The sequence below is a fragment of the Sesamum indicum genome, linkage group LG8, assembly GCF_026168435.1.
Source record: "Sesamum indicum cultivar Baizhima isolate 11 linkage group LG8, ASM2616843v1, whole genome shotgun sequence".
Taxonomy (NCBI): domain Eukaryota; kingdom Viridiplantae; phylum Streptophyta; class Magnoliopsida; order Lamiales; family Pedaliaceae; genus Sesamum; species Sesamum indicum.
Genome location: NC_142664.1, coordinates 26162696 through 26440926, shown reverse-complemented (window position 1 = coordinate 26440926; position 278231 = coordinate 26162696). Strand labels below are relative to the sequence as shown.

The 278231-nt window shown below is 34.9% G+C and overlaps 33 protein-coding genes and 3 non-coding genes across 61 annotated transcripts; 19 read left to right on the top strand and 17 right to left on the bottom strand.

Annotated features, from left to right (window-relative positions):
- The first annotated feature begins 3058 nt into the window (after positions 1-3058).
- Positions 3059-8285, top strand: LOC105168937 (uncharacterized). Its single transcript, XM_011089151.3, has 6 exons — positions 3059-3313; positions 3917-4082; positions 4196-4254; positions 4351-6108; positions 7064-7199; positions 7431-8285. Exons 2-6 carry the CDS (start codon positions 3980-3982, stop codon positions 8096-8098), a joined length of 2724 nt encoding a protein of 907 aa, XP_011087453.1. The 5' UTR covers positions 3059-3313; positions 3917-3979; the 3' UTR covers positions 8099-8285.
- Positions 8286-14132: 5847 nt separating this feature from the next.
- LOC105168936 (kinesin-like protein KIN-14I) lies at positions 14133-21290 on the top strand. Its single transcript, XM_088884135.1, has 19 exons — positions 14133-14761; positions 15058-15224; positions 15309-15452; positions 15571-15831; positions 15917-15988; positions 16672-16740; positions 16915-16974; positions 17052-17168; positions 17249-17330; positions 17418-17513; positions 17602-17775; positions 17877-17983; positions 18159-18339; positions 18426-18585; positions 18884-19137; positions 19223-19386; positions 19638-19796; positions 20151-20644; positions 20816-21290. The coding sequence occupies exons 1-19, from the start codon at positions 14647-14649 to the stop codon at positions 20928-20930; spliced, it is 2991 nt and encodes a 996-aa protein (XP_088740261.1). The 5' UTR covers positions 14133-14646; the 3' UTR covers positions 20931-21290.
- Positions 21291-22701: 1411 nt separating this feature from the next.
- Positions 22702-26914, bottom strand: MTSSB (mitochondrially targeted single-stranded DNA binding protein). Its single transcript, XM_011089149.3, has 6 exons — positions 26739-26914; positions 26092-26288; positions 25382-25590; positions 25206-25306; positions 23122-23181; positions 22702-22947 (listed from the first exon to the last, which is right to left on the bottom strand). The coding sequence occupies exons 1-6, from the start codon at positions 26812-26814 to the stop codon at positions 22931-22933; spliced, it is 660 nt and encodes a 219-aa protein (XP_011087451.1). The 5' UTR covers positions 26815-26914; the 3' UTR covers positions 22702-22930.
- A 1636-nt stretch (positions 26915-28550) lies between these two features.
- Positions 28551-33202, bottom strand: LOC105168934 (PRP38 family protein). Its single transcript, XM_011089148.3, has 6 exons — positions 32780-33202; positions 32002-32123; positions 31817-31907; positions 30792-30921; positions 30633-30703; positions 28551-29271 (listed from the first exon to the last, which is right to left on the bottom strand). Exons 1-6 carry the CDS (start codon positions 33067-33069, stop codon positions 28809-28811), a joined length of 1167 nt encoding a protein of 388 aa, XP_011087450.1. The 5' UTR covers positions 33070-33202; the 3' UTR covers positions 28551-28808.
- A 3124-nt stretch (positions 33203-36326) lies between these two features.
- Positions 36327-39209, top strand: PP2-B15 (phloem protein 2-B15). Its single transcript, XM_011089794.3, has 4 exons — positions 36327-36736; positions 38106-38224; positions 38346-38567; positions 38909-39209. The coding sequence occupies exons 1-4, from the start codon at positions 36482-36484 to the stop codon at positions 39099-39101; spliced, it is 789 nt and encodes a 262-aa protein (XP_011088096.1). The 5' UTR covers positions 36327-36481; the 3' UTR covers positions 39102-39209.
- Positions 39210-40267: 1058 nt separating this feature from the next.
- LOC148787334 (small nucleolar RNA snoR69Y) lies at positions 40268-40371 on the top strand. The gene has a single exon (XR_016067070.1). It is a non-coding gene; the product is annotated as a small nucleolar RNA snoR69Y (small nucleolar RNA).
- A 132-nt stretch (positions 40372-40503) lies between these two features.
- LOC148787333 (small nucleolar RNA snoR53Y) lies at positions 40504-40592 on the top strand. Its single transcript, XR_016067072.1, has one exon. It is a non-coding gene; the product is annotated as a small nucleolar RNA snoR53Y (small nucleolar RNA).
- Positions 40593-43449: 2857 nt separating this feature from the next.
- Positions 43450-53288, top strand: LOC105168933 (protein HESO1). Its single transcript, XM_011089146.3, has 9 exons — positions 43450-43773; positions 44668-44856; positions 45422-45598; positions 47149-47333; positions 48507-48602; positions 49839-49884; positions 51635-51741; positions 51880-51981; positions 52062-53288. Exons 1-9 carry the CDS (start codon positions 43755-43757, stop codon positions 52962-52964), a joined length of 1824 nt encoding a protein of 607 aa, XP_011087448.1. The 5' UTR covers positions 43450-43754; the 3' UTR covers positions 52965-53288.
- A 2038-nt stretch (positions 53289-55326) lies between these two features.
- On the top strand, positions 55327-60004 carry LOC105168932 (F-box family protein). Its single transcript, XM_011089144.3, has 7 exons — positions 55327-56149; positions 56303-56428; positions 57268-57372; positions 57824-58223; positions 58419-58548; positions 58626-58920; positions 59353-60004. Exons 1-7 carry the CDS (start codon positions 55502-55504, stop codon positions 59596-59598), a joined length of 1950 nt encoding a protein of 649 aa, XP_011087446.1. The 5' UTR covers positions 55327-55501; the 3' UTR covers positions 59599-60004.
- A 5738-nt stretch (positions 60005-65742) lies between these two features.
- Positions 65743-74287, bottom strand: LOC105168930 (E3 ubiquitin-protein ligase RFI2). Its single transcript, XM_088883878.1, has 6 exons — positions 73894-74287; positions 70890-71059; positions 69272-69330; positions 67551-67576; positions 67048-67423; positions 65743-66421 (listed from the first exon to the last, which is right to left on the bottom strand). Exons 1-6 carry the CDS (start codon positions 74057-74059, stop codon positions 65950-65952), a joined length of 1269 nt encoding a protein of 422 aa, XP_088740004.1. The 5' UTR covers positions 74060-74287; the 3' UTR covers positions 65743-65949.
- A 2396-nt stretch (positions 74288-76683) lies between these two features.
- Positions 76684-79952, top strand: LOC105168929 (serine/threonine-protein phosphatase PP1 isozyme 9). Of its 2 annotated transcripts, none has more exons than XM_020696267.2 (4): positions 76684-77060; positions 77550-78109; positions 78474-78564; positions 79431-79952. In XM_020696267.2, exons 1-4 carry the CDS (start codon positions 76871-76873, stop codon positions 79436-79438), a joined length of 849 nt encoding a protein of 282 aa, XP_020551926.2. In that variant the 5' UTR covers positions 76684-76870; the 3' UTR covers positions 79439-79952. The 2 variants fall into 2 exon arrangements, with proteins under 2 accessions (XP_020551926.2, XP_011087443.2); XM_011089141.3 differs by having other exon boundaries at positions 76686-77060; positions 78474-78653.
- A 3885-nt stretch (positions 79953-83837) lies between these two features.
- On the bottom strand, positions 83838-90879 carry LOC105168928 (serine/arginine-rich splicing factor SR30). 4 transcript variants are annotated; one of them, XR_016067000.1, is made up of 15 exons: positions 90722-90879; positions 89978-90066; positions 88497-88562; positions 88222-88296; positions 88036-88141; positions 87876-87922; positions 87597-87654; positions 86339-86388; positions 86116-86172; positions 85929-86038; positions 85735-85839; positions 84958-85090; positions 84490-84523; positions 84178-84261; positions 84052-84074 (listed from the first exon to the last, which is right to left on the bottom strand). XR_016067000.1 is itself a non-coding variant. In XM_020696264.2 (14 exons), the coding sequence occupies exons 2-14, from the start codon at positions 90059-90061 to the stop codon at positions 84060-84062; spliced, it is 1014 nt and encodes a 337-aa protein (XP_020551923.1). In that variant the 5' UTR covers positions 90062-90066; positions 90722-90879; the 3' UTR covers positions 83838-84059. The 4 variants fall into 4 exon arrangements, 3 of the variants coding, with proteins under 3 accessions (XP_020551923.1, XP_011087440.1, XP_088740335.1); XM_020696264.2 differs by lacking the exon at positions 84958-85090 and having other exon boundaries at positions 83838-84074; positions 84178-84384; XM_011089138.3 differs by lacking the exon at positions 84958-85090 and having other exon boundaries at positions 83838-84074.
- Positions 90880-91707: 828 nt separating this feature from the next.
- On the bottom strand, positions 91708-93279 carry LOC105168927 (Hypoxia-responsive family protein). Its single transcript, XM_011089137.3, has 3 exons — positions 92979-93279; positions 92660-92747; positions 91708-91995 (listed from the first exon to the last, which is right to left on the bottom strand). Exons 1-3 carry the CDS (start codon positions 93055-93057, stop codon positions 91857-91859), a joined length of 306 nt encoding a protein of 101 aa, XP_011087439.1. The 5' UTR covers positions 93058-93279; the 3' UTR covers positions 91708-91856.
- Positions 93280-93477: 198 nt separating this feature from the next.
- On the top strand, positions 93478-95345 carry LOC105168926 (Ribosomal L22e protein family). The gene is made up of 3 exons (XM_011089136.3): positions 93478-93634; positions 93709-93997; positions 95027-95345. The coding sequence occupies exons 2-3, from the start codon at positions 93753-93755 to the stop codon at positions 95169-95171; spliced, it is 390 nt and encodes a 129-aa protein (XP_011087438.1). The 5' UTR covers positions 93478-93634; positions 93709-93752; the 3' UTR covers positions 95172-95345.
- Positions 95346-96072: 727 nt separating this feature from the next.
- LOC105168924 (folate receptor family protein) lies at positions 96073-100868 on the bottom strand. 2 transcript variants are annotated; one of them, XM_011089135.3, is made up of 5 exons: positions 100581-100868; positions 98520-98776; positions 97790-98112; positions 96870-97035; positions 96073-96537 (listed from the first exon to the last, which is right to left on the bottom strand). In XM_011089135.3, exons 1-4 carry the CDS (start codon positions 100651-100653, stop codon positions 96909-96911), a joined length of 780 nt encoding a protein of 259 aa, XP_011087437.1. In that variant the 5' UTR covers positions 100654-100868; the 3' UTR covers positions 96073-96537; positions 96870-96908. The 2 variants fall into 2 exon arrangements, with proteins under 2 accessions (XP_011087437.1, XP_011087436.1); XM_011089134.3 differs by having other exon boundaries at positions 98418-98776; positions 100581-100867.
- A 1354-nt stretch (positions 100869-102222) lies between these two features.
- LOC105168923 (dormancy-associated protein homolog 3) lies at positions 102223-104400 on the bottom strand. The gene is made up of 3 exons (XM_011089132.3): positions 104185-104400; positions 103694-103858; positions 102223-102629 (listed from the first exon to the last, which is right to left on the bottom strand). Exons 1-3 carry the CDS (start codon positions 104297-104299, stop codon positions 102520-102522), a joined length of 390 nt encoding a protein of 129 aa, XP_011087434.1. The 5' UTR covers positions 104300-104400; the 3' UTR covers positions 102223-102519.
- Positions 104401-111345: 6945 nt separating this feature from the next.
- Positions 111346-112729, top strand: LOC105169400 (uncharacterized). The gene has a single exon (XM_011089793.3). The coding sequence runs from the start codon at positions 111687-111689 to the stop codon at positions 112557-112559; it is 873 nt and encodes a 290-aa protein (XP_011088095.1). The 5' UTR covers positions 111346-111686; the 3' UTR covers positions 112560-112729.
- Positions 112730-113685: 956 nt separating this feature from the next.
- LOC105168922 (xyloglucan endotransglucosylase/hydrolase protein 2) lies at positions 113686-116017 on the top strand. The gene is made up of 4 exons (XM_011089131.3): positions 113686-113966; positions 114064-114164; positions 115292-115488; positions 115580-116017. Exons 1-4 carry the CDS (start codon positions 113756-113758, stop codon positions 115977-115979), a joined length of 909 nt encoding a protein of 302 aa, XP_011087433.1. The 5' UTR covers positions 113686-113755; the 3' UTR covers positions 115980-116017.
- A 1868-nt stretch (positions 116018-117885) lies between these two features.
- On the top strand, positions 117886-122849 carry EMB1644 (Small nuclear ribonucleoprotein family protein). The gene is made up of 8 exons (XM_011089130.3): positions 117886-118039; positions 118267-118300; positions 118420-118461; positions 118940-119038; positions 119145-119222; positions 121115-121154; positions 122062-122220; positions 122534-122849. Exons 2-8 carry the CDS (start codon positions 118298-118300, stop codon positions 122554-122556), a joined length of 444 nt encoding a protein of 147 aa, XP_011087432.1. The 5' UTR covers positions 117886-118039; positions 118267-118297; the 3' UTR covers positions 122557-122849.
- LOC148787332 (small nucleolar RNA snoR127) lies at positions 120661-120857 on the top strand. The gene has a single exon (XR_016067115.1). It is a non-coding gene; the product is annotated as a small nucleolar RNA snoR127 (small nucleolar RNA).
- A 539-nt stretch (positions 122850-123388) lies between the features above and the next one.
- On the top strand, positions 123389-135895 carry LOC105168919 (heparan-alpha-glucosaminide N-acetyltransferase-like protein (DUF1624)). Of its 3 annotated transcripts, XM_011089124.3 has the most exons (13): positions 123396-123783; positions 124051-124188; positions 124271-124352; positions 124665-124741; positions 124831-124946; positions 125031-125148; positions 132214-132330; positions 132435-132526; positions 133043-133109; positions 133187-133268; positions 133357-133448; positions 134050-134193; positions 135489-135895. In XM_011089124.3, exons 1-13 carry the CDS (start codon positions 123622-123624, stop codon positions 135633-135635), a joined length of 1434 nt encoding a protein of 477 aa, XP_011087426.1. In that variant the 5' UTR covers positions 123396-123621; the 3' UTR covers positions 135636-135895. The 3 variants fall into 3 exon arrangements, with proteins under 3 accessions (XP_088739361.1, XP_011087428.1, XP_011087426.1); XM_088883235.1 differs by lacking the exons at positions 134050-134193; positions 135489-135895 and adding an exon at positions 133688-133827 and having other exon boundaries at positions 123389-123783; XM_011089126.3 differs by lacking the exons at positions 124831-124946; positions 125031-125148 and having other exon boundaries at positions 123395-123783.
- LOC105168920 (T-box protein) lies at positions 131396-141466 on the bottom strand. Of its 5 annotated transcripts, XR_016066674.1 has the most exons (10): positions 140926-141466; positions 140453-140530; positions 140212-140354; positions 138713-138783; positions 138437-138532; positions 137659-137751; positions 137461-137554; positions 134011-134237; positions 131919-132032; positions 131396-131701 (listed from the first exon to the last, which is right to left on the bottom strand). XR_016066674.1 is itself a non-coding variant. In XM_011089128.3 (8 exons), exons 1-7 carry the CDS (start codon positions 141385-141387, stop codon positions 137472-137474), a joined length of 1026 nt encoding a protein of 341 aa, XP_011087430.1. In that variant the 5' UTR covers positions 141388-141466; the 3' UTR covers positions 136566-136827; positions 137461-137471. The 5 variants fall into 5 exon arrangements, 1 of the variants encoding a protein (XP_011087430.1); XR_016066672.1 differs by having other exon boundaries at positions 131919-134237; XR_016066673.1 differs by having other exon boundaries at positions 131396-132032.
- Positions 141467-142358: 892 nt separating this feature from the next.
- On the bottom strand, positions 142359-149260 carry LOC105168917 (ATP-dependent caseinolytic (Clp) protease/crotonase family protein). Of its 2 annotated transcripts, none has more exons than XM_011089123.3 (10): positions 148914-149260; positions 148001-148102; positions 145757-145879; positions 145041-145100; positions 144162-144258; positions 143992-144065; positions 143444-143497; positions 143254-143337; positions 143049-143172; positions 142359-142724 (listed from the first exon to the last, which is right to left on the bottom strand). In XM_011089123.3, exons 1-9 carry the CDS (start codon positions 149181-149183, stop codon positions 143077-143079), a joined length of 960 nt encoding a protein of 319 aa, XP_011087425.1. In that variant the 5' UTR covers positions 149184-149260; the 3' UTR covers positions 142359-142724; positions 143049-143076. The 2 variants fall into 2 exon arrangements, with proteins under 2 accessions (XP_011087425.1, XP_011087423.3); XM_011089121.3 differs by having other exon boundaries at positions 143055-143172; positions 148914-149257.
- A 4490-nt stretch (positions 149261-153750) lies between these two features.
- On the bottom strand, positions 153751-154517 carry LOC105168916 (rapid alkalinization factor). The gene has a single exon (XM_011089120.3). It carries the CDS (start codon positions 154352-154354, stop codon positions 154001-154003), a length of 354 nt encoding a protein of 117 aa, XP_011087422.1. The 5' UTR covers positions 154355-154517; the 3' UTR covers positions 153751-154000.
- Positions 154518-158154: 3637 nt separating this feature from the next.
- RAD9 (cell cycle checkpoint control protein family) lies at positions 158155-164347 on the bottom strand. Of its 7 annotated transcripts, none has more exons than XM_011089119.3 (11): positions 164020-164347; positions 163317-163436; positions 163130-163238; positions 161519-161770; positions 161323-161435; positions 160930-160994; positions 160286-160512; positions 160058-160211; positions 159205-159245; positions 158923-159108; positions 158155-158414 (listed from the first exon to the last, which is right to left on the bottom strand). In XM_011089119.3, exons 1-10 carry the CDS (start codon positions 164122-164124, stop codon positions 158990-158992), a joined length of 1305 nt encoding a protein of 434 aa, XP_011087421.1. In that variant the 5' UTR covers positions 164125-164347; the 3' UTR covers positions 158155-158414; positions 158923-158989. The 7 variants fall into 7 exon arrangements, with proteins under 7 accessions (XP_011087421.1, XP_088740044.1, XP_088740045.1 ...); XM_088883918.1 differs by having other exon boundaries at positions 158923-159117; positions 160058-160202; positions 164020-164346; XM_088883919.1 differs by having other exon boundaries at positions 160286-160506; positions 164020-164340.
- Positions 164348-168971: 4624 nt separating this feature from the next.
- LOC105168914 (Heavy metal transport/detoxification superfamily protein) lies at positions 168972-170497 on the top strand. The gene is made up of 3 exons (XM_011089115.3): positions 168972-169121; positions 169211-169286; positions 169420-170497. Exons 1-3 carry the CDS (start codon positions 169086-169088, stop codon positions 170319-170321), a joined length of 1014 nt encoding a protein of 337 aa, XP_011087417.1. The 5' UTR covers positions 168972-169085; the 3' UTR covers positions 170322-170497.
- Positions 170498-174876: 4379 nt separating this feature from the next.
- LOC105168913 (RNA polymerase I specific transcription initiation factor RRN3 protein) lies at positions 174877-183338 on the top strand. Its single transcript, XM_011089114.3, has 15 exons — positions 174877-174975; positions 175288-175456; positions 175541-175624; positions 175724-175795; positions 175888-175959; positions 176063-176317; positions 177622-177732; positions 177810-177923; positions 179656-179781; positions 179865-179933; positions 180095-180198; positions 180884-180967; positions 181071-181158; positions 182367-182671; positions 182758-183338. Exons 2-15 carry the CDS (start codon positions 175370-175372, stop codon positions 183065-183067), a joined length of 1881 nt encoding a protein of 626 aa, XP_011087416.1. The 5' UTR covers positions 174877-174975; positions 175288-175369; the 3' UTR covers positions 183068-183338.
- A 618-nt stretch (positions 183339-183956) lies between these two features.
- Positions 183957-195836, bottom strand: RECQSIM (RECQ helicase SIM). Of its 3 annotated transcripts, XR_016066793.1 has the most exons (17): positions 195705-195836; positions 194152-194753; positions 193847-194066; positions 193654-193764; positions 191205-191394; positions 190616-190934; positions 189564-189787; positions 189136-189192; positions 188650-188730; positions 188266-188329; positions 188076-188175; positions 187907-187990; positions 186880-186967; positions 186589-186693; positions 185171-185263; positions 184265-184716; positions 183957-184170 (listed from the first exon to the last, which is right to left on the bottom strand). XR_016066793.1 is itself a non-coding variant. In XM_088883879.1 (16 exons), exons 2-16 carry the CDS (start codon positions 194741-194743, stop codon positions 184420-184422), a joined length of 2625 nt encoding a protein of 874 aa, XP_088740005.1. In that variant the 5' UTR covers positions 194744-194753; positions 195705-195836; the 3' UTR covers positions 184172-184419. The 3 variants fall into 3 exon arrangements, 2 of the variants coding, with proteins under 2 accessions (XP_088740005.1, XP_088740006.1); XM_088883879.1 differs by lacking the exon at positions 183957-184170 and having other exon boundaries at positions 184172-184716; XM_088883880.1 differs by lacking the exons at positions 183957-184170; positions 184265-184716 and adding an exon at positions 184886-185072.
- Positions 195837-197947: 2111 nt separating this feature from the next.
- On the bottom strand, positions 197948-199109 carry LOC105168911 (protein SRC2 homolog). Its single transcript, XM_011089108.3, has one exon. The coding sequence runs from the start codon at positions 199011-199013 to the stop codon at positions 198165-198167; it is 849 nt and encodes a 282-aa protein (XP_011087410.2). The 5' UTR covers positions 199014-199109; the 3' UTR covers positions 197948-198164.
- A 1731-nt stretch (positions 199110-200840) lies between these two features.
- Positions 200841-210477, bottom strand: LOC105168910 (PWWP domain-containing protein 1). 3 transcript variants are annotated; one of them, XM_011089107.3, is made up of 5 exons: positions 210288-210477; positions 210124-210159; positions 208191-208241; positions 205942-207068; positions 200841-203133 (listed from the first exon to the last, which is right to left on the bottom strand). In XM_011089107.3, the coding sequence occupies exons 4-5, from the start codon at positions 207032-207034 to the stop codon at positions 201110-201112; spliced, it is 3117 nt and encodes a 1038-aa protein (XP_011087409.2). In that variant the 5' UTR covers positions 207035-207068; positions 208191-208241; positions 210124-210159; positions 210288-210477; the 3' UTR covers positions 200841-201109. The 3 variants fall into 3 exon arrangements, with proteins under 3 accessions (XP_011087409.2, XP_088739444.1, XP_011087408.2); XM_088883318.1 differs by lacking the exons at positions 208191-208241; positions 210124-210159; positions 210288-210477 and adding an exon at positions 207197-207291; XM_011089106.3 differs by lacking the exons at positions 208191-208241; positions 210124-210159; positions 210288-210477 and adding an exon at positions 207152-207233.
- A 1798-nt stretch (positions 210478-212275) lies between these two features.
- On the top strand, positions 212276-228117 carry LOC105168909 (acyl-CoA-binding domain-containing protein 4). Its single transcript, XM_011089104.3, has 18 exons — positions 212276-212606; positions 213970-214040; positions 215635-215698; positions 215774-215845; positions 218712-218906; positions 219012-219089; positions 219450-219539; positions 219689-219758; positions 220187-220248; positions 220545-220684; positions 221070-221196; positions 221311-221425; positions 222559-222647; positions 223090-223173; positions 223265-223453; positions 224385-224540; positions 226814-226873; positions 227534-228117. Exons 1-18 carry the CDS (start codon positions 212430-212432, stop codon positions 227723-227725), a joined length of 2031 nt encoding a protein of 676 aa, XP_011087406.1. The 5' UTR covers positions 212276-212429; the 3' UTR covers positions 227726-228117.
- Positions 228118-230755: 2638 nt separating this feature from the next.
- Positions 230756-243525, top strand: SNF4 (sucrose nonfermenting-like protein). Its single transcript, XM_011089103.3, has 13 exons — positions 230756-231606; positions 231713-231800; positions 234357-234536; positions 234878-234985; positions 235188-235247; positions 237328-237417; positions 238381-238515; positions 239243-239387; positions 239466-239639; positions 239995-240058; positions 240169-240238; positions 241588-241705; positions 242538-243525. Exons 1-13 carry the CDS (start codon positions 231494-231496, stop codon positions 242627-242629), a joined length of 1437 nt encoding a protein of 478 aa, XP_011087405.1. The 5' UTR covers positions 230756-231493; the 3' UTR covers positions 242630-243525.
- A 2232-nt stretch (positions 243526-245757) lies between these two features.
- On the bottom strand, positions 245758-250579 carry LOC105168907 (putative linoleate 9S-lipoxygenase 5). The gene is made up of 9 exons (XM_011089102.3): positions 250291-250579; positions 249304-249596; positions 248894-249134; positions 248363-248704; positions 248069-248154; positions 247847-247954; positions 247372-247676; positions 247017-247280; positions 245758-246725 (listed from the first exon to the last, which is right to left on the bottom strand). The coding sequence occupies exons 1-9, from the start codon at positions 250499-250501 to the stop codon at positions 245972-245974; spliced, it is 2604 nt and encodes an 867-aa protein (XP_011087404.1). The 5' UTR covers positions 250502-250579; the 3' UTR covers positions 245758-245971.
- Positions 250580-254934: 4355 nt separating this feature from the next.
- AXR4 (alpha/beta-Hydrolases superfamily protein) lies at positions 254935-260010 on the bottom strand. Of its 2 annotated transcripts, none has more exons than XM_011089101.3 (2): positions 258588-259998; positions 254935-255427 (listed from the first exon to the last, which is right to left on the bottom strand). In XM_011089101.3, the coding sequence occupies exons 1-2, from the start codon at positions 259806-259808 to the stop codon at positions 255182-255184; spliced, it is 1467 nt and encodes a 488-aa protein (XP_011087403.1). In that variant the 5' UTR covers positions 259809-259998; the 3' UTR covers positions 254935-255181. The 2 variants fall into 2 exon arrangements, with proteins under 2 accessions (XP_011087403.1, XP_088739717.1); XM_088883591.1 differs by lacking the exon at positions 254935-255427 and adding an exon at positions 257778-258002 and having other exon boundaries at positions 258588-260010.
- Positions 260011-260404: 394 nt separating this feature from the next.
- On the top strand, positions 260405-271574 carry LOC105169398 (mannosylglycoprotein endo-beta-mannosidase). 2 transcript variants are annotated; one of them, XM_020695874.2, is made up of 12 exons: positions 260405-260553; positions 260715-261179; positions 262443-262581; positions 263955-264173; positions 265887-265945; positions 266648-266696; positions 266989-267219; positions 268464-268633; positions 268708-268912; positions 269082-269747; positions 269824-270051; positions 270496-271574. In XM_020695874.2, the coding sequence occupies exons 2-12, from the start codon at positions 261034-261036 to the stop codon at positions 271291-271293; spliced, it is 2910 nt and encodes a 969-aa protein (XP_020551533.2). In that variant the 5' UTR covers positions 260405-260553; positions 260715-261033; the 3' UTR covers positions 271294-271574. The 2 variants fall into 2 exon arrangements, with proteins under 2 accessions (XP_020551533.2, XP_088739716.1); XM_088883590.1 differs by lacking the exons at positions 260405-260553; positions 260715-261179 and having other exon boundaries at positions 262148-262581; positions 264010-264173.
- Positions 271575-272580: 1006 nt separating this feature from the next.
- LOC105168904 (deSI-like protein At4g17486) lies at positions 272581-276807 on the bottom strand. 2 transcript variants are annotated; one of them, XM_020695783.2, is made up of 5 exons: positions 276739-276807; positions 276187-276441; positions 274031-274321; positions 273573-273653; positions 272581-272858 (listed from the first exon to the last, which is right to left on the bottom strand). In XM_020695783.2, the coding sequence occupies exons 2-5, from the start codon at positions 276347-276349 to the stop codon at positions 272716-272718; spliced, it is 678 nt and encodes a 225-aa protein (XP_020551442.1). In that variant the 5' UTR covers positions 276350-276441; positions 276739-276807; the 3' UTR covers positions 272581-272715. The 2 variants fall into 2 exon arrangements, with proteins under 2 accessions (XP_020551442.1, XP_011087402.1); XM_011089100.3 differs by having other exon boundaries at positions 274031-274318.
- Positions 276808-278231: the final 1424 nt, after the last annotated feature.

Below are 278231 nucleotides of genomic sequence, written 5' to 3'. Positions count from 1 at the left end.
CCCATTTGATGTTGTGGGGTTTGCAAATTTTGCAACATAATTTTGCTGCAAGAGTGGCCTTAATTAGTGGCTTGAGCAATGATGCAAATAGGGAGCATGAGTTCGGATATTGTCATGGAATGTACACTACAATATGTTGTGTGTGTAGCCAATCCAATCTTATTTGATTGATTAGGTTAAGGCCTCACAATAAAAAAAAAAAAAAAAAATTGTTCGAGGCCCACAAATATAAATATATAGAGATGTCTATTTGTATAATAATTTATTTTTTGTTGTTTAATTTGAATTTATTCATTAATTTAAATTATTAATGTGTTTTTCAATTTTTTGAATTTAAATATATAGGCTGATGCACTGAATAGCATAGTATAATTTATATATATATATGTTGTGCGCGCGTATATATATATATGAAGAGAAATTTTTGTTGGTGTGAAGTGATTAAAAAAGTAAATCAACATTCAAATATCGAACTTGTTTATTGGAGAATTAGCCCTTTTCTTCTCGATTTCATGCAGCAGTGGACGACATGCACCAAAAGTAAAGCGGATTAACGTAGAAAACCAAGTACGATATGGAATGTAGAAAATCAATAAATAATGAGAATTCTTCTTTTTATCGGGATAACCATCCCTTCATATAATGGTATTCATAGTTTCCAATATTAATACAATCAAACATAATGTCAATGTGTTGAAATATCAAATAATAAATTTTAATATTATCACTAAAAATATATATTAAAAGACAATAATTTTCATTCTACCGCAATAAAAAACTAATTAAATAATATCAAATAACATGGCAAAAATTTAAGAGCATAACTTTGTGTTGCAGCAAAGGAGCCATTATCTATCTACATATCTATAGTCTATACTATTAATTAAATTAAACAGGGGAGGTCAGAAAAACTAATTTTCTTTTAAATTTAATGTATTTATCACTAAATTAACCCCGTACAATACGAAGAATGACAAAATAGTTTATTTATGGCATTTTTTTCTTACTGCACTCTTTCAGATTATTATTTAAAATAATATTTTAAAAATATTTAGTTCAAATAAAAAAATATGTAAAAAAAAAAGTATGTGTGACATACATAAATAAATATTTTTACGTAACAAAATAAATCCAAGCACATACATCAAACTTGCTACTACAGCTAATACTATTTATTAATTAAGTGTGTGGGAATTAGAATGTCATATTCAAATTTTATATTGACTAAAAACATCATCAAGCATATAAAAGTTACCATTTTTTTAATTTTTTCTATCAATAATATTCCGTTCATGCACATTTCAAAATAATAAAAGTTATTGTAGAAATTACCGACTTTGATTCGATCGTTATTTTTCTATCTTTGTTCTCTTTCATATAATTACATAAATATAATGTAATTTAAATTATGTACTTGTATTAAATGTGCTCCAACAACAAATTTTGTAACAACGACAACACCTAATTATTATTTTACATTAGTAATATGTCTAGTTAGCATGTGAACATTGTCATTCTTTGCTCTTCCCGGCTTGAGACCTCACGATTTCATATTCTATTTCATTCCTTGACGGGGGTTCTTTACTCTTCTTTATTAAAATTAGAAAGCGAGCAAATTTACAACGGGGAGTACTGACTCCCTATCATTTCTAAGAAGCTTTAAAAAATGAGTACTACTCATTTACAAATAGTCATCAAAAGCATAAATAAGTAGTATTACTCCCTTACAATAAAACCACAAAAGCAAAAAGAAGGAGTACTATTCCTTTACAAAAAGTGTTAACATGAAAGACAAAGTTGGAGACAGTGATCCGCATATCCTATGTTAGTGATGCTTTCAGCTATTGGACTTTTATTATCATCTAAGGTGCAACTTTTGAACTATTATTTGTGCATTGAGTTGCCACTACACCATATGAAATATCACATTATGACATTGATAACATATATTTCACATTTTCACGGACAATATATGAGTGGTGAAGCCAAATTGAAATATTAATTTAATCGAAGAAAATATTAAATTCATTAAAAGTCATAAAAAGAAAAGGAAAGTAAATGACTAATGAAGCATTAAAATTAATTCCCCATTTAACTGTGATTCGAATTTGTGACCTATCTTTTATAGGATTAAATTACCACTATCGATAATGTAGTTTTACTTATATTGATCCTACCTTCATGAAAGCCTCATACTAAGCAATAAAGCTAAGTCTATTGTGTCTACAATTAGCCACAATAATACTAAAACAATTGAAGTAAATTAAATTGTACTTGTGAGTGTCTATCATTAGCTGCAATAATACAATGACAATTAGAATTAAATTGTACTTTTTTAAAAAAACATACATCCATATTTCCGAATCATCTAATATATTACAGCATTCAATACATAATACATTAATATTTTTTAATTAATCAATAAATATAAAGGGAACAAAGAATCAAATTACTATTATTAAAAATAGATTAGATACCTACAAATTAAATTAAATTAAATTAAATTGTACACTTATGTTATATGCTTTTGTTATTAACTACTTGCAAACATTTTTCAGATATATTTTTTTGACACTTCATCGAAAAATTTAAACCATTTAGTGTTAAAATTTGATAAAAGTTGAGATGTTTTTAGTACTTGGAATTTATTTTTTCTTTTTTTGATAATAAATTTAAGTGTTGATAAAATACCTATGTAAGTAAACTTGAATATTTATTATAATAAATATGGTGTATGTAATTAAATGTGAATTTCAAGAATGAAAAATATTCCATAAATATGGTTTGGTATAGTCGGTAACTAATTGTATAACAAATGTAATAAATTTTATTACGTGATTAATATACAATTTATGAAAAATGACAGGTTAGTACAATTTGATTTCCCACAAAATAAATAAATATTAGTAATTATGCAAATTTAATGACTAAAACTCAGACAAATTTAAAGTTTAAAAAATCAGTTTTTAAATAATAATAAAACTCAAAATACCAAAATAACTTAAATACGTAACGGTTTTGACTGTGCTTTGACGCTCTCTTTTGTTGCAAACATCTCCCACTCCCACACACAAATCCTTCTTTTTCACCACTCTCTCTTTTAAACTCTCTCTCTCTCTCTCTCTACTTCAAATACATTTGCCGATCGAAATTCAAAATCAATATCCAGTTTTTCGTGAACTGCATAGATCTTTACCTCCGCGCACATTTCTTATTTGTTTACTGCTGCAGCTGCTGCTGTTTGTGATAGGAAAGATTGAGCGCTACGCTGAGTCTTCTTGATATGGACAACTTTTGACTATGAGAATTGCAGGTGGGTTTTCTAACTCTACTTTTTTTTTTTCTCTCAAGGATTTGTTGTTTTACTTTTTGGTGCGCCTGCCGAGTAAAATGTAGCTATATTATATACATAATGTTTGTGTTCAGACGTGCACAATTGCCTGTAAAAATGAGAAATAATATTATAAATTATGGAATTGAATGATTGTTAGAAGTGGTTTGACCATTTTGGTTTTCGTGTTTGTTGAGTTTCTATGAGAAGTTGGGTTTCTCTATTTTCTTGAAATTGATGACTTGTGTGCCTGTGCGCGAGTGTGTTGTTTCTGCTCTTGGATTTGGGGATTTATGGGAAATGGGGATCCATATTTGATCTATGTAGGGTGATCTGCACTGCAGATTTGGTTTTTAAGGCCCAGTTATCTATGCTTGGGAAGGAACTGGATGGTTGAAGATTTTTTACACTTTGATATGCATTTTGTTTTGCCGAATGTGCTAGGGTTTCGTTGATTTGATATTGGTCTTACTTTTTCAGCTGGCAACCGGTTTTATTGATTAATTATTTTGGCCCTTTTCCAATTTTTGGTTTGTTGAACTTCCTGAGGGTAAAGTTTGAGGATTTCTTTATGCGATGTTGCAGATGGACATCACTTGATTTATATGGTGCTTGTATAAGTTTAAGTTTTGGGTACAAGGAATTAAAATGGACGTTGAAAAGCGAGGAGTAAGGGGAGGCTTTTTTCAGTTGTTCGATTGGAATGGCAAATCCCGGAAGAAGCTCTTCTCTAGCAAATCTGAATTACCTGGTAATTCTTTTTCTTATTGCACAGTAAAAAGAGTTTCTTCTTTTTGAGGTCCTGTTTTATCTGTTTCTTGCCCTGGCTTGGTGTTGGACTAACACTGTGGTCTTCTTCTGCAGAAAGATCGAACCAAGGGAAAGAAAATTATCATGGTTCTGTCATTTCACGACGTCAGCAGGTAATTATCTTGAATTTCTCTTTGATAGTTTGCACCAAATTATTTTTAAGCTTGTGATACTGACCCTTATGCCTTCTGTTATGTTCTTACATGAAGGAGCTTGAGAAAACGTTTCCTCAAAACGCCAGAGGTCAGAGTGATTATCATTATGCTTCGTCAGCAAGTGGTGATTCAGAATATGGTACAAAAGCACCTGGGGTTGTGGCACGTCTTATGGGACTGGATTCATTGCCTACATCAAATGTAAATGAACCTTATTTTGCCCCATTTGTTGAGTCTCTCTCATTCAGAGATTCTGGTTACTCAATGGCTCGTCCAGCACTCCAAAGTGAGCATGATATTGTAATCTTTGAGAGCGTTCGAAATAAGTTGGATGGATCAATGAGGAATCCTTTGGACCTGAGGCCGCAGAAAGTGCAGAACCGACCAATAGAGAGATTTCAAAGAGAGGTATTGCCTCCCAAATCTGCTAAGCCCATTTCAATTACTCACCACAGGCTCTTATCTCCTATCAAAAGTCCTGGATTTGTTCCACCTAAAAATGCGGCTTACATAATTGAGGCAGCAGCAAAAATAATTGAGCAGAGTCCACGGTCAACCATGAAAGGCAACTCCCCATCACTTGGGTCTTCTCCTGTTCCATTTAGAGTTCGTGATATGAAAGAAAAGATGGAGGCTGCTAAAAGATCATCTCGATCGGTTGATGCATCACAAAGGGGCAAAGAGCAAAGTTCCGTTAAGAATATAAAGAAGCAACTTAATTCCAGGGGTCTGGGTAGATCAGAAGACAACTATGATGAAACAAAAAGAGTAGGTTCTCAGAGATTAAGGAGTAAGGACAAATCAGTTTCTCTTGCAGCTCAGGCAAAAGCCAGCACTCAAAAAAGAGATGGGTTGACTTCAGTTGGTAATGGAAGTTCTGAGAAGCATAAAGAACACAATGATATCAAACTTAACGGTCCCGGCAGGAATCTGCCAAGCATACAAAAGAAAGTGGAAAAGCAAAGTTCATCAAAGAAACCTTCTGAGGTGCTCAGGCTGAATAATCAGAAGCAGAATTCTGCATCTGCCAAAGACGGAGAAATTTCTGAACCTTCTTGCTCCCACCCAAAGGAGAAAAAAGAGTCTAATTTGTCCACCAATTACATACAAGGGCGGATGAGTAGGACTGTGAATAACATTGTTGTCAATAATGTGGTAACTTCCAGGAAGACAAACTTTGTGGCAGCTGATCCTGGAAAAGAGCATGCATCATCGAAAGCAAAGACAACTTCAAAGAAAAAACTGCCGATCAATGGTAATAGTCAGTCTGGTGGAAGTGTTAACCCAAAGGCAGTGATGATGGCAAATGAAAAACCTGTAAAATGTAATGTTGCGTTTGAAGGGGATTCTAAATGGGATGGAATTGACAACAAAAATAGTTTGGATGTCGTGTCATTCACATTTACCTCTCCAATAAAAAAGTCTGGAGCAGGACACAGTTCATGTTGTACAATCTTGGAAGCAACTAACTCATCTTTGCCCGATTGTAATCCTTGTGTGCGTGAATCCAACTCAAGATATACTGCTGCATCGTCTTCTGTGTTTAATGTCATTGGTGGAGATGCTTTAAGTGTGCTTTTGGAACAGAAACTAAACGAATTGACTTCTAGGGTTGAGTTGTCCCAGAAGGACCTCTCAGAATCAAATTCCATTTCTGGTTCCACCAACAGCAATATAAACATAGGTCCCACTGTGAACTTAGTGAATTCCATTCCTATGGAGAATGACACATGCAAAAGCAAACAGGAAATCCATGCCTCTGATTGCCCTTCTACTGGCAAGCTTTGGCACAAAGCTGAAAGAGAATATAAGGTACCTCATCTTCTGTCCTACTTTCTTTTGCCAATTTGTTGTTGCATTTTGCAGGTTTGTTTGTTTTACTCTTTTCTGGTAGAACAAGGCAGTAAACAATAAAAAATCTGAATATGCAATTTTGCGGAAAAATTTAATAGACAACTTGTGGTTAGAGTTAGATACTGGGTCAAACAGTATTACTATTTTGTGGAAAGTTGGTTCCCTATGAAGTAATGGATCTTTCATCTACGTGTTGACATTTTGTTTATATTTGCCTATGACCAAACTATCCTTAATTACACATAACCAGGCATGTAGAATCAAAGCATTTTCTTTTCCAAGTCAGGATTGCTCTACCCTTATGCTTCCTGATTTTCTAGCCATAACTAATTTCTCAGTTTAATAGGTCAAATCCTACCCATGAAAACATGAGGAAAGATAAAAGACATCTTTTTTATGGAATGCTTGGCCTCTGAATCCACTAACTGGGTTCAGTAGTTAACTATTACCAAGTTCTGCTCCACATATCTGAAAGATTGTAATCAGATATTCACTGTTCTTTGCCCCTGAATATCCATGTCTAAAAACACTAACATAGGGGTTAGGATCATCTCAAAACAGAACAAGACCTAAGGCTCTTTCTAATCAAATTGGGATAGTGAAGCATTATACTTTTGATTGTGATAGATTAGGAAGTATGGGCTAAGAAGTAAATAAAGAGTCCTCCAAACATCTAGGGAAGGTCCAAAAAATGAGGGTAAGTATACCCATCGCCATGATCTTGGAAGGATGGACCCTTCAAAAGTCTAATATTTATGCTAATTATCCAAAACAGAGCACATTCAGAATATGAGTGCAATGATTTCTTAAATGAGCTAGACCCCTTCTCTTGTTATACTATTTTATTTTAATTTCAAGTTTTCGCTTCATGCAAACTGAATTTGAAATAACAGCATGGTTAAATTGATTTCAGGGACTAGAATGCATTGATAGTACTGGGTATCAGAGATATGTTCATTTACAAGGGTGTAATTCAATCTCAAATAAACCTTCTTTATCAGCTACTAGTTCTGACTCATTTGATGTTGATGGAAGTTCAAGTAATGAAGGTAAGATTAGCAATCCTCTTTCATTAATTCTTTCGGTGCATTTTCTCTTGGTAATAATCTCTGGCTATGGAGATGGAGAATATTTTTATGTGTTTCTGGAATTGGAATCCGAACATTATCCAATGTACGTTGGGCCAGGAGTTGAGTATCTCTGCTGACCCCCCTGGCCCCGATTTTCCTTTCTTCTTTCTTTATCATGTATTTAAGTTGTAATTCACACTGAAATTTCAGGTCGGTTGCCATGTTTATCAATTGAATCTTCCGAGTGGACAAATTGGAGCTCCTCTAGGAAATTCCGCCCAGCGGAAGGCGATGTGGAGATATCAGATACTGCCTCCTCACTATCTATTGGGACTATGTCTGAGACTGTTGCATCCAGCTTATATATGACTGATTCAAAAGAGAATTCTCACTGGGAATTCCAATACATTGTAGATATACTTCGCAGCACAGGATTGTTGTTGGAGGAGTTTGCTCTCGGACAAGCTCACAAGATAGTAGCTCCAGACCTCTTTGATCAGTTGGAGAGTCAAAAAATGGACTTGTACAAAGTAATGGAAGAACACGTCCTGCTCGAGCGCAAGGTATTGTTTGACTGCGTGTGTGAATGCCTGGAAGTGAGGTGCGGACGGCTTCTTGCTGGAAGCTGCAAATTCTGGGCTAAGCAGACAACTTTGCACAGAAGGCAATGGTTGGCTGAAGATCTGTACAGAGAAATTTCAAGTTGGAAAAACGCGGAGGAACTGATGGTGGACGAGCTGGTTGACAAGGATATGAGCTCTAAGAGTGGGAAATGGATTGATTTTGAAGTCGAGGCGTTTGAAGAAGGTGTAGAGATAGAGGAAAGAATACTGACTTCTCTAGTAGATGAACTGATTGATGATTTCTTGTTGTATTGATGTGGGTTTTTTCAGGAGGGTTGATGGCTACTCTTTTAACTTTATATGATTCTTTCTAACTTGTGGTTTCTTTGCATCAACAACCATGAAAAATCATTGTAAGCCGGAAAGAAGTCAAGAAACATGAAAAGATTGTTCAAAGAACCCAACTATAACTATTCCTATTCCTATTCTGGGCTCCTATTGACTTATGTATCTCATCTTACATTTCTTGATTTCCCTACCATTTAATTTTAAAATCATCGTCTTTGGGATTTCTACCACTTTATTTCATATATTCTTCCTACAGATTTCACAGAAAAGGGGTTGAAGATATAAGATTGAAGACATGGAGAGGAGCTAAAGCCTTGATGCTCTGATTCTAGTTAGGATGTTTAGGAATTTCCTTTTCAAAATATTCATTAGAAACACGATTTCTGTCAAGAGTCCAGAAATATAAATTACAATTATGTTCCTGAAAATAAATTTCTGATCAAGAGTTACATAGAGGTGTCAAATATTGACGTACTAAAAGAAAATATAAAGAAAATGCTTATATGATCATTCTTATATATTAATATATATATATATATATATGAGCTCATTAGAACACATATATTATCCATAATTTATCCATTCACTTTAAAAAATTTATTTTTAAAATAAAATTAAATATCTTTTTAAAACTTTTAAAACATCTCATAAGATGTAGGAGTTTGTAATAGGTTTCAAATAAGCTCAGTTGGACAACTCCTCAGCCCCAAAAGTGATTATTCAAAAAAAAGATCGAATAATACCAAATAAATTGTAATTGCGTTCAAAATACAAATTTAATCTATTCAATCGTAGGGCCAAAGAGGCACTTAAACTGGTAAAATCACTCCTTATTCCCACTTTATCATGTGACTTCAACTAACAACCTAATTAAAGATTTTCTAATAATAACAATCCCATTTTTAAATAATAAGTTATAAGTAAATCTCAAATAACAATACCCATTTAAATAAAAATCTATTTTTTTCTTTCAAGTTAGGTCATATAATGGACCCACCCAAACAAAGAAAATCTATGAAATCAATCCCTAACCATGCTTTTGTTTGGACCCCATTTTAATCCAATCTTGGATGAGCTTTTTTTTCTTGAAGAGCAACTCACACCCCTTAGGAAATGTTTGTTTGTTGAAACATTGGAGTCAAACTTTTCTTGCTAAACTTTTAGGTTTTTGAGCACATCATAAGCAAGTGAGGGGACCATGCATAACATATCATCATACATAGTCTATAATTAAATTTTTCATGAGGAAAAAAGCAAATGTGTTGAATGGTGATGAGGAGTTGGAATAAAGATAGTCATTATCCTTCAATAAAATGGGGCCTTTGCCTTGAAAAGAAAAACATCCCCATTTGAGGACCTTTTTTTGCTTATTCTTACACTTAAACTATGTCCATTTTCTTGCAAACAAACACTACTAGATTCACTGTACCATCAACAAGATTGGACATCACACTTTGGACAAACTCAAAAAATTTAAAAAAAAAAAGAAAGAAAATAAAAGGGGCTCTCTCCAAACCTTCCTATAATTAAATCATAAAAAAGAATCATTTTTAATGGATCACTTATCGCAACGAAACTCATCAAATTTGAACGATTTAATAAAAATAAATTCAAAAAATAATAATGCAAAAATACAAACTAGTTTCTAAAAAGAAAATTAAATAATGACCCCCCCATTATTTATTTATTTATTCCTTTTCTTTTATTGGGGTGGGGGTGGGAGGGTGGTAGGAATTGAGGAAGTCATGATTCTTGGAGATGGGATCATAACTTAATAATTCAAGCTAATAAATTAACAAATTATACTTTTCTCACTAATTCCCTTTTTTTAAAAAAAAAAGATTAATAGTATAAAAATAAAGGGAATTAAGTTGTTTGTCTATATATATGAAGGCCAATTGGCAATGAGGGAAGAGGGGACCTTAGGCACTGAAATTGATGTGATATTCTCAAAGTAGAGCCCATGGAACCTTTGAGCCTTTTACTATTCCCCTTTGTCGTCACTTGTTCTTTGTTCTACAGATGGATGCTATTGCTTCACTTTCCCACTCCCCACTTACCATCCATTCACAACCCTATTTATTGTCCAATCAAATTAAGGAATTTGGTTTCAAGACATATTTAGGTTGATAATAAGTATAAAGATGTGGATCCATATTACCAATATAATAAAAATACTTCCACTTTCATATTCTCAGCCACCTTCAAAATAATATATATATATATATATATATATTTCAGTAAAAACACAAAAAAAATAATTTATTCTTTCAATTTTTACTCTTTTTATTGGTGCCAAAAAATAATAATAATTAGAGTTGATCTAAAATTTATTTATTTATTTTTTCTACAATTCAAAATTGTGAGTTGAGTATTTATGTGAAGGATTTGTGGCCATCAAACCCTTTAAGTAAAAGCAAAGGTCCTTTCATTGCTGGTGATCAAACAGCAAGTGAAGGTTCACACTTTGATGTTTTCTCTTGTAAATTAATATCAAAAAAGAGAACGTCCAACTTTTGGTATAATAGCTGAGTGTCGATATTTTACGAATAAATTCGATATCATGAATTTGAGTTTCACCAAATGTGTAAGTATTTATTTCATTGTATGTTAGAGACATTCTGAAATGGAAAGCATGTGGAGCCCCCTTGTTGCTAAATATAGAAAGGGAACATCTTAGTTGTGTCCAAGGCAAAAGCATTTCTTTTTAAGTAACCCTATCCATCATCCTATTTTAATAGCCTTTTTAATCACATTTTTCTCTATTGTCTATGTCAAAATTTGGGCTTTATTCTAATTAAAATAATAAAGTGTTTTAATATAAATTAATGTTAATAATAAAAATAATTAAACATTATGGTGTTTCGGACGTATATAATTAATGGGATGTCGAATAAATTATTTTTTATTAATTATAACTATAACATATAATTTTGTTGTTGGCGATTTTACGAAAATTATTGCACTATTAGCATACGCAATGTGTGTGATTATGATTTTATAAGATAAGATAATAAATGTATATATTCTTTTTGTGAAAGTAAATTTATTTAGGAAAATTATTATCTAGTGTAATTATTAAATAAATTTAATAATAATGAAAGGAAGAATGTGTTATCATAAAGATAATTATTTCAAAAAAGAAAAAGAAGATAAATTGAGTTGATGGTACAACTGTGGAAGCATGAAGTACATTCTCCACGTGTCTCTTCCCTCTTCCGTCTAATAGCTAGAAAAAGAAACAGTGTGATGCTTTTTGCTTTTGCCTGGAGGGGGCTTGGGCCGCTGGCTGGTCTCCCGCCGGCTGCCGGCATGGGGCGGCTGCTGTGGGGTCTCATTATTTTTCTTTTCTTTTATAATTTACAGGATAACCAAACTCCGAACCATCATCTCAGGTTCGGCACCTCCATACCAAGTTTTCAAAATTTTTGAACGTTGAAGCTGAAATATTAAAAAAAAAAAAAAAAAGAAAAACCTTGCTGCAGCATCGAAATAATTGTGGAACGGGTGACCATTTTTAACATTTATATATAATTATTATAATATATATAACAGTTGATTGGATTTTTTTACTAATAATTTTTTTACTATAACAGGACCAATTTGAGTATATAATTTTAAATTTGGTACATTCATCACATACCATAATGAATGGCTTAGATTTTGTCCATTATTGAAAAGGCAAAAAATTAGAAAAAAAATCCTAACTAAATAGAAAGTTTGATCAAATAAAATCAATCAACATAAATGTAATATGAAAATTAAATCCACTGGAAAATATAATTAACTTAATCAATTAACGTCAATGTAATAAGGAAACATTAACCTAATAGCAAAATTAATTAATTAACATCAAATATTAAAATATGGTCGACTTTTCAGACTATATACGTTCTAGCATATGTATTTCTTTTTTTTCCAAATAGAAGAATGAATTTGTTATGACGTTCAAATATTAATTTGATCCGACTAGAGGTATAATCAATCTCAACGGGGGTGATATAGGTGTCAAATTAGGTTTGAGGAAAGTTGAGAAAACAACACGTGTTAGATTATTTGGGGGTACCGCAACTAATAATTTTTTCTAAATCAGTTTCCGTACGAATTCAAAGAGTTGGAGCAAAACATATAAACAATCAAGAATATTTTTTTTTTTTGGGTAAATGTAAGTTTCATTAATAAAACAAGTCGTACAGTACAACAATACTCAATCGGTAGTTTTTCCCTCGACAGACCAAGGGATACGCCATAATCCATATAATGCACATGAACTAACAAAACGAGATAAATTAACACTGATAATCCTCTGTCTAATATCTTCCATAATGATGGTGGCTATGATGCTCGATGGTCACTCCGTATGCTCAAAGTCTCTCAAATTTCATTCCCTCCAAATGTGGTAAATGCAAGCGCAAAAAATACATAATAAATCAAGTTAATGATATATTTTCTTCTCCATTTCCTAACCCTCAAGAATATTATACTTTGATCATAGCTTGTCTAAAATATTTACAGTAAAAAAAAAAATCCCACCTATTATGATGGATTAACAAAAAAGTTTGTTGGAAACTTTTACTTTCAATGGTTTCTTTAATGGAAATCATGTTACTGTCGCAATAGGCATTTTCGACAAAAATACAAATTTGTTGGAGATATTTGGACAACCTATGTTCTATAGACGAATGACGAATTTAGAGTATGGGGATGGATTTTTCGACGAATTTTATAACCTTTTTGTTTTTATTAGTATGTGATGGGTTTTTCAACAGTTCTTATTTTTTCTGTATGAAGATTTTTCTATGGTTTATTTCCTACAGGTTGTACCAAGTTCATGGCAATTCTCCAAACGAAATATTTCCGACAGCTATCGTAAAAAAGGGAAATGTCGTGCCTAATCTTGAAGGTCATTTTTTTACGGTTAATATACGTATGAAATAGTTCCCCATTGAGTTCTTTCTCGGACATGATTTTTTGTTTGTTTTCAGTAGGAAAATTCACTGAAAATTATTTAATTTGTCTTTTCAAAAAATACTTTTATTTATGGTATTAGTATTTTGTAATAAATAAACAAAAATAATTATTAATAAATTAAAAATATATATTTGTTATAATTAAATTAAAATAAAAAGTACAAAAAAAAATCATAATATAATGTCTCAACGTCTTCATGTCGATAACGTCCCTCTTGAGCTTGGAGTCCTATGATAGTCTGGCAAACATCAGTGATGCACAGATGGTTCACGAGCAGGCAACCCTCGACCTATTTCTCCTAATGTTGTGGGCCACTGTCAGTCGATGAGACAACTTCTGGAGGCAATTGGGAGGAAGACTCATTCAATATCATCTCAAGCGTATCCTTAAAAAAAAAAAAAATTAGCATTTAAAAATTTGAAAAATATATGTACTTGAACTTAGTGCAACCTCTTTCACCCAAAGCCTGCTTTAGGAGTCATCCACCTTCTTTTTGTAGCAGTAGATAAATACTTTCATATGCTTTGTTGGCGAGCTAAGGTCAAATATATATAATTGTATGAATTCACGTATTAGAATCTTTGTTATTTAGGTGTCCCAAAATTGATAAATTTGTTTAGATTGTTCTTATTAATTTATGAATGTAACTTTCATCAAATAAATTTATACTTATCACAAGTTCTTTTTTATTTCTCATTTTATATTTAGATGATTAATCTTTATGGGTAGTAACAACCAGCAACAAGTTAATTTGGAGTAATTTTGATAAATTGGAACTTTTGCAAGAACTCCAAGTCAAAATTTTATGTGATGCAATTCAAGTTGACAATTGCAACATTTTTAAATTTATATTCTGATTTAATTTGGATAAGAGAATAATTCGTAATTTAATAATTTATTTTAAAAAAAATATTTGTTGGTAATAATTATGAAAAGTATTGGGTACGGTGCAACATACGGGACAAATACCAGTATGTATACGGATAGACAAGTATATATTGTCAAAATTAGGACCATCAAGATCCCGAGCAATTCGGCTCGGAAAGAGCTTCGGAAAGTAGAATCAGATAACAATTTAAAAAGAAAAAAAATAAGTGACTGCAAAGAGGGAAGAGAAAGGAGGGAAAAAAGAAAGAAAGAAAGAAAAGCAATGGTGGAAGCCATAGAAGAGCACAAAGTTTTCTTGATCAAATAATCATCTTTTGTATTTATTTATTTCTATTTGTATTTCTTTTTCTGGGTTTGGTTTTTCTTCTTCGCTCGATCTTTCTTCCTATATCTTCCCCACAGTTTCTCTATCTGCTCTCGTCTTCTTCCAAGAAATTGTTGTGTCCCTCTTCACATATTAAGAAGACCATATTCAAAGATTGGAAGATACGTACATACATTCTGCTTTTTTGCAATCTATACATGTGTATAGAGGTGACGAATGCCTGTAGAGGGAAGCATGCATTTTGGTTCTTGAATGCTTTGGAGAGTTTTCTTGGGGAATAGATTCTTGATCGAGGATTTGTTGGTGGGGTGTTGTGGTTTAAGCAGCATTAATGGCGGAGGGGCTGTTGCAAGTTGATGTGGCGTCAGTGGTGGAAGATGTGCTCCAACAGCATGGGAAGAGACTGAGCGACATTGATTTGGCCTCAAGAAAAGCTGAGGAAGCTTGTATGTTTAACGCTGATGAGTCTTTTCTTTTCTGTGTTTGATCATTGTTGATCATCTTTTTTATAATGTTTGTCTGCAATTGATTTTTTTTTTTAAAGAATTGTGTTGTTTGTGGATTGAGCATGTTTGTTTGGTACTATTTTCATTTGTTTGATGTTGAGCATTATTAATCTTGGTTATGCATTTCTTTTCGTAATGTGTTTGGGATGTGAATTTGTCACATTCTTTGATTTGGGGTGGCAATAATGGGATTGATTATTATAGGGATCATTTGTAATGAGAGAGTTGTGTTGCAGCATCAAGAAGATGTGAAGCTGCTGGATGGTTACGGAAGATGGTCGGAGTTGTTCTAGGAAAAGATTTGCCGGATCAGCCTTCTGAAGAAGAATTTAGACTTGGCTTGCGAAGTGGGATAATACTTTGCAATGCGCTTAACAAGGTTCAGCCTGGTGCTGTGACAAAAGTAGGGGTTATCTTATTCTTCATTGTTCTTGATTTTGTGTTTTGATGCGCGTATGATTGACTTTGAGTGTTGGTTTACTTCTAGGTAGTTGAGGCGCCTTCTGATACTGTTATAGTTCCTGATGGAGCTGCTCTCTCTGCATACCAATACTTTGAAAACATTAGGAACTTTCTTGATTCTGTTGGGGGAATGGGAATTCCAGTTTTTGAAGCCTCTGATTTGGAACAGGTATGTAGTATAATTTTGTAGTATCTGGCTTGACGGATATGTGTTTATATACTAGTTGATTCTTATCTACATCAACGTAGAAATGAGAAATTGAAAACTGTTTGAATCAAAACATTAGGGAGGGAAGTCTTCCAGAATTGTGAATTGTGTTCTGGCCCTGAAATCATACAATGACTGGAAAGAAGGAGGTGGGAGAGGAGTATGGAAATTTAGTGGAACCTCAAAGGCCCCTTCAATAGCCAAGCAATTCGTCAGAAAAAATTCTGAGCTGTTTATGAATTCACTCTCAAGGAACTCATCCATTAATGAGAAGTCTTATGATAGTTTGTCAAGTGAGCAGAACTCATGCAGTGATCTTGGGCAGGACAGTAGTGAAACGGTTTGCGCTCTTACTGCTCCTATAACTAACAACATAGCTATTTTGTAAAACATCCAGTAAAGTGATTTCATGGTTCAAATTACAGGGTATCTCTAATTCCTTGCATATACTTGTTCGTGAACTTCTTTCTGATAAGAAGCGAGAAGATATCCCCATGGTGAGTAATCTTTTGCTTGTTCCTAGGTGCAAAGAGTAGACCAGAACTGAGAACTGTCCTTCTGTTTTTAGTTCCTTAGTTCATCATGTGCGGCTTCATTGAGCAATACAAACAGAATTTATCTTCAATAGAACTGCACATGCTACAAAGCCCAAGGACAGCATAAAAGAACTGCTTGCACATAAGAATTGAGGTATTTAATAGGAAAGGAAATTGTTCATTTGCTCTCTGATGCAAAAACAAGCTATGAACCAACCCAATTGGACGTAGAGCTATATTGTATTCACTGGTGTTCAATGCTCGCACCTACTTTGTTAATTGATTGCAAACATGGTTAATGCCATAAGGCACTAACTAAAAATGGGGTTGAAATGAATGGAGTTAGTGACTCTTATATTAACCAGAAAAGGATAACTCTCGAAGGTTTCAGGTTCACCAGAGTTTGCTTTGTTATACAGAATTACCACCATTAGAATGATCAAAATTTTCTGACTTTCTTTCATATGCAACAGAAAATGGAAAAGTAGAAATATAGAAAGTTTTAATCTGATCAGAGTGCACTTTCGTATGACGAATACCATTAGAACAATTGACATGTGTTGACAAATTTAATCAGAATGGTCTGAGACGTATCAATCATATAATCTTCTACTTCCAAGAAACTCAAGGAGTTCAGTTTGCAGGTTGTGGAGAATATGTTGAGTAAAGTTATGGAGGAATTTGAACTTCGGTTGGCAAGGCAAAATGATCAGGTAAAGCTGGTACTTTGACTATATACCGTTCAGTGTCACATTAAAACAGTCTTTACTGTTCATTCCTCTTGCAACAGCATGCATGTGTAATATGATGTCATTATTTGTAATTTATGATTTTGAAAGAATAGGAAACAAATTTGACTACTGTTTTCCATTGTTTCGGTATGACAGGTTAGATCAACTTTGAGAGATATGGGTGTTCCAAGTTACAACAAGCATGAGGAGATAGAGGTCTGACTACAAGCGCATTTTGAAGATGTTTATAGATCTTCATTACATAGTGTTAACTTTTTCTGTTTTTATGTCAGATCGCAAACATAGTGGAAGAGAAGAGTTGGTCTGAGAATGGTTTTCACGATGGCAGATCAAAAGGAGATGATTTGAATCACCAAGGCGTGGTTGAGCACCAGCAAAGAAGCATACAGGTTAGCCACAACAGAATTAACTGTAAAAACAAACTCAACTCCATTTTGGAATTGATACGAACATTTATTTCATTATGTAGGCACTCAAGAATACACTTCATTCTACTAAAGAAGACGTGCAAATGCTATGCATGAAGTATCAACAAGAAATCGACAATCTAGGTATGGATTTATTCTTTAGTCATGTCCTGTACTGGGACAAAACCTGAATCAAGAATTAAATTCTTTTTGATACTTGTCCGGTGATAGGTAAACACCTAAATGGTCTGGTTAGCGCAGCTTCAGGTTACCAAAAGGTTCTTGAGGAGAATCGCAAACTATACAATCAAGTTCAAGACCTCAAAGGTAAAACTCTATTGATTTGTATACTTACTATGGACCGGAATATCATCTAGACATGGTGATAATGTGGTTTTATGCATGCTATTGATAGGAAATATAAGGGTCTATTGCCGAATACGACCTTTCTTACCTGGGCAGCCAACCGGTTCGAGCACTGTGGAAGTTATAGATGAAAAGACTCTCACAGTGCTCACTCCTTCAAAATATGGAAAGGGCAAAAAGTCGTTCACTTTTAACAGGGTTTTCGGTCCATCTGCAAGCCAAGGTTATTGAGGTCCCTAATAGTATTTTTCTTTTCATAAGTAACCATGGGAAGACTTTCTTGAAGCATCATATTTTCCCTCTTCGTTTCTTCCATTTCTGCAGAAGAAGTATTTTCAGACACACAGCCACTGATACGTTCTGTCCTTGATGGGTATAATGTGTGTATATTTGCTTATGGTCAAACTGGATCCGGAAAAACACATACAATGGTAAGAGATTAAGGTCCTGTTAAAGAAACTAATATAATATGTATTGGATAAGGATCTTCATTTTCTTGTTATTGGAATTAAAATAATAACATCTGGAAGCTTATCAAGTATCATACTCTTTAGAGTACTGTAATATCTGTATCTTACTTTGAAATGTCTATCCTGTAATCCACAGACAGGACCAAAAGAACTTACAAAAGAGAGCATAGGCGTAAATTACAGGGCACTGAGTGATTTGTTTCTTATCTCAGAACAGAGAAAAGACAGCATTTCCTATGATGTCTCTGTTCAGATGATTGAAATCTACAATGAGCAAGTTAGAGATCTCCTTGCAACTGATGGTGTCAATAAAAGATATCCTTAGACCAAACTATTTGTATATTTGTCATTCTGCTTTCCACTTAGCTCATGGTAATTTTTTTTCCTTAACCCCTGAACACATTAGAAATTCGGAACAACTCCCAGAATGGTTTCAATGTACCAAGTGCAAATCTTGTACCTGTTACATCAACAACTGAGGTCCTGAATTTGATGAACCTTGGGATGAAACATCGTGTAGTTGGTTCCACTGCAATGAACGACAGAAGTAGTCGTTCTCACAGGTATTGTGTTTATACTTTACTGCTCATTTAAACTTTTCATTCAACTTTCTCGAGTCTTCGGTGGGAAAGCATGAAGAAAGAGTGGTTTAACTACTGATTGTTGTTTTCTCCTAGCTTCTAATGTCCATAATCATTAGTGAGAGGAAGAACAAATGATATCCATTTACATAACTTACTGGATAGTCTTATTAAGCCATGTTGCTGTTCATGGGAAAAGAACCATGTAAACTCATCTAGAATGTCTTATTTATAAAGCATATGTGATTTGTTAACTGAGCTTGAATTACCATATTTACAGTTGCCTCACAGTTCATGTTCAAGGAAGAGATTTGAGTTCTGGTTCAATTCTTCGTGGTTGTATGCATCTGGTTGACCTGGCAGGAAGTGAAAGAGCTGATAAAACTGAGGCTGTTGGTGATAGATTGAAGGAGGCTCAACATATTAATCGTTCTCTATCTGCTTTAGGAGATGTAATATCCTCTCTTTCACAAAAGAATTCACATGTCCCTTACAGAAACAGTAAGCTTACACAGTTGCTTCAAGATTCACTAGGTAAGATATCACAATCCATTGCATGTCTACAATATATTTTCCCCTCTCGTGACACTAATTAAGATCTCGATCCTTGTGTTTGTAGGAGGTCAAGCAAAGACTCTTATGTTTATTCATATCAGCCCAGAGCCCAATGCTCTTGGAGAAACCATTAGTACTCTTAAGTTTGCTGAACGTGTTTCAACAGTTGAGCTCGGTGCTGCTCGAGCAAACAAAGAGAGTGTTGATGTCAGAGAACTAAAAGAACAGGTTACACCTTGTACTACTATAAACTTATTGACATAGCTGGTGTGACCTATTTTCTTCATTTTCCAATATATCACGTAAACTATAAGCATTCTCTGCTCCCATAATTTTGTGGCGCTTTGAGTGGCAAGTTATTGTTCCCCGTTGCATTCTTATTTATATGGCTCAAAATCGAAGACAAAATTTCCCGCTTGCCACTTGTGCCTTACTATTTTCTGTTCAATGAAGATGATCATTTAGCTAATTACATGCAGATAGCTAGTCTTAAAGCTGCCTTAATGCGGAAAGAGAGAGGAGAATCTGGCATTCAACAATCCAGATCTATAAGCCCTGATGGAGTAATAGCTAGATCTTCTGGATCTTCTCCGTCGCATTCATCTTGTCAAAGTCTTGCAGATATCTGTAAGGCAGAGGTAAGGAGTTCTACTATACTAACTGAGCTTAGGAGAACCAACAACTTGTTTTCTTAATTATATAGAGAAGAACCAGTTTTGCTTTTTGAACTTAATGACTTGATCGAGGATTAGATAAGCATTGAGAGAAATACACATTACTAGCTTCTGATATTATACCAACTAATGTGTTTACTCAAAGTTCACTGATGCTTATTCAATAGAGCGAAGGATCCCGCTGGATACTGCTTGGCCTAGCAAAATCACTTCTAAAAGTCCTATCGAGGATTTCTTTATGAATAACGACTTTATCCTACTATTTGTTGGAATATTTCATCATTAAGGTTGAAAGCTGTTTTGTACTCTTCTCTGCAGGGACGGAGTAACCCATTAACAATTTCAAGAGTTCAGAGCTTTGATAATCAGGATTTTATGGATTCACCTCCGTGGCCAGCATTTAGTAGTCTGGGGTCAATGGAAGAAGGTGATTGGGTTGATCAGGTTATTGTGAAGAAGCAAGGTGGTTTGAGTGGCGATAATAACCTAGTAAAGTGGGACGAAGACGGTAGACAGTCACCTGAGATGTTCTATCAGAAGCAGAGTCTTGAAAATTCTAAGGTGTACCCCTTACAATCTTTGAAAAAACTTTCGGACCATGGACGATTCAGCCTAGATCACAGTTTGGGGAGTACTCCATATGAAGCCAGAGCCAAGAGTGAACCAGATCACCTGGAAGCTGAAACTAGTGATTGTTCAGAGATAGATTACCAATGGCAACTCAATGTTCCTCGTTCTAACTGCATGCCTAATGGTGTAACAGCAAAAGTCCAGAGAGCTAGCCCAAAGCCCATAAAGAGCCCAGAAACAAGGTAACCTTCATGGATTTACACAAGTACTTGCTTTATCTCTGAGGATGCATCGATATGAATGGAAGCCTTTGAAGTGTGAATTATGAAGTTGACTATAGAACATTAATGCACAGAATATTTATTCATGATCCTTTCCCACTTTTATGTTTCTAACTTTATTTTCATCGTTAGGAGCCTAATGCCTCAACCAAGGAGAGTCACCAATGGGATGCGTTCCCCGTTGCATAAATATGGGAGACAACCAGCTTCTGCCGATGGAAAACGGAGACCAGGCAGTCTGAAGTGAGAGCTGCACTAGTGTGTGTGGATTATTATACACAAACCAGGTTGTAATATGTTGCAATGAGGATGTGGTTGTTTTGAGCTTCGTTTTCTTTCTGTGAATTATTTAGTTAGGCATTCATTGATTGAGAGGTGCATACGCAGAGGATGGCAATACTTCTCATTGCCATATCTCTATTTCTTTGAACTTTCTTCTCTTCTCCCAAATTCCAGTGGTGATTTTAGGTTTTTTGATGTCCCACTGATAGAGTGTTGCTGTTAATATATGAATTTGTCATTTTTTTTCTTTTCTTTTTCCCAAAAAAAAAAATACTGTACAAAACAAGGAAAAAAAATGCTATAAAGAAAGAATTTTTTACCTCTATTCTGTTTTTTCTGTCTTTTTTCTTTTTACTTTTTCCGTTGCATTATTATATTGTACTGATATAAGGTGGAACCAGAAATTTTAAGCATTATGATGAATGAGATGATTGTACAAAATATAGATCAAAATAAGAGTTGAAAATTTTGAAATTCTTTGTAATATGGAAATATCCTTTATAAACAAATATTTATTATTAGACATCTGAAATTCCTACCCTCAAATCCATCGATTAAAACGCAATGTTGGAGGAAATGATATTATGAATGAAATGTAGGGTGGAATCTCTAGTCGTTATGAGCTACACATTGATTAACAGGTATTGTTCTCAAAAGTGCAATCTGGTTTGTGTTTTACTATGGTTCAGAATTATGGTATCGATGATAATATTGATTTGTATAGATCAATCGATTACAACGTATCAATATACTTTTGGACAATATGAAATAGATATATTATAGGACGTTTAAAAAGTTCTAAAAGAATTAATAAAATTCTAATGTGTATATATAATATATAAGTGACACAAATTGCTACTTAAAGAGAGACAATCTTTTATTAGGTCAAGTTTGAATAAAGTTAATAATAAAAGTGAAACAAAACCACACAATTAATAACTGTGACATAATTGTTTGTAGTTTCAGCGAGATGATTCATATGACAAGCAAATTTTACATTCGTGTTCCTGCTATTGAGTTTTTGAAATATACATAATTGATGCATGGGACATGTTAAGGTTAACATCTACTTATTTTTTATTTCAGTTTCAAATTTGAAACATAGCTACAAGATATTTTCTAATTATTTACAATTTATTAAAAACAGTTTGAAGATACAGCTGCATAATCAAAAGAAAATTAAATTATAATAAACAATAAATTAAATATTAAAGAAAAAAACAGGCCAAAAAAAAAAAAGACGCCAAAACAGTGTTCTATATTAATATATAGTATAGTATAGTCGACAGAATCTGCCAATTCTTTTAAAACTTCGGACGTTTAAAAAACCAAAAGTAAACTTAGTTTTTTTGGTATACAACAATGATATCCCAGTTACTCCAAGCAACTACTTGTCATATGTTACAAGGCAAAAAGACTTGAGCTCCAGTAAAAACATAAACGCTACATGGATGTACGTTCATTTCTCCAAAGCCAGGAAGATTGAATATAAGAACAAACTAAAATTCGACAACTGATGATTCTTTTCAACGCGATTATTTCATACAGTCAAAAGGGAAGTCAAGTGCATTTAGAATGGACACAACCACATACACACGCAACCAGATGTGGGCATTGTCCTTGTCTCGATGTTGCCCAGCGGTGATCATAAAACTAGATTGATCATCTATAGTTTAACAGAAATGACATCAACCTACTGTCAACTAATTCAGCAGTCCCACCCCGAGAACAGAATATATCAATCAAGAAAGAAAATAGATTGGGGATATTCAGTAAAGCCAACTTGAAGCAAGAACTAATTTACATTGCAAGATGCCTATTGCATTAGTACTCGTATGGAAACATAAATCTTCCTTGACCTGCGCGGACAGTTGAAATCAACAACATCCAGTCATTATAATCCAACTCTTCATCTGTTCGTTCATGCAGAAAGTAAGATTTATGAAGTTACTCACTGCAACTCCACTATAATAACCCTTCACCTGCAAGCATCACACACCAGTCAAATTATACCGACAGATATTAAGAGCTAATATTGCTGAAGGCAACTGAAGAACTGGTTTTTCTTCACCATCAGGGATTGCCAACTCAACGGAGGTCATCACAAACATAGTATAAACTTCATCAATAATGAATGGGTGTAGAAGACAACTTACGCAGCTCGTCAATGGAAATATCATTCATGCTTTCTCCTGCCTTTATAAGCCGTACCCTTCCTGTAAGAGTAGCATACTAAACCACGAGGAGACTTGATAATAAAAGAAAAGAACAATTAAGAACCAAAGCTTTTAACAATTGAGCTTTTATATGTTTTACTAAAATGAAAAAACTAGTCCATATGTTTGAGATTCCATCAGAGAGCCTCATATTGATCATATACTTTACAACCATATTGCGGCCATGTAACCCAAAATGAAAAAAACTTTAATATAGTTACGCATCAGAAAAGTGTCCTTTAAGAAACTGAAATTACAGAAGGTGCATGATTCCAAAATGCTTTTGCTTCAACTACTCAAGAATTGTACCTTCTACTTATTTGTTTTCAAGTATAGGCTCCTGATGAGAAACATCCATGTTGAGATTCCACAAACATGAATCAGCCAAAACTAAAAATAACTATGAGAAACATAACTCAGCAATTCAAACATTTAGAATTGATCAGCCTCATGTCTAGGAGTAATTCATAGTTCTGTAAACCAACCGAATTGAACCGAAACTGAAAATTCGGCATGTTTCGGAATAGAACAGGAAAATTCAATTCAGCATTCAGTTTTTTTAAAAACAAAATAATCAGTATTCGGTTCGATTTTGGTTTTTTTAGTTTCGGTTTACTAAATCAGATAGAATGCCAAAATATTATTTTTCTATATTTTTATATTTAATTTTCAAAATTAATTATTTGTTATACTATTTTTTTATTATAGTTATTAAAATTTTAAAAAATAAATAATAAGTATAATTATTATTTTTAATATATAATTTTCTACTATTTTTTATATTTTTAACAAAAAATTTGGTGTATCGAAAACCAAACTAAAATACAGAAAAAAATTCAATAATTACCGAAACCAAACCGAACTAATCAGTTCGGTATTTGACATAGTACTCTGGCATACTGAGTTTTCAGTTTATCAAAATCTCGGTTTGGTTCTGTTCCTTTATATCGAATGAAGACTCCTACTCAGGTCACTCCTTCGTCTGGCCCATTTCACTAATCTGTTATCAGTCTGCACCAATCATTTTACACCAAATAGCACTTCTATGCTTGTGTGGCCTCGAATTACTCTCACTTGTTAATATCCTAACGTAAAAATTTTCAATAATAAATCCTTTACAGTTGTTATTTCATATCCTAAAAGTTTTTGGCCTCCGGCCGCATATCCCATTAATATCCAAAACTCAGAATGCACAACAGTCAACAAAGTAAAGTTCTTTTGCTTCTACTGATTTTACTAAAGTTTGCCGTTCCTCATTCTTAAGAACATGGGATCAAAACTTCAACTAAACTCTAAGTTATGACTTATGAGCAGAATAAAGCACACATATGATATCAAAATAATCGAGAATTGAAAGCACAGAGTCGTAGAAAAGAGGGCAAGTTGATTCCACAATGATCTATTTCAATCAAGTCTATGGTGATGTTAAATGAACATCTAACTGGTGCCGTAATGCACAAGGCTGCATAGTTTGAACCAACCATAGATTAAATCAATAATAATTATGCTCTTACTTTGGCCTCAGACAGAAACATATTGCTTGAAAATCAAGATAGGGAAACTTCGCATATGACAATCAAATGATGTAACTAGAAGAGTTTTTGGTCATGGCGTACAAAATATATTCTCCATGGTATCATAGACTTAAAAGTGCACTTGAATCCAAAACAAACGGTGAGTTCAACTGTCCATGGAGAAACAGGAGGAAATAATATAAAGGAAGACCAAAGACCATTCATATATCTTGAGGCAATTACCACCACTGTAAAAAGAATACTAACACAGTACTCATACATGTGCACAAAATTTGTGTATAAATTAATGAGGTTGAACATACATAAAAGAAGGAACATAATAATTACTGACGAGAACAATGGCACACACATCAACGAAACTAATCAATGAGAAATTAGATGAACAGCTTTTGGACATCAGCCATCGTGCAAAATTAGCAGCTGAGACAAGACAGAAGGGACATAAAACACACCAAAAGAGTGCGCAATTAAAAGTTCAAGATCTCATACCATCACGACGCACACAAATTTCAGGTATGCTTTTTATGTCACCATTGATGCTGTCGTTATAGACTCTTGTTTCGATATCACCCTCAACATAGACTGAAGAACTGGAAACAAGCTCCATTTATTAGACAGAAATTCAAATAAAAAAATGCTGCTAAATCGAAATAATCCATTCCTACTTTTTCACAAGTTGTTGAACGGCATAAGCTCCAAGCATAGGGTTATGCACTGCAATCCGATGCCACTGAACAGGTTTTGGTAAGTCATTTGCACCCACAAGCCTCTGATCAAACATGCCCCCTGTTCCCACAGTAAATGTCGTTACAGTTTTACCGTTCCTCAAGATCTTTTGGACTGGAGCTTGACCAACTTTTCCACATATAATAGCCTGGCCAGCAAGAAAAAAGCATGAAATGATATCCTAATAAATAAAGAAAAGTAGACAACACCCTCAGTAGCAGAATTGAGGACATGAAAACAATGTTTAGAAAAAATTAACTCAAAGCAAATTAACCATAGCATTGAGAATGTTATTCATTTAAATCTTAGATTCCATGAAATTGGATGCGAACTTGTTTTCCTGGATCTTTACACAACTTCGTGGTAAAGCCCACATCAGGGAGAATTCCACATTGAAATATCTATTTCACTAGGGTTATAGCTTGTGCTAAATCCTATATAACTCACCAGAAACAGAAGTGTGGCTTAGTAATAGGACACATCCAAAATGTTGAATGAACTCAACAAGATTTCAAGAACAAGAACTGATACTGAAATTTTAGTGGCCAATAAATAATAAGAAGAATTGCATGCTTTACCATAAAGGTATACTAAAATAAAAACCAAGCAATATCTTTTAGCATGTTTTCTGAAGGTACCATGCTCGTACCCTGTGGACACCACGAAAATTCCACCCTTTTCTGGGATCGACACCCTGGAGTTGTAACTCTGGCTTCTCGGGCAGAAAATCATCATCATCAATATCCAAACCACCGCCTGCCCTCGCATTATCATTATCATTATCATTGCCCGAGTCGAATGACCCAGTGGAAAAGCAAACCTTTGAGCTCCCTTGCAGACCTATGGCTATCATTGATAAAGAAAAAAGAAACTTTTATTTAAAGAAGAAAATCTGGCAATCCGCATAGTAAATAGCAGTTTCAAGTAATGCCCACCAATATTCAATAAAATTCTTCAATAAAACAAAGGAAAATGATAAATGTCCAGCGCCAGGAAAAACGCACAAAAGAATTCACTGTATAGGGTTGGTGAGGATTCAAGTAATGCTCGTGCCAAATGACCTCAGTCGAGGAGAAACTTCGAGCCACCTTGCAGCACCCATAGTAAAACAATTTACCAAAAGAAGGACCAAACCCATTTGACGAATCATAAAGAAAAAGATAAAATCGTCATACTGCCCTTCAAATGTTGGCTAAATTTCGTAAATGAAGGAGGAACAAAAGAGCCTGTGCTAATACAATTCAAGAAGTGAAGGAAATATGCACGCAATAAACATGAATAGATTGAGGCGATTACCCGTGGAGGAAGAGAAGGACGTAGCGATTGTAGGAACTCGGAGGAGCTTGAGGAATTTAGGGGCGAGGGAACTCATTGCTGCAAATGAAAGGTGAAGTTGCAGTGGAACAGAGGGCGTGAGCGTTACAAGGGTTTAAGAACTTGGGTTTTATGTAGTGTGGGGTATAGTTGAACTGGGGAGTGTTTGGTATCATTTTTTAATGTCAGTAGTCTCTTGTCACCTTATTTCTTGAACTGCTTCATTTCCTTTAGAAATATCGATGCATCCAATAAATTTAAATATATTGAATAATATAATTATAAATTAAATTTTATTTTGTTTTTAAAAAAGAAAAGACATCTGTTTGTGAAACTTAAAAGAAAATAGTTTTAAATTAAAAGTTAGAAGAATTTTGAAAAGTGATCGTAAGTATTTTAGTTAGAAAAATCATATGCGTTCTAAACTAGATATGAAAATTGTAGGGAACTGGGAAGTTGATTTTCTTGGACAATTTTTGCCAATGGTTTCGCCTGAAAAGTGTCTCAATTGGCAAAAATAAATAGATTTGTAGGTGTCTGCAACTGTTCTTTCCTTCTTTCTTTCTTAGTTAGAAGAATTAAGATGTATCCTTCAAACATAACGACTACTTTTAAAAGTTTTGAATTAGTATCTATAACCAATTACCCCAAGAATAGGCCATCATTTTACACCCACTTCCCCCACATTCTACCCAACTTCTCTACAGCTGTTGAAGACCTTAAATGCAATGCTAATAATTTCTGCAGAATTAAAAAGGAGCAAGTTGACAAAAGGCAATTCATGTTGCTAAGATCTTCAACCTCATTAGCATTAGTGAATCATGCAGGATAGAAACCAACATATAAGCACTGATGAAAGCAGTGCACATGGCAAGCAGCAAAGGGAAAAGGGTCCAAAACGAAGAAACGTTCTGGCAAAGAAGATTGGTGCTATCATATCCAGTACTTGTGGCAGCAGAAGCAAGGCACAAGAGATGTGTGTCGATGAAGCAAAGGTGTGCAGTATGGGAAACAAGAAGAGGCATCACCAGGTTGCGTTAAACAAGTCTCTCTCGTTTCATGCAAAGGGAAAACGGAAAGGTAATAGCAGAAATCAGTCTCATGAGGCTAATAAACGATGTCTGACTATGTCGTGTATCTTCAGAAAGAGATATGGTTTTGGGTTTAGGAAACGGAGAGCTATTAAAATTGGGAATGCTAATGCTAATAGCAATGAGGACTCAGGTCTGAAGCGTAGTAGTCATGAAAGGATTACAAGGGCTAGGCTCATGTTGAAAAGGGGCGTTAAACGAGGACAGAAAGCACGTGTAGCAGAAGATGATGACAGAGAACTGGAACTATGCAAGAAGAGGATACTGATGGGAGAAAAATGCAGGCCATTGAATATATCTGGTACACTTCATTATGATAAATATGGAGTTCTTCTACCAGAAGATGTTCTTCCAAGTGAAGAACCGTAGAAATGGGTGTAGTACAAGTTCTGATTTTATGACCCGGTCATGAACTGACAATTGAAGGTCATTTCAAGCGTCTACACACGTACAGAATCCATTTGATTTTCCTCTCTGTAATTTTTCACTGACTTGTTCAGCAGCCTGTCCTTGCGACAGAGGAGAAGCACAACATGCTCCTCTTGTTTGACTGTGATTCAACTAAAAATAATGTAAAAATTCCACAACCAGGGGCCGCTAGCTTCACCATCTTGGTGTTTACCTTCAGCACCCAACTGCAAACGAATAATACTACATACAGCAAGTTTGTTAGTTTTAAATGCATGTGCATGATAACAGCTCAAAAACAAAAGGGCAAACCATTACAGAAACGGGTATAACTTTCAACATTCAATGTACAGATTTTCTTCTGACAAGAAACTTCATAAAAAGAAGTGGAGAGACTCACATCGTATGTAACTTCACACTAATTATGTCCAAGACAGTAGTTTAGTCCTGCATTGGGTGAACTGAAGCTACCTATTTGGAATCAGGCTAAATTTTCTGTTGCCCAAATTACAAGAAATTGCTGGTAAAGCCAGCAATTGCATCGTAAGGATTCTTACAACTTGAGAGGCTTCAGTCCCAGAGATGCCCTGAGCCTGTTTTGTTCTGCAATCTCAGGATCTGGATGATCTGTTCCATCATCCTTCTTTGCCTTCTTCTCTTTCTTCTTCTTCGGCTCATCACGAATATCCTCAGGCTCCTCTCCACGCCTTTTAGGACTAGTACTGGTGCGATGCCTTCTGCGACGATCATCACCATCGCGATCCCTGCGATCTCTGCTTCTGCTTCGGCTCCTTGAATGGCTCCTCCTCCTCCCACGGTCCCTATCTCGTCTATCACGCTCCCTCCCTTCTCTATCCCTCTCCCGGTCTCTCTCACGGCCGTAATCCTTATCGTCTCTTAGGCGATGTCGATCCCTATCTTTTTCCCTGTCGCGGTCCCTATCTCTATCACGTCCTCTGCCACGATCCCTATCATAATCCCTGTCGTAATCTCTATCTCTGTCATAATCTCGATCCCTGGAAGTGCATACAAAGGCTTTGCTTAGGTCAACTCGGGTCAGCACAAGTCCGAATGCACAAGAAATACCTTAATAAACTGATTTTTTTGTTTATAGAATATCATCAGCAAATTACGAAAATTAAGGAAAACAAAATGGTAACTATAATAATAATTAAAAACTTTCTTCAGCAAGATAATTACAAGTTAACTCTTTTCTTTATGCTGAGGGGGTCCAGGGGCAGCAGTGGGGGCAGGGATGGTGCAAATTTGAATTTTCCTTCAAATACTTGGAAAAGAATTGAATCACTCAGATGCATTACTTTTTAATTGATGCCAAAATAATTAGAAAACATTATAAAATTGATGATAGATGAATTTAACCTAAGCTTCTGAACATAAGGCTTTAAGCCGTATTGCTGTCAGGATCAAATGGATACCAACAGCAAAAATGACGAGGCGCACAAAAAACAGAAAATGTTTGAGAAACCAATGAAATCCAATTAGCTGCTTAAGTATCTTGAGAAAGTAACACCACCAGGAAGAGAGAGAATGCAGTAAGGCAAGCAAATAAACCGAAGCAAATGGTGGAAAGAAAATTCAACTATACACAGAGTACAATTGTACGATCCATCATACTTCTCAGCTGCACACTGCCAGTGCAGAGAAACCTGGCAGGATCACAATGTTTTAATCTAGGATGCTGTTAGAAGCCACTCGAGGCTTGAAATGCCATGGTGGTTAGGCAATCACAATACATATGAAGTATGTGATAATTGCAAATACATTTGGTTCAAATGACAGCTTCCAAAATCAGTCAGGGGAAAAGAGAAGAAATCAAAGACAACCAACATCTTACACTACCACTCCACTGTAGCTGCAGGACATGAATTATAGGTAACATTTAGCCCAGTTTACCAAGATTACTAGTAATCAGAGTACTTGTAAGGTAAACCAGCATTTTTGGTTGCTGAAGACAATCTCAGCGTGGGTTCACTCTCTTGGATCATCCCAATTCAAATTGAGAAGTCAACATTGAATAATGAAATATACATCAAACACAAAACAATTACACAACTGTGCATTAAGCATCACAAATATCAATACAGTGGCAAAAAACAAAAGGACTATTTGGCCATAATCAACAGGTATGTAACAGCAATATCTGCTGGCACTGGCCATAATACCAGTTTATCTAACAGCAGGAGTTGAATATATTAACTTGATGTTAATTAAACCTGAGCTGAAGCCACTTCAACTGAAGCGTGTGTGTAGAGATAGCTCATTTAAGAATGCGTGAGTGTATCAAAAGGGAAGAGCCATACAACTGACTTAGAGAAGCAAACTGAATGAACATAAAGAGCATAAAGATGCACATTACCTATATCTGTGACTATCTCGTTTCCTATCTCGATCTTTTTCCCTAGTTGGACTTCGTGCTCGGTAGTAATCCTGTTGAACAGAATAAACTAATTAGATTAATCATGAAACCAGTCAAAAGCAAAACTCAAAGTTTGATTAAGAGGACAGACTATTGGACCTTGTCATTGCCCCCAGAATCTAATCCATCTGCAAGTTGGTCATCTTCATCTTTTTCTTCCTCCTCCTCAAAATCATCTTCAAGAGCACTTCTTCGAGGTTCTAGTGAACCAATAGCTTCAAGTGTCCATCTGAGAGAGCAAAAATAAGCAGGTGTGAGTACTTAAAACGACCATAATTCTAGATCGCAAAGAAGACAACCAGAAAGAAAGTAAAGGTTAAAAGATAGTGAAGAAACAAATAAACGTGAAAACAGCCGCATCCACAAATCAAACTTGGAGATGTCCAAAAAGAACATGCATTGACTCGTCTGACAGAGCAAATGAGACAATTCAAAGTTCAGCCGCTACCATATGCTCACAAATAGAAAACAGCAGTAACACTTGTAACAAAAAGTAAACGGAAAAAGCTCCTCATTCAACAACTAAAGTTGCAAAATGTGGCCTTACTCCTGACTACAAAAGTTGGCTCAAGAAGCAGAATTGACTTCTTTGAATAGAACAAATTTTACCACATATCGGTTTTAGTCACCACATAATCACGAGAAAATCCAGCTTTTTGGGCATTTCAGAGTCATTCTATTTTCCCATTGTAAATTGAGAAGATCACCAGCAAAGTTTTAAGCAGAAACACAGCAGTAATCTGTACTGTTAATGAACCAGCATCTCAGTAATCAATTATATGAAGTAAAAGTTCATTATCTGTGGTAACTGGTAAGTATCCTCATCCAACCTTAATCAAGATAAGTTAACCAAGTTCATTATTCATTACAACCAACACTGAATTAGAAGTTTTCCAATTTTACAGAATTATTAAAACTGGAAAAGCCAAATGTGAGTCCTAATTATATTTTCAGATGAGCTTATCTATCACATATAGACTTCTCCACAGGGGAAGAAAAAGAGAAGAATCTACCAGAAAAAGTTAATGTGGTAAAGGTAAGTGATCAGATGAACCAGGTCAAGAGGAGAAAGAAAGAACAACAACTGCAACAGCAATTTGCATAGTAAGATATATTTTTAGTACCTTTTCTTGATTCGTGGCAAAGCAATATCACAAGAATAATCTTTTGTCAAAAGCTCATCGATAAACTCATCAACATGTGTCAATGTGAATTCTGATTCATTTCAAGCAACGTAAAAAACAGTTAGCACAAAACAACAAACTACAGGAGATTGTATCAAATACCAAGACGGGTTAGCCAATCTTACTTCCATCATTTAGCTTCTGCCTCAGCTTTCGGTAATCGTTGTACAAAGGTTCCAGGTAACGATACACATCAATGTCTGTCCCTGTAAGTCGCAGATAAAAGGCTCCAAGCACTCGGACATATCTGCAGAGTAAGGGCATCAAAGTAGTTACTGGAAAACTGTATTTCTGGTCTGACACAGGAAATGAAGATACAACGAATTATAAATTTTTATCAGGAAGCGCAGGACTATTGTAGAAAGGAAGAGAAAACAGCATGTTGCCTAGAGTAATTTATAAATATGAAGGTAAATACTTTCATTTTTTAAGTCGAATATATTTTTCATCAATTTCAATCCCAAAGGCACTAAGTGAATCTAAAACCCACTACTCCCAAGTGAGAATTTACAAACTGGGAATGCCTTTCAGTATATTTCTCTTCCAACAAGTTTGGTATTCCCAATTAACGAAGAATATCACTAGCACTCATATAGCACGTTCCCAAATATTTGGCATCCCATAAGAAACAACTCGCAACCGGTATTGGGGACAATCCCAGTCAAATTAGAATAGATATTAGAATTAATTTCAATTCCATGAGTTGAATCTTACGAATCAAACTACTGAACTACTCCGCAACGAGGAATTGAAGCCTCGCAGTCGAAATTACAAATGCTTCCTCTCAATTTGAACAATTTTCCATGACTTACCATCCCGACCACAACCCAAAACACGTTACATCCTAACTTATAACTTAAAAGCGGAGAAAATCACACGGAATCTAATAGTGAAGGGAATTACTTATACTCGGGATTCTTGATGAATTCGACAACAATTTCTTTGTCAGGCTGAATCTGGAGCATCTTCATAACAAGGCACATGAAAGGGGTTGGCTTTCTGTTGCCGCCGTGAGTGCCGCCGAGGTGGTCCAGCTCCATGGCCTTGTCGACGAGCGTCTCGGCCGTCAGACCGAAGCATTGCTCCTTCCAGTATGTATTCTGATATATCTTGGTCCTCAAAATCTTTTCCACCAAATTTTGCGGGTTCGTACCCCTTATGCTCTTCGCCAGAGGGTCTGTTCGATTCGCCATGAGAAAGGATTTCCAGGAGAGAGAGAAGAGAGAACAGTCAAAATTGCGGGTCTTGGACGGAAAAGGTCGAAAACCTAAACCCCTAATACCAATTTTCCTAATTTATTTACCACCTTCTCTCCCCCTCTCTCTTCAATATAATGTCTATAATCTATGCTTAACAAATATTATTAAAAAGAAAAAAGAGAAAAACTCGATCTCAAGCCGTGTTGTGCCTCGCAAGGCTGCTAGACTCCTCTAAAATCCAACAACTGTAAAGGTTTATTGCTACTAATATGAAATCCTCAATTTTTAAGTCTTTAAATTTAAGTATAATTTTACAAAATAATTTTAATTAGTTAGAAAATAGACGACCAACAATATTCGTGGAAAATATTAAGAGTATGACTTGATATTATAGTCAATAAGATCTTGCTTGATTGATAAGGTTGATGCTTCACAATTAAGAGATTGTAAGTTTGAGTCTCAAGAATGTGAGTATATGTTTGTTTTTATAATAATCTGTTGTTTTTATATCTTATTTGAACGTATTTTCTAATTTAAATTATTAATTATTTTTTTAAATTTAAGTATATTAAATGATATAATCAACTGTGTACGGTTAGAAAAGATAGGTTATTGGTGCCATATTCCACACGGAAGACCAAAATGACCATTACTTGACATAATATCTAAGCATAAAGCCACTAAATTTGGAGGAAAAGTTTGAATATATAGGAACTAAAACCTAATACAAATTAAAAAGCATTAATTAGGCACAAATATATAAATGCGTCGATTATGTGTGCTTTTTTTGCATTGTCTTCTTCAATGCGTTTAGCGATGATATATAAAATTATTTTTTCGTACCAACAAAGACACTGATGTGTGAATTCGAATTTCTTAATTGAAAATAATATTAGTAATTTTTATTTTATTTAAATTAAACAATTTAGAATCAATGAACAATATTCATTTTGATAAATATTTTTATTGATAAAAAATATTATTGTTCTTAATTTATTGTATCGTTTCTTTTCTTTTTTTTCTTTTTCTTTTTTTATTTTTTGTTGTCAGATGATGAAATATTTATGGACGTGGAGAAGATTACATGCATGTGGAGTAAGGTTACAAAATACGACTTGTTTTGAAAGGATTTTGTGGATCATTATTGTAATTAGAATGAACGTGATGGTGAATGGATGCAGGAGTACTATGATGATCCATCAGCTCCGCGTACTGAACTAATTCGTGTTACAATTGAAACAATGACATACTGGAATGATTATCAACAAACTACTTGATATCAAAGGATGTGGGTGCTCGAATGCCATTGACAACGAGATTCGAATTTGAGCATCGGTTGACTCTCAAAATTTTTTGTAAACCAAAATACTTTGCATCAATCACAAATTTTTAAGTTGTCGATATAAAATTATTTTTTCAGGTGAGTAAAATGAAGTTGCTAGTTAGTCATGAATGTTATGAAAGAGATCCCAACCATATTCCACAAATCAATGGATCCTAAAAACTCCCTAATCCACACGGAATTTCAGTTCCCCCTTCATGGGGATCTAGCAAGAAAGACAATAAAAGGGATACCATTCACCAAAGTGCAGAATATCTTAATAGGATAAAAAATTGTTGAAAACATTTATCGTAGTCGCCTATCTTCCAGGTGGTATTTCATCATCTTCTCTTCTTAATCTCCATCTCATAGTAGCAATTCTTTTCAAGATGAGTAAACGTTAGGTCGTAAAATTCGGAGATTTTTTATGGATGAGCGTTAAAAGAAAGAATGGGAGAAACCACAAATTTGCCCTTCAATAAATCAACCCTTATGCATGTGCTTCTCACCCAGCCTGAAATACCAATAATTTGCCTGAAAATTGAAAAAACTTGACATATCCAACGAGTTGTAAAAAAAAAATGAATAGGGGGTAAAGTGCAAAAGACCCATAGGTTGAGGGTGTTTGCATTTTACCCTTTAATCTAAGTAAATTTGTGTTGAATATGGTCTTATATACTTTATCATTTTTGCTTCAATTTAAAATTTATTTAGCTTTTCTTTTCAATTATATTATCTTAAATAGAAATGTCAAATATTATTCAACAACATTAAAAAAAAAAAAAAGACTCGATTTAGGCCTTATCCGGACCCAAAAAATTAAATTCAAAACAACGTCACTGATTCTAGAGATCAATTGGATCTTGAGAAGGTTGGGTAGGTATTTAACTTGATGATGGTATAATTAATTTAAAATAAATAAATAAAATCATATGAAGCTCATAGGTCTCATTTATCCTATAATTAGCTGGCTTGCGTGTTCCGTGTTAAGGGACCACTTATGTATATTTTGTGTGGTCTGAGTTAGTGAATTGGTCCTGTGGAGGCATCAGCCACCCTAATTTTCGTTAGGCCATCAACTAATTTGCCATTAGGTTCGGTACACATGATTTATTGATTCAATTTAGGGATAATTATCCTGCATTTTTAAGAGGTTTAAGTGTAATTTTACCTAGATTTTATATGATTTTAAAAGTTTTATTTGCTACCCTTAATTTGTTTACATCTAACAAATAAATCTGTCTATTGATCAAAATTCACTAAATCTATTGATATTAACAAAAGAAAAAGAAAAAGAACAAAAAAGTATATTTACTTTGGATTGACTTATTGTATGTCAAACAAATATTATACTAACCAAACTACCCTTATACGTCTTCACATATTAATTCATGTGAGTAGGTATGTGTTTCCTTTTTATAATTCATGAGGGTAATATATATAATCTTTTAAAATATAAAATTTATATGTAATTACACCAAACCTCATGGAAGTATAATATAATTATCGTATAATTTTAAGTATCATTAGTACTAATTAAGTCAATTTAAAGCTCAAATTTGAATATTATCAAACAAGAACTTATTTTCAAACTTCAATTACTATATCCAATAAATTGAGTTGAAGCAAATCTCAAACATAATCTATTGACCCCTAATTCCAACCCCTATGGATATATAGACCAATTTATATTTGTTTTAAGGCGGGTCGTGCCGATTCAAATAGCCAAAACCCGAACCCGCTTCAAAAACCAAATATGGTTGGGTCTGAATCCGGGTCTAACCCGAATCAACCTAGTTCATATGTTCTCACATGTCAATTAGATGTCGTCATCCCATGTGAGTTATTCAGTACAACGACCAGACAACGCTCTACCTCCATCCTACCGGACTTTCCCCCCCAACCCCCCCTCTTTTCGCCTGACCTCTGTATATAAACCCCATCAGCGGCAATGCTCTCTCTCCACCCACAAACCGAATCCAGTAATACATACAACAAATTCATACGATCGACTAATCAACTCTCAATCTTCATCACCATCCAAATTCCAGGCAGCTGAATAAGCAAAGCCGAAAGCCGACGAGAATGGCGGAGGCGCTGCCGAAGGACTGCCTGTCCCACGTCATCTCATTCACTTCTCCTCGGGACGCCTGCCGCGCGGCCCTTGTCGCCGGGATTTTCCGCCTCGCAGCGGACTCCGACCTCGCCTGGGAGAAATTCCTGCCGTCGGATTACCGCCAGATTATCTCCAAGTCGGTTGCTCCGGTGGAGTTCTCTTCCATTAAGGAACTGTTTGGCAAGCTTTCATCTACTCCGCTCCTTATTGATGGGGGGAAGAAGGTGCAAATTTATTATTTATCATGCATAAAAACAACTTTCATTTTGTTTCGTTATTCATGGTGCATGCTGATAAAACAGTATACGCTGTATGATACAATTACAAAAATAAATAAAAAATAATGTTTCTTACATTATAAATCATTATAGCTTAAAAACTATGATAAATAAATATATCGACTACATTTAGACAGAACTAATATGAAAATTAAATTTTGACCATAATGAATTAATATTTGTTATATTTTTACATATAATCAAAACATTTGTCACGATTATTAACTATGTCTAATATTTTGGCTCAACTTACAAAAACAACAGTTAATACTTGTTGCATAGTCATAATCAATTAATATTCGCCATAATTTTTTTATTTTAATACCCAATAATTAACAATAAAAAACAATACTTTTTTCTAGTCATAAAAATTAATATTTAAATTTTATATTGTTTGATTGGAATTTATATTTTATTTAAACAGGTTATAACTTAATTTAAATGAATGATTCTATAATATATTCTAGGGTATATTTTGTTCCCTTGAACTATGTTAAAAAACATTTTGGGCATTGCCCCGGAGAAAATTACCATCATGCTATGTATATTAATTAATTTATGTTACTTTTAATATACTTTGAGTAATTTTCACCTTAAAGCTACATCGTTTTACTTTTTAACTAGCTAAAATTAAAAATATTTATAACTGTAATAAAAAAGTAGTCAATAATATGGTAATTCGAATTAAAATTAAAATAATAAATTATTATAATAGATGCACGATGTATGCTCAAAAGTTAGTCAAGAGGGAACACTTAATTCGAGTATGAATATGCTAGAGAGACGGGCCACGGAGCTACGATATTTCAAATATAGCCCCACGAAAAGATTTAATTGATAGGGTAAGGAGAAATTGCATTTTTTTTTTGTCCTATCATTGAGCTCTGTAAATTTTTAGTCTCATTATTTAATAGATTATTGAAACTAGTTTCATAATTTAAAAAAATTCTTACTTTCATTTATTCTTGAAAAGATAACGAACACGTAATTTATATATGATTTTTCTATAAATTTTGTAATAAAAGTACATAAAATGACTAAAAATGAGATTTTTTATAAGTTAAGGGACTATTTTAAAAAATTATATGAACAATAAAATTGAAAATCTATTATGAAAAAATAACGATCACGTGACTTGTATGTGGTTTTTTCCATTGATTTCCTGACGAAAATTGATATACAGAATAACTGAAAATGTGACTTTTTGCGAGTTGAGACTATTCTAAAAAAAAATTACGGTATTTGCAAAACATGCAAAAGAATTGGGGTGAAATTAAGATACTGAACTGAAGGGAGAATAGTTTGGATGATGCAGACATTTTCAATTGACAAATACACAAACAAAATATGCTACATGTTGAGCGCAAGAGAGCTCTCAATCGCTTGGTCCGCCAATCCTCTTTGTTGGTGTTGGAAGCCCCTCCACCAATCCCGGTCAGTTTCTCCGACAGACCTACCTACCTATTTCCCTTCAATTACATTTCAGTACCCACTTTCTCATATAATTAACTTCTACTCCAATAATTCTTAATTATATTACCTTTTCCCCCTACAGATTTCCTGAAGCTGTTGAGCTTATAATGGTGTCTTGGCTCGATATACGAGGAAAAATCAACACCAGGATGCTATCACCAAACACGACCTACGGTGCATACCTAGTTATCCAGATTGCTAAGCGTGCTTTCGGGTTGGATGCTCTGCCGTTCGAGGTTTCAGTTGAAGTCGGGGATTATAAGACACAAGGGAGGATTTGTATGGACCGCGAGGAGTGCAAGAGGTAATGATTGACAGTACTATCCTAAAATATCAAGTTTGTCATAATATATTATTTGTATTGAAAAATTATGCATGAAATTATCACTATTAATAATTAATAACATAAACTGACTTACAAGAATTATGTATTGTCGTTGAGAAGTCACTTACTTTTATTTATTTATTTATTTATTTTTATATTGATTCTTGTTGGTGACGATTTTTATAAAATAATCATTACTATTAAAACCATAAAACTCAGTATTGTGAGAAAATAAAATTATAGTAACTTAATAGATATAATTAGGGATAATATTTTTTCACTGATCTTCTCTCTCTCTCTCTTTTTTTTTTTTTTTATAGTATGGAAACGTTGCATGAAGGGGAAGAACGGGTGCTTCGTGCACGCGGTGACGGATGGTTGGAGGTGGAATTAGGAGAATTCTACAATAATGGAGATGAGAAAGAGGTGAAAATGGAATTTAAAGAAGTTGAGGGTGCGCAGCTTAAAGGAGGACTTGTAGTTGAAGGCATAGAGCTTAGACCCAAGAACTGATTAAATTGTGTAGAGTGAAAAATGAAAATAATTTTTGCTCTTTGGAGGGGTCAAAAGGGAATATTTAAAAGATATATTTGTAAATAAATAAGAAATGTTGATTCATCTTCTTGTGGTCTTTCTTTTAATTAATTCTTTCTGTGTGGTTTTCTTTTACTTTTGTTGTGTGTTAAGAGTTATGATTCAATGCAGATTAGATCAAGAGGTCTTTGCTGAATTTAGAAAATGATTAATTAATTATTCTTATTTTAAATAATTAAAGGGTTATGAATTGGACAAAAATGCTCGAATTCCATGGATATGTACGAGCCTTTTTCCAAGCTTCTAATGAACAGAATTTACTTTTGTTGTCCATATTGTCTCTTGAGACATCACAACGTGTCTTTATTTATGTATAGGCTTTAATTCGGTCGGATCGTCCCTTCCAGAATTTTCTCAAAAAGCTTGGATTGAGATCTTTTTAGGTTTGTGTCGTTTTCTTAATTGTGACATTTAGACATTTGTTAGGATTTTCATTCTTAATTTTTATTTTATTTTATTGCTCTCACGCCCCCACCGTTGGTACCCCTTGCCTCGCTCTTCTTGTCGATTTATGTGACTTAGGTTCAAATTATTTATAGGCTTCCAAAATTGACAAAATAAAAAATAAATTATATTGATTAATATATATGAATTCTACATATATATATATGTATATTTGAATAGATAGATTTGAATTTGAGAGAAGGATTTGGAAAAAAAACTTTAAATAAGTTTATCTTCGAAAAATTTGAAATTTGTCAATATTTTAATATATTGAAATTTGAATTGAAAAATATTTAAATAATTGTTATTATTAATTTTGAAATTCATAATTTTCGATCTATGAATCCAAACGTAGCCTATAATAATTTGGGACGATTTAATTGAAAAATAGATTCAACAGTAACCATACGAACAAGCCCAGCGTGAAGTGGGCTGGCCCGTCAACATTCAAAACTTGGACTATGAATTCTTCATAAACCCTAGCTGTCTTCATAAATCCTCCTCAGAGCCCCCAGATGTTTGTGACTACCTCTTCTCTTCTCCTTTCCCCCTCCCCCAACCCCTTCCAAAATCCAAATCTCTCGTGCTGATGCACTGATGTGTGATTTTTGTTGATTACGGCTTATGGGTGGATGGAGAAATGGTGTTGCGGTGATGATAAGATGTTAATCCCAGCTCATTATGAGACCTTCTCTGTGTAAGGTCAGGGAAAATACTCTTTCTCACGTCTATCTGAGCTTCACCAATCCATTCTCCTCTCCTCTTTCTTCTTATTTTTGCTTTGATTTTCTCTCTCTCTCTCTCTCTCACTATATATATATATATATATATATAATGATAAATCTGGAAAAACGTGATTTGGATTTTGATCGGAGTGTTCCCCTGTGATGGTTGTTACGGTAAACCATGCTAATTCTGATGATTTCATGATCGATATCAGAATCTCAGTAATTCTCTGATGGGGCACTGCTGATTCGATTTTTTCTTCTTTCGTCCTGTTTTTGGATTGTTTTACCACCTCTCTCTCATACGTATCAATCTCCACGCCTGCACCGTCTCTGCCTCTTTGATATTGCATTTGTGGGGATCATTCTGTTTTTACAAGATTGGAATTTATCTTTTATTGGTTGCAGAAAATAAGAGTTTGATAAAACAATTAGAAAAAAAGTGAAGAAAGTTGCTCGCTATGGTAAAACATTGTATGGATTGGCAGCACATGAAATTATAAAAACGCTCAAGTCAAGATAAGCTTCTTTGGCTGCACTGCACTGCACATTCAGATTTGACTTGCATACTTCAGAAAGAGTTTATTAAAGTAATTATATACACCCTAATCTTCAATGTTTTATTAGAACGAATCACTACATAATTAACACTTCAATATCAAATACAAAACTTGCTCAATTTGATATAAGCAAAAGAAATTCCCAAGTTTATTTAAATTTACATGAAAGTTAAAATACTATATTTATACTCCTTTTAAAAAATTACATTTACATTAATACATCTTTATGGTTTGAAAGAAAAATAATTATGTTAGTAAAAAAAATTACATAAATTTTTAATTTTTTCTTTTCAATGTAATAATTTGTTATTTATAAATGAAAAATATAATAATATAATTTAATTTCATATATATAGAAATGTTAGATGCGGTAAAATTGAAAATGTTTATATAATTTTTTTTTTATCGATATCAATAATTTTTGTTTAAATTTTAACTCACAATATTAGGTGTAAATGGTGATTTTTTCGAGGGGTATAAGTGTAATTTTATTTTTTTTTGAGAAAGTGTGTTTGATTTTTTCAAATTCATATTTAAATTTCAGTAATTGCTGTGAGCCCTAATTAGATGTTGACGTAAATCTTTGTGTGTGTATATATATACATGATATTTTTCAAAAGAGTAACTATATTTCGATAAATGCAAATTAACATATATGGCATTATATATGCTATTCAATCTAGCATAAATATGTGAGAGAAAAGGGCATTAATGTGTTTTTGGTTTCTTATGTCCATATGATTGTGTTTTACATGGGACACATTTCAAAATACACAATGAGTTGAGTTGGATTAATATAATTCAAAATTGAATTGATTTAATAAAAAAATAGATTGATTCGATTAAAGCTTGTCTGAAATTGGGCTGAGTTGGGCCAATTTCAGGAATTAATACTTGGGATCAGTATTTCGGAGCTGAGGAAATGAGCAAAGAGGGGGGATGAGGTGCTACTGTCGAACACGCGTGGGTTGCCGGAAAAGGGACCTGATGGAAGTGGGGAGGTCACCGACCGCTGGGGAGTCCGTCGCCGACAGTGGCTGAGGATAGTGCTGGCGATAAGTGTGTGAAAGCCGCACACAGTAGAGGTGGGATGCTGCTGGGTCTAGTTCGTGCACCTGTTTCAGTGGAGGTGGGAGGCTACAGTTTCAGAGAAGAGGCGGAGGACGGCGGAGTAGCTAGGTGATGAGCTGAAGATCTGCCATTTTCGCTCTCCTGCAGCAGCACCTCAAGTCGCCATTTTTGCTCTCTGGAACTCTACTGTCTAAGGCTTCTTTGAGTTATTGCTTTATCCATGCGTGAATTTGCTGATATTAACAAAAAAATTTAATGAAAATCGATATTTATTTTTAATTAACTTAAAACTAATTTATTGCAGGTCAAATAATTTTTTTCAAACTAAACTACTTTTATAATGGTGAAGATATACTTTTTCACAAGCATTAACCTGTAAAGATGTATGAGGATAATTTGGTCATAAAAAAAATTTATTTGCTCTTTATAAGTCAGTCGTAAGTTAATAGGGGGTAAATATAGAGTTTTTCTAATTATTTTTTATTTATTAATATTAGCAAAATTGGTGAATCTTAACTAACGGATGAATTTATTTATTAAGGAAGGCAAACTTCAATATACTAGATATAATTTTTCAAATAACATGAAATATACGTATAATTACACAAAATCTTAAAATAAAAGAGTGTAATTATCCCTATGTGTTTCAATATTTGTGCGACTTAAACATACATGATATTTTTGCTTGTATCAGTACATGAAACTACAATATCACATCCTTTAAATTCTCAGCTTCTGCCAAGAATTGCTAAAATTAGCACTTTCAAGTTTCAACTATCTTACAGTTTTGTATTTTCCAATAGTTTTTGCTTTCTATTAGTACATAAAACTACAATATATTTTCCTTAAATTCTTTACCTTTGCCAGAAATTGTTTTGGTTAGCCATTTTTACTAGTAAGATTGAATGTACTAACCAACAGTGCAAATTCAATATGAAAAATACATCATTTAATCAATCTGAAAAATACATTATTGCTCGTAAATTCACGTTTGCCTAAAAAAAAGAAAGAATGTTAGTGAGTTAGAAATTGGATCTCATTTTTGTGTATTAAAAAGTCTTGTTATGGGTCAAAAAATCAAGACGGTAAATGACTCGAGTTGACAAGAATACATTATTGTTCAAATATGTTTGAATTAATATCCCATAAATTTTGAATCTCCACAAAAATTACATAATTGAAAAACATAGACAAATTAATTAAAGAATTTAAATAAAAAGTATCACAATATTTGACAAGAATTTAACTGAATTATCATAAATTTTGAATCTCCACAAAAAATGTCTGATGAATTATGATTGTTTGTGACGATTTATTAGTTCTATATTCCGAGGGAATCTTTAAATGTAGTGAAGCTTTACTATTATCTTATGATAATAATTGATTAAATAAATCATAGCTTATAATTTAATCCAATTTAATTCCAACGGTTTGAGCAATTTTGAAAATTTGATAATCAGCCGTGATCCAAATTGATCAATTTAGGGCGGGGCAATGCCATCTACGTTACATTTACAAACTACTAAAGCACACATTTTGGGGCAAAGGGAATTGCACCTCACCCATAAATCGTTGTACCCTTGAGTTCTTAATTGCATAAAGCCGGAAAGGCATCGAAGTCCACGAACAGCCCATCCATCTTCTTCGTTGCCAGTTAATCATTCGGAAGAAAAACCCATGACAGGAAAATTGAATTGAAGAAACAATTTTCAGACTTGTATAGCTAAGTTTTGTTATGTATTTTGTTCTGTGAGTTGCTGTTATCTTGGGGCATGGCTTTGCGGGCAAAAGGTGAGATTTTGAAGCATTCACAGACATATATGCATGTGGGGTGCGTTAGATTTTATGTTGAATGATGAAACCGTCGTAGAATTTATGGGGGTTTTTACTTGTGTATTTACACACGAAAATAGAGAAAAGATAACTATCTTGTGCGGATAAATTCTGACATGATTCATCTTTTATTCCTTAGTTTTGGCTGCAGTGGTATGAAGATTTAGATTGTGTATATGTTGGCAAACAGATTACTGATGGCTTTAGTATAATGATACATTCTCTGGAACTCGAAGTTTTGATTAAAATTTTGTTTGTTAAAGTTTTTCTTGGTGGAATGGGGTTAGAGCACCTGTGCAGTTGTCCTGATGCTTTAGCATATGAGATCTTAGAAAATAAAAAGAGAATGTAAGTCCCAGAAACTACAAGTTTATGAAGAATAAATAATGGGATTTTTGTTACAAAGCTTGTATTTTTAGTCAAGGGATATAAGTATAAAAAAATTTTCAGTCATAATCTTTGGACCCGAGAGTTGTGCTGCGGAGGGAGGTTAATATGTCCTTGTTTGTGTGTATTTCAGTTCATCTAAACAAAATTCTTGATCGTGCTAGTTCCATCAGGTGAATTTAATGAGAATTGCTTGCTTATAGTATCTTCCTTCTTTTCTTGTTTCAGTATCCTTTTGGTATTTCAACATAGAAAGCATCGGATGTTTAGATTTATTGTAGCTTGTCAAATTCAAGTTCTTATTACAGCTAATAGATGTTGAAAAACAGCCCCAGGTCCTCTTTTGCAGCCAAGTAATTAGCTTTGCAGACATCACCGTTAGAGTAGTGCTAATCTACTAGTATGACAATGTTCTGCATGTGATCCCTATCATGGTTCTTATGTCTTTTGATGCTTTGGTTTCAGTTCTGCAGAAGAAAGCAGAAAAGTTTGAAAACAAGAAACTGCAGGTTCTTAAAGTAACTAAGGAACGAGTTTCTGCACTTGAGCCACTGCTTCAAGATGTTTATGCCAGTCGGCGCCCAAAACCAACTGATTATGAAGTTCGTAGAGATTTAGTTCGTGTCTTTAATGAGATTGCGAAGGAAATTTATGGTAATCTCTTGGGCATGCATGGTTTATGATAGCCTATGGGCTGTAGTATTTCTTGGAAGAACTTATGTCATGTATCATTACTTGTTCATTTTTGTGAAAGAAGCTATCTTCATGTGTGCTACTTGTTTTATTGACCTACAATTTCACTTAGTCATTTATTAATTTCTATTCCAATACATAGTTGTTAAAGCCGCGTGGTGCTCCGGAGCCGTGGCGCATGGGGCGGCGCACACCTTAATGAAGCATGGCTCATTTTTGCATAAATAATTGATGTTTTTATACCATTAGTATTTTTTACCAAAAGCCACAAGTTCAAGATTAGATTTTTAATCTTTGAGCCAAAAGTTTCAATAGAAAAGCTAATTTGTTAATATCTTTAGCTTTATTTTTTCTTTTATTTTATAGAAACCCCAGCCGAGCCCACCCTATTAAGTCTGGGCTTCATCGCACCAGAAAAAGATGCCTTGGCCTATTTACAATTATGATATAGTATTTTCCACTTTCTTGTTGCCTTTACTGTCTTGGGTAAAATCTTATTATTTCCTTTTATTCCATTTCTTTTCAGGCAACTCAAAAGAAATTCCTGTCATTGTGGAATTTGGTTCTTTTGTAATGGATCTTTTCAGCACCACCAGTGATTTAGATCTCTCTGTGAATTTTAGGACCACTGGAGTTGCTTTTCCTCGCGAGAAGAAGATCCAGACTTTGAGAAAGTTTGCAAGAAAGCTATATGCTATACAGAGTAAATTTTTCAGTGTTCAATTTGTCGTTCTTTTTGTTTATTGTCCTATATTCCACTGTACTTATGACCATATTTATCTTGCTTAGTCTTTTTTTACTTCTCAAAATTTTTGTTCGGTTTAGCCTTAAAAAATCGTGCCTCTCTTTTAGGAATCGTCTGTTACTTTAATATAAAAAGCAGTTTTAAGATGCGTGGAATAACTGTGGAGAAAGGCAGTTGCAACACGTATCGATCTATTGATCTATATTGCGACGCAATATGTAAGGGTGAAGTTCTGTATCTAGTTGGAGAAAAGGGTAGTATTGATATCATAAAAGGGTTCCCAAAGGAGTTCGATCTATTCTTTTACGGGTTAACTTCTCTTGGATATTCAAGATGATCAACTATTCATTGAACATTTTGATTTCCAAATATAACACCTACTTGAATAGACTTGTGGAGAATTTGTTCTTCACAAGTCGGTTTGTTCTTTTCCTTGCAGGAATTTTACGCTATACTTAGCATTTCTCAGGGATTATATTATATCTATAAGGAGGACAAAACTCAAACTCTTAACATTTCTAACTCAGATGTTTGCTGCAATTAGATATAGATTAATATTGAAACTGCAGAAGATTTAGAGCATTCAGTTAACTGTACATTTTGACAAGAAAGAGCAAACTTTATGGACTGTGTCCTGTGATTTATGGTCGACTTAATTACAAGAGGGTCTTGGTGCCTATATTCTAAACTAATGCTGTACTAGTTGGTTGAAGTAGTTGCTTCCACATTTTGCATGATACTATTAATTTGTCAACTTTGGCAGATGCTTTGCAACTCTTTAGAGGTAGAGAGGAGTGAAAATTGGAACACATGCTTAGAGAAAATGATGTCCTAGTTTCTTAGTGTCCTAGCATGCTGTTGACACTAGGCTGCAATTTCTCGGATGTCACTTTTCAACTATTAATGGGCTGGGAAGTTCTTCATTTTGTCCATTTATATATTAATTGTAAAATAGACAATCACAAGGTTTAAAAATTCTAAAGGAAAATTATGTATAGTTTTTTTTAAAGAGAAGGGACAAAAGTATTTGGAGACTGTAGGTAGTGATACTGGGTTTACTTATTTTGCATGGAATGCTAGAGATAATCTACTATGAAAGTTCTTCCAACACATTGTTTCTGAAACAATTAACAATTACCTGTTATCTTACTCTGTATCATCTGGAGCTCTGGATTTGTTTGAATTAGTGCTTGACTATTACCTGCTGAAGGACTGCTGGTGCTCTCCATTAGGAGTTATTTCCTTTTATCTAATGTATCAAAGAAATCTTGTAAGAAATGGAGACATTGTTAGGAGTAGCTTATTTTCCTCTTTCTTTCATTCTTGTTGTAGATTACTGAATAATATTAGTTCAGTTGTCAGAACTGTTTCATATAATTATCAGATGGGGTTGCTACTGTACCTTTTGTGTCCTGTAGATAGATGCATGTTCTATTCTGTACTTTACCATGTGACTTAAAGAACTGAGGTTGGTTAAAAGTCCTCATGTATGCATTACTTTGCTTTAGGTAAAGGACATATTTATGGGGTCCTTCCGATTACCACAGCCAAGGTGCCTATTCTGAAATGTGTTGATCGTGGAACTGGAGTCGAGTGTGATATATCAGTTGAAAATAGGGATGGGATTTTGAAGTCCCAGATTATTCATATTATCTCATCCATTGATGAAAGGTTTCAAAAGTTGAGCTTTTTGGTAAAGTGCCTGTCTTCCATCTTTTTATATTTCTTTATTTTGACATTCAATCTTTTAGCTTTTTCTTATCTATATTCAACCTTTCAATCCTCCTGATTCCACCAAACTTGGGGGCGTGCTGGTTTAATGTATGTTTTCTTGTTTGTGACTTAAGTGTATCTGATAGGGCTATATGCTAGAATACTAGTTGATTTAGGTGCTCTCTCGTATCCAATCTTATTTGGATGGGAAGTTAATATATAGTCTTTTCTTTTTAGAACAATGGTGTTTCTGATCACCTGAGTTTGCTGGGTTGTGGTGATGATTAGACAAAGACGTCTCCAGCTTGGCAAGCCTGTGAGTAAACCCATGTAGCTGCTCCATTTTATGATTTGAGCCCAAGGCCTGAGTTTACACCTAATGGTTGTGGTCATCTCATATACAGCTTGAGATTATGAAGAATCTATCTCCATGCATTTATGGCATCTGTACTAGGTTTCTTGGTTTGCTGATTCATTGATCGAACACAAATTTTGAATGAAATCCTCCAAAATTTCTTTGCTACCCTAATTTTTGTGTTGCCTATTCCTTTGTCCTCAATCCAACTTCTTTAGGACAGCTCTCTGAAGCAGAAAATTGAACTCTCCTATGTTATTTGATTTGGGATGAAATAGGAATGAGTTTAGTGCTAAGAAACCGACAATGATAAGAGGGATTTTAACAGTGCTACTGACTTTGGTGTAACATGATGAAGATTAAGAGTGGGAACTGAGTTTGATGGAGTATCAGGCAATTGCTTGCAACTAATTAAGATAGAAGAAACTGGGAATTTTGTTGTTGTAGAGCATTAGACAAAGTCAATGGATTCTTGGGCACAGTTTGCCTTTTTCGCAACAGTTATAAAAATTGCTCCTTTAGATGTAGCTCACAGGTTTCAGAAAAGCCATGAGAGACACAAAAAAATGGGAAAATATCACTGGAAAGTCTTATCTTTTTGACCATTTATACCACATTAATACTGATGTGTAGCTAGTGCAAAATGAATGGCAGGTCTCAAAGGTCTTAACCACATATTAAGTTTTCTAATGTCTGCTGTAAGAGAAGTATATATTGGACAATTTATATTCTTAGTTATTTAACAAAAATAATCCCTAATGCATGTTCTAATGAGAGTTGACTGATCTATCTCTGCAGATGAAAACTTGGGCGAAAGCACACAATATCAACAGTTCAAAAGATAAAACTTTGAATTCTCTGTCCATAATACTATTAGTCGCGTTTCATTTGCAGGTATACTTCTCGACACATACTTTATTACTTATAGTTTACCCAATTTTTTCCATCGGACATTTGCTTTGATTCTTTGCACACCAATACTACACCTAAGATGCTGTGATTCAATTATAGACTGCTTTTGCTCCTCATCTGTCTTGCTGCTGCTTCATATTGTTCTTTGTTTTCCTTCTCTTGTTTTTGGGGTTATAGTTGTTTCAGGGGGATAACCTAGAAGACCAGGCTTGGCCTAAATGCATAGACAAATTTGTAATATGTTTACTTTTGATGCCTGATTGATATTATCTGATAAATATGCTCTGTAAAAGTTAAACATGAAAATCCGTGGTGGATTGCCTTAAGATAATTCCATGCAGTATGTTGATACATGGGAAAGAAGAATTCATGACAAGCCTTTCAATGTTGCTCAAAATCTAAAAGACAGGAGGAAAAATCAGCAACTATGTGATGCGGCTGCTAATGGAAAGGGGAGATGAAGTATTGACCATAAACTTTCTCCTCCTTTCTCAAGGCCCATTTAATGCCTGTACTAACTTACGTCTTCTCATCTCTTTCTTTTAATCTTTTTTTTCAATGTGAAGTAGCTCTTGAGAATATAAAGGCTAAGAAAAAAAGCAGAATAAGGAGCAAGAATGAGGTGATCTAAGGGAAAATAATGACTAACTGACAGGTCGCAGCAACAGTCAATAACAGAGAAATGATTGAAGAAAAATGATAAGGACAATTGATATCAGAAATTTAGTCTCTCATATCTCATTCTTCGTGTTGATAATTGTTGTGAACCCGTATTTACTGATGTGTCTTCCTGTCTGCTTGGTTGGTAATCAGCATACAAGTGGTATCTAGCATGCTTTCAATTGCATGATTATTTTTAGAGTTAGATATTGAATTCAGTATTTTCTTTTGCTTTAGGATTGTATGCCTTAGTAATTTTTTTTTCCTTTGAATATGGTTTATTCTTTAGTGTATTGTGATTAGTCTTTCCATTTTGTCCTCTCATGCTATACTAAGTCATCTGAAGCTGCTACTGTGTTTGGCACAAAGAATACCTAATGGTGTGTGTCGTCCGGACTAAAATAAAATGTTGATGCTGCTTTTTGATTATCTTTCTTACCCGCATTTACATTCAGGCTTTAGCAATTTAGCTATTATTAATTACTTTCTGCCCTTTCCGGTACTTCTTGATTTACTTAATTTTACTCTCCTCACTCCAACGGGCCTCCTTTTCTGCAGACTCGGGATCCTCCTATTCTTCCTCCCTTTTCTGCCATATTCAAGGGTAATTATTTTGAACTGAATTCTATTCCATTCCATATTCTTGTGAACGCTGGGTGACTGGAGTTTTGAGTATGGTTACTTTGTTATGACCTCCATGTAGTCACTAAACCTGCCTTTGGTATCCAACTTCCCCGCAGTTAAAGGATGGGTCTAAGTGTGTCTAGCACCCAGAGTGCATAATTAGACTGTGAATGATGAGCATGTTTGTAGAAACTTGTGCTTTCAAGGAAGTGCCGACTTTTTGAAAAATTTGAATAAGTGCCAAAATTTTTTGAAAAGTATAATTAAGTTGAAAAACTTATGTAAGTAAATTGTAATAGTGGTCTAAAATTGCTTTCTTATGTTTGAAAGTCTAAATTACCCATGGATTTTGAAATTGGCTTACTAAATAAAATAAACTAATATACTATTTTTTAAAATTTAATATAAAAAGCATATATTTGTATTCTTATGTATATAATTTTCATGTATTTAAGAGTGTACTCAGTTTATTGAATGTTTGATCTATTATATATTAAAATACTTTTGTAGTGTATATATATGTAAAGTCAAATATCAGAAAATTACTAAATAAATAAACTAAAAATGATACCTGTTTGGTATATGGTAAGAGTGATTAAATCTATATATGTTATATTTAATAAAATTTAAGGATGTCAAATAGTATGCATACTTATATATACCACCACAAAATACTATTTCACATTATCCAGCATACTTCTTAACAGTAAAAGTCTAAAGCTCTTACTATTTACAATTGTACTTGTTTATTGTATTCCCTGTGCGTATGTGGTGGCAACATTTTCACAAAGTTGAAAAAGTCTCATGTAAGGCTCAATATGAAAATTATAAGTTCCATAAAAGTGATCAACTGATCATTCTTTCTGAAAGCTATGTATTAAATTGTCGAAAATATATATTTTCAAATTAGTCCTAGTTAAAGAAGTACAATTGCTTTTTGAGAAACAAGGGAGATTTTGGGATTATGATGAAGGTTTAAGGGCATAAATGCCTAAATTAGCTTTTATTTACTATTGATATTCCATCAACAACCAGAAGCAGCATCCAGCCGGCTTGTAAATTGTAACTTCTTTTGTTTAAACCCAGAAAAGCATGATTAGAAACACCATAACCAAACAGGTCAAAATGCTTTTTGAAGCAGTTTCAAAGGTGTTCCATTTAAGTTTGTGTAAACAGGCTGAATGTATCATCAAGCATATATTGCTTCTAAATTTGGATGTATTATTACTTTTGGAAATTGGCATCCTTATTCTATTGTGTCATGCATCTGAGTTTGATCACTTTAGTTAGGTTCATCATATTTCTCTTCAAAAAATATTTTCATCATAGACTTAGCGTAATTTGACTGCCGAATTTCTTTAAAGGAATTTAACAGCAGATGTAAGCATCTAATGCGTGTGATTTTTTGTGTATACAAACATAAATATACTCACGACTCACGACTCATTTTTTGCGCACGAATGCTCTTTGGCTCCTATTACTCACTGTTTATGCTTGTCATCTTTATCATATAACTGCTTAACTTTCTTTACATTAACCACACATAACTAGTAATATAAATAATTAGGATATTACTGGCTTCCATGCTGCCTTCTTGATTCAGAAATTATTATTCATCCGAATCTATCTTAACTGTATTTGAAAGTGCTTCGGTTGCATTATGTGAGAATAGCTACTGTCTCACTTTCTTTTCTCATATCCCGTTTTTGACTGATTTTTATATATTCTAGATGGCACCGATCCTGCAACGGTGGTGAAATCACTGTCAAATTTTGTAAATTACGGGAAAAGAAACAGAGAAACTTTGGCTGAGCTCTTCGTCACTCTACTGATCAAGGTGGTGCTTATATTTTGGCAGTTATTAGCTTAATCGGTTCTAGGAGGAATGCATTTTTCTTTATCTTAAAAACCATTATTTTTACATTTCAATTTCTTGTCCAGTGATAAATGATTGCTGGTTTTCTTAACCTTGCAGTTATCTTCTGTTGAAAAACTTTGGCCAAAAGGTCTCTGTGCGAGCACATGCAGTGGATCTTGGACATCCAAAACCTGGGATTCTAAAGTTGCCTCTATTAGTGTAATTATACTTCCCTCTTTGGACTTGAATATTTTATGCTCTTAGATGCAACAAGATATGGTAATTAGCAATCTCCACAGGTGGAGGATTTTACTGATCAGTCCCAAAATGTTGCCAGAGCTGTGGGACTAGCAGAAGTGAAACAGATTTATAAATGTATAGACATCTCTATCCGCCATATTTTCTCCTTCATCGATGGGCAGATTGGAATTGAACTGCGAGACCTTATGTTTGGCCAAGATGGAATCCCCATCCGAATTCCTAGAGGTACTCCACATTTGCACTCAATTGCAGCATTGCCTTGCATTCCCTCTCAAGCAAACCAGACAAAAGGATTAGTATCTGGGAAAAGAAGGAAACAAGCTCTGCATCTGGACTCTGCCCTTCCATATAGAATAACCCCCGTTGAAGGTCGTACGGGAATACAGTCCGGGAGCCAGGAGCCAGTACAGCAAGCTATTCTACTTGATTCTGTTTCAACCAAAAAGATGCGGACGGCTGAAGGTTGGAGAGGAATGCCTAGTGGAAGTCAGGAAGCAGCACAGGTGGAAGGCCGGGTAGCAACTCAACAGCCTTTTGACCCAAGGGAAAGGCAGCAACCTATGGGAGGCTGGGCAGGGGTGTATGCCGGAGGTTGGGAGGGAACTCAGCAGCCTGCTGCAGGTGGTTGGGGATTAACTCAGCAACCCTGTGCGAGAGGCTGGGAAGTAGCACGGCAACCCACTCCCGGAGGTTGGGGAGGAGCGCAGCAAACTACAGGTTGGGGAGGAGCACAGCAAACCACAGGCTGGGGAGGAGCGCAGCAAACCACAGGCTGGGGAGGAGCACAGCAAACCACAGGCTATGGAGGAGCACAGCAACCTGGTGTTGGCTGGGGATGGACACAGCAACATACAGCTGGAGCTCAGCGATCAAGTGAGGGAGGTTGGTGTGGAACCTCAGCTTCTCTCTGGAGAAGAGAACCGTACAACAGAAGGTTTTAGTGCATATACATATTACATAGTAACGAGAGCTGAAGGTGCAAGTCAGCATGGCTTCTCATTGTTAGTAATGGCTTTTAATGTATGTAATTACATGTTTAGGCTTTTGCTTAAATTCTTGTCCGTCATTGTGCAATGTTGGCGGCAAATATGTTTGTAGTTTGTAACTCTTTGTCTGGGGAAGCACAAATCTTTGGATGTCCAATAGGATACTGGGACTGAAATCCTCTTGTGAAGATATTATCAACGATTGACGGGTTTTAACTATTTGATACTTAGAAATTTCTTTGTAGATCTTAATAAAGTTGTTGGCTGTACCATTGCTCTTGGGTTGGTGTCATTACTCATTGGAGGGTAATGCTTCTCTTAGGTATAGGCACCATTTCTTTATGGTTATTGATGTGTGAAGTGAACCAACGGCATATATTGAATGATATGGAGTAAAAGTCTGTAAAATTTTGCCTGGGACAAGCTCATCTTTGTGTTTCGGCTATGACTTCCTTGCAACGTTAAATACTCCTGGGGCGATCAATACTGAAATAATACTGTCGAGTGAAGCATGAAATGAAAAGAGTAGATATGATTATGAAATGGAAAATTCTCTAGCAATGGAAGGAGTTAGAGCGTATCAGCCGTGTGCTTATTGAAGAATGAGTCAGCGACAAATGCTCAGCGCAACGGCTTAGCTGTGGGAATCGAAAGTAAGTCTCATTGCTTGTGGTTTCGAGTTTTGGTGATTTAGCCATGACAAAGATGAAGCTTGGGTGCAGCTAAGTGCTAACGTTGAAGAATGATGAGAAGAGCATTGGTTAGGAGTAAAGCGTGACTTGAGCCTAGAGTTGGCTATGGATCTTTTCTTTTATCACGCACACACCCAACACATTCATCTGTTTGTCAAATCAAGAAATTTTAAGCTCAAACCATTGAATTATCCTCTAAAGTAGTGTAGAGTTGGCTAGAAATGGTTCTCCTATGCTATGGAACTAGGGATTTTAGAGGTATATAAGTTGCAAGTCTCAAATTTTTTAAAATTAACATAAAAACTTCTTCTTATAAGAGATTATTACATCACACCTCCTGAAATTCGATGTAATTACCGGTTAATTTTTTATAATTTAAGAAATTAAATCAAATATACCTTTATTACATGTAAATCCTCCAAGATTGTGAAATTAAATAATTCGAACTTTAAACTAAAATGAGCGTCAATGGTAATTCAAAATTAAAATAATCAATAATTTTAAAAATAAAAAAAAGTTTTAATAGATAACAAAGTAAAATTTGAGTTATATTACTATTTAATTTATCTAAACAAATTTGTGGATGTTTTGAAAGGATAAATAATCTAATACTTATTTAAAATTAAACGAAAAATATAAGACTAGAAAAATAATCAAAGAGCATGAAATCTCACGTAAAATGGATAAAAAAAGCCAAACATCTATTGAGGTTGGAATTTATTCATGAAATCTCAACTTCAATCTTATCATTTCTAATTATGAAATTAAGATATTATTAATTATCATAATTAGTTATTAAATAGAAATTAATTGAAAACTGAAATCTGACCATCTTCCCCCCTGATCTACAGATAGGTACGGTCAGTAGGGCCCACACTCGTTGTCGTTGCGACTTTCGTACTCCCCCCGTACGCCACTACTTTTTTGTAGATTCCACGCGGTGTCACATGGACTGTTCCGTCCACGCCTTATCCAGCCGTCCATTGATGGTGGGGGTGAGCCAATGGACTGTCAGGATTCGTTTGACGTATTCTTTGACCTTGAGGAAGAAACTGTCCACAAGTGGGTGCACTGCATCTATCGTTCCATCATCCATGACATCACTGCCCAATAAATTCTCATCCTCATTTTTGCATTTTTTTATTAAATTTCTAATGAATTAAATATATTATTTTATTATGTCAAATATTAAAACTTTTACCTTATATCTATGTCATGTGGTTTCTCAAAACATATAATAACTTTGTCATGTCGTTTCTGAAAATATATAATACAAGTTAGTGTTTAGTTATTAAAAATGTATTATTATATGTTTTTTACTCAAAAATAATGACGGAATAATCCTAATCGAAATTTTGAAAAATTAGATGGGATAATTGTCCACCTAAATTTATTTGTATATATAATTCAAAAATAAAAAATAATTCCAATTTGACTTGAAGAAAAAGTGTTTGAAGAATTTTTTTTTTTTTACTTTTATTACACAAGAAAAAAAGTTAGATGTATGTGTATGTTTTTTTTAACAAAAAAATAGTGTGTGTGTTTGAGAGAGAGAGAGAGAGAGAGAGAGGGGGAGGAGAGAGAGTGTTGCTGTTCGTACTTATAAATGTAACATCGGGAAATCCACTGTAGATCACTTATCACTCTCTCTCTCTCAACCACTTATCTCTCTCTCTTCAACGGTTTTACTTTCTCATGTTACTCTTTTACAACGTTAGCAGCTACTAACTCCCCCGCCCTCAACCCCTCCTCCACACTACACTCCGCCGCTCCCACCTCAATTACTTCCCCAGGCAGCATATGGGCTCCACTACTACTCCTACTTCCTCGATACTCACTCTTCTCACGGATGACCTCCTCCTCAACATCCTCTCCCTACTGCCCCACGATTCCGATCGCAAATCCTTCCGCTTCACATGCAAGACCTTCTACCGGGTTGACTCCCTGCATCGCACCCACATCCGGGTCCTCCGTCCCGAGTTCCTCCCCTCTCTACTCTCCAAACTACCCCACATCGCCTCCCTCGACCTCTCCGTCTGCCCCTCTATCGATGACGCCTCCATCCCCCTCCTCCTGTCCTCCTCCTCCGCCCCGATCTGGGCTCCAAGGATTAAGCGCCTGAAGCTGAGTCGTTGCCCCGGCTTGAGATTCCGGGGGCTGGAAACCCTGGTGAGGTACTGCGTGAATCTAGAGAGCGTCGACCTATGTTACTCTTCTGGGTTCGGCGATCTTGAGGCAGCAGCGCTGTCCGCCTCGGCGGGCCTCAGGGAACTTTGTTTGGACAAGTGTTTGAACATCGGGGACGTGGGATTGGCCAAAATGGCGGTGGGGTGCCCGAAGCTCGAGAAACTTTCCTTAAAGTGGTGCTTCGAGATAACCGATATTGGGGTTGAACTTCTGTCCAAGAAATGTGGTCAATTGAAGCACCTCGACATCTCATACTTAAAGGTCTTGATTTGTATACTTAAAATGTGTCGTCTGTATACATATTATCATTCATTCATTGCTGCTCTAGACTCCTATTATGCTGTATCACTTTTGCACAAATTCTTTGATTATATTTTTAAAGTAACTGATGATCATCAATTTGATCTGTTCAAGGTCACGAGCGAGTCGTTGCGTTGGATTAGTAGAATGGAGAGGCTGGAGATATTGCAAATGGTTGGGTGTGGGCTGGTAGATGATATGGGGTTGCAGTATATTGGAAAAGGATGCCCTTCACTTCAGGTTGGTTTATTGCTTAATTGGTAGTATCGTTAGCTGTATATATCTTGATCTTGGATTAAGTTGGAAGATGCAAAAGAAAAGGGAAATGTCTAAACTATAAAGTACAAAGTCAGATGATTTGATGCAATACAATTATTTTTCCTCAGTAATTCCGAAACCTGAGAGTGTTGTTGTGTAATGAGATACGTTTGTAATTTGAAAAGGATGCCATAGGATTTAACTTACTATAGTTGTAATTTGATGATTTTTTCCGTTCGTTCCTGGTACTTTATCTGATTCCTTTTGATACATTTGAGAAATTAATTCGTTCTTGTGAGATATCTTTCTTTTTCTTTTTTGGTGTTATGTTTCTACCTTCAGCCCTCTTCTTTTATGCATGCTGGTTATCTAATGTTGTTTTGTTTTATTTACTGATATACATACATATCAGTAATTGTCAAATGGCAACTTAATTAGTACTATCAAGCTCGGGAGACTAAACGTTGTGCTCGGAAGTTATTGTAATTTTTAAACCTAATTACGTAAGAATAAGGGTAAATTAAAACAGGCTCTCCTGAGGTTTTCCATAATTACAAATACCTCCTTATTTGAAAAATTACAAATACCCTCTTACAACAAGCTGTTCGAAGGGGGTATGGGGTCTTTGCTAGGGAAGGGGAGCTAGTTGTAATTTACCCTAAGAATAATGTTTCCTATCGAGTTTTAGTGAGTAGCCGGTAATTTATTATATGTCTATAGAAGTTCGAGATATTTATGGACACCTGAGAGGCTGAGAATAAATGATATACTGGACGTATAACTGGCTAAAGTGCACATTTGTTTTCTTGTTTGGCGGCCAGGTACTCGATGTATCAAGGTGCCACAAATTGACCCCTTCTGCATTAAGTTCAGTTGTCAAAGGACACAACTCTTTGTTGCAGCTTCACGCTAGCTACTGTTTTTTGGTAAGTAAAGATTCCAGTTCTGGGCTATCACAACAAAAAAAAAAAATGAGAATGTTTGCAACAAAGAAATTGAGTGACGATATTAAAATTGTCACTAATTATGTATTAAGTGACAATAACTTTTATTTGGTTGTTGGAATGATTGTCATAGTTTTAGTAGTAACAATTATTCCGCAGCAATAATTAGTGAAAAACAAAGATTATATACAAAGTTGTCACTGTAGTTACAAAAAACAAAATTGTAACTATATTTGATGTCATTGTAGTCTCTAAGTTGTTACTGTAAATGTGTCATTAATTTTATATATTGACAACTTTTATAATTTTTGTCACTAATAATTATATTGTTACTATTATACACTTTTCGTGTCAATTTTAATATTTTCTACTGAATTCTTTAGAAGTTTTCTTCTGTTTAGACACTTGGAGTAACTATGACTTGGAATATCAGGGTCTTCCCATTACTTTCTATGACCAGTTTAAGGGCCTGAAGAAGCTGAAAGTGCTCAGAATTGATGGCACCCGACTTTCTGATGCTACCCTCAAAATTATCAGTGAAAATTGCAAGTTTTTGACTGAAATTTGGCTGGGAAAATGCCAAGGAGTTACGGATGCGGGCATTATGCAGCTCGTGTCCGGCTGTGGTAACTTGAAAGTAATCAATTTAACATGCTGCGGTGATCTTTCCGATTCCGCAATATTAGCTATATCAGACTCTTGTCGGGATCTCTTATGCCTTAAGTTAGAGTGTTGCAACTTGCTAAGCGAATGGAGTCTTGACTATATTGGGTCGCGTTGCTTCTTGCTTGCGGAGGTTGACCTCACAGATTGTCCCGGAATTAACGACATAGGTAAACCCGTAAGACACCTTTCCTGAGAAGGCTATATATTTCTGCTTATTTAACGAATTTCATCATGATAGTAATGATTAGACATGTCGAATATTTTTGGGAAACGGACAACAAAATGAAACCAAACTTAGGGTTAACTATCCGAGGACATGGTAAATTCAACTTCCTTATGATATCCTCATTAAATTTTTGCAGGTCTGAATTATCTATCCAAGTGTTTGGGGCTCATGTCCTTGAAACTTGGACTATGTACCAACATTTCCGACAAGGGGTTGTCCTATATTGCTTCGAATTGCAGAAAGATTCGGGAACTTGATTTATACAGGTATGAAACATTCGAAATGAAATAACCGTCTTCGAGGCAAATGCTTGTAATGTAATCGGGCGGTAACTTTCATGCAGGTGTAAGGAAATAGGTGACGATGGCCTAGCTGCTTTATCATGTGGCTGCAAGAAATTGCAGAAGCTGATCTTGTCTTACTGCGATAAAGTCACCGACCGCGGGATGGAGTGTCTAAGCTCTTTAGAGGAACTATCTGACCTGGAGTTACGAGGTCTTCCGAACATTACTGGTACCGGATTGAGAAAACTTGCCGCTGGATGCAGGAGACTTGCTGAATTGGATCTGAAGAGCTGTGAGAATATTGACGACTCTGGATTTTGGGCTCTCGCTTACTATTCCAGGAATTTGCGGCAGGTACTTATCCTTCGTTAATTGTACTTTCTCAAAGCAATGCAACGCGTCTGTTAATCATTAATTGTGATACCTACTGTAGAGGAAGCCATGTATCAATCTGGATATGGAAAGGAAATAATCGGGTGTTTGTCAGCTCTTTCAATTTTTTTTAACCATATTTGCGATCATTCATGAATGAAAATTTTTTATGAGCGGATGGAATAGGAAAACCTCAAAGCTGGCTATCGAGCCGTTGCATTTTGGGAGAGGGGACGCTTGGCCGTTAAAATATATTTAGTCTCTTTAATACGTTTTTGCTTTGTAGTGCCATATGAATACACGGATTAGTTTAAGGCTGTTTGGATGAGCTTCTAAGTTGTTTAAAACATCTTATAACTCAGGAAAAATAGCATTGAAATATCGTTAACTGTTTACTTGAATTGGCCGTGGCAGGTTAATTTCAGCGGGTGTGCAATCTCAGACGTGGGCTTATGCATGGTGATGGGGAACTTAACACGGCTTCAAGATGCAAAGTTGGTGAACCTCGTGAACGTATCTGTAAGCGGCTTTGAGCTTGCCCTTAGAGCATGCTGTGCGCGGCTCAAGAAGGTAAAGTTGCTTGCCTCCTTGAGGCGACTCCTTTCTCCTGAAGTAATCGAGACCTTAGAAGTAAAGGGTTGCAGAATTAGATGGGATTAGAACGTTGTAATATACACGTTTTATGGAAAGAGATAAATTGGTTCTGGTGGCGAACCAGGTGAGGTCCGTTTCTCATTCACGACTTTCTCGACTCCAACAAAACATAAAGTTCATGTAATTGATTGACGATGATATTACAATGTCGATTAGGAAAGGGACTAGAATGCAACTGTCGTGACGCCAAATACAACTGAAGGTTACTCTAGTTTCTTTTACTGGGTTGCCTCGAGTAGTGTCGGAAGTTAATGGTAAAGAAGCTTTCTTATCATCTTGCTTTTGTGGGCTTGAGATAAGAACGTCTACACTGTGTTTGGCTTGACATATTTCAAATTAGGGATTCAGATCTCCAATAATATTTCTTTTGAATTTGTATGAATAATTTCATGTTAAAAAGGTTCCAAATCCATCTATTCTTCTTGTTATTTTTTTTAATAACATATCAATTCAATCATATATGAAAATAATCAAGAATAATAATAAATTACATTAATTTAATCAATACATTAGATTACAAGAACTCAATAGCTCACACAAAATTAAGAGAAACATCTATATAAAGTTAAACAAATACTAATAAATTTGGTAGGATTTAAACCCATGATTTCGAACTATATTCTTACTTTGAAAAATTATATTCTGTAATTATTGATAGATGTCAAATTATTTTTCCAAATTTTTGGATGGAATTCAAATTCTTGTATACAGCACAACTCTTTCCATTAATTAATGTTCCTTAACAGAAAAGCTTAAATATCAGCTGAACATTTTAATGGAAATTTGGTTTTATTCTTTGAAAATCTTTATTTTATGAAAGTGACGAACTTTAAACGTCAACCAATTTTGTAAAATTTAAGAAATTCAGCTTGAGGTTTGCTCAAATATGCAGAAATCCCCTTGACACTTGTCTAATAAACATGTAATTAAATTCCCAGAGGTTCAATAAAAATTTTAAAATCACTTCCTACGTAAAATTAATTATGTTCATCCGATGCACATACAATTTCTGACGGATTATTTCCAACGACCGCACCTGTCTCAAATGCTTTCACATTCGTCCCAAGTCTATAGCAAATTAGCGATAAGAGACGGCCATCCGCAAACTCCTTCGTTATCAACGAACATTTTCTTCGGGCTCTAATTCAAACAAGGCTATATATTTTTAGTAAATTTAATTGATGATTGAAGAAGCATCCTTAATCCAGACCACCAGTTTGTTCTTATTTCTCTCCAAACCTCATGTTGAGTTCTCTTACCTGCCATATATAGAAGAGGCCGTCTGATTACGGTTGGAAGGGGGGACAAAGGCAAGAATCATCATATTCTCTCAATTCCGCTCCATTTCAATCGGAAACAAAAACGTAAAAAAAAAAAAAAAAAAAAAAAACAAGCGCGAAAATGGAGGGGAATACCAAGAAAACGATGGCCATGATCTCAGTATGTTGTATACTCATGGTTTGCATGCTGTCTGTCCATTCAATCGCTACCAAAGGCTCCACTCGTCGTCTATTGTTTGGTGAAAATCTTCCAATCATAGGACATGATGATGAAATTCCTGATTGGATGAGGTTTAACAATCGTCGTCTTCTCTCTGGTAAAAACCGCCGTCTTCTCTCTGGTGGGAATCTTCCAATTTTGGGGCATGATGATGAAATCCCGGATTGGATGAGTTTAAACAAACGTCGCCTTCTCACAGACGAAAATCTGCCAATTTTGGGGCACGATGATGAAATCCCGGACTGGATGAGGTTCACTAAGCGTCGTCTTCTCGCAGGCGAAAATCTCCCAATTCTGGGGCACGATGACGAAACCCCGGACTCGATGAGCTTAAACAAGCGTCGTCTTCTCTCAGGCGAAAATCTCCCAGTTGTGGGGCACGACGATGAAATTCCCGATTGGATGAGCTCAAACAAGCGTCGTCTTCTCTCAAGCGAAAATCTCCCAGTTGTAGGGCACGACGATGAAATTCCCGATTGGATGAGCTCAAACAAGCGTCGCCTTCTCGCAGCCGAAAATCTCCCAATTGTGGGGCACGACGATGAAATCCCGGATTGGATGAGCTTAAACAAGCGCCGTCTTCTCGCAGCCGAAAATCTCCCAATTGTGGGGCACGACGATGAAATCCCGGATTGGATGAGCTTAAACAAGCGCCGTCTTCGCGCAGCCGAAAATCTCCCAATTGTGGGGCACGACGATGAAATCCCGGATTGGATGAGGTTAAACAAGCGTCGTCTTCTCGCAGCCGAAAATCTACCGATTGTGGGGCACGATGATGAAATCCCGGATTGGATGAGGTTAAACAAACGTCGTCGTCTCTAAGTCTCAGACGAAATATTCCAGTTCTAGGGCACGATGATGGGAAATGATGAGATTTGGGAGTGGGAGGGAGAAGAGGGAAGAAGGCAGAATTTCATTTGGGTAGATGGTCATTTTCTCTTTATTTAGGGATAAAAAAGACATTTTCCAAAAAAGCAAGATGGGCTGCACTGGGCCGCATAGCCGTAAATGGAAAAGTAAACGGCTGATAAAGGGTATCATTATCAGCCCTAACCAAACAGGCCCTAATTTTTTTTATTCCTTTTTTTCTTTTATTTTTATTTTTATTTTTTTGAGGTAAGTACTTGATTAATGTAAACGCAGTTATATATATTACCTTCTTTTGTTCACTAAATTGAATGTACAAGCGTTCGTTCATATAATTGATGATGTATATATAGTGTTATATATATATATATATATATATTTAGCTAAAGTGATTATTTAATGGGGTTAATTATACCCGAACCTTTTAAATTTCATGTTTTCTAAAAAATTTTGAAAGTTACACTAGCACTCCTAAAAAATACTTATTTACGACTATAGGTATTGTTGTGAGGGTTTTAGATGGAGAATGTTTACGTTAATAAAAATTTTAAGTGAATTTTCTGTTTTGTCCATCATCATCCAAATGTATTTATATTTTATTGACTAAATTGCTCTTGATCGTTAATGTTTTGAAACTTATGAAGGTGTGAATGTATACTCAAATAGTTAAAAGGAGTAAATATAATAAAATACTTATTCATGAAATCTTTTTATATATATAACGTGATGTGGTTGGTTCTTGATATTTCTGTAATTGGAACTTTCGAAACCATAAGAGTCCTAAGCTAGAATGTGATTCCAACTTAATACTTTTTTAGTGAGATTTTAGAAGAGTTGCTATTTGGAGAGCACGGTAATGAAAGTTGTAACTTGTGTTTGGTGGGGAGTTATTGTCTATCATTGGCCTTTATGGTAAACTTAGTTGGGAGGCGTGAGAGGCGCCTCATGACTATGTCATAATAGATTCGAACGCTTGCCTCGGATCGATTTTTCAAATAATTGCTCTAGTAAAGAACTAAAGAAAATAGATAAATGGGAGATAGAAAAATAGAAGAGAATTAAATTTATTATAAAAATCTCACAGATTTATTAATTATTTGATTGTTGGTGGATCTCTTTGTATGTGTTGTCCAGAAAGATGATGACTCAATGATTATTCGTTCGTCGAAACTAGAAGTAAAAATTTTGATGGATAAAGATTCCTTAAAAACTTCTTTCGAGCAATGGGTCGAATCGAGTCATTTTTCAAAAATAATAACTAAAGGACTTAATACTACCACTTGGACCTGGAATCTGCATATTAATGCTCACAACTTCGGTAGCCATACTAGTGATTTGGAGATCTCTAGAAAGTCTCCATTTGGCTAACTCTCCATCATCTTTCTTTTGTTGATCGGCATGTATTTCCACAGTGCTCGTTTTTCTAATTATGAAGTGTGGCTAAGTGATCCAACTCACATTAGGCCAAGTGCCCTGGTTTGCCCGATATTGGGTCAAGAAATATTAAATGGTGATGTGGGCAGGAGTTCTCGAGAAATACAAATAATCTTTAATTTTTTTTAGATTTAGTAAATATATAGAATAACTAGTGAATTACAACTCTCGCAATCAGTACATTGGTCTTTGCAACGTTAATGGTTTTTCTAGTTGGTTTTTATCATGAAGCGGCCCCAAAATTGGCTTCATTTCAAAATATAGAATTCTATTTAGAATCACCATTTAGTGGGACTACTAGAACCTGGTTATCTCTCTTGGGCAGGATATCAAGTACATGTATCTTTATCAATTGATCAATTTCTAAATGTTAAGAGTGCAGCCTTAAGAGAGACTTTTCTCTCATAAATTTATCTTGAATCGCGATCTTTTGGCTCAACTTTATCAAAATTTTGCAGAGGGAGCAACCCATGCATATTTTGACGCACTTTTGTGTTGAATTTTATCAAAATGCCCTTATATACTATATAAAATGATCCATCATTATTTTTATTCATTCAAACTTGTTTTCTGTGGTTTTTTTTTTTTTTTTTCATTTCCCACTCTCCTACATTTTCTATTTAATATGCCAAGTAAATAGAATTTACCACATAATATTCTAAAGAGAAATACATAAAGTAAATTATTCAAATTTTGTTGAATAATGAAATACTTTTCATATTGAATAAAGAATGAAAATTTTAGAAAAATTGAAGACATAGTATAAAGTTTCAATACTAAAACAAATTAACTATTTCGTAGCTAAATATGATAATACTAAAAATAATTTAGTAGATTAAATATTAATTTTTTAATGAAATATCTCTATGTAAAGAATATAATTAAATCTGAATAAATTATTAAACATTTTTATATATGACTCCTCCATATAAGATCATTTTTAGGATTTATTCTAATATAATTTAAACATATGTAATTTCGATTGATTAACTGATTTTTCTATTTGTAGATGTCTATTTTTGTTCGTAATATTTAGTTGCTCTATGAAAACTCTAACTTGCTCCTTTAAGATATTCCTAAAAAATTATATTTCTCCTGTTTATTAATTCACCCATCATTTTATTTCTTTTTAAATTTTCAACAGAATTGGCTCATTCCCTATTTAGTACCTTTAGGGTACTAAGTACTTTGAGCCTCAAATATGATAAGCTAGTTATATATGAAAATATAATTTGATGGGGGTATTAACCCTATTTTTGTAAAAAGACAAGAAACCTTCATTTAACGGCAAAACAGTCATAGCATAGGAGAATCCGCGAATTATTTCGCAGATAGGATCTTAGGAGCCCCACCCGTGTTAGAACCCGAAAAGGGTATTCGGCTGGAGGGCTTGAAACTTCACCGTTTGATTACAAAGACGAAAAGACGCTTAGATGGAGACACGTAGCCCAGTTCATAATGTAAACTTGGGTTTTATAAATAATTCGGATACAAGTCATTTTTAGATAATTTACATTTATTACTTTCGACCTTACGCTTTTAGATCGCTTATTTCTATCTCGATCAGAACTAACTTGAGCGTTAGAGAGTTTTAGTCGGAAACGAACTCGACTAGCCTAACGTTCGTGATTCAATCCTCAGGACTCATAATCGATCTGGAAAGATTACGTGGTTATTTAGATCACCCAAAGAAAGTCGCATATTTCGAGCCGGATCATAATTATGTAATTGAAATTTAATATATCTAAAATGTCATTATGCAATTATTTTTAACATATATATATATATATATATATATATCCCGCACTTGCTTTGGTTCATCAAGAATCCGGTTGTGTTGCATTGTAATGAATGTTCGAAGAAAAAAAATGAGCATAATGAATTTATGTTGACACAAACTAAATAGATTATTCTTTTTCAAAAGATAGTTCCATAATATATATACATATATAGATGAAATGAGGTCATTTAGACACATCTTAAATCACAAAATACCCTACTATTCTTATGGATTGTTGTTGTTATTATGCTCATTAATAAAGACAAGCATGAAGCAACCTCCATCTGAATAACGCTTGCGGTTAGTCTCCAGGTCCCAAATCCTTAAATTTCTGAGACAGGGTGATGAGAAAAAATCCATCCTGTTATCCCAAGCACATCTAACTAAAGAAAAACTCAAATTCCCCAATTGTTTGGAGCAAGCATTGTAGGTCCTGAACCATCAGACCCATCGAACAGGTGGTTTTTACACATAGATATAAGCATGCAACGACATCTAGCTCATGGAGATATTCCCAAACATAACAATCAGCCAGCAGGGGAAAAACTGAAATACGACTTAAGAAGCTCTTGATTTAAACATGTGATCTTATTACCCCAAGGGCATAGAAACCAGAGGTAGCCAAAGTCCATCACACAACTTGTGGCGGCTGAATACCGACAATTCCAATGCCACGCAATAGTTTGTTACACATTATAGATTGTAGCTCAAACACATATATAATCTGGATTTTCAGTCATAGTCATCAAAGTTTTAATCGTAAGGGAACAAGATACCTATGACCGATTTTGAGATGGCATCCTCTCAGATCCATGCCTCTGGCGGAAACTGCCGTGTCTGATTCCAGCATCAGATCCTCCGGTCGGTGGGTGGAAAGGCCCCCATATTGAATCTCTATCGACCTGGCTTAAGGGGAAGGCAGGCTGGTGCTCACGCTCCCAACCATTGAAACGATCACGAAGGGGATTTTCAGCTTCTTGGAAGGTTCTTCCAGATGAGCTCGATGAGAAGAAGTAAAAGCCACTAGACTGATCTGATGATGACGCGATTGGTGCAACTTGGGCCAAACCCCTGTGGCTGCTAGATCTTCGTCCGGTGGATATAAGAGAAGCACGTGCTACTGGGACACTAGTTGACTGCTGAAAATACGCTTGAAGGGATGGAGGACGTTCACGTGGCCGAGCAACAGTAGCGGGGTAAGTTGGAATCACAGATGAGGTAACAGAGCTGGGAGCTCTACTAGCAGAGCTGTCATAATACATGCAAACATCACATACTCCAGAAGTTGAAAGCACAAGACAGATAAAAGTCATTTTATTAATAGCAGAAGCACATAAATTCTGTTTTCTGTTTGATACACTTAATATTTTATATCTATGTTGTCCAAAATACAAATTATAAACTTAATTGTCAACCTTCTCTTTATTATTTATCTGCTTAAAATATTCGACGCGGGTGCCATGGAGTGAGGAATATAAAGCAGCATTGGTTGCATGAGATGGAACTGAATGCGACAATATTTTCACTTTGCATTGAAATCAGGAGCCAAAACCTACTTCCATACAGACAAAGCAACAAATTAGCCCTTTTCACAATCTCAAAGGTTTTCTCTGTGACCCCATCACTGGTTTATAGTTTTTCTTCTTGAGATGGGAATGAGGAATCCCACCCCTTAGGTCTTGTCACTTCCCTCCACTAATATATCAATCTTTCCTTTATCAATATTCTCTCAGTGTGGCACCAGGACTGATATTCATTACTGTTGGTGTGTGTAATCAATAACGCCCATTATGCTCGAAGACATTTCACCATAATAGCCTACAACTGATACTACATGCGTATCTTATAAAATATTCAACCACCAATGTACTAACCTGTGACCAATAATAAATGGGTGCATTCCAGGTCTTGGGATATCAGAACTGTTCCTAGCTGTTCTCTGAGTCACAGATGGAATGGAGGGTTGATCCGTGCTGCCAAAGCGGCTACTTGCAGCAAAAGGAGAAGAATGCTCCCAACTGTGATAATGAACATCCATGGAAGGGAAAGAGTAGGAGCTAGGGACTTCACTTGGAACAGACAGACCACTCCAGTGATTATTAAAGCTAGATCCATCAGACACATTCCCATTGGAGGTTGAAGAAGATGGATGAACTGGCCCAAAATATGCAATGTACGGGCAAGGATGAGTTGTGGATGACACAGGTGTATGTTCAGCAAAGACGGCATGGTGTCCGAGAAGATCGTGATCTATGAAACAACAAAAACATCAATTATTACAGAACCCTGATGTAAACCTTAGCAGAATACTCAAACTCAAACTATTACAGGACCCTGCTGTAAACCTTCGCAGTTAGATAGAGGTACAAAATCTTACATGCACTTGATTGAACCTCTCCTTCACTGCAATTACAAATAAAAAAGCAAACTCATTGTTAGCTAAATGGCCACTGCATTGACAAAAAACACAAAATGCAATATCAACAGAAAAGAGACCAAAGTTACAATATTTAACAGATGTTGCTGCACTAATTCAACATCCTACACCAAATATCAGGCAATTTAAAGAATGTCTCTCAACATGCATAAATAACCAATAAGAATTGAAACGCTGATGGTAATATTTCTGCCAGCATCCACATTCTCACAATAGAATTACGGACATAATTTGTATACACAAACTCCAAACATCGACTACTTTTCTGATTAAATTGTTAAAGTTATAATATGGACAAGTTCGTTTTCTTTGTACGTAAAATATTCCTCATCTTTGTAACCATGTTGCATATGCAACACATGATTATCTGGCAGTAAATTTGCAAAATGGCTATTGTTTAGTTTCTGAGAAACAGCCAAATCTACCACAGAAGTCATTCTAAAGTATGTCCAGGAGTTTCCAAGGCAAGAAACTAAGACGAGCAACTCCTCTCTTTAGCTATTGCAGCCTTAGGAACTACTGTGTTTGAATATATAGCCAACAAACATTTAGTAAACCAAATAGATGTGCTGTTCGACAGATCTCAAGACTCATTGTACATTATGAATAAACTTGCCTTCATAGTTATTTTTTTTCTATTTACTCAAGATTCTTGAGGTATAAATACACTTTAACAAAGAATAAATCAGCTCAAATTTCAATGTTGAGGTCGATATTTACATTTGAGTTGAGTAAGCTTCATACATAAACTTCTGACTTGGTTCCAACAGTAAATCAGGACTTGTGTATGCTTTATTAACTAGTTCAGAGGGAGAGTTAATTTGGGACAGAGATAGACCTAACCTGAGTGTCCAAACAGTAACTCTGCCAAAGTAACTCAAGTCACAATAGTCTCATAAACAGTAGTATAGACATAGAACTCAAGAAAAAACTGTCATTCCAGCCACTAGTAACTAGAAAGATCTCACACAGCTATGTAGTTGTTATTCTGGTTATGAACAACCAACATCAAGCTTCAGCAACAACTAAATATTTTTCATATATACATTGTATTAATGATCTATCCTGTACATCATATTTTCATATATATCAGCCATCAGGCCATCACTGAACTACAAGCACCATGCAGAGCAGGTATAAAACCACTGCATGGTTCACTAATTTTATATTTATCCATATTGTTTGACGCAAGTGATTAACACGAACATAAGGTGTAAAGACAGCATCATTTGCCATGTTACTGATTAACAAAGTGGAAGTGCATTTTGTGATAAGCTCAAGCTTTCTTCTCAGAAGACTTGTACAGAAGCCGTAAAGTAAGTTAAACAACCTAATTTCTGGAATCAGTATTTTTCATGAAAAACATACAGCTCAACCAAAAGGTAAAGCTAAGCCTACTAATAGTATTGGGCATCATCTGGTAAAACTAATGCTTACTGATATTATTGAGCAGTTGATGCCTCATGCAGATATGCCAAAAATGACATGTTACCTTATTTCTAATGCAAAACACTTTGAACACTATTTTTCATACACTCAAGTGGCAAACAGAATATAAAAATTGTTCAAGGGGGTATCATCCATCTGATTGCCAATAATGAAACATGATTTGAATGTGAAAATTAGTCAACAATAAACTCATCGGGTTGAGTGATGCTTACTCAAAAGATGACGGTAGCCTAGTTAAACCACTGAACGGACACCAATGAACGCCAAATGACTGCAATTTCATCACTAACAATGTTAGTAAAATCTGGTAGAGTCTAGATTACTCAACTTAATTCTCAAAAAATAAGCTGTAAAATTATATGTTGTGGGAACAGACAATTCAAATGCAATTCCAGATGACATTTAAATCAAAAGATAAACACCTAATGACCTCATCAATTTTTATAAACAACACGATTTAATATTGTCATGGTGGGAAAACAAAAGTTCATTAAGTATCAAGTCCCACATTCTCTTCCTGAACTTTTAAGTGTTTAATTCTTTTAAAGTACGTCCAGGTCACCAGTTACGGAAGCAAAATTCTGGCATGTAAAAGGGGAGGAGACCAATTATAGGGATTGTTTTAATCAACAAAATAAGCACCACATGTTCCAAAGAAGTCATCCACCTAAGCACCAAATTTTGACAATAAACTTCATGAAGTTACAAACATGCACGATCTGCTTGTTCATGATTAAATCAACCTTTCAGTTATAAAATGCACAAAACAAAGTATCAGAGTGGCTACTTGGTTAATCTAACAGCATAAATACAGAGCAATGAGATATCAGAGTTAAACTACACTTGGATCCGTGTCAGTCTGTGAAGCAGCAATAAAGCAGCAGCCATATGATAGGTAATTCTAACTTTTACATGTATCGAAAAAATGATACCCAAGGAACCCATCAAAAAGGTAAATATATGCTCAGTCCTCCAACTATCTCCTCTGATTATATTTCCAATTTCTTTCCTGACGTTTGTTTTTATTCTCATTTTCGACCTCAAGCAACCTAAAGTAGATACAGCCCATAGCTTGCTCCTATATGCTCTTGTCATGTTGATATAGGCGACGTGGGGTTAGCCAATTAATCTGTGCTAAAGGTGATACGAGCAAAAACTGCTTTCAACAAAGTGGAACATATAGGCATCCAAAGAAACTTAAACCGAAGTACGGAAGTAGATTTATATCAATGAAACAGCCCAAAAGCTGATAGTAAACTAGTACTGAAAGGCTGATGCAGAATGGACCATTAAGATGTAATCAAAATAATGAACTAAAAGATAGAATATTTGTTCAGAAAATCAGGTAGTCTAATAAGTAAACCTTTAAGTACTAATTAAACAATAAGCTTCAGTAGGATGCAACTTTCAGAACACAGATATAATATACCAAGAAGTATAAAATGAAATAACAGAAAAGCCTAGACTAAAATTTCCTGAGTACATGAACGTGGTGTAATCTTTGATAATACAAAGAGAACCCAGACAGCATCACTCAAGCAGCGCAAAATCAGATAAGAAGTTAATGTCATGGCACATTAGAAAAGGCATGGCATCATCAGAATAGGAATGATGCTCCAAGAGATGAGACTGAGAAAGAGTATCAGGAGTAACAGAACATAAGATACAATGCTTCAAGTCATGCTCCTTTGGATTCTAATGTAAATAATAAGCACACTTAAATGACAAAAGGTTTATGGATTCACTTGACTGAGCATAAGACATGCCAATTCCCAACAACAAAATTAAATCTAGGCTCCCAAATATAATGGATTAGATTCATAAGATTACCATTTCAGAATAACTTAGATCATACAGATCCTCATCATGGGCCCAATCATCCATGCTAAACTCAGGCAGCGGACGACTGCCATTTGCATAAAGCCATTGTCCCTTCTCAATTTTCCGACAGTTGGGACACTGCATTGCTCCCTTAATATTGAATGCTGAACCTATGCAATCTAGCAAATTATACACAATAAAGTCAATACATAATAAAGCAATTGTGCATGCAGATACCCTGTACAACTGTTGTACTTCCATAGGAACTCTCCTCATTCACACTGTAACTTGTGTGCTTGCCAAAGACTAACACCCATGTCTTATGTGCTAAAACAAACATAAACATTAACAAGGGTCAAAAGAAACTCATGCTTGCAAAACATTTTCCACAGAATAATGCAGCAGAAAATCAGTCACTAAAAAGGTTTTTCACATGTATATAGAGAAAAATTGAAAGATAACCATCCAATATCATGCAGTTTATTGTGCTCATCATATAATTGGAATAGCTTCTTGTCATTTCAAATACTATAATCATTGACCTAAAACTAAGGGCCAAATAAGCCAATAAGGTGCTTGACATGTTACTGCTACCAGTAAGTGACCAACAAAATTCCACCCCCAAAATAGTTGGTTGCTTAAAAGTTTACAAATGTGAATCATCCTCCTTAAGCATATTTCAGTATTTTTGTAACTCTTTCTATAATAGCTTTATTACTCTCTCGCACACATGAGCTAACAATCAACGGCTTGGATTATTGAGAACTTTTCACATAGAGGTGGCCGCCTTTACAGTAAGGAAATAATGACTAACAATTTCAGAGTCTTATAGTGTTATACATCAGAAGCATTTGAAGGACAGTCCTTGAAACAAAGCCTAACATTTGCAATAAAGAATTTCACCAAATTCACAATCCTTAAAAATGTTCCTTGGAACTCTAAAGTTTCAAACTTTATACAGACTCATTTCAACTATTTTTAGGATACTTCCTACTTAATCTGTAATGCTTTAGGCCAGCATTTCAATTTCTTAAAAGATTGCTCATAAAATCAAATTGAGCAACTATCTCATCAATCCAAATTTATCATAGTTCTATCAATCAAGATTATTAAATATCACCATTCAATCATAGCCTGGTACGCTCTAATAAAATAAGAAAAAACATTTAATTCACAACTGTCAAATTGATAGAGATTATTTTCGGTCATTAACTTTGGCTAGGGGACAATAGAGTCAAGAACTTAAACTAAACTCTATTCGCACAATAAATATCGACAACAAGCACACGCACCTCTAACCATAAAATTAAAATAAATTACACATGCTAAATGTGAATAGAATTTAATGCAAATAACAAATAGTGATGATAATAGCCTAATAAACCAATAGTATCACAGAAAAAGATCATGCATGTACACTAAAAAAGTAGCCAACCAATTACAGTTTGCATTTTTAAGCATGGGCTGTGCAGTGTGTATTAAGTACATGCAACAGAATCAGTAGACAAAATGAAGATAGGGAACTTTCTGGACGGAGCTGGAAACAGATGGACATTATACTTCAGAATGTTCTGCCAGTTTAGAATCTTTTTTCCAATTCAAATTTGAGGATATATTACATGAAAGTGGTAAAAGTAGAATATGAGCCCGTCCTATAATTTTTAAGAGAGTTTTTTAGTATGCAATGTATCACAAACATGTTGTGAGATGATTTAAAGATTACCAATGGTGATGGTCATAAGAGATGGAATATTCATAAAAATTGTAGGTGAATAATAGTTTCGGCAAGACTGTGGTAAATCTTATGGACTACTCTCTCTTTCTCAAACAAATGTCATGTTACTGAACTATAAAGTCAAATGACTCAAATCATCTAATGCTTCAACTTACCTATTCTAAAAATTAATACTCCACTTTCTTTTTATCTTTGCTGTTATTCGAATAGTTTAGTACACTAAGTTGTCCAATATTTCATTTGGGAAAAAATGTGAAGTTAAATAGTAGGCAACGGATGAAATTTCAACATGGGACGAGAAAAATCATTGATACATGTTACTTATTCATTCATGAAAGACAAATTTAAGGTCACTTTTCAATGTAATAAAGACACTCCCATGTAACATAATTAATCTTGTGATGTCTCTTGTTTGCCAGCCATAAAATAGGCTGGCGTCAAAGAGAAAGGAAAAGCACAGAACTTGGCAATTGGCATTGCAGATACAACCTAAAACATTAGTTTCAATCTGTTTTTACATCAAACATATCCAATTGCCTTCACCCTACACGCTCAGATGCTCTTTACACCCTCAGCAGGGCAGCCCTAAGGAAAGATTTAGTGCAGTGGGCAGTATCTACCACTCCTACCTTGCCCAGAACATATTGATACATCTACCAAGCACTCTACTTCCTACTAGTAATGATATCACACACAGATGAACATAATACTAACCTTGAGCACTACGATCAACCTAATTCAGAAGATAACAAATCTCACTACAGATAATATGATATACTGAAATATCCCACCCAGATTTCATCAAGAAACCAGTATGTTGACACATGAATAAATGGCTCTGGCAAATTCTACTATGTCCAAAAATCTTAAATTGCTAAATCACTTGACACAGTTTATTTCCACAAAGCAATGACCTCCCAAACTTGCTCCCAGTTACCAAACAAATTACTTGTTGCAAGACAATTAATCATTTCCACTATCATTCTCAAGTCCCTTCCCAATAATCCCACATCCACATCAACACTTCACTTCCAGATCCTAAAACTGTGTAAACTGCAGCCTATAAATTCAGAAATAAAAAGTTCAACCGAGACTCTAAACTAAATAACGCCAGGGCAGACCATGTAATTCCAGCTAAACAAATTACAAAGGCATTGTACCCACCCTGTAAATTCTATATAACTCCAAACAAAAACTCAACAGTTACCACGAAATGATGCAAATAAAACCGGCCAGATCTTAATCAGCACCCAACAAATTCCAGAATTCCTCACTCACCGAGATGGAATTGATGACCGCATTGAAGCTTAGCCCAAGATCTATCCCCGCTATCCATCACCACATCCAAGCAAATCGAGCAGGACACCGCCGCCGCCAACGCCGATGCCTTGCCCCCTCCACCTCCATCACCGTCGTCCAGAAGATCCGCGGCGCCCAACCCCATATATCCAATTCCCAATCCCAGAACCCGATATATCACGATCTAGCAGACAAATACTAAAAAAATAAAAAGATAAATAGAGACGGAACTGAATTATGCGATGAATTTAGGTAAAAATTAAGTGGAGTTTGAAAGAGGACTTTGGGGAAACTGCAGAGAGAAAAGAAAAGAGAGAGAGATGAGGAAAAACTATGAACCACTTTTTCTTTATTTTCTTCAATATTTCCTAATATTTCTCCCGTTGAATTTGGGGCTTTCTCTTTTTCTTTTTTCTTTTTTTTTTTGGGTATTTCTTATTTTACAGTGTTTAGTATTGTACGGTCGGAAGGCAGGCTGCCTATCCGTATCCGAAGCGGTTCAACTGCTGTCCCAAAGCAGCTCATGGACTCATGTCATCCACTACCACTTCCTCTACCTCTACCGCCGCTTTAAATTATTATTTATTCTTTTAACACCTATATACAAATATAATTATTTATTTCAAATTAAACTAATCCATTCATCTCTATTATTAGTGATCTTTTGGATATAAATAAATGATAAAACTTATTTCAATTTAAAATAATATCTTAAGCGGAAAAATAAAATAATATCACTTAATGAATAATTGATTATAAATTAATTCTAAATAAAATAAATATTAAAAATATATGTTACCAAATATACATTTATAAACCCGATAAGAAAAAAAAAATTAAATATAACAAAAAAAACATATTTAAATTAATTGGTACTTTGATAGTCCAAATTAATTATTATAAGTCTTTCACATTTAATTTTTATAAAGTATTTCACCCGATTTATATTAAAATATCATAAATGACTAGACCCATTTGTTGCTTCACTGTATGTAGACTAAATTATGGATTAGTATAGTTTTGCACGTGAAACACGCTTTCTTAAATTATTTTATTATTTTATTACGAAATATAAAAGCATGAATAATAATCTCATAAACTTAATAAAAAAAATTGTATTTGTACCTGTAAGATAACTAAATTTTTTATTGTTGATTGGCGATTGTTACAGGACAATCAACACCAACGTATGTTTAATCCCGTCAGGTACTGAACTTCTCAAACCATAATGCGAGTTTGTCAGTATTTAACCTTAAATTATTTCGTTCCAATATTTATAAGTCTTTCCTACGTATACATATTGATAAGTTGTGGCCCATGAACAAAGTTGCATGTATATTTGAAATAAACTTGCGGACTCTTTCAATTTCACGTGACGTGAATCCAATTAATATGTTGTAGAGGAAATATTTAGATTCTCGTATTCCGATCAAGCTTGCTTGCAAGCTCTTAACTCAATATTGGGTCCCGAACACATATTTCGTGTCATCACTTGCTTTGGTAGAACACTATTAGGATAATACACTTATCTACACACCTAAAAATCCACAAAATTATTGGTGATATTTTGAGATTTGCTTAGGACAGCCCCACAAAGTTAATGCTCTCATTATTTATATTATAGATTTTATTAATTTATTTTACCGAAGAGCTGAGAGTAAAATATAGAAAATTTTGTAATAAAAAAAATTAATTTATATAAATAGACTATAAATCTAAGAGCATAAATATAACTGTCCCTAAAAGAAAATTTGGAACATTTTATAATTTATAGAGCATGAGACTAAAATTGCAAATATCATAATTATAAAGGACTGGAATTGCAAAGTAAACCTAGTCCAAACTCATAAGATATTTTGAGTGTGGACTCCACCACCGTATGAAATAATTAATTAAAAAGTATAAGGGAAAAAAAGAAATAAAAAAAATGAGCCAAACAAGGCGTTGAAAGTGCAACGCGGTTTTCGGCCAATAAAGAAGGCAGTAGTCAACGATCACAATTCCCCTTTTGCCCCTACTTTGAACATTTCAATCCATTCCACCTCCCAACATTTCCATTTCCAAATTATTTTGAAAATTAAGTCGAAAGTCGGAGTATTAGATATAAAATTATTAAATAAAATAATAATTAATATTTTTTTATATAGGTGGAGTTTTTTTTAATTATTAAAAACAAGATATTTGATATTATTAATTAATATATTTTATTAATTGAAGAAGGGCAAAAAAGGGAGTACAATACGTTTTGGGAGAGACGAGGGGAGCACTAATCATGGAACAACTTATTGGCCAAATGACGGAACCAAAAGACCAGTCTTCGTACAGAGTTAAGGCCGTGTTTGGTTTTCCTTTTTATTTTTAGTGAAAAATATATGTTGGTAATTTTATATAGATTTTTTGTGAAAAAATAGAAATACATTTAGATTAATTGAGATAGTGTTTCATATTTGATGAAAATGATTTTATTTTTATAATGTTAGTGGTGTCGAATTAAATAATTTTTTTTTATTTAAAGAATTTGGTAGTTTTACGTTTTTATTGATTTAGGATTGTTAATAGCATTATATTAAAATATTATGAATAAAATGATTAATTTATAATTGAAAAAAATATATGTATGTGAATATTTAAAAAAATAGGGAGTGATATGAGAAGGATAGTAAAATATTTATGGTGAGAATAATATAAATGAAAATGTTTTCAATTTCATCTAATTTTGAAAAATTGAGAATGAAAATGAACCAAACACGGCATTAAGTCAAAAAAGGCAAGAGAAGGAAAGATATGAGGAGGAGGAATCATCACTCATTATTTTTCATTTTTTCTCTCTCAATCCAAAAATGAATATCCAAAGCATTAACATTTTCAGGAGATCACGTCATTAGATGACAGCCCTTTTGTTTTCTTGTGTTGTTGTCAAGTAATTGAATTGAAATTTCAGAGAGAAGAAAGGAGGATGATGACAATGGAGGGGGTGATGGATACGGCGGTGTTGGATGATATCATACAGCGGCTGTTAGACGGGAAAGGAGGGAAACAGGTGCAGCTTTCTGAGGCGGAGATCCGCCAGCTCTGCGTCAACGCCCGTCAAATCTTCCTCTCCGAGCCCAATCTCCTCCAGATTCGTGCCCCTATTAGGATCTGCGGTCTGTTATTTATTTTCCCTCTTTTTTCACCCTTTTGCTGTGCAGAATTCGTGTTAGATTTTGCATGGTTATGGGGGATATGAATATTAAAAATTTATGTATAAAATGATGACGAAATATTTGGTTGACAAAATGGGCTATACATAAGGTTGAGGTGATATGTGTGTGGTATTGGTGATTGATAATTTGGTTTGTCGGAGAGGAATTCAGTAAGTGCTTATTGGTATTTGGTGAAATTTTGGTTGCTTCATTGCACACCAGCATGTAATGGCCATTGGATTTTCATTGAATTTGGGAATCTTATTTAAGGAGGTATGGTGAGGGCTGGAGGCGATTTCTGGAGGATTTTGACTATCCTCTCTAGCTTGAAGATACTTGAAAAATGAAGTCATCAACCATTCGTTGTGTCCACAATTATATTTGCAATCATCAATTATTGCTTTAATGCTTCTCATCTTTTATGTTGCCATAACTGAGATTATTTTACAGGTGATATACATGGACAGTACCAGGACCTCTTGAGGCTCTTTGAGTATGGTGGGTACCCCCCTTCAGCAAACTACCTATTTCTAGGGGATTATGTCGATAGAGGCAAGCAGAGTTTGGAAACAATATGCTTGCTATTGGCTTACAAAATAAGGTATCCGGACAAAATTTTCCTTTTGAGGGGTAACCATGAAGATGCCAAAATCAACCGCATTTATGGATTTTATGATGAATGCAAGAGGAGATTCAATGTTCGACTCTGGAAGATATTCACCGACTGCTTTAATTGTTTGCCTGTCTGTGCTCTCATAGATGAAAAGATACTTTGCATGCATGGAGGACTTTCTCCAGAGTTAAAACAATTGGATCAGATAAAAGAGCTCCCTAGGCCCACCGAGATCCCAGATAACGGTCTCCTATGTGATTTGCTTTGGTCTGATCCTGATCCTAGGATACGGGGTTGGTCTGATAGTGATAGAGGCGTTTCGTGTGTTTTTGGGCCTGATGCTGTTTCCGAATTCTTGAAGAAAAATGACTTGGACCTCATTTGCCGCGGTCATCAGGTATATAATTATCTTCTTAAGCTCGTTCTTGCACTTTCCTTCTTTTCTCTATTTTGTTAGTCATGAGAATTGGTAGCACTTTAAATCTGTGACAACGAAAAAGAATGCAATGTAAATTCATGGATGAGATTCTCAGATAAATGCCCATGTTGTGATCTTGTCAAACTTTTCAGGACTTTATTGTGATCAAAATCTTCCTGCACATTTCAATTCCAACGCCACTGTTGCCAAGTCATGGTTTACATATATGGCTGCTCAGAATTTTATTTCTTGCTTGTCATCATTGTCTTGTATACAGTTACAACCTTATTGGTAAATCGTTTCAGAATGAAGATTTATCTTTCTGCTGATTTGTTTGCTGCAGGTGGTGGAGGACGGGTACGAGTTCTTTGCCAAAAGAAGACTTGTCACAATATTTTCAGCTCCAAATTATGGTGGAGAGTTTGACAATGCAGGTGCTCTTTTGAGTGTTGATGACTCACTAGTATGTTCCTTTGAGATAATCAAACCTGTAGCAAGCGGATCAAAGGTGCCCCTAAAAAAGGTATCTGAGTGTCATTTTTTCGTTTTTTAAAAAAAAAAGGTGTCAAAATGATTCTCTTTTCAATTTAGAGGCTGTTTCAGTGAGGTGATAAACTCTTTATAAGAAGAGCTTACAAGCTAAGGGAACTAGCATTTTTTATCCCGTAACTCAGACCTTACCACTTTTGGTCTTATTCGTTAAGAGATTCTCACTTTTGGTCCCATAATTTTTAAAAAGTAGCACTTTTGGTCCTTGACACCTTTCCTTTAGGTACTAATGGAAAGGCCGGTCGTTAAATGCATGGGACCACAAGTGTTACTTTTTGAAAGTTATGGAACCAAAAGTGAGAATTTCGTAATGAATTGGACCAGAAGTGTAAAGCCCCTAATGACCATGTGCTAAGCACGTGGCATTTTTCAGATAAAATAACTAACAAAAAGGTGGAACTTATGGGACCAAAAGTGAGAATCATGTAACTAATGGTACCAAAAGTGGAAAGGCCCTAAGTTACGGGACGAAAAGTGTTATCCCCCGATGCTTAAAAATTAAGATATTTGGAGGCCGTTTTTCTTTGTTAAAAGAAATGGAGGAGTTACTCATTTTAAATCTTAACAAACTCATTCAAATCAATTACAAAATTGCTTCATTATCTTATTTATTCAAACACTTTAAAATTTTATTTTTAAAATAAGATCTTGCTTACAGAATCTTATAAGATGTACGAACTTAAACATCTGATGGTTAAATGCGGACCTTTTACTCATTGCTGTTCCCATTTTCTCATTTTCCAATTGACAGCCCCCTAAGATTGGATCCTCCTGATGCATTGCAACTGTATATCAAAATTTGTCACCGTGAGTAGATGGAACGGAAAGCTTACGCCTCCATGTTTTCTCTGTTCATAGCTCTTTCATGGAGAAAGTGTCTTTACTCGTACTTTAGCAAATTTCAAAGCTTTAAATCTTGAGGAAAGTTTATCACAACAGATTACCAAGAAGACGGGATCTTAAGTTGGAGAAGAACTAAGCTGTATTTCATTTTCTTTTAATAGGGGCCCCCTTACTCCTTAGTGTTGGGAATTTAAGAACTTTTTGTTATTTGGATTTGGGTAGCTAGAACTTATTGCAAATGCTAATGTGATTTTTTTGTATATCTTTTCTGATTATGGTATGGTTTTGGTAGCTGCTCATTGATGCAGCAAAGATTGTGGCTGTATTTACACAGTGGATCTGGTGGTATATCGCTCAATAGGAGACTATTTTGCTTTTGTTGATGATAACAATTTAAAGCCAGAGGTATAAACTTCTTGTCGAAGGTTAACATGGCTTGGTCTGGTTCCCTGTTTATAGCTTGCCAGCTGATTCCTTATAGATACTTTTTAGTATTTGTGTATCTAAGGTTAAATTACAGCTGCCCCCAAAAAGTTTGATATAACTACGGATATTTTATTATTTAAAAAATTATAAATACTTTTAAAACATAATTATGTCATCATTAGATGGTACGTAAAAATGACTATTCTTACTTGTTTTTTTTTTAAAAAAAAAGAAAACATTTGAAAAATATATTTAAAAAATTAAGATGGGTAAAGTAAATACTTCCTTTAGAATATTAGTTCATAAAAATCTTTTATAAAATTCAAAAAAGTATATAAAATTATATTTCATAATTCAAAAAGACATTTTGGGTGGTTCACCATAAAAATTGAATAAAAACCTAATAGAGGTTAGTGGAATGAGCTCGTTGTTAGAGAATGTTAAAATTAAGGGTGTACTTTTAATATTTTCAACTAATGAAAATGTATTTGTAATTATGTCAAATTTTTCAAAGGATGTTATATTTTATCCTATATTAATTATATCATATTATAATATTTAAAAATGAATACCATCCCACAATTTCAACTCTCTTTTATGTGAATGATGAGGTGGATTTTTTTTATATATATTTTCATGTAGAATATTTTTCATATATATGTTTCATAAGTAACTTTTGGACCTTTAATATTAATGGTTACGGGCATATATATTTCAAGGCAAGTTTTTAAGATGATTTAAGTGATATTAAATTTTGTTTTTATGTTTTTAATTTTAATGAAAGTTTCGTTGCACCTTTTTCTTCATGATTTACTCATCAAATAATTAGCTAAAATATTGAATTTATGAAATTGCAATGTCAAATATTTTATTGGCGACAAACTGAAATGCATTAAGAAATTATTTTAATAAATTTAGTTTCAGAAGTAGCAAAAAAATATTCTCGACATAAGTTGTTCTTTAACATTTGTAACATCTTAACATTATCGTGCATTTATTCAAAAATATATTTTGTTTTGATATCAATTTATATATATCCTATAATATTTTTTTCTACCTGTTCTATCTTCGAGTCGATTTAGTTTTTTTTTTTCCAAGCTAGTAATCAATGAGGGTTTTCTTATCTGACTGCTTAGGTACCAACTCTTTCAGAAAAAAAATAATAAATTATTTTTTCCACTCATATACACACTTAAAGTTGGAATATTAGACTTTTCACAGAGAAATCTTGTGCCCAAACCATTCAACTATTCCCCTATAAAACTTAGGTACCAACTAGATGTTCAATAGTTTCTCAATCAAATGTACCTATGCGAGTTGGATAATGAGTGGTTTTCCTCTAGCTTTTTGAAGTTGCGCCTTCCTAGCTTGATGGGTTTTCACTACAATAAATCCTAAGATCAACCATTCACCTTTCCTAGGGTTTTTGTCATAACCATCTTTCCACCCAATTCTCTTGTTTGCCTTAGGTTGCCCCTTGGGACATGGTTGATCATTATGTAGTTTTTTTTTAAGGGTCTGTATCACTCTTCTCAGATTCTTAGAGGTAATTTATTGATCAATTTATTAATTTTATTCTTGAAGTGTTGGCACTAATCAATTTGGTGGCCATTGTTGTTATGAAAATGACAATACTTGTCCGATCAGGACGTGATGAGGTGCTCTTTGGCCCTCTTGGCCCAGACTGGCAGGTCCTTGCCCTGGATGGCCATTATGCTTGGGTGATAAACACATTCAAGTGTATGTACTTGTTGTAACTTCATGGGAAGGACTCTTCTTGCTCCTTACTCTATGATGTTTGTTTTAACCTTTTTAGTTGTTTACTTTTCATTTTTTTCCTTTCATTTATCTCCAATGTCTCATTTCTTGGATTTTTTGCTCTTTCTCCATGTTAATACACTTCTTGGCATGACATAGTCTGATGTTGTAGTACTCGAACTTGAAAAAATCTCAATCTGTAAATCGTTGAACAAAAACACTCAACAACACCTCAAGGGGTTGAAGAGACCTCCTACCTACTAGTATTGAAATGGTGGAGGCACTCTCCAAGAGATTCGTCTCCTTTTGTCAAGCAACAAATAGGCTATGCCGCTTCTTGCTAGAAAAAACGACCAAAATTCCTTGAAAAGGTCAAGTGGACCTAAGGGATCATTTTTAGCGGCCTTAGAGAGGGTGGTCAGAATCATGGAATAATTTTTAATTTTTAAATAATAAATATTGACCTTTTCACATGATTAATTTTGTTCCTCTAACAATAGTACAAATACTTACCTCTCTATTTCAAATTTATAAAGCTTTTACTCAATGAGAAGTACACAAAAAATAAAAGGTTTTAATATAATTTTAATTTTGTAAACATAGGTATTAGACATTTTGATTTTTTAAGAAATAAAATTTGGGATTTGGTCCATTATTTTTGTAAATTTTGCAATTTAGGAACACATTTGATCGAAAACTTGAAAATAGCCCATAAAAACCATACGTGCAAGTCGCGCATGTCCCCAAATTTAAGTCGGCACATGACTTGTACATATTAATTTTCACTAGATTTAGAACTTTCCAATGAAATATGTCCTCAAATCATAAAATTTATAAAAATAATGGATGAAATCTCAAATTTCATTCTTAAAGAAACAAAACACTTAACACCGATAACTACTGCATCAGAATTACAATAAAACCAAAATAATAATAGCACAATGCTGATTGATTTGAAATTGTAATAAATTAAGGTTTGAGATTGTTGATATAATATCTTCAACAGTGCGCAGAAGAGGGGATTAGGAGGGGCTCTTTCTGCCATCTCTCCACAAAGTCGGGTAATCGCAGAGCACATCAACCCTATTGCATCAATCCTCATCCAACACCATATATCTCATCCACACTGCTCAACATTCATAATTCCAAACAATACTCCTCTCTTAACCTGTAAGGAAAGCTCTCCAATTCTCAGAAAAAACAACAATTTGTACTCAAGTTTATGAAAGCACTTTGTGTCATCACATTCGATTCCATGTACCATATTGGTTGGAAGAGAAGTTAGCAATCACACTATTTGCTTTTGCTTATTGAAGCATAAGTCGTCATTTATTATTTACGTCAATCTGAAAGCGTTTCACGTCGACAGTTTGAATATTTTTCAACTACTTTGGCCAAAATCAGATGATTAGCGCTCACATACAGAAAATATCTCTCGTACTTTTTATTTTGTTTCATAACAATATAATACAATTTGTTAGTTTGATATAATATTTTTCCACCAATTATTATTCTTTTTTATGGGTGTTTATGATGTTGTCTTCTGCTCCACTCCCCACCTCACCTTTTCTTTTTGTTTTTCCTTTTTTCTTCTCCATTGTCAAATGACTCAAATCTCCCTTGTATGGACGCGGTTGATCCTTCGGTAAAATTCAATTAAATTAAATCCGAATTTTGATATGCGGAAATTCTAAATCGAATAGTCGGGTTTGATTTCGATGATTCTTTTTAATATATATTTTAGTTTAGCATTCGACAAATGAAAACTTGGGATAAAAATTAATAATTATTCAGGCTGCGAAGAATGAATTCAAACTCAGTATCCTATACTTTATTCAATCTGATAAACAGCAGCGAATGCAATTGACATATCGGGGAGACCGAAAACGCTAGATCTAAATGGAACTCCACCTAATACATGTTTTGTTTTTGTGGAGATCAAACTACAAAGTAGATGGATGTTCCAATTTGTTCATATTTTGTAATTACTAGTGTCTGATTCTGAATCTTCCCTTCTTCAAACTTATGCTTCGACATGATAAAGACCAGATAAAAGTAACAAATAGCAAGCAGCATTTAGCAACACTCAGCAGATGACACCACAAATGAAGCCAAGTGATGGCGCATGAGATAGGGGAAAGGTGCACAAACTGTAATCCTTCAGTAGACTTCAAAATCACATATGTCAACAATTAATACTACAGGACAAGTCGGGGAATCAATTTAAGTCCACATCAAAGTAGCTAAAATATTACTTCATGGCTCCAGGTTACTAAACTAGACAAATTTCCACTGCCTGTCTAGGGAACGTTATACTCTTGAATGTAAGCAGGCTGTAATTTGCATATATGATTCAGTCAGATCTTGCCTGTCAACCACAACAGCATTAAGAAATTACGTGACAGAGTGAACATAATCGAGGAGTGAATTAGACTTTTATGACACAGATGTCAAGAGGGAGAACAGAATACCGAGCCGGATCTGGATCTGGACCTGCTCAAGCTCCTGCTCCTGCTCCTGCCAGGGGAAGCACTCACATGTCTGGGCTCAGGAGGCTGCAGCATCAAAAGTTGATGAAAGAATATAAGTGAACTGCGGTCATTATGGAATATTCCGAGGTTCAAGGAATGAGTCCTAGGAGAATCACGACCATTGATGTGGTGAGACCCACTTGAAGCCTACCAGACACCAACAGTAATGATTGTCTTCAAAGCTCGTAAGAACTTCACCACAATTATATAAAGTTATATCTTTAAGAAACTGGACTGCAAAGTTACACTTACAGGGGATGCTGGAGTTCTGGATCTTGACCGAGATCTGCAAAGTTACACAAACACCAAATTAAAAAAAAAAATTCCTCCCAAATTCGTGAGCCAAGACAATTGCAGCACTCAATATAAGAGGGAAGGCATAATATATTTTCGGCTGACAGCTGACCATTTTATCAGCCCATCACCCTAACTCATAATTGCTGACTCGAACAAAAGAAACAAAACCCACAACCCAGGTACCAACTATAGGCTAATAGGAAAACAGAAATAGTTCTCCCAACACAGCAATCAAGAGAAACTTTGATCAATGCTTTTGCTATCTGTTTAACTGAGGAAGTGATTATAGACATTAAACAGCATGATAAAATACATCACGCTTACTGGATGCAGCAAATCCAGTTCTCAGCTGTCCACTAATTTAACTTCAAACCTTTTATTAGTGGGCATTTACCACATACAGCATGTTAAAATGAAATTTACCATCTGGATTTTGCCGCAGATGCTCATCGACCTAACAGCATATTGCCACAACGAAATGAGTCACATGAAATTGAGCACCACAAGCCATCAAGTTCCTAACAAGCAATCCCCAGATCGCCAGGAAAAGCCAAATCTAGAAAACAAAAAAGCCAATCTTCATAATCGTACTATCATAGCCTTAAATCTGGCACGTCCTTTTCAACAAAACTAAACTCCTCTGGGTAGAATGTTGCACAAGAGACAGAATCAAGATTATAAATAACATTTGAAATCAAAAGTAAATTCTCCAGATCTCAACACCAATTAAAATCAATAATAGGAAACCAAAGATTTTGCCATGGTGAATTTAATACTATCACAAGAGTTCTTCAGATGTGTTCGTTTTTTCAGAGGAAAAAAGTTCATTCCATTTTGTTACACATCTTTGAGCTTATCTGACTGGAACTAATCTTCAGTTACCTAAATCTGTTTTTCTCATTGTAGTTTCACAATAGAGCTCCAGCAGACTTCTCTTTTTGTTTGATTGACATGCATTTGTGCTTCAATTTGACTTCACATTCGTCGTGTTATTATATTCATTGAGCACAGCAGTCCCTAACTAAAAAATGTAAAAGGAGCTGATTCAAGCAACATCATTGAGACTGAGAGTGCATGTGAGAGGAATAGGATATTATGTAACATAAAAGGTAAAGTTCACCAGTAACACACTCCTGGCAAACCAGTAAAAAAAGAAAAACACAAATTGACATCACACACATCACATAGGGAAAATCATACCTAGATACAGACCGAGGAGGTGACCCAGATTGTGATTTTGATGCAACGGATCTAGAACGAGATCTAGAGGAAGCACGACGAGAACGTTTCACCCTTGGAGAAGCACTGCAGAATAGAAACAGCCATGAATTCTTAAAGTGAAAAAGGATCTCATGGGGAGAATAATCATGTTAAATATTACAAATCACATGTACCTTCTACTCCTGTCCCTATCACCAGAGCTGCGAGTTGGGCTTCTGCTTCTTGTATAGGGACTCCGACTAGGGCTCCTGGAATAACTACGCCTCCTCTCATACTCCTCCACCTGGATTTCACAGATGGATCACTAACTGTTAGCTTAGCACACATTAATGCATGATTCAAATCTTCAGCCAACCATACCCGTATGTAAGCCCGAGAATATTGATTTCGGAAGAGAGAATCATCAAGCTTCCTTATCTGCACATAGAAACAAAAATCAGAACGCAGCAAAAATCCATGAAAATAAATGTGATATCAATCACAAAAAGGTAAGGTTGTTCAACTCAAACAAAGATCACAAAAAGAAGCAAAAATAAACGGCAGAAATTGGCTAATCAGTTTAGGGGTCAAGTAGATGCCTCACCGCATATTTCATGTCATCATAGTTCGTGTAGTCAACAATTCCTCGCATGCCTAAATAAAACGTATAAACATCAACATCCTCACCACCATCAACAATATCTAAAAACAGAACAAAAGAAGAGAAGCCAAAATAAAGCAGAGACATTCGCTAAGTAGAATACTCGGCGGCTAAACAAACACCCGAGAGCTTGAATATTCTTCAACTTCAAAAATCTTCCTAACAAAGTACTAGAACATACATGTGCAAGCATAAAGACTTTATAAAATTCTACTTTGCTTTACTAAATACAGCATGCAACATGGCAGCAAAAATTATTTTATAAAGATAAAAGTCTTTAACAATTTAAATTGAAAACATGGAACCATAACCACCGGAATGGAACTTTATACTCTGAGAAACAGATGAAGTACAGGCAGACACAATAACAGACCTGTTATCTCAAAACAGTTGCTTGCTTAAAATAGAAACTCAACTAGGAGTATGAGCTAGATTCATGAAAACAAAGCCCACGACATGAAGAAAAACAAACGATGAGCAGTCTGACAGCTGATCTCAGCTCTTGTTCACTCATAGAAAGACAACCCAAGTGCGCATAAAACAAACAAGGGATATACTAATCTTGCATGGACCACTATAAAAGAACACTGAGAGAAGTTAGTTCAATTGGTAAGAATAGATGGAGCGTGCATATATCCTTCTCTTTCTAGACTGCTTTCCATTGACTCAAGCAATATGACCATCACTCTAGCTTGACTACAGGGAAACTGGTTTGAGCAAGACACCATGCATGTCGCGAACAACACCATATGCACACAGAGTCCACCAGAAAGAAGTGAATGCTAAACCTAAAGCTCTTGACTAGACAAATATTGAGGCACAAGTTAGAATAACACATGAAATAACCATGTCCAGATTTGTATATCTTCACATTTCACCCTTGAGACCAGCAGTTGGGGATTTAGCCTATTGCACTAATTTAGCTATTAATCACAGGTAGCCTAAAGTGGAGACCAGGCCACACGAGAACCTAAATGTGGACATAAGGCACACAAGTGAATGAAAGTACAGGATGTTATCAAGTGTACGAAATTAATCAATGACATCTAAATAGCAATAGAAGCCGGTTGCAACAAGGATACAGGAAAACCCACCAAAAAGTAGCATATCTAGGTAACTTAAAAAATAGTACTTCCAACAGACCACCGGAAACTTTTTGTACAAGCACAGAAACAGAAAAGTCTAAAGAGAACGTGCTTACCATCACGGTCACGATAAACTTGAGAAAAACAGACATCTCCAGCACGACGCATGTGATCCTATAACCATAACCAGCAATTAAGGGATTAGCATCACCAATGGCCAAACAACTTAGAGCGACTGCGAGAGGATGCTATATCTTTCAGTCACTCAAATCACACCCTTGTTCACAACCAAAGAGAAATAATGATAACAAAAGAAATAATAGTAATAGGCGCACCAATAATAATAATTACAACAAGGGTAAAACACAAAAACAGAATGCAATAGAAAATACTACCTTCAAGTCTTGCCATGAAGCAGAAGAAGGAAGTCCAGTCACCAAGACTGCAAATACAAATTGTCATCGAGAATTTTCAGCTCAATTGTAGAAACTGTAACAAACAAAGACATAACAACTATTAATTCTTCAGAAAATTATACATGCAAACATCTCTTACCGCGGTAGTCAGAACGCCTTGAAACTCCACCACGACTACTTCCACTACTGTAACTACTGTGACGATCATATGATGATGATCCTCTCCCTCCATGTGCAAGTTCAACCTACATTGACACAAACAATGCAAGGAATATAATGAGAAACAGGATATCTTAGTGTAACAACATAATAAAATGTATCTTACCCGCAATCGACAGCCATCAAAATTATAACCATCTCGACCACGGATGGCATCATCAGCATCACGAGAATCTTCAAACTGAAAAACAAGACAATTGAAGGATCCTTGTCAGACTGAAGCAAAGAAAGCAAAGTTAGAAAAATAAATGATTCAGCCATCTCACTGGATATAACTCTAAGCAAGGCCTGTCTACAACTTGTACTTAGTAGTTCCACAAAAAGAGCATGTTAATTCTACCAAACACTAGTCTGCTACCACAAGTCTCAAAGGTTGCGCACCTCAACAAAAGCATAACCAGGAGGTCTTGGAGGGATTTTCAAATCAATGTCAACAATAGGCCCATACTGCAGAAAAACCAAGATCAGAAAAAATTAGTAATAAGTAAATACTTTATACCATCAAATCAACAAACAACTCGCCTGTAATAAGAAATATAATACAAACATATCAAGAATTTGTGTTCTCTTGAAAATTATGACACTTGGACCTAACCTAGATTACGTTCATTTCACTCATAAAGAAAAGTATTCGGACACTTATTAACAAAAAATTGTATGAAATTCTTTTTATCACTTGTAAGAGTTGCAACCATAAGTGTAAATTTTAAACATATTAACTCAATGGTGTATTTGGATCTTAAGAGTTCTCTTCGAGAAACAGAGAAAGGAGAATGATCGAAGGGATATAAACACAAAGCCCTATCATTTAAAATAAGAAACCTGTTCTCCTCGGTGCATTCTTAACTAATATTAAATATCCAAGAACCAAACATAACGTTTCCTCACTAATGATTGACAAAATGCACCCATAGATGGAGAAGCTTGCAAAGTTAAATCCTAGAATGTTGGATGGCACATATGGAGATTATGAATGTCTTGTTTGAACTTATATTATAAGTTGTTTAACACATCAGCAGCTTATAAAATGTCCTAGAGCGTTCTCCCACAATATATTATTTAAACTTGTTTTGTGTAAAATTAGGGCAAATAGTATTTCACCCCTCAAAAAATACGTTGTTACAAATTCCCTCCTTAAACATGAAAGTAGCACTTATCACTTGACCCCCACAACCCCCCCCCCCCCCCAACCAAAGAATAAGTCTTGATTACATGTCACCTCCAGCTCAATTTTCACACCAAAAATTCCATCGAAATCAAAGCGAATAGACCAGGGTCGGGAACAAGAAGAATGGGCATCATTGCCTTTAGGAACAATATATGGAGGTCATCTGCAGTTAGAACTTTTACCCTGAAAATCACCCACAGGTGACGTGCAACCATATCTTATGCTACTTTGAATAAATAAATAACCTACGAAATGAATGATTATCGGAAAGTAGGGACCACCAAAAAAATCGGGGAGGATAAGTATTTGGATAGAACAGTAATCTGATAGTACAAGACATATTGGAAGACTGATTAGGGTAGAAGGTGCTACAGGAAAGCAACTTTTTAGGTGAAATGGTAAGAATTTCACCAAAGCGCTATGAATCTTGTCCAAACGTTGATGAATGGCAAAGTGCTTTAGTGAAAGTAATCTCAAGGGATGACGTCCAATCCTATAATTTGCTTCCATATTTTGCAGTTAGAAATGCAATTTGCAGTAATCATGCGAGTCCCTAGGGCTATATGAGATCAAATGAATGTATACTGAGTAGATTAATGTTAGTGGAAAAAAATAATTAGATGTGTACCAGTGCAGGTACATCAGTGACATAATATATCAACTTAAAAAAGAAAAAGAAAAGATTGAAACAAACCTTGTAAAACAAATCTTCAACCTCGCTCTCGCGAATGTCCCCAGGAAGATTGCCCACGTAAATGGTTCTGCTTGATCGGCCCATCCTTCCTTAAAAAATAAAAAATAGTAGTTTAATAAATGTTACAGAAGTTGCGCGCTTGAACTCATAAAATAAATACATGCTCCTGGTACGAACAGATTTAAAACTTGTAAAATATCAGGAAATGTGAAAATAAGCCTTAAATTAATTCATGGAAATACTTTTCTACTTATAGTGAGTTACTGCAAGATAAAGCCTCAACAAGAGAAAACCAAATGCAATCTTTTCTTGGTTTTTCTTTTCCAGAGAAGTTCGTATAAAGTAAAAACCAAAGTTCACTGTAAGAAAACCATTCCCGTTATGATTTTCGCACGCTTAGCACAAATTCATACACCGGAAATACACATCCTCATACTAAAATGAAAGAGAACCCTTTCGGCACATAAAACCCTAGAAGATAGTATTAGCTCCAGCGCTACAAATTCTTTGAGTAAATTAATACATAGAAAATAGGTCTCAACTGGATCCACCCGTCGATAAAATAGACCGTAAATCTTGAAATCAATATTTCGAATAACAATTAGTGACACTAAAATCAAAAGGGTTCACATAAAAACTGGGAGAAGAGAAAAAAAGAATCCTTTTCTGCCAGATGAGACAAATCAAATTATAGAGACTCAATTTTTTCAAACACTCGATGAATTAGAGAGAGAGAGGCAATACCTTCCGAAATAACAGAGGGTTGCGAACTGGAAAACGAATTTAGGTTAGAACGTTCAAGACTGAAGAGTACATGTCGAGAGCGCAGCACAGGGGGTGGGGGGTTATTTAGGTACTGGAAGAAAATAGTAAAAAATTGAAGGAAAAACTCAAAACAAAGATTACGTGCACGTTGCAGACGGCTCCTCAATAATCAGCGGGCCTCCAGATGATGTCATCATATGACACATGTCTGCTTATCAGGAATCTTTTTGTTTTTAATTTAATTTTGACTTATAAAGAGCTTATTAAATATTATATAAACATTCTAATAATTTATTATTAAAATAAAACTCAAGATTTTATAAGCTTTTCTCAAAGATCTTGTGGGTCAACTTATGAGATATTCTATAAAATTTAGCTAATTCTTTGGAGTGTTTTGTTATGTTTTTGTATTATTTTGTTATGTTTTGCATAATAGAAAGAACAAAATATAAATAAATAAATATGTATTAAAAATAATACATATATTTAGATTTATTTTTTGAGATAATTTAAATTATGTGTCGTATAATTTAATTTCGTATCCTAATAGACAAAATTCACTTTAACTCTTTTATATGTATTTATATTCGTATATATACACGTGTTGATGAATTTGGAGATTAATTTAATTATTTATATATTAATGAGTGTTGGGCTTAATGAGCCAAATGAACTAAAAACATCAAGATAAAATATCTCACAACAAAGATTGAGTTGAGTTATCTTGTGATGAAGCTTCATTTTGAAAAGGCTCTCACTGATAGGCAACCAAGAACCCAACACCCCAAGGAATACTGTTCTTGGAGAGAATCAAAACACAGGCGCGATGTCCATACAAAGCATCTGAATGAAGGAATAGAACTCAACGCAACCAGGAATACAAGTTCTGGTTGGTTCCCAGAAAAGTCTGAATGAATCATTAAGAATAGGACAGAAAGTATAGACATAAAGCTTGTAACATGTAATGAACTGCAAAAACATGTTAATATTGAGAAAATCAAGTTATACAACCTAGAAATGAAATGTGCACTTGGAGCAGACAGACCAGTAAGCCTTGCTTCACTCACAATTTCTCATTGGTTACTAGCAAGTTTACACAGAAACTGCAGCCCATCTAATCCTTCTGTGAGTGAGCATCCAAAGGAAGAAACTTTGGGTACCGATTTGCATTTTCTCCTCCAGCCTTGTGGTCATAATACTCCACCACTGCAGCCCCAACCAATGCAGCCAGTGTTAGAGCTTGGGCATGCAACCTGAATTTGATGTCAAGATACAATTGATTATAGATAAGCACAGTACAATTAAAACGTAAAGAAAGCAAGCGGATTATGTGATCGCAGCAGGGTAAGCTTTACTGTGGTGATATGTATATGAACTAACCCATTTATTAAAGCTTAATAATACTATTGTATGTGGAACTGATAGCATCCATGAGGTGCTATCGGTCAAATATGGCATTCCACCAGGATACTAAAATGTTACAACGTCTCAACCATTGGAGTATGAAACTATGACATAAAGAAGATAGGAATCTAGTATCAAGCAGCAAACTACTTCTTAATTTGTACCAAGCCTTCTCCTTTCTTGAGTGTGTTACATATCAACAATCATATACACATAGCCAACAAAGACTTTGACTGATTTCAACGGAATAAATTCCAAGACAAATTTCAACCTCCATTAAATCAAGCAATCACAGGTAGACATAAAGGAAAAGCTTTGAAATCCTGTAACAAATCATATAACTTGCATAACATGTATTCTACAACTTCATTACAATAATCACCATAGAATAGATTGCGGTGAAGTTCGATTCAAACACATAAGGTGTACCAAAAAGAACAGTGATCAAGCAAGTCTTAACAGAGATCCACCAAGACTCCAAAGCTAAATGTTGAAAGAAATAGAAAAAATCACCTAGCGTGAATGATCTTAACACTAGCCTTGCCAGGCTGACCCCAATTGTAAGCCAGTGATCCAATTACACCGCTTGCCCATAGCCCACCTTCAGAAATTCAGGAAATCAACACAAGTCCACATCAGATAATGAACATCAAAGAGAAAGAACAGCGAAAGAAAGCGATCCAGTTTGACTTTTAGAGTAAAAAGATAAACCCGTTTGTAAGAAGTACGTCTGTACAAGAAGGTCGAAGCAAAACATAAGACTCAACGAAGCATCAAAATGCGACGATCTTCGATCAGATAAAGGCATTGAATTGCGGATCGAGGAGCTTACCAACGGTGCGAAGCTTGTTGTCAACGACCCATCCCCTGATGGATTCAAATTTAGACTTGACGCCGGTAGATTCTGCCATATCTATATGCGGATTGAAACTTAGCTCCTACACAAGAGAAGATGGAGTACAATCCATCTCCTTGTAATATATATACACACACTACAGTATGTGCATATAGAAAGCGTGGGGAAGAGAGGCGGAGAAAGAGGAAACCGAGTTTGCAAGCAGTACAAGAACATGTGGGCGGCCGTCTTTCCACCTTCCTCATTTTGAATCAAACTCTAATGAATATTGCTTGTCTGGGCCGCCGTCTTTGCTTATACGTAAATAATTTTTTATTATAGATAAAAATATTATCGACACAACCACAAAATTGAAATAAATAATTAATGACGATATAAATATTAAAAATCATTTTTTTATATATTAATATAGATATAGTAAATCATGGTTTGGTATATTCACTAGGCGATGCAGATTAGCCCTTCTCTTTATGGTATATTTACAACTACAAAACTCTTAGGCCCATGTTTTCCTTTGTCTATCTAATCAACCGGCCCAATCCCCCACGTAAATCCCTCCCAACAATAAACCCTAATCCATCGCTATTTCCCTTTTCCATCTGGTTCGCCGCTGCACTGTGTTTGAAGCGCAGGTCAGCTCGCTTTCTATGCACTGCTCTTTGTAATTTACTTTCAATTTCATTGCTGAAGTTTTCTGAAAATGCAGGTCTTCATTTGGAGGTGGAAGAAGAATTTCATTGCACAGGAAGGATGAGTAAAGGAGGAGCTGTGGGTGGTGCTGCCCTCAAGGGAGGGAAGAAGAAGGCGTCGACGTTCGTGATCGACTGCGCGAAGCCGGTGGAGGATAAGATCATGGACATTGCCTCACTAGAAAAGTTCCTCCAGGAGCGCATCAAGGTCGGGGGAAAGCCCGGCGCCCTGGGAGACTCCGTTACTGTTACACGTGACAAGACCAAGATTTCTGTCACCGCCAATGACACGGCCTTCTCCAAACGGTAAACTTTAAGTTTTCTCGGCATATTGTTGGTGACGAATGAAGTGTTTGTTTGCAAAAGCTTAATTCCCTTTTCAATTTAGAGAATTGGTGTCTTTGCTGGAAGGAATAAACGAATTAGGGCTTCAATCTTATGAAATAGATAAAGCAAATATATTATACGGAATACCATGTAGTATATTAACTGTATAATTTGCATTTTATGTGATCAATTTACCAAGAATATAGTAAATTTCTGGATTATGCTATAAAAGTGGATGCCAGTGGAGCTGATTTTATGCCTAATTTGTTTGAGTGACGAATCATTTTGAAGAATTTCTACAATCCGACAAAAAGTGAATGCCATCTGTTAGCACAGTGCGAACTGCATTCCAGACATCCTTCCAGTTTGAGTTCTATGACTTAATGTACTAGAAGTAGAAGCCTGAACGGTGGAGATGGGGAAGGAGAAGAAATACTGTTGGGTGATTTTTAAAATAAAAACTAAATAAATATAAAAACCTGAACTTATGGAGCCATCCACTGCCAGACGAGGCTCCCAAAGTTTTTGGATATTCCTCTAATTGGCATGGTTTCAGCATGAGAATTCAGTATTCCAGTTAAATTAAATTTCTTGCCACTCAAGCTAGCTATTACTACATGGGTACTCAATCTGGAGATGGTGGAATTGGGACTTATAACGAATTTATCTTCCTAAACCCTTGAGCAACTCTTGCAAGAAATCTGTGTGCCTTGCTTGAATCTTCTCCATCCCACTCTTAACTTATTTCTTTTTGCAATATTAATAGTAATGATCATGAAGGTTCCATGATAATTGTTGGGCCTTCTTTCTCATTCCTTTAGCTGGATTGTTTTTTTCTTTTTCTTGGCAATAATTTGTCCATGGCACAGGCAGGGTGGAGGGATTACCGTGTCCGTGTTAAGTGATAATATTGCCCTTGTTCGCACTTCATTTGGATGGACGCATTTCGTATTGCATTCTCTACATGTATGTTTCGCTCGTAATTCAATGTTCGATTCTGTTCTGCAGGTATTTGAAGTACTTGACAAAGAAGTATCTAAAGAAGAATAATGTTCGTGATTGGCTCCGGGTAATAGCTTCTAACAAAGACAGAAGTGTCTATGAATTGAGATACTTCAACATTGCTGAAAATGAGGCCGAGGAGGAGGATTGATCAAACATATAGTTTTATTAGCCTTGTATTTTTGCCAACTTGGTTTTGTTTTGAGCTTGTTAGTGTCCTATTCATGAATAGGAAGGAATATCAAACTTTCAACTTACAATTGTGATGATATATTATGGCAAACTAATACCTCAATAGAAGTCTTTGCACTATTTCTTGGTTTAATAGTGTTTTCGATATATTATACCATGGCCTGGTCATGGACTCCCTACTATATGGAAGTGTTGCTTGAGTGTTTACCTTTCTTTACCTCCCATTAGCGTTGACTGGTGATGTAGTGGTGGATTGCAAGTACTATGCAATTCTGTTCTAATTAAACAAGTAATACTGTTCCAATTTCCAAATACTCTCAGTTTGCCATTTTCACCTGTTTTAACTTTCACATAGCATCCTTAAGAATCAGTTTGGGGACGGTTACACCGCCTGCCTTCATGATTTTTCGCCGGAGCTTATAACACATGGGAGTTATTTATGTGGCCTCGTGAAGATGACTTATAAACTTCAAAAAAAAATGTTTGGCAATTATTATTAAAAAATTATAAAATTTTAAAATAAGATATTTTTTATTTAATCTTATTGGCTCTTAATAAAATAAAATTAATTTCACCCAACTTTTTAAAATTATATTATGTACTCTACAAGTTTAATAATTTTATTAAACAAAAATATCTTCATTGTTTGCCTTAATTCCCATTTTACTCTACAAATTTTTGTTAATATGAGATAATTCTTTATACATCACTAATACATAATGCTTTTACCTCTTGATACGCGGTTTAACATGTACATCTCACGTGATACTTTGTAGTAATATGTAAACATGACAAGTTATACTTCTCATGTTCAAGCACAGATCACTGCTCAGTAATGAAGAAAGCAAAAAGAATGCTGGTATTGTAACTCTGAACTTTCTTTGTAAAAGACAATGAAACATTATATCCAGATAGCAGAAAAGCAGCTCAGTGCTACTACACTCAAAATCTTTTTGAAGGCCAGTTTGATAGTTACAAATCCAGCAAAAGTTTGGCTGTTGAGGATGCATATGTTGTTGTTAGGGCAACAGAGTTTGATGTCAAACTAAACAACTGCTTCAAAATACGATGAGTTTGTAACTGAAGAAAGGGTGGCAACCTCTAAGTCATCAACTAAGTAGAGACAGAGCTTGATTATGTGGAACTGCCCTGCTCAGAAGTTTAAAAGACAAGTAAAAACTCATCTATAAACAATGATCAATAAAAAGAGTGTTTCGCAAGTAGGACGTGGAGTTCTCTTCATATTTGATTTATGCTAAACCTGCTACATTAACAAGGGCATGTTCATCTCTGAATATCGCCCTTCACTCTCCAACCAGACAATCCTGTACAATTCAAGAGATCATCAATGTTGAGCCTGAGTTTTAAGGTGAGCCACTGCAGCAATTGTTCTAGTATTATTGCTATCTTAGTAGGAGCATCTGTGAATTGAATAGTAACTAGGCAATTTCGAATTCCAAATGTAACAGATATTTATAGATTTTACGGCAACTATAGTGCAATACGGAAGTGTAGTAAATATGGGGCAATAAAAATTCACAATCTTTAAGTTTTGAAATAATGACACGTAAGTGAACTATTTATATCAAGTTTGCTAAGCCATGCAAAGACATGCCTGAAAAGTGAGGAAATTTATATATTCAGTTGAATCACTAACCTTAAATAAACAGGCAAACTATTACAGAACGGCTCACACTCATCTTCCAATCCCCCTTCGGTTTCCTTGATTAACAGGAGATGCAGAATTTATCTTTGTTCCCAGTTTCCTCACAGTCCGCTGGATAGCTGCTTGCTTCTGACGTCGATTGTGGGTTTGCCTTTTACTGCATTGTTCATTAAATTAGTACAATAAGCCACTGAATATCTTTATTGAGGACAACTTACCTTTCACTTGTTAACATTACTTAGGAAGGATTTATTATACAGATAATTTCCAGAGAACTTAATGGATCAATCTAAGAAAATACATAAAATTATGTCCAATAGACTAGCATGTGATGATACTTTGTGCCAAATTCTTCCAAAGGAGAAGTAAAAAATAATATTCTAACTTCCTATCCAAAATTACACCAACCTCTTCCATTCCGTTCGTCCCCACCCCTCCCCACCCCTCCAAAAGGAGTGGGCGAAAAGAAAAGAAAAACCTTCTCTCCCATTTCAATTTTATAATGGTCAATATGAACAATCTAGTTTTATCTAATGAAAGAGTCTGTAGATTTTTTTTTTTAAACTGTGAATATTTTCAGAATAGTAAACCATTTTAGTGGTGCTCTCTGAAAGGAAGGTAACCCCACTCATGATCCGCAGATGTTTAAGTCTTTAAGAATTTCCTCTGATGTCAGAACTATTTGGGTAATTCTGATATGCATCCAGTACCAGTAGAAGAGAAATGACGGTAAAAACCGTAAAATATATGTTGAACAGATAACAGTGGCTCACATTAAGAGCCATGCAGCAATTTCCAACAATTAGTTCATCCAAACCAAACTTCTGGGCCCATCTCTTTTCCCATATCTCCTTTCCGACACCATGTGCCCAGACACCCTACCCATGAAGAAAAGGAAATATTTGCCTTACCTTGCAAATAGAAGTCCAGCTGTAAGCACCATTCCTCCGACGGCCCATGAAACTCTTTCATTGAAGGGCATATCAGCAATCCATTGCCTAAAATCTTCAAGGAACCAAGTACTCTGTTCTCCAGGTGAAATCTCAGAATGTGAAGTTTTCCAGGAATTTGCAATATTGTCTAGACTACCCTTCCCACCGTAGCATAATGATTCTTCAGTATCATCAAATGAGGAGATAGAGAAACCTGCGGCGTGGCAGAGCTCAGTTCCATTAGAGACCCACTCAGACGCTCTACCACAAACAAAGTCTCCTAGTCCACACGGAGCTAAAACCTGAAACGTGATTGTCCAGTCAACAGAACATTTACTGAAAATAGATAAGATAATTCAGTGGAAAACATTTGAAAACTAAATTCTACTGTCTAAGTCCCATGTCAATCCAGCAATATACCATCAGTCGAGGCATTACTTCTAACATAAAGAACTGCATGGTGATGCTTTCTGTACTCTGACATGTCTATATGGGAGACTATACCATTACAACAATTTTGTAGACAGATCCAAGAGCATCTCAGTTAATGATGGATTAAAAATATGCACAAGGCCTAAAAATTTTAAAAATTATAAGTACATAAAACCTGCGTCATCGCATCCATTGCGAAGTATGCTGTAGCACATGCTTCATAAACTCTATCACAAAAAGAGGCACATATACGGGGAGGTCCTCGTTGTACACCCACCCGCGGATCACAAATAGAACATTCTAAAAGTTCCCATAACTGCAAGCAATCTTGGCTTGCCTCTCCGGATGAAGCAAGTCTCCTGATGGATAAGAAAGCAGGATGTGTCTGAGATACATCACAGCAGGTCTTTTTGCGAAAAACCCTGCAAAGTGTCAGATCTCTGGGACCTTTGCTTGCTTTCTTGGGGGGTTTGCCTGCATTTGAAAATGGGGGAAATCGACCACCCGGAGAAATGCAAACTTCAGTTGTCCTACCTGCATTCGTCCAAAGTGCTCAAATTAATGATGCCTGTCCACGCAATTTGTTGATGAGCTTTTGAAGATTTCTACCATAGACAACTAAATTCTAGATTTCAAATTTGTCGCATTAAAACAGAATCTTCTTCACTATGCTTCTGTTTATATCGTTATTCAAAGTGCATAGATATCACCCAGGTTGTTGTCTTTTTCAACAACAAAGGCATCTTACTGTTACGGATTCTAACTTCCCATTTCAGACTCCCTAAACCCAATATATCGTTCAGCCAATCAGTAGTCATGAATACATGAATACCAGCTCCACAATCAAGTCAGAAATATCCTTCTACAATTACCCACCCATACACAACATGAAAAAACTCTGTATAAGTCTCTTGCAATTACATTTGGTGAGAAATAGCTACATAAATTAAGTCACTTTAGGAAGTCGCTTTTGCTGCATCCACAGCCATTTTGGATAAGAAATCATCTACTACTGAATCTTAAATTACAGTTTGTCTAATCATCATGCACGTCATGATTGTGGAAGTTTTCAAGGCGAGGATATCTTTGGCTGTCGCATAGGAGGGATTGGTTGCGCTTGGTGGAACCAAATGAGAAGTAAAGATGATATCAGGGGCTGGCATACCCCATGGATATGTTTGCTTCTTTGTTTTCACAATGAAAATTAAAGTTTTCAGTTTTTCAAATGTCTGATGTACACTTTTGTGGACCTGAATGACAGAAAGGTGGTGCAGATTTATACGTCACTTCTCACATTCTGTCTTCTCTTTTAACCTTTCTTCTCTCCTTATTGTCTACATATTAAATTTGCTAAAAGCTAAAAAATCATAAAAAAATTAGTAGCTTTCAGATTAAATTTCTCCGTATACCACATGCCCATGACCTCTCTAATCTCAGCTCACTTATTCAGGAAGAGAGGAAACTGAACAACAGGTGTTCACCTTCCTCCAGATGGCATGAATGCGTCATAGGAGTTGAAAAGAATCTCATTTGTTTTGTCCCTTGGTTCTTGGGCACAGGACAGATAGCCTTCCTACATTCATATTTCATTTTTACCATGAGAAAAAAGGATATTTTATTTATCACGGATGTCTAAACTTGATCATTTTGATTGTTATAGGGTATGGATCAACATATTATTCTGCTTTGAGGACCAGCTTTAGTTGCAGACCATTTGAGTTATACAGATCCTGCCAAAGAGCGTCAAGACTAGGCCCCTTATTGGTAATACATGAAAGGCTTCCCAGTCACATGATGAAAAAAAAGGAAAATTGCAGATGGTGTGAGTTAGAATTAGTTAACAAAAAGGTCCAGTTCAAAGTTCACGTCACTGCTTTCATTGCCCAAATTTCATCCAGCAACTCATGAGTCATACCATAATTAAGGGTTGCATGATAAAGTGGCTCAGTAAACATTACAACCCATCCAAGCAAAGAGCACATTCAACCAACGCCCATACAGAAACACATCCACGAACTGAAGAAATAGACAAGCAAGAAGGAAAAATTAATAAATAAAACCCTACCAAAGAAATTTTCATTCTATTCCATCGAACACTTTTCTAGTCAGATATATCTTTCTCAGTCAATTAAAACCTAAACAACTCTACATTTCGAACAATTTGCCGAAACAATGGCAACTCGTAATGGTCCCCTTTTCGTTTTTCTCTCAGCTGGAATAATTAAGTTCCCGAAGAATCACAAAAGAAGCAAATTCCACAAGAAGCGGCAGTGACTAAAGGTACGTCGATGTGCACAAACTCAATAGAAAAACAAAGTGAAGCGGGAAAACCACTCACCATAGGCGTGCAGGAAGCAAAAATTGATGAAGGTCAGCAACAGGAAGACACAGAGGCATCGGAACCTCCACATTTCTTATCACTGGCTATTAGATTTTGGTGAGTGTATTAGCATTGATTCTGAATTTGGTTTCCCTTTAAGAATGGGAAGAGAAAGGCTGTGTGGGGCAAGTGCAAGGGCAAAGGCAAGCCTCAGCAGGAACAGGGAACAGGGTTTTCTTCTTTTTCTTTCTGCTTTTTGGACTGAAAGGGCTGAGCTCTGAGGTCTTGAGGAGGTTGTCTTCTTCTTGTAAATGTAGGATTATCAAATTACCCCAATATTGGAATACTATTTTCATGAAATAATAAATTATAAATAAATTAATTATGTTGGAAATTGATGTACAAAAATTAAGAGTAAGATTGAGTTTCTATGGACAATTTTAATCAATTATGGGTTGGAGAATTGAAAGATAGTGATGGGGAAACCCCAATTTTAATGTGAAGTGCCAAAAATACTCCCAAAAAAATGGGTCGGATAGCCTGATTCCGAATCCATTTTGAGATAGAAGACCCCAAAATTTGAGGACCGTCCGATCGAGGACGTATGCTTCTTAGATGAGGATACGTGGCACAAACAATAGTAACCACTTGGGCCCTATAAATACTTCAACGCACTGTTATTTGAGGTAATTGGCACTTTAGTTACATTCGACGTCTTTAGCTTTTGATCGCACATTTTCTATTTGATTCGATCTTACTAACTTAAGCGTTGGAGAGTCAAAGTCGGAGACGAACCCAACGAGCCTCACATGCTTTCTTGTCTTCATGATCCAACATTGTTTTGATAGAATACATGACTGACTACGAAATTGTTGTGAAAAATCGATAATTTTGATCAAGATCAGATACCACTATTGGCAAATTGCTTTGACCCGACATCAAATCGGCATACTTATTGTTTATAAATAAAATATAATTGAATAAGTTGAGTATATATCATACCCATACGACTAGCCTCAACTATCTCTAAATCAAACTTTAACATATATGTTCGGTTATTCATAAAGAAGTATATCTCCCACAATTATACAAATGTATGAAAAATGAAAATATTTTTATTAATTTCAATTATATGAACGTAAACAACATATTTGATGCCTAATATAAAAGAAATAATATTAATAAATATTTTATTCTGTTCACTTCAAATAATTAAATTTAGTGTTTATTTTCTTGAGTTAGGACGAATGATAAACTTGAGACCGCCCCAAACTCAATCAGATTTACATTTTTTACTCCAAACCCACCCAAATCAGGATAAAACCCATGCTTATCCAACAACCCTATTGTCATTGGGGGTGATAAAAAAAAAAGATTAAAATAGCCAAAAATCGCAAAAATCAACTCGAATCAAACTATTTTTCATGATTTATTTTTCAAATCGTAATTTTAAATTTAGAGTAAATTTTTATTCTCAAAAAATTTTGATTTAATCAAATTTGATCATATTCAAACTAAATATACAGTAAATATAATACACTAGTTATAATTATAAGGGATGGTTCGATGTATACTTTCCAACACCCAACTCCGAGAGGTCTTCTTGTAGAATGAAATAAGCGAGAGGTGGAGAAATGTTTTCCGTTTAGAGTGATGGAAATTTGAAGCGAGCAATCCAAAACACCATATATAACCTCAAAACAAAGAGCACAACAGAGAAGAGCCTAGCACAGCACGGCGCCAAATATATACAGATTAGAGTTCTCAAACTCATAACCAGCCTCCACACTACTTATCACAAAACACTTCAAGACACCAACTACATTCACATTATATACAGACTCACCTAAACACACTACAAACAAACTCTTCCAGGCATCAGCAGTCGACCAGCAACTTTAGCAACACAAAATTCCAGACCGATGACATTCATGGAAAATGTAGCTCTCTTTTGATCTCACAGGTCATAAGGAGGAGGAGGGCTCTTGGGCCCAACTCCGCTAGCCTTCTCATAAGCAAAAGATGCTGATCTCCGCCGGAAACGAAATGCTTCTCTGCCGCCTCCACCTGATCATCAGCCAACAAAATTTTCAGACTCATCAGCATTTTTTATCAGTGTAACTCAATTCTTAGGTTCTAAAAGGTATTATCTAGCTACATATAGCATCACCTGCAAGAAACCATGTGTAGCTTTAAACAAACAGATCAATGACTGCACATCAGTTAAACCGATACAACCAATCATGGGTGGTCTAGCAAGTTCGGCAGAAACTGTGCTTGTCAAACTAGCATTCATGATTGAGTTGCCACTATAACAGCTCTTAAACCTATCTTCTGTTGATAAAACTAGATATGGATTCTCAGAAACGTGCAGACAATCTTGATGCATCTCAAAACCGATCAATCCCACACTTAATCAATACTTTTAACATAACCAGAAATCATTGATGAATATTTCTAGATTGACAAGAATATTATTGGGTGTATACTTAATAAAGACTACACGTAATGATTCTAATTAGTTTCCTGCTTCCCACAAATGCTAGTCGTTTAGTGCCACACGAATTCATCAACAAGAGTATATGTACAATAAATGCATGGCATAAGACGTGATTTTTGCCAGCCTAGAGTAATTTTAGCAGTATGCCTGAGTACAACATGAAGAAGCATGCAGTATTTACTTGGGATGATCAAGAAGAAGTTTATCAAAAAGTAGAATAAATAAAAAAAAAAAAGTTTATTTAGCTACTTTCTACTTATAATCAGCAAAGCCAGGCAGTGAAGCACTATAAGCAAAGCATCCACACGCAATTCCAAAATGGTCACTCTCAAGAGTCAAGACTCTACTCTCACAACCTAAAATAAGCGTACCTAACTCAATTATCACAGCCTTGCATGATCCGTAGAAAAATATGGCGTCTATGCAAATGACAAAAAAACCACTACCACAGTACTCTCTATCTCTATACGTGACGAATAACCCGATTACCCTCAATTGGATTCCAAAGATTCTTCTAGAAGAGGGCATTTCTCATCCCTCACCCTGAAGCGGAGACACAGTGAAATAATGCTACTCATGCTGAACCCATTAAAACGACGGGAATTTTTTAGGTTTTAATCTAAATGCTTACCGGCAAAAGGGGATACCGGAGGTGTGCTGCCGGCGGGGGAGACCGGCGGCGAGTCCTTTTGATTTGCCTGCGGCGGTTTGATGATCATTATGCTTCTCGTCACTCTGTTGGTTGCTTCCTCCGGAGCTTCGTCGAACGATCTTCTACTGTTGGCAACTTCTGATTCTGCTTCAAAAAAGGAGAGAAATGTTAGAAAAAGTGAATAAAGCAGAAACAGAATCAGAATCTAATATCCGCATAGACCTGAACGATTCTATGTTAAATCCGTGAGCTTTTGGACAGGAAACAAGCTGATAAATTCTGCGAACTGATTATTAACAGCAAAACAACCTCGACTTTTACCTCATTTCAGCTAATTATCAAGTGATTAATCACTAATTAAAATCAGAGAAACTATATAAACAGCATATCCGATTAGATCAGAAGTTTGCTTAAACAAGATTAGTTTTAATTTCTAATACTTCCGGCATAATACAGCAACGGCGGCATACCCTTGCCGGAGTTCGTCCGGAAGCTAAAAGTGGCGTGTTTTCTCAGTTTACCGAGGCCACTGTCGGGCAGAGGTCCGGCGAGGGTGTCGTCCCAAAGCTGGTCAAGCAACCCCATAATGCGCAGCTTAAGAGATCGGGCGCAAGTTAGCAATCGAGGGGAAAAGGAGCTACTGTTAATATTCACTCGCAATCGTTGTATCAGTCTGTTATTTCGAAGTTGGTGCTGCTATTTATCGCAGAAAGAGGCGTTAAACGTCGAGCAGATATTTTGGATCAAGACGACGTGTGGTCCGTCGGATCAGATCTGGAGAATTTGATGTGACGTTGACGGCCGATCTGATAGGCACGTCAAAAGTAGATAAGATCGAAGCAGGACCCCACTGCAAAGTACCATGTCACTGTTACAGGAGGGTGCGTGTCACGTGATAGGTCGTTGGCTGAATTGGAATCCCAGAACTGCCCCTTGACCTTACACTCTGCTGGATTTGGATCTAATCGAATTGTACTTTCGTTTTATGTATACCACCTATTGTCGCATATTATTTCTATATATATAAAAAATATATAATAAATATTTTTTAAATTTTAAATATATTATAAAATAAAAATAAAAATATATAAATTAATATATTATGTAAAAAAAATTATCACCTAATATAAAATTTAAAAAATTAAATAAACTATTATCTTATTAGTTTAAGAGTATTTTTTGCTTTACAAAAAAATTGATATGGCCGTGTCAGATGGTGATTTTTTTTTTAATATTAGTCTAGATATAAAATAATAATTATATAATTACATTTTTTTTATATCAATAAATTGTGAAATTCATTTATAAATTGTAAAAAAGAGATTGAGATTACAATACTTATTACAACAAACACACATTAAGAGCACGCCCGATTATACGTATTTAAAAAAATTTATAAATTCATACATCTTATAAGATGTTAGATCTTATTTTGAAATAAGTTCTTGAAGTGTTTAGATAAACTGAGATTATAAAATTTAAAAAATACGTAATGATAATTTTATAATTAATTTGAAGAAAGTTGTTAAGATTTTTAGAAACAAGTTAGAAACTATGTACTTATTTTCAATAAGCTTCTAACATTTTAGCCCTTTAAGTGAGATAAATATCCACTTATCTAATGAAACGTAAACCATAATTTTAAATTAATGCATGAGGTCTTAATCTTAACAATCATATGATTAAGACGCTATTGATTGTAATCGTTTTTTACTATTTGGTGCTATATTCCATATGATTTAAAAGTATAAAGATCGGACAGTTATGTCTATTAACGTTTTTGTGTGGGGCAGAATTGAACTAATATTTTACCTATGTCAATACTAATATAAAAAAAAAGAAAAATCATTCCACACTCATAAACGACAGTCAGTGACATCATCGTACAATTTTTTTGTAAAGTCATTAATGCCCTTCAACCGATAGAAAACTAATTCATTTACCTTTTCAAATTTTACATTAATAAATAAATTAGTGTTGTTCTTTTTTTCTTTTTTTTTATTTTTAATGCGATGCATTGATTTATATATTTTATAATTATTTTTAATATATTTTAAAAAATATAAAAAAAGTATTTATTATATAAATAAAGAAATAACGTGCTACAACAGCTCGATTTATTAAAATTGAAGACATGTATGATGGTTGATCCAGATTGTTCTTTGTTCCAAGTGCAAGGGGAAGAAAGTGACTCAAATCTATAATTTCAAACTTGAATCATTAGGTTCAGGAAACTGACATATAGCTTACCATATTCTAATTTGACGATTTTATAATTAGAAGGAATTTCTTTGTCGTCCTCCCCACCAAAACCATTAGATATTTCTTGATCTTTCCGAAGAAGACGTGAATGATTAATCATAAAATCGTCATCACGACTTCACAAAGCATAGATTGACTGTCCCACCCCCACCCCTTCATTAATTTACTATGCACCTCTCATTAATTAATACTTCTCAATAATGTTTAGGGCATCCCCAAAATTGAGGCTGCAATCTTTCATCAAGGAAGCCCAAACTTGTTAGGGATTGAACAAGAAGGCTAGGGTGTTTAAGGTTTAAGGATTGAACTCCAATATTCTTCTTGATCATAGGTTGTCGATGATGCAGGACAGATTCAATTCGCATGTCACGCGTTAAAATAGACGTACTGTTAAATCAAAATATTAATATAAGAAATTCACATTAACAAAAAATACGTCCGTATAAGCTGTTAGGGAAACTTGGGAATGATGCAGGGGTGCAAACGAGCCGAGCTCGGCGAGCTCAAGAAATAAAAACTCGACCTCAATTAACTGTTTTCTTGAAATATCTGAATTTAAAATAAATGTATTTTGTTGTAGTGGATATTGCAGTTATAACAATAAAATTGATAAATATATTATATTAAATATTTATTTATAAAAAATTATGAAAATATACTAAATTGTTGATTAAGCTTCTTTTTAGATAATATAAACTATAATACTATATTTTAATATCATCTAAAACTAAAATATGAGATATGAACTAATAATTCTAATATATAGTGAATAAATACATTTTGTTATAATAGATTTAAATTGTAACAATTTATATGCATTATACTAATATTTATTTACAAAAAAATTACAAGATTATAATTTTCAAGAATTAATACCACTAATTAAAAATATACGTAGTTAAAGTTATAGGCGAAAAATACAACTTTTTGTTGAAATTCACTGAACACACTAATCAGACACGACATGAACCGATTCCCGAAACTTTGGCAAATAATGTGAAACACTAGCAAAATAATTTAGGTACCGTATCCGTAGGTGGTGCCAAACTGCTTTTCTTCCTGTTATGTTATGTCCAGTGTCAGAGTGATGTTGTCCATGTTTAAAACATGGTGCAACGGAGCGGATTAAATTTTCTGTTGTAATATCTATTTCGTCTTCTATTTTATTAAACGCACATGCATTAAGTGTATAAAAATAATATTATATATTTTATTTAGTGAAAAGTTATATCCACATGGCGTGTGTATGTTGAATGAAATAGAAGATGAAATATGATTTGTAATAGGAAATTCGATATGATGCTAGACGACTTAAACTATAGCTACTTACATTAATAGTTGGCTACATTAATAATTTGAGAGAACAAATGCCATGGGATTGTGACTATAAGTACCAATGATCTAATGTTATTGTAATAATTGTTCGAAAAGAATGACGAAAATTTGTGACGAATATTTTATCACAAGTCTAACAGAAATTTGATGGGAGAAATAGTCGTTGCAAACTTAGAGGATGTTTGGCTTATAAGCTCCTAAAAGTATCTTATAAGATGTTAGAGCGCTTATAAGCTACAATAAAGTATTTGACAAATTTTTTTTAAGAGCTTATAAGATCTCAAAATAAGATGTTTTGGATCTTATAAATTCTTTAAAAAAAGTTAAATTTTCTAACTTTTTTTATAAGATCTTATAAGCTATATAAAATTAATATGTCATAAGACAAGAATATCCTCATTCATAAACTCACACACTCTATCTCTCTCTCTCTCTCTCTCACACACACACACACACACACTCTTTCTCGCTTCAAAGAGAGGCAAGATTTGGGGTCGGTTTTTGAACGATTTTTTTTTGTCTTTGGAACGGTATACATGACACTAAGTTTATTTGGAGCGAATTTTGGAATGATTTGAAATCCGTCCTTATAGATGGCATTACAAAAATTTAGAAATGGTTAAGGCAAAACTGTTTCTATTTGAGACGGTAACTGTAACATTTACTGAAAACCGTTCCTATTTGAGACAGTAACTGTAACACTCATCGGAAACCATTCCTAATATTGAATTTGTCCAAATTCTTTTTATTTTTGGAATTGGAACGGTTTTTATGGATTTTGGAATGGCTACATTAATTTTGTCGGGAAACTTTTGGAACAGTCTTTATAATGCTCGTGCCTAAATTTTAAAATTATTTTTATTTATATTGGTGATAAATATAGGAACAGTTTTTGGAACTGTGATCTACAACGGATTTAGGAACGATTTTCTTAATTAGGAATATGTTTGTAAAACTATCTTAGTAATGGTATTGGGAACGATATTTCTTAATATGGAACACATATTAGAGACTGGAGTAGCAATGGTATTTGAAACGGTTATCCACTAATTTAGAACACCTGTTTCAAATGGTTTTAGCAGTGCTATGTAACGATCCGTCCTATTCCGATCAGAGAGAGGAATAGAATAGCAGCTATACTGCTCTATCCTCCTTGAACTATGAGGTGAGGAACACATGTTTGGAACTGTCTTAGTAACGGTATTTGGGACAGGTATTTACTTAAATTTGTAATATTTTCTTTACCATTACTAAAATTGTTCCTAATTTTTTAATTTTATATATTTTTTATAATTTATTAATATATTTAATAAATTTTCATATATAATTAAATTAATTAATTAAATTTTAATTAATTATATTTATAAATTTAATTAATTAAATAAATATAAAATAGTTGAATTTACTAAACATTATGAAACATGAATAATTGAGAAAAAATATTATATTAATATGAAAAAGTATTTAATTACAAAAATAAAAAAATATAATTTTTCTGACGATCGAAAAAGAGAAAATACTCAATTATTTAATAATAAATTATTATAATTAAATAAAATAAGATTGATATTGATATTATATTTATTGAAAAATATAAATTCAAGACATTATAAATTATACGACTAGAAATAATCATTGCATTAACAAAAAACATGTAAAACAATATATCTATATTAATATTCGACTAGCATGAATTTCCATATATATTATTTTTATTAAAAAATTTAAGTAATAATTCATCATTTTTTTATAATATATTTTAAAGTGTGAAATATTATTTATTATTTATACGCAGAAATAATGTGCCACAACAACTAATAATTTCAGTAGGGCCTTTTTTTTCTTTTATTATTATTATTTTGGGTTTCTTAGCTTGCTTTCCAATCTCAACTCAGTGTTTCATCAGGCAATCAATTAGGGTTCTGAATTAACCCTAAGGAAAAAAAAAAAAAAACAAAAAAAAGGAAAAAAGGAAGGGTTTGCACTTGCATGGGCAAAAGACTTTGCGTTATCTCCTTACCTTCAATCATCAATTCTATATACATATATACTTGATTGCTTTTCTTGTATGATGATGAAGCCTTTAATGAATGCCCACTCCAAGACTCCAACCCCCCCCCCCCCCTCCTCCCTATAAATAGATGACTATGGCTTCCTCATTTTACCCTCAAGTATTAGTAGCTCCAGCTTCATATACACGGGTGCGTAGCTCTCGTTGGAGAAGCAGGGCACGTGCAAGTTGGACGTGATGAGACCTCTGAAATTCTTGGAAATTGCACGTGCTCTCCTTCTCCAACACGAGTTTCTCACTCCTTTCAGCAACATTGGTTGTCCCTAAACTTTTAAAAACAGAAGCTCACTGCTTCCGGCGTTAGGAATTACGCTGCCCTTTTCTTTAGTTTTCATAATTATTTTTACCCATTAATGTTTTCTTTTACAGGGATTTTGGTTGCATATAATCAGTGATATTTGGGTGCTGCAGACAAAGAATTAATTCGGTATGAGGAATTATTGTGAGGAAGAAGTAGCTAGAGAAATGGGGTGGAGTGGGGGTCCGTGTAAATGAAGGTAGAGACAGCAAGCAACCATGCAAGCATTCAATTCAAAGATCTGCCTGCCACTGCCAGCTGATCCATACTTTTATGTATCTAGTATTCTTGCAGCGCTTGGTGGTCCATACCTTAGATTTTGAGCACACCAAAATTCACTACATTCCTCCACCACAACTCAGAGCAGCAGCAGCCCTTTTGTACCAACCCCTGCAAACCCAAATTATCTCAATCCTACAAAATTCTTACTTAAATCAACTTATATCAAACTAAAACAATTATAAAAAAAGTGTGATATATACTTGCTATATAATTGGTTATATTCTTGAAATTATACACCAATTACACAATAAGTGTATTACATTTGTCATATAAATAATTTAAATCCAACCAAATTCAACTTGAGTTAGAATTTTTCCTCTGGCTAGCACCGCAGGATCATATTTTAATATTAATTTTTTTAATTTGTTCTCTTTTATTTTTTTGTTGGGGATGGTACCCTTATGTAAATTGGTAATTAAGTTTATTTGAGGGTAGCTAGCTTGTTAGGTACACAAGCATGAGATAGAGATCAGACTTTTATCCAAATGCATCTTTCTCCAGCAAGAAAATGCTTAAAAAGAGGAAAATATATGCATTGTTTGATTCCATTTTCATTTTCAATTTACAGATTTTTGAAACGATACTAAATATATTTTATATGTACTTTCATTGAGAATATTTTATTAACTTTTTTATATATTTATATACATGTAATTTTTTTCGATCATTAATTTGGTAACCTAATAATATATCATTTTTTTATAATACTTTGATATGACATCATTAACAATTCTAAATCTTATAATTTAGAAGCAGAAAATTTAATACGGTCTAGTCAGCAAAAAATATATTTTTATTAATTAAATTCTATTTATAAGAAGAAGTCTGCATCCAGCAACCTTTGCGTAAAATGCACTACCCAAAATGGTCGAGAGGACTTCCAAAGCAGCTGTCTTAAAATGCTAGAGTTAGTCCCTCAGGGATTCGAGCTCTTACTAAGAATAGTTTATGATCTGTTCGGATAAAATAAGATTGTGTAGCGAATAAACACTAAACAAAAAAACCAACTCAAAATCATCGTAACCACTCCCACTAGACTCGCTCCACTTCCCCCCACCCCGCCAAAAAAAAGAAAAAAAAAAGAAAAAACATATATATATATATATATATATAATAATGCATTATTTATCATTTTAGATATTAGAAATATAATTTATTAAATATGTTAAAATATTAAACATAAAGGGTAGACTGAGACCTTTATATATATATAAATGGAAACAAAAAAAAAATAGAGTTGTTAAATTTTCAACCACAAAAAATAAAAATTAAAAAACAAATAATTGCAGAGTGAAAATAAAGCGGAAGAGTTAAATCCACACTCTCTGTTTCTTCTTCACACATACAATTCCATTTCTTTTTGTTCTTTTTCCTTTTTTTTAATAGAGAAATCTTTTTTTTTTTTTGCATGCAAAATTTATTTGATATTCTTCACCACCTGTTGCAGAAATCGTAGCCAATATTCAGTTCTTCATCACTGTGATCCCATCATACTTCTCATGACGATCTGATCGAGTTTCCTTGTTATATTTTCTGATTTTTTGGTTAATTATTTTCGAAATGCAGTATGGAGTACAAGAAATCTCATCGTTTTTGCGAGTGCATCATGATAGTTTCAAATGCTTGAATTCACACCAAAAATAATGTCCATGATCTGATTTTGTTTTCTGAAATTATTTTTTGAATTGTTTGCGAACCCGGGTCAAGATTTCCTGTAGCGATTGATGGAATCCGGCGGCGGCGGTCGAGGTGGCGGAAGGGAACTCGATCCCAAGAGCCCAGGCGCCGATGATTCCTCCGGGGAAGAGAGCGACGACAATGAGCTCTCTCAGAAATCAGCAGGCCAGGCCGTTCCACCGCGATCCGACAGTAACCGGACGCAATTAGACAATGTCCAGGCGGATGGCGGCCAAAAAGAAGGGGAGAAGCTCCGTCGCAGGAACAGCGGCCGTGGCACAACCTGGACATCATCTGTCCTCGTCCCGGCCTCCGACATCCCAATGAACAAGAGCAAAGCGATGGCTCGCGAGCCCTCCACCCGGCTCAACCCGAGCTCTCTCGTCTCCGACGATCTGTCGGAGCCCAATATCTCTGCCGTTCCCGATGCAGCTCCCGTTTTGCCCCGGAACTCGAGCCGGTCAACGGAGAGACCAAGCGGGAGAACGGATCAACCGGGCCCGTCGCCGATGAAGATATTGCCGAGAGAAAGCGAAGAAGAGGAAGGTGAGGAGGAGGACGAGGATGAGGACGACGATGAGGACGGCAAACCAATGGCAGCAGCGCCGGCGGCAATGGAGGAGGGGGAGAAAGAGGCGCCGGTGAGGATGTCATTGATGTCGCTGTTGGCGGAGACAGATGAAGATGGGTTGGGGTACATGATGGATGAGGACGAGGATGACGACGAAGACGATGACGGCGGCGACGGCGGCGGGATAGAGTATAACAGTTGTTGTGTGTGCATGGTGAGGCACAAGGGGGTGGCGTTCGACCGGTGCGGGCATTCCTTCTGCAGGCTGTGCTCACGTGAGATGGGCGTGCAAGGAGGGAACTGTCCACTCTGCAATAATTACATCTTGGAAATTCTTGATATCTTCTAATTTCATTCCTCCTTTACCCCTTTTTTTATTATTATTATTTACAAGTTTTTTTTTTAAAATTAGAAAAATAGATTTATATGAAGTTTTTCTAATTTCCTTTTTGGGATTATTATTATTATTTTGTATTGCATTGGATTACACATTAGTTTTGGGCAGTGATTGATGTACCGATCCAGAGTGTTGCACAAAAATATGAGCAATTAGCTATTACTCGTATTTATAGTATTGGAAAGTCATGGAATTATTATTCTTGTAATCCAATGGCTTTACTATTTACATGAAAAAATAATATTTTTTGTACCATGAATTAGATTTTATTTAATTTTAATCTAACTTATTACGAGTGTCTTATTTTTGGTTCTGTATATTTAGAATTAGCAATGAATTTGATATTAGTCATATTAATTTGAGAAAAAAAAATTATTTTAGTCTTGTGATTTATGTGCATGATTTTAGTAAATCGATAAAAGTTTGATCAAAGTTTCATAATTCCAATAACACCATTTTTAGCTCAAAAAAGTCATATGCATTATGGTATTGAGACTAAAAAGATGTTGTTACTAAAAATGCGTTGTGATTTTGGAACTAAAAAGTCCCAAAATTATATTTTTTTGGGGGGAAAAAAACGTAATTTTGAATTTTATGAGACTAAAAACGTCACTTAACAAAGTTGCGCTTCAAAAAAAATTTTGCCCTTATCTTACGAGACTACAAAAATATTTTGCTCTATTTATAATATAAAGAATAATCCGTTTTTTCTGTAATGACGCAAGATACACAACCAAATATAGTACTGTCCATAGTTGCAAAGCAAAAAACATATGAAATTAGAGATACATAACATCAGTTTGATGACATTAGTTCACTGCATTTAAAACTGCATATATTCTGACAACCATTCTCACACACTTTCAGGCAGCAGAGAAGTGTGACATTCAAATCCCTCCCAAAACAAGCATCATTTTCTGTTCATACATCACTACATGAATAGCTACATCAACAAGCTACAGTAATCGTGTACATGATAAATTTAATTAATTAGTTAGAAGCTGATCATGATATCCTCATCATCACACAACTCTTGCCAGCTTTTTTTCTGCATGCCCACTTCCTGTAACTGTGTGTGCCTATGTATATATATATATGCTTAGGTTGCAATAAATATTACAGGATGATACATACATACATACATATAGATGAATCGAGGGTTTCTAATTAGGGTTTCTTTTGAAATGGTTTTGGCAGTAGTAGGTGTTGTGATGATCATAATGTTAGGCGGCGTGATGGTGGATGGTGGAGCTGCAGATGCACCGTTCGATGTTAGCTACGCTGTTTCTTGGGGAAATGATCATGTTCTGTTTCTGGATCAAGGAAGACATGTTCAGCTGTCCATGGACAAACGTTCCGGTTCAGTACTACATTAATTTTAAAGCATATGTAAATAATTTAGCTAATTAATTAAATATATGTATATATAACTGATTTATGTCATGTATATATGTAGGGGCTGGGTTTGCATCGAAGTTGAGCTATGGATCAGGGTTCTTCCATTTGAGAATCAAGCTGCCTAACAAGGACTCTGCAGGAGTCATCACAGCTTTTTATGTACCATTTCAAATTCCTTCAATTAATTAATTTAATCTTCTCTATGCAGAAAAAAAAAAATTAAATTCAATAGGTTTCCTGTGAAAATATTAGAGGAAATATAATTTTTTGTTATAATTAATTTATCATAGTTATTATTAATCACGACCACACAATATCTATTAGTCATTGTTTTTATAAATGAGGCCAAAACATTATTTATAGCTAAAAACCGTAACAGATGTTTTGGCAATAAGTACTAAAATCATGAAAAATGTTTAATAGTCGTGGTCAAAATTAAATCTCCACATTAGTTTTGTTTTTATTGTGGTGGATTATATTGATTTTTCATAATTTTCAATGTGTTGTGATTTATAATATAAGAAAAAAAAAAATATATATATATATATATATGTATATTTTTGTTGTGATAGTATCACTTGCCAATCCTAATTTTCCCTGAGTCACACTAGAAGAAATATGGCTTTTATTCATAATTCATTACCACTGTTAAAGAGGCATGGTCTCTACAAAAAATGTCATACTTAACCATGGCTAATTGTCATGATTAATAATAAAATAACTATAGTAAATAGTTATTGACCATAGTCACACAACGACTGGTGCATATGGTATATGAAATAGTGGCTAAAATATTTGTCATGGTTAAAAGTTATGGCAAATATTTTCACCATGAAAACTATGTTTTTTGCATTGATTTTATTTAATCGTAGTCAATAAAAATTATTTGCCATGAATTTTTAGTCCATAATTATTAAAATAGTAGCCAATAGTCACTTTTTTTCTAGTGGGTGCATACTAACTGACCATGGTTGCGCCAACAAATATTACCTGTTGTTTCTGCAACATGCGAGACCAAAACACTAGTCCTAATGACGAATATTGACTACATGTGGTTAAAATTTAAGTTTCCGCATTGATTTTGCTTGATAATAGTAAAAAATATTAATTTATCATGATTTTTAAAAAGTTATAATCATTTATAATATAAAAAATAATCCATATTCTTTTGCGATTGCGATATATAATATTTTTCTGCACCATGCATATATATATATATTGGATGGTACGTACGTATATATAAGTAATTAATTAATTAGTGTAATTTTGTACATTTAAATTTGCAGCTGAGGTCGAAATCAAATGCTCATCATGACGAGCTAGACTTTGAATTCTTGGGCAATAAAGAAGGTAAACCCATCACATTACAGACAAACTTGTACGCCAATGGCAAAGGAGACAGAGAGCAAAGGTTCCATCTCTGGTTTGATCCTACTGCCCATTTCCATACTTACAAAATCCTGTGGAATGAACATCAGATCGTGTAAGAAATCTCCTCAATTTCTATTTACAAAACACATAATTACAAACCCTACCTCTCAGTCCCATCACACAACCGATCGATCACACTGCAGATTCTACGTTGACAACATCCCCATCAGAGTGTTCAAGAACACCACAAAGATTGGGGTTATGTACCCAACACAGGCTATGAAGATAGATGTGAGCTTGTGGGACGGAGAGAGTTGGGCAACCGATGGAGGGCAGACAAAGACCAATTGGTCTTGCGCGCCTTTCACTGCCGACTTTCAGGGTTTCAACGTTAATGGCTGCGCAGCTGCTGCTCATCAATCCTCCAATGCCTGCTATGCTTCCAAGTACTGGTGGAATCGGAGCAAGTTCTGGAAGTTGGGCCATAAACGGAAACAAATATATGAACAAGCGAGGAACAAGTACATGTATTACGACTATTGTGATGATAGGGATAGGCATCCTATTGTTCCCCCGGAGTGTGCAACCAATAGAGGAGGATGACTGAAAAAATAATATGCAGGAAATTGCTATTTAATTTTGGTGGACTCGCCTCCTAATTTTATCCTTCTATGAATTTATTTTGATAATTTTGTTCTATAATTTTTAATTTATCACGCGTTAAGAACAAAAATTAACTAGCAGAATTTGCGAAAATGGCTTGAAAAGTGCATGTGACTGCTTAATTGGGTGTACTTTTTCAGTGATTTTAGCAAAATCCATTTATTCTAATTTATCCTTATTGTGCGACACTTTAGGATAAAATCGCTAAAATAAATTCGTACAAGACAAAGTTTGTCGTCTCCATACTTACAAGACTAAGATTGTAAAATTTCATAATATGTATTATGACAAGTGACTATGGAATTCTCATTAATAATTTCATAAGTTACAAAATCTTAATTTTGATCATTTTGTCAAATTTCATTAGTATATTGACATAAAAAATCGCATGCTAAGAACATGGTTATTAAGTTTTCGGCATTCTGAATAAAGGCCATGTGCTGATCACGTGCCCATTCTGCAAAAATGTTAACGGAATTTGATGAAAAGAGCTAAAAGTAAAATATTTTGTAACTTATGTTATCATTAATATGATCCCGTAATAATGAGACAAAGAGTGTAGTCACAATAAAATATAGGGTAAGTTATAGTAGCATCTCATAAGATTTGGTATAATTACGAATACCTGTTTAAAAAATTATAGATACCCCATGATGCATGACGAAATTACGTCATTCTTGAATAGAGGTATATAATTATCAATTTTTTTCTTACTATATTTTGTTTTAAATAAAACTTTGTAAAAATGTCGGATGAGGTAGACGAAAAATTATAAAAAATACCTATCCATTTAATCTATAAAAAAGTTAAAAAATAAATAAAATTATAGTTTTAAACTCACAAGAGCATATCGGTCAATTCACTATAAAAATGAATGGAAACCTAATAAAGACTAACAGATTGGACTAATTGTTAAGTGAACGTTAACATTAGAGAGTAATGATAATTTTTCAAATAATGAGAAAATATTCATAATTATGTCAAATTTTGAAAAATGTGATTGTAATTCACACTAAAATATATGAGAAATGCTCATAATGTTTGGTTTCAATTTTGCTTCATCTTCGAGATAGGCCAAAATATGGACAATGTTTGCCTTGATTTATTTTGGGAGTTTGTGTGGTGTTTTGAGATGTTTTGAAACAGTGTCTCTTTTGTTTTTTGTCAAAATCAGTCTACACTAATTATAAACCCTACAATTAAAAAAATCATATACATACTCATACATATATATAAATATATATAAAAGAGACATGTTTTTTACCATGAATAGTAGTTTTTGTCTCCTACTAAATAATATCAAACATATCATATTTATTTTATATTATCTCCAAAAATAAATCCAAACATACGCACTATTTCTAACACATACTTATTTATCTTTGTTTTTATCTCTCTATTTCCACAAAATACATCAAAACTTGTTAAAAATGAAACCAAACATAGTGGCTATTTTCCCCAATATGGTACAATAGGTGTATTGTTCAATTCTTGTTATGACATACAACAATAATTCAAATTATTTTGTCAAGAGAGAGGGCCTTTATTTTTCTTTTAATTTACTCCAATAGTTTATAGACAAATGACAAACCAATTTCTTGAAATTTACATTATTACATATACCAAGAGTTGAATAGTGTGGAAATAACCATCATCTAATCCCCAACATGTTATCTGTATTTAGGACATTACACAAGAAATGTTAGCCTTTTATTAGGATATTTTGTACAAAATCTCAAAAAGGGAGAGTGCACTTTCCAGTTGGGGAAAAATGTGAACCCTGAAAAGTTTTGAGGCGCATTTTGTAAAACCCGAAAAGATAGATGGGCACTTTAGCAAATCTCAAATCGTACAATTGTAGGATGTTTTGAGGAAAAAAAAGAAATTCTGAAAAATCATACTAAAACCCTCTGTCCTCTCAAGTAACCCGCCATTAGCATCCCTCTTAGCTCACGGAGATCGTTTTGTTGTTCGAATAGCGGAGGGCGGAATCGATTACGGTGTGATCTCCTTTGATTTTCATGCTCTTGTCTTTTGATTCTTTGGTTTCTATTTGTTGTGCTCTGTTTTACTTCAGTAGTTGTATAAATTTTCTGTGAAACAAGCATAAGAATTCGTATTAGCGAATTCGGAAAGAAATGTCTTTTTTACCTTAATATAGTTGCATTACATGCTTTTGACTAGGGTTTTAACTGAAGTTTGTTTTGTTCCTTGTTTCTTCTCGCAGGCGCATAATTTTTGTGCATCAGGAAAAAAAAATGGTATGTTTAGTTTTGAAGTCAGGATTAGGTTTTTCTTATGCTTTTACTCTTGGAAGTACGCTTTGATTTGGAGGCCAAGATTTGTTTTATTTAATTTTTTATTTGTGTGTATTTTATAGCTGCCACTTTCTCTGCTCAAGACTGCACAAGGGCATCCCATGGTACGTTTTCTCTTTTATCACCTTTTTTCTGTAGCTTTTGTTTGGGAACAAAGAGATTGTGCTTCTAGGTTGCGAGTCTCTTAATTCTAAGTTTTCATCTGAAAGCTGATAAAAGGATGGCCTAAGAGATGATAAAGTTAGGACCTTTATATTGGGATTATGACATTGCTCATGAAGTTCGGTTTTTCCTGTAATTGGTCTAGCCCCCACATGGTTGATTGGCTGGGCGGGCCTGAAGAAAGAATTTAGGAGTAACAGAAGAATGAAAGTTGCTCAGTACTGATTGCTTAAAAAAGGATTAACTGAAACTTCACTAAAATTTATCCATGGGTCTTAAGAATATAAGTTGAGCGAGGAGATCTAATTCAGCATCCATGTTTTAATAAGAATGGCTGAATGCTTTTTGTGTATACATTATATCTTTATGCTGATACATATACACTCTCCTCTATCTGAGACAATGGCTACGGTTTGGCAGTTGGTGGAGCTGAAAAATGGGGAAACTTACAATGGCCATTTAGTGAATTGTGACACTTGGATGAATATCCATCTGCGTGAAGTCATCTGTACCTCAAAGGTAACTGTGTCCTAATTATCTGTAAATAAATGCGCTATCTTATTTTATTAGTTTGGCAAGTTTATCTGGTATGGTTTTACTCAGAGCTATTGATTGATTATTATAGGATGGAGATAGATTTTGGAGAATGCCGGAATGCTACATCCGTGGTAATACAATTAAGTACCTCCGAGTTCCAGATGAGGTGTGCTAAGCTTTCTTATTTACAATGAACTTTATATAAGCTACGTTCTTATTGAGCCATATTCAGGTGCTGTTATCTAATTGCTTGGACAGACAGCTCTATAACAGCCAGATTGTTATTCATTTACTTCGGAGTAGCTACAGCCAAATTGAGTATATTTTACACAATCTTGGCTTTTCTTTTAATATACTGCCCATCAGGAGTAACTCCATGTAATTTGTCTTGATCTTGAATCAAATTCATTAAATGGGGATGAAAGCCTTGTTGCTGGACTCGCTACCACAACCTCAGGTCGCAGTCAAAGTAACTGTGGCAATCGGAATAGAGGGATAGTGAAGTCGGTTATTAGGGATTTGAAAGAACTTATAAATTTTAGGCAACTTACTATCCGTTTTCTGCTCTAATATCTTCAAAGTGGAAACTTTAGAGCCCGTTTGGTTGTGTTTTCAATGAGATTTTTTCCACTTTTCACTATTTGGGTAATTGGAATTTTGTTTGGTCAAGCCATTTTCATTGAGAATGCATTTCTATTTTAATTCTCAATTTTTTGAAATTATAGGTCACATGGATTTGTCATACTTGTCTTATCTTGTCAGCATGTCTTTTCTTGTTTCAAATCAATTAAAATTGTTTCAAATGGCAAGACTCACTTTGATTATTTTATAATTTCACATATTCAATCAATTTGGTCATCTGTCACATCAAAAATACATATACCTATATTCAACATTCTCATACCTATATACCTATATTTGGAAACAACTAATCCAAACATATTCTCAATTTTCGCACAAAAATCAATAAGCATTTCTACACATTTCCAATTGTTGGAAACTGAAAATGAAAATGAAAACACAACCAAACGGGCTCTTAGACTTTCAGGTAGCTAAACATGGTTTGAATAACTGGAGTAATGGCAAAATAGAATAGCTATTTTAATATCCATCATTCTTTGGTTAAATATTATGTTTTCTCCTGTTTTACTAGTAAGCTTTACTGATTGGAAGCGAAATAACTCTGATCCTGTTAGGTGGACCAAGCTTTCATCTATATAGATGTGAGTAATGTTCAAGCGTGGTTTTTGGATGTGAAGCAAGGTTATTTTCCTGGTTGATTAGGTGCTAAGATGATCGTTTCTTGGCTGTTTGAGGACTCTGTACTCTTAGTGACTCTATATCTCGTTCTTTCGCTTTGTTCCTGTGGATACCTATTAGAATTCTCAGTGAAATTGTAAACTCAGTGATTACATTTCTCATTCTTTTGCTTTATAAACTCAGTGAATATCTGCTGCTGATGCTTATTATTCTTGAAGCTAGAATTAGTAGATATCTTAAGGTTATTGCACATGGAATTATTTCAAGATTAGCTTACAACCGTTATAACTCGTTGGTCATCTTTAGTTTTTGATAGGCTTTTAGAATTCTATCTCTTGCTTGCTCTGGAATGATGTACCTTAGCCAAATCAGACGTTGATGTGCTCCAAAAGGTGTTGTCTGCTAATGCTTTTGTTTGCTGTCATTTGGAGGCTTTTAAGTTATTCTGCTTCTGGGCAGTGGCATAAGTCAAATGAGGCACCTTTTGTTGAAGTGCATCTATGTGACGATCAAAACAGGGATTGGTTGCTCTCTGACCAGGGCCTCTTTTTTTTTTTAAGCTTTTTTCTAGTGATTTTCTTTCTATGCTGCCAATGAAGCCTTCAGATGAACCCTGCCTTTGATAATTAATTGTCTTTTTCCCAAAGCTAACTACTAAAATGATCTTGCAAATGTCTAGGCTGTGCTGACATTTCTCTCCCTTTCTCGCCTTCTTTTTGTCTATGCAGTCATATCATTATGGTGCAGCTTTTTTTATTTTACCTTATTTTTTAAAAATTTCATTTTAAATGTTTCCAGGTTATTGATAAAGTTCAGGAAGAAACGAAGACCCGTTCAGGTATTACATGCTATCATGAATACGGCTTTGAATTTTTAAAACAAATAAATGCTGAATATTCAATTGAATCACGAGTCATTATCTCTCGGTTTTTTCGTTGGCTGGTTTTCATGTTGGAGTTCAGCAACTGAAATCTGAGTTCCAGCATGGTTACCTCATGAGTAATTGCTAACATGAGTTTTGGGTTTAACATAAACAGTGTTTCCTTGGACCTGGTCTCTATTTGTCCTAGTTAGTTACTTTAGAGATCCTACCATGAACAATGTAGAACTTATCTTGGAATACGCGTTCCACCTGACTTGAAAGCCCAATTTGAATTGCCACTGAAGAGGGTTGAAAGATATGGAGTTTAATGTGCTTTTGCTGTTTTACCCTTAAAAATAGTATCTGAAAATAAGGTGCAGCGGTCATTTCTTGAAATGTGAATTAGGTTACTTCTGCAAAGTAAATTGCTATGCAGACAAATGAGACATTATTTCTGAACTTTCAGAAAAGGACTGAGTTGTCCTGGCGAAAAATAATTCCTTTTCCCAGTGTTTAAGCAGCAGCAAAATTTATCTGTCATAAAACTTGTTTTTCAATCCCACCAGAGTTCAATATTGTAAAAATTACTCAATTTCAGCAAAGAAATTCTGATGCGGCAATGGTATGTGCATATCATGCATCATTATCTGCATGAGAATGGTGAAAACAGGAGTTCCGCCATGTTGTTTCTGTAAAATCGTTGCAATTATGGTAGGGTGCCAATAAAGAGATTGCAGGGTAGGTTCATGTTGATGGTTCACTGGATCAAATTGTGTAACAAATATCAACATATGCTTCATACTTTCATTGCATGGATTTCTAGTGCTCTGATATCTAAACTTAATAATATTGATCTTTTGTTGTATTGGTTTATGACTTACAGATAGAAAACCACCTGGAGTTGGACGAGGAAGAGGAAGAGGTAGAGATGACAATGCTGCTGGAAGGCCGTCAAAAGGGACCGGGCGTGGTATAGATGATGGAGGTTCCAAAGGTGGGGGGCGAGGAAAGGGTGTGGTCGGCAGCAAGTCTTCTGGCAGAGGTATTCATTGACATTTACTTTTTGCAACGTTTTCTTAGCGACAGTTGGTCCGGGTGATTGGCCAATAGTGGTATTGATTCTATAGATTTAGGACCACTTGGTGCAACTACTGAAGGTAAAAATTGACAAATATTGTAGAATTTGCACGGTAAGCCGACCATGATACTAATTCTGATGCAGCCTTCATTATTCTGAAGTGAATTAGTTTGTATGGTCCCATTTCTTTTCCTTATTTTTAAAATTGCAGAACTCGGAGTGCAGCCAGCTACTTGTTTTCCAATGATATAATTTGTGAATCAAATTTTGATGACAGGTGGAGGGCGTGGCCGTGGATGATGCGTCAAAGCTTGGGGGCTAATATATGTGCGAAGACTGCCCTTTTTATTGGCATGATATGTGTGTCAAAGTACAGAGGTAGAAGGAAGATGTTGGGCATGCTACCGTTTGGTAAAAATACGCAAGATAGAAGTTTGTTTCAGATGATCAAACATAAACACTGTTTCAATTCTTCTTTCGTTTGCTGGTGCTTATTTAAACCTGTATCAAGTATGATCGTGCAATATTTTGTACTATTGCCATGCTCAATATTTTTTCTAATTCAAAGTCCTTAGCGGCCAGAGGTTTTAAGATTTTGTTTCTTCTTTTCTTTTTTCTCTTGCGTGTCTCCTTTCTTTTTTGTCTCTTTTTTTTTTTTCTCTTACTAACTTCTATATTTACCCCATTATCTACAGGTGGTAAAAATTATTTTTTGTCTTTAACTAATATTCTTTCTCGTGTTTAAATATTCTATTTCAAAATTAATTATTTTTTTCATATTATCATTTATCTACAATAATAAATAACATATAATTATTTAAAATTTTATACACGCATTGGATGTGCCACATACAATTAGTGTATTTTCTTAATGGTTGACTAAATGATATGTATTGACAAGTTTGGAGTTAACTGCAACTTATCCCTTGTGAAATTTAAAAAGGCTAAAAATAACTCTAAACAAACCATCAAATAATAATAAAAAATAATTTTCTTTAATTATTTAATTAATTTTGTATTCAACGTCTTAGAGAGCATTTTGTATAGGGATAATTTGATGATTTATAAAACATTACAAAATGTTCCGTAAAGAAGTTGGCTATACCAATAAATTTGGTTTTGTGAAGAGTAGCAAAAATGGGACATCTCAGAGTGGTATGGTATGTGGTTATGTGATGAATTCGCACGCAAGCGGCGTTTGTCGGATTGGGAAGAAGACGACAATGAAGGAAATGATAGAGTAGAGACGCATTTTCAACAGAAAATTTGTTGAATACGCACACAGCCAGAGGCAGACGCAGTTGAGGGAGGCTGGTTGAGAGGTGATAATAGACTCTCACAGTGAGCAACAGCAACAGCTGCCATATGACGGATATCAAAGAGGATGTCGATCATCATCGCCATCTTATTCTTCCCACGGAAGCTCCAAAATTGCAAGAAGAAGAAGAAGAAAAGGCAAAGCCTCAGCAAATTAGCAAGCCAAAGCGGGTGGCTTCGCTGGATATCTTTAGAGGTCTCACTGTCGCGGTAAATCTCTTTAATTTTGTGTTGTGTAGCTGTAGCTATCTCAATTCTCGCTTGCTTTTCCACCTCTGCTTCTTCCTTTCTTTCTTTGTGTATGCTGTTCTCTTGTGCGTTTTTGCTGCTGCTGTTAACTGACAGAATTTATTGAAGTTGACAGTATTAATAAATGATGAAATCTTCTATTAATGTTTCATTCGTGTGCTTCTACTATACTACTATTTTTCATGGTTATTATGAACATCTCTTGTACTTTCTGATATTGAACTGCAGTTAATGATCTTGGTTGATGATGCTGGCGGAGAATGGCCCGTGATTGGGCATGCCCCATGGAATGGTTGCAATCTTGCTGATTTTGTGATGCCATTCTTTCTATTTATTGTGGGAATGGCCATTCCACTTGCATTCAAGGTTAGTGGTCTCTGCTTCCTGTGTTTGATCATTGAAGTATTTCTATTATTCTCATGCATTTGCCGCTGATTCATATGTGCAGAGAATACAAGATAGGATAACTGCTATCAGTAAAGTGATTTTAAGAACTTTAAAGCTTCTCTTTTGGGGACTCCTTTTACAAGGTTAGTTCTTTGGTTTAATCTCTGTGTCATCTGCATATTCTTAACTCTCTAATTGTATTACAATCTATAAGATCTCCTATAGGAAACTTGCCGCTTTGAATACGAAAATTACAGTTCAACTGACAGTTCTTTTCATCCCTACTTCCCGATATTTATATCAATTTTCTTCTGAACTATCATATCTTAAGAACATTCTAAGAGGAAACACTAATATTCAGCTACTCTTTTCGGACTAGCAAAAACAAAAATAACAAAGAAATAGTGGTTTGCTTCTATATATGGAGGTGACCCGTTGGTTGTTGATCTTTTTAGGAGGTTTTTCACATGCCCCCGACAAACTAACATATGGGGTTGACATGAAAAAGATAAGGTGGTGTGGAATTCTTCAGGTAAGTTGCATGACTTCCTTTAAGATTTGGATTGATATATCTTGACGGCTTGAAGGTTTAGTAAGAAACTAATATTCAGTGCTTTTCAGAGAATAGCGCTTGCCTATTTAGTAGTTTCATTTGTTGAAATCGCAACAAGAAATTCCCTGACAAAGGGCCTATTACCTGGAAAATTCTCTGTATTCAAGCTATATTTTTGGCATTGGTGAGTATGCCCTATGATCTCTATTAGTGGGTAGTCATTTATGTCTTTGAAAACTTTCAGTTCAATAATGTTTACGAGTTGCAGGATGGTTGGGGCATGTGTTTTGACTGTTTATTTGGGCACACTGTATGGAACTTACGTTCCAGATTGGCAATTCACGGTGCAAAATACAGACAGTTCTGATTTTGGGAAAGTTCTAACTGTAAGCCCTTTTTGACTTCAACCATTACGGAATATACCCTGTATACACAATCACATACATATATGCATATATAAAATAAAACTATGTCAATTTTATGAGACATTGATGTGATACTACCCTCAATCCTAGAACAATGTACAAAATGCATAAAAGTGACGCCATGGATGATGGTCGTCGAATCCACCAAAAATAATTCCTACGAACACTTTTGTAGATGTGTGAGTAGGGTCGAATCCACAGAGATTGGTTTTAAATTAATTCCTTCAAAAACGAAAATAATTAGGGGGAGTTTTGATTGGAAGAAGAATAAAACTAAAAAGCTAATAAAATTAGAAGAGATAAATATAAGAGAAGAGTATTCCAGTTAAAGATAGGATCACACTTAATTCCACGGTTGATCATAGATGCAAAGATAACAATTATTCATGATAGATAAATTGGTTATGGCCATTGGTACGACCTAACAACCTCACCTTTCCTTACCTTGTGGATAGCCAAGGAACGTCCGTTGACTAAATCCCTAATCAGTAAACAACCTTGGGAACGTCCTCAAGATTTAATTTACCGACAGCATTAAGAACTAGAAAGGCCCAATTCTAACCAATAAATTCCTACGAGGATTTATTTAAGTTAGATTGTGCATTCCCCACAACATAATCGAAAACTTCTACATAATCAATTATGTTGTGTTACCACTAGTTATCGAACTAAACAAACAATTACGGATTTGAAAGTTCAATTGGCTAGGCAAATATTCTTGACAATAAATCAGATTATTTGTAATAAAAGCACAGAGAACAACACAAGTACCAATATGAATAAAAGTAGAAAGCATAAATTAGATCTCACAACCCGTTGGATTTAAGCGTTCACCAAGTCTTCAACCGGAATGAGAGATTTAGCTAGACATGCTCATGGAAGAACGCATGAAAAGCAAAATAATATAAAAACGTAGAGAAATAGAAGAGTTCAAAAGTTGTCTCTTAAAGTGAATTACATCACCTATTTATAATAGCTAGATACCTAGTTCTACTAGGATTAGAAGTAGATTCCTAGTTGAACTAAAAGACTTATAGAGATAAAATTATAATCCTAGTTAAACTCTTCCTTCATCAGAGGTGGTCCAAGCAGTTCCAAACTCTTGCCAGAATTTGAGTTTGAGTCTTGTTTGAATTTCCATTTTGGTGCTTTTCTTCATTTTCCAATTCTTTTGTCCTAATGCTGCAAAATAATATTTAATTAGGAGTATTTGATCACAAAATAGGCTAAAATATTATATGAAATAAGTACAAAATGCGATTCTATCAAATATCCCCCCACTTAACCCTTTGCTCGTCCTCGATGCAAAGAGATAGAGATAAAATAGTTGAAGAAATTCATTCCAAACTTTATGGGTCGCAGACGAAAGTAACAAGCAAGAATCTAGTTAAGTGTTCAAAGAATAGTACATCATATGATAAAAGACAACTCAGCAAGCTTTAAACAAATTTTCACTAGATGATCTTCATGAAAACTAAGCATGGAAAACAAGTGGACTATGTTCTCATATCTCCCAATCTCTCGAGTGTTTTTGGTTGTTGAGTGTTTCGCTCAAATGCTTGTTATGAAAATGCTTCACCATAGGCTTGATTATACACCAAAATCTCCACCACTTATAAATATGCACACACTTGAATCAAGAGGTCTTATATTTTGGTTGTAATGGGGCTTTGGTTTGGGGGTAGGAAGAATAAGGAAAAATGAGGTGAAAATCCAAGGAACTAAATTAGAGCACCAAGTAATAGATGTAGGAATCCAAGCTTTTCAAAATTAATTTATCTCATGCTCTTTCATGTCCCACTTTCCTCGACTTGAACTATGCCTTTCTTTCGAAGAGAGAATTTTCTTTTTCTTCTCTTTTTTTTTTCTTTTTTTTTTCTTTTTTTTTTTTTTTTTTCTCTTTCTTTGTCTATTAAGGCATAGAACGAGATTGTCATGTGACATGTTAGCTCATAAACGTCCTTTACAATAATTGAGATATCCCCCCATTTAATGTCAAAACATATACTTAGAATACATCTTTGTTCTTTGACGCTCTACTAGTCCTTGGAAGGGCCAAACAAGGATAATAAAAAGACGGTAGAGTTTGTTTATACATAGGGTTGCATAACAAGAAATTAAGGCTTATAAGGCTCAAATGGGCTTACTAAGGGGATTTGTATGTAGGTGGTCTTTTTAAGCTAAAGGGGGTTTTATCCTAGTGCCTTTATCATTTTCAAGTGTATGCATAAAGATGTGGCCTCAATATGGTTCAAAGCAAGTTCTAGGAAGACAAAATCATGAAGCATTATCTCTCAAGAAAAGAAAAAATTGTAGATTTTCATGAGTGTATAAGCTCAAAATTCCTCTCTAGGTAGGTTATGTCCACCAATTTTCCACATTCAATTTTCAAATCAAATCACCATTTGCAAAAATAAGTTCTTAACCGTAAGTTGTCAGGAGTCATTAGATGCACATCCTTATCACACATTACCAAATTATTACTTGATTAGCCTAAGTCTTTGATCATAAAGCTAGTGTGAGGACAAGATAAAGTGATATTTGCTTCAACAATTATGGAAGGGGTGGCAAGCATCAATCAAAATAATTAATTCACCAAGACTCATTTTCTATCAAAGCAATCAAAACACCCTCCCCCCACTTAATTCCACATTGTCCCCAATGTGGTAAGCATGCATATTTAGGACGATAAAATAAGAGAAAGAGAGAAAGAGAGCGTCCCTTAGTGATTCGGGGGTAACTGTAGGAGCTCGAGAATTGTGAGACCTTGGATGAGAGGAAGAGTTCCTTGTGGATGTTCATACCTGCAAAAAAATCGATTTTAGTGGTATAACAACATTCACAAGAAGAGAGAAATAAACAATTGAGAAAAATAAAAGGACATGGGTTGCCTCCCAAGAAGCGCCTTTCTTTAGCGTCTTTGGCTAGACGTTGTTGTGGCTCAACTCAAATGAGTTAGACACTCTAAATCCACTTCTTCTATGTAATGCACCCGGTGATGGTGTGGATTTAGGAGAACTTGGCGGTCCATGTATGACTTCTTCCTCGAACTTATTTTGTCGTGAAAGACTTTATTCTTGTAAGTTTTTGGATTCGAGGTGAGACTTTCGGTAATTGCTGTCTTAAATGCTCCTCCACCATCGAACATAGCATTTTTTTGCACCAAAGGGTCAATAAAATCAATGAGAAAAATAGAATGCACATCATTAGAATATTTCATGGCGCCACCAATTTTAAAACTCATAACCTCATTATCAAATTCCATAGAGAGAATTCCGGCATCAACATCAATTTTGGTTTTTGAGGTTTTAAGAAATGGTCTTCCTAGCAAGATGGATGTAGAATTAGGAGAAATATCCCCCCTTATATCAAGCACATAAAAATCAGCAGGAAAAACCAATTCATTAACTTGCACAAGTACATCCTCAAGAACTCCTTTGGGGTAAACTACGGAATGATCAGCAAGTTGAAGAATAACCCCCGTTTTTTTCAATGGGCCAACATTTAAAGATTCATAAATGGTAAGAGGCATAATATTGATAGAAGCACCCAAATCACACATTGCTTTTTCTATTCCAATCTTTCCAATTTTGCAAGGGATAGAAAACGTACCTGGATCATTGCATTTAGGAGGTAGTTTTCGTTGAAAAATGGCAGATACATTTTCTCCCATACTTACCCTTTCATTATCTCTCAATTTGGATTTGTTGGTGCACAATTCCTTGAGAAATTTTGCATAGCGAGGTACTTGTTTAATTGCATTAAGTAGGGGAATATTTACCTCAACTTTGAGTAAAGTTTCAAGAATCTCCTTTTCCTCTTCCTCCTCTTTGGACTTGGATAATCTCTCTGGGAAGGGGGGTTTGGACATGAACACCTTGGAATTGTCCTCGCTGACTTGGTTGGGTTTTTCAATTTCTTTTGGAGGAATTTCGAATGCATCCTCTGTTTTGCCCTGTTGTGCGTGCCCACGCCTAGTGCTATTTTCGAGTTGTAGCTTTTTTTCACTGCACAAGGTAATAGCACTAACATTTTGTTTAGGATTAATAATAGTTTGGGAGGGAAACTTACCTTGAGACTCCAAACGGCTAACGGAGGAGGCCAGATGGCTCATTTGAGATTCCAAATTTTGTATGCTCAAGCGAGTTTCTTGTTGGAATTGTTGGGTGCTCAAGGCGAGTGTCTTCACGATATCCTCCAAGGGCGTACCATTATTGGGATTGGTTTGAGGTGGTGGTGGTGGTGGTTGGTGTGGAACTCTTTGAAAGTTTTGAGGTTGATTGTCATACCTCAAATTTGGGTGATCTCTCCATCCAGGGTTGTAGGTATTGAAAAATGGGTCATGTCTCCTTTGTTGTTGCCCAAAAAATCCACCGACGGTGTCAGCATGTTCGATTGATTCTTCGTGAAGTGTAGGACAAGCGTCGGTGTAATGTCCCGAAGATGTACATATCCCACAAGTTTTGACTTGTTGAATGCTTCCCCCTATAAATTTTTCAACAAGAGAAGTAAGTTTATCTAAACGTTCATCAATAGAAGTACTTACCTCGTTTACCCTTTGTGGGGGGTTGTCGTTTCTACTACCGAATTGTTGATTATTAGCCGCCATGGTTGTGATTAGTTTGCGTGCTTCGCTGGGAGTTTTGTCATACAAAGCACCTCCACTAGCTGCATCCACCAAGCTTCTATTTGCCTCAGACAATCCTTCATAAAAATATTGAATTAGAAGATGGTCGGGAATTTGGTGATGAGGGCAACTCTCCATCAATTGTTTGAATCTCCCCCAATACTCATAGAAACTTTCACCGGAGAATTGGCGTATTCCACTTATTTCCTTCCGGATGTTTGTAGTCCTTGAAGCGGGGAAGTAGTTCTCAAGAAATAGTTTCTTGAGCTCGTTCCAACTAAGAATAGATCCCGAAGGTAAGGAGTAGAGCCAATCTTTTGCTTTATCGCCCAATGAGAATGGAAAAGCTCTTAGCTTGACTTGTTCTTCGGTGACTCCTTGAGGTCTCATGCCGGAACACACCACATGAAATTCCTTGAGGTGTTTGTGTGGGTCTTCACCTGCAAGGCCACGAAAAATGGGAAGTAAGTGGATGAGACCGGATTTAAGTTCAAAATCAACATCTAAATTAGGATATTCAATGCAGAGTGGTTGTTGATTTAAGTCAAGCGAAGTCATCTCTTTGATCGTTCGTTCGGGATTTTGGGCCATGACTTCGTCTCTAGAGTTGTTAGACGTGGACACGTCTAACTCAGAGTCTGCTGCTGGTTTGGAAGAAGTAGAAGCCTCTTCCTTGTGTTGCTTGGTTTCTTTTCGGAGTCTACGAGTAGTTTTCTCGATCTCTGGGTCAAATTTAAGTTCACCTGTACGAGAAGAACGTGGCATAAAACCAAGTAACTAGAAAAAGAAATTAATTTAAAGACACCAATCCCCGGCAACGGCGCCAAAATTTGATGGTCGTCGAATCCACCAAAAATAATTCCTACGAACACTTTTGTAGATGTGTGAGTAGGGTCGAATCCACAGAGATTGGTTTTAAATTAATTCCTTCAAAAACGAAAATAATTAGGGGGAGTTTTGATTGGAAGAAGAATAAAACTAAAAAGCTAATAAAATTAGAAGAGATAAATATAAGAGAAGAGTATTCCAGTTAAAGATAGGATCACACTTAATTCCACGGTTGATCATAGATGCAAAGATAACAATTATTCATGATAGATAAATTGGTTATGGCCATTGGTACGACCTAACAACCTCACCTTTCCTTACCTTGTGGATAGCCAAGGAACGTCCGTTGACTAAATCCCTAATCAGTAAACAACCTTGGGAACGTCCTCAAGATTTAATTTACCGACAGCATTAAGAACTAGAAAGGCCCAATTCTAACCAATAAATTCCTACGAGGATTTATTTAAGTTAGATTGTGCATTCCCCACAACATAATCGAAAACTTCTACATAATCAATTATGTTGTGTTACCACTAGTTATCGAACTAAACAAACAATTACGGATTTGAAAGTTCAATTGGCTAGGCAAATATTCTTGACAATAAATCAGATTATTTGTAATAAAAGCACAGAGAACAACACAAGTACCAATATGAATAAAAGTAGAAAGCATAAATTAGATCTCACAACCCGTTGGATTTAAGCGTTCACCAAGTCTTCAACCGGAATGAGAGATTTAGCTAGACATGCTCATGGAAGAACGCATGAAAAGCAAAATAATATAAAAACGTAGAGAAATAGAAGAGTTCAAAAGTTGTCTCTTAAAATGAATTACATCACCTATTTATAATAGCTAGATACCTAGTTCTACTAGGATTAGAAGTAGATTCCTAGTTGAACTAAAAGACTTATAGAGATAAAATTATAATCCTAGTTAAACTCTTCCTTCATCAGAGGTGGTCCAAGCAGTTCCAAACTCTTGCCAGAATTTGAGTTTGAGTCTTGTTTGAATTTCCATTTTGGTGCTTTTCTTCATTTTCCAATTCTTTTGTCCTAATGCTGCAAAATAATATTTAATTAGGAGTATTTGATCACAAAATAGGCTAAAATATTATATGAAATAAGTACAAAATGCGATTCTATCAATGGACAATTAAATACAACCACATGAACTAATCTAAACATATTCTAAGTTCCACACAAAAACCAATACAAAAACAGAAAGCACGACAATATAATTGAAGATAGAAAAATGAGAATCAAATGTAACTAACACCTCTAAGTTTTTCGATGGCGATTCCTGCAACTTGCTAGTTGGCAAAAGCAAGATCTGAAAATTGTACAGATGCCTCCAGTTGCTTGTGACTTCGCATGCTTCTCTGCTTGAAATCTGTTCCATTATCAAGATCATTTCTGATAATTGTGCAGTCTTTTCCTTTAATGGCTTTTATTCTACGTAGCAAATCTTTATACTCAAAAGATGAGGAGAATAGAGGAATTTGATCATTGTCATCCCTTGTTATCTTTTATGTGTATTATCAATTGTTAGGAGAAGAAATTTTGATATTCAGGTGGCTTGTAACGTGAGAGGAAAGCTGGATCCTCCTTGTAATGCAGTGGGCTATATAGATAGAAAGGTGCTTGGAATCAATCACATGTATCCCCATCCAGCTTGGAAGAGATCCAAAGTAAGTAATTGTGTTGGATGCTGATCCTCCTTTTCTTACTTCATCTGATACTTGCCATTAGCGGTTTGATCGCCCTAGGTAATTTATGAGCTGAAGTTATGCAGGCTTGCACGAATAGTTCCCCTCATGAGGGACCTTTCCGGGCTGATGCTCCACCGTGGTGTTGGGCACCTTTTGAACCTGAAGGGATTCTAAGGTGGGTTGTGTTTCTTTACCTTATCAACATAACAAGGAAATTAATTGCTCCTGCTAACTGGTCCTAGGGTTGGATTACAACCCTGTGTCAGGTCAAAGTTATATGTTGGAAACCGTATCTCATTTTTGCTAAGCACTAAATCTATTTGCTATATATTCAGATTGATCTAGGTTGTTACTGTGTTTGATTAACATAAGCATACATGCGATGTCATTCAATCAGTAACTCAAAATCAATAGAGTAGAAACAAATAGCAGAGTTTAAATGGCCCATCCTGGAGAGGAAAATCGGAGAAATAACAAAACAACAGGCTGTTTACTGTTTACTTGAGCATGCAGTTATTCCTGAGAATTTTACTCCATAAATTTCTCATAATCTCATGAATCAACTAGCTTGACTCTTGCTGCTAACATTGCAAGACATGTCCCCATCCAGCTCTGAGGAAGTCTTGCAAATGACTTTACAGTGCTGAATTTCCATTGATTCACTGTATGCTATTTTGGTTTTTAAGTGCAGCTCAATTTCTGCTATCCTGTCCACAATTTTTGGAGTTCATTTTGGTCATGTTCTTGTACATATGAAGGTCTGCCCCAAACTGTATAATAGCATTTTTTTTCACAAAATTTATTGTTGCTGCGATTTGATGTGATATGATTCTAGGGTCATTCGTCTAGACTTCAACATTGGACTATCATGGGGCTTGGCCTTCTCATTCTAGGAATTATTCTTCATTTTACGGATGGTAAGTTTGGAAGACCGTGAAATGGCGATTGGTGCATCTCTCTCTTTCTTTTATTTTTTATCATTATAATGAAAATCTTCTATTGCAGCAATTCCTCTAAATAAACAACTGTACACGCTCAGCTATGTTTGTGTAACATCTGGAGTAGCAGCATTAGTGTTCTCGGCTTTCTACATAATGGTACAAAATCTAAAAGATAATAGCCTCCATGTCTCAATTTAAATTCTTAATAGTGATATTTTCTGCTAATTAAAAATCATTGGTTCATGTCTTTGTCTGATGATTTCCTGGTGTGGTACTTTCGCCTTAGATTGCTACAGTAATTCTTTTGAGAAAGAGACATAATGTTGCATTCGGTTAGTCATAGATTGTCATTCATGAATCCTTGTCCTTGTAACATTAAAGCCCTTAAATATCAGGACCCTGGTTTATTGCTGTTTGAAATCCAAGAGCACTGGTTGTACACCAACCAATTCACTTTCAGAAGCCAAAACGTACACCACAGTGGCCTTTGCTTAAAGGTCTGACAAGGTTTTGAACAACCCGTGACTCTCTATTTTGGTAGCAAACATCGTAGCATAAGGGATGAAATTTTATACAGTAATATGCAGCAACTGAATCACTTTGGGTAAGAGGGCCTCCACTTAAAGCTATCTATCTTAGTCTATCTGACAATTTACTGGAAGTAGTTGAAAATAGAAAACAATTCATATTGTAGGACTCATGAGAAGTCTGACCATACCTGTCTTCACCTGACTAGATTAACCCTCTTCTTCGCCAGGTTGATATATGGAATTTTAAGTACCCCTTTCTGCCATTGGAATGGATTGGAATGAACGCTATGCTGGTTTATGTGATGGCAGCTGAAGGTATCTTTGCAGGATTTGTCAATGGTTGGTATTATGATGATCCTCATAATACATTGGTAAGTTTGCAAGTTACTTATTGTTGGGTATTAATAGTATCATTCTGGAGAAAATGATCAAAAGGTTAGGTTGTGACTTGCTCAAGCAATCAAGAATTGCACGAGGAAGATTTAATTCAGATGTTCAGAGAAATGAAATGAACAAAATAGAGATGAAATATGCAACTAATAATGTTTGTTCAATGAAATTTGCACACTGATTTGTTATATACAAGGCCATTACATAGACATGAAACGACCACAAGACAAAAACATCACCAACGGTTAGTCCTTTGTTTCAACATTTACCCCAACTTTTTGTACCACCAAACTCTTCAACAGTAAATGCTGAAGACATAAGTCCTAATTCTACACTTTTAGCCCCACTATGTATTTTGCATGTTCGCATTACAATCATTATTTTTTACACCTCTATTTAATTTGAAATGCTGATGTTATTTTTAATTACTTCAACTTGTCTGATAACACTGCTTTAGTAAGAGGATTTGCATGTTGCTCTTCAATGTTGACAAGGGTATACTAAATTTCTCCATTATAGACAAGATATTTGATAACATGGTGACAAAGTTTTATGCGGTTCGTTCTTCCATGAAATTCTGAATTTTCTGTTATAGTAACAAAGACATGTCACAATTTTGTTGTGTAATTGTTTCAAGAATTCTTTGAAGTGAAACTGTTTTAGATGCAGCACTATTGGTAACAGTTATTTTGTTTCTGCTGAAGAAAGTGCAACAGTCTTTACTTTTTGGACGACCAAGAAATTGATTTTCTTCCTATGCGAACAATACATATTTGGAAGTGCTTTCCTTAATGTCAATAAATCTGAACCAGTCGCTCTCTTTTGCTAACAAGGTGGTTGTTACGCATTACACATTATTAGTTTTAACATCTATGACTTGCTTCATGTTTTTGTGCATGTACTAGCTAAACAGATATTACCGACGAAGTTTATCAGTTACACACTAACTATATATGGCCAGACTTCAGCTAGAGTAGACTGAAAATGCTTGATTTAGAGAAAACAAAGTATGAGTCTTAGTAGATTTACTCTTGGCTTACCGTGAGGACCATATCTGTTTTATAAGTTTTCCAGTTTCCATACGATTGCAGCACGATTAGTCAATAAATCCAACTTTTCATAAAAATAGGGCCTATAGTGAAATATCATTCATCTAGTCATTGAAAAATCTGAGAGAGTGGACATTTTTTGTGCAACTGCTACATCTCAAGAATAGTTTGCATCACCCCTCTTTGCTTTATTTCACTTCCAACATTTTAAGCCTGTATGTCTGCAGATACATTGGATTCAGAAGCACATTTTCATTAAGGTCTGGCATTCAAGAAGAGTTGGAATCCTACTTTATGTTATCTTCGCTGAAATACTGTTCTGGGGTATTGTTGCCGGCATATTGCACAGATTGTCCATATATTGGAAGCTTTAACTAGTTGCTCATCAAGTGCTTCACAGCTTGGTGACCTCAAGACGAACTGATCTTAAATTAATTGAATCCAGTATTGTTGTGGGAACGAATTTTATCTATTACAAGAATTCAAAAACTTTAGGCTATCGGTTGTTGATTTGCATTTTTGCTTTCCGTTTGATATTAGTGTCATGTGGATAGGAAGCAATATGTACATATGTGTGTATCCAAAAATTATCCTTATGGCATTTTAGTTATCAGTATCACCACTCATTTCATCATCTAGGAAAGTTTTTCTACCACTTTCTAGCATTAAGATATTTTTTTTCCTTCTGAGTTCCTTGTCCCTAATTACTCTTGACCTTTGGAGTAGCAAGATGCATACATTTTAAAGGAGGGGGCAAAATAAAAAATTTATATATTTTTCTTTGCTTACATCAGTCCAAATTCTAATAGAAAAGAGTCAAATGTAAATAGCGAAGTTTCAGAGGGAGTGTAAGTATAATTTCAAAATTCCTAGAAAAAATATAATTTAACATTTTTGGAGAGGGTGTAAATATAATTAACCCTATTTAATGTTACTTGTTATTTTTCAGTAATTTAGGAATTACTTTTCGTTAGCTTTTATTGACTTTATTAATTCATTATATTTAAATATGTTTGTTATACCATAAAAATATTTTATACTATTTAAATACATCAAATATGCATTGACCGTGGCAGAGTTCATTTATGGGCACACTACTTGACCTGTTAAACCTAATCCGAAACCAACACAGTAAACCTAATGTTTTGAATATTCAGCATATCATAGAACCAAAAGTACATAACATAGGTTCTCAAATCATATTACAAACGCCCAATAGAGAAATATGATGGATAGGCATGACCAAAATAATAGTTTCATAATCGAATGCGTTATCCAACATATCCAAATAGAAACAGAAACTATAAAATTATATGGTTTGATGATATTGAATAGATTTGAACTTCCATAATGTCCACATCTTTCAATGCAAGTAGAAAACGAGTGATAGTTCTAGAAACAAAGTTTTGACAACAAAACAAGAATTCCTATATACAAATGCTTTGCAGATCCTCTTCTATTCAAATCCCTGTTGTTAATAGTTCTGGAAACAAAGTTTTGACAACAAAACAAGAATTCCTATATACAAATACTTTGCAGATCCTCTTCTATTCAAATCCCTGTTATCTGATAAACAACGACACATAGTTATCGGGAATCGGAATAAAAATTTTGCAAAAAATACGTCAATTTAAACACATATTGTTCAATGTAAAGAGAAAATATACACACCATTGTTATGTAGAAACAAGAATGACTAGTTAGATTGTCCGCACACAAAACTTATTACAATAGACACAGGTGTCTAACTATTGTTTATCATGTGTTCCGTTAATCCAAACCCACCATTCACCGACAACTACAATTGTTTATATATATAAACACACACACAACAAGAACAACAACTATAGTCATTTATAAGCAGATTGTCAGACTTTGCAGCAACTCACTAAAAATGAAAAAAATAATCATCTTTAACGTTCAATTGACGGGGGAACAGAAGAACTGTCTTACGTTTCTCAGTAACACAACTTACCACAATTACTAAGAAACCTACAGGATAAGTTTTACAACTATTATCCGTTTGTCAATAAAAAGTAATAAACAAATTTAACAGAATAACCCGTTCTATTAAGTTTCATCCAGTAAACTAACCAGCCCAACCATATGATAGCCTTAGGGACCGACAAAACATAGAAATGCAGTCAGTTATGCCGAACCAAAAAAGATACCTAATTTGGAGAACCAATCACAACTTACCTTCAGATGTCTCAGCAGATGAAAATTTGGAATTTGGGCGCTTCAGCTCCTACATTCAAGTAGTTTACATCAAGCACGACTTCCCCAAAATCCTCTGGAAAACGACACAACACTTCCATTACATCTTGGTTCTTATAATCTCCAAGAATGGTGATGCAGAGATATGTATAGTTTGCAGAATTACATAATAAGTCAAACCTTCATATAGTGTCCTTGCAAAATTTACATATTCAGGTATGAGATCTTGGAAAATGATTCCTTCAGGGTGCGCATCCAGGACAACTAAGACTCCTGCAGATAAGAATGTTTTACGAAGTCAAAGACCTTATGAGACTGCAAAAACATCCAAGGTCTGTTTTCTAATCCAACAAATTATTCATCTCAAAAGTGCAGAAACAATAACATAAAATAAGATTTTTCTGAAAATTACAAAACTTATATCCCTTCGATATATATAAATATAACTAAAGGAAAGGCCTTCAAGGCCGACACTCAGAAAGAGATTCCCATATAAGCCTTTTTGGTACTAAGAAAATACATCGAAAGGTAATGACTAAAAGCACAAGGACATATAACACAGAATATGAGTCAAGCTTACAAGGAGGACCATCCATGCATTCTTCTCTTCAATGTAACAATTTTAACAAGCATCTCTAGTTTGTCTTAATTCTCTTTTGTTCATTAACTTTTGTTCTTTTCTAACCAATGATTCCGTTATTTACCTACATTTACTACCTTAAGTATTTTACAGATAATGAAATTTTATAACGAGTCATTGCAGGTTTATTACAGAAAGTGCGATAGTTGCACAAGCAATCATGAGTGGTTATAGTGCTTGATTCAGGAAATACCCCATAACCCAAAAGATTTTGCTAAGAAAAACAGGAGATATAGTTCACTCAAATCAACATAATATTGTGAATTGTCATTACTAGCAGTACAAATTTACCCAATTAGACAAGGTGAGAATAGATACCTGGTGCCAGCCATGCATTCGAAGAACTACTTGGCAATGGAGCAAGCCACAAGATATTTCTCAAATTCATTGAATCATCATAAGGAACATTAGATCCTGAGAGAAACCAATTGCTCAGTTAAAGATTTACACAACAATAAAAGATTCTCATCCCAATTCTACATGTACGTCTTCCCCTGATGATTCCTAGCAGCAGTATTTTAAAAGATCACTTGACTGGCAAAGAATAATCGATTGACATTAATCTTCCACAGTATACTTCTTTAACTAACTTACCTACTTGGCAATAGCCCATATTGCAAGGAAAAAGTTCTTTGTCATAGGCAGGGTACTCCTTTGCATGAAACCTGTAAAAATGTGCATCATGAACTCAGAAATAAGATATTATAACCAGATATTAGCTTTGGGAAAAGACAAAACCTAGGCATCAGTCGTAGTCTCTTTCTCTGAGCACACTCCTTGTACATTTTTATGATGACTAGTAAGAGGTACATAGGTTTGCCATGTTCTCAGTTTTATTAAAGGAAAATATCATGATCGTGCTTAATACTTCTAAGCAATTATTTACAATAATTGCTGCTAAATAACAAAAACCTTCAAAGCTATTTTTAGTGTTATAATACAGTTTTAGGAGACAACAATGATGTTATTTTCATAATTGCAATAAAAATTAACAATACAAAAGTTATACTTAAGTTGGACAAAAGAATTGCAAGAAAACTTCAAAACTCTTTGTAGTTTTATTATTAAAAAATAATATAATATTAATATCATATTTCAGAAAATATTTATATTATATGGATTGTTAACGCGTAAAGTGGAGAAATTATAAATATTTACCAAACAAATTGAGATAATTTCATTAGACTTGGTCACATAATTCAAAGAAACTTTGCATATTCTGATAAGTTAAATGACCAATAACTTTAAATCCTAATAAAAATTTCTAACCAAGAATCTCACGTGTTAATAACAATGTTTATTAAGTATTAACATAATTGTCATTAGAACTATCACAAGGCTATTGGACCACAAATTCAGAGAAAGTTTCATACATTTACAATAGTTAAGACATATGGATAGATTACGCACTTCATGTTGATTTCAGCAGAATCACATTAGTGATTCCTTTTTAACAGTGTGGGACCTTCTTGTCAGTACCCACTTCTAAACTAGTTCAGAGTTTCTCAGAGTAGTCCCATTAACTCAGTGAAGCAAGTCCTGCCTTTGTTTACTAATGGTTGATGCACAGCTTTTTAACCACACTGCAGCTCCATCCATACAGGTTTGTGGTAAACAAGTGTAAAGTGCAAAGTCACAAATAAGTATCATAACAGCTCTGGGGTTCACTGCTTTACTAATGAATACCTCTAAAGCCAATCAAAGTGCTGCATGATCCATTTTGATAAAGTACTAAGTTGGAAAGGTATATATATAACTCGAAAAATCTACAAACAACAATGACTAGCATACAAGAAAAGCAACATTCACATCAAGAAGTACTTAGGTGAGCTCCAATTACACACCTCACCTTATCACTTAAGTTTTAACTAAAACAATACTACAGATTATTCAGTAAATTCATATCAAACTAGTTTGATAAGTTACCTGAAAGAATTCGTCTACAATTTCCTTTTACTTCTCAACCATTAGGGTTATAAATTACAAGTACAAAATTACTGACACGTGAAGATAACAAATTAGTTCATGCACGACTTCATATCCTAACCTGCAAAAATCTCTAAATAAGAGAGTTGCTTCATGTTTCAACTTACAAAATACCAAGTCTTCCAGATTCCTTGGCAAGGAAAAGGTGACCATGGAAAAAGTCATAGCGACTCAGAGATACATGCAGCCCTACGCTGGGACCACGCTCAACAATAATTTCAAACAAGAATTCTAGGTAAGAATTCAACCCCTACAAAAATGGAACTTTCACACTGCGTTAACTAAGGAACTGGAGAAAAGACGACGAACAAACACCACATTAAAAGCTATTATCACCATGTCTCATACCTCATTTACAAATCGCCTCCCATAAGGAGTTCTAGTGAGCTCACACCGATCTTCATTTGATCCCTCAACATCAGGAACCTGTATTTTCATAAACAACATTGCCCACACACTTTATTCCAAATATTGATTTCCTAGTAACATTTCACAGATTGCGTCTGTCATAAACAACATTGCCCACACACTTTATTCCAAAAATAGATTTCCTAGTAACATTTCAGATATAGCGTCTGTAATGCACCATAGTTCTCTACAACTCCAATTTAATACCCATTAAACATACAAGTTACAATCAGAAATGCATGTGCTCAATTAACGTACTTGGCAATATAAACACATGAAGGGTCAAAGAGGAATGCCCAGATTTTCAAGATCAATCAGGTTAAATGTAAGATGCAGCCAACACCAAGACGTAATATAGTAGACAACTGGAAAAGAAACAAAAGAATGGTTTAAAGAGACATGAAAATGCTCACAGGAATAATAGTTGGATCAAGCGTTCGGTGAATCGCCCCAGGGTCAGCGCCGGAGTCAACAGCGAGGCGAGCCAGCTCTAATACAGGAGCTGGCGGCGACAAAATCAACTCATCTATTTCTTTTCCGCTCCGATTCCGCGATAGACTCAGTTTCGATCTCAACGACCGCCGAGCGGGTACGGTTTGATTATAGGGAACAAGGAATTTGAAGCATGACCTGAGGTCTCGTGCAACCTGAGAGTTGACGGACTCCGCCTGCGGGGGTGGGCCGAGAAGGGAGAGCAAGTCCGAGACGGTGGCTTTGGGCCTGGTTGTTGGGGAGAGAGTGTAAGAAGCTTTCGTTCTGGGCTTTCTAGGGAACAGAAAAGTGGCGGTGGCGCCGGTGGTGAGGGAGGCAGCCCCGGCGAGAGAGAGGGAGAAGAGGACGACGAATTTGAGTGAGAGTGATGATGAGCTGCTCATTCCTCTCTTCCAACTCCCTCTCTCTCTCTCTCTCTCTCTCTCTCTCTTCTCTGAAGTTCATTTCCAAAATTAGCTTCGTTTGAACAACATAAATAAAATTACACCATAACCCAAAATAAAACGCAATTTAAAATGTTCTGAGTGAGTTTTTTTTGGATATTTTTAATTTATAAATAATAATAAAAACTAGTAGCCTATTTGTTTATATTCATTTTCACTTTTTAATTTTTGAAACAATAATTAAAATAAATTAAAACATATTTGTTTATATATTTTTTATTATAAATATATCAATTTAACACCACAATTCAACATATAACGCAATTTAAAAACATATTTGTTTATATGAAATTTTATTAGAATATATTGATTTGTAAGCACAGTCTAATACAGAATGCAATTTCATTAACTAATAGCTTTCTAATTTTCGCAAAATAACAATATATCCCTTAAGTTGTAATGGTAAATTGTAAATATACCCTTATTCATTATAAAAGTTTAAGCAAAAACATATCCATTCCCTCTAAGGAAGTATATCTATAATTTTACAAAAGCCGGAAGAAATGTTTGTATATGAAACCTAAGATCAATCCAATTAACCAAGTGGTTTAAAGTATTGCCCCCAAAACCCGGAAAAAACAACATGGACAGGATCCCAACTAGAGGCAAAGTTAGTGAATTTCTTGCAAAATAGGTGTGGGTAAATATGTCTTGGAGTAGTCTGTGTAGGATTTGGTAGAGGCATAAATTGCAGCAGCACAGCTTTACAGGCACATTAATGTAGTACATCCCTCCTCAACGCTATGGCCTATACCACAGCTGCACACATAATTTCCTAAAACATGTTTGTGTTCATGTACATGTACATGTTCGGAATTAGATGTATCAATTATCATTCTATAAGCTCATCAAGCGTGCTCGATTTGCACCCAGAGTTGGTTCAACTACTTCTATAGTACAAACTAACAAGATATACGAACTGTGAATATTAATTAGAACATCGAGAAGACCAAGTGTTACCGACAAAAGTGGCAGGTTATGCTAAATATAAACGAAAAACCTCGAGATACTTCAATAAAACTTCTAAATCAATTATTACACAGGCCAGAGCTATTCTGTGAGGCTTTCTTATATAACAACTTCAACTGCTTCCCCTAACCCTACTCTCTTTCAATTAAGAAGCTCTGTCTAGTGGATAATGTCCGCGTGCTCATCCATATTGACATAGCTTTAGTATGGAACTCCATGTATACTCGGAAGACACAAATCCCAGTGCTTGGAACAAAGAATTTGCACAAGTGCTCGACATGATATACTTTTCATGTAGATTGCAAGTTCTGCAGCGAATAAAACCACCAATAGTCCATGAAAGACTTTATTAAATATCTGCCATGAAATTGCACCAAAAACAAAAACGGTACCGTTTTTGGGATACAACGAATTAACTGGCTGAAACTGACCAAGCATGTTACCAAGTTCCAAGTACATAGTACTTGACCATAAAGGGGCACTGCTTATATACTCGTGCTTGGTAATCCATTAGTAACTAAATCAGATCTTAAAAACTTTTGGCCCTATATGAGGTTTCTGCAATATATTCGTTTATCATCCATATTTCACCTTGAAAAGTTTAGAAACAAAAAACAAGTGCAAGAGGTAACCTTCACCTCCTGAGAATTTTGGAGGCAACTAAATAGCATCAAGTTCTCTAATCCCAGCACCCTTGTCCCATTCCTCTGGTGGGGCAGCATCAGCCATAATCTTTTCCTGTCCACGCCAAAGTATCTGAATCCGAAGAAGTTATATTAGTCTATTTGAAAGGACCTTAGCTGGAAAATACTCTATATCGAAATTGGAGAAACCCACCTTATCAATGACACCAAATTCTTTAGCTTTAACGGAGTCCATATAAAATGGCCTTTTCATCACAGTGGCCACAGTCTCTTCTGACTGGTCAAACATGAAAAAGGAGACTGAGAACTTCGTTCATATTGTACTGCCTTCATAAATAATAATAAAAAAAAAAGCAAGAAATTGATTTGATGCATCAACTCACATTTTCAGTGTGCTTTGCTATAAGTTTAACGAGAGTATCCCTGTTTACTATTACCTACAAAAGCAATTCCATCAGTGGGTCCAACACATACTGTTGCATGTAAGTTCAGAAGTCCAAAATGTTTTAACACACAAACATTTCCAAAATGATAACAAATCCCGAAAAGAAGAGAAATGGTATCCTTCATAACTCACAACCCCATCAATATCCTGCACTCCCCCCTCCCACATGCACATGTATGTCTATGCCTCTGTTTTTCTCATGCATGTGACTATGCATTAGAGGAATAAAGCCCATTAATTTCACTCCTTATATTGCTGATGCATTATGCATGAATAAGTTAGTTGCCATCTCAATTCTCAACATCCTTGCTGGTTTTATCTCAGAAGCAACCAATACCTAGAAAAACTTAGAAAATGGTTCAAACTTCAATGGTATAACATTGACAAGCAATACTAAGGATATACTGGAAAAGGAGTTTACAAACCACGCCAGGTACTTCCCTGCTCTAACATAAAATGAGAGGTAGCAAAGGAACTCATACTTACCTCTTTTGCACGAATGAGCACATCACTGGCTGGCATTAAACCGGATGATGGAACACGAGGCTGTTGAATCATTGCTGAAAAAGAACATTTCTTTGACACTTCCATAAAATGTGTGAAGAGGATATTTCAGCGTTACAAACTTCAACTAAACAAAACAAATTGCAACATACCTTTGGCATGTGGCATCATAAACCTTTTGCCTTTGGTTCCTGCAGCGAGCAATAGGCACGCGTGCCCTATCGCAGCTCCAACACAAACTGTATGTATCTGCATATGAGATAAATTCATTAACCATAAAGCACCTGGGAGGGGATATGAGAGAACACTGAGATGTCATCCAAGCATTTTAGGCATGACAGAATAAATGAAACTAGCAACATGATTCGATTTTGCCATAATCAAATATATCTGGAAGGGGCAGGACTGTGTTATTAGGAACGCTAACAATCAAATTATTGTAGAACATATAACATTTTGCCTTATACAAAAGATGAAAAATGCATATAAGCTACATATACAATGCAAGGAAATCCAAACTACCCAGTGCACCATTTGAGGGAGAAAAATGAAATACACATAATGTTCTCGGCAATCAGCATATGAAATCATCACATGCTAATAAAATGATATGATGGTTATCTAAGTGAGTAGGGATGGCAATTAATCCCGGAACCGCAAAAACCCGCCCTGGACCTGCCCCATTCGTGTCTAGAATATCGAATTCGGGAGTCTTGATTTTTAGGACCAGCCCGGGTCCAGGCCAGTCTCGGGTCCATGAAGACCCCCATAACAGCACGTCCAACAGCTAATTCCTTCTTAATTCTGTAATATAGTCATAGACAATTTAAGGTTTCATCAGAGCACAACTTTTAATTTTTTGTCGATTGGCACATCCAAATTCGGACCACTAATTCACTAAAGCACCATGTAATCATCTGATATCGCACATATCAGAAGCATCTTATCTATATGCTCAAATGTGTGCATAAAAACAGCTAAACAAAGCAACCCATGCATGAGAACTAAGCAGCCATAACACAGAAACTGACCTCATTCTTCAATTGCATCAAAGCATCATAAATTGCAAAACCTTCTGTCTCCATCCCAACCTTACATTATAAAGTATTTTCAGGCATTAGATAGACAGTATGAAAGAGTTCTAAACTCAACAATTGAACTTCAGAAGCAAATAATATATGAACTCTGAAATAAGATAAGAATACCAAAAACAGAGGGCCAGAGCATAAACAACACAAGATTGGTAACTGAGGTTGGAAAGGACAAGAAAAAGCTGTAACTAAATTAAAACTGATAGAAGCAGCCAGAAAAAAATTGAGCCAGAGGATGTAGAGCCCAACAATTACAACGACCAGTGAGCTCATGGAATAGTAGGATAGATCATAGATGGTCATCACCAATGCTTACCTTATGAAGTTGAGAGACCACTAACTGGAGCTTAGCCTTTGTTTTTCAACTACGCTTAATATTGTACAAATTGTTCAAACTATCAAAAACCTATGTCTAGAAATTAACTAATATAAATTCTTCTAAGCTCTGTTTAGATATTGAACTATCAAACATGTTTTGATATTCAATACATGTCAATTTTTTCGCTTTGGAAGCAAAATGCCACTGGTTATCCAAAGGAGTTTGGCAACCTTAAAAATCAACACAGAGAGAAGAAAATTTGAAGAGAATACAAGGCACCATATATTCTGGAAAAGAATTCTGAAGGGAGTAGTAAAAATGAACATCCTAAGCTCACCGTTTCACCATCATCACGAGTAGTTCCAGTGGAGTTTATGTAAAGATAAATTGGCTCTTTGGGATCCATCCACTGAAGATACATCAACTCAGCTATAACAAGCTCAGTAACAGCTGGCACCAACTGAAATCAAGAAAAAGTTGGATAATGAAGCAACATAGTTTATCCATTAATCCAAGACTTAAAAATAAAAAGAAAACCAAATGTGGAGCATGTTTCAAAATCCTTATTATTTTGTCAAAAACACTTGAACAAAATCTGTTGGCCCGACACCCCTGCCAATTAACTTAAGTTTCTGACAACACTTCATTGAACTTTTCCTCTAATTAAGTGTATTAAGCCTAATTATAACGTTTATGTACTTCGGTTACAGTACTTCTAAATGCTACATTCAGCTTCAGTAACAAAAGTAAATCTCCTATTCTATTAAGATCCAGAATTAAGTCATTTCTTCTGTTTTAATTCTTATTTTGGTTGTCTTGAGAAACTTGATACATTAGGTTCAATAGGAACTGAAGAATGAAAGCACTAAGCCAGCCAACTGATTTTGAGACTGCATTACATAACCTCTTACATAATATGTAATGATTGCTCGAAATTCTATGGAATATGGATTAGCATCAAATGCTAGTCTGGATCAGGATTCAAAATTAAAATGCATATGAACTAGGCTAAACTAAGGCAGCCAACTCATTTAAGACCCTATTAGAGACGAGTTTCTTTTTCTATTGCTTTGGTTCTGAAGAATACATTGTCAGCAAACTATCATAGGGCTCGCAATTGCTGTTCCTGTATAATGGCCACTTATCAACTCTTAGAAGATATGTAGCTAGGATTGCTCCGAAATGCTATGGATGAAGTAAGCTCAAGCGAGTCTGGATCAGAACCAGACTAATGCATATAAAGTATAAACTAACAGACACAACTAGGAATAATGCAAAATGACCTAAAGTCAGCCTACAGCTCCAAAGATACATGAGATGAGAGCTAGTCGGAACCTATATTAGGTTTCACTTCTGGAAGTTAGTTCTCATTCCTTTTGAAAAGTGATGTTCTTGGAAAGGGAATTGAGAACGTATTTCTGGTTGTCCTTATATTGGAGCATGTGAGAGAATGAAAACTCCATTGGATGAGATGGAGATTGGGATTAAGTTCGATTGTATGTTGAAAAAGACAAACAAAGTGGTCATGTGACATCTATGTGTCTTTGATTTTATTTTCAACTTTTTTTCTATTTCACTCCCCCCCAGCTAAAAATCTTAACTCCATTCCCTTTTCTCCTATCCTTCCCTGGAACCTTACTCTCCTCCTTCCAACTACCACCTAAACAACATCCTCCACCACCAACAGCATCTCCTCTCAGCCCTCCTATATAACCCACTCGCAGGAGTACAGCACTAGTAGCCCTTAATAACAATTGGAGGTGAGCAACGCCTTCCACTTGCACTATCACAACTACAGATCCAGCAGTGGATTCAAGTGGAGGGGATCTAGCAACATCTTCTCCTTGAATTCCCACGACTACTAGATCTGGTTGAGGTGTGGGGCCATTATGATGGTCAACGGGAGGGATTGTCTCTCATCCCCCAACAATTAACCTGTGCTAGGACGATTGGTGCATAGTGCAAACAGCCAAAACTAGGTTTATCATCATAGTCCTGCATCACCATTACTACCACCCTTCTTAACATGTAATCACAAACAATTAACCATTCTTTTTCTTTGATTCTCTTCTCCGACACTGCTGCTCATAACTCATCAGCAGCCCACCTACTCTCGAGCAAAACACCCATAACCATGCAGCTGTATGAACTTCACAACTGGAAGCTAAAACAGGGAAGCTGGAGAGCAAGATATAATGACAAACCTCCAGTTTATATCTTCAAAAGCAGTATATTTACTACATCTCCTTAGAGGCTAGGATGAATCAGGATCAGAGGCCAATGTGCTACTTTCCAACAAGATGAAATCTAACCACATTAACTTATAGCTTTTACATCCTCATTCCACCAACAAACTTGTGAGAGGAAATCCGAAATGTAACCAGGAAGAGGGCCATATGTCGTTAACCAAGGCAAGTAGCAGACCATTTTCTGTGTACTAACACAAGATAAAGGCTTCACACTTCACAGTTTGAATTGAGACTCTGACATCTTTTCATTTTACTCTCATAAACTCATAATGATAACACATCATCAAACAGCTATCGTTATATCATAACAATGCGGAAGTGAAAACACTTACTGGCATGCCAATGTATACTATTCTTCCGTGCAGCAATAGTGAGGGTAAGTCTGGTGGAGGTCTTCTTGGTCTATGCTCATTGTATGAAACTGATCTTTCAACCTGTTTCAAGCAGTAAAAATAATGTTATTAAGTGAAGAGTTCTATATTAGTTAGTTTTTTTGTTTTCCGTTAACATACTCTTATAGCTATGTTCTATTCGGAAGTGTCAGTACCTTCGGTTTTCCTTTTTCTTGGAGGTGATTCCATTAATTCAGTGATTGCACATAAAATCCAGCATAGGCATGATGGTAAAATTGAAACTTGAAGAAGTCAGTAATTGGACAAGTTGCCAAATTCTTTTTGTAACCGGCAGAAAAGATTGCACACGGTTACATACCAAAAGCCAACATTTTCTGTTGGCTAGTAGCCTAGTATGGTTATAGTGAAAAAAAACACAAAATCCGCATAGTTCAATAAAGATAAAGATGCCATGTTCACATGAATATAATGAGAACAATGGAGATTGTGTGCCTTTAATTTCCTTTCCAAACCAATTTAGTTCTTATTTCATCCCCACAGTCATGTCCTGAAAATAAAACTACCAGTTAAATACAATGTAATTTCCTTCACCCCTCGCTTACCACTTAAACTAAATGTAACTTTGACAGAAAACTTATTTGAAAATTAGGTCTTTGCTTTATCCTAAACTTTTGGACAGCAGCAGGCATCAATTAGAATTAAACATAAAACAAAATAATAAAATACAGTGCTCAAACTATAATCCATTATAATAGACAATTTAATAGCAGATAAAAAAAAGTTGAAAATTGAAATACAATCACATACACACATAAATACATATACATATACATATATATCCTTTTGAAACTTGGTGTTTGGATAGTCAAGAATTGGAAAGCAACTTAAATACCTGAGCAGGGGTAGCCATGAGCTTGGGGGAGTCAAATAAGTCCAAAAATGGAGGAGTATCCGAGTTTTTGGGCCTGTTGAGGAGCGTATCGGGAGAAGTGGCAGCAACAGAAGCGAGCTTGGACAGAAAGGGGTCTTTAGGGTTAACGGGAGGCATAGGAATCTTGGTGCTGTTGGTTGCACCGAAACAACGGCGTGTGCGCGACGGCACAGACGATGATGATGAACAGCAGAGAGATGAGGCCATCGGCATCCGCAAACAGTTCGCCATGGACGGAACGCCTTTGAAGTCGGAATGGATTGTTCCGATTGTACTAGGACTACGAGTGAAGTGAAACCTGTGGAAGTATCCAAAATCTGCATTTGGTGCTGGGATTAAGGGTCGGGTCGGGTCCGGACGAGTCCGATCCAATGGATCAGGATACTCTTTTTTATCCATCTATTTTCCTACCTTTCTAAAGGACAATTACAGAAAACACCCTTAAAATATTTTTTTAATTTAATTCTTAAAAATTATTTTTAAAAGAGTTTAGGGATATAATATCTTTCTCCAAAACAATTTTTCTTTTGTCAAATATCATATAATTAATAAATACACTAAGTAGGATATATATATAGTAATTAACTCTTTTAAATTAATAAATATACTAAAGACAGTAATTATTTTAAACTTTATTTTTACTATTAATTGAAAAAGAAAATTCATCCCATCTGAATAGGCCAAGGGTTTGTGTAGTTGTGGAAAAATTATATTTTGTTCATCTAAATATACAAAAAATATTATTCCAAACACACTTTCCTACTCTTATATATCATATATCATGGCATTTTTATTCGACATACTAAAAAGAAATCTCATTTCGATATTTTATTTTCAATAAAATGAGATGAGATACCAAACAATTACGATAAATAATTTCATTTCATCCAATCTAAAGTTTTTGTCCAACTCTACTCGAGCGAGCTCAACTTATTTGCCGCCTACATATATATACACACACACGTACATCATGCATACACAGAGAAAAAACCCTAATCCTTTTTGAATCTCATCGACGAAACCCTAATCAAATATATTAAATTAGCCAAGTGAAAGTTTCAGAAATTTGAATCAAGATGAGCAACTCCCAGATCCTTATTTTAGGGAAAAACAAGTAGTAGAATTACAAGTTGAATGTTGGGGGCGGGGCAAAAAACAAAAAACAACAAGTATATATATAGGTTTAAAGATGATGGCAAGAAAACCAAGAAAGCAACCTACAAGAAATGAAACCCTCATATCAAATGAACTTTTGTCAAGATGATCCATCATAAGTTGATATATAATATTATAATGAATGCGCGCATATGTAATTAGTAGATTTCTTACCTAAGAAATAATTAGATCCAAGATATGGGATGGGATGAAGAAGATGGTGGATGCATGTGGGAATACAGAATGTGGGGTGGAATGCAGAATACAATCCCCTCCTCCAAGATTGATGCATGGTGGGACTGCATTCTGCATTCACGCCTTTCACCCCAATCCCGTCTCCAGAGAAGAGGATGAAGAACAAATAATTGCAAGTAGAATTAGATGGAGCTGAGATTTGGGATGTTGGAGTTCTTGCACTTCCATGATTGTATTAACAAGAAAAACAGATTCAAGAACCCGGAGAGGTCTATTGCTTTTGTATTAAATATTTGTTGCTAATAATCTTAAAATATAAATTATGTTTTAAAACTACTTAATATAAAGTAGCAATATATTGACAAATTAATTATAATAATTTAACATTAATATATATATATATATATATAGGTGAAGCCGCAATCGAATTGGATCACATTTTTAGTACAAAAATACAAAGCATTAACCGAATTGGATATTTATTTCATTATAAAAAAGAAGTGATTATATTAGCTCGAGAATTGATACATATATAATTTTAAGTGTATTCGTCGACAAAAATAAAAAAAAAATATTTAAATCCAACAATAGACTCAGTTCGACTAAGACCTCAAACATCATATGAACTACATTTGTCAACACTCAAATGGTAATATTATCTTTAAGTTGGCGAAGAATGGGGACCAAGATGAGAATACTATACCACATAAAAGAGGAGACAAAAATAGAGAGAGTATGTTGTGTGTTGATACCTAGTTCGGATATCATAATAAAAATACATAAATATTAATAAATTCAGTAAATTTTATATTATGATGTGCTGAGGTTATATAACTTTGAATTAAATTTCATTGACCTAAATCACAAGTTATGAAATAAATAAATTAAATAGGCGGTAATTAAATTAAGTGGTGAACCTTTTAGTGAAGTGGGTCCAAATCATTACCAACCAGCACGTTATGTATTTAAATAAGAAAGAGAGGAAGTGATATTGATGTATATATATATATACATATATAGGAACGAAAACACAATCATCTTTAAAGATTGATAATCTTTGTAGTGCTCAAAATCATCATAAATTATGATGCACACCATGTGAAACTCTTTAATGCTACTCCTACCTTTCTGCTATATACACTTTAATGATATAACATTATGATCTTGATCGAAATTAGCGACCTTCCACAACGATCTTGTAGTCAGCCACGTATTCCATCAAAACAATATTGGATTCTGAGGATAAGAAATCACACGAGGCTCGTCGGGTTCGTCTCCGATTTTGACCCTTCGACGCTCAAGTTAGTAAGATCGAATCGAATAGAAAATGTGCGATTAAAAGATAAAGAGGTCGAATGTAACTAGATGCCAATTACCTCAAATAACAGTGCGTCGAATTATTTATAGGGCCCAAATGGTTACTGTTATTTGGGCCACGTATCCTCATCCAAGAAGCATACGTTCTCGATCGGACGATCCTTAAATTTCTGGGTCTTTTTTCTCAAAATGGGTCCGGAACTGGGCTATCCAACCCGTTTTCCCAGGGGCGTGGACCTTGAGCTCATAAATGACGAAAATACCCTTCATTAAGGGTATTTTTGACACTTTAAAATTGGGGTTTCCCCATCACATTAACATTATTTTTATTACAAATTATATTTCAAGTAAATGATTAACAGTAACTTTTTGTCCTGTATTTTTGTATTATTTAAAAAAATATAATTATGGACGCACATTGTGCAAAACAGAAAGGATAGAGACCAAAGAAGTTGGCAATAGAGACTTTCTGGGCCAATTCCGCGTGATAGAAACAACATATTTACACGCTTTCAAATAATAGAATACTCTTTTATTTTATGTTAATGAGGTTTAATTTAACTGACGAAATTAAAATTTTATAATTATTGTTAGGATTTTAAATTTCATTAATGTATAGATATTAATTTATTTTAATAATAGTTATTTATTTATTGTAGTGATAATTTTGTTGGTTAGTTATAAATATTTGACTTCGACAATCAAAATTGTGATAATTATAACTCAATAAAAAGATACTATTTTTTTTTCACTTTATTATTAGTTTCAAATACCAAAAATAATACAAAAAAGAAAGGGAAACAGAAGATTTGATATTTTCCTGTTTTGGAGGGCAATTTAGATATTTCAAACACACATCATTCCTTTCCTAACACCTCACTCTTGATCATATTCCAATATGCTTGAATTTGATTGATTTTATTATAATGTTTTCCCTTCTCTTTCTTTTTCTTTTTCTTTTTTTTTTAAGAAAATAAAATTAAAAATTATATGATTATATTAATATTTCAATAAATTGAGCAGTTGAACGATACATGATTAGTTCGATAAATACATCAATATGACTAAAATTCGTTAAATAAATTACAATAAATCCACATAAAGTGAGCAATCACCCGCATGTTGGCTGAAATTCGAACCCATGTGATTGTCTTTACAATTTGACTATTACTACCAACCTTACTAACGTAAATATCAAAGGGTTATAACTGAGCTCATCTAATATTATTCTTACCCACCTTTATGATAAGTGGACAAAAATTATTTCCATCAAACTGAAACTGAAACTGAATGAAGGGCTTAAACACAATTTTTAGCCCCTAATTCAGACTTAAAATTACAGCAAAAAACCCAAAAGCATCAACCAAGAAAAGAATAATGCATTGGGGAGTAGGAGTTTAGCTGATTGGCCAACCCATCCAGCTGTAGTTTAGGTGGTATGTGGCTGTCTCAACTCTTCAAATCTTCTTCTCTATTTGTCAAGACAATATTTTATGTCAAATTGTTTAATACAAGAGATCTTTTCCCTTTTGCCAGATGGGTTTTTGCATATATTCTCCACTCTGTAAACCCTAATTTTAATTACCAAATATACATATAAATAGAAATTGAGCTAATTGATGAACATAACCATATGATCAATTACGCCGTGAAATTTGATATAATTATAAAAACACCTTTCATTCTTGATCACATTACAAGTTTTTAGTGTAATATATTTTAGAGATTATGTATAAAACTTTTCAATAAATGTATATTTGTAATTACAAATACAATTCCCTGTCATTTATCTTGAACATAACTACAAAATCAAGAACCAAGTTGTTAATGGACATTATGATGATGATCATCATCCAACCACAAAGATTCCCATCTTTTCATCAATTAAATGTGGAAAAACAGCCTATTTTGCTTCAATTCCAAACCCCATGTCACCTACTCCAAGAATTTAATATACTGAACCACCACCATAAATAATCAAAATTCATTGAAATCTCACAGAACCAAACATTTCCTTAAGATGCAAACACACCAACCATCTTTTTGCTTCAAATCCCAAATCACACAAGCGTCAATTTCCATGTAAATGATTTCAAAAACTCAAGAAAGAGAATCAAATTCTGAGCCCAAGTTCAGAGTATTGAGTATGAATTATTATTCACAGAAAAAGAAAATAACTCCAAGACTGTGTGTATGAGGAGCCAGCCACCATCAATGACACAACAACACTATCTTCAATTATTAATTTCTCGTATATCAAACACCCCCTCTCCAAAAAGAAAGAAGAAGAAGAAGAAAAGAAAAAAGAATTAAAAATTTTCCAGGAAGCAGAATAAAATGAATAGAATATTTAGCAGTAGTGATGGAGAGATGCATTTGCTTCAGCTCCTGCAACGAGTGACGGCGCTGCAGCCGCGGCTGTAGGGATTGGCCTGTGCGCCGGGCCGGCAGTTGTAGTAGGAGGCGCCGCGGCGGGAGCAGGGGACGCTGTTCCTCTGAAGAGCGCCGTAGCTGATGTAGCGCCGGGTGGCTAGGATGCGCCTGTTGGACTCCGAATCCAGCTCGAACTCCTCGTCTTCGTTGGCGAGGCACTCTGCGACGGTTCCCCTGCAGCCCGGTCTCACGGCCGGCATCAGCCACCCGGAGGCATCGTGGTCGCCGGCGGCAGACGCGTGGGAGAGTAGAAGAGACGAGATTAAGCAGAGGGCCAACAGCAGTTTCCAACTCCCAGCCATTTTCCAATGAAAAGCCGATCTTTTAACTCAAATCTCTGAAGTATGAAGTGAATTATTGCTGGGATTGGGTTTTCTCTCTCTAGATTCTTCTTGGCTCTTGCTTGGCAAGGATGGGGAGAGAGTGCAAGTGGGGAGAAAGGGTGCTTGAATTGTAATATATATGTGGGAAAGGGGGGTGTTGGCTGTAGAGGGTATCCACTACTTGTTTTAAAAAGTGAAGATCACCCTTACATCAATTTCTGTTTCACACGTTCTTCTTCCTAAATACATGTCTATAATTAATTTATTACTATTTTTTTAAGAAAATTACATCCTATTTCTTTAAAATTTATTATAATTATAAATAATCTTTTTATAATTTAAATTTTTTTATTTATTATCCCTAATATTATTTATATCTGATAAATAGATTCATGCGTTAACAAAAAATTCACTGAATTTATTGGTATTCACAAAAAAAAGGAATAAAGATTCATATTTATTTAATTGACTTATTAATAATTTATTACATATCAAATAAATTTTTATGAGCAGACTATTCATATAAATATAAAAAATATAAGTTGTTACACGCATTAATGTGAGAGAAAATATGAAAACAACAATGACAGACCAAAAAAACAAAAGTGGAGCTCCTCAATTACGGACTAGGCATTGTGTATAAAATCAATTTGCACATTACCCCCTCCGAGTTACAAAAGTCATGATTCATGAGTGTATACCATACACCTCTATTTTTTAATTATAATTTAATACAATTATATATATTTTTTAATTTATAAATAACATGCGTCAATTATTAATGATGCGAAATAAATGTATAATTAGCCATCATGATATACTATCCTTACATGTATATAATAAATTATTTTTTATGTTTTATAATATATTATAAATAAAAATAAAATAATAATATATAAATCAACGCATTGTATTTAATATAGTATTATTGACACAACAAAAAAATCGATATCGAGCGTCACAAACCACAATTTATAATTTAGAGGGAATAGTTTTCGAAAATAATGAATTGAGGAATAAAATTTGCATCCACATTCTTTAAATAAAAAGGAATATTGTATGATTGATTTATTGTTACAAGTTTAATCATTGACTCTAATTATGTTAATTTCTCCCTTGTTTTGTAATTTCTAAGGAATCTCTTCAATTTCTCTAGTTTATTTGTTTATTTATTTTAAATGTACTTAACAGTTCAAATATATATATATAAGTGTTTCGATGGCAAAAATATCGTAAAAATTCCAACAAATATTTTTAACAGTTATAAAGATCACATTCACACTATTCTAATAGTTTTATTAATCACGTTATATCAATCGAGTCTTTCTAGTACGTCGTAAAGACTACTTAGATGAGTGTAAGTGTAATTAATCCTTCATTTTATAACAAAATGACCATATTCTTAAAAAAAAATATCAAAAATTATTCTTGAATGCACATCTAAAACTAATAAAAGCTGTTTAGAATAACATAAATTTATGATCATTTAATTTTACCTTTTCAATATAATTAAATAATATACAAAAAAATTAAAATTATACATACACATGGAGTATAATATGATAATTAATTGTGTTAATAAATAAGGTGTATCAAAATAAAATCATCCAAAAGAAAAAGAACCAAAAAAAGTAATTACAAAAGCAAGCACCTAACATACCAATAAGTGGATAGGCTGCTTTATTGCAAGCGTAAGAGTTAAGTAAGCCTCAATTATCATACAACAATTCACCATATATTTCAAGTCATTCCAAACTAAATTACAATCATTCTTTTTAGGTTTAATGTAATTATGAATATTTTTTTTAAATTATAATATTTTTCTCATATTCGATGATATTATATAATTAAAAAAATAAAATTATCAATTTTATATGTGCAGTAAAAGAAGAAAAAGGATAATATGAATGGAAAAATATGAAAATTTGTAAGAAAAACTTGAATTTTTAAGGAGTTGGGAAATCAATTTTAACTTTTGTCTGAAAAAAATAAATAAATTAAGGTCTCAAATTCTAAATTATTTAATTGAGTGAATCGATTATAACTGCGATAGAAAGACTTATGTTTTAGGGTAAATTATATTAACGTCTTTTTAGGTTAGGTTAAATTATACAAACACGTTGTTTTTTATAAAACTACAGTTACATCCTCTTGTATATAATTTTTTAGAGGGTATCTGTATAAACTTTGCCTTTAAATAAAAGTGTAACTATAATTTTATAAAAGACATATAATTTTTGGTATATTTTAATTTAATATGAGAGAATGTCAATATAATTTACCCTTATTTTTGTGATACTTTAGGTAAGTTGCACCTAAGTTATAATATAAGAATTGGTTCATCACGTTCAAGTGGATTGTTATGTTAGTTATCCTTAGTCCTATTTTAGGGGAAAAAAAATATAAATTTAGGTATAAAAATACTAAAATAAAAGAAAATCAATCACATAAAAAAATAATCATTTGCTACATTATTGATGGTTACGGCCTAAAAATGTGTTAAATTAATTCTATCAATCGAGGTCAATTAAATATGATGCAATTTCATTCAATGATACAATTTGTAATTTGGACAGTGCCTCATTGCACGAAATATTATTCATTTTAATTTTATATGATGTTATAATTTTATCTAAAAACTTGTAATTCGAACAATATTTAGTATGTGAGATATTATTTATTCTGATTCTATATGTTTCTACCACTTTATTTTAAAAAAGAGAGGTGGGGTTGGGGGACTGAAGGGAGTGGAGATAGGGGTAGGGTCCCAGAATGCAAATCAAACAGATCATAAAAATTCGGCGATTGCGCGTAAAAAATGAGCTGTATCGTCCTGTCACCAAATACTATACCAATCCAATCCATCATCACTTCAATTCTACAAACAAATTAACAATAAAGTTGTTAATTAAAATTAATAATAAATAAAAGAAAGTTTGCACCTCTGAGAATAAAAACAAATTGCCTCAATCATTTCATCTTAGTAATACTCTTTTTCATCATCTATGTTTGCCAGATTATTTGATTTGATTACCCAAATACAAAACATTCTCTTCTATTCCTTTCTTTCCTTTTCCATTTTTTCCCCCTAATGCAACAAATGAAAAGGCAGGGGTGACGATATCGGTTACAAAATCCTGACAGGCATACAAAGTGCAGGCGCCCCTCCAAGAATCTGGAATTAGTTTATTATTGTAAAAGACCAAGAATCAACCAATCAACAGACATGTTGTTAAACTCACGTTCAACCTTAATTACTAAGGCATATGATACATGCAGGTTTTCACTTTCATTACCCAATAATATTTCAATTCTTTTTTTTTTCAAAGAATACATAGAGATATAACTGTTGGTTCCCAGATTCCCGTCCAAGAAAAAGAATATAATTTATTATTTTGACAAGTGAACGGCGCATAGGTAGTGTACAAGTTATTTATTATTAATTATCAAATGGAGGAACTTAATTAGTGCATTAGGCTGTCTTTGTTTTTTAATAATAATAATTAGTGCATTAATTAAAGTAACAAGTTATTAATAATAAAGTACAAAATACAAATAATAATAGAGTAACGAGAAGAAACCAACCCTCACTCCTAACACATTCCTTCATTTAAAAAGTATTTATTCTATCATAAACGACAATGGAGATTAAACACCGGATCCGAGGCATCTCGCAAGTGCTTTATTGCTTTAAGTGTCACTTGAACCGAAATTCAGAGGTTTAGATTTCATTGTACAACTAACTGCCTCGGGACATTTCTGGTGTGACTCAAACTATAGGAAGGGAACTACCGAAATTCATATAATTATTTAACAATGACAAGGTTAAGATTACATATGTTGAGCTTGCAAGGAATAAATAGCTCAAAAGCAGCTACAGCAGGGCCTTAACTGACAATCGAGCCAAATTTGGTTCTCATGAATTGTTACAAATCTAACACATATCTCGAATAAGAATCTCTGTAATGATCTTGAAATATCACAGGCAGCCCCAAAAACATACTAATAGTTAAATGCCATTGGGTTGCGACAAGCTAACCTGGTCATATGAATGCTAAATTTAGTACAAATAGATAGCAAATAACAGAAAGTGACCCTAACTAAGGCAACCAGATTCTACATTTCTCGTCCTATTTCAGCAGAAGCATGCATAAAAAAGGAAACCATGGATGAAGTAAACATAGCATAGTCTCCGTCATGTCCCCATTTTGGCAACATGATTCATTTCACTATTTTCTCTCTTAATCAAGAAGTCCATGATTCTTTCAGGTTTTTGGTGGTGGTATTATCTGATTTATGATGTCCAAGTTCTCTTTTAATGTAGTGGACAGAAATTTCCTCTCTTATATGGTTGACAAACAGCAAAAACACAGCAATGCTAAAGAAAAGGTACATATAAACTGGCCCCCGCAGTTATTATTTCAGTTTATGAGGGAAAAGAAGAAAGAATGTTCACTTGTATCTAATGCTTGAAGCTTAGTTTAACTTCATTTTGAATACTAAAATTATGTCAATTTGGGAAATGGAGTGTAGAGATTTGAACTTACAGCAGACACAGCTACTAGCCCTTCCATTGGTCTGATCAAAGGATAAATATGTGGTTCCCCTTTTTATTCATGAGTATGGGGGTGTTGACTGCACACACAACTCAGTCTCATCCCCTTCATCATCATCCTCGTCGGCATCCACCCAGTTGCTTGGATGGCGTTGTGAGAAACCATGGCAATTAATGTCTGCACCATCTAAGAGTAGAAGAACAAACCAATAGTTTATTGAGCATTTACCAGAACCAAAAGAAATTATAAGAGAACCTGCATACTGAAACCGACCTTGTGGTTGTCCTGGATTATCTGTTTCAATGGGATGGCAGCTAATTTTGGTTAAGATAATAAGTACTTGAGTAACTGTGGACATCAGAATGTATCACATGATGACATGCTTACATCTTATTTACTACTTCCATTGAAGTCATATTCACTTACGGTGAATGACCCACTTGCTTACATCTGGTTGATATCCACCCCATATCATTAGACTGTGATTAAGACCCCAAAACAATTGCTGATTAGGTAAGTTTGTATATTCTGTGAGTTGAAAACAGAAATATAGAATTTGAAAAATCAACCTTGATAGAAAAGTTAGCCCCAGGTCGAAAAAGTTCAGAAATAATTTGGATTGGTTCCTGGATTACAGTATACCCTATGTTGAAGAGGTTCAGAAACACTCTTTGGATGGTTCCGAGATTGTGACATACACCCTTTTAAGGTCTTTCTTCTTGCAAAGAGGAAACCTTAGATGGGGACACTTTATGGCATGCTCTCCTGGTTTTCTTTATACAACAAACTAGCAGCACAAGATTTATACATCAACCTTCCTTAAAACTAGGATTTGATTATAAGCAATTAATTATCACAGATACAGCATGCTTTCTTCGTTTTACTCCTTTTCTGGAGAATTGCAGAGGTAGGTGTGTCTATCGATACACTACGAGCTTAAATGAGCAGGCATGAGCAATTTATAAATCAGGAAAAAAGTCAAAGCTTCAAGACCATGCAACAAAAGAGAGACATGCAAAAGTTCTTAGTGAAGCTCTTCATACCATAGGTTACCACCAATGGAGCAATTATGCTGAACAACCTTGATAAATAAAAATCTGGTAGCAAATAAAATTTTTAAGGATACTCCTCATGAGAACTGGGCAATCCATCAGCATTGTTACCTATAGAAATATTCATCATACCCATCCTCTGAATCGTCCTCTGCTCATTGATATTTTGGTTTCTTTCCCCAGAGACTTGCCTATCTGCGCCACCATTACCATCTTTTGCTGCACTTCCTACATGTGGATAGTTTTATGAAGGACATGCATGCTTTAAAGTCTGAACATTCTAAGAAATTGGCTGATCTCACCTGAGAGTTCAGACCAAATTCTGGTATGATCCGATGGATGCTCAGAATTAGTTCCTTTTGTCCCCTGCTGTCCTGGGGGTCCAGCAGTGGCTGCTGTTGGAGGTTCAGAAGAATCTCCACCATTGAGTTGTGAGACAAGCATGGTGGCAAGTACAAGGGTGGCATCAAAGTTTGAACAGGATCCGTCATCTAACCCGAATTTTGGTGCCATTAGGATTGGCCTGTCCCTCCAATTGACAAATTATATTTAACAAGAGTGCCATTCTTATTCCACAACCACAAAATAGAATGTCAAACAAGTATATGGTCACTGACTCAGATCATGTGAAAATGAAAAGAACTTAGTTATGTTGGAGAGAGATAAGCCTACACATGCATAAGGTGATTTTTGCAATTTACAGGCAGTGTGAACTGTCAATAAGTCTGTCACTGCTATCTCTTCTTTAGATTATTTTACAACTCAGATGTGAGTTCTAAAACTTTAATATACAGTTCAGCAAATGCATAAAGAGAGCCAAAATTGAGGTCATTCATATTCATCCATCTTGTAGCTATAATTTGGATGTCTTTACTAGACATAAAACAGATGAGATAGAAGGGACTTCATCAAACACAGTTGATCACTGGAAGAAAAAGGTTCTTACTCTCCAGCTTTATCAAAATATAAATGTATATCAACTTCACATCCCTCACAGTACGCAAGAAATGCCTGGAACAAGAGGAAAAATGAATAAATAAGCGTTGCAAATTTTTCTTTGAGTTTTGCAAACTTTGTTCAAGTGTTGCAAATACTTAAACAAAGGCATAATATCAAATGATCTCAATCAGACAAAGGGAATAATAAAAGCTCCACTTTAGAGATTGATTTGACAATAATGGAGGTTGAACAGAAAAGGTATGAGTTTGGAGGTTTATAGCCGACTACAAGCATTTCTTAGAAATGAAACATGTTAATAAGGTTTTAATTTGGTGAAAAAATTCTGCTCAGCTGAGAAACCTAAGTAAAGAAGGATAAATGTCAGTAGATGTTGAATTACCTTCAGCTCCTTCACCCCAAATGTTACATCTACAGGATTACCAGTGTGAGTATATTGCACAAACTCTTCAGTAGGATCTATCCACAGCTGAGTGTGTAGTGATGAATCATTTTCTGAAATCAAGATATTGAAGCTTAACTTTTAGCTGTGAACTGAGCTTGTTGGAGGATAATAATCACACATTTGCGCCGTTTACCTTTGGTTGGGTCTATATAACTTCTAAGTTCAACAGCTTTTCCCCCAATTTGATCAGCAGCATCACAAGGCAAGGCAGATGGTTGAGTTGCAATGATCGTGATCTCTTGAAGAGTTGACTGAAAATTAGCCAGTAACCTGTTAAGATCACGAGGCCTTACTACAAAGCTGCTGGGAAGCTTTCGCCGATCAAGTGATAGATGCTGTATATCAGGTTCAACATTGCAAGTAATCCAATAGGCCTTTCTTACACCTGTCAAAATAGGAGGGTGCTTTGGAAGTACGAAGCATGACAGGGTGTATTGACCTAAATACATGTGTCATATCATCTTATGCCATATACAGACATGGGTTTTTACACCCTTTCTCTTGGTTCTTATATGTTCATTATATGTAGATATGCAAATGTGAAAACCAGTAGATGAGGTACATACTTAAATTGGTGGTGTGTGCAGCAGTAGATGTTACACCCTTTGTGGTGTGAACATATCATCTTCTCTTCTTGTTCTTTTTCTCCCTCACCCCCTCACCCCTCTTCTTTTTCTTTTTTTCGTTTTCATTGTGGGGGAGGGAGGTTCGGGTGCATGCACAAGTTCTGGGTGGGAGGTTCTCTACTTTGAAGAAAATAATATGCAACTCTTGTATACAAATCATAAGTTGTGTTCCTAGCAAACTTTGATAGAGAATTGTGTATCAAAATAACAAATTGGACTTCCTTTTTGGTTCTAGACACATCTAAAGGGATGTTGGACGTGTCAAAGACTGAATGAAAATTTCATGGTCTGTGGAAGGAGCTTTTTGGTTTAACTGTTAGAGAAATTAGTTCATTTATGGTATGGGCTTATTCATATGGCTTTCCGATAAGTCCTTAAAGTTACTGCTAAAGTTTGGTGGGAATGCACTACATTGGCTATCTACACAAGAGATGCAAGAAAAAGATTTCAAACCACTAACAAACCCTTCAACAAACTAGATTTCTAGAGATGTGATCCAAATTCCAAAATAGATTTCTAGAGATGTGATCTCAAAGTCTATTCAAAATTTAACCAACAAAAACATAATAATTTTACAAATTCATCCACATTTACAAGTCCATCAGGGATGGGTTTTCAACTGTAGTACACCATCACAGGCAACATTTCAGGTTTAGTAATTAGTACGAATGTTATGCAATTTCAGCTTGTCTAAGTACAAAAGCACCAAACAAAACATGAATAATGTTGTATTCATTGGATTATCACCATATGATAGAATTAAAAATTGATGAATGAGGAGTCAGGTCAGCATATTACAGTCATGCCAGAGGATAAATTACATCAGGTAATTTCCTGTGTCTAACTAGTGGTGAAAAAGCTTATAGCAGAAACTCAGTTAAACATGCTAGCAACTTGATAAATGTCTAATCTGCTCATTTTGTTTAGTGTTTATCCACTTGAATATATAGGTTTAAGGATATCCATGCAGCCGTACACCTCTCCACAAAAAATTCCTTAAAAATTAGCAGATACAAAATTCAATATGATTTACAAATTTCTCTTATAAAGTTAATTTTCCAGTAAAGAATATCAGGTGGCTAGGAAAGGATGGAAGATGAAGCAGAAGAATCTCGTACCATTAAAACAGTCCAAAGTCCACTGCACCTTCGATGCATCAGAATCAGCCAACAACACGCTTAAACGATCTATGCTAGCAATTGGGGTTCTCAGAACAGAACAGATGGCCTGAGTGAAAAACATCTTTTCCAGTCCACATAATACGTATTTCATGAATGATAGAATAATTACTGAAAAAAGGTATACCTTCAAAAGGACGCTGCATTGCACCTGGGCACTTGAAACTGAATATACATCAAAGAAATCTGGCTTGAACATTATGGATTGATAGGCAGACCTGGAAGAATTAAGAGTATATAGAGAGAGCTGCCATCCAAAAAAAGAAGCAAATATGAACAAGATAGAAAACAAACATTCTGGCCACTCCAACAATTTCATAATGCAGTTAAATTAATCAGATAAAAACCACATTAATACCAGTCATGTATATTGCTTATGCATCAAATTACAAATCACCAGATTGTTTTTCATGCAAAGGCCAGAAAAACAGGACCACTCTCCACAAATTAGCTTACCTTCTGAAATGTTGTAAAAACGCTCTACTTTACTTTAGTATCTCAAAACCATGATAGTATGGTTGGATCCACAGAATCAGTCTCATGGAGTTGAAGTTAATAAAAGATCAGCTCAAATTTGAACGTTCACCCAGTATTCATCCTGGCAAACCAAAACCCTTGGAACACTAATTGTTATAGGTACACTAATTAGGCCAATTAGAAACCTCATACAAAAAGCGGCTATAGCTAGTCAGTCGGGAATTTATCATTTGCAATAGGTTGAGGCATTCCCTAACAAGAAATTTCGCGATGATAAATTATTGAAACATCAGCTGATAATTACTTGAATAATGATGATTATAAAAAAATGAGAACAAGCAAAGAGCAGGAACCAGAGAAGGAGTGGCCTGGAAAACGAGCTCGTTGCCGATCCTGGCGAGGCAGGTGATGGAGCGAGCGAAGGTTTTGAGTGCATTCCCGCTCAGACTAAACTCCATCTTTCTTCCTGTTCCCACTCTTCAACGGTAAGTAGAAGCTCCGGCAGTAGGCGATGTGAGTGTTGTGGTAAATGGCGGGAAGAGGGGAAACATGTGAGTATGGAAAAGGACTATGGATCCATGACCCGTTTCGGCGAAGCGGATATGGTTACACACACGCGCACACATTATATATTTATAGGGTAAAATGTATTTTACCACCTTTTATTTTAAGGAATGTTTAAAATAACCCATTTAAAAATTATAAACACTAAAATATCTTCCTATAATGCTACAAATATAGCAAACAGTCCCCTTTGGCCCTGGAGGTGCATTGCACGCACCATCTTTCTTTCTTTTTTTTTTTTATTATTTTAGATGATATTTTTATTCTTATCTTTTTGTTGTCAAATCGCATATGATAAAAATGAATGGTTCATACGTTATCAATATTATTTAAATTTATAAATATATTTTAAAATGATGTATATTTATATATATCTTTAGTATATATATATAGAGAGAGAGAGAGGGTGAGGAGCAATGACCGACGCCAGAAAAAGGCTAGAGGGGAGGGGAGGGGAGGGGACAAGGGGGCGCTCGAAGGACCAGACAAAGAGGAGTAGATCGGAAGGAAGGAGGAGACAAACGGCGGGGCGCGAGCAAGGCGGGGAGGAGGTGGACAACGATGGCGGGTGTCGGTTGTTATTAGGAGGACGACAACCACAAAGGACAATAGTGGCAATTTGAGGGGGCAATGACGAGGAGGCAGAGGTGGGTGGGGTGGGGTGGGAGGGAGGTGTAGGTGGAGAAGATGATGTATTTTTTAAATATTTTATTTATATTTAATAAATAAAAATATGATAAATATTTATATATTAAATTTGAATTGTTACCCTAAACCCTAGACGTGATCAAAAGAAAAGGCAACACTAAAGCAAATCGGACTAGAAAGAAGGTCGATCAAGCACATATCCAATTACCATATTCCATCAATTGTTTCAGTACATTTTATTATTTTAAGAGGAAAGATAATTATGCCCGTATATTAAGATATCAATTAAGAATTTAACATATTGATCGATAACAATAACTTATAAAAGAGACAATGAGATAATAAATTCGGACATACAAATCAAATTAATATCTACAAATTTGATAAAAAGTGAATTTGTGACCTTGTAATTATAAGTCTTGAGATTTCAATCTTAATTAATAGCTCAAGACTTCATCAATAGCATTCATCTTTGTGACAATCCTAATTGGGAGACTATAAATTATAGTCTCATCTCTTCATGAAAATTTTCTATAGTACAAGGAAGTCTATTTATGTGAATTTAAGAATTATTTTTGTGTGACTTGAAGAATCTTGGACCATGATCTTATTTAATGAATTAATCCTAAACACAATATGCTTGACCTTATAAATTAATAACCCTATCCTCTTTCGAGATTCATATTAAGGTAAATTTAATACAAAGTTATAAGACGGTATAAAATGGTTGAACGTAATTTTAAGGGTAAATTACGTTAACATCCCTTATATTAGATCTAATTACATAAACATTATATGTTATTCGTAAAACTATGAATATATTCCTTGAGGGATGTTACTGTAATGTACCTCAGGTGGTGTTTGTATAAAATTTTGAACATTGAATTAGGATTGTACTTGTAATTACGAGTGCAACCTCAACATGTAAATTTTATAAGACATGGGGTACTTGTATAATTAAATCTAACTTAAAGGAGTGTTCATATAAACTACTATAATTTTAATTCTATAGGATTGTGTAGTTAATTTCATAAGGTGACACATTATGGCAAAATTTTGATACTTTGTAAGAAAGGATCCATATGAAGTGAATCATACCTATAAATAGCCCTTTCTTTGCATGGTCTCAAACACCCTCATGTTCATTGTTCTTACTTACTCCAATCTCACATACTCTCATGTTTGTTGGATTTTTCCTATTATTTTTACAGCGATGAGTTCTTCGCGGTGCAACAACACAATAAGTAAAGGAAAGGGACGTCGGAAGGTGAATATGGTAAAGATAGAAAACGAAACTAATCTTCAAGTCACTTTTTCTAAGCGGCGTGCTGGCCTGTTTAAAAAGGCTAGTGAACTCAGCACTCTGTGTGGGGCTGAAACTGCTTTGCTTGTTTTCTCTCCTGGAAACAAAGCCCACTCCTTTGGGCACCCCAACGTGGAGGCAATTTTTAAGAGGTTTCTCGACCAAAATATTTCACCAGTAAGTGATGCTGAGAAATTACTCGGGGCACATCATAAAGCAAATATAAGCCAACGCATAGTGGAACTCAATCAAATAGAGAATCGATTGGAACTTGAACAAAAGTGTGCAATCGAACTAGACCAAGTGAGGAAGGATGGCCAAAGCCAACAATGGTATCCGCCTACCATTAACAAGCTTGATTATCGACAACTTGACCGATTGAAGGCAGCCTTATTACATTTCAACCAAAAGCTCGAAACTAAAGTTGAAAACGCTACACGTTCCATGACTTTATGCACTCCCAAGGCTACCCTCAATCTGGGAACTATGCATAAAAGCAGTGGCCGGTCGGTTCTTGGTGTACGAATTGATGATGGAGCCGGTAGCCCTAACGCGCAAGTTCAAGCAGCTTCCAACACAAGTAGCCCAAACGTGCAAGTTTGTGACGATCCCGTAGCTGATAGATCTAATGCCATCACTCAACATGAACTAATGTTGGGCAAGTCTTGTTTTACGATCCCATACTCTTCTAAGACGAATGGCTACAGTGTCAATCCTGATGAGTATCACGAGTAATTTCTAGGAATATGGTTGTGCATGGCTCCATTTGCTTTTAGAAAATCCAAGAACTAGGAGCAATTTTCATTACATGTCCCCATGTCCGATCGAGCTCGATAGTGCCTAGGAACATAGGGATTCCTAAATAGATTTGATTTACCTTGGTTTATGGTGGATGTCTTTGTTCGTTTTGCTCTTGCTCTAGCTCGTCTTTTGTGCAGTAACATATTTGGATTTGATTTCCTAGAGTGTTGTGAATCACTTTTCCTTATATGTTTTGGCATGGCTTTATTGCAATTTATTTATAGTTATTCACATTTTGGTCCTTTAAAAAGTGAAACTCGTGATTTATTCTATTATTTTTATAAAATTAGTAATTTGAGGACACATTTTGTCATAAATTTATAACTATTTGAAAAACCACAAGTGCAAATCGCACATGTCCTCATTCCTCAATTTTGAGCTAGCACATGATTTGCACGTACAAATTTCCAATAAATTTAGAAGTTTATGACAAAATGTCCTCAAATCACAAAATTTACAAAATAATTGACGCTAGTTAATTATTCCATTTCATAAAGAACTAAAACGTCAAACACCTATAACTACATAACCAAAATCGAAATAAATCCCAATCAAATCATTGGAAATGTCTAACGATTTTATCTTTATGGAAAAATATTTAAACTTGTTGGTTTATTTGGGAATCCACTTTATTGTTGATTTTCTCTTCATGCGTTAATATATTATGAATATTGCTAGTCAAAAAAGTTCAGGGATTGTTTTGAAAATACATACCAGTTTATGGTTCAATCCTGAATTATGGTTTAAAGTAAATACTATGTTAGTTATATCCATTATTACGTAAAATTGGACCACTTAATATAATTATTTTTAACTCAATTCCAATCCATATCCCAAATATCACACATAAATCCAATCTTCTTAAATAAACATAGCTTAATTAAGAGAAGTGGGAGAGTAATGACGTGGGTAAACAACATAAGGAATTGACTATTTTGCCCTTTCAGAATCATTAAATAACAATCAAGACAAGGATTTACTCATTTTCTACCAACCCGACAACCTGAAATAGCAACTTTATGTGCTACCACCATGGGAGAGCCCCTAGCGGACACATGGTTACTTATAATCTCTGACAATTGATCTCTATAAAAAAAATAGTTAATTTCATCATACAAAGTATGCATTTATGATATTGAGATCTAGCTCTACGAATCCATTTATTGTCCTAAGCGAACGCTGACTTAAGATGAGAATTTTAGTTAAGGATTATCTCAACGAGTCTAACAAATTATGTCGTAGGTCAACCCATCATCCAAAATTGAGGATCTATACCCCATCCTCATCGACCATTTGACGTGGATTGTAAATCCTACTTTCAGCATACTTGGTTGCCAGAAAACATTCCATAAGGACTGTTGGCGATACTTCGACTCGATAAAGCATAGGTTCCTAATTTTAGATTATAGTTCACTTACCTTTAGTGGACTAGCTCGAAAAAATTGTGATAGAAACTAAATAGATAGAAATTGCTTAAACACAGACAAAAACTATGTAGAATTGTAAAGGGGATAAGTACTCCTCATTTATTGTGTCTAGACTGTAAATTGACTATTTTTTAGATATTAGTAAACGGATAGGTATTCATGCCAAACCTAGAGCATAGACGATTTCATTAAAAAAGAAAAAGAAAAATGGCGAAGTATTTATATCCCGGTACTTCGAGAAATGTATTAAATCAATGATAGAATTATACTTTAATAAATAAATGATAAAATATAATGATAAATTAGTACAAAATTTTATTTTTCTATTAAGCCCTCGTAAAATAAAATAAACATTATGTTAATATATACTAATCTCCTTATATATCAAAATAAAGGGGTTAAATGTATTGCGTCCTTTCATTGTATCACATCTTTTTTGCTTAAGCAATATAAAGTTAGCCTTTGTTTTTTGTCAAAAGAAAAAAGAAAACAACTAAATATAAGTGTAAGTACCCCAATAAAAAAGACACCAGTTTCCACTTCCGATTCGCCATCTTCTTGGGTCTTGGCCTTTTCCTCCTTTCTTTAAAGCCCCTTCTCCATCATTTCTCCCACTGCTTTACCAAACTCCAAATTCTCTCTCTTTCTATCTACTCTCTCACACACGCACACATTCATGGCTGAAACAGCAGATGAACCTGAACCCGTCAAGGTAAGTTCCCCTCTTAACAAAGAAATAATTGCTTTTTCTCTCTATAATTTCCTACAAGACATTGACCTCTTTCCTTGGACTCCCTCCAGACCTGTGTCCTGAAAGCTTCTATCCATTGTGAGGGCTGCAAGAGAAAAGTCAAGAAAATTCTCAACCAAGTTCAAGGTTCGCGATTCTCAACGCCACACCAATTTCGCTCACTCCTCTCTGTTTATCAACACTTGCATGAAACAAATTCCCCCATGTCCCTTCAATTTTATACCTATTACTGGGTTTAATTCTGTTCGTATTGCTGCAGGCGTGGAGTTTGTAGACGTTGATACCAAGCAACAAAAAGTTACAGTGAGCGGCAGCGTCGACGCCGATACTTTGATCAAGAAACTGGTCAAGGCTGGCAAGAAAGCCGAGTTATGGCCGCAAAAGCCTGAGAAAGTTCCAGGGAGTGAGAGATTCAAAGAGAAAGAGAATCATCAAACACAGCGAAAAATGGATAATCAAGAAGCGATTCCCACTGCAGAGATTGCTGCTAAAGAACCCGACCCAGCAACAAAAGACCAACTGCCTGCTAAAAAGAGTGAAGGAAGTGCTAAAGCGGCTGATGACGGCGGCGCAGCCAAAAGCAATGAAGAAACTGGCGGTGGTAGTGGTGGCGGCGCAGCCTCTAAAGTGGTCAAGGATGCTTCGGAGAAGACCGGCTCTGCCGTTCAGGAAACAAAAGCAGAGGAGAAGAAGACTGAGGAGGGTTGCTCAGCCGGCGGAGAGCCACCGCAGGCCGGGGAGAAAAAGGAGGTGGTCGAGAAAAGCAACGGTGGCACGTCTGGTAAAAAGAAAAAGAAAAGAGGGCAAAGTGGGAGTGCGCCATCGAGTGCTGCAGGATTAGAGAATCAGGAACCCGGTCCACCACCTCCAACCAACCATGGTCCTCCACGTCATCACCACTATCCACCACCTCCACATCAATACTACTACGCCCCACCACCACAACCCGTACCCGTCGTGAGCTACAATACGGCGTATCCTTCGAGCAGCTATACGGCGTCGTATTATGCTGCACCACCACCACCGTATTCCTACGCTTACATGCACCCTGGACCCGACTCCCAGCCACCTCCCCCCGATCTCGACTCGCATCCACGGCAACCGCTGGATTCCTTCGAAATATTCAGCGATGAAAATCCAAATGGGTGCTTTATCATGTGATAGTCATACAGGATAAATTCCCCGTATACTTTGCTTATACATCTTGTATAAGTTAAAAAAAAAAAAAAAAAAAGGGAGAAACTTTTTGTAATGTATGTAGAAGAGTTGCACTACTTTTTCCTTGTTATTTTCCTCTTAATTTGAAATAGTTTGTCTTTTTTATGATTAACTTGAAATAGTTTGCTTTTGTTCTTAATGCCACCTCCTTTTTTCTTTTTTCTTTTTTTTTAATTTAATTTAAATCAACGAATATATTTAAATAAAATAAATAAAAATTACTGTAAAAGTGGATGTATACATATGGTTGTGATAATCAAATTCACAATATTTTAATTATGAAATTTCAACCCTAAAGTGGCAACCAATATTATGTCACTATTATTTTACAGAAATTACGCGTACACTTATTAAAATTCTTATTTTTTTAAATAATATTTAATTTGAAAATTTTGAAAGTTTATAAGACGACGTAAGTAATTATTATTTGGTAGTATTGTCCATTAATTCAAACTATCACACACCTGGAAATAAAAGATAAAATTAGTTGTATATCAAATTTATTGTTTTTAATTTTATTTTTTAAAAACGTCTAATAATAAAATTAAAAAAAATTAAATACACTCTGCATTTCTTGAACTATGACCACTGTTCGTATGTAATATTTTGATTTAAAATAATAATTTGACATAACTAATTCTCGATTGCTATTATATATTACACATAACAATATGTATAACACAACAAAAACAAAATTAATATTTTAATCAACCCAAAATATGATGAGATAGGTAGGTAAGTAATTTACCATCACATGTTTCTTTATTTATACAAATTATATTATATTAAAAAAATCTAAGATATTACAATAAAGTAAGTGAGCAAGAACAAGGAAAAGAAGGCCAACACTTTGAATTAATTTTTTGTTAATTATTGCAATTGGAATATGTGTTTTTTTTTTTAAATGAATTAATGCTTTGTTGTAAAGGTTTGGTCTGTGTGCTGGCGCATTAGACTCCCCAACACTTATTCCGTCTGATGTGTAAAGACTGTTTGATTGTGAAATAAATCAGAGAGGACGAAGCCTCTGATGCATGACACCTGGCGTTTTCCCTTTGGTGTGCTCTTTTGGTAAAGCCAATCGCTTTTCATCAAAAGTTGCAAACCTTAGGGTTTAGGGTTTTGACTATTTTTTCTGTCTTTTCCTTTCTGTTCTATTACCTACCCTTAAATTATAAAATAAATAAATCTGAATTTATTAATAGGAAAGTGCTACAGTTAGTATTTGATTTGATTCCAAATGAGTTGGGATTTCCTCATTCTCTCTATTAGAATAAATCCCTAATGATTGGACTATATTTTTGTTGCAGTATCTACCACAAAAAAAAAAAAAAAAATATTCCCTATATTATAAATCACATTATTTAAAAAATTATGTCAAATTTATATCATCTATCATAATTAAATAAAATTAATGCAAAAAACTAAGTTTCGACAACGAGTAATCTACATTTGTCATAATTTTTAGCTGTAGTTAATATTTTGACCCCACTTACAGACATGTCTATAAATGGAATCATGTGAATGTGGTCCAACAATCTAGCAGTAGCAGTGACCTAAGGTTTACAGGAGCAAGATGATCCTTACAAAGTGGTTGAGTCAGTTTCTATGCTACATAGATTAGATATTCTTCTTGGACAACATCATTATTGAGTGACTAAGTATGGTTGAGGGTAATTTAGTCAATGTGCATTCATAATTTTTTTTTTTTGGGTCAAATATAAAAAAATAAAGATAGAATCAATGATTATCAAAATTGAGAAAATAAATTAATCTAGCTATGTATGTATAAAAAAATATTGAGGGTGGTTGATTAAGGAAAAAGATATTGTTATGAATAAATAAATATGTTTAGATATATTTTTATAATAAATATTTTGACGATCAAGTTAGGTAATTATTTTAGATCGAGGTCTCGTCTTTAGTAAATAGTATATACTTGTGATCGAGACACAGTCCGTATGTGTGCATAATAAAAATTATTTTATTAAATAAAATGGAAGAAAAGTTAAATTAGTAACTGACTAAAATTGATAAGATGGACTGAATTTGAATTTACATGTATAAAAAATAATTGATATAACTAATTAATTAATTAAAAGAGAATCATTCTTTGTGAAACAAAAAGTATAAGTAAGGCTAGTTTAGTCAATTAAGGCTTAATTATTTTATTATTATAAAAAATTATATAAATATAACTTATTTATAATATACAATAAAAATAACTCGACATTAAAAATATATTTTTTTTAAAAAGGGCATGTCGTGGATCCAATCCACGACATGAATTCAATTCATGAATGCAATACTTTTATTTTTTATAAATTATTTATATTTAATTAATTTTTAACAACATATTAAAATTTTAAAAATTATAATATTAAAATTGTATTAATTTTAAAAATATAATGAACTATACAAATGTAAAAGTATGTATTTTTTTATACAATTCTAAAAAGATACACTATTACAATTTGGTATAAAGAAATATATAGTATTTCTTTAGAATTGTATAAAAGAATATACACTATTATATTGTATAATTCATTGTATTTTTTAAATTAATACAATTTTAATATTATAATTTTTTGAATTTTAATTTATTGTTAAAAATTAACAGAACGACTGAGCCACGTTTTGGGAAGAGAACAGGAGAAGGAGCTTTTAAAGAGCGTCGGTGAAGGTTGATGTGACTTAAATTTTGGGTCTTAATACAATTTATATTGTTGATAAGCAATAGCGTGTTTTTTTTAGAATTGTGTAAAAAAATATACACTATTACATTTGTATAATTCATTATATTTTTAAAATTAATACAAATTTAACATAATAGTTTTTGGATTTTAAAATATTGTTAAAAATTAATTAAATATAATCAATTTATAAAAAAATAAATAAAAAATAAAAATGTTGCATTCATGAATTGAATTTGTGTCGTGGATGGGATCCATGCGAGCAAGTCGTGTATCCAATCCACGACATGCTCCTTTTTTTTTAAAAAAAAATATATTTTTAATAATGTAAAAGTGGGAGTAAGGTTGAATCCACAAAAAATAATTCCTACGAATACTTTTCTGGAAGTGGGAGTAATGTCGAATCCACAGGAATTGATTTTAAATTAATTCATTCAAAAAAATAAAAATAAAAATAAAGATAATTGGGGGGTTTATGATTGTGAATAAGAATAAAAAATAAAAACTAATAAAATTAGAAGAGATAAATATAAAAGAAAAGTATTCCAGTTAAAGACATGATCCTGCTTAATTCTACGGTTGATCATAGATGCAAAGATAACAATTATTCATGATAGATAAATTGGTACTGACCATTGGTACGACCTAACGATCTCACATTTCCTTATCTTGTGGATAGTCAATGAATGTCCATTGACTAAATCCCTAATCAGTAAACAACCTTGGGAACGTTCTCAAGATTTAATTTATCGACAACATTAAGAACTAGAAAGGCCCAATTCTAACCAATAAATTCCTACGAGGATTTATTTAAGATAGATTGTGCATTACCCACAACATAATCGAAAACTCTTACATAATCAATTATCTATGTTACCACTAGTTATCGAACTAAACAAACAATTATGGATTTGCAAGTTCAATTGGCTAGGCAAATATTCTTAACAATAAATCAGATTATTTATAATAAAAGTATAGAGAACAACACAAATACCAATATGAACAAAAGTAGAAAGCATAAATTAGATCTCACAACTCATTGGATTTAAGCATTCACCAAGTTTTCAACCGGAATAAAAGAACTAGCTAGACATGCTAATGGAAGAACACATGAAAAACAAAGTAAGAAAATATCATAAACGTAGAGAAATAGAAGAGTTCAAAAGTTCTCTCTTAAAGTGAATTACATCACCTATTTATAATAGTTAGATACCTAATTCTACTAGAATTAAAAGTGGATTCCTAATTGAACTAAAATACTTATGAAAATAAAATTATAATTCTAGTTAAACTCTTTATTCATAAAAAAGTAATTCAAACAGCTGCAAATTCTTGCCAAAAATTGAGTTTGAGTCTTGTTCGAATTTCCATTTTGGTGCTTTTTTTTATTTTTTATTTTATTTGTCTTAATGCTGCAAAATAATATTTAATTAGGAGCATTTGGTCATAAAATAGGTCAAAATATTACATGAAATAAGCACAAAATGCGACCCTATCACCACCTGTTTACACACTTTATACAAAACAAATATTAAATATATAAGATATATTTTTTAAAAGATAATGCAAATGTCATATTATTTTTCAATAAATTCGATAAATTCTGAAGTAAAGAAATCTATTTATTATACAAAACAAAAACTTTATGCATAATTTACATCAAATTTCACAAAAGATGATGCAAATATCATGTAAATACTAATTACATGTGCAGCGGGTCGGGTAACAGATCCGCACCATACCCGACCCGATCCTGTGTATATTATGTTAAACTGGGGCTTTTTTAATTACGTGTGATACACGTATAATTGAAATTCTTGTATTTGCCATAATGAGTTATCTATTTAAAGTCCAAAACCCTAGTCCATTCTTCCTCTTCTCGCGAGTCGAAGAGCTTCCACCAGGTGACTCTCCTTCTGCCTTCTCGTCTTTTTTCTCTTTTATCTTTCTTGCTCTCGTCGTCTTCTCTTTTTCTTTTTACACCCTTCTTCTCGGTCTTTTCTGAGAATTTGTGGGTTGAGACCTCAATTTTTTTAAAGAATTTCAGTTGCTGATTATGTTTTTAGTTCGGAATTGCTGAATCTGAATTGCTGGATTGTAGTCTCTGTAGTCTTGTAAATTTCTGTTAACAACAAAATTGCGTGGCATGGTGCATTTTGAGCTGTATCAACTGTGGCCTAAGCTATAAAATAGTATACTGAAGCACGTGGTTATAGGTTATCACAGGGGTGCGCTTAAAAAGTATTGATACTTGGACCCTGAATTGGAGTGGTGGATTTTTTAGAGTAGAACAAGTAAATGGGAGTACCCGACATGGATGAACTAAGTTTCACTGATTCTGAGTTGGACTATCATGTAAGAAACGCCCTTAAAGCAGTTGTTCAGGTAATAGTTCCTGAACTTTGGCTTTGTAATGTTATCGGTCAGCTGATCATATGGGCGAGATGTTAACATGTACTGGCTTCATAGGGTGACTGCGACTTTTATAACCAGCTTGTAGCAGTGATACATCATAAAGAACGTCTTGTTGCCGAGGAGGTGGCTCTTCTTGTGGTACATAGTGATCTCTCCAAAAAAATTTTGGTTATTGTTATCAGTCTATCAAGGAAGTTGCTTCTTCTTGATTACGTATAATACTATAATGACATGCAGACATGTTTGAAAGCTGTGACTGGAGCAGTATCTTCTATACACATTGCTCATCATAGGTCTCTCCTTGCTGCTGTGAGTTATATAGAGCCATTCAGATTCTGAATTAATCTCTTCATCACTATATGTGCGCATGTTCAAATGGTTCATGATATCTGGCACTGCAGATATTTGGAATGAGTCTGTGGGATTATGGGACTGATGTGATGGATGCTTTGGTTGAATTGCTCGTTTCCCTGGTATGCTAGTTACATGTCCTTCCTTCCTGTTGCTGACTTTTCTAATTGAGGGTCCTTAGTTAAATTGTGTATTGTTTTTCCATTTTATGCTTGGTTATGGTAGGCTTCATCAAGTGGAGAATATGTTGATTTGTGCTTGGAGATGCTTGTTGGCAATTTCATCCCGCCTTCTGCTCCTCCCTCTGCTTCTTATTTTGTGGAATTGCTGAAGCAACCTCGGGGTCTTGCTAAGAAGAACCAAGTTCTGGATCGTGTTCATTCAACTCTGAAAGATATTGCAACTGTAGTGCCTCTTTCACCTTTGAGACTAGAGAAGATAGTTCGGGATAGAATGCCAAACATATACACAAAGGAACCTGTAAGACAAAGTTTTGCACTTTCCTTTCTATTATTTATCATTAGCTGGATCTACTTAAAGTTTTCTTAAAATATAAGCATACTACCCTAAAAGAATGCGTAGAATGTTGTTTTCTGAATGTTCATCTTTCTTCGGTGAAATGGTATATGCTGGGATGGGAATGATTATTCAAGTTTGGAACAACTACACTAATGTGTTTTGACAAAGTCAACTTTTCTAATTTCTATGACATCAAAACCTTTCAAAATCATACTTGTTGCATTCATTTGAATTTTCTCTACCGTAACTGGAATGTCTTACTTGTAATAGATGAATGTACAAAGTGACTGCTGGTATTTGGAGTGAATTGAAAGATTTATCATTAAATCTGCCTGCATGAGAGAAGGTTGTTGAGGCCATAGTTGCAAGCCATGGCCCAAGGCACAGCTCCTGCCTTGTCTGGTTGTGGTGAGAGCTTCACAAGGGCTGATGCCAAGGTGTGCTTCAGCACACCTTGGCATGCCTTTTTAAAAGCAGTGAAAAAAGGGTCAAACAAACAGAAATAGTACTTATCTTTTCTCTTGTCGCAGGTCTAGCCAAGGTATGTTTTTCCTCTGTTTCCTCTTTTTCCTTTGCTCTTCCGACCCGTTTTTCTTTGCTGTTTTTTCTTTTTCACATCCATTTCTTTTCTTTCTCCCAAATGAGGCTGGTCCTCTCTTTTATTTTATTCTTTTTTCCTATTGAACTTGGTTTTATCCTCTTCTCCTTTTATTACTATCTCCCCCCCTCCCCCTTTAAATACTGAGATGAAATTGCTTGCATTTTTTATATAACTGAAGTTTGGGAACTTCTGGGAGTATTTGTGAAATGAGTGCTGAAGTTTGCTGTTATACCTACTGGGTTTTGCTGAATATTGCTGAAATTTATTTTAGATGAAAGCATTTACGTATTTTATATATGAATTATCTCTGCAATAAATGCCACAATTCATATGGTGCATGTGTCTGAACTATGGTTGAGACACCCTACACGTGGACATGATGCTTGTAAGAGACATTATAATCTGTTATGTGCATCTTAAGAACTGTGTACATGAGGATTATGACCATGTTGCAGGCCTTCATGCTAGATGCATGATGCAACTTGAATTTGCACATAAATCAGTAAGATCTAGTGCTTCTGATCTTAGGCATGTACAATAAGATGCAACCGTTATCTAATTTTCAAAGGAATTACGACTATGACATTGGGAAAACATAATGGTTGAAGGTACATTCAGATTTGTGTTGGCGTTTGTTTTGATCTTACAGCTGTTTTACGTGCAGTTTATTGTGATGTATGTGGAGAATATGTTAAGATTGGAGAGTGGTGTGATGGGTGAACTTGTTGGGAGCACAATTCTCATCGCATTGGTGGATAGACTAATAGATTTGGATGTAAGTTGTTCAGATTTAAATGTAGCAATTGAAGAGACTTTGCAGTGATCTGACAGGAGCTTTGTTGTGGCCCGTAGGTTGAGATAGCCTGGGATGAAATTTTGCAGGATGATTTCCATAAGGGCATCTTTGATATGGAACTGGAAGACCTTGAAGGACATGCTGATCATATTGAACAAGATTGCAATGAGGTGCTTGTCAAGATCTTTCCTTTTAGTGCTAGAATCTTTTATTTGAGTTGATTGTCAACATCTTTCTTTACAGTATTCATTTCTTGCATTCAATATAATACTTTGGCTGCACATTGTTTTTGTGTTGTGTGGAGTTCATCCTTTTTCTACCACGTGGATTATTGCAGAAGGACAAGATTGGATTTTATACAATTAGGTAGATTTGGACAAGCATCCGGAATGGCCTATTTTCATGTCTAAATTGATTTGCAACATGAGCATGAGAGAAGTAACTTTTTATCTATTGGAAAGCTGTCAGAATAATGTTAGTAGAAGATATGTTTATTAGATTCAATGTACTTTTGGCCTCAAATAGTTTCTAAGCAACTATGTGTCAATAAATTGTGTTTCATTAGAGATAAAAGATTCAAGAGAGAGGTGAAAAATAAAACAGGAGACGAGAAGAACCATAATGTGAAGCAAATAAACAGATATTATAACATGATCGTTAGTCACACCAGAGCACGTATCTCTTATTTATTACCATCGAGAAAGAGTATGTTTTGCATGACCCTTCATTTATTCTTCCTAAGAGAGCGTGTATAACTTTGATTGTAGGACAACAGTGGTAGCTGCCTTCTTGAGTTGTCCAAGACATAATTTGTCGTAAAACATGATAGTCAACCTTCAAGTTATATTAGTTATTTACGCAGCATCATATTGTCAGAATATTCCACTTCTTGCCACGAGTTTCAGGAGACATCTTTATAGCACTTTTTGCTCAATCCATTGAACTCTATTTAGAAATTGTTCTTGTACATCTACATCAATTTAGCACATCCAATGTGTCCGACAGAAACTAAGGAGCTTGGCCTTTAATCTTCCACTTCATTGATTTTAATTTCCTGTCAAAGTTTGTTTCTCTAGTTTGTTATGAGGAGTTCAGAATAGTACTTCGTTCCCCCTTATTCTCATTAAAACTTATTCAAATCCTGAAACTTGGTTTTCCCTAGTGTCTCATGTGGATGTTTTGAATATTCTCTGGAATGAATTTCGTTTCCTAAGTAGATACATGAGATGCTATTGTAGGAATCATGGATCAGTCCGTCGATATTGGAAGTTTAGGTGTATCAAACTCTTCTTTGATCTGCAAAGTTTGCATTGATAAGAGGGGGTTGAGGTTTTGAATTGCTGAAATTATATCTTAAATAGTAATATCTTTATACTTGGAGATCGGCAGGAATTACTTTTGGTTTATTCTTTTTAAGAGTAATGCATGGCTCTGATGTTTGTAGGGAAAGTTTATTCTGGAAGAGTGAAGGATGGGATGAATAGAGATAAAAAAACTTCATTATTTTTAAGCTTATCCTATAAGAGTTGAATATCTGCCTAGCATACTATTAAGCTGTCCATACATCGGATTTGTACTGAGACTACAGATATATTTTCTGTTGAAAAAGTCCCATGTAATCTAGGTGTTGAATGAGAATTTCATCGATTAATATACCAATAATAGCAATATTCCTTGATAGCTTGAGGAAATTTTGAAGATTCCATTGAACTGAGTCAATGAGGCTTCTTTTTACAGCATGAAATTCTTGGGCATTGTGCTAGGACAACAAACACAAACTTAAATTGTGGTTTTGGGATTTTTATTGATTTGAAGCTTATTATTTCATCTTTCTACCATTTGTTTGAATTATGCGTGTTATTTTTTGTATCTTTGCTATAATAATCGAACTTGTATTTCCAGCTCACTAGGGAAGCTTTGATCCAAAGGTTTTTTAGTGGAAACCTAGTTGCTGAAAAATTAGATAGCCTTATGGTTCTTACGTTTGAACATCTTAGATCCTGTGCTGAAAGTGGTCGTCTAGTTCAGGTAAGATCTTGGAGCATGATCTTTAATCTTAAGTGACAATTACGTGGATTTCTCAATCACTTTACCTTCTAATGATGCTTCAGGTGTTTGAGATACTCCTCCAATCATTTCAGAAAACAATATTGACTGCATATAAATCAAAATTTGCGCAGGTATATCTGGCTTTGTGTAAATACGCAAAATTGCCTTGTTATTTTTTCATAGTTCTCTTTCTTACCTGTTGGGTCAATCTCCTTGTATGGCTCTCTCGGGCACACTTTGGCATGTATGTATCACCAGCCTTTTAATACGCTTGCTAAATAATCTTTTGTAGTTTGTCATGTTCTATGCTTGCTCGCTGGATCCTGAAAACTGTGGGAAGATGTTTGCTGATCTGCTCTTAAATATCTTTGTGAGCAGTCTCAATCCTGAGTGGAGGTAAAAGATTAGATTTATTTAAAGTTAATTCTCTATCTCTTATTCCACTTGCAACTAATATCCTTGTTTAGAAGTTAATCTTAGTTTCTTCTCATCTTATTTTTCAGCTTCTGAGGTACTTGCATGTGTTTAATTGTATATTTTTATATGCATAGGAGGCATAATACCAGTTACTTTAGGATAGATGCTTCTGGAACACGTTCTGGTCAAGTTATTCTTGTACCCTTGACAATGAGTAAACATTACCGATGTTTTCATTAACAAAAATCATGTTTTTTGTTTTTTCTGAAGTCAAATTCTGTTCTGAAATAGATGATAATCATTAACTGGTGCTGTTGATCCTGGTGGCAAAACATGTGTCTAGACAAGTGTGTGAACTTAGTATTCAGGAAGTGTTTTTTTGGAATAATTTTGTGATTCTTTCTGGAAACTATGTTGCTTTACTGCTTAACATTGAGTTGCATCTATAACTGTAAAATTAGGATAGAGCCTGCATCAGTTATAGTTGTCTCCTCAATCGTAAGTAATGTTGCCAAAATTTCCTTTTATACCTTCTAAAGTTCTGAAATTATGTGCTTAGAAGAAACATTCTTTCAGTTTTTTTAATCCTTTTCCTTTCCTTGTGTCTCTTGGTTTCATTAGCTTGAAATCTGCAGCTCTAACTTCTTGTATTTGCCTATTGCAGAATGAGTGCTGTTGCATATCTTGCTAGTTATTTGGCTCGCGCAAAATTTGTCCCTGTCTCGTCTGTTGCTGCTATGCTAGAAAGGTTTGAGCATCTCACATTGTTGATATGCATGTTCGCTCCTCAAAGGAAAAAAATCAAGATGAATATATCTGACTCGGTTGCATTTTCTTTTACATGATTTCAGTGTGGTAAACTGGTGTTTTCTTTATTGCAAGAACCAGGAAGGCGACATTAATCCAAAAGCTCATAAAGTATTTTATGCTGGATGTCAGGTGTGTGATAAGTGGCTAAATTCTCTTGTTTGTCAAAATTTAGAGGATATGTGCTTTGGTTGGTCTGAATTCTTGTATACATAGATCTCTTTAGCACGTGCTTGAATTGAGTGTCCCCTCAAGTGGGATGCCAATTTCTTCATCTTTGATTTGTTCTTTTCTCTTGAGAATTATGGTTTGGGTCTTAGTTGGAATTGCTGGACATGGTTTTATGTTTATTGAATCTCGTTGGTTTTCCATATGCTATTTAATGATGCAAATGAGATTAATGCTTCGACTTTTGTGCTCCTTGTATGAAGTGATCATCCAAATTAGTTTTTCAGGTTGAATAAAAAAAAATTGGTCTAGAATCACAAGAATCTATATTGGTGTGGATATAGTTCTTGAGAACTTAATTCTTATCTGACGAATTAACATCTGAAGAAAGAAAGCAAGTTGCCAGTTATAGGATTATGGGGTGCTGATTGATCCTAGGAATTTGACAATTTTTGGCGCCTTTTCGTGTCAAATCAATGTGTGTCCCCCTTGTGTGACATTATTCAAGCAAGAATAACAATAAATGTGGTGAAGGATCTTATTGATGTGCCTCCTATTATTTTATTTACTCAACAAAATTCTCAACATTATTATGAAGAATCACTTATTAAATTTTCTGAGTTTATTGTTGCACTCATGGATGAGTCTCATAATTGACATCTTTCTCACCATCCTATCATTGGTAACACTGTCTCATGTTTTTCTTTTTCTTTGTACACTTTTAGTAGATGAAGTTCTATTCTAAATTTATTTTTCATTGTACATCTGGTGCTAATCGTACTCCCCTTTTGGCCTTTACTCTCCTCTAATTTGGTCATTTTTAAGCTTTGTTCCAGTTATGCATAAGAAGGAAGATTAATGTTGGTACTTACAGAATTGATTACTTAAAGAATAGTTGTTAGTCTACTTTGATTTTTAGCAGCCACAATCATAATCGGTAATCAAAGGTTGATCACTAATTTTTCTGTTTCTAATTGACTTTGTATTTTATAATTAAAATGTCTTATTATCACCATCAATAGGATGTACAGACTGCATGGAAGAAGAGAATCGTGCAAACAGTTGGCTTTTGTTGTCTCAAATTTCATGGATTCTTCTCAGATTTTTCTTCTCATTTTGTCCGACAGACATGCCAGTAATATTTTTCTCAACGCTTATTTACTATTGTGCAGGCAACTATGTATGTGCTTTGTTTCCGCATGAGACAAATGCTTGTTATACCTCGCCTCAAGTCACAACTATGCCTTATGCGTATCGAGGACATCCTTGGCCATCCTTTAAAACCATTGCAGGTGTGCCTGCCATCAATAGTAGAGGAATTTCTACGGCTGGTGAAGGCAAATCACGTTTTTTCTCTACCTCAAAGTTTTGTTGAGTATGGGATGCTAGAATCAGAAAATTCTCGGGCATTCGGTGGGATGGAAAGATTTGACATGTTTTTTCCATTTGATCCCTGCTTACTAAGGAAATGTGACAGGTTTGTCTTAGCTTTTCATCCTCTTCGTCCTTTCTTCCTTTGTTCTTGATAAAGAATGCTGATTTCGTTTGTGTATCGTTTCGAAGTTACATCCGACCAAATTATGTATACTGGTCAATGGTAAGAAGTACGTACGACGAAGATGATGGAGAAGGTACAAGTGATGAAGATGTTGAGGAGGCTTATGCTTCCAGAAATGGGATGAGTATTCCAGATGATGGAAGTGGGAGGAGTTATGATGATGAGGGCCATTCTGATGCCGATGAATTTGACCATTATCTCGACAAAATGTCCATTACGCCTAGAGATTCAAGCAATAAGTTTGGAGGTCGAATGCAGAGATTCATGCAGATGCCCTCTAAGATCAGACCTTCTGCCAGTCCCGAGTCTTTGTGATTCGCCAACATTCAGCTTATTATTCTGAAATTAAAAGCACAATGTTAATGTAGCTCACTTACTATAGATGTGGTATACAATTTGCCAATTTTGATTGGTAGTTCATTTTGTCTGATGATAGTATGTCTAAAGAGTGCACACGCGTGAGATTTGTAAAAGTTGAAATCAACTGAGTTTGGGCTCGGAAAGAAAAGAATCAAATGGAGCCTGAGCTCAAATTTGATTCCTATTCTTTTAATTGGCAAATGAAAATTTTTATTTTGGGTTTTAATTATGTATAGGTGTTCTTGATTTGATAGTGGATTAGTGCGACAATTGAAAATGGTAGAAAAAAGCAACGAAAATGAATTACATATTTTGTTTATGCTTTTGTGATTTTAACCAAGTTTTTAAGAATTCTTCTCTAGCGGTGGATTCCAGTAATACCTTTTTCTCTTATAAAGAAGAGCAGCCAAACGCGCCGTTAGTGGCGATCAAATTGCCAGTCACATCTGTATTCATGAAACTCAGTCCGGTTTCCCGATCAACACATTCCCTTTTTTTTTTTTCATTTTAGAAATCCATCTATTTACATAGCATAAAGATCATTGGATAAAATCAACAGAATCAAGCTCGATTTTTCTCTCAGATTTCAACTTCGAAGTTTCATAGAATGTTCTGCATTCCTTTGTAGCCCTAATTTTAGTAACTATTTTACATAAGCTAAAAACGAGTTTATAATTGGGTTTTATTAGAATCCTCAAAACCAGTCGGCAAAATTACAACTTTGATTCTGCCCAAAACATTGTTTATTTTAATCCTTTATGATTTTGTGAGAATTTCAATTCTTTCAGCAAAAATAAATAATTGGAGATTTTTCCGTATGGGCAAAAAATTTGCAAGAGTCAACTTATCTGCAATCATGTTTAGTCATTTTAGAGGAGATTGAAAGACATTGTCGATTACAAATCGAAAAAGAAATACCAATAAAATATCTTCGATGTCCTCAAAAGTGGCCAGAGATGGTTGCCACATGAACTTCCATTTTCAATTTTCCTACCCATTTGGTAAAAAATCTTCATTTCCCAAAACTCTCCAATTACTCAGGCGGATTTTGAATTGATCTGAAGAATCAAAATTGCACAAAATCATAAATTCCAAAACCAAAATTACCAATACATATGACTGCTTAAAAGGGCAACAAAGTTTACCGCTAACCTGGCATGACTGCTTAAATGAAAATCTGAAAAACCATTCGTCCAAGCTTTTGTGCAAATTGCAAAGACATAGCTGATGCAAAATTGATGAATAGGGCAACAGTGTTGGTGCTGGAACAGAATTAGGCATCTCTATCTAGAAATATGTATCAATATCTATTTCGAGAGTTTGGCAGATAACCTCCCCCGGACAGTGCTCAAATCTGGATGATGTTTGCGAGATTTTCGTTTCCTTGGCTTCCTCGATGCCCCTCTTCGCTCTAAGCGCTGACGACGGATTTCGGGATCTGCCCAGCCTTTTCCCCATTCTGAAAAACTTGAATAAGATTTGCGGGTTTTCATGGACAGCAGCATATCTGCTTCGGGGTAAACATGAAACGGCTGTTGCAAGTCAGACTTCAGAAATTGCAGCCCAGAATCTGTTGGTTCTGGAAATTTTATCTGAACACGGCTCTGCATATTGACGCCAAGAGATAGATGAGCCATCAATGCTATACATGATGAGGTCACCCCGGGACAAATGCTCAAGATAAAAAAATTATGACCTTGAAACTTAAAACAAGCTCTATATATGCTAAGCATAAGATAATTCTATTGCATTGATAAGAAGACTCGGTACCAATTGAACAAACTAATATCGAATTTAGGTGGTCATAAAGATAAAAATGATTTTACAATTCAATTTCACGATGGATGAAAAGATAAAGACCAACGAAATCTAACTTCTAGATTCAGAGACGTAATTTGAAAATTCACTAGAAGTCGTAACAGTCAGTGATCTCGTCCACATCACGGCCAGCTGTTGAGACCTCAATTAATGGAAGAAAATAAATATTTCAATTTGGGATGTGGGAAATGATTATAATTACGATGACTGTACTTCCACAATCTTAATCGAAAATCATACCATGTCATCTCCATCTCGAATAAACCCTCTATCTTCTAATACTCGAGCAAGCCCACGCCACCATATGAAGTCAGTTGTAGAAAATGTGTGATTCTGCAAAAGAAAGGAAGCAAAAAGCTAGGGTTCAAGCAAGGGAGGGCAATATAAAGAGAAGAAGCACAAGAAAGGATAAAAACTTGTCAAAATACAGAATCTTCAAGTTAAAATAACAAAGCACTGGAATGCGGGAAATTGTGCACGCTCTCATCATTCAATTTATAACTAACGAGGATGGATGTGAATATATGCATGCTAACAACTTAGCAGGGCTACAATCAGAGCAAGGTTCAAACAATAGCATGACCGCGGTTTACAAAATTCGAAATGATCTTTTCCACGAAAGCAGTTCAGGAGAGACAGAACAACCACAACAAAAGTTCAGTCAACATGGGTCATATTTCTTAATTTTCACAGCCACAACAAGTAGCTATGAGAGAGCAAAAGAATGGCTAGTTGAGGGTATCAAATGTAAACTTATTTGACTGATTTCACCTTCTACCTTTCACTCAAGTAAAAAAAAAAATTTATTTGTAACCCTTCTTTAATAATTGGTGGGTTACTGCAGGTGTAACTTCTTTGCTCCCGTAACATTCAAACAGCATTAAGATGTTTGTACTTATCATGCTGCTTCAATCATCTTTGGACTTCTCTCTAAACCAGCCCCTAACGGGATACTGTTTGCATGTATTCCTACTCCAAGAACTTGGTTATAAAGTTTGAACACAAATTGAGAGTACTTCACTGGAAGAATCATCTCACTGTCCGTCAATTTCACTTGTTAGCACAAGATTTAGTCATGCTTTTTTTCTAATCAACCATGTTCATAAATTTTTCTTCCAAACTATTTTTTTGAATTCTGTGAAATACAGTTATCATTCGTAGAATAGATGTAAGTTGCTGAAACTTTAATTAGAGTTCTTGATCTCTTCTAAGTTATTAAGTTTAGAGGACATCAATACACCAAAGTACTAAAGTTGGCAGTCTAGTTGCATCAATAAAGGCTGTCAAAGGAGGTAGCCACCCACTCCCAGAAAAAAGAATCTCGCTTGCCCCATTCCATACTCACACACAAGGCCATGCATATGCATATGGCATTAAAAGTTTTTGGTGTTCCTTCAACTTTGAAATCATATTGCTCCAAAAGATTTAGAGTGACACATGGGATTTCGTAATCCGCTAAGATAAAAAGATAATATGAATTAATACACATCTCAAAAAACAAAAATCTTTCTGCACACACATCTCCCATATAATTTCTTCAATATATACCCCAGATGCACGTTCAGACAATACGCAACTTTTTTGCTTATACATTTTAGAGTGTGTCTGGACATGTAACATATTGGCCCGCACGTATATTTGTTATTTAGCACAAATACCTGTTCCCTTAGCCTACTGACCAGTGCCCTGATATTAGGTTTTTCTTTTAATATCCTGCCTTTGAGATCATCATCACTCGAGACATCTTGCCAACTCTCATGTCCCTGAAATCAGTATTAACTTCATAAATATGTAATGTAATACAGGCAGATGACCAGAATAGTAGGATTCCCATGCAAACCAATATAAGCTATAATATGCTTATTTTAAAATTCTTGGCAAAATACAGGAAAATAATAGAATAGAAAAGGCAATGATAAAAAAGTATGCAAGGAGTCGAAGCTACCCACATGATTCGCGGCAATAAGCTGCAAGAGTGTTGTCGCCTCAACTTTCAAATCCTGATTTTGTGGAGGCCCATTAATACAGACATCACATCTGGGCATAAGAATAAAGCCGTTAAGTAAGTCTAGGTCAAACTCTGAGGAAAATTAGAATATAATAGATGAGCATAGATAGTTTAGCTAGAGCAGAAAATGAAAATATTGATACATTACAACTGGTATTACCAGATTCAAGATGTGTTCCCAATTCAGGACCTACCGTGTTAAGGAAACACATACATCGAGCACCGGCTCTCAGTTCTGAAGAATGGATGGGGCATATAATTGCAGCACAAAGAATGAGAACTGGGGACCTTTTCCAAGATTCTTATTAGCACCATTATAATTCCACGCCAACCTTGTCTATCCTCAAGCATTACAAATACATGGACTAAGCAATCTTGATCACAGCTACACTATTGAGCTTAAAAGGAAAAAGGGGGAAAAAGAATAGGACTAGTGCAATGGAAACTGGATTTGTCTAAAAACCACTAAATAGATTCAATCTGATCTACTGCAGCTTCTAACGTGTCTAAGAAGTAGATCAGGCTCCGATCAAGACCTGGAAACAAGCCCAAGTCCATTCAGAGATGCACCTGTAGTTACATGCAAAAACACCAATTGCCGCAACCATTACAACTTAAAACTTCATATACGCAGGATAAACTAACCATCTGTACGCTTCGGATTTAGCAGCAATTACAAGTTCCTTCATCTAATTAATTTATCACGAGGAAACAGTTTTATGCTTCTTCAGAGTAGATTAGTAGTATGGTCTTTCAAAATATAAATAAACAATAGCTAGAGTGCAACAGCATATAAATATAAAAAATATTTTCATCAACATAACCAAAATCTTGAAATCAATCAGCCTTATTTAATTTCTCAGATTACACTCATTATAAAAGAAGTATGCTTGCAGAGGAAGCATCTAATTTGATTAGATAATGATTAAAAACCAAAAAAGAAGAAGAACAAGAAGAACATGACATACAAGAGACATCTCTGCTGGGTAAACTCCTCACCAAAGTATTGTACAAGCATTTTGGCTCTGCAACAGGAAGTATTCATTCCATATCTGCAAGGAGCAGGAAAAACTGATATATCATGTCGAAGCATGTGAGAGAGAATGTGGTGGTGACATGTAAAAGATTGGCATTCACCTGAAGCAATCAGATAACATCTTATATGCTCGCTTTGTCTGTTCTTCACTTCTTTGACTTGGTAGAAGTGTGGGTATTCTTGATAGATTTGCATAGAGGACTGCTCAACAGAGTGACCAATGATATTAAATACATGTATAGTCCTAATTTCAAAGTTCACAAAATTGATTCAAAATTAAAGCATATTCACCACAGTCTGCCAATTTTCCATCCCGGCCTGCACGCCCAGCTTCTTGGTAATATGCTTCCAAGCTCTATATAAAAAACAACTAGTTAAAGAGCATGTGAGAAACACACTTGTCTACAGAAACAACAAACTCTAAGTATAGCACAAAACAAAAGGTAAATATAGATAATTCAAAAATAAAGGAACACTAGATACGAATTTTCAATGAAAGAAATGCTTGATAGATCCTAAAATTGCAGTGAAGAAATAGGCACGAAGAACTTATTATTTACGTAGAAGCAAAAGTAAATTACCATTTTAGGAAAATTGTAAATGATTTCAATGAAACTGTCTTAAGATTAATACGAAATTGGATATGCATCGCGAATACAAATGCAAGACATAGACCTGTGGCCAACCATAATGAATGATTCTTCGGACGTTTGATTTGTCAATACCCATTCCAAAAGCAACAGTTGCAACAACCACCTACAGAGAGAAAAAAGATCTATCACTTTATGATTGAGCTAATCATATGCCAGTATCAAATTCTAAAAGTAATTTTATATACAGAGAGTTGGAACCCCTCTTGCATAAAAATAAATACATCTATACAAGGTAGGCAAGATATAATTCCAGCCTTAAATTGACACATTAATATGCTTAGCTTTTCCAAAAAGAAGAGCCCATATTTGACATAAGATGCACAATATAAACAAGCACCCGGAGACCAAAAGCACCTGCTAGACCTTTGTCACTCTGTTGATTACCCTCCTATAAACTTATCAGTATCTCAATCATATTACAATACCTCGGATGCAATACATTTTTCCACCCAAAATATAATTAAACATAATAGGAGCATCACAATTGGTTGTTCAATTACTCAGTTACCTGTAACTCATCTTCATGAAATTCTTTGTGAACCTGCCGGAGATGTGACTTGGGCAACTACAAGGAAAGAAAAGAAGATCAGTCACCAAATGGACCTCAAAAATGGATGGAGGCAATAAACTTCAATTTTAACACAGGCACAAGAATATGGAAAATGCTTTATATGTCGAATGACCATGAAAAATCATTTGAACAGTGAACTTTTACGTGAAGACAACAAAAATAAAAAGAGGAATAGAATGTCTTGAAGGTAAACCTGAAAAATTATGCACTTTTACTTTTTCCATGTTTACTGATAGTTTTGTGCCTACCAAAAGATTAACAAACATCTATTTAATACATGCTAGAAGTACTATAAAATGGATAATATTGTTTAACCAAAACTAACTATTTAAACATATGGCAAAATAAGCAGAAGAAACTAGTACCTTGGCATTATATGCAGCAGCCTTTACTCCAAACCTTGAGAGGAACTTTGATAAGCTCAAAGTTTCTTTCCTTGTCGGAACATATATAATTGTTGGTCCCTCGTCCAGATGTTCTTGATGGAGTGGTAATGCTTCTTGTGCTTTTCTCGGGAGATTCTGTGAATCCGGAGTCCCGCAATCATTGAATTTTAGAGGTGGCTGTCCACAAAATTCACCACAAGAAACTATACCGATTTCAGTTACCACAACACTGGAAATAATAAGATTATTACGGGGTGTGATTTTCCTCAGATTGGTATACATTCGCACACTCTAAGGTTTGTAAAATCTTATACACCCAATTGCAAAATGTGAAAAAACACAAATGCCTAATATATATCCGAGCAAAGAAATGATCTGTGGACTTAAATGTAAGCCCACCCAACCCTCCGTCATCCCCATCCTCCCATTCCAATCACTCAAACCCTGCCAGACCCCCTTCCTCGGCACCACATTGCTGAATTTAAGATGAACAGTTATTTAGTATACATATGCAACACTTTTTTATACTATGGATCTATTTGCATATTTTTATATGCATATTATTAAGCTCATTCTTTTGGTGTCAGCCTAAGAAGAAAGTAGACATCAATATGTTGCCCTTTCATGCTACATAAATGAGAACTAGAATGATTGAAGAGCGTGGACTTGCCAGGAGGTCCAAAAACCTTATCCAACTAATAGGGAATGGAGCCCCAAAGTAGGACTTAAACACATCTTCAAGCTCATGAAAAGTGATAACCGATCAACAGAAAAACTTCTAATAGATGGGAAGGATGCATATGACTCGGGTTTGCACATAGCAATAGTTTTCATTTGCCTTCGTCCATGTAAGCACATTCATTAAATCTCAGGCACTAACGTCCTCTTTCAAGTTTAAGAGAATTTAAAATATAGTATACTAAACACATGTCAAATTATCAGAGAATCATTTTCCATATGCAATAATTATACAGCAACCTGCAGACGTAACACATAAAAAAGGTTGAATGATTGCAGAATTAGATCAATACCATCCAAATCATCTACTTCTTGCACTTGATCACAATCGTCTTCAAGGTATTGAACTGACAATTCTTTCTCATTTGGAGAGGTCAAACAGCCATCATCATCTGAAAAGTCACAATCATTAGTATCATGTAGTTTATTTGTGCACATTTCATCCGGTCCACACATGCTACCATTTAACCAGCCACTTGAGTATTTTAAGGAACTTTCAGGATTCTTTGGGGTCAATTTGTGGACTGTTTTCTTGTTTTTGGTGTATAACCTTATCAACTCACTGAAATCCTTCTCATAGGAAGATAAAGATGATGTTCTACTATGCTTCACCTGCAACCAGTGAATAATATCTCATTATGAAATAAAATGTGACATCCACAATTTACGTTTTTTTATAATTCAAGTCAATTATACAATCGTAACAACTATAAGAATGGCAATGATATGCTATGGCAGCAATAATAGCCAGCAGCAGTAGCAGTAATAACTATAAAAATGATATAGCAGAATGATGATGGGATAAAGACTGTGGCTTGCAGTAGAAACAAAATCTGGAAAGCAATTATCCGAATGTGCCACCATAAAGAAAGCAACACTAACCGAGAAATGAAGATTTGGTCGGAAAAATGAAGTCATGACGGTTTTTGTCCCCTTCGACATGCATAATGACTTCAGTATATCTTCTCGAACGTGAGCAGTTGCAGTAGCAGTCAGGGCCATCAATGGAATGTCAAACTTCAAGAATTTCAAATTGTCAGCTCTGAAGCTCTCTCTTAATACAGACAATCGCCTAAAATGTATGGGAAGAGATCAAGAAGAGATCATGGTAATTGGTCACATTCACATGTTAGAGTCTCTTAGTGGAGCAAAAGTTTGAGACTTATATTTGCTTGAGGAGACATAAATGTGTCTGTACTAGTATGTGTTAGAGTTGGAGCCTGATCCAACAATATAACTATACCAAACTGTAATTTTATAGTATTTTATAAGCACTCAGCACTCTATTAGAAATAATTGCCCATCCATGTGTTTGACTCATTCTTACACATGTTTCACAATCCGTTCTGCTATTGCCCTACAATATGAGCTAGACGCATGCTGATTGTCAAGTGTGGTTAACCATCTTTATACATGGCACTTTGGAGAAACCTTAATTCTTCCATATCGCATGCAGCATATGCACATTCATGTAACCAACATTATGCAAAAAATTTAAAATTTGAAAAATTTATCATCATGATATCAAGTTATTACAAGTGGCACAACACCAATGTTTTCTCTCGCTATGGTAGCTTAAGATACTCATTCATTTAAAAAAATTAGACGACTCATTTTGACCCCTTAATATTTTAAAAGGTTTCAAGTATTACCACCTTAATTTCTATGACTTACTTTATGAATTCTTGTTGTACTTTTTCTACAAAGTTCTGTAGAGTCCTAGAACTACCAACTTTTCTTTTTGTTGTAGTTTCCCTAATGCCATATGTGATATGCTGGGAATACATTAGAAACCTCAAATGTATTGGGAGATTAGTTGCACGGAATATGCTGGCTTTTTATAACTGATATAAAAAGTGACATAAACTAACTAGATTTACTCACATCAGAATTAGTTTTGAGATACAAAATCATTTGTGCAAGCACGAGTCTAGATAAAAAGCTCTCAAGCTATTTCAAGGATGAGATGAGCTTCTCGAGCTCAAGCTCATCTATAAGTCTTCAAAAGTTTGCAAGACCAGCAACATTTCTATTAATTTTAAATAAAATATTTTGTTTATGGAATTATATCATATGCAAATAATATTTAAAATATTGTACAACGTATTAGCATAATATTCACTCAATGTTTCACTCTTCTAATTATTTATTCCAGAAAAAATAATAACAATTTAGTAATGATACTATATTTTCGTTGATATTAGCAAGGCTTCGAAAATAAATTGAATTAATGCATATTTTGTAAGTCCTTATTTTTTGTAAATAAGTATTCAACATGATGTATGTGTTTTGTTACTAATCTTAGGTTAATATCATCTATCAAATCTTTATACTCAATATATACTTTTAGAAGAATAAATTGTAATTATGATATTCTAAGACATAAAATATTAACTTTTTCTATTTATCTAATATTTTCTAATTTAGTAAATATAAACTTTTACAAAGATATTTATGTGTATATATAATTGAATGAATGAATTTTTGTAAATCCATGTTAAGATGTTAACTCACATAATTCAATATTAAATTAATATAATATAATAATGACAATAGAAATATAAAAAGATTATTTGTATTAACGAGCGGGAACCGTCAAAGTATTCGTGTAAATAGGTATAGTCCATGGAATCACAGTCAATTTCTTGTGCTGGACATCAAGCTCGAGCCTTAAAAATGAGCTCTTTTGAGCTTGAACTATTGCTTAAGGTCCAAACTTGAAAATTTTGTTGAGCTCAAGCTCAACTTGTTAATGCACCCAATTTGGTAAGAGATAGTTTGATACATAAACATGACCTATACAGATCTTTAAAAATAGCTACTTCTACTATTGTTGCACTTGAAGTGTTGGGGCTTAAACTATTGCCCATTTCTTGTGGCTCATCGGTGGCTAAAGTTTCAAAGTAGACATCAACTCAATATTCACTGCAAGAACATGCATGAATTAGGCAGTAAGCATGCAAGAATTAACCTGCAGATAGGAACTTAAGATAGATTAAAAATATTATGAGAAGCACTAAGCCAATGTGTGAATGGTTAACAAGATACATCTACTAATACAAGAAGCTATTAGGTGGAATACATCAGCAGCAATTGTCAAGATTTACATTGAAGCAAGCTTAAGATAAAACCAATTTCTGGAACTGGAAACGGACAGATATGACACTAATTCACATGTTCCTCAACCTCAAATTCAGAAAACTCAATGGAAAAGGTTGCATGAAGAGAAGAATGATTCCACTTCCAACCATTAAGATTCAGGTAGAATCACATAAGACATGCTTAAGGTAACAGTTGAACTTTGAAAGGAGGGGAAATGAAGAATATAAACCTGTAGTCAGGTCGAAAATCATGACCCCACTTAGAAACACAATGAACTTCATCAATTGCAAATAGAGCAATGCCACGACTTTCCGCAAGGCTCTGAAGTGGTTTTATGAGTCTGCAGAACAATGAATGAGTTTTATCATCAAAAACTGGAAGATGCATTTTAAAAGAAGATGAAACAGTAGAAGTCAGTTCACCTTAAAATAGTCTCTGGGCAGACATAAATAATATTATATGCACCACTCATTGCTTTCTTTTCAACACTTCTGTCAATTTGACCAGATCCTAGGAAACAAGCTGAAATCCCATGTTTTCCTAGCTTCAAGCATTGATCATGCATCAAGCTAATTAATGGTGAGATAACTACCACCACCTTCCCCGATAATAATGCTGGAACCTGAAAACATAATGATTTTCCTACAAAACAGGAAGTTGTAAATTGCAAATGTCCTTGTTTAATGGAGATAAACAAACAAGTCCATAAAGGGCCAGATTGAAATACCAGATCCTGTTGCAGCGAGCACTAAACAGTCTTGGTGTTCTAACCAAGCTGCCAGAACTTCTTTCTGAAAGCCCTTCAAGGATGAAAAGCCAAAATGTTTGCGGATTAGATTATTCACCTTATTTTCCCAATCAATGCCAATGATTTGCTCATCTTTGCAATAAGATGGCAACAAGAAAGCTTCTGCACAGAGATCTGAAGAAGTGTCCGTGACTGAGGTAACTTCTGGTCCTTTCACATGTCCTAACAGGTAATCTGTTTTGGAGACAGATGCATCATATAGACCTTTAGTCTTGCTTCTTTTGGGTCCAGATGCCAATTTCAGGTGTTCTGTTATGTTGAGTTGCCGCAGTTTGGCAGAAGGTTGCAATGAAGAGGTGGCTCTTTTCCCCAGGATTTTGTTTTTTGTGAGACCCACCACACTAGTTGAAGCACCTGCATTGTTTCTATGAGAGTCATTCAAGATAAAATCAATTGCATTATCCAATGATGGACCCACTGCTTTAACTGCTTCTGTAATATCTGAGATATCAAACCCCATATCAACTAATTCTGCGATAATCTGATCGGAAGTTATGTCATTGCCGTCCATGGTGCATAAACTATTTCCAGAACAAACATAAGAAACAAAATCAATACCGAAGATACAAAGGAAAAAATACAAATAAGTATGACATAAATAAATCAGTGCAACATCAAACAATTTCAGTTGAGACTCCTTTAACATCTTAAGAGTATATATGCAACTTAGCTAATTGCCTATATACAGAAGTTCATGTTAGAATTTATCAATTAGATTTTACAAAGCAACTGAAAAAAAGCACGTAATTTTATGATTTTGATGATAAACCAACTAAATTTAAATTTAGAATTTTTATGAAGTCCAAAGTTCTAAAAAGGCCATGACAATTGTCAAGTAATAACTTGAGATTTGAGGCAATTTTGAAATATGTGCATATAAAAATGCAGAAAGGTATGCATTAACGGCGTACATTCAAAAATAAGAACCAATATTCGAGTTAGAAATGTCTGATGGCATGATTGGGGAGGTAAGATTCGAATTCACTCTACTCTGCTAACAAATATCAACCAGATTATTATCAAGTATCAACTATACTTCAATTCTTCCAAGTGTATATAGGTTTTTATGTGTACAACATCAATTGGCTACAAAAGTTACAACGCTGTTGGGCCTGCATTGCACGTGAAACTTGGATTATCGCTAAAAATAATCAAACAGAGTAAAATAATCAAATAACATTTAGCTCCAGAAAATATAAACTTTGGACTGGCACACGGGCATGACAGCAACCAATTCAACAAAATTCCAGAACAAAAAACTATATAAAAACGGAAGTTACACGTATTCCATATGCTCTACACAAATTATAGAAATCAGTAGAATCATATTGAACAGTATTTCTCTATCATTTTGAGGAAATATCCACACGTTTGTGGAAATATATTGGAAATTTATGCTTTTCGTCACAACATTTTAACACCAAAAAAATTAACAGAAATTTAAGGCCTGATAAATGGAGTGGAGAGGATACCTGGGAAGAGGGCTGAGAAGATGGTGAGCGCGCCAGAAGCCACAGTTTATAAAGATATCTGGAAATTGGCACCAGGGACTGTTTACGTCGTCGTATCACTCATTTTCAGGCTCTTTTGTTTCTCTTCAACTGAACAAAAAGAATCCTTTTTTATTTTGTTTTGATAATTATACACAATATACAAAGGGCCCATTTACTACTTTGGGCTTTGGGTTTGGGCCATTTACTACTTTGGGCCTTGGATTTGGGCCATTTACTACTTTGGGCCTTGGATTGGGTCCGATAAATGGCCCCAATCCAATCTAATCTATCGTTTATTATAAATTTGATGGGTTCAGTACAATTTGATTAGTTCAGTATTAAAGTTAGATAACATCGTTGATAATCATCTTTTTTTAGGATTATTTACAAATCCCTTGAATATGTTGAATGATGGAAATCAATCAAACACATTTTTAAGTCTCCTACAAACAGTTTTAGGTTCAAATCTGTAAGGGTTCAAAATTTCCTCTTCTATTCTTGTAATTCTACATTATTAGACTGCGTGGCTATTATTATTTGTTTCATAGACCGTCATAAAATTATCGTACCACCACATCTGAATAAAAGCTTTGAATCTGGTACTTTTAAATGGAACAATCTCTAGTCCATCATACTTTTAAGATAACAAAGCATATGATTGATTCCATTTTATTGACTTTACATGAACGAATAACTATATCTTGTTAATGAATTAACAATTAAAGTTTTGTATGATTAGCAAGATACGATGATGCTCAAATTATAACAAAGTATCATATTTCAAAATCAATTAGTTATTTATCACTTTCTCCAAATCTGAAATGGTGATTGTTTGTGACTAATTCCTTACAACCATTGGATAGTTCAATAAATATGATTTGCCCATGTGGAATGAAGTTAACACCTTTGCTAGGTAAGCTATTTGATGCATAAAGATTTCATTCTTTAAGTGTTCAACTTGCAATACAAGGAAATATTTTTTTCTGTCTGATGGGGTAATTTTCAAAAGATTAAAATGTCCCTGTCTTTTAAAGGAATTTGTAATCAATGCTAGGATCCGCGCATAAATGACCCGATCCGACCCGACTCGGACCGATTGACCCACCCGCCAAGATAGTCGTTGGATCACCTGTGCCACGTGTCACCATACTATGCAGTATCATACACTATAAATACTCGCATTTATGAATATTTACGCAAGTGCTATTATCACATTTTAGATCTTATTTACCTATTATAGATCACTTTCGACCCTACTTTCTAACTTAGGTATCGGAGGGCCTTAACTGGGAACTACCCAACAAGCCTAACGTGTATTCTGTTATAAGATCCACTCGTAAAAAGCTCAAAAAGAGGATTTAGCGACCCGATCTAAGGGTACCAGTTTAGCGATTATTGTCAAATTTATTCACCAAGTAGTTATAGCATTCGAAAGCTTTTTTCGGGTTTCAATAATATTTAAATTATCAACATAAACTGCAATCACAACAAATTTAATTTCACATCTCCATGAGATACATACAAAATGGACATTTGCATGTCCTACTTTCAACACAATGGCTGAGTCGATTATACCATATTCATTCAAATTACTTCGACTATACCAACATGTATTTAATTAAATAAAAATATATTCTCAAAAAGTATAAAAGTATATCATTTCATAATCAATACGAGTCTTTGTGAATATCTGTGAGCAATATCTCATCATTTTATCTTACACTGACATCCCGCAAAAAGAACGGTAGCCAACAATAGAATCAATGAGCACAAGATAATGACCTAAAGAAATAAAACTTTGAAGAGCGTTTATTCTCTTTGAGAAGGCACAGAATGTATGCTTTGTTCTTTCTTTTTCCTTTTCCGTGGGTGTTAGTGCTCTGTACAAAATAGAGAACAATGCCTATCAGAGAATTCTGACGGTCAAATTTGAACCGGATTCTTCAGCTTAGAATCAGATAATAAAGAGTTTTTTGTTATTATTATTATTATTATTATTATTATTATTGTTAATGTTATTATTTTTTAGATGAACGATTAGAAAAATCACTCCTACCAGCCAAAGAAGAAAAATAAGAACAATTTATATAATATTATTAACACTTTTGAGATACATAATTTGTAAAATACATAATGTTTCTTTATGAAGTAGGTATAATTTATCAAAATACATGAATAATTCACATAAATAAACCATTAATATAAATATAATTATCCCAAAATAATAGTGAACTTTGGGAGTCCCCATTTCTGAAATTCAGCCAATAATATTATTTACAAGTATTTTGCAGCAGCAAATTTTATTTTACAGATGTCAATATTTATACTACCACCTAAAAATTAAAATAAAAAAGAAAAAAGTGCATTAGATATTCCCATGTACCAACAAATCCCTAAACAAATAACAAAAAAGGAATGATGAGAAATTGAAATCAAAGCCTAGAGATCGAAGCCTACGTCGTCCATGGCGTCCCCATATCCGTCAGCATAGGCAGCCGCCTCACCGATATCCTCCACCATTTCTCCCACCAGTAATCCGCCGAGCAATCCAGCCCCTAACCCCAAACCCAGCCCTCCCATCCCCATCCCTCCCTTCTTACTTTTCTTCGGCTTCTGAGGTTGAGCAGCATACGGTGGTGGCTGGTACCCATACGGCGGCGGGGCCTGGTGTCCATACCCACTTGTCTGTGGATAAGCTCCATACCCCGCATGAGGAGGATATTGAGGAGGGTATTGAGGAGGGTATTGCGGAGGGTATTGAGGAGGATAGGGATGCGCCGCCGCCGCCGCAGGCGGGTAACTCGGACCTGCGGCGTATGGCGCTGCGGGATACGCCGTGACCGGGTCATCCGTGCGCTTGGCCTCCATTTGATGCGTGAATTTCTCCCCGAAACGGTAGGAGAATTTGAGGGTGCCCTTGGGCTTCCCGGAGCGGGTGTGGACCTGATATTCGACGACCTTGTCTTCGGTGGCGTCGGGCTGGTAAAGTTCGTAAATCGGGACGGTGACGGAGCCGATATCTTTGTAGCCACTGAAAGTGCTCTCAGCCTTGATCTCGAAGAGAAGGGAGAGGCCAGGTTTGGTGAGATAGGGCTCGTCGACCATGAATTCCATGCGGTGATTCCATTTGGGATTGGTCCCCGAATTCTTGTCCACAAACGTCGTCTTCTTGGAGAGTGGGTACCCGGCAATAGAGACCTCGGTGTAGACGTCCATCTTGGAGAAGACCTTCACGTCCTTGAGATCTTCGCAAGAGATGACGGTGATGTTGAGAGGGCGGTACTCCATTTTCAGGGCAATAAGATTGGGATTGAAGAATCGAAGTTTGTGGGAGGAGAGTTGGAGAAGATGTTGGTGAGTTGAAACAATGAGAATGATAGAACGGAGGGGGGTGGGGTGGGTATATATAGGGTGCCCAAACCGACTATGGGAGAAGAGGCGGCCGTTGGATCGGGGTCTAGAGATATCCGGGGCCATGGATATAGCGTGTTTCCGCGTTCACCAACAACAACCAACGGTCAGTGATTTTAACTAAATCTAGACAGGATATATATTTTCTGGGTAATTATTATTTATTAATGAAATAATTAAACTTGTCATGAATTGACATGAGGATTATTCATTACCAACCTTGCCAAATTTAATTGTTGTAATAATTTTGTATTTAACATTAAGTTTTAAAAGCAAATACACAATTAATTCAGAAAAATATTAAATAAATATTTGTTAATTAAATTAGTTTTAATTTTATAAAAATAAATATATATACATCCTCATATGTATTAATACGTGAAGACGTAATGTTCAATCATATAATAAATTGATAGAAAATTATAATTCATTTGCTAAACTACAATGAACGTTTAAAATACTAGAAGTAAATTTTAAAATTATGAATATAATTATATTAAATTTTAGAGAAAAAGGGAAGATTCGGTGATTCCCGCGTGTGGAAAGCGAGTGGAGAATATACGGTTAAGAATAGAAGGATGTCGTGAGAAGGACAGGTGGCGCTTTCAAGGGACCAAACTGTGGAGCTTAGTGTTTAAGCAAAACAACGTGTTGTGAGTACGAAGCAGAATACAATAAGGAAAAATGTTTAAATATTTGAAAAGTCCGTGTAGTGTATTTTTACGTGGATTTGCATCTTCCCATCCAAATTATATATGAAGCTTCTTTTAATTGCTAAATTGAAAAAAAAATAACAAATTTGAAGCTTCACCTGATAGATACTTCTATTTGATAAATAATTACATTATTTAAAAATTTATAATGTGGGGAAACACTAACATATCTAAAAGGGTGTATATGTAATTTTTGCAAAGACCAATGACTGTTTGTACATTTCAATCTAACTTCAAATAATGTCAATGTAATTACGCTTTTTAGTAAATAGAACACCTCCATGTGATATCAACTGATTTTTCAATTGTCACAATTAGATTTTTTTTTTTAAATTATTGTGAATAATATAAATTTCAGTTGAAAAATTCTAAGAAAATATATAACTTGAGGCTCGAATATCACACTCTCAAATCAAACACATTACAGTAAAATAATCTCACCGATTCAACAGTATTACTCGTAATTTCTTCTCTCCTCTGGCATTCAACATATCAACAATATCGTATGATTCTAACATCATTGATCTGCACAAGCAGTAGAGCTTAAAACTTCATAAAAAAAAATACATTCCTTCAACTAACAAAACTCTACTTTTTATGTATAATAAATAGTGCAATTGCATGTATAGATGAGTGTTTCTCCATGAAAAACATCTAATATATAAATAGGAATTAGTTGATAAATAAAATTAATGAATTACGTATGAAAGTGGGGATAATGACGAATAAGTAAAAATTAAAATAGAATAAACATGATATAGTGAGACAAAAATGCTACAAATACTATCAAGTATAAACCACAATCACCCATTAACACTGCTAACCACAAGCATAAATAATAGCCATTAATCTCTTAGGTAGGTGGGTGCCTACCTGTGCTCCACACCATACCTCGAAGAATCCCATTTGGGTAGCTGCTTTAATCTTTGGAGCTGCCCTTCTCTGCGCGTTTTCTATTCACATTCAAATAAAAATGGAGACATCAAGAAAGTAATAGGAAACTTCACGAAAGATAAGATGTCGCAAATGATTCACATCATTCTACAAGCAGTAACGAGTTTCTAAATAGACGCACACACTTCAAACCTATCACTATTACATCTTTCACACAAAGTTACACCAGAACATAAAACAACTCCATGCTTTCAACCCATTTCTTGATACGCAATGCCACATGGGGAAGGGGATGCCACCATTTGCCTGATGATTTTCTTGCTCCGTTTCTTTAAGCATTGCGAGCCTATTACCTCCCAACCCCGTCTAAAGACGGTGATAAGGCTTGTGCCCCAACACCCCCGTCAAAGTGTTCACCACGCCATGGCACTTAATTAGCAGATTAAGCATCTCTTGTGAGATGTCAGGTGGCCTGGACATTTGTTGCCTGGGTGGGGCATTAAAAATTGTAGGTCCTTGCTCGAGAGAAACAATGTCAGCAGGAAACTTTGGCAAGGGAATTGATTGTGCAAAAATATTGGTCTGAGGAATAAATTTTGGTAAAATCTTATTACCAGCATCCAGTGCATGTATAGAAGCAGCTACCTCGGGAAAACTAGCAATGGTCTTTATCTTATTCTCGACAGATAGAAGCTCACTATTAATGCTTTCACCACCTCCCAAGAGAAACTTTACCTTGGCACCTTTTCCACTGCCACTCCCACCATCGTCTCCAGAGGGCTTCTTGAGACAGGACTTGAGTTGCACCGCCTGTAGTGGCTGAGCAGCAGTTATTGGGCCCATTCTCTGCTCAACTGCAGAGTCTCTGAGATATGAGGCCCCAAATGAGACGGCTTCCTTCTGAAGGTTGACTGGTTCTGATTCCGCTGCATCGCCTTCCACTTCCCTGATATAGGATTTCACATGTGTGCGTCCAAACAAGTTGTTAGCTTCATGAGCAAACTTCAAAGCGGATTCTGCATCATCCTTGTACAGGTAGACCAGGCGGCATGTATAAGATTTCCAGAACACTCTTGTAGCCGAATGATCTAGAGGGCCGAAGCGGGCAAATCTTGCTCTTAGCTGTGCACCGGATGGGAGTAGTGCATCAGTTGGAAATTTCATGACCAGCATAGTTGGTTTAACCACTCTTACTGCCTGCTCCATCCTCTGGCTAGGTTCTACTGTTACAGCTTTTGTAAGTGTTGGAGGCACAGGTTTAGCACCTTTTTCTCTCACATGGCCCCCCTGGGTATCATTAGATCTCTGGACAATTCTTCTTTCTCCTGCCAATAATCTTAAGTCATCTATCTTCTTTTTATTAGTGTCCCTGGAGTCATTGACCTTCCTTGTCTTCTTAATATTTTTCAGGACACCAAGCTTCTTTTTCTTGACATATCCCAGACGATCAGGTGGACCACGTTTCTTCCCACCTTTGGTGGGATCATCACGCCTCACTAAACGTTTCACAATTTTTTTGGTTTTGGCAGCAGGAACAACCAAGGCAGCAGCAGATAAATCATTGCAGTTTCCGTCACTTGCATGAGTCTCAACTGGCGGTGATAACAAAATGCTTTTTTGATAGACAAGGGAGCGGAATTTTGAGAAAACATCTATGATGACAGCTGGGCAACTCCTCCCCGCTCCATGAGAGGGATTGAGAGCAAGAGCATGTAGATCTCTCACTAGCATTTGAAGCTCCATTTTTCCAAAGTCAACTGCTGGCTGTGAATGAGATGACAAAGAGCCCAGAATAAGATCCTTCTTATGATTGTCCAACCCATTATTATCAATAAATGGAAAATGGAGTGGCGACCCTGATACATTCTCTCTTTCTACAGTGCTGTTACTGACAACAACAGAAAACTGCCCAACTCTACCACCAGTTTCAGTGCTTGTTTTCTTTATTTTTTTGTTCTTCTCAACCACATTTGCATTCTCAGCATTTAATTCCCCAGCAGGCCGCTTTTTCACCTTAGCTTTTTTCATTGCACATTTAACATGTTTCCGAGAACCTTCAGAAGGACTGATATCAATGGGCATGGATGCTTGGAAACTTTTAGGTTGATGCTGACCATCAGGGGTACCATACTCAGAAGCCTGGTACATGTGGAGTCTTGTGCTAGGGTACATTACTTTCTTAGCAGATCCCAATCCATCCACCGCCGCCAGCGGACGTGAGGAAGGAACCAGTTGGCCTGAAGTTGCTTTCTTGCTCTTCTGGATTGATTCATCTTGCCGTTTAAACAAATATGTTTCCTTCTCCACTTGATCCTTTGTTTTGGTAGGTTTGGGAGATGTCACTCCCCTACCAAGAGCTTCCGCAACCACCAATCGGCCACTCAAAGGAGCTGCAATAACGCAACAAGGAAAATGATCAGTCAACTACGGAAAAGGAAGAAAAGATAGTGCTGACTTTCTGAAAAAATAAATGCTGGTAAGTTTCCATGCTAAGTGGTTCCATTCAAATGCCAATAAGGTACGAAGGCTAAGGTGCAAAAGTTTCAAGAATAATTCAAATAGTCAAGAAAATCTGAAAATGAACAAATCATTATAAATAGGCAGGGAAAAGTGGCAGCCATCACATCACAGTTGGGTACAAAGCGATAATTAAACAATAATGAATCTAGCCACTAAAATTTAATAGTGGAAATACCGAGCAAGCTTAGAATAGTCAGAATGTATTCTTCAAGTAACTAGCACCTTCTGTGATAGGTTGATCATGGACCAGTAAATAATGTTGGCCAAAGTGTAAATTTTGCTACAGAGATTTTTCATGGAGGTAATCCTTGATACTGTCCAAAAAGGAAAGTTGTCCTTCACGTCAAATAATAAGTGACAAACTCAAGGACAAAGCAAAAGTTCCATGATCAAATGCACTCTTGGCACATTTCTTCTACAAGGATATCTAAAATAGATTTGCTTTGCCCATGGAATAATGAAACTATCAACATAGTTTTGAAACAATGTTGATTTGACATGTTGAATTGTTGATTTGGCTGACATTAGGATGATAACTTCTCAACATTTGTCACAAGTTAACTATCAATGGCACAAAACTTCAAGGAAATCTCAAGCTAGAACGAAATACAACGTAAATCAACTTAAAAAGACTGTAACTAATAGGAGGAAACTAAAGATGTGTGAGAAGCAGGAGCTGAACATTTGTCCCTCAGGCAGAAACTAAAAGTTATAGTACAAAAAGTTAGAGTCAGTTGACTTCTGAAGGAAACCATTGTTCTCAAACTACCGTCCAAATGTAAGATAAAAATAATCATACTTTTGTGGTGAAGATAAAATATTTCAGATAATTAGTTTAGATTTTGTCAGAAGAGATTTCCTACGGACATTCATTCCCTAGCGACATTTATAAGACCAACTCAAGGATTATTAATGGACACTATAGTCAACCCATGCATGTTTTGTCCTATTATGTGTATTAATACAACAACAGAAATGTACAACTCATCAAAAAGCAAAGAGTAAAGAATCCAAACCAACACAGCGAGGTTAAATGCACATAATTATGTTACAGATCAGTACATTTCATTTCTATGATTTATTCCATCTACAACTTCTGTGAAATTTGACCAAGAGTAGCTGTATCAGCAAGGGGAAGTCCATATGGTGGATATTTTAGTGCAGGCATCATGAGAAACATTGAATGCTGGCATTGAGGATAATTTGTTATGCCAACTGAATGCAATACATTACTCTACTGACTTAATTATGATTGCTGTAATCAGTTTAAAATGCTACAATCCATATCCATAAAAAAATTATTCTTCCATACATCTTCTATTCGGATCATCTTCAGTAGCGTACAGCTAAAATTTATCAAACAATCCATTCATGCAAATTCAGACAACACTTCATAAAAAACATATAGCGTAACAAAGTCAAAGCAGATATTATGTAAACTTGTCATAAATTGTAATGTTATAAAATATGTTGTTCTGAACTTCGTTTCTTGGAGATAAGCATGCAATTACCAGACCGTACAAATTTATTTCCTCACAAGGTACTCATGCAATTTCGGCATTCTGTAAGGACCTCATTGCTCACACTCTACAGTAACATGTGGGATGCAGTGACTTCAATTCATATGACCAAATCTGCAATAACCAATTTGAAATGCATGGAGCCACATATCTACTTGACTCATTCATTTCTAGAATATATGAAGAGAACTTTTTAAGCAAAGAAGGATAAATATTAGAGGCAAAAGGGAAGACACCTCATCTTCTGGCAAGAAGCTATCCCAGATAAAAGAGGCATCACTCACGCAAACAAATGTACGGTCAGGAAGAAGAAGTACTTTTTTTATTCTTATCATAATCTTACTTCTGAGAAGCTACATATACTTCAAAGGATAAACATAAAGTATAGTTTCCTAACATGCTAACATATTAGATGAATATATTGAGCATCTCTTACACATGAAAAACATGAGTATGGTGAAAATTATAAGATAATAACAAAACATTTAATGATTTTATCAAATTGTATTACAGCTCATAACAATTCAGACCACTTTAATCCATATTAGGTCTGCAATAAGAAATCAGCATATATTATAGTTCCCAGATGGCAGTGCAGAGCCAAAAGCATTAATGAATTTACCCTCGGTTGTCTTTATTTGGTATAATGATCATAATCGGCATCTAGATACAAATCAAAGAAGATACAACTAGTCAAATTCCATTTAAATTCTCTATATTTGAAGCTACCTCCCTGAAGATACAAGGCAATAATATCGTGTTGTTAAGTTTCATTCACAACCTCTAACACATTGTCCTCAATAATATGAAGCCAACTACGACAAGTTTCACTATCCTTTTTGGCATGTACTCGTGTTTTTTAATGGGTCCTTTCACTTCTGATAAAATTTCTCACCAAATCAACATTGCTAAGACCACACTTCTTTTCTATTAGCCAAGTGTGGCCTCGTCATTAACATAACTCATTTATATTCTTGCTCTTAGGGTGTTCCCTGACTTTTAAAAAAAAAAAGCATTTCAAATACAAAAGTCATCTTTTAAAAAGAAAAATCATGGTATAATATGACAGAAGGGGGGAGAGATCAGAATATATAGCACCACAAAACACATGAAAAAACTGCTCGATTATATTCTGAAAAGTGTTGCATGAAGCATCACCTTTAGATGGATCCACAGTCACTGGCGCAGCGGGTTTAGGACGCACCATTGCAGTTCCAAAAGCCTGAGCATAAGTCTCATCAAGCTCCTCGAACAATGCCTTTCTACATGCCAAAACTGTTGCCTTGTTGTTGATTAAATCAATAGTTGAATGCTGGTCATTCATGGGATCCAAGGCCAACCGCTGTATGAAAGAAAGCATCTCCCTTGGCCGAAAACTATCTCTAGCTCCATTTATCTGACTCCAACCGTAAATCCCAGGCTCATTATCCCCCACATCCACAACAAAATATCCATCGACACTTGAGGGTGAGAAATTAAACTCATTTCTACAGCGGCAGGCGAAAGCCAAACTCCTTCTTCTTGATAACTCATCTAAAGCTTCCTCCACTGCCTGTAAGAAGGGCTTTGACGTTGTTTGCTTAGACTTCTCTTCAAAGTTTTCCTCGAATGGAATTAACTCCGCTGGGTCAAACCACCCATAGCTGCTGTCCCCAAAAAAAGCTACCAGAGCGTAACCCTCATGCTTGGTCGTCCGAACAGTAGGAGAAGCCAACGCCTCATTATATATGTGCCCGGGCCACCACGGGTGGGAGTCCACTTTCCCCCACACCATATCTCCAAGTTTATATCCATGTCCAACAGTTTCACTCTTTACTGTGGCCGCGAACTCATCAAATGCAGATAAAATAGAATCATAATCAGATAAAATAGACTTATATACCGCCAACATGCTCCTATTTGTCTTACGCTCCAGTTTCCCATTCCGCGACCCAGCCTTTTTACCATTCCCCTGCACTCTCAAACCAGAAGAACCGTGCTTATTTTCTCCACCACTGACATCACCAAATCCATTCCCCTTGTTCTCCAGCCTGCAAACATTACGGCCATTGGCATTAGCAAAAATCCCCGTATCATTTGATCCATCAGCGTCTGCAAGTGAAACCCGCGCAGCAGCTTCTGCCGACCCCACCACTATACTCAACTCCAAACCTGCCGCGGAACCAACAGCACCGGTTAAAGCGACATCTCCAAAGGCGACCAATGGCAACTCCACACCGCCGTCGTTGGTGGTGCTCATCATGGATATCATCCCAACCGCCAACAGCCACCTCCAACCCAAATCCCTGAATGAGAATACAAACAAGAAATAACCAACTGCATTGCTCAATCCACGGAAAAGCACAAACAATTAGAATCTGAAGCATACATGAACCCTAAGAAGAGGAAGAGAGAGAGTAAGAGCATCCCTTACTGAAGAAGTGTGTGTGGAGCCTCACATTATTAATTGATCAAAATCCAGAACTGGTTTAATTCAGATATTACTGCTACATAATACTTTGATCAATTTTATTTACCATTTCAAGATTTTAGATATCATTTAAAATGATACATTTTCTCTCTGAAAATTCTATAATTTAAATTCAAATAATTCCATTCATATAATTTTAAGATTTTATTCATCATAAAAATATCATTTGTATTTTATTTAATTCAAAAGTTATTAAATTTCGACATTTAACAGCGGTGTTCATTTAGTAGTATGAAATCGAAATTTTGGTAGGCCATACTATACTGAATTTGTTGGTTTGAACTACGGAATTTTTTTTCTTGTTATTTCAGTTCGATATTCAGTAAATTGAAATTTTCATTTACAATAATTACACTTCTATTTTGTTATTTTTAATAAGTAAAAATATAAAAAAAATAAGATATTAAAAAATATACATAAAAATTATATTTTATTACTTGATAAATTCGATAAATCGAGATTAAAACCTAAAACCAAACCAAATTTGATTTAATTCCTTCACAAAATGAATTTTATTTTTTATTCAATCGATTTATCAAACTGTAAATACGTACTCCAATATGATAAAATAATATTTTTTTTTGTTTAGATATTCATACCAAAATTAATTATTAATTGACAAGTATGATATTACTATAGGCCGACACTGGGATGACAATTGGTTTTTGATAATAGAGTAGGGCATGGGTTTAGTTTTTGTGTGAAAGTTCGATTTGATCACGTCCAATTCAATTATTAAATTACATATACTTTTAAAATTAATATAAATAAAAAATTAAATTATACATATTATTGTACGAAAAAAGTATGTGTATTTGAATAAAAATGATGACATTATATTTAAACACGTGGCGTATATAAGTAAAATCAAGTAGTAGATGAAACAAGTTTGAGCTAAAAAATGTACTAATATGCAAGATCCAAAATTAAATAGTACCTAAAAGTAAGAAACTGTTTTGCAGGTCTCAGACAAGATGGTGTGTCACTCCTGCAATACAAAGAGTAGATACTTAGAACACACGACTAAAAATTGTAGCTTAATGGATATTCACAAGAAGAGAACATAAATTTTGATAAAATATTTTCAATAGAAATACTTGAAGCAATTATTATATTTCTAACATACCCAACAAATAATTTCTAGTTGTAAACCATATTAGTTGTTAAAGAATGTTTTTATGTGATTATTATGTAAGAATTTACAAGATTGATATTCGGTCTACATGAGGTATTATTTGCTTTAATTTTTTATGAATTCTATGATTTTGTCCTGAAAAAGTGTATTGTTAGGAAGAAAATGACTTAGGGCTTATGAATTGTTTAAACTCCTCATCTGCCACTAATAGGACTCATGCTTACATCATCAACACCCCAGACAAGGGATTTTGGGACAAGCACATGGCTTGTTCTCACACAATGCGTTAAATGATGCGGCTTGCGATACGATGAGTGTCCCTTTGTGTGAGATATTGTCCGCTCTTATTTTATATGAGTCTCACGATTTTATTTTGAAAAAATACCTCTTTAAAAAATGAAAGATCCGAGACTTATAAGCTGCTCAAGTTATTTATCTGCAAATAATGCAGCACGCGTGCGGCCAGTTTTTATTTTTATTTTTTTTTATGTTTACATATTGAGCAATTAAGTGTTATAAATGCTAGTTGATTTTTTTTTTGTAGGATAACTTTGATTGGAGTGAAACTTGTGTAGATTGGGGCAGGAGCAACCCAGAGCTCTCAAGGGTTTAGCTTTGTACTAGAAGGATAACTTATGTAGTCTGGACATAAGTCTAGACATAAATAAGAGGAGACATATAAGGATCATCGGAAGTTCTAACTTAAATTGAATTTGGTTGGACTTGAATTAATTACATGACAAATGTAATATATTTGTCATGTTATTGGTATACAGTTTAGAAAAAGTGACCAATCACATGGCAAGTGTATCACACTTGTTTTGTGATTGATTTAATTAGAGTCGGGGCCTAAAATTAGAGTCCGAGTTAGGACTCTAATTTTATAGTGGACATGTCCCAAATACGGCCCTAACTATTTATTTATTATGATTTTTATTAATTATAATTTTTAATACATTTAAATATAATTCTAGTTATTTGGAAAGTAGTATGCTATATCTAAATCCTTTCATAACATTGCATTGTGGATTTTTAACATTAAGTTTTTATCTATTATTTACTCTTATTTGTTTTTCTCCACATATATAAACTAGCATATAACTCATGCTATGTAGGATTATGTATCTTTTATTTTTTTTAAACTAAATAAAATCTTTTATTATAAAAGAATAATTTTTTATGTATCTTTTTTTTTCATTTTAATAGATAAAAATAATATATTTGATTTTTTTTATCTATTTTGATTATTATTATGTATCTTTTAAACTCTTTTGTACTTTAATAATACCTTATATATATATATATATCATTTTTTACATATATCCAATTCTATATAAGAATACAAGAACTAAATATTAATTAATTATATTGTTTGTTATATAATTCATCTTTGATAATAAAAAAAAAAAATAAAGCACATAAATATTTATTCAGATCGCTTCGACTTGTATTTTTATCCAAGACGAGTCCATATCTGGGTTTTCTCAAAATGAAGTAACCACAAATCTGCTCCAGACTCGTCCATCTTCGATCCTAACCAAATTCATTTTCATTTAATTGAAGGTTCATGTCAAGAAAAATGTGTGCATGCAACAAAAACATTTTTGAATTCAACTCAAAATCAGATCTACACCCAATTAACCAATTTACACAACTACAAAAGTTTCATAAACACCAGATCTAAGTGTTTACCCATCAATTTATTTACTAGAAAAATAACATGCACATAACTTACCAAAATCCTCAAAATAACCAAGCACGTCTTTAATTTCTGCCAAATCAAGTCAATTCACCGCAATAAAATATCAGATCTGAGATAAAATCTACGGAAATCAAAACTTAATCATGAGATCTAAGCCTAGGAATGAGAATCTTTTCATTCATTTAAGCAACTTTTACCTTCTTTGCCGTATTGTTTATTGTAACCGATTGAAACTCCTGGAGTAGAAATCACTTTTAGCTAAGACTTCATTTGTTGTAGCCGATGGGCGATTCCTTTGGTCGCCAAGAATCTCAACTAGCAGTTTCAAGATGACAGAGAGTCTGGAAGTAAAGAGCAGCGGCGCAAGGGTTTATGAGTTGGGAGTCCACGATAACGTTATATATATAGGCGACAGTTACAATGTATATTTTATTTTAGGGTTAACATTTAGACCGCCTTAAAAATTGTATAATTACACTTTACTCCCTTGAACTTTAGAAATTACACATGAACCATTTCGAAAATACTTCATTTGTACACTAAAAGAAAATTGAGAAATTCCCATTTTGCCCTTGATCTAAAGATTATAAAATAAATCAAATAACTAATTTATTCAACAAGCATTTTGAGAGGGGTGCATTTGTCATGTTTATATACTTGAAAAGGAGAATTTTCAATATAATTAAGTTTATCGTCGATGATTTATAAGGCAATTATACAATAATTTTTTGGGCGTTTGAAATTTATAATCCTTATAAAACTTATCGCAATCGCTTATTTTCATATTACGTTTTTAGGTAATTGGTTTTTATATTTTATCTTCCAATGTAATATTAAAAGGAGTGCTTTAAGAAGATATTTTATGTAACAAATGCACGAATGATTTTGCCCTCGCTCTTAATTTTAAAAAATAAAAGATCATAAAAAACTGACTATTATTGTTATAATTTCAAAAGAATAATTTATTATATTTACTTCATTTAGAATAGATTATTGAGATGTGATATAAATGATGAACATACTTTTATGATGAAGAATATAGAATTTTTGCTTATAATATTGCAGAAAAACAATGATTGTCGCTAAGGTATAATAATCTAATTATTTCAAAATAATAGTGCTACAAAAAGATATATATTTGTACAAAACTTCGAATATGAGCCTTCGCCGAGTTGAGCCGGTTCACTAGGCTCGAACCCACCATTCCGAAAGCATTTGAAACGCACGGTGAGCTCCTTTAGGTTAATAAAGTGGCATGTGATCTCTCCCACTTTTAACGTGGGAAGGTATTCAAGATGCGTAGTGGTCTTAAGTCGTGTTTATTGGGTCATTTTTTTATTTTTATTTTTTATAATCTAAAAATATGATCTTTATTGTTCTACTATTACATTTTCACTACTTAATTCATCAATACTCTTTTTTTTAATGTTTATTTTAAGTTATTTTTTAATTTATTATCATCTAATTTTATTATTGTAAGTTTATTAATCAAATTATTATCTAAGTTCATTATATAGTCTTAACTATTATTTTTTTTTAGTTATAATTTTTTGTGTGATTTAATTTATTATTTATTTTATTTCATAATACAAACATAAATTTAAGCGATTATTCAAAAGAAAACCTCAATTTCATAATAAATAAAATAGGCACATTCGGACATGGTTCGGATCTCAATCCAGCTGTTCACGGGTTGGGCCTGAATTTATGAATGGATCCAATTAGGGTTCATTGAAAAATTCAGGACCAGTCATGAATAATAGTGGGCTTGTTTTGGATCAGACTTTTTCCGGCTGGTCCGTGCCGACCCGACCTACTGTGTATCTTGAGATCGTTTACTTATATTTTTACAATTGGTATATAAACTCTCAAATTTTACAATATGGACTAATCAACTTCTCCTTAACTTTCGTTTATATCAGATCAAATTTTAGGTGGTAAACATCGGACATAAAATTCTTATTCAGATATCCTCCGTTACACATGGCCCTTTCTCGAAATTACGTCTATAAATTGTGACTCGTTATATTATTATTAATACATTTAAAAAAATTATATTAATATAATTTTTTTTTTGATAATAAAAAAATAAATAACTCCGTTGAGTGTCGCTGTAAAATATGTTGGATGTGGGTGACTAGGTGAATTGTAAGAAATGTAGAGGCAGATCTTCATACAAAATAACCCCAAAATTTTTGGCCGCATATAAATAACCCCCACCCACATTCGCCCCAGAATTTAATTCAAATCACCGTTTTCACTTCCATCATATCAACGCTGCAAAACTTTTAGAATCTGCGTCGATCTCAGATTCAGAATTTGTGATCGGGTAATCGTAAATGTCGGCGGCGGCGATTGCCAGGGGAAGCTCAGGCCTCGCTTATCCGGAGCGATTCTATGCGGCGGCGGCCTATGCTGGCTTCGGCGGTGGTGGATCCCCAAAATCTGCGGCTGAAGGCGTGGCCTCTAAGTTCTCAAACGACACAGCTTTACTCCTTTACGCCCTCTACCAGCAGGTTTTAGCTCCCCCAGATTTCATTTCATGATCACATTTTTTGCCTATTTCTGCATGCATCAGTTCTGATTCAGTTAATTCGTCCCATTTGTACTTGATCTACTCAGGTTCCGTACAGTTGGGTCGGGTGATTTTTGTTGAAGTTATAACTCCGAATCTTTTATTTCTTGCCGAAATTTGGTTGTTTGAGTCATAATTCATTTTATAAAGTTGCTCTTTTTTCCCGCATTTTCAGCATGCATGGGTGTTTGTTGACTAAATCATTACTGTTTAGCTGGATGACTAGTGATTCATATGAATCAGAATTTGTCCTAGTTGAGTATGGCTGTTGGGGTTCTGACATGCTTTGTTAGCAGATCGCTGATAAGATTTTAGCTTTTGTGCCAACTTTTTGGATGTTTGAGTTATACTGAAAATGCTGGCCTCATTTCAGTCTTCCACCTTAATTTCAGCGGCAATAGTTGCTATGCAGTTGATTAGTACAGTTAGCTTGATCCACTTGAGCATTTTCTGAATCATACTTTCTCTTGTAGAGTGGTGCAGTTGTGTTTCCTCTTTATTAGTAAATCTGTTCCTAAAATTGATGATTTCATGTAAATTGGATTCTTTTTCACATTATGTCTCAATTTAGTGCACATTGGTTATTTCATAGTTACATAAAAAATTTGGTTTAGTTGCTCTTATCTACTTTGTTTCATGCTTTTGTCCTTGTCATTGTGGTTGTAGTTCTGAGTTTCTTCAAGCTTTGTTGTCAAAGTGGGGCCTAAGTTTACACTCATGCAAGTTTTATTGCATTGTATTTTCTGGTAAATTTATAAGATTGACTTGATCTCCAATCTGATATTGATTTGCTTAGCAGGCAGGTATTTTAGCGTCTGTTATGTCATATGGCTTTCACACTCCGTGTCAATAAAATAATGATGTCTTGTAAAAATGTGGATTGACCAAATTCTTAATAATATGAATCATTGAATTGTCGTAGCTAATTATTCTGAAATACTTTCATTATATTTGTAAATGGTGGAATATATGTAATATGTTAATTCTTAGACATTTGAAATTCCCAATTTTATGGTTTTTTTTTGGGTTTCAGGAATTTGCTTTATTTACTGTTGAGATGTTTTGGCAAAATGTTGAGTTCTCGTTTTTTCCAGTGTTATTTATAATTTCCTTGGAGAACTGTGTGAATTTTCAAGGAAAATGGTGAAACTTAATAGTTCAAGAATTGAGAATACTTTCAGCCCTTTACTCAACTAATCATAGCTGAGAAAGAGAATTAATGCCAGTTTCTTGGTTTTTAAATTTGTAAAATGTGCATTGCTTCACCACCGTTAAGTGGAAATTTACTCTTTTGATGGTCTCAGGCAACTGTGGGGCCTTGCAACATTCCTAAGCCTAGAGGTTGGAGTCCCATTGAGCAAGGCAAATGGACAAGGTTTGCAGTACATTGATTCAGTGACGCCTATTGTTCTGATTATGAACGTCATCTTGGTTAAGAAATATTTTGGATGTATGTGAATAATTTGTTGATTCTCCACGTGTCTAAGTTAATAAAATCTTGTTTCTTTGGATTTTTAATTTAAACCCGGAGATAATACTAGTGATGGAGAAGAAATACATTTCAGAAGGAAATGCTAGTCTTTATTACTGAAAGAGAGAGTGATTGAGTTTGGTTTATGTAAGACAGAAAGATGAATAGTGTTTATAATCCAAGACTGACACTTGAATGAGTGTATTGTTTAAGGTTGCATAAGCTGTTGAACTGTGTTAAAGTTTGCTAATGAACTTTTGATTTATATAATTCAATTTGATTATGAAATTTCTGATAAACTTCACACTGTTCGACTTTGTAGTTTCAAAGTTTCCATGTAATGCTTTTTTACACTTAAAGTTGTAGTATTTTTATGTGTGTTTCTATGTGGTCAAGCTTAAGTTGATGAAGATGGCAGTCATCAATTCCTAGCCCAGTGTAGATAGGCAAAAATGTTGAAAGAAATATTTGGAGATAACTGCAGGCGAAGTTGAGATATAATACCATATTTCTTTCCATAGATTTCACTAAAGGCCGACATTGAGATAGAGTGGGCATATAATTAACTATATAGTTATGTAGTTGGGCTGACAAAGGGACTAGACAATTCACGAATTCAAATAAGCTTAATTCGAATGACTTCTCTTTTGTTGTTTATGGCCAAACTTTTTAACATGTATGTGAAACCTTTTCCTAAACTGAATATGGTGGACGGCATACATTCTTCTTTTCCACTCTGCAACATAAGGGGACATCAAAGGAAAACCATAAATGTTGATATTCTTCTTATGTACATTTTCTATGAAATTAGCTTGATCTATCCTTAGTTTTTCAATTAATACCAGTCAAATGAATGTTGACCCCGCCCTATCAATCTTTGAATTGTACACCATGGTCACCACCTTAAACAATATCCCCACAACTTCTGGTCACCGAGGCCAGTTTAATGACCAGTTACACCAGTGTATCTCTCACTGCTTCATTTCTCTTTTTCCCCTCACTGCATTGAAATATTAAACTGGAATTGTTTCCCAAGAAATAAAAGGTTAATGTTGATGCTTCAAGTTAAAAGGAAAAAGAATATACTGTAACTGAAAAGTAATATGATAAGTTGTTCCATTCTTATTAATGTGTTGGAAGGTCATGTTCATTTTAGATATGGATTGTTCTGAGTTGTGTGGATAATACATAGTGGAAACATCGAGCTGGAAGGTGCATTTATTCCACACCATGAATTGATAAAACTATTGTAGATAAAATAAGTTACGCTGTTCTGTGACTATGCTTCTTTGGTTTTATGTCCGAATCGGGTTTCTTGCTCTCATATTCAGTTCACTGCATCTCAGCAAATATAGACCTAGCTTCTGATGAAGTGGCTTGTATCAGAGTTTCATGTCAGATCAGTTATATAGTGATGTTTGTAGAAGATGTATATGTCTAGTCTTTTTCCTCAATCTGCTCCAAAATCTTACTTTGGTTTTATTTATTTGTCTTGAAGCTGGAATGGACTTGGAAACATGGCTTCCACAGAGGCAATGCGTCTCTTTGTTAAAATTTTGGAGGTTAGTTATTGTCAAAGAACTTGTAATGTAACTGTAAAAACATGAACATTATTATACCTAGCCTTGCCCAAACAGGAGGAAGATCCAGGATGGTATTCAAGAGCATCAAACCACATCGCAGAGCCAGTTGTACATTTAGAAATGAATGTAAGTTTGCAATTAATGAATTTCTGACCACTTTACCCATGTAAGCTCTAGATTGTTCTTTTCTTAAAAATCATCATATGGATGGCCAATCTTCACTTGTCTTATTAGATTCATTGCCAGAAACATTATAAGAAGCATGTGTAGAAGCATCTTTTTTTGTGATTTGTTGTGACAAAATCATAGTAATACAGGTATAAGAGAGCTGTGAATTTCCCAAAAAATCTGCTGTTACACAGTGCTCTTTGGCAATGTTCTGCTTAATTTTCTGGCTTTTGTTTTTGGTGGATTCTATTTACTATGATGTGATTAATTTATTACAATTTTTTTAGGTGATGTGATCTGGTTCCCCAGACTGAGGTGCAAATATTAATTCTTGAAAACCCTCATTAGGCATATCAAAAAGATGGAAATAACCTAGTGATGCATGTACAGAATTTGCTTTAGACAAGCACATGAATTTATTCTAGAGATTTATTTATTGATTCAGAATTACGTGTAAACCCAACTAGATTTAATGAGCGTCCTCTCGAGACCTAATTAAGGATCCTGCTTGTAGACCAACATCCAAGGCTTGTGGGTAGAGAGAGATATCTTATCTTTTCCTTAAGGATAACAAAGGTTACCTCATCCTTGGTGGAAATTGTTGACACAAAGCACCTTGGCGCTTGATTCCTTGATTCATCTTGTCTTGTGAATATATCAGAATATAGGTAATCTTTTCCAAGAGGTGGCCACTTCCACATAGTCTTGTGAGTTGCCTAAGCATGTCAGTCACAGACTTTTTAAGCCTCGATTCATTGCTTCAGTTACTGAACTTACTGACATTCACCGCCATAAGATCACAGAATGATGTATTCACTGTGAAGTCTAGGTTTAGAACCTTCTCTAGGCTGAGTAGGCTCAAAGGGCAGTATGCGGTCTCTGTGATTAGACTCTTAAATCTTGCGCCCTCACTCCTCAGCAAGATCACATCCAAAACATCCATGAACAAGAGATGGTAGAGATTCCAAGAAGCTCTCTTCCTTCTCACAGGTTGGTTCGTTTCTATATGACACTTGAGTAAGCAAGAGAATGTCCAAGAAAGGAGCAGGTAGCAGCAACACGAGAGTCAATCTCATTGCAGTCAATGTAAATTTGTGTCTTTTGACTTACAATTCTGCCACACAGAAATTTGATTATCAGTTAATAGCATATTTGCGTGCTCTTTGCTCCACCTTAGTGGACTTTTGACTTTTTAGTCAAACAAAGTTCTTTTCCAGCATGTTGTACTTTAAAAAGAATTTGGCCTTCTGATGTATTTTTCATCCACATAGAAGCACATCTTATATGATTGGTGTTATCCATTAACAGAAGGGGTTAAGTTATGATGTCTCATTGTAGTTGACCTTTTCTGAACTTCCCAGACAAGTTTCCATGAACTGCCTCCTAAGTGCTCTTGGTTAACAGCCCTCGTAACTGACAGCTTCAGGTTTTCATTGCTTTAATTCCTAAATCATAAAATCATAAAAAAATTAGTAATCTTTTTCAACATTTGTATTTGTGGGACAACATGAACTTGTCACTTTTGAGTGAGGTTGGTGCTTCTGCGACTTATTGTGTATGGATTGCGTACTATGAGCTCTAGTTTGCGATTTTGCGGTATTCACACTGCCAAATGTTTCTGGCCTTGGCCTCGGCAGTGTCCACTAAACAAACATGCTGCTTAAAAAATAATTTTGGTACTTGAACCGTGTTCCCTAAATTCTTAGAAATGGAAATTTCTTGTCGAATTAAGAGTTGCATTGAGGAGTTAAATATGGATGGCAAGTACGAGACTTGCACATTTACCATTGACATTGGTCTAATGAATTTAATATATGTGGAGGCGTTTAATTAGTTGTTTATGGCAACGTACTTAGGGCTAAGGTACATATGCGTATAACAAAAGATCATTTTGGATTGGAGTTGAAGTCATGGGAGTGAAGTTTGAGTAGAATATATTCTTTGTCATTATGAGTGGGTTAGCTATGGGAACAATTCAGTTAACCAGGAAACACTCTCAAGTGGAAACAAAGCAATCATAAACATAGAAACTATGATGGTGATATTTCTACATTTCTTCTTCTATTACGTATATGCTTTGGAATAGTGATTTAAAACTGGTTGGTGGTCAAAAGTTTGAAACTTATAGCTAGGGGTCTCAGTTAAGTGCTGCTGTACTCTGGTGAGTAATGTAGGATTATGAGATCTTGATTAATTCCACTCGGGGATCATATTGTAAATTTTCAGATACATTCCAAGTGCATTTAACTTATAGAAAACTGAACATCTTCATTGTTGCGCTTAGCATGCCTTCAGAAACTGCCTTTGTTACACCCTGTTGATCTCCGCGAGTAAAAATGGGATAATTTTCCTCTTAAGACAAACAGAAGTCACGTGATGTGGTTTCTACTATATCTTTGCTGGTCACTGCTCTTTTCATTTAAGTTTGCTTGTGGTGTTAACTGGTGCTTGTTCAATTTATGTCTTGATCAATTCCTGCTTTAACAACATTGTCAAGACTTAAGAGTTTGTGCTTCTGAGTTGTATTTTCCTACACATGTTTCACTGACTTCTGCTAGTGCTTCATGGTGTGGCCAGTGATTTTTACTCGTTAACATGCTTTGTGCTATTCTGTTCTTTAATTCATTTGGGTGCTTCTTTGCAATCTTTATTCAGCCGATTCATTTGTCAGCTTGCAAAGGAAAAAGAGACAGAATTAAATGCTTGCTATGTTCAACTACGTGAATCAAACAGTTATACCTTGTCTTTGTTTTATCTGCACTGTCCTGGCTTCTTTCTTAATCTGAATTTTCTTTCTTTTCATTTTTGCTTTTCGCTGGCTCAGCATAATCCGGAAGTTGTGGCGGTCTCTGAGAATGGAAATATTTTGCCTGAGACAAAGAGCGTTCCTATTGAAAATGGTAACCTATCAGAAACTCAGGATAAAGATGTCGTATCTGAAGGCCTTGGAGTAGTTAATGTATATGACCAGTGGGTTTCACCTCCAGTATCTGGCACACGTCCCAAAGCCCGATATGAGGTGTTAGCCTTTCCTCCTAGTACTTATTTTTCTTTTCTCTTTTTAAATGTTCCTACTGTATATTGGTTCTTTTTAGTTCTGAACATAGCTTGATTACATTAACAGCATGGAGCAGCAGTTATAGATGATAAGATGTACATATTCGGTGGAAACCACAATGGGCGTTACCTAAATGATCTGCAGGTATTGGAATTAAGTATTTTTATGAGTATATGTCGTATTGCACAGGCTCCTACCATGTGGCAGATCAAATGTGTTCTTACCCAAAAAAGTAACCTTGTTATATTGGCTGCATCTCTAGTTTTGGTACACAGCAAACAAAGTAATTGTTTGAGTGTCATTTCAGCAACAAAACTGGATGTTAATTACTTTAGAATTGGGTTTCTGAGGTCTTGTGTTCTATTTTTTTTTCACTCTCTTTGCATTTCTTTGTTATTAGCTGCTTTTATCAAGTATGATATTTAAATTGTTCTGTTTCATCTCTCTTCTCTTTGAGGTTGCTGTAGACATGAGTAATGTAATTGTTCCTTCTCCTGGGATTAGGTTCTGAATATGAGAAGTTGGACATGGTCAAAAGTTGAAGTTCGAGGAGTGAATGATGGCACAACGACTCCCTGTGCTGGTCATACCTTGGTTAGTCTGAGATTAATGATTTACCTGTCATAAATGTTTTTTCCTGATAACTATGCCCACTTTAATTATACAATTGGGTGTTAAAAATAGTTTCATACTATTTCTAATTTAAGTTACGTATTATAATGCTTACATTTGCATCTTTCTAGATACCATGGGATGGAAATAAGCTTCTTTCAGTAGCAGGACATACGAAGGATCCTTCTGAAACTTTACAAGGTTAGGTTGTGTTCAAATTTCATACTAGTGGTTCATAAACTCCTACTTGTTTGGGGTATTTTTCAGAAATTTATTCTGAATTGGTACAGATGCAAGAGAACTGTGAAGAAACGTATTGATAATGATTCTCCATGGTCTTTCATCTGAGAGATACTTTTGTTCACATAAGAAATTTGAGTTAAATTTGAATTTCGTTGTGAAAGTGCTCATGCTGTCAAGTTTTTGCCATATCCTTATAAGTCACTTATACTGAATTTTACAATTGAATTTACCTAAATATGGTCTTTGCGGAATTCTGTTTGTGCTTGCCTCTTTGTTTAGAACAAGGTTCTGCCTGACATGTCGAGTTAACGAAGGTTTTAATGAATTACTACTACCTTTAGGAGTTATTGCCTGACTTCTGACCGCAGTTTATGCTTTAATGACAGTAAAGGTGTTTGACCTGCAAACTTGTACATGGTCGACCTTGAAGACTTATGGACAACCTCCGGTACATATCCTTTATGTTAAAATCTTCATATCTTAATTAATGTGTTATCTATGTTTTTCCAAGTCACTGCTTCTGTTTTGGTACATTGCTTGTGAGTTCATGTCTTTTTTATATTTATCAGCTTTCTATATTGGAAGCTATTTATGTTTACATATTTTCTCTAAGGCTGAAATTTGAACAGTAAGGTCAATCGGTAGCTACATTCTCCTGATATTCTAATTTATAGGAAATTATTGCAAGGCAATAAACTTGCAGTGGTTTACTTAGAATTATCCTCATGTTTCTTTGCCCTCTAGGTCTCTCGAGGAGGGCAGTCTGTGACCCTGGTGGGAACAACTCTGGTCATATTTGGCGGACAGGATGCAAAGAGATCTCTTTTGAATGACCTGCATATTCTGGACTTGGAAACCATGACCTGGGATGAAATGGACACAGTGTATGGTTCTTGCTTTCTAAATTTAGGAATTAAAGTATTTCCACATCAGACTTTTGTGCTAATTTGAGATGATGCTGGGATGATGATGCACTTGCTAAACCACCAACACACTGATATTATAGAAAATACTGTTCATCTCTTCTTTGGCATCTAGCTGTCCAACCTGAGAATGAGGAATCATAGTTTCTTGGTAGGAATAGATTAGTGGTTTTCCATTTTCATATGCACCATGCATTTACTTCTATTCTGTCTCAGAAAAGAGCATTGTTATCAATACAGATTAGCATCTTTGTGCTATAGTTCTCATCTATAGTTCTCATGTGGTCGGTATGTCTTTTTGATAAGTTATGCATATATTTGCTTCTAAGTGGTACCAATTTTGTAGGGGCGTGCGGCCTTCCCCAAGATCTGATCATGCTGCTGCTGTACATGCAGATCGCTACCTCCTTATCTTTGGTGGTGGTTCACATGCCACTTGCTTTAATGATCTGCATGTTCTTGATCTTCAAACTGTGAGATGAATGACATATGTGACTCTTTTAGTTTTCGAAGTCTTATTTCACACCGATTTTGAAAATCATGTGTTTCTGTTTTGCTTTTATCTTGTATCAAATATGATTCAATAGATGGAATGGTCAAGACCAATACAGCAGGGTGAGATACCTAGTCCTCGTGCCGGCCATTGTGGTGTTACAGTTGGAGAGAATTGGTTTATTGTTGGTGGAGGCAACAATAAAAGTGGTATATATTTGATACCTTATTAGCCATTGACATTGAAGACTGCATGTTTATTTTCAAACTTCTCAAATTATATGCAGTTGCCATACAATGTTTGTGTGTGCTTTGGTATGCTCGTAATATTACATTTCATGGGGGACCAAGGTTTTCATCTGTTACATGGAGACCGTCGAAGGCCATATATTCATCATGAGATATATCGTTTTATTGGTGGTCTTTGAATTCTTCAATTGAAAATGGTTCTCATATTCATCCAATCATATTGACATTTTTGGGGTTCTCCAATTCAACTCTAACTGCAAGATAACTATGGAGAGTTATTTCCAGACTAACTGAACAGCATGATTTTCCTTGTATGATTTCCTTTGCTTTTGAAATGATATAAACTTGCTAGCATCAAACTTTACAGATTGCTTTATACAATGAGTTTGCAAAGGAAATAGGGTAATGGTTCATTGGCAAAACTTTATAGTCGGAACGGTATATGTTCAAGATGGACACACAAGAAAGGAAGAGTACAGTTATTATGTTTGAGCCTCGCTGTGTCCAATTAACTTGAGTAAGCTTTATCCTGCTTACTCCACTGGCTTAGCGGAGACAAACATGATTTGGTTCATTACCATTTCGTACCTGTGAGACTTTTTAGTCCAAGAATCATTAAATTTAATCTTTTGTTCCGTAAAGATTTCTAACTTTTCCTCTCGTTTGGGTTCTCATTATATAATCTATCATTTATCTTCTGCAGCTATTCTCCAGAATGATAAAATTCCTTGTCATGCTTGACATACTATCTTGTTATTGAGATGTTAAATTTGTCTTGAAATTCTATTTTCACTGGTATTCTTCAGGAAGATTATGACTCTCTGATGTCTTGATGCACACCCTCTCATGATATCCATTTAGTTCAAAGTTCTGTCCTTTATTTTGCTTTATTTTCTGTTTTCTGTTTGAATGTGCATTGTCTGTCAAGTCTCATTAATACATGTTGCTTCTGTCAATGAGCCAATTAACCTGGGTAATTTGGGAAAATGATTGTAATATCTGATCATCTATCAATTTGTTTTACTTCTTTTCGTTTTTCCTTAAAATTCCTCCTTGTCGGTGGTACTTTACAAATTACCTATTTACACATGCAGGAGTCTCTGAGACAGTTGTACTCAACATGTCCACGTTGGTCTGGTCAGTTGTAACTACTGTTCAAGGGCGTGTTCCCCTTGCTAGTGAGGTATTCTTAATTGCTGAAAACAGAGAAATGCTCTGACTTATGCTGCATTGTATACATTTTTCTTAGTCTAATGAACTTGTACAATTAGATTATTGAAACAATGACATATTTAGAAAGGAGTATTAGTGCTTCATGTGCATTATGCAAGATAAAGTAGTTGAACCATAAAAGCTGTCGTAGTAAGTTGGAGGATGTACTTATTGGAGGTCTGATATTGCTCAATATTATATTAGCGGTAATGTGTACAATTATCTAAATGTGATATAGGACAACTGTTACTATGTTTGATGATCTGGGTTAGTTTATGTGGAATGAACTTTAGGATCAACAAATTGGGCATGACCGTGTTGTATGTAAATACAAGAGAGGATTCTACTTTTTTATGGTTATTTCAACTGCTAGTCCATAATAACATGTAAACTAGATCTACCTCTGTATGTAGGGTTCAAGTTTGGTCCTGAGTTCCTACAACGGGGAAGACATCCTGGTTGCATTTGGAGGATATAATGGGAGATACAACAATGAGGTCTGGATAGCTTCTTCTGTTTTTATCCTTCTTGCCTCTAGAAAAAGTTATATATTCAATTCCTTAATGTTGCTTGTCTCACTACCATTAGGTCAATGTACTAAAACCAAGTCATAAGTCAACTTTACAATCAAAGATGATGGAGACACCAGTGCCTGATAGTGTATCAGCTGTCCAAAATGTTACAAACCCGACGAGAGATGTTGAATCGGAGTTCGAGACGGGCCAAGAAGGAAGAATAAGGGAAATTGTTATGGATAATATTGATTCAGAACCAAAGGTGAGGCTTGTTAAAAAGTTGTTCTCAAGTATTAGTTGCCAGGGTTTTCACTAATGCTCATAATCCTGGTAATTATGTAGGTTGCATGAATAGTATGCAACATGTAACTTTCAAATAGAACAAAGACTGTTGAACATATATTTCAATCATGGATGATTAGTATCTTTTTCTTGTAATACATAAACAATGTATGAAAAAATTCAATCACTCAAGACACTATTATACATAAAGTCCGAATTGTTGGAGAAAGTTGTTTGGTCATTTTCCTTCGTTTGAGTGCATGAACTTTCACACGAAATATTTTGACAATTTGCAGTACGACTACTCATAAAAAATTTCACTTTCTACGAGCACAGTGAATATATATTTAAAATGAAGAGTATACAGTGAAAATGGTGAATCTTTTAGAATGAATATCTAAGTTCTATTATGCCTACGAAAGCTTTTGATGTTTGGAACTAAATATCTTTTGTCTTAAAGTTTGATTTACTGAATAAAAAGGACTCAGCTTTTGATGCTGAAACAGATGGTTGAAATTAATGTTTCTTTTTCTGGTTAGTGGTTATGAATTATGATTATAAATTCCTGATGAGTTGGACACATTTTTTTTTCTTCTTTTTGTTAGATGTGAGTTAATTTTATTACTTTCTTAGAATAACTTTTGTGTGTGCATTTCAGTGTGTAATGTAGTAAGAGGTTTGTTCGGCTGATCTCGGTACCTCTCTTAAGATTGCTTCTTTGTCCTGTATATAATCTTACATGTATACTTGCAGATTGTTTGTCTTCCAACACTTAGTATTGCTAAGACTATTACCTTTTCCTAATTGATTTCTCCCCGAGATTGGCTGATATTGTGGATGCTTAAACTTAGACATATACCTCTGGTTGCAGTAATACCCATCTCTGAAAGTTTCTAACTTATTTTGCACAGATTACAAAGGTTGAAGAGACAAATGAGCATCGTGTAACAATCCTTAAGACAGAAAAGGAAGAACTAGAATCATCTCTCACTAAGGAGAAAATGCAAACATACCAGCTGAGGCAAGAGTTGACAGAAGCTGAAACTCGGAACTCAGACCTGTATAAGGTAATCTCTTTGTGCAATTTCATTTATTTAGTTTTAAGTGGTGTAGCAGTTATTTTATCCTTAAGAAGCCAATATAGTCCTTTCACAAACAAGAATACAATCACTTTAGAGGATGTTTGGCTAAGCTTAGTAAAACATTTTATATGTTGATACATTAGGATGATTTTAGAAGTTATAAGATCTTAGATGTTACTGTAAAAGTAAGCTCTTAAATGTTGATAACGTAACAATGTGGAGCGCATAAGATATTAGCAATGACGATGTTGTAATTGATATGATCGAAATTGAAGGAGGTTGTTAAAATCTTAAAAATGAGTTGGGAATTCCTTACTTTTCTTAAATGAATTCATAAGCTCCTAACATTTTATTTTTGGAACTTATAAGCTTATTCTATAAAAATTTTACCAAACACTTTTTAACATCTTATAAGCTTTCAAACATCATATAAAATGATTTGAAAAGCTTATAAACACCTTCTTAATTGGATGAACGGACTTTCTGAATTTCACCTCATGTAAAGTAGTGGTTCCCCCTCAGATCTAATCATTATACGAGTTCTATAGCAGGGATTTAGTCAGATAAGTTACGTTGAAGTCATTGGATGTGGTTATTGTATGAGCACGTATTTAGAGTCATGCTTACATTAGTTTCCGGAAATAAACCAGCTGGATCACAGTTTGGAACAAGATTAATTCTACACGTGGCTAGGGGCAGAGCCAGAATTGTGAGGGTTATTTTGTATGGGGGGTTGGAGTGTGAGACAGTTGTGAGAGTTCTTGTAGTTTACCCTTGTGCACATATAATTCTTTCTGAATTTCTTCTAAAGGCCGAACAAGTAATAATGGCACAGAGAATTTTTATTGGAGCAACATCAGTACAAAATAAAATCACATTAGAGGGTCGCCATTCCTACTCAGCAAGAAAAACGAATTTACTGACATAAAGAGATTGAGCAAATAATAGAATAACAAAATTTACTAAAAATGAGAGAGGTGAGCAACTGATAAATAAGAGCAACTTCAATGGCTTCAACGCCCAATCTCTTGCTAATCATGGACTCACAGTTAACCTACGTGAATGAGAATGTCCCAACAAGCTTTGGCACAAAGAACATTCCGTAGCGGTTAGGTTTACTTGGGTTAACCACAACGGGATTAACCCGAGTTAGCCTTTTATTGATTAAACTGGGAATTGATCCGAACTCCACGTAGAGAAAGTCAATGAACAACAATAAAATCTTAGAAAGTTCTTTGCCAATCGGTTAAATAGCATTTATGTCTGAGATTGGGTTGGGACAAGTAGGCATTTTTGTGGGTGGGAAGCTGCTTTTTTTTAGTTATGTAGGAATCAATTTCAAGGATATTCCAATTTTCATGCAAAAATTACAACTGTTATCAATGTAAATTACATTTGCTGTAGTTTCAAAGATGCTTCTTTCCTGAAAAATTTCATTTCTTCAAAAATATGATTTTCTTTTCCCCCCACTACCCAAAAGAAAGGGGGAAAAGAAAGATAATGGAAAAGAAAAAGAACTTAAAAAGATGCAATTTTAAAAGTTCAGCCTTCCTATAGCCTGCAGTTTCACCCCCACAAAGGAAAGAACAAGTGCACATGTTTTTTTGTCAGTGGATATCGTTGGCAATGGATTTAGCAAAATGGTCAGATTGGTTTTGAAGCTTAAGAATATAAAATTGTCCTTTCCTGGAGGAGCTTCATGATAATGGATAATAGTGATAAAGGAAATGAAGCCCTGGCATGGCTTGAGTGAAATAAGAATCCTTTTCTCTACATTCTCCTTTAATCAATTTTCTCTCTTTCAGATCCTTTTAGTACTTTTTCTTCTACTCTGATAGAGAAGAGACATGAAAATTGTTCAAAACTATTGTCTGCACTCTGCAAGATGGGGATGTGAGAGGCAAAAAAGCTGATTTCAAGAGCTATGATTCTTCTTCAGAAAAGTTGTGCAACATGGACATTGAATCACTGGGACACTGGGATTGCAAGTTTACAGGAATTTTAACATCGCCTTGCTAATTCACTAATAAATAGCAATTTACAACCATGTGTAGGCGTAGGCAAAGAGTGACAATCATGCAATTACAAATTGGATGTGAATTCACTTTAGATTTTATCTGCACAACCGAGAACAACACTTTACAGACTTTTCAATGTGGAAATGTTGGCTCTTGCCACATGTAAAGATAGATTTACTTTAACCTTTAATGTTGATCATAATTAATTCTGTTATTGAGGAAACGAGCTTGATTTTGCAGGAGCTCCAATCTGTGCGAGGTCAGCTTGCTGCTGAACAATCCAGATGTTTTAAACTTGAGGTCTGTATCATATCAGTAATTAATGCTGACACTAAGGCATATTGTTGATCAGATAAATGTTTGTATTAAAAGAAAAAGTTAATGCCATGGTTACATTTTGGCTCTTTCAATCCATATTTGACTACCCCCTGTTATGATTTTGCTATTCCATTATTTGTAATTCAGACGCCAATTTTATTCTTCTCAAATTCTGTTGTCAGAACATGTCATGGAAGGTGAAGAGGGTAACTCCCATGTTATGGTGGTTTGCCATACTTTCTTTACCTTTTCTTTCTAACCTGCGCTCAAGTGTTTATACTTAGTTTTGTCTGGAACTATTTTATGACAGTTTAGGAGATAAAATCATTTGAGATAGTCCCCTACGGAGCTTATTTAACCTTCTTATGTTCTTATATTTGTGTTGCAGTTGTTCATGTCCTCAAATATCATTCATTAATTGTAATCTTTGACATTCACGTCCTAAGTGAACCAAGCTTCATACAGTCTTGAAAAGGGCATGTTCTGACATATGAAGGATGTACAGAAACAAACTTCATCTACAGACCTAAAATATGCTAGATATTAATTAGTTTCTTCTGCAACAAAGCTTCAAAATGACCTGTTCCTTTAATTTTGTTGCGCCAAAAATTTGTTCGCTAATTCACATTGCTTCGGTTACAGGTAGATGTTGCTGAGCTAAGACAGAAGCTACAAACAATGGAGACCTTGCAGAAGGAACTCGATATCCTCCAGAGGCAAAAGGCTGCTTCAGAACAAGCAGCATTAAATGCAAAACAAAGGCAGAGCTCAGGTGGCGTTTGGGGGTGGCTTGCCGGAACACCACCTACCGAAAGAGTCGATGATTCATCCTAAACTTTACTGCATACTGATTCCCAGGTTTGAGACTCGTCAAAATTATATACATCTCATGATCTGTTGCCTTTTGGGCGCAAATAAGAACGTATTTAGTTTCTTAGATTGAGAAGGACAAACATATACATGTTGAAACTGAGCTGTGTAGGTTGAGGAGGTGATTCATGCTATATAGTTTTTGAGGATGTGATTCTTCATTATGACTTTGTGTGCTAGCAAAAAGGATTATAGTCTGAGTGGAAGTATAGACATTAATAATTTTTGGGAACGATTGAGCGATCATATAAGTTTGTAATTGGTTGTGGTGTATGATGATATTGCATATTGCAACGATTTTATCACACTTAGTCCCCTGATTGACTAAACTTATAATGCATTCAACATTCGAGTTATTCTTACTTAGATTATCAGTTTTAGCTATTTGCTGCATCTGATTTTGGCACAACTGTACAAACTAATTAGTAAAATTACGTTTAAATGCCTTACTTGTGATGATTTTGAAGTATGAAAAATACTATTTTAGATGTGAAAGAATTAAAACTGATCCGTATCAGTCTATATATTTATATTATTGTTATTACATTTTACTAGTCATAATCACGAGGATTACACTGCTTTGCAGTATAGTTTCTCTTTGTAAGAATAAAACAACCAATAAAGAAGAGTATGAGTGGGAGATTGTTTATTTCGAATTTAAGCAAGTTTAAGTTGAAGAAGTTTGATGATATTGTATACAATTGGTTGAAGTAGGGGAAAACGAATATTGGCTGCTGTCTAACACGTAATTTCTACTATATAATTCCTTATAATTTTGAGATCAAGAAATTGTTCTTATATGCTCAAAATGTTTATGTACTTATAGAGGGTGGTCAACCGTTTTACTTCATTATATACACTCATCTTGAATATGTATCAAGTCAAAAATGATACTAAACAATTTGGATGTCTCAAATGATATATCATTTTTTGACAAATCCAATCAGTATTTGCAATGATAATGATGCAATAGAAGGTTATTCTCTTGTAGCTAGTTACTATAGTGGTAGGTTGAGTTTTTTCTTCAGTTTAAATGATTCTATCATATTTATTTGGGTTAATTACACGAACTATGATGTTTTACACCTTTTCACCGAAATTATTTTTCGTCATAATTTCCTAGTCAAAATACACAGGATTATACATTGAATCCTCACGTCACTTTTCGGTGGAAATTTTCACCTGAAAGTAATTACATACGTAGCTCATGCTATTTTTTAAAAACAAAAATGTCAATCTAGAATGCTCAAGAAAATGTCAACCCTAGCTACAGTAGGTCAAGGATCCTGGATTGATATTTTATTCATTAAGAAAAAAGCATGTGTCGTGTATGCGATCATTTTCCAGTGGATTTTTCTACGGAAAAGTCATTTGAATGACAAAGTGTTTAATCTCATGTATATTGGGTGGATTTTTCTACGAAAAAGTGATTTCAATGACAAAGTGTTTAAAATAAGAAGTAACTAAGGTGGAAAAATGTATTTAAAAAAACACCATGATTTAGATCGTTTAATTTATCCAAATAAAAACATAATAGATTTGAGTCGACCCCACTGATTTCGGCCAATTCTAATAATATACATTCTTCTCGGCCCATAAAGACAAAGTAGAATTGCTTCTAAGTCTTAACAATTCAACGTGAAAGAAAGCACTCACTAAACTAGAATTATCAACATAATTTTGAGTATTTTTTTGTCCGAATCACATCATTATATAAGCCTTATTGTAATAAGTATACCAGTTATTATTGTTTTTAAAGTTTACATCAATCACCTAGCAAATACAATTCATTCATCTTCATCACAAAGGTTACGCGTCCACTTCCAAAAATATTTAACAAAAATTTTAAGACCACCACCTATATTGCATGAGATAGTTAATTAACGGCACATTTACTTTGAATGATGTGATTGCCCGGTGGATAAATCAAAGTGTGATAAAATTTGGAATAAGTATTGAAATGATGGAGGTAACTTATGTTTGCATGAATGGATTATTGGGCTACTTGCTGTTGACTTTTGTGACAATTAGCTTAAAAAAAGAGAAGCAGTGAACATCAGATGTCCAATTGGTCAAATAGTTATTGATTTGCCATTCTTTCTTCCATGGGAGGAGTGTGCGACGTACATTATTCCATCATAGGATTAATTTACGAAAAGCAGTGTTGAAATGGGATGGGATTGGTTTGTTTGACAAAACAAAAATCTCCAAGAGAATGCAATTCAGATGAATATGAATAGACAGAAAAGCAAACGCCCCTTGCAACTAATTTCTCGCTCGACTCAACCAAAATGAAGTCTTTACATGTGAAACACATTAAATATTAGCACCATAATTTATCTAAATACTCAACTAAAATAATACTTATGTATAAATCCAAAAAAGTTGATACATTTTCCTACCAACAAAATTAGCCAAACATCCCTATATTCTCCTCCATTCATAAGTAGACATGCAACTTGTATAAATGTATGTCTGAATCTACTATGAAATTTGACAAAGATAAGTGCTTGTTTTCAAAGTATTACTTGAAAATTATATTCTTCATTCTAAATTGAATACAAATCAATATTTAACAATCTTTTTACTATTTTTTTCATATTTTATGATTTATCCCGTTATTGTCTCAATAATTTCTTATATAGTTCAAATTTAAGATTGAAGTATTTGAATTTAAAAATTATTCAAATAAACTCAAAGATTTATTAATTAAGACTTAGAATTCGGAGTTTTAAATTCATCAATCCAGACGTGTCTTTAGGATATATTAATAATTTAGGGGTTTTTATTAATTATAATTTTTTAAGTTATATAGAGGGATTCATGCATTCTTCCAAAACAAAAAAAAAAAAAAAGGAAAAAAACAAGAAAATCCAAAGAGTGTGCTTATTTGGCAATTGTGGGAGGGTGGAGGGCCAAATCGAAATTAAGGACTCTTTTCACCTTACAATTTGGCGTTTTTTACATGACAAAAGCCTCCTTTTTTCCCATGAATGAATGAATGAATAAATGAATGATTCTCCTCTCTCTCTCTCTCTCTCTCCCCCCCTCTCTCTCAATTCTAATCTCATGAAATTGCTCAGAGCTGCAAGAAATCCCCCTCTACTCCATTTGTAGCAAATTCTCTATATCTCCTCTAATTTTAGGATTCCCTTTCTCTTTCTCGCGCTCCCCCTTTTTCGTATCTGAATTCCTTTGACATCAAATTTGATTCCAGTTTTGCACAGCCTAGACAAAAGATTTAGTAAAGATTCCTTTTTTAGGGTTTTCTACGGTTGAAATCGATTATTCAGCTGCAGTTTTACCCCAGATCGGTGCTTAAATTGCATTCCGTTGATAATCCGTGGGATTTGAACTGCTTCCATTTTTGTCGCCAGCAGCTGATTATTAGTATTGCTCCGGATTTCGGTTGGTCATCTTAAAATTGTTGCATTGGGGGTTAGATTTACAGGGTTTTGCGTTTGTAGTGCTTGGCAATTTCGTGCTTTTGGTTGTTCATGAATGAATTGTAGAAGGGGGTCCTCTGCTGCTTTTGTGGAGGATCCCAAGTATTGCTGTTTTCTCGGCTTATACCTGTAACAGATTTTCGCCCAATGCAAACAGGATATCCGGACATGCATTGAAAGATTTGATTATTTAGCTGGTCTTAGAGCAGGCTTGTAGATTGGTTTTGGGTGTTTCTGAATAGCAAAATAAATAATTTAAACTATTAAGTTACAATTCTAAGGAGATATGTTTGGCGGTACTGAGAGTGGGACAAATAAGCTTGGGACAGTAATGGTTCCTACTCGATTTGTGTGGCCATATGGAGGAAGAAGGGTGTTGCTTAGTGGCACTTTTACCAGGTGAATTATGCTCATTAATTTGTTAGATTAGAATTTGGTTTCAATGTTTGCGCATTTTCCATTAGTTCCTTGTATAAGATTATGATTATGATTCTGGACATTCCAGATGGCAAGACCACATACCAATGTCGCCCATGGAGGGCTGCCCCACTGTGTTTCAGGTTATCTACAACCTGACTCCCGGGTATCACCAGGTCAATACTTCACGTGACTGCATTTGTTACCTCACATTTGCGTCTTATCTCTTAGGAGTTCTGTCCAATCTTCTTGTAAAAAGCTATAGGATCATTTATACTCATATGGAGCAGGATATTTGGATGCTTATGCAGTATTGTAAATTTTCTTTTAAATAAATGACGTGTCAGTTCAAATAGTACATCATTTCAATGGTTCCTTTTGTGCCTTGATGCTGTTTTGTATATATAAAGAAACATGTCCTTTCTTCATTAACCAGGTAGTTTTCATGTTTTAGTTTAGAAAAACAAAAGTTTGAACCTCAAAACACATAAATTATAAAACTTGCACCCTCTTTAGTTAATATTCAGGTAATGTGATGTGGTGTAATGTCCATGTTGAAGAATAGTCACTTTAAACTTGAGAGAAACAAATCGACAAACTTAGCCATTGAACTCTATGACTCTTACTGTCTGGTTTACAATGTGCATAATGAAGCTTGTTTGTGTTATCTTCCTCAATTCTTTTGCATTTCTTTCCTATCTTATCTGAGATTTTATTCAGTATCTCTGGTTCTATGACTCTTACTGTCTGGTTTACAATCTGCATAATGAAGTTTGTTGTGTTATCTTCCTCAAATCTTTTTGCATTTCTTTGCTATCTTATCTGAGATTTTATTCAGTATCTCTGGTTGCTAAATATTGAGAAAATATGTTATATTATTTCATAATAACATCTCGTACTTGTAGTGTAATGATGTCTGAACTAATTGATCTAATTATTCCCATATTCTTCCCTCATTGACTTGACAAACTCATTGATCCCTTCACGTTTTTCATTACTGAGAAGATTAAACTGTTTTCTACCCGGCATTTTTCCTGATTGACTGTAACTCCTGAACATGGTACTCCGGCTATCATGAAAGCTACATTTTCTTATAAAGGTTGTTTGAAATTGATCCTTTGATGGCTCTTAAACAAACAACTAGGTTATGCACACACAGAAAAGAAAAAGAAAAAAAAAGCAAGGAAAAAGATCAGGTGCAATGTTCTACTATTAAATTCTTCATTTGGATCTGTAGGAATCTATTTGACAATATACGATGGTTCTAAGACTTTGGCAGGTGCAAATTCTTTGTTTTCTTCATTCTCTTTTACATTGAGCTGCATGACGGATTTGTTGATTGCTTTTGTGGGGGGAAGATGGCATTACATATAATGAGGGCTGGAAAGTCACTGGAGTTTATCAGATTGGTGGTTGATGTATCCCATAAAAGCCAGTGATTAATAGGAAAAAGATAATAGCTGCCTTCTGGATTTCTATATAGTCCTTAAACAATATCTTAGTTTTCCCTCAATGTTTTTCATATTCATGCAATAACTGAGAATAATTATTATGCTCATTATCTAGCATTGCTTTGATTCGCTCAAGCTAATGGGTAACCTGAGGAACTGAAGCAAATTTTTCTTAAAATATTTAAGAATACTGTTGTAAGCCATTGAAAGTATGCATCTACTAGAGCATAAGGGCTTCAAGATCTGTTCTTCTGATAATTGTTTGAGAAGTTCATGCAAAGAGTTGTAGATCCAAGGAACTAAGTCCTATATGGTGATGCATTCTGGGATATATTTCATGCTTGTAACCTAGTTTTTGTTTTGAACCTTATTAGTGGAATCCATTTGATACTTTTTACCTGCAATCCTTTTCCTGGCTATGTAAATCTTTGTGAACAGTCCATGCATAGAGATGGTAGCTCAATTGTGAATGGTATTTTCAGGTTAATCCCTGTGGGCTTAGATTGCAAAACATGATAGGTGAAATAAGACCTGCTAGCATCACTTATTCAAGGGAAGCATCTTGCTCTCTGATGTTCCCTGCTTTTTCTATTTCCGTGTGTCAATCTGCGAACTTTCATCTTGTTTAAAGACATAAGTTACTGTTTCTTTTCTGTCTAATTCTCTTCTTATCTCCTTTGTCCCTAAGAGTTATTATCTTCCATATCTCAGCCAACATCGCCATTGCCTTTCTTTTCGAGTTATTCTGTGAAGCTTTAATATTAAGGTTGTTAAAGTATTTGGAAGAGTGGCAAAGTTGTAGTTGTTTTGATCTCATGTCAAGACCCTTAATTGTGTTATATTGGGTGCATGGATGGTTGATGGAGCAAGAATTTTATTTAAATGTTATGACATTGCTTCAAGTATTTGAATCCTTTAGAGGTTTGACAATTGCGATGTTAAAAAGCTGTGTATGGTTTTAGATATAAATAATTAAAAGTACCTCATATCTTGCATTCTTGATTAGGTGTGCTGTTAAAGAGCCTCTCAAGTATCATGAAATATTATTTTATAAGTCAGATAAATGAATGTCAAAATTAGGAAAACATCTACTGTTGAACTTAATCTTGAACTTTGCAACTGTGTTGCCTCCTTGTTCTTTGGAAAAAGCTTCTCATTTGCAATTCATCAAAATTTTCTTTTGATTTGTGAGCTGGATTTCTTGTTTTAGAGCTTGTTTTTATATACTGTCCTACTCCAAAAATTTCCTTATGGTGGTTTGTTTGCCTTATCTATATACAGTACAAATTTTTTGTTGATGGTGAATGGAAGCATGATGAGCATCAACCTTTTGTAAGCGGAAATTATGGAGTAGTGAACACTATTTACTTGCCCAGGGAACCTGATACAATTCCTGCAGTTTTCAGCACCGAGATTGCTGGTAGATCTAACATGGATGTAGACAGTGATCCTTTTCTGCCGGTTTGATTCTTCCTCTTGTGCTTAGTATATTTACTTTAGGTTATGTTCTTTAGATTTTAGCCGTCTCTGGTTCTATATTGTTTTTTCAGGATCATGTCCTTTATGTGTGCTTTTTCAATTGCTTTTTTCCCCTCTTCCTTTCACTTTTCTGTGTTTGATAACCTAGCTCAACAGAATATGGACCAATAGTCCTTAAGGCGCACTATAGCTCTGTTGAATCTGATTGTTACTTAATTAGTTTGAAGAAGAGTGCATCATCATTGTACTCTAACTGTGACATGTATCACTGGCTCGTGTTCTATTTCCGCAAAGATCTCACATGTTTAGATGATACCTTGCAGGAGGCCATTTCAAGTACATCACAGGCTGAAATAGAGTTATCTCGAAATCGTGTATCTGTATTTTTGACCTCGCATACTGCGTATGAGTTGCTTCCTGAGTCTGGCAAGGTTTCATTATCTACTTGTCTCTATTATGAGTTTTAACCAGTAATATGTTGGGCCTTGGGGACTTGCTGAGAGATTGGCAAGAGACTTCCTTTGTAATCTGCTTTTTTTCTTGGTTATATTCAGTTTTTATTGTCACAAATAGGAAGGAAAAAAAAAAAAAAAGAAAAGCTTTTGTAGCTAATAGCTAAACCTCCTGTGACAGGTGATTGCCTTGGATATAAAATTACCAGTCAAACAAGCATTTCACATTCTTCATGAACAGGTAAATGTGCTTTCTCGTGTATGAGTTCCATTTTCTTTTAAGTTTCTTTTGGAAGTTCTTCTGTTTCTATTTCGTTAATAAGAAATTGCATGTCATACCAAACGTGTATTCTAACTTTGGTCTATAAGACTCGAGATCATGTGAATGGAGGTATATGTTCCTGAAACAGTGAAAGAGAGAAATGTACGCTGTGCAGATTTTTATGGACATTTATAATTCTGAAGTTCTTTGGGGTTTGTCTTCCGAAGAGAGATAAGAGTAGGGCCAGTAGGCTAAAGGAATTTGAGATAAAAGCAAGTATGCATATTTCGTAGTGCTTTCTCCTCATTTTGATATTCTCGTGCACTATTTTGTTTCTACATGGTACTGACCTTGCCTATTTCTTAAAACTTAAATAATTGAAGTTCTACATTCCATGTACCCTTGACTAAATGGGATTGAGGTTTATTATGAGTGCTGATTCCAATTCATAATTGATCCCATTGACCACAAATTAATTGTACTTTTCTTTTCTTGTTTCTGGAGGAACTCTCATCGACTAGGACTAGTTTTCTTTGATTTGTCTATATGTGACCCAAGCACGTTCAGGTGCCTGAAGAGCATATTTTATCAAGTGATGTGTTAATTGCCTTTACTAAGAAGGGTAATCTGGGACAGAAATGATGTATGGTATGGGGTAGGCATTCTGCAAATTGAGCAACTAAGTCGAACAAGAACTTAACAAGAGACTGAGGGTAGTAAGTATTTGAGCTGAAGTCCATAATGCATGTATATCTAGTTTTAGTTATTCACACTCACTCTGGTGCACAGAAACTCATCTGTCACATGTTCACATATATATGGACCTGGGGATATGCTCCTCATTGTTATGCCCGTATTTTGATGGATCTAAATGCCCTAGCCTGCTTTCTAATGACAAGAATGTTTTTGTCGTGCTGTGAATCTTGATGATTGCTCTGGTGGTGAAAACTTCTGGAAGTTTTAATGAACGACAGGCTTGGAAATCATAGTTAATAGACATCAATCTTGCTGCTTATGTCTACAATGATCTTATCATAGTTGAGACTATCTAAAGACTAAGGGAAAAGAAGGTGTTGATCATTGTGAACATCAACTATCAGTTGGCAATGTGGAGATGAAAATCTCTTGTAGACGAAAAGCAAGACAACATCGTTATCAGTCTTTGATCCTTCTCCTTTTCTTATTCTTAACCTGTGGTCCATCATGTAAGTGGTAGAGAAGTCTGATCAATGGCAGAAAGCCAATGAAGGCCATTAGTGGATGGTCGGTAGCCCATTACAACTCAAATTAGCTGACATAAGATTTTTACATGCTGATATGTGTATCCAGTTTGGTGCTTTTCAGTTGTGGGTTACCTAAAACTTTGGTTCCAGCTCCAGTGATGGAAACTATGAACATTTTGTGTTGAAGTTTTGGTGAATTGGCTCTGTGGTCAGGAGTACTGTTTTTTGGTCTTCTTCCATTTAAGAGGTCAAGAAACTTTTGCATCCATACTATTTGGACTTGGAAAAGGCCCGAATAAACTTCATTTTGATATCAGAGTTTTGGTCATTCAAATCACAACCTTTAGGATATCTCGCTAAGCCACTTTACTATTGTCCTCTTTATTACGCATATTTCTCACAGTGTTGAACTGGTTCCACTTTCTCTTCTATTTAATTATTTATTATTGTTATTATCATTATTATTTTTTGGCAATCAAATTATCTTCTTTGGTTCAACTATTGGTAATTTTTACTTGTTATGAAATGATTAAATAAATGTTTTCTTAATAAAGTAAAAGAGTTAGCATGCCATCGAGTGTGCCCAACTTACGGCTACTAACTTATTGCAACAGTTGTAAATTACCCCGTGCACAGACACACATGTACACTCTTACATATGAGATGTCTAGTAGATTTAAAACATGTTCATTTGTTGCTGAGACTATTTCTTTCCTTTTTCTTGCCATTTATTCCTCTTCCATGTATTTCATGAAAGCATATTTTACGTTCTATTCCAATTCTTGCTTCTACTTACCAGGCCCAGATATGATCTTATTTAGCAAAGCTGTTTGCAGGGAATATCTGTTGCTCCTTTGTGGGATTTCTGCAAGGCTCAGTTTGTTGGAATTCTTAGTGCATCAGATTTCGTTTTAATACTTAGAGAGGTATATCGAACTCTATTGTTTCTTCAGATTGTTTGTTATTAAGGAGACAACTTTAATGGGGTGAAATGGTCAATAACTTGTTAACGAGATTGCTTATTTATACTCATTGAATTTTTCTTTATTTTCGTCTGATCCATGCTGAAACTAACATTTCTACTTGGTGTTGATGTTATGCGTTTTTGGAGTAAAATATGAATGCTTTCTTATTCAGAAAAAAATCAAAGTTATGCTACAAATTGCCCGTTCTCGGATTCCTTATTGATTTCTGGTTCTTTTGAATTCAAGTATGGATTTATTAGAGATTTTAATCAGACGTGTTAACATGCTGTGCTTCATCAGACTGCTTGAAGATGGGTATAAAGAGATTTTACTTGATTGTTTATGCTTGTTATGAATATGCGAGAAGGTGCCAATTATTTCTGTTTAAAATGGAGCAATGCAAAATGCATGCCTTGCTCGATAAGGAAGGAAGACTACAAGGCAGTTGAAGTTGAGGTGGTAGAAGGGGGTGGAGACCTCCTCTGGTTATACTTCTTTCAGTCGCTTCCTGCTCTTTTTTGGGAGTTGAAAGACAATCAATCATTCAGTTTTGCTTGTTAACCTCGACAGAATTCTTAACTAAAAAGAAAAAGGATTTTGATGATTTATGAAACTGGAAAAAAAAAAAGCTTTCTTTCTTTACCCCATTGTTTTCTATAGCACGCCTTCGTCCTCTTTTCACTGCTCCTATTACCAGAAAGAGTTTGAGAAGAAGTTATAGGTTGGCCATGGGAACTGTATCATGGCCTACGAAGTTATATTTTCTTCTCTTTTTCCAATTGCCACTTATGATGTATTGCTCTTGCTATGCTTCTGTTTCGCTTTATTTTGGTTTGTTTTGCTTTTTGCTTTTTGTTTTTCTCCCCTCCTGCTGTGGTCATGCTTGAAGAACTTAAGGTATTATATCTAAATGTTGGACTCCAGCTTGGGAATCATGGATCTAACTTGACAGAGGAAGAACTTGAGACACATACTATATCTGCCTGGAAGGAGGGGAAAGCACATCTCAACAGACATAGTGCTGGAAATTTGAGATCACATTCAAGGCATCTTGTCCATGTAAGCAACTTATGGGCACTTATAAATTTCCTTAACATAATTAGCTGGTCTATGATTTCCTGTGTGTTTCCATCTTGTCATACAGACATTTCAATTGCTTGCCATACGTGCATGCATGCATACACAGTCACATACATATATGCATGTAGATAAAAGTTATGAGAATTTGTACTAGTTTGACAAACAGGATTTCATTCATTTCAGCTATTTTTATTGACTGAATCAAACCAAAAAATTGGAAAGCATGAATTGGAATTATCTGGAATTCCTTTTACCTAGAATGACCATTTCATGTGTCAAATTGGGAATAATGTTCACCATGTAGCTGAAGGTATGACAAGGTTATATGGCTGCAACAAAGAATGGTTATCTTAAACCAACATGAACAGGGTATACGAGAAGCATTATGATGATGTAGTTTGGCACAAATCATTCACTACTTTTATTCTCTACCTGCATAACGAAACTTTCTTCCAAAGATGCCTCTGGACAGCATAGAGTAGGTTTCTGGAATGTGCTGGTTTTTAATTGTCATAGTTTTTTTTTTCCTATGAAAGAAATCTTATATTTCAAAATCTGGTTCTTGCATTTTGGACAGTGCATGAAGAGAGTCAAGTCCAATTTGTTTCTGATACTTTGTGTTGCCTTGTGCATTTTCGTGGAACCATTCCACCTGTTTTCTTAACGTTAACATAATTATCTTCACATTGATGTCCACAAAATATAGGCTGGGCCATACGATTCTCTGAAAGATGTTGCCTTGAAACTTCTGCAAAATAAGGTGTCTACTGTTCCTATCATTCACTCTTCATCACAGGATGGTTCATACCCCCAGCTGCTACACCTGGCTTCCCTATCTGGAATACTTAAATGTGAGCAATGCATTTTTGTTGCTTTAAATAGCCTCAAATATCGTTTGACCTTTTGACTAATGTACTAAAAATTTCTAGGCATATGCCGGCATTTCAAGCATTCTTCTAGTTCTTTGCCTATCCTTCAGCAACCAATATCTTCATTTCCTTTGGGTACTTGGGTTCCAAAAATTGGGGAATCAAATGGAAAACCTATTGCTATGCTACGACCAAATGCCTCATTAGGTGCTGCTCTGTCACTGTTAATTCAAGGTACTATTTCATCCGCTTGGTGCATTTATGTATTTGTTCTCCAATTGGAGTTAAAAGTTTTAATTTTGTCAACTACGACTTGGTTGTCAGCCTCACTTTCTTCTTTTGCATCTGATGCTTTTCTTGAAGGCTTTAGGTTGATTTCCCTTTTCCAAGAAATCCTGAACATATCTACTCAATCTTATTTATGGCATCTTATGATTATTTTTGTTATAACTAAGCTAGCAAGTTTGAATTTCTGAAATAACTGGGTTATTTTCTTCCGTAATGATACTCTATTGTTAAGGGTTTATTCGTGTTTATGAAATCTGATGTTTAAAAGTGTCGCCTAAATCCCAACGCTTTTGTGTTACAGCTGATGTCAGCTCCATACCGGTAGTGGATGAGAATGATTCATTGGTGGATGTATATTGTCGAAGGTTATACTATATTCTTTCTTCTGGTCCCTGCATTAAGAGCATATTTGAATTTTTCCACTTTGAGTCTGATTACACCTTTCTTAAGGTCTCTTTGTCATTTTGTATTTCAGCGATATTACTGCTTTGGCAAAAGACAGAGCATATACACAAGTTCGTCTTGATGACTTGAGTATCCATCAGGTAGTTTCTTTGTCTCACAAGATGAAGTCATGCTCCGTTAGTTCTAACTTGAGCCTAAGAACGTACTCTCAAGGATTACTTTTTACTGCATTCTCTTATCCTTACAGAAAAGTCAGAGTTTTTAGCAAATAGAGGAGGTAGGAAATTTTATGTTTTTGTTAGGAAGATTTGTTTTCTTTGAATGTCTTCATGATGATGCTTATCCAAGTTGTATAACTACAAACGACGCCTACATCCAAAGAAGGCCGTCATCAAATTCTTGAACCTATAGAAGGAACCGAGAGAGGTAATAAAAGTTGAACTGAGGAGAACATATTACTTTGTTTGCAGTACTGGAATGCATAAAGCAAGTAGAAATTAATGGTGCCTTCTGCATCTAAGCCCAATTATTTACTTAGTTTTTCTATGGATGGAGTTGGTTCTTTCTTTGGACTTGAAAAACCTTTAATTTAACCTCGTCTAGAATTTCAAAAAAGGAGACAAATGATAGGATAGTGATAATTTCAAGAAGTCTCTCTTCCCAGGATTTCTGCTTCTACCAAACAGCATGATAATAGGCTTGAGGATGCTGGGACAAGTATGCAGATGAAACATCAATACTATCCTCTGCTATATATCATGACTAAATTCAGCAGCATTTATATTGGACATTAAATATGCATGCAACCTTTTCCTTATACCTGTTGTGGTTTAATGTATTGCTCCCTCTGTCCCAAGTTCATCAATCTTATTTTCTTCTAGGATAGATGGTGCTCTTGGCTTGACTTTGTCCTTTTCCTAAAATGGTCCCCTAAAAAATTACCTTCTTGCTTAAAATAATGATGTGACACCACTAATTCTCAATTACTTCTTTGAGGGAAGAATGTAAACACACACCAAAAAATTTCACTTTTTCAACCTGATCAGAATCCTGTGTCCAATCAAACTGGACAATTGAAAATGGGATAGAGAGAGTATTAAACTGTATTTATTTCAGAAGAATGTGACTATCTATGCAATCTGACGGGGATAGTTTATGCATATAGGAATAGATGGGTTAAGTATTCTTGAAATCACTAACTAAAATACCTTGTGTAGGTTCCTTTCTTTTCCAGACCTATTATCTATAAGTGTTAGTTTATATTCTTATAGTTTCACTTAACAAAATAGTTTAACCAAAGAGATTGCTGACCAGAAAACTCAACAGCAGTCTGCTTTTGGTCTTTCTAACTTTAGTTGATGTGATCTTTATTCTGATTCTGGCATTTGGAAATCTGTTGTGAATTAATGTTAAAGGGCCCTTGGTTTGACGATCTTATTCTATATCATGTATGCCATCTAACAACCTAAGGTGTTTATTGTTTATATAGGCCCTACAACTGGGACAAGATGCAATCTCTCCCCGTGGCTTTTTCAATGGACAAAGGTGTCAGATGTGTTTGAGGTCTGATCCTTTGCAGAAAGTAATGGAGCGGCTGTCAATCCCTGGTAATTACTTTTCATCTTTTGCTTTTTTAATTTGGCATTTAAACTTTTAACATTAAATCATGCTTAGGAACTTCCAACTAATTTATTTCTGTAGTATTCTTTTACCGAGCAACATTTTACTTGATATTTTTTATTAGACTGTCATGAGCAGAGGAACTTCTGCCACCAGCCACCAGGGCACCTTGTTCATCCTTGAGCCACTTCTGTGATAACAAAAGAACATCTAATTGTTTTACCAGAGGACTGAGATGCATTACGTAGTTATATTGTGTGAACAGACTTTTGGTGCCAACTAATATATTAGTGGTGATGATTATATGATGATGAAAAGACAACTTACACGACTCTACATATGGGGAGGGGTTGGGAATGGATGTAGGCTTGCTTGTTACTGACATCGATTTTAGCATCAAAGTTTTCTGCCACAAAAGCGCTGTGGTTCTATTTGTGTGCATATGTACCATCACAATGTATACAGGTATGTGTATGTCTGTCTTTGTAATCACCAGCATAATCACGATTTTTCCTGAATGAAAATTCAGTACTTCAACATGCTGATATTCTCAGCAGACTGGTGTTTCGACGCATTTGAAGAGCTCCTACAAATATTTCTCACCATCTCTCAACCTACATGCATATGATGTGTTGTGTGTGGGTAGCGGAGTGTGCCCCCCTCTTTCCCCACTTGTTGCCAGTTGTCTGAGGCAGTTTTTATCTGTTATCTGCTTTAATTATATTCTCCAGTAAATAAACAATATCAGTTTGTTCTGGGACAATATACACTTTTCTAGAGACTCTCAAATAACTGAAGGCATTCCTGCTCATTTTCCAGGGGTCAGAAGAGTTGTAATAGTGGAGGCTGGAAGTAAGCGCGTGGAAGGCATCATTTCACTGAGCGATGTGTTCAGCTTCTTGCTTGGTTAGGGCCCAAAAAAAAATGAAAAAGAAAAAGCTTCTTGAAGGGATCCGATGACACACTTCTTGCAAGTGGATTAGGCTCATGCTTCAAAGCCCTGTTTCATTCAGGACATCCAACAAAATGGAGAAAAAATTATCTGTAAATAAGAAGATTCACTTTCCTTTACTCTTTATATTGATTTTAGTGGTGCAGTCTCCCTGTGGTTACAGCCACAGAGTGTCTATTCCCATCGACCAAATGAGGCAATGGAGAGGAATCTGTTTGTAGCACCTCATGGCTCATGATGCAGGTGCAATGTCCATAGAAAGGTTGTTAGTATATCTTGTTTAGGTAGGGAACTAACTTGTCAATTTTTGAAGTAGGATCTGCATCAGGCGTCGTATTTCCTGATTAAAATATGCTTCTTTAGCATATACAGTTACATGGTCATCAATCATCCACTTTCAAGTTGATATAATGCTTAAAAATTCAACCAAGTGGCTGTTCCATTCTGATTGACAAAGAGGATGCTAGACCTGGAAAGTATCAGCTTGGGAGTTGGGATCATGTCTCTTAGAGACACTCTGGATGTACAATTTTATTCCGGTCTTAATATTTTAGTTGAAAAATGCAGTCAGGTGTTGGAGCATACGAGTGTATGATGGATGGTAATTCATATTACTGGGAAATCTTGCTGCATAGCATTCGCTACTTGGTGGTGTTGTCTGCACACGATGTTCTGTTCATCCAAGACCTTTTGTTGACGGAAGCTTGCAAAATTGATGGTCCTTGTGTTCCTAACATTTTCTGCTTTGCAGTAGCTTTATTGATTTGATCATGCAATACTTAGCTTTAAAGTTCATAAAATCTGTACTGAAATTTATACTGTCATCATATGAACAAGATTTTATATTGAGTTGTATCATTGGTTGCTGAGTGAGAAGATGATAAAGAAAAGGTAGTGAGAATGAGATATGAGACAGAATGGAGAGGAATTAATGGCAATTGCAGCAGGTGATGCCTCTTAAGATAATCTGACCTTTGATATTAGAGAACAAATCGGAGTTAAAAGTTGCAAGTTGCATTATAATACAAGTGTCAGAATTCTTTTCTAGTCTTCATCTCTTTGGTATCATCAACTTTAACATTCTGAAACTTTGACAACTTAATCCACTTGTCTAACCAACTGAACTTTAACTTTTCCGTTTGTGAAAATTTAAATTTTAGGTGACTTTTGTTTTGCATGTTATTCCTCAGAAATTTCTACAACACTCATATAGGATGCTGTTGGATCTTGGTAATTATCGAAATCAATTCATTTCATTATTCTGTTTTGAGTTTTGTCTATTCCAATCAGGTATTTTCAGTCTAATCCAACTAACATAATTAATTTACTTCAATTAAATTAATTGAATCCAAAATTACTTGAGTACATTAGTTAATTAATTTTCAGAACCATTCAATTCAATATGAAGTGAATTATTTCTTGACATGAATCGGTTTAAGGGATTGTCTTCTCCCGAGTTTGATATTATTACACGTAGAGCCTCCATGGTTTGAAAAATTACATTTAGTATTCTTAATTTTTGTTTTTGTCTAATAAATAGATTCTTTTCTTAGTCAGAATTAATAAAATTTGCATATATTAGCAAAAAAGTTGAATGAAAATTTATATATACCTCAGTTGACTTATTATTCGATTGCATGTCAAATAAATCTTTTATGATCAACTACCCTTATAAGGGTGAAAATATACGTTTTTTCCACACACATTAGCGTGTGAAGATATATAAGAATAATTTAATGGAAAAAAGATTTATTTAACTTGTAATATGTCAGTAATAAGTTATCAACGGTAAATATAGATTTTCATTCCACTTTTTTTTGTTTATATCAACAAATTTGGTCAATCTTTACTAACGAATAGATCTATTTATTAGATAAAAACAAACGTTGGGAGCTCTAAATATTTCACACTATTGAGGGTCTATGTGTAATTATATCAAATTCATGAGAGGACAATATAATTATCCCTTTACTTAATAATAAAATAATTGTATCATTGAGTTGGGGACAAGTTAAAAGATTAGCTCTCCTCCCCGTAGATTCAATTTAGTGATAATCATGGACTCATAACTCCTGTGACTTCGATGACAATGATCGTCAAATTAATTAGTTATGTTTGGGATTAACCCCTTAATTCCAACAACTTATTTAATCATGATTGGTTGGTGTCATGAAAATCTATCTCTAAGTCAAGTTGGAGAACTTTTGGATGATGAATATCATGCAAGTAGGACCTCTTATTGGCTCGATAATTGAGCATCATTTATTCCATTCCTTGATTAAATGTTGACCTAGAAGATCCAAATTTAATCATCGTGATGCCCTTGATCAAAGATTTTTTAATCTAGAAATATTAAAAGGTATATGTGATATCCTACTCATGGTCTGTAGGTTGATGAATCTTTTGAGGCCTCCTCATTAACAATATTCATAGCTAGGCTTATACCAAAATATTCCATTACAATCACCTCGACAACTAAGAAATCAATCAAAGTACAAGAGATCTAATATAAGATCACTGTAGCACCTTAACTTAAATGGCTAATCTTGTATTATTGTGTTAGGAAACTGTTAATTTGATATTTTTACTCCAATTCAGTTGACCCGTTCCAAACAAGCACCCCCATGCGCAACACATTAGTGTCTCTACACCAATGTCTGAGAAATCGTGTCGGTAAGTCTCCACAGGATTATTGATTACCCAATTTCAATTATCCTTGACTTGAAAATTTAGGCAAAGAAGTTGGGACATATTTAATGATCACCCTCATAAGTGTGACTATGAACCATAATCATGTATCGTCTCGGGTTTTCATCCCATTCTAATGTTTATAGTAAACAAGGTTGAAAGATATCAAAATGTATTGATATAAGACAAATAAGATTATTTTTACAACGGGATATTAAACGTGCAACCTAACTAGGATCCTACAGCGCAATTTTGGCACGCCCGGCACTGTTCCATCACCAACTTCTTTTATCCAAATATATATCAAATGGTATCAGTATATAAAATTCCAAACAATTTTCTTAAATGGTTGCAAAATCCAAACCAAACTTCCCAAGCCTTCACAAGAAAAGTTCAAAATACAGCGGAAACAAATGTAAATACTATATATGAACATTGTATCAATGATGGAATACATTTCAAACATAATTAGATGTTCTTAAATCAAGTGAAAGTAAATGTGTAAAGAATTATTACATAGTTAGGAAGACAATTTGCTCGATTTATCTTTATTTTGTAGTGTTTCATGATCTTCATGTCTGTGTCTCCTCATGCAGATGACTTAGTAAAGTTTTCAAATAGACACACTGTTGGGAATTCCCTTGCCAGTCAGCCCATCTTCACTTGTAGGATAAAGCAAAGTGTAAGGCACTTTGACAGCTCCAACTCTATTTTTCCATTTCCCATCATTGTTCATCTTTACGATTCCTTCCTCTATTTCACCCAACTTCTTTCCAAACTTGTCAAAAGCTTCAAGTACTTGTGCATCTGCAGTCCACTCAGGGGTGTCTCTCTGCCCAAGGTAGATCTCGTCGGATGAATGCCTTGATAATATCTCAATAAGGGCAATCCCAACCAAGGTCTGGAGCCTGGCAGTGATAGTTCTCAAGAAAACCTTATCCGGGTTGGTTCTCAACTCGTCATACTCTTTCGTGCCAGGTTCAGGCATGAACCGTCGGCTTATGGTCGGGCGATTAGGCATGTAGCCAGCATAATGGTACTGCCCAAAGTTAACTGCTGCATGAAGGGCAGATGCCACCCATATGATGATGGTGCAGGAGTCTATCAGCTCTTTTAGCGTCTGCATTTTAGGCCACCATGACTCGTTTTTCTTGTCAGCGTGTCCCTTCTCCCGAAGCTCCTTCCACCAGGATTGTAGCTCCCTATCATTCTGCACCATGTCGTCCGATGCATAGTAGAAGCTGCAATAATCTTCTACCCATGATTTTATGGCTGACCAGATCTCTAGTCCATCCACAGCATATGGATAGTCCTCAATTAGTAACCGGAGGCCGTGTGGAGAATTTGAGTCCTGCACTGCTATTCCTCTGGAGAAATGCAGCATGCCATATTATTCAAGGGAAGAACTGAGGGCAACAAGACCCTTGAGGGAAAACAAAAGGCAGTGCAATCCCTAAACTTTAAAAGGAAAGAGCAACGTGACCCCCAATACACGGGTTAGTGAGTTTCTTTTTCAAAAGCTCAATGGTTGTGTTGCCCCCTTTTCTTTTATCTATGGGGATTTTGTATCTATTAGGACTTTCATAGGGGGTAAAATGAAATTAAGCCAAATATATATATGTACTTTTGGAAGGGACAAGCTTCGTGTCTTGTCTTACCTCTTCACTAGATCAACAGGAAGTGCTTGATCAGGGAAAGCCCAGTCCTTATAAATCACAGCAGACAGCTCCATGGAGTACTTTGCAGGAAAAACCGTAGCCTCAAGAATCCCTCCGGCATTAATCAGCACCTGCCTTGCGACAGCATTGATGTTCATTGTGTCACGGAAGTGAGGGTGCAGAAGCTTGTAAATAGGGTGCATCACACTGAGCTGCCTGTTTGTTGCAATCACAACCGGCTCGATCACAGCGTGTGTGTGTAACCTGTTACAACAGAAGATCAGTTCATAGCCAAAATATCAGAAACATTAGATGAAATAGCATCTAAAGTAAGGCAAAATATATCCTTTTGTACCAGTGGCTGATAAGTTGATGAACTCCAGAATCATTAACTGCAGCATAAGCTTTCGCCAACTGCCAAACGGAACCTTCGATCCCATCTTCAGATGGAGTGTAAACTTTACTGACAGCACCAAAGTGATCTCCATCAGGATGTGGTTGGCTCAGTTCAATTGCTAACGGCCTTAATCGTCCATCGTTTTGCAGGAAAAGCAGAGTCCTTGAGGCATAAGTCTTTGTGGTTGTGGTGTTGATTCTCCTTAGATACGGCATAAGTGAGTCGTGATGATTCAATATGTATAGACGGTTGGTCTTTATTGCCTGCAGATGAAATTTAGTGTGCTTTATAGCTTTTGGCCTAATAACCTTAACTTAAACTGTTCAAAAGCATAAACTATAATTCAAAAACGCTCTTTTCAAGTTATTTTCAACCACAAAAAAGACTGATAAACACTATAAATTACGTTATTGCAAGCATCCTTAATCCTTACCTCATCAATTGTGAGTCCATCTAACTGATTCTGTATATGATGTGGCGCTATCGTGCTTGTTTGATTGCCATAGAGTTCTGGGTCCAGATTACTTGTTGGAGGAAACTCCTGCAACTCCAAAAGATTCAGAAGAAGTTGGAGAACACATGCATCAATCAACAAACATTTCCATCTTCAGACATACATACTGAAACAAAGAAGTTGCTGGACGTTTCGACGTACCTGGAGACGACTAATTATCATTGGGTTCAATCCTGCTACCATCTCTCTTGCAAACTCTTCGTCCGTTCTCCATGCGGATTTATCCTCTGTATTACAATAATATTTCGCTCAATCTACATGTACATATATATTGTATGTTGGATAAAGCTTTGTGTGTGTGTCTGTGTGAGGGTGAAGCCAAGTAGAGTTGTGTCATTACAACAGAATATAATATCAGTGATAAAACGTTAGCAATGATTTTAAAATATTTGTTGTCACGTTGCATCATTAGCAACACATCTACAGGACATGTACCTTGGATGACCTTGGGCATAGGGAACTTGAAGAGTCCCTCACCATCACTAGGAAGAAGTTGCTTGAGCAACTCCAGTGGGATGTTATCGTAAATGCTTTTGAGAAGAGGGCCATCCGGCAGTTTGAATCCGCCTTCATAGATTCCGCATGCGTCCTCAAAGCTATCGAACTCGTTACTAATGCTCTCACAAAGATCCTTAAACTCGGGGAGGAGGAACTGGAATATAGATTTTAGGCCATAACCAAGGAAATCCGACATCTTCAAGTGTCCGAATCGTTCGTCTCTTGGTACGTAAATGTTTAAGCTCATAAGGAGCGGAATCCTACTCTCCGAATTGGGATCTGCATGAACGTTTCACGATTTGATTTGCAACTTCATAATAACAAAAAATAACGGAATAATTACACTGACATCTCCTAAAATGTAGTGAAATTTCGGAAACCATCCTTCCATCTCTTATAACTACATATGACACTTCCTAGCAGTCAACAAAGTAGTTGGACCAAATTTAATTTAGATAAGTATTTAACCTGTCTTTGTGGGAGGTCTGCCTGTTCTTCCCCTACGAGGGTAAGGATACTCAGAAGATCCCCCAAGAACGGGACGAGCAAGATCTTGTCCCTTGTCGGGATCTCCTAAATCATTGTAGTAAGCATAGTCGTAGACCCTGTCCCATTCCTCCAGCTGCCCACTCCCATCGCCCCTCAAGTTCACCAGTTCTTCTTCTCTGTATGGGAGAAGCGGAGCTGGAGTTTCGCTCGGAAGATAGCTCTGAACAACGTAAACGTATGCATCAGCACTTTATTATAAAGAAGAAAATCTAAGCAGTTGCCTCAGGCAAGATGATCTTTCATGCACCCCATCTGCAGAATGAATCGTCTCCAGCGACAACTTTATACACAATTCTTGTTACTAATAATTATTATTTCACGACAAGTACCTTATTGGTAAAGAAAACACGGTGAGTCTTGTACTTGTCAGCTGGATAAATCCAGGAGTTACAGACAAAGTGGAGAGGACCAGAATGTCCGGGGACATGTTCGAGTGTGAGTGTCTTGAGGTAAAACTCACTGTGATGGAGGTTGTTGATGATGAATGCCCCTGGAACTCCCACCTCTTCTTCCCAATCAAAACTCACATCAAATGCTGAATCTCCAGGTGTTAGAGAGGTGAATGTTGTGATCCATTTCTCCAAGTATGCTGCTTTTCCCACCTTTCCCTTCACCCTATTCTCTGAAATCCCAAACAAATAACTTCAAATCTGTCAGAAAGTGATACATGATCACTTTGGGAGGGAAGACAACTACCAAGTTTTGTCATTGACACAACCGGAACTTGTCTTTCCTCCCAAATGTCCGTACATGACTATTTTGTGTCCAATGTAACTATTTTTATCTATGTATGCACATGCACTTTAAGAAAGCAGGAAACATAAATATATCGAAATTTTATTGTTGAAAGTTTAAAATAAATATATCGAAATTTTCTTTCTTTTTTTATAATTAAATTTTTTATTAACAATATATTGTTAAGCTATGTATATAAATTATTCACAATTTTTTTTTAAAAAAAAAGAAATTATTTCAACAATTTACTTTAAAAAACTTATTTTAATTTTAATAACTAAAAATATAATGAATACTGTAATACTTGTCGTAAATTCATATTTTTTTGTCATAAAAATTAAATCTCTATTACATTTTGTAGTATATATTGTATAATATATATATATATATATTTATATATAGAGCACATGCAACATATGAATATATATAAAGTAAAAACGAAGCATGCTTGCTAGCTGCACTGCGAATTAGCATATGAAATGAAGAACAAGAAACAGGATTCTCTACTTCATTCCCTTCCCCTCTGAGTGTGTGTCTGCACATACACACAATACTCATGAGACAAACACACAGAGACACACCTGAATCGGTATTGACAGAAGAGATGAGTTGGAGAGAGACTTTGTGTCCAACCAGTTCATGAAACCTGTCAAGAACCGACGCCGCTAAATCATTAAAGTCCAAAACGTTCTTCTTCATCAACACCACTCTTCCTTTTATGATCCTCTTCTTCTGCTGCTCATCATCTTCGTCTTTCCTCCCAACCAACGTTTCCACTATCTCCCCCAACATCTCTCTCTCTCTCTAGATGTATGTATGTATATGGTAATGAAAGGTACAAGAAGTCTGGATGGGGGGTGCAGGTATTTATAGAGTAGCTGAAGCCCAGCTAGCAGACACATGTGTTCTCATTTCTTGACTTCAATTTATTACTACCTCAGTCTTTGGTTCAAACTTTTCTTGTGTTTCTTCTTAATCCTATCTCTTTTTACTTGCGGACGTGAAATTGTTCTTCCCATTACCAAACTGTTTGGGCTGCTGGATATTGTAACTTGTATCCAAGGCTGCCCCGCCCCCTACCATAATTCTTGTTCGAATCAGATTTAATCGAACTTAATCAATCTTACAGTTGTTAATTTTGATATTATACTCATATATTATGTGATTGATTATTTTTTTTAATTGTACACTGAATAATATATAATAAATATATTATAACTTGGTGTATATATTTGATTGAAAGATAAACCGTGGGGCAAATTGGTTTATTTTAGATAAAATTAACACGTGAATTGATGAGACTCGTTCGTGGTGGCTATTTGAACATCTTCGTCTTATGTATAAACGACTTGTAAGCTTCCAATTAGGCTTTATTGTACTATGTCAAAGTTTAAGCCGCCTGTAATAAAGTTTGCATATAATCGCAATTAGGCTTTATTCTATTATGTAATTGTAAATGTTTGGCATTCCAGTCCTTTAAAAGATAAAATTTACGATTTGGTTCATTATATTTTTAGATTTCACAATTTAAGGACAGATTTGCTATGTGCAAGTCATGTACCAAATTAAAATTGAGGAAACACGTGACTCGCACATATAATTCTTTTTTCAGTCTGTTTTCAAATTTTTAGCAAAATGTGTCCGTCCTCAAATCACAGAATTTACAGAAATATGTAAGGACAAAATTACAAATTCTATTTTTTGAGGGACCAAAGCGTCAAGCATCTACAATTAAAGGATCAAATTTGCAATAAAACGATAGCATTTATGACCAAAAGAAAGTAACACAAATGAGTAGTTATCGTCGTACACATTAATGTCCAAATCATAATTGGGTTAGGTTGTATTTAAATTGTTAGGTTGTTGTTCTCATTTATCTAATAATTTAAATTTCAAGTTGTTAATATTTTTGCAACCATAGTTATGATAGCAACTTATTCATCAATATCTAATAATATTGAGGAGCAAAAGCAATAAAATTGAGAAAATAAAGAATTTGACATTGCGAAAAGGTAGTTTATTTCTAAACAAATCCCACAATATATAATGTGCCGGTACGTAAAAAAAAACTAATAAATATTTACGTAAAACAGGCTAAATTTTGACTATTTGAAAATTTTTTTCGCAAAAAAAATACTTAGCTTGGTATAGAATATGAGGCTCAAACAACGACTATTAAAAATACAAAAATTAAACGAAATCCATTGAAAATTTATGTACAATAGTCGAAATGATGAAATTCCGCGACCAACAGTGGCCCTTCGCCACTTTTTCTGTTGAGGGGTTAAATTTTCTCAGAAAGACGATGACGTACTTATGTAGTTAACTAGATCAAGCATAACTGCTTTCGAATTGAAAAATATGGTCTTTTGAAATTCCACCATCAAACGACGTCTCAAACACTGTGCATTCGACTTTCATCAATTCAAAAACTCCCAAAATGGCATCTGTCTCTTACTCTACGTCAAGTATCCTCAAGCTGGTGTCATAATTTTTGGAGTTGATGTAAAAATTAGACAATATTATTCTTATTAACATGTAATATGACATGATTTTGATAAAATAAATAAAAACATGTGTTGTACTCAATTTTATGAATCCCAACAACTTGTTATTAATTAATTAATAAATGTGGTTTGAAATAGAAGATAAGGGGTGCATATGTGTTTGTTTCGTGGTATTTTTGAAGTCTTGTAGGGATTGCTATAACCAGACTTTCTGTGCACAGCTTCAGATATACACATCAAATTAATTGAATTGGAGACTGCATTTTTCTAGAGTAGATTTAGAGAGGAAGGCGTGATTGTTCATCCCATTCTTACAAATAGTCTCGTAGCTTGTTAAAAATTTTTAAGACAATGAATTATTTCATACATTGTAATGATTACGGTTTAAAAATTGTAATAAATCAATACTATTCACCACAGTAAAAAAGAAACGAACAAAAAGTTAAATTCTGACTATGGTTAATGTATATTTTTCATGGTTTTAACTAGAACCAAAACATTTGCTATGTTTTTTACCATGGTTAATGTTTTGGCGAAAAAATGATTAATAGTTGTTGTGCAATCATATAGTTAATCAGTATTTACCACACTTTTTCAGTTTAGACCATAGTAATTAGTCATTACCCAAAGTAATATTTTTTCTAGTGAGTCTTCCCGCCAACTTTCATTAGAAATGGATGGAAAAAACGACGCGTAAGTCATGTGGCCGTCGACTTTTTAGAATGGAAGGAAATGGCCATGTGACTTCATGTGATTTCTTCCATCAATTTTTCAATTGAAATTGGGAAGGGGACTGGAAATGAGAATTTTTTTAAAATTATGGACCGAAAAATACAATTTTTTCACAATTAAGAGTTAATGAATTTATACGCATACATGGAGATGGATAACGCCTTGGTAAAAGATAACTAGAATTCGAGGTTGTTTTTTTTTTTTTTTTTGTTTTTCCTTTTAAGTAAGTCGGTTGCAAGTACATCATGAATTTGAATTATGAACAACTAATATATCAATTATGGGATTTAAACTCATTATCTTATGTTCATGGGACCTCAACTTCGCCAACAAAGTTAAGTCTCGTTGGCAACTTAGATTGGAGTTAGAAATGCTTTTGGCTAACCTTATTTAAGAGAATAATTATAAGATGCTAATCTTCTAAAATGTTTTAAATATTTTATTTTTATTTTCTTTAAAAAAAATGTAAATGTATATATAAAATAATATATTAGAGCTTCTACAAGGTTATGATAATTTTATATTAATATGGTTTAAGACTAAAAGAATTTATAAGATTCTAAAATTTGGTTTTGGAAATTTATCAAATAACTTATGTCATTTTATGAACTCTTATATACTTTATAAAATATTTTAAATAATTTATATAACTTAATAGAGACACCCTTTTAGACAACGTTCGTCATGAAAAGGGATAATTTACATCTATATTTCATGATCCATAATTTATTTATATGAATCATTTATGTCTTTTGAAAAAAATTATACATACATCCAACAAAAATGTCAACTTTTTTTAAAAACTTACACATACGATCTCAAAAAATATCATAAACTACCTTTACTTTGTGGCTGCCAACGGTAATTATACAAAAAATATAAGTGATTTGATTAAATATTTGTTACGAAAATTAGAGCCAGATGAGAAAAATTTTCTCTTGAGAATACGTAAACGAAAGACGTGTACCCACTGTACAAGTGAACTTTTCAACCAGACAAAATCGAATACGTAATATATGGTACTAAATTTACCAAAAGTTTAATAATATATGGAACTAAATTTAGAGGCAAGGGTGTGAGTGGGATAAAAAAGATAAAATTTTTCCATCTTGTCATCAACCTAATCTTCAACTTTGTACCATTTGATGGTTAAAAAAAATAATTGCAATATATGGAAAAAGAAATAGTCTCGAAAAGTTTATCCGGACAAAAATATGCTTCACTCGGAAAAAGTGTAGCTATACATTTGCAATGAAACAACAAAAGTTGCAATAATTTATTTTGCAACGGAATTTCAGGACTAGAAGAATAGTATTTTGCGACGGACTACAACATCCGTGGCAATTTTCATATAAGTTGGTTTATCCACTCTGCAATGGACGTCGTGACATAAACAACATTCCAACAAATGACGAAAAATTTGCGTTGCCACAAACGTCAGTGTGTACGTGAATCAATTTTGTGCTCTAAATTTCAATATGGATATTAGTAGATGGAAGGATCATATTTACGTGAAATACGTGACGGAAATTCACATATTCTCTAATGATATGGATTATTATAAAATAGTCATCCATTTGTAACGAGTACTCTTAAATTAAAGGATTAATTTGAGACTGATTTTTAATTAATAGCACAATAAGATTGTCGAACAAACTCAATATGATGAATTCCAGATCTAGTTGGATAATAAATCTAAAGAATCACATACAGATACGATTAATAATCTTGAATATGTGTCAACTTATTTTAATGGTTGAATAGAATCTATTCACGACAAAAAAATAATTAAATTATTTAATTGGAGCTTATTTGATAGATGCCCACAAAAAATAATTAATCTTGAATGGGTATATCCCGATCTTATCAACTTATAAAATCTTTTAAATAAATTTATACCCGACACCCCCCCCCAAGTAATCTTTCATCATTCAAGTCGCAAGTCAATGTCAGAAAATTCACAGTGAAAGACTGAGGAGATGAAAATTTCCAGCAAGTTGCGACTCTGTAGATAAAATTATAAAAATCTGCCAAATACATGTAATACATCATCAGAAAAAAATTACACGCATTTTGGCTCAGAGAAGACGTTTCTCTACAGCAACAAATATCGAACAAGCAGTTATTTGTATATTTTCGTGAGGGTAATGCGATGATCCAACCACTGCCGAAAAATAGTAGCATGAGAGTGATACAATCTCTTACTCCATGTTTTGAGAAGGATAAAATGAAATCACATGGCCCACCCGTGCCCGAGTCCGTATGCATCCATGTATCCAGCATGACCATGACTATGACCATGAACATCATGGTGGTGGTCATGGTCGTGGTGATGGTAGTGATGGTTACTGCCTTGTGCTTCACTAAACGTCTTCTGGGAATGTTCAGATATAGGCTCTTCCACAACTTGTCGAGTAGATTTTGGTAAAGATGAAACGAACTCATGAATACTTTGCGCTACCTCCTCAGCATTATCTTTCTATATCAACAAAGAATAGTTGGTCAAACAGAAACATCATCAGCAAAATCACCCGCAAAGAAAAATCTTAAGGCAGCTATATATCAACTTGCATTTTCAGATTTTCACAAAAAATCTTCTCACACTCACACACCATAAAGCAGGGTTCATTCGTTAGCTTGCTATTACTTCATAAATTACTGAGATGACTAACCCCTTGTATAAATTTTGAGTTCTGATTAGGATGCAGAACTCACTAAAATCATTGGCTGCAGTAGTAACATATATAGGCTGTCAGCAATATATCTGGGGAAATGGTACCACTATTCTGGTCAAGCACACATTGAGGACGAGAAGATACTACTTTTACTAATTAAATACCTGATACTGAAACAACTAGAAGTTCAGCTCAATCATAAAATCAGAAATTGAGCCATGATGTGTGCATTCAAGCAAGGATTCGTAAGCAACATTGTAGTATTTCGGTGGGAAAGCTTATTACTTGTATATCACCAATAACAGCATGTTATTGTGCATTACTCATTAAAATTTCTAAACTTGGACGTGATAAAACCAGATTCCGGTTGGTTCAGTTTCAAAAAACAGATCTGCCAACACTATAGCACATGTATACATACATACAAATGGATGTCTTTTGAAAAGGAATATAATTTACGTATTTGTGAATAACATCAGTTCATACGCAATACAAACTCCAGACCATTTTTTGTCCTTCTGAAGTCTATTCTAATCAGCTTTACTCGTTATTTACCAAGTCTGTTACTACACTAGGGGTCTAGTCCATTCTCCTCTTTATACTACACTAGGGGTCAGTAAAATGCTAGACAGTACTATCAAAGAAGAAGAATCACAGCCAAAAGGAAGAAATGGGGAAGATAAACAGAATCAAAGAAGGGGAAGAATAAGAGTAAGGCTTGACCTGTAGGATATCAGCTCCAAAGTCAAATAGCATGGGAGCAGGTAGAGGTAGGACAGGAGCGCGTCTAAGTAGGAATATACAAGAGAGTGGAAGTGACTTAAGGAGGTTCTATGTAATGTCTTCAAAGTAACACATGCATGTGTAATTTATATGGCCAACTTCAAATTGCTCATAGAAGTCATACAAACAATGCAAGGTTTCAAGTCTATGCATTTTTCTTGGAGTTGAATGCCAATCCACAGCTTTCCGCATCCCATTAAAGTCCAAAAACATTGTCTGGGTTGAAAAATGGGGTAATGCAAAGAAGGCCCTTTATCTACATTTGTATCTATCAATAGAACAAGGAGGTGAAATTGTGTCCAATAGAGGGGGGTTAGACTTGCAAAATTTTGTGCTGACACCAGAGAATACTGTGAGCAGTGTTTTGGTAAGGTGCAAATTAGTAAATATTGAATGGCTAATGGAGGCCAGGTCATGCTACAGAAACACTATTGCGTGATCCAGTTGTCTGCATAGATCATCTATACTGAGATAAGAATCACAAATATTTCTATAGAGTTTATTGACTTAGGAAAAGGAACTACAGTCTCTAAGTAGGAAACTGCTAAGTAGTCCTTCCTCCCATCCTCAATGAGTTAGGATGCAAAATTAACCTCAAACAGTCAAATAAGTCCCAAGACTCATATCCAAAAACTACTGCAACTGTGAAATGACCAAACCACACTCAATTCGTGAAATTTACAAGTATCAAAAAAGCTCTAACATTGCCAAGGAAATGTTCCTTTTGACCAAAAGTTTGTCTTGTTTGTCAAGGAACTCAAATCGTCAACCTACATTTCTTAAATCCATTACTGTTAGCATCAATCTTGTTCTCATGTGCTGGTACTTTTAACAGGTTGGCTTCTAGGAAAGACTTTTTCCAGAGAGGGTAGAAAAAATATCAGCATTTCTAAATAATCACACTCGAATTAATCAAAATAAACTTAAAGTAATGACATCTCTCAGGCATTGAACAGGGTCAGCAGCTTCTGCCCTTTGAACCTATACATCATTTTCCTGGAAGTAGAGATTTACTAAATGGATTTGAGAAAAAGAAGGTTGAGCCACATAGAGAGATATCAAAACATGCTCAAGAGCAACAAAGAAGTCCTGAAATAACATAAAAACATAATAGATCTAAGACAAAATACTTTAGTGGCTGTGGGTGCAGAGACCCATGGCAAAACCAAACAACATCAGGAATTATGATATATCAATAGCACCAACCATCCAGTGGTTAAAATTAGTTCATCTCAGACATAAGAGTAAGTTTATTTAAGAAACAAGTTGGCTAGTTTCTGCATTAAGGATTGAGAAGGCATAATGTATAGACACAAATGGTAGAACAAATTTAAGGCGAAGAGTTTGATTTCAGTATAACTGAAAAGAACATCTCATATGAGTTTTTCATAAATACGGGGAGTTTCTCTTGGCATCAACATAGAGTTTTTTGCAATATTTGGCAAGTATTAACAGTTTAAGAAGAAGCTTTAAAGTGTCAGTGAAATGTTGAGAATAAGTTTTTGCACCTTTTTGGTGTGAGAATATGGTTTTGTTCCCACCAAGATTGGAAAGGGATTTAGCAGGGGAGGAAGGAAGCTTGGTTCTAGAGTTCAACTGCAAAAATTTAATATGGTTCCTATCAGCCGACAACAGGTAAAAAAGTACAATATTCACCTCTGCAACACAAACTTCAACAATTTCATGCAGAGCTGTTGACGCTTTTCTCAAGTACCCAAAATTTTTTAATGGGAATAAGAGGCAGTTCTGTAAAAGCTTTACAAGCCATAAATTACAATGAAGTGATACAAGATAGTAAAAGTTCACCAATGACATACCTGACATCTACTACGCTATACATAATCTATTTGTCACATGCACGCTAAGTGTTATGGGAGCTTGTTTTTCAGTTTTCTTTTTCCTAATAAATATTCACTCGAAACGAATTGCTGAGTCAAGGCCACACAGTTCTGTTATATATCCAAGGAAAAGAATACTTCATATAAAGTAGCAAACTTTGAGCCTTCAACTTTCTATTATCGACTATAATAACTAGGTATCAGCGGAGTTGCTTGATATAAGAAAGCAAACTCCAATAGATTAACAAGGAAACAAAATCATTGTGGGAGGTATTTTACAAATAGAAATAGGTAACATCGTAAACATCTAAAATTAATGTTTGAAATGCCAATTGACACTCACCTGAATCCATCTCCCACCAGAATGATTGACAAGTGTTGCCTGCGGAAGTGCACCAGCAATTTGGCGGCCCTCAGTAGTCCACTTATCAGACCATCCACCAGACCATATTACTTGGATGGGCAGGCCTTTAACACCATCTAGACTGCTCCATTCAGACAAATCAAAACTAAAATTCAGCTTCTTCAACATCCCAGCAACTGCCTTTCCTCCATCCCTACCCTTCAACAGAATCCTATGCGCCTCAGCCTCTAGTCCACCAACTGATGTCATACAACAGGTTGCAACAACTCTTTCAAACACAAACCTGAACCCCAACAGAACTTCCCTCACCACAGGCACTTCCAGCACCCAAGCTGGCAATGCAGTCCCACTAGGCGCACCATCAAGAATCATCACACTCCTGATCAAGTCTCGATTTTTCGAAATCCAGTTGGCACTTAACCCCAATGCAGAATCATGCAAAACCAAATCCACGGGTGCCAGTCCCATTGAGTCCACCACTTGCGCCAGCACTCTTCCCATTTCTTCACTACCCAACTCAATGGCCTTAATGCTCTCTTTCTTTGAAACACGCACCTTATTCTCCTCAAAATTTACATACCCTTGTTCAACAAGCTGATCAAACCCCCAAAATAGACCCTTTTCTTTAATCTCTTCGTAAACCTCCCATACTCCGCCGAAGAAGCCATACCCACCCACATTCTCTTCTACCACCGCAATAGACTTATCTGAAAACCCGGATCCAGGAAGATCAATGGCCACGGCGTGGACATCTTTTCGGCCTAAAAACTTAACAACATCTTGAAAAGCAAAAGAACTGCAACCTATGCCATGTACAATCAGAACACGGCTGTCCGAGTTAGTGGGCCCTTGTTGAATGGAAAAGACTTCAACTTGTGGGTGATTAGGGGCTGTTTGGACCTTGATGGTGCGGCCGTTGGAGTAGTGGTTGCGCAGAGTGGGGGGAAGACTGAGGAACCAAGTCTTGGGGTCTTTTGGGGATAGAGAAGTGAGAAGAAGGCAGAAGAGGGTGACGAGAGAGACAACGAGAGTGAAGCAGAACCAGAAATGAAATGGGTTTGTGGTGGGGTCGGCGGATTTGGTGTAAGTAGAGGTGGATGCCGGTTGTGATGGTGATGAGGTGGGCTTAGACTTGGGTTCTGGTCTGCGTTTGCGGAGTGGTGGCTCTGGGGAATCTGGTTCTTCGGTTATGATTGCCATTTCGGCGGTGGTTGAAGGACCCTGGAACGCCGGCAACTGGCTGGCAAGGACAGAGGCCTTGGTCGAATGTGAATTGGGGCAAAGTGTCTCAGGAGTCAGGCCGACAGAAAAGAGGGATCTTCTCGACACACTAGTCAAGATTCAGTTTTAGTATGTTCATCTTTTTCCACATGCATGATGTAATGATTATCATCACAAGTGGTGTTAGATATTTATGATGAAAATAGGTAAAATATTAGGACATGGACATTGTATTTGAAGATTAAATGGCACTTTTAGTTTCATCATTTTTCAGGAAAATTGGCTAAATCTATTATGTAACCTTCACATATCTACTTGTTAGTTCTTGGTGTCTCACTAAACGTAGATGATATCAAACATCCTCCAAGATCCTTGCAAGCAACAAGAAACGCATGCCATTTTGTTCTTAATAAAGTTAGACAAATTGGTTTCTCCATTTTGGAGATGAGCAGCTCATTCATCCTCTCACTAAAACAAGTATGAAAACAAACTCTAACCTAATAAAGAATAAAGGACTCAAGACTCAAAGTTCTTAATTATGGGGTTTGAGAAGAATGGGGACAGTGTGCCAAAAGAGAATTTTTGGGGAGACTATTTAGGACAGAATTTCAACCTCTCTTTCCCATTAAATAGTCCTCATCTCCTGTGAGCGTACAGGTTAAAGCTAGGACAAGGCTTGAATTCAATCCCCAATTAAATTTAATTCCCATATTTATGTCATCAGGTAATTAAAAAACAAAATTATTTCCCATTTTTGGTTACTAATTCTATTACTGCAATTCTGTTGCAAATTTCAGCGGGAACTTAATTATATTTGATTTCAGATGTATACATTTGATTGAGCTAATTAATCCAATTCCTCTCTGTGTGTGCGTGTGTGTGAAGGACTTGGTGTTCTGGATTGCTGCAACTCCTCAGAGTTCCAAGCAATCACGCGGCTCCTACGGTTTATTTTCCATTTTCTCCTGCAATCTGTTACTGCAATTTGCATGGAGCTGGGTAAATCTGATTCCGTAGTAGTGAAATCCCTTGGGATTTCGATTCTTCGCAACCGACTTTCCCTCTTTATAATTGGGGATGTGAAGGAATTCTTCTTCAAGTTTGGTTCAATTCCTGAATCCTCGAGGAACTTCTGGTTATCATTCTTTCACTCGCACCATAGCTATTTTGACTTGGTTTCTCAAAGTGATTCGTCGGCTGTTTGATGGCGTCGGCGATAGGAAAGAGAGTTCTGGACAAAGGGTGGCTGGCGGCACGATCCACTGAGGTCAACCTCACCGGAGCGGAGCTCACCACCACCCACCCTCCTTCTCATCAGTCCCCATGGATGGAAGCTGTGGTGCCTGGAACGTAATTTTATTCCTCTCTTTCCCATTAATTAATTGATCTGACTGGGTTTCTTTTGTGCCAATATGATCATGGTAGGATTCATTTTCATTACAGCCTTTTCACCACAACTTCAAAATCATCCGTGTCTTTTCCAATTGATTTCAAATTAATCTCTATGTTAATTTCAAATATAAAACTTACTCTTGGAGAAAATGTTAAAAGAAAATATATAGAGACTAAATTATTTCATAAATAAAACTGTTACAAAGATAAACATATATTTTTACAAAACTATTAATAAATGAAAAAGTATTTTTAAAAAATATTGTTTCCCATGCATAATATTCATTGTTTTTCATGTGAGAATATTTTGGAAAGACTTAATACTTGGACAAAAATATTAAATTTTTTTTTTGGCAAACTTATATGTAAGGTACTAAGTTACAATTGAAATTTAAATGTCAGGACCAAAATGATTCGTGTCAATAAAAAAAACTTTTAGAAATGTAATTTTGAAAAATCACATAATTTGGTGAAATCAATTAAAAAGACATGGATGAGTTTGAAATTGCGCTAAAATATCAAGGATGGAATTGAATTATACTCCTACCTTGCAAAATAAAGGTATGATATTTGCATTTTGGCAATGAGTCATTGCCCAATTAATAATACCAAGAATGGTATTTTGCATCTACTTCTGTTGAGCATTGGGTTTTTGGCAAACACCTTCTCCAAGTATTAAATTTGGCATTTACATTCTATGTTTATTAACCATTTGATTAATTATTAAAAGTTGGATACTACTATTTTTTTTTTTATTTCTTTCTTTCTATCTCTATGCGATCTACTCATATTTATTTTATTCGCACGTTTTTCTAATTTTTTTCCCCAAAAGAAAATAGGAGGTGCATGAAAGTTACTTTTTGGAATTATACATAATAAGATTAAAATAATACCAATTTAAAGTTTGTACGACTGTAGACACAAAGTAATCGATAAATCTTTATAATCCAATTTTATTGTTATAAATAGATTAAATCTTTTTCTTCTGGTTTATATTGTTGGACTTAATTTATTATCATGCTTTCTTTTTCTATAAACAACAAAAACTCTTAAATCTTTGTGCATATCTTATTTTATTCTTTTTATTTCTTATTGTACTTCATTTTAATTTCTCTATATTTATTAAAAATAAAGTGAATAGTTTCTTTTTTCTTTTGAATGAATTATAACACAACTACTTTACCTCCACAACTAAAGCTGGTTGATTTTGGATGTTGTCAGTGTTTTGGCGACCCTTTTGAAGAACAAGCTTGTGCCGGATCCCTTCTATGGGTTAGAAAACGAGTTGATTATCGATATTGCTGATTCTGGGAGGCAGTATTACACTTTCTGGTTTTTCACAACATTTGAATGCAAGTTGGTAAGTGGTCTGTTGGCCTAAATCATCTGCAGTAGTGTTTTGCTTAACAGGCATATCTTCTTGTGATGTTGTATTATCAGTACTTTGTGGTTTTTATACATGCAAGTGATGTTTATTTATTTGCAAGATTATTTTATAGATTTTCTCGTTGAAGAGTCTTTGGATATCTGATAAATGTTCATACTTTTACCTCATAATCTTGGTGGAATAAGTGAAAATTTCCTCTCGTCACTTTCTCCAATTGCTGTTATTAGATGGTCAAAGTATACAATGGTAAATGCTAACAGGGACTTGAAGCCTTAGTTTTGTGCTTGAAATTAGCTTAAGCATTGATCACTGGCATATGTTCTACCCTACCAAGCCACCTACTTTCTTTTTACTTTGTGAAACTTTTTCCCCCCCTTACAGCTTTTAGAGGAAAAGGATGTTACTGAAACGTCACATTGGAACACAGCCCTTTCAAAAATTATAGGCGCCTAGCTGTATATGCAAAAGTGAATGGTATTTATCTGAAAGCTACAAGAAGAGAACTATTAACCTGCTGAATCAATATTATAATCTTATGTCAGAGCTGATTCATGAGTCAGGAAGCAGACGTACTAGTTATCCTGAAGCTGAAATCCGAAATATTTAAACATTTGATTGTCTAGATTGATTTGGAACAAAGCTCATCTTCCCTTTTCGGTAATAGCAGTTTCTCAGAAAATTTGTGAGTAGCAGTACTAATTAAGTTTAAGTTATTTATTGAGCAGAAAAAACTAAATGCATGTATATTGCCATTCCTGCATTCCTGTGAGATATTGTGGTAATGTTTGGATGAGATTAATCAGCACGAAACACGGGATTGTAATGATGTTTTAAGATTGATTATGAAGCACCAAAAACTATTTAGATACCAGTATCCATAATACACCTCCAGAGGTCATCATGAATTTGATAAATATATGAATTTTAGAAATGAGTCATCATATGCCACTTAAGATCTTCAGTTTAAGGAAAAGGTTCCGTGGAGTAGCAATTATAGTGCAGAAGCATAAGAAAGTTGCTGCAATTTTTGAGTGGAAAGGCATGTCATATTTTTTCTGTACAAATTTAATGAGGTTTGTTATTACTCTTGTTGGCGCTGTGGGTAATAACAGTTTCAAGTTTGTTTTTCTTCAGGAAGGTTTGGGCTGGGGTTGATAATGATAAGGATGGTATAGTATTAGAGAAAGTTATTACTGTTGTGGTTCAGGGTTTCTCTATTCACTACGCTATTATTGGGTTAAACTTATTAATTATTCTCCAGGAAAGTTCTGCTTTAACTGCAGACTTTAAGGTGTTAAACCACAACACTTCTGTCTCTTATGCTTGATCTTTGAAATTGATTTCAGTCGACCAATCAGTATGTGGATCTAAATTTTCGTGCTATAAATTACTCCGCTGAAGTTTATTTGAATGGGCGCAAAGAGGTCCTACCAAAGGGGATGTTCCGAAGACATTCTATTGATGTAACTGATATCGTAAAGCCTGATGGTGAAAATATGCTGGCCGTCCTGGTTTACCCTCCTGATCATCCTGGAAGAATTTCTCCTGAAGCTGGTGGTCATGAGGTATGACTTGATTTCCTTGAAAGATGCATTTTCATTTTGAGATACTTCCGCAATTGTTCACAATTATATCAGAAATAAACATTTCCGATACATGTAGCACTATGATACATGGATACAGATACTATACGACACGGACACAATGACACAGAAAATATAAAAAAATTAAGGCACGACACGGTACTGACACGGCTATATAATATATATTTTTATTATATATATTCTCAGTTTTTCATAAAACTAAAATATACAATATGAAAAATATTAAGATTAAATATAAAATAAGCATGTCTTACATCTACATTTTTAATCGAATGTGGCTTAAAAGATATACATAATCAGTTTATTTTAAAATTTTCTAATAATTTAAATTACTTAAATTATCATGAATATCTCTCAAGTTTTTAGTAATTTCATCATAATAGTTTTAGTTTAAGATAAGTGAGTTAATTCTTTTTCCTTTGTATTTATCCTAAAATTCATTTTTTCTTAAAAACAGCTCAAATTTTTTTTAAATTATAAAAAAAAAATTCCAAACGTGTCAGACACGCCGACAGATGTGTCCGACTCTGTGTACCTTTTTTTTTCTTTCTTTTCTTAACTTTCGGACACGCCGATGTTGTGTCCTCACGTGTCTGTATCCGACACTGCATCCGGTAATTTTTCAAAGTGTCTGTGCATTATAGATATAACACATTAACGTAAAAAACTGGTTCCAGGAAGGAAAAGTCTGTCCAAGATCTTTAAATTATCCTCGGGCAATGTCTCTTAAAAAATTTACAAAATACTAGTTCCTTCCAAAAACCAATAATGCATGTTTTAACAACCTATTTTGGGAAGTGGTCTTGAAGTTGCATCAGTTGAAAAGTTTTCAGATGACAAATCGAGGACCATACTATATCTGTTAAGTTCAGTAGCTCTTGTTCACTTGGAGTCTGTGAACCCACTTCAGTCATAAAAAGAATCTTTCATGGTTGATGCCTAATAAGATTTGTTCTTAACATCTCCTAGGTGGACTCTTGATGCCTGAGCTTCTCAGACCTCAAGTTGTATTGTTAGCGTGTTAAAGTTTGCTTAAGTAGCATCAAATGGTAACTTATCATCATTCTAGATCATACCTAAATCACCTTAAAAGTATGGAATCAGTAGAAACATCCTCAACAAGATTGTGGTTTCCATTCAGTCATTTCCTAATTATGTCACTTTTATGTCGTTACATCATCCCATTAAAATTATTACACCATTATTCCCTTTCATAATGAGGCTATATTACATTATCAAAATAATCTTGAGAATCCATCCGAGGATCGCACTATTAGAGAAATAACATGTGATTTTACTTGGAAAGCCCTCAAAATTTCTCATCCTCACATTGCCATTTTCAAGCATGCATTTTACTTGGAAACAAAAATGAGGAGTGCATCTTCCTTATTCTTCAGGATAAACTTTTCTGTAACCTTAGAGAAATAACATGTGATTTAATTCGGTTAAGTAATTTTTCCTTAAAAGATTTATTATGCACTCTGATTTATGAAAAATCCCATTGTACCAAATTTATTCTTTAATTACTCTTTGAGCCCTAAATTATCCTAAAATAATTAGGGTTATGTTGTTTGCCTCTGCTCGCATTTTGGGCCAAACTATTTGTATATTCACATTTATGCAATCTTCTATGCTCTATTCTGAAGGAGCTGTGCCTTATGATTTTCTATGTAGATTAGGAAAGATGTTGCAGCACAATATGTTGAGGGATGGGATTGGATGGCTCCTATAAGGTAATTTTTTCTGTTCTCATTTACCCTAATAGATTAATATCCCACAGTTCCAAAATGGAGATGAAGAGGTTACATGTTTATTAAACAGGAGTTTCTCTTCATGTGGTGTTCAACAGAAATTTTCTCTGATAGAGTATTGTGGTAACCATGGTTTAGATATAGCATGGGTTTCTTTTGTGCATGAAAGTGGAAGTCATATAAAAGAAGTTGTCATCCTGAAATTGTCAATATTTCTAAGAGTGCCCCGTTTGCTTTCTTGTCAAGAAAGAGAAAAGGAAAATATTTTTGCTGAAATGGATTGAGCTAAACCTGAACTGAAACTATCTCCAACTTCAAAGATCAGTTTTTAAGTTTGCTTGACTTGTGGAGTGATTTGCTCAAGCGAATTCAATATATTTCTTCTGAACTGGTTTTATATTTTAACCCAAACATTTCCTGGTTTCTTGTACTGAGAGCGTCCAATGTGATATGATGATGCTTGTTTGTTTTTCTTTCACTGGAATTTTTTTTTTTTTTTTGAATAATTCATACTTAATTATGTACAAGAATTCAGGTTCCTTGCCTTAAGATTTTAATTAGATGTTAAAGGCTTAAAGCATCAGTTCAGAGTATCAAGAGAAGTTGAGCAATATTTTGAAGAGTTTCTGATCTGAATACATGCAAAAGACAGGACTTCAAATTTTGTTTTTCTCCTTGTTTCAGGGATAGAAACACGGGCATCTGGGATGAGGTTTTTCTTTCTGTGACTGGGGTAAGTTATTTAACTTAATCTTTCAATTATTTTCTATTACTATGCAGTCATATCATGTTCTTAGTTGTCTTTTCTTCTGTTCTTCCAAATAATGCTATTTGACCTATTTAAATTTGTTATTAAAGAATAATGTTAACAGGTGAGAGTAGAGATATTGCATTATTTCGCCACATCTGGTGGATGTAGTCTACGTTTGTATAAGGAATCACTATTGTGAGCCTATATGTCTGTGTTTATTCCAACAACAATTTTATTTCCTTTCATACTTCTGTTTCTTTTATGTTTAATGCAGCCAGTGAAGATAGTAGATCCACACTTAGTCTCATCATTCTTTGACAATTATAAGCGGGTGTACCTTCATAGCAACTTGGAGTTGGTGAACAAAAGCAACTGGGTTGCTGAGTGTTCTCTGAATGTCCAGGTTGCAACTGAACTAGAAGGGGATACGTGCATGGTAGAGCATCTTCAGACTCAGAATCTGTCAATTCCTGCTGAGTCCCAAGTTCAGTACACATTACCTGAGGTTGGTTTCTGAGTTCCTTTCACTGACAATGTATGGCATGTAATTTTTTTCTTTTCTCTGTGCCTTTCTATCTAATCTATGCTTACTGTTATTATTACTTCACTGATCATGATTTCAAGAATCATCTGAATATTCCTGCCCCAATCGGTCTTCAATAGAGAAATCATTCTTGAGGATTTATGAAATTAGAAATATGAATTGAAGGAGCTTCCAAATGATAAATGTCCAGGTTGTGAATATGATGATAGGTAGAAATTTGATGTCCATATTGAAATGTTCAGCCACGTGAATTTACCTTCAAAAAAATGCTTGAAATAGCAACAAAAGTGCAACTTCTAGTCTTGGACATCTTCCTCACAGATGATCCTTCTTATACATTAACAGCATTAAGTATAGTGTTTGCAGGTTAATAGCAAACAATATGAATTCTTAAGAGCTAATTTCATGAAGATTATAGAAGAAAGATATATTTTCTGTCCAGAGTAGGGGAGTTTGTAGGCAGTGACCACTTGGATTTTTCTCTTTTTCCTTTTTTACTTGGGAGAATCTTCACACAAAGATGAACTAAGAGTTTCCATTATGTGCAGCAATAGGGTGCTTATCCTCTGTTGGAGTTTCTTTCTTCTCACTATCTTTTCCCCCCTATTATTTTTCCTTTCAGGAAAGCTGTAATTCTTTAAGTTGTCATGAAGATAACTGCTTGATAGAAGTAAAAAGTGACCTTAACAAGTGGTCATATCGCTCCAAAGTTGAGCAGTAAGGTTGCTAGATATCATATAAAAGATACAAAGAGGCTCGTTCCCTGAAACATATTAGTATGAAAAGTATGGAAAGGAGAAATTCTGAAAATTCACTTTCAGTAAGTGAGAGACTGACAACCAAAACATGATAGTTGAAAACTATGTGAGAAATGCTGAAAATTCACTTGCTATAAATCAGAGACTGTCAACCATACGAAGAGAACAGATAATGCTGTCTCTTTCCTTTCCTCTTCTTTCCGTTCAAGGGTGGGTGATTTCCTACAAATCCCTGTTGATGGTAGTTTTCTTACCTTGTACGGCATGGTGAGATTTGATATCCAGTTATTTATAATGTTATTTACTAGCTTACTCTTCTCAAGCATGAGCTATGAGTTATCCAGAGGGAAACTGAATCAATTTGTTTGAAGTATTTTGGTACTAGTAAGTAAGTTGTTTGCTCACAGTTACAGGTTTCCTCTGAATGCTTAATTGTTTTTTCTGCAGATATTCTTCTATAAACCCAATCTGTGGTGGCCCAATGGCATGGGAGAGCAATCCCTTTACAATGTAGAAATAACTGTTGATGTGAGAGGTAACGGAGAGTCTGACTCATGGACCCAGCATTTTGGGTTCCGTAAGATTGAGAGCCATATAGATAGCAGTACTGGTGGAAGGTATTAACATTTCCTGGATTGATACAAGTAACTCTTTATGCATGTGAAACCAAGCTGATCTTACATGTGTGCAGGCTGTTTAAGGTCAATGGCCAGCCAATATTTATCCGTGGGGGTAATTGGATTTTGTCAGACGGGTTGCTACGGCTCTCAGAGAAACGTTATAAAACAGATATTAAATTTCATGCTGACATGAACTTGAACATGATTCGCTGTTGGGGTGGTGGACTTGCTGAAAGGCCTGAGTTCTATCACTACTGTGACATTTATGGTCTTCTCGTTAGTTCCTCTACCTCCCTGTGCATGCATCGATGTCTATCAATGTGTTTATGTTTGCATTTGTGTCATTGCAGAAGTATTTAAAATGCAGTGGCTGGCTTTGCTTTAAAATTTTACTACCCAAGTTGAATAGTAAGACAGAGTACATGAGATTTTAGCTATTTTGTAGGTTTGGCAAGAGTTCTGGATAACTGGAGATTGTGATGGACAAGGCGTCCCAATATCAAATCCAGTTGGTCCATTGGACCATGACCTCTTTTTGCTGTGTGCCAGGGACACTGTGAAGTTGCTAAGAAATCATCCCAGTCTTGCTCTATGGGTTGGAGGCAATGAACGAGCTCCACCTGATGATATCAATACAGCTTTGAAAAAGGATCTACAACTGCACCCCTATTTTGAAAGTTCTATCGACTGGAAGTATTCTAAGGAGGAGACCCTGTTACTGATGGACCCAAGTGAATATCTGGACGGCACACGTATCTATGTCCAAGGAGCCATGTGGGATGGCTTTGCTAATGGCAAGGGGGATTTTACTAAAGGTCCCTATGAAATTCAACATCCTGAGAACTTCTTTAAGGATGACTTTTACAGCTATGGTTTCAATCCTGAGGTTGGTTCTGTAGGAACACCTGTGGCAGCTACTATCAGAGCCACAATTCCTCCACAGGGATGGCAGATTCCTCTGTTCAGAGAATTGCCTAATGGTTGTATAGAGGAAGTGCCCAATCCTGTTTGGACCTATCACAAGTACATTCCACATTCAAAACCAGAATCGGCTGACAATCAAATTCTACTATATGGAACACCAAGGGATCTTGACGACTTTTGTCTTAAGGTATACTTAAATATTTATGACTCCTGAAATGCTACTATCTATCTTTTCTTTTGTCAACTTAATTGATATATTTCAGGCACAATTGGTTAATTATACCCAATATAGAGCTCTCTTAGAAGGTTGGGCCTCTCGCATGTGGAGCAAATATACAGGTGTCCTCATTTGGAAAACCCAAAACCCTTGGACAGGTCTGAGAGGCCAGTTGTATGATCATCTCCATGAGCAAACAGCAGGTTTCTATGGCTGTCGCTGTGCTGCAGAACCAATTCATGTCCAGCTGAATTTGGCAACATATTTTGTAGAGGTAAACATACACCCAATAGTTTGATGAGTATTTAGGGTGAGTCTTAACATTATTTTCTTATTCTGTAACTTTCTTCTGCTATTATGCATTTACAAAAGATAGAAAAGAGCTACGTCAGACTGTGTGCTTAGGCATCAACATCTCTGTGCAACCTTTTTGAGCTACCAGTGCCTATTTTTACTGAATGATTGTTTTCCTGTTAACAAATACATAGTTTTATCAAGCAGACATATCAATAGAGTAAGAGATTTTGTAAAGCATACACATTTCTACTTTAATCATCTTATAAACAGTATATTATAGTTGTCAAGAAGTCTCTGCTTGTAAGATGTGTTGTTTAAGCCACGGAAATCCCTTGATGTGTATAGGATACATTTTATACATGTTTGTGTTTTTCCTATATTCATAAGTTGATTTATCCAAATGAAAAAAATTACCATGCAGGTAGTCAACACAACATCAGATGAAATATCTGAGGTGGCAATAGAAGCCTCAGTTTGGGACCTCGAAGGTGGTTGTCCGTACTACCAAGCCCTTGACAAGCTCACTGTACCATCCAAACGAACAGTATCTATTTTCGAGATGAAGTATCCTAAGTCTGAAACCCCCAAACCCATATATTTTCTTCTTCTTAAACTCTATAAAATGTCAGACTGCAATGTATTATCAAGAAACTTTTATTGGTTACATCTGCCAGGAGGTGACTTCAAGCTCCTTGAATCATACAAGAAAAATAAAATTTCCCTCAAAATTACTTCTCTGACTTTCATAAGAGGGTCCAGCTATGAGGTCAGAATGCATATAGAGAATACATCAAAGAAGTCAGACTCAAGAAGTCTAATCCATAATAACAATTTCTTTGCAAAAGGTGGCAGCAGAGATTTTGATGTGCCTTCATCCGAAGCTGTATTGAATGTGCCTGAGAAGAAAAAGGAGCTAAGTTTATTGCAGAGGATATGGAAGAACTTCTCTACGGAAACCAGTGGTAAGAGAGTTATCGAAATCAGTGGATCTCATGCTGGAGTAGCCTTCTTTCTTCATTTCTCTGTCCATGCTTCAAAAACGGGTAACACAGACAGTGAAGATGTTCGCATTTTGCCTGTTCATTATTCTGACAACTATTTCTCACTGGTACCTGGGGAATTAATGACAGTGCACCTCAACTTTGAGGCTCCCCAGGGTATTACTCCTCATATTATACTTCATGGTTGGAACTACCAAGATGGGCATACTGTTCTGTAGCTGCAGTTGCACTACAGTTAAAGCAGTTTGTTGGGTGCCCGATTTCTTTCATCAATCTCTGTGGATATTGTTGGTCATTATTAATTCAGTTCATCAATAATTCGAGCCAAGACTCCCCAGTTTCATACTAGGTTATGCATCCTGGTATGTATGATAAACTGTAATCTCCAAAAGATGATATAATACTTTGTACCATAGATCTACTAAAACCTACTATCTGCAATACTATCAGGCAGGCAAACATCTAAGCTAATGGGCTTGATTGCTGTCCTTTTCATATGCTTATTTTGCATTGCTGTATGATTCTGTGTCTAATTGTCTACTTAGTTTTGCCTTCGCTTCCCCTGCTGCCCATCCCAGGCAACTGCTGGGAGCACGACCATGGATTTCGGTTTGGTCCAGATATAATTGTTTTAGTCTTTCTTCACCATCAGTGCATCTAGTCTATCCAAACTATTGACAGGGCGAGAATTACATTGCGACTTTCTAAAAGATAGGGAAGCCACTATGGGAACAGCGAGTGACTTGTTATTGTAGTAATGCACAATGAAGAACAACTGATGCATGTCTACTCATTTAGAACATGATACTAATAGTTGCTTAACTAAGAGAGAGTTTTAGATCCAAGAAAAGTTGTAATCTAACATGAAGATTCATTTAGTTGATTTTCATTTGTTATCTAACCAATTTTAATATGTCAAGTGATCTAACTAATTCTCATTAATATGCCAAGTAATTTCTCCACATTAAATCCTTTCCATTTTGATGATTTTTTGAGTCATTTCATGTTATATCATAGGAGTATTTTTTTATCTAGTAAGTATATTATATTATGAATAGAAATAATAAAAAATAATGAGTAAATAAATATAATGTGAAAAGCAATAAATATGAATAATGTGAAAAGTAGTTAATAGGAATTAATAAGTATATTGTTTTACAATTTTTATCCTTAAAAAGAATAGTATCACAAGGGTAACTTAGCCAACCAAAAAAAGAAAGAAACTATTCATATTTTTATATAGATATAGAAAAACATCGCGCATATAATATTTAAGGGTTATGTGATGTGATTTTATTCACGCATGCACATTATGTTATGTTTTCTCGGCAGAAAAATCAACAACAATATATCATGTATAGCAAAGTGCAAATTTCACAAAGTTGAGATGATAAGTTGACCAAAAAAAAAGTTTAGATGTTAAAATGTAAAAACGAACATAATTCGGATAGCAAAATATAATTTACCCTTAAATAAATTATACAGAAACTATGCACCTCATAAAATATCAAGAACAAAGACACTCGAATAGATTGATTGATACTACACTGTTTGGCGAAATACAAAGGAGATTTACACACTACTTGTACAAACAAGACAACACGTTCATAATTAAGAAATTTTAGAGAGAAAAATATAAATCAAAGAATATCTTTCGCTAGCCTTACTGGTCTGTCTTGCAAAACTTCCACATCACCATCTGGTGTGCTAAAGAGATGATGACTTAGATCCTCCTCTTCACTCTCTTCTGTTGCAGATGACCCGCCAGAATCAATTCCATCTTCTGCTTCAGAAAATGTAAAATACGTTAGAACAAGCAAAACAAATATGTTGGAGATATAAAATCACAGGCATGGTTCAAGTAGTAGTAGCAACAGTAATACCGATTGATGTTGTGTATTGGTCGGAGTACAAAACTATTATCAGGTAATATAAATTAAATGATGCTATGAAAGTTCTAAAAGGTAGTAAAATTACAGGAAAATACAAATAGCACAAGTCACAACTCATCACTACACAGCAAAGCGTTCCGAAATAAACTTAAAACAAAACATTACTGTCAAACTTAAATTTGTAACAGATATCAGTTAACTAGTCAAATTTTTATAATCACGCATTATGTTTTCTATATAATTAAAAAGGACACCTTTTAGTTCTGTTTTTCATAATTGTTTGAGAAAATTTGAGATTATAAAAAGTATTAAACTAATAATGTAAGAACAAAATGAAACATATTTTACAGGTGTCATGCTGATTTGATCCATATTCTTCAATAAGCATGGTAGAGAAATTCCAAGATTATTTGGTGACATCTTCACAGACAACTTGATTCAGCAATTTTCTATTTTCTTCCGCACAACTTTAGTTTCTAGTTTCACTCCCAGATGATCATGGATATATATGTAGGAAAGGATAATCTCATACAAATAACACATGATGACTAAATGATAAAGCATATATACCATATCTGAACAGCCAAAAAATATCAAACACTTGCCTGAATAGATTTCAAAATCAGGAACACGTGAGATTGACGTAGACTGGATCCTTTCAGGCAACAGACAATTACAAAAAGAACCTGAAATTACAGAGGAGCGGGAAACGAGAGATAGTTTAGACCATTAGACATCCCACTCACACTAAAAAGTTCTTACAAGATCTGTCTCTCTCTCTCTCTTCCTTTTCCTCTTTCCGTTTTAAACTGTATTGGTTGGAAGAGAGGGAGCTTATTTAAGAAATGGCAATACCTATGCTTTAAGGGCATAATGGCTTAATATATGAGTTGTGCCAGAGGGTCAGAAGCTAATTATGAGTTTAATCATATATCATACCAACAAATACTAGAAATTAAGCACTGATAAAAATATGGGTGTCATTTTGCCCTTGATAGAGATCACACCAGACAACTTAGCTTCAAACATTGGTGTAAGAAATAAGAGAAATTTTATTTCTCACCTAGTCGAGCCAACCGATTCACCCACCCAGGTATGGGTTTGCCAGTAAGACGCATAGAAACTTCATCAGTGAAATGATTGCAATTCTTAGAAATCAAATTGTATGTGTCCCCATGATATTTGTTGGAAAGATACTCCATGAATGACCGAAATTCCGACCGAGACAGCTCAGTGCTTCCCAAAAGGATTGAGCGTCTAAAGATAAAACCTGGGCAGCTTCTAGGTTCAACCTCAAACACTCCACTGGATGGGTACTCATGAGCTCCAAATCCATATTCCAGACCATGTGCTACTTCATTAAATTGAGAAAATTTATTACTAAAGATTAAAAGATTAACACGAAGAGGAAACATATAACACAAAGCCACCACATACAAATATGACAAAAACAGGTCAAGAAAGTGCTTCCAGAAAGCCTTATGTTCCATTCAAATGAAAAGGTCACCAATAGTTCCATCATGTCTGGATTGCTTAGCTTTATAATGGATTACATCCAACAGCGAAATATTCTTAAGGTAACTACTAATTTCACCTAGGACCTAATTGTATTCTTTTGCTACAGATCGCAAAGATGCTTCCCACAAAAATAATGTAACATGATGAAGGCATATACGACAAAATATCTCATATGTGTTGCCATAATCATGCTAGATATGTAATTTTCAGTATTTAATGGTTTAGATACAAAATCGTATTTGACATATACTAGTTGCAGAAACCATAAAATTCAAACACAAACAACAGTCACAAAAGATACATGCTACCTTCATTTTTTAACCTAACCAAAGGAAGCGGCCCATACCAAGTAAACATAAAATAACGGTATCTCCCAAGTTAAATAGTAAAAAAGAATTTCTCCAAAATTTTACCAGAAAACTTAAATAACATAGACATGCAACTGTCATTTGCGCAACACTATGATGTCTCCTCAGACTTTCTAGCTAGAAATGAGGAAGACATTAATGACTAATATAAGTTTCTGTAGGAGGTATGACGGATTTAAGCACGTGGCACCCTGAGTATTCACATTGAATATAGCAGTAACTGCCTAAAAGTAAAATGTTAATTCATGCAGTACTGTCTGTCCCCAATTTGAATGAATAATAGAAGATTTGATCTTGGGGATTTGGAATACATGATAATCACATAATATGCTTGTCACATGATATGGTAAAGCAAATAATAACCATGTGAGTGAAGTCAATTCAGACATTCTTTCCTTGAGTACGGAAATTAAAATCCCTGATCCAGGACAGACAAAAGTATGTCAGAGACTAGCTATAGGAACCACATGACACACTGTTCATATTTGGTGTCGATAGAAGCAGCAATATGATAGCTTTCCTCGGAAATTATTCAAGTTGTAAAATTCTGGGGCTTCAAGAAGAGATAAATTTGGGGGATCAAAAGTCAAACCACCAAGTTGTCATTTAATGTTGTCACAGCGACAGACAAAAGAGACCAGTTATGTACCGTCAATCATACATAGGGATAAATAAGAGGCACATAATTGTTTCTTGTTTTCTTGTTTGACTACTTATTCTAACCTCCTTTTACATCAGCTGAAGAAGTTTGAGAAGCCTTTCAAGCAGTTAGCTACAGAGGCACACTCCTAGATGCATGCGATCTCCGAGCATATAACTCATTTCATACTTAGATACATATTAAGCCACTCTTAATCCTGAGAAGTGTTGTGCTATCACCTGATATTACCCTACAGTAATTATACAGTAGTGATCAGCCTAAAAAAAAAAGTTAAAACAATTTCAAGCATTCATTATCTGCAAAGTTTGCAAGAAATCAAAATACACAAACTCTTCTAGCAGTGTATATTCCTCCTTAATGCCCATACCCAACTAAAACAGGGAAAGGTAATTACTTTTTTTCCAAAGAAGTATGAATCTTTAAGAAAATGTTAAAATAATAGCATAAGGTCTCACTGGTGTCCAACTACTACCAATCAAAAATTGGCCAAATTAAGATAATAACTTTCCTGGAAAATGCCCATCAACAGGCAATCAAAAGGGGTTAGAATGCCTAATTTACACGGCATTATACATATAAAGACAAAGCTTTGGTAAACTCAGTCCATAACAAGCAAAAGGCGCTTTAACAAATAAATTAATCATTGAATTATGAATGCAAAATCGATTATACCTTCAATACCAGAATGAAAAATTCCACATCCGAACCAGTAAAGATAGCTGTTTATATGAGTGAGATCATATACATTCAGGTACACCAATGCCCGACTTCTCCCCGAGCTGCTTTGCCCGGTGGGTGAACTATCTGAGCTGGATGAAACCGGAAACAATCGCATGGTGTCTATCACTTCCTCCCCACAGAAAATGCTCCAGACTGTGCGCACTTGTTGTATCTGCAGAGCTCAGCATCCAAACAACCCGAAAAACCCTGATCAACCAGGGGGAAAAAAATGGGAAACAAGGAGCTAAATCACTTGAATTATCAATAATTTTAGAAAATCCCAGTTTAATGTGACAAAGGAATCAATGATTTGAGGAACAGGAGTTCAATGGATAAAGAATAAGAGAGCAGTTAGCACCAAAACGATGATTACGATTGTACGCCTAGGGCCAATGTGTGTAATAAAATAAACACATAGAAAATGTAGCTACCAAAAATACATAAAAAACCATCTGTGCATATATATAGAAAGAGAAAATTTAGAGTGAGAAAGAGAGAAGTTACAGAGGATTGAAAGAGGAAACTCGTCTATGTGATGTCGGAATGATGACAGCTCCGAATGAGGGAGGAGAGAGACGGGGTTCATATGTTTTACGTTAATTTCATAAAACCCCCGATATTTTACTAAATTCACGAAAAAGTCCCTTCATATTTAAAAATAGCAAAAATAGCCATACTATTTTTAAAATAATGCACACGTGCATTTTCATTCAATCAATTAATTTTAATGGCGTTAAATATTTTAATAAATTGTGAGTTATACCTACTCTTGGAGTTATCTAAATATTCTTTCCTCATTAAATATTATTTATTAGGCAATTTTCATCTTTATTTATTTATTTATTATAAAACATAGATAAATTCATAAGTCAAATATAGATATCTAACAAAATATGTATTTACGACATTCGTCTTAAACTTTTCAAGTTAAGAATATTTAAGACATGAACATCTATGACCTTGTTGAAACTTTTATTTTTAAGACACACTTGTAAGAAGAATGTCTCATTTTCTGTACGTATATGAAATTCTTTGATAGGATAAGTATATATTTTTTGGGGTTTAAAAAAAAAAAAAAAAAAAGCAAGGATGACACTCACAAATCTATAAAGGAGGATTACGTTTGCATTGTGTGTGTTGGTGGGCTACTGACCAGAATCCCTATAGGCTATAACCAACTTGTTATCATCAAAAGTCAAAACCTAACTACATCGACACATATATCAAAATGTGTAATAAGAAAATTGTCGTCACTAAGTCAGGTGAACTATGAGCGTATGGTTATCGTTAGAGCGAGTTAAAGAGTCACACTCTTGCTTGAAAAAAGCTCGTCTCTTACTGATTATTAATCTAAGTGTTGAATAATTTATGAAATAGTAATAAGATTAATTCACATCAAGATGCATTTGATCCAAAGATTGAATTAAAGACGATGTCGAAAATAATTTACTAGAGTGGTTAATATACATATTGGTCTTAATTAATGCAAAGTGTGATTGATTTGGAATAATTTAATTCGATTAAATTAATTATGTCTAATTAAATTAGACAAGGCTCAAAAGAAAGTACTAATTAATTAATTAATTGAATCAATTAATTTGAGTTTTAATTAATTTAGTGGATAAATTGATTCATTAAATAAAGGGTGAATTGATTGGCTTGTTTATTTAAATGAGCTTAGGCACAAGTACCTCATAGGTTTGTTGGAAGCAATCAAGGATTGGGGTTAAATAATAAATATTGAAAATGCAGGGGTAGAACAGTTGTCATGTTTGATTTTGGTTTCATTTTCAATCTTTAATTTTCTGTATGAAATATACATTTTTAAATTTGTATAAATTTTTATATAAAATGAATAACATATTTAGATTAGTTAATAAAATTATATTTATATTATTCAAAATGTCACATCAATATATTGACCAAAACAAAATTAATCAATCAATATATATTTGAGTCAAGTCAACAAGGGAATTGAATCAAAATAAAGGCTAAAT

Excerpts from the sequence above, each read along its gene's own strand:
- LOC105168937 (XM_011089151.3), top strand. The coding sequence starts at position 3,980 with ATGGACGTTGAAAAGCGAGGAGTAAGGGGAGGCTTTTTTCAGTTGTTC. Across the intron at positions 4,083-4,195 it reads TAGCAAATCTGAATTACCTG|AAAGATCGAACCAAGGGAAA; the intron begins GTAATTCTTTTT and ends CTTCTTCTGCAG. Across the intron at positions 4,255-4,350 it reads TCATTTCACGACGTCAGCAG|GAGCTTGAGAAAACGTTTCC; the intron begins GTAATTATCTTG and ends TCTTACATGAAG.
- LOC105168936 (XM_088884135.1), top strand. The coding sequence starts at position 14,647 with ATGGCGGAGGGGCTGTTGCAAGTTGATGTGGCGTCAGTGGTGGAAGAT. Across the intron at positions 16,741-16,914 it reads TGGCAAGGCAAAATGATCAG|GTTAGATCAACTTTGAGAGA; the intron begins GTAAAGCTGGTA and ends TCGGTATGACAG. Across the intron at positions 16,975-17,051 it reads ACAAGCATGAGGAGATAGAG|ATCGCAAACATAGTGGAAGA; the intron begins GTCTGACTACAA and ends TTTTTATGTCAG.
- MTSSB (XM_011089149.3), bottom strand. The coding sequence starts at position 26,814 with ATGAGTTCCCTCGCCCCTAAATTCCTCAAGCTCCTCCGAGTTCCTACA. Across the intron at positions 26,289-26,738 it reads GTCCTTCTCTTCCTCCACGG|CCATAGGTCTGCAAGGGAGC; the intron begins GTAATCGCCTCA and ends TATCAATGATAG. Across the intron at positions 25,591-26,091 it reads ATTTTCGTGGTGTCCACAGG|GCTATTATATGTGGAAAAGT; the intron begins GTACGAGCATGG and ends CTTGCTGGCCAG.
- LOC105168934 (XM_011089148.3), bottom strand. The coding sequence starts at position 33,069 with ATGGCGAATCGAACAGACCCTCTGGCGAAGAGCATAAGGGGTACGAAC. Across the intron at positions 32,124-32,779 it reads ATCAAGAATCCCGAGTATAA|ATATGTCCGAGTGCTTGGAG; the intron begins GTAATTCCCTTC and ends CTTACTCTGCAG. Across the intron at positions 31,908-32,001 it reads GCAGAAGCTAAATGATGGAA|AATTCACATTGACACATGTT; the intron begins GTAAGATTGGCT and ends GAAATGAATCAG.
- PP2-B15 (XM_011089794.3), top strand. The coding sequence starts at position 36,482 with ATGGCGGAGGCGCTGCCGAAGGACTGCCTGTCCCACGTCATCTCATTC. Across the intron at positions 36,737-38,105 it reads TTATTGATGGGGGGAAGAAG|ACATTTTCAATTGACAAATA; the intron begins GTGCAAATTTAT and ends TGGATGATGCAG. Across the intron at positions 38,225-38,345 it reads AAGCCCCTCCACCAATCCCG|ATTTCCTGAAGCTGTTGAGC; the intron begins GTCAGTTTCTCC and ends TTCCCCCTACAG.
- LOC105168933 (XM_011089146.3), top strand. Across the intron at positions 48,603-49,838 it reads TAGTCGCGTTTCATTTGCAG|ACTCGGGATCCTCCTATTCT; the intron begins GTATACTTCTCG and ends CCTTTTCTGCAG. Across the intron at positions 49,885-51,634 it reads CTTTTCTGCCATATTCAAGG|ATGGCACCGATCCTGCAACG; the intron begins GTAATTATTTTG and ends TATATATTCTAG.
- LOC105168932 (XM_011089144.3), top strand. The coding sequence starts at position 55,502 with ATGGGCTCCACTACTACTCCTACTTCCTCGATACTCACTCTTCTCACG. Across the intron at positions 56,429-57,267 it reads AAGGATGCCCTTCACTTCAG|GTACTCGATGTATCAAGGTG; the intron begins GTTGGTTTATTG and ends TTTGGCGGCCAG. Across the intron at positions 58,921-59,352 it reads ATTCCAGGAATTTGCGGCAG|GTTAATTTCAGCGGGTGTGC; the intron begins GTACTTATCCTT and ends TGGCCGTGGCAG.
- LOC105168930 (XM_088883878.1), bottom strand. The coding sequence starts at position 74,059 with ATGGGGTTGGGCGCCGCGGATCTTCTGGACGACGGTGATGGAGGTGGA. Across the intron at positions 67,424-67,550 it reads AGAGGTTCAATCAAGTGCAT|ATCACGATCTTCTCGGACAC; the intron begins GTAAGATTTTGT and ends GTTGTTTCATAG. Across the intron at positions 66,422-67,047 it reads CCATTTATTATTGGTCACAG|CTCTGCTAGTAGAGCTCCCA; the intron begins GTTAGTACATTG and ends GTATTATGACAG.
- LOC105168929 (XM_011089141.3), top strand. The coding sequence starts at position 76,871 with ATGATGACAATGGAGGGGGTGATGGATACGGCGGTGTTGGATGATATC. Across the intron at positions 78,110-78,473 it reads TCATTTGCCGCGGTCATCAG|GTGGTGGAGGACGGGTACGA; the intron begins GTATATAATTAT and ends TGTTTGCTGCAG. Across the intron at positions 78,654-79,430 it reads CAAAGGTGCCCCTAAAAAAG|CCCCCTAAGATTGGATCCTC; the intron begins GTATCTGAGTGT and ends TCCAATTGACAG.
- LOC105168928 (XM_020696264.2), bottom strand. The coding sequence starts at position 90,061 with ATGGGCCGATCAAGCAGAACCATTTACGTGGGCAATCTTCCTGGGGAC. Across the intron at positions 86,039-86,115 it reads ATTCTCGGGCTTACATACGG|GTGGAGGAGTATGAGAGGAG; the intron begins GTATGGTTGGCT and ends TGTGAAATCCAG. Across the intron at positions 84,385-84,489 it reads CCAGAACTCCAGCATCCCCT|GCTTCAAGTGGGTCTCACCA; the intron begins GTAAGTGTAACT and ends GGTGTCTGGTAG.
- LOC105168927 (XM_011089137.3), bottom strand. The coding sequence starts at position 93,057 with ATGGCAGAATCTACCGGCGTCAAGTCTAAATTTGAATCCATCAGGGGA. Across the intron at positions 92,748-92,978 it reads CAACAAGCTTCGCACCGTTG|GTGGGCTATGGGCAAGCGGT; the intron begins GTAAGCTCCTCG and ends GAATTTCTGAAG. Across the intron at positions 91,996-92,659 it reads GTTAAGATCATTCACGCTAG|GTTGCATGCCCAAGCTCTAA; the intron begins GTGATTTTTTCT and ends CATCAAATTCAG.
- LOC105168926 (XM_011089136.3), top strand. The coding sequence starts at position 93,753 with ATGAGTAAAGGAGGAGCTGTGGGTGGTGCTGCCCTCAAGGGAGGGAAG. Across the intron at positions 93,998-95,026 it reads GACACGGCCTTCTCCAAACG|GTATTTGAAGTACTTGACAA; the intron begins GTAAACTTTAAG and ends TCTGTTCTGCAG.
- LOC105168924 (XM_011089134.3), bottom strand. The coding sequence starts at position 100,653 with ATGTGGAGGTTCCGATGCCTCTGTGTCTTCCTGTTGCTGACCTTCATC. Across the intron at positions 98,777-100,580 it reads TTGCTTCCTGCACGCCTATG|GTAGGACAACTGAAGTTTGC; the intron begins GTGAGTGGTTTT and ends GGACGAATGCAG. Across the intron at positions 97,036-97,789 it reads GCTGGACTTCTATTTGCAAG|TAAAAGGCAAACCCACAATC; the intron begins GTAAGGCAAATA and ends TGAACAATGCAG.
- LOC105168923 (XM_011089132.3), bottom strand. The coding sequence starts at position 104,299 with ATGGGGTTGCTTGACCAGCTTTGGGACGACACCCTCGCCGGACCTCTG. Across the intron at positions 103,859-104,184 it reads CCGGACGAACTCCGGCAAGG|AATCAGAAGTTGCCAACAGT; the intron begins GTATGCCGCCGT and ends TTTTTGAAGCAG. Across the intron at positions 102,630-103,693 it reads TCCGGTATCCCCTTTTGCCG|GTGGAGGCGGCAGAGAAGCA; the intron begins GTAAGCATTTAG and ends GCTGATGATCAG.
- LOC105169400 (XM_011089793.3), top strand. The coding sequence starts at position 111,687 with ATGGAATCCGGCGGCGGCGGTCGAGGTGGCGGAAGGGAACTCGATCCC.
- LOC105168922 (XM_011089131.3), top strand. The coding sequence starts at position 113,756 with ATGAATCGAGGGTTTCTAATTAGGGTTTCTTTTGAAATGGTTTTGGCA. Across the intron at positions 114,165-115,291 it reads GAGTCATCACAGCTTTTTAT|CTGAGGTCGAAATCAAATGC; the intron begins GTACCATTTCAA and ends TTAAATTTGCAG. Across the intron at positions 115,489-115,579 it reads TGGAATGAACATCAGATCGT|ATTCTACGTTGACAACATCC; the intron begins GTAAGAAATCTC and ends ATCACACTGCAG.
- EMB1644 (XM_011089130.3), top strand. Across the intron at positions 119,039-119,144 it reads AAGTCATCTGTACCTCAAAG|GATGGAGATAGATTTTGGAG; the intron begins GTAACTGTGTCC and ends TGATTATTATAG. Across the intron at positions 121,155-122,061 it reads AGAAACGAAGACCCGTTCAG|ATAGAAAACCACCTGGAGTT; the intron begins GTATTACATGCT and ends TATGACTTACAG.
- LOC105168919 (XM_011089124.3), top strand. The coding sequence starts at position 123,622 with ATGACGGATATCAAAGAGGATGTCGATCATCATCGCCATCTTATTCTT. Across the intron at positions 124,353-124,664 it reads TTGGGGACTCCTTTTACAAG|GAGGTTTTTCACATGCCCCC; the intron begins GTTAGTTCTTTG and ends TGATCTTTTTAG. Across the intron at positions 124,742-124,830 it reads GGTGGTGTGGAATTCTTCAG|AGAATAGCGCTTGCCTATTT; the intron begins GTAAGTTGCATG and ends AGTGCTTTTCAG.
- LOC105168920 (XM_011089128.3), bottom strand. The coding sequence starts at position 141,387 with ATGAGCAGCTCATCATCACTCTCACTCAAATTCGTCGTCCTCTTCTCC. Across the intron at positions 140,355-140,452 it reads GGAGGCGATTTGTAAATGAG|GGGTTGAATTCTTACCTAGA; the intron begins GTATGAGACATG and ends CCATTTTTGTAG. Across the intron at positions 138,784-140,211 it reads TCTGGAAGACTTGGTATTTT|GTTTCATGCAAAGGAGTACC; the intron begins GTAAGTTGAAAC and ends ACATTTTTACAG.
- LOC105168917 (XM_011089123.3), bottom strand. The coding sequence starts at position 149,183 with ATGGCGAACTGTTTGCGGATGCCGATGGCCTCATCTCTCTGCTGTTCA. Across the intron at positions 145,101-145,756 it reads CTCGTGATGATGGTGAAACG|GTTGGGATGGAGACAGAAGG; the intron begins GTGAGCTTAGGA and ends TTATAATGTAAG. Across the intron at positions 144,259-145,040 it reads TGATGCAATTGAAGAATGAG|ATACATACAGTTTGTGTTGG; the intron begins GTCAGTTTCTGT and ends TCTCATATGCAG.
- LOC105168916 (XM_011089120.3), bottom strand. The coding sequence starts at position 154,354 with ATGGCTGGGAGTTGGAAACTGCTGTTGGCCCTCTGCTTAATCTCGTCT.
- RAD9 (XM_011089117.3), bottom strand. The coding sequence starts at position 164,124 with ATGGAGTTTAGTCTGAGCGGGAATGCACTCAAAACCTTCGCTCGCTCC. Across the intron at positions 161,771-163,129 it reads GACTTTGGACTGTTTTAATG|GTGTAAGAAAGGCCTATTGG; the intron begins GTACGAGATTCT and ends CTATTTTGACAG. Across the intron at positions 159,118-159,204 it reads TAATCCAGGACAACCACAAG|ATGGTGCAGACATTAATTGC; the intron begins GTCGGTTTCAGT and ends TTCTACTCTTAG.
- LOC105168914 (XM_011089115.3), top strand. The coding sequence starts at position 169,086 with ATGGCTGAAACAGCAGATGAACCTGAACCCGTCAAG. Across the intron at positions 169,122-169,210 it reads ATGAACCTGAACCCGTCAAG|ACCTGTGTCCTGAAAGCTTC; the intron begins GTAAGTTCCCCT and ends GACTCCCTCCAG. Across the intron at positions 169,287-169,419 it reads AATTCTCAACCAAGTTCAAG|GCGTGGAGTTTGTAGACGTT; the intron begins GTTCGCGATTCT and ends GTATTGCTGCAG.
- LOC105168913 (XM_011089114.3), top strand. The coding sequence starts at position 175,370 with ATGGGAGTACCCGACATGGATGAACTAAGTTTCACTGATTCTGAGTTG. Across the intron at positions 177,733-177,809 it reads ATAGACTAATAGATTTGGAT|GTTGAGATAGCCTGGGATGA; the intron begins GTAAGTTGTTCA and ends TGTGGCCCGTAG. Across the intron at positions 181,159-182,366 it reads TATTTTATGCTGGATGTCAG|GCAACTATGTATGTGCTTTG; the intron begins GTGTGTGATAAG and ends ACTATTGTGCAG.
- RECQSIM (XM_088883879.1), bottom strand. The coding sequence starts at position 194,743 with ATGGACGGCAATGACATAACTTCCGATCAGATTATCGCAGAATTAGTT. Across the intron at positions 194,067-194,151 it reads GCTCGCTGCAACAGGATCTG|GAAAATCATTATGTTTTCAG; the intron begins GTATTTCAATCT and ends CCTGTTTTGTAG. Across the intron at positions 187,991-188,075 it reads ATGTTATCTGATTGCTTCAG|ATATGGAATGAATACTTCCT; the intron begins GTGAATGCCAAT and ends TGCTCCTTGCAG.
- LOC105168911 (XM_011089108.3), bottom strand. The coding sequence starts at position 199,013 with ATGGAGTACCGCCCTCTCAACATCACCGTCATCTCTTGCGAAGATCTC.
- LOC105168910 (XM_011089106.3), bottom strand. The coding sequence starts at position 207,189 with ATGCTCTTACTCTCTCTCTTCCTCTTCTTAGGGTTCAT. Across the intron at positions 207,069-207,151 it reads TTCCTCTTCTTAGGGTTCAT|GGATTTGGGTTGGAGGTGGC; the intron begins GTATGCTTCAGA and ends ATTCTCATTCAG. Across the intron at positions 203,134-205,941 it reads GACTGTGGATCCATCTAAAG|CTCCTTTGAGTGGCCGATTG; the intron begins GTGATGCTTCAT and ends GCGTTATTGCAG.
- LOC105168909 (XM_011089104.3), top strand. The coding sequence starts at position 212,430 with ATGTCGGCGGCGGCGATTGCCAGGGGAAGCTCAGGCCTCGCTTATCCG. Across the intron at positions 218,907-219,011 it reads GTCCCAAAGCCCGATATGAG|CATGGAGCAGCAGTTATAGA; the intron begins GTGTTAGCCTTT and ends TTACATTAACAG. Across the intron at positions 222,648-223,089 it reads GTGTTCCCCTTGCTAGTGAG|GGTTCAAGTTTGGTCCTGAG; the intron begins GTATTCTTAATT and ends CTCTGTATGTAG.
- SNF4 (XM_011089103.3), top strand. The coding sequence starts at position 231,494 with ATGTTTGGCGGTACTGAGAGTGGGACAAATAAGCTTGGGACAGTAATG. Across the intron at positions 237,418-238,380 it reads TCGTTTTAATACTTAGAGAG|CTTGGGAATCATGGATCTAA; the intron begins GTATATCGAACT and ends GTTGGACTCCAG. Across the intron at positions 240,239-241,587 it reads ATGACTTGAGTATCCATCAG|GCCCTACAACTGGGACAAGA; the intron begins GTAGTTTCTTTG and ends TTGTTTATATAG.
- LOC105168907 (XM_011089102.3), bottom strand. The coding sequence starts at position 250,501 with ATGTTGGGGGAGATAGTGGAAACGTTGGTTGGGAGGAAAGACGAAGAT. Across the intron at positions 248,705-248,893 it reads CAGACCTCCCACAAAGACAG|ATCCCAATTCGGAGAGTAGG; the intron begins GTTAAATACTTA and ends ACGTTCATGCAG. Across the intron at positions 247,281-247,371 it reads CATCAACTTATCAGCCACTG|GTTACACACACACGCTGTGA; the intron begins GTACAAAAGGAT and ends CTGTTGTAACAG.
- AXR4 (XM_011089101.3), bottom strand. The coding sequence starts at position 259,808 with ATGGCAATCATAACCGAAGAACCAGATTCCCCAGAGCCACCACTCCGC. Across the intron at positions 255,428-258,587 it reads CTGGTGGGAGATGGATTCAG|AAAGATAATGCTGAGGAGGT; the intron begins GTGAGTGTCAAT and ends TTGTTGATATAG.
- LOC105169398 (XM_020695874.2), top strand. The coding sequence starts at position 261,034 with ATGGCGTCGGCGATAGGAAAGAGAGTTCTGGACAAAGGGTGGCTGGCG. Across the intron at positions 262,582-263,954 it reads CAACATTTGAATGCAAGTTG|TCGACCAATCAGTATGTGGA; the intron begins GTAAGTGGTCTG and ends AATTGATTTCAG. Across the intron at positions 265,946-266,647 it reads GATTGGATGGCTCCTATAAG|GGATAGAAACACGGGCATCT; the intron begins GTAATTTTTTCT and ends TCCTTGTTTCAG.
- LOC105168904 (XM_020695783.2), bottom strand. The coding sequence starts at position 276,349 with ATGCGATTGTTTCCGGTTTCATCCAGCTCAGATAGTTCACCCACCGGG. Across the intron at positions 274,322-276,186 it reads TTTTCATTCTGGTATTGAAG|TAGCACATGGTCTGGAATAT; the intron begins GTATAATCGATT and ends AATTTAATGAAG. Across the intron at positions 273,654-274,030 it reads GAATCGGTTGGCTCGACTAG|GTTCTTTTTGTAATTGTCTG; the intron begins GTGAGAAATAAA and ends CTGTAATTTCAG.